The following is a 258,396-nucleotide window of genomic DNA, read 5'->3' on the forward strand; positions in this document are numbered from 1 at the left end:
TTAAATGTAAATTGAATTTTTATTTAATTTCAATCAAATACTTGTTCCTATCATTAATTTTTAATAAATATACACTTTTGCAATTTTTATAAGTCAACATTGAAAGGTTCTATGATCATTCATTGCATATTTTACAAGTAACATAATTTTTTCCGCGATTCGCGCAAACGGTTCCACTGTGCGCCGCGGCCGCAGCATATCCCCTCTAACTGGCTAGTTCGGACACGAACCATTAGCACGGACGCAAACCATGTGCGGTTACCGAGCGAAACGACGTAGTTGATACGCACTTTCTCAGGCGGCGCGTCGGAAAATGTGACACAGAAAAATTGACGAAAAATGCCGGGATGGCCTCTCTCAGGTTTCTCTCTGATCTGATTATGAATACCGGCCTCAGCAAAGCAAGCCGTTGAGTCTCGTAGTACTCGGGGCTGGATCTAAGAGAATGGACCAATCATGTTTCAGTACTGCTTAGTGCACAACTACGAGAATTCTTTGTTGAAATGTGACCAATGTTAAACCGTATGCACGGTGATGCACGGTATTGCACGGTAAGGAGCATTCAGTGTTTAACCTCAATACTTGTAAGATGCTTATATTGTGAGAATATCAATTTTACCATGAAATAGTGGATTATTACTTGAATATTCAGCGAGTGAAATAAAGGTGGAAACATGTCTTATTTAACGAGAAAAGAAATAGATGAAATGAAGCCGCAAATCGAAAAAGCGGTTCATAAATTTCTCGGCTTCAGTGAACCAGCAATTGTTACTACCGCTGTAAACTGCATCACTTCTGGCTACGACAAACGTAAAACTGCAGGTTAGCAATAGAAAATACATATCGACTTATTTTCCATGATTATTTTCTATGATTTTTATTATTAGCATTTAAAACGGATCATATATCTATTATGCTATTTCTTACGTACTTGGAAATGTGTATGATTCTATATAATATAACAATTTTTCGTAAAACAATTTTTCGTAGATAAATTATCGGCTTTATTAGAAGACAAGAAAGCTTCTAAGTTGACGGAAAAAATATTTACGATATATGATGATACCAAAGCATCTCAAAAGAATAAAAAACGATCTCACCCTGAAGATAAAGATAAAGACAAAGATGCAAAGAAATCGAGATTTAAAGATGATGAAACGAAGAATGAAAAACCCATAGAAGCTCAACTTTCTGCAGATAAGGTATTAGAATTCTATGTATATTGTCTTAATACTGTTAAACGCTCCAATATTAGAAGCTTATTTCTTTTGTATATCTTTAGATAAAACAAATGATGGCTAATGCACAAAGAGAAATAGAAGAAAGAAAAAGGGCTTTAAAAGCAATAAAGCAGGAAGATGTTTCTGCAAAGCCCTTATTTAAAGGACGTGATACTTTACCAACGGTAGGAAGCATGTATAATCAAGGCCTATTGAGTAAGACAGATTCGGACAAAGCACGGAAAATAGCTGCGTTACAAGCACAGATCAGAAATAAGTTGAGTTCAGGATTACTTGGCAGTGTTAATGTACCAGATAAGCCAACTCCCTTAATCTTGGATGAATCTGGTAGAACGGTAGACATAACGGGCAAAGAAGTACAACTTACTCAAGTGGTACCTACGTTAAAAGCTAATATACGTGCAAAGAAAAGAGAGGAATTCAAGGCTCAACTGCAAGAATCAAAAGGCCCAGAAGAGATACAAGATACTCACTTTTTTGATAACAGAATAGGTGTAAAACCTGCGATGCGTGGTAAACGTGCATTAAAGTTTCATGAACCAGGAAAGTTCCAGCAATTGGCAGAGAGAATGCGCATGAAAACACAATTAGAGAAATTGCAAAATGAAATTAGTCAAATTGCTAGAAAAACTGGTATTAGTTCAGCAACCAAATTAGCTCTTATCGCACCTAAAACTGAAGCCCTTGGTGAAGATGTGCCTAATTTAGAATGGTGGGATTCTGTTATATTAACCAGTGGATATCCTAATGAAAATGAACCGACGACAATCAAAAATTTGACTATCACAAATTTAGTAGAGCATCCAACACAAATGAGGCCTCCAAGTATGTATCATGTGTATATATATATATTTTTTTTTACTTTATTAATATATGTATATAATATGTATAATTGAATATATTATTCATATCGTTTCTGTGATTACTTTCTTATATAGCGGATCCCTTAAAACCAGTATACATGCCTGTATTTCTCACAAAGAAGGAACGTAAGAAATTAAGGAGACAAAATAGACGAGAGACTTGGAAAGAAGAACAAGAAAAAATTCGATTAGGTCTAGAACCACCACCTGAGCCGAAATTGCGTATCTCGAATCTCATGCGAGTTTTAGGGACTGAAGCTGTACAAGATCCTACTAAAATTGAAGCTCATGTTCGACAACAAATGGCTAAGAGATTAAAAGCTCACGAGGATGCGAATGCAGCACGGAGACTCACCGCTGAACAACGTCGCGAAAAAAAGGCAAGGAAGCTTAAAGAAGATACTAGTCTTGGTGTACATGTCGCTGTTTATAGGTAAATATCATTATATATACAATTTTGTTGTATATTTATATATATATATTTATGGATAATAATGAATATACATAACCTGATAATATCTTTACAGAATACGCGATCTTATTAATAATGCTTCAAAGAAATTTAAAGTGGAGACCAACGCGAAACAGCTTTATCTTACTGGCTGCGTAATGCTGTTCCGGGACTGTAATGTTGTCGTAGTGGAAGGTGGAGCAAAACAACAGGCTAAGTACAAACGACTGATGATGCATCGCATTAAGTGGGAAGAAGACATAGTGAAGGATAATGATGGGAATGATGTACCAAACAGATGTGTGCTTGTTTGGGAAGGGACAAGTAAACAACGACATTTCGGAGAAATTAAGTTTAAAGTGTGTCCAATTGAAAAGATGGCTCGAGAGCATTTTAAGAAACATCAAGTGGAACATTATTGGGATTTAGCCTACAGTGGTGCAGTTCTCGATAATACAGATGAAGTACGCTCCTAAGACACAATCTTGTAAATTAACTAAATTATAGCATAAACATAATTATAGCTAATGCAACAAATAAATAACTTCTGTACAACAAGATTATTGAAATGAGAAATAAAAGATGTAACCGTAACCGAGTGGGCAAATAAAAGTGATCATTGTTTTTCAAAATCTACTTATTCACAGTAGTTCAGTACAATCCTGTAACAAAATCTTAATATTGTAACTATAGTATTTTATTATCAAATTATATTATTTCAACATTTTTAAATTTGTTTTTAATTAAACGTTAAAACACCTCTATTGAACCTAAAACAATCATTCCACACGTGGCGTATCATCATGATTTATTACCAAAACTCATTCCGTTGATTTACATAAAAAAGCAATAAATGAAAAGATGCGTATGACTCTTCATTATCCAAATGAATCGCAAATGGTGTCATCTTAAGGAATTTTAATCCGTGATCCGGACAACATCGCAGTCAAGCCCATCAAGTGCGTGAATTAGCATAGCGCGCGCAATGGCGCTGCGATGCCTACTGTTATAACATTCTATATGCAAAAGAGCATGCGAGATTCACGCATACAGCGTTGCATGCACGAAGGTGCGAACGGAATATTCGACCTTGAAATAGCACCTTCAACCGCGAATTCCCAATAACGTAGCCGAGGAAAGGCGAACCTTGGTCCCGTTCGTAACACTAATCCAGCAACCGCTATTGCTGCAGCGCGATGCACTTTTACCAGCCGTATATACGTGTTATACTTCGATGCACCGTGCACCGTTGATGCACGTGCGTTGCTGCGATCCTGGTTAAACCCCACTCCAGGATAGACCGAACGGGATAGACTAGAGTTTTACTTTCGTTCGAAGCATCATTCTCAGTTCAGGTTTACCGCTGCGCGTTCTCGCGCACATCGTTCTCGCGCGTGCGGCTCTTGTGAAATCATTCGAGGCAGATGAATGCCACCGCGTATTAAGTATCCTTCCCCGGAGTGATCCCTACGTTACGAGGATATCGCGCGCATTATCCTCAGAAAGATGTTGATCCCTACTAAAAGCATCATTACCAGTGGCTCGCTCGTCTTCGTATCGCGGTGAGTACTTTTGTATTATATATCATAGTGAATACGATAAGTCTCAAAAACTTTATGCTATTTGTTTAAATTTGTATTAATTTTATATAAAATAGGACGTACCACACAAGTTATGATTAAGTAATAATTTTTTTTTATTTTCAAAAAATATATAATTCTTTGTGATCGTATATCGAAATATGGCGAAATTTAATTACAAATTTATAACTTAAACAAAATGTACTTATTAATGTATTATCTTTCGTTTTTTTTTTACTAGGTACTATTTAATATTAGATATTAACAAAATATAATAACAAAAAATGCGTGATTAATAAAAACAGATAAATTACAAACAAAGAAGTATATTTTAAAGTTCGATTAATTTCGTTTTTCTTGTAAGTAAATATCCAAGCAATTGAGAATTAATATAAAAAATGATTTAAAAAATTTACATGTGATAAATATAAAATTCAGTCATAAGTTCAGTGTTTGTTTATAAATTATCGTTTATTAGTTTATTTCGTAATCGATCGGCAATTCAGCATTGTTAAGAGATGAGATAGAAAAAAAAGAAAGGAAGAGCGAACTTGTTTTCTGTAGCATATAAAATATGAGAGCGCATGTAAACACACAGAAACAATACTTATGTAATTGAAAATTTTCTCACTATAGATTCTGTAAGATTATTACCCGTTTCAAAACCGGAGGGGTTGATTATATATAAGCGTGGGTTTGTTACATATCGGATAATTAGCTCATACGTTCTAACCCAACGATCGTAAACAGTGAAACGGCAGCGTTATGAAACTTTGTGAATGCGAACGTGTTGAAGTCTTGGCATAACGATTTGTACTCGCAGTCAGTACGTTTCTCTCAGCTCATTATTTCATCAAAGGTTAACGATTATATGGTGCGGACTCATTTAGATTTACACCTTAAATCGACCTCATCACGTGGGCGACACGAAACTAATTGTTTTATAATTATTATAATTTATCGCATACATAAAGCAGCGCCTCGTACGTATTGTGTCAACAGAGCTTTGCATCATATTTATTCTGTACGTGGCACAGAACGTCTCCTCGATTACAATTTCTGATCATTATTTGATAATATGTTATTTTAGGATGATTATTTGTGTGAGTGAAAATCATGAATATTAATCATGATTTACGCGTGCCGAGTAAATATGAGAATATACAAATGTCATAATATCCAAAGATTATCGTGCAAGCTTTCACACAGTTATAATAGTATAGCCGAAGCAAATACTATAAGAAGCATTAAAAATAATGTTTCTGAGGCAAATTGAAATGTAAAGACTTTGATAAATTGATCTTTAAACTCAGTATGAAAAAGTAACAAACATTCTTTTTTATCTAATACCATACAAGCTTCTATAAGTTTTAGTTAAAAAATTGAGAATTACGATGTTCTCTATGCAGAAGTGTATTTAATGATCTTTATATGGTTGATTACTGTAGAAAGGATGCATCACGCCGCTGATACTTTAATGCAATGTAATTGTACGTAATCTACTCTGTTGATTCTCTATCGGTTCTTCAAGTCACCGTAGATCTTCCTCGCTTATTCGTAAAGTGCATGCTCGTGTTCCAACAACACCGAAGTTCCGGGTCAATAAGGAGATTAACAGTTTAAAACATAATTGGTCGAGAGTGATCGATCTCGAGTGTCGGAGTGATTGTTTCCATCGATTCGCGCGAACGCTAATCATGGGAATAAAGAAGATTACGCAAGGCGGTCGTAAAAGAACCAGGAAGAATCTTAAATGTCAGCCCCGTTCGACCTCCTTTTAAGATCTCTTCTGACCATATGCTATGCCGTAAAAAATGGCACAGTCCCAGTCGAGAAAGTAGCCCGAGATAGATGCCTCGTGTTGATGAATGAAATTGTTGCGGTAAACGCGCGCAATGAACAATGCCTCTAATGTAACGGGGTGAAATGCCATCGCGTCGACAAGGTCTCCGGAGTTCATTGCGATGAATTATGCGATAAATTACGAAACGTGTTTCTAATCTCCGTAATCTAATATCACGTGTATCAATTCTACCCTGTCACATAGAGCAAAATTACGCGTAATCTCCCTTGCTCTTAAATCCTACTATACATTTTAGCATAGATTACGTAATTTCATGTACGTGAAGTAATTTTAATAAGATCTTTATCGAAATCTGTATCTCTAACGTAATTAAAATGCAAACAGTGATTACTGATAATAGCGAAGTGACATTCTGCAAGTGGATAAACCAAATCCGATCCATTATCTTGGTCGATAGAGATCAGTATAACATGGCTTTCATAATTTGCATGAGTTTCGTAATAGATATAACAAACCCGTGCTTCTATATCGATGCGTCTCTGGTTTATTTGCACTACGGAAATATTTGCACTGTGCAAATATACGTCCGCAATGTCCAATCCCATAATTGCACTTTCAATGATTGATTGTATCTTATCATTGCTAAGTTAGATAATAACACAATCATCAAATTTGCATAACGATTATTGGGTAATAACGATGCATGTACCGCGCTGAACATAAGTGCATTCACACACAAGAACTCATCTCTATTCGAAGGCGTAACTGTTTGCCACGATGGCACTCGGCGGTACTAACTAAGCTATGCATGGATAAGTGGGTGTTTTCTATCTTTAGATTACGATCCGCAGATTTCTCGCTCTAATGACACTCGTTGGAGGTACGACCTTGCCACCCAGGATGCTGCACGATCTGGATAAGCGCACGAATCTCTCTATGGAAAGGTACAGCCAGGCGGAACGAACGATCCTGAACTCGCGGACGCATCTCAATCGAGGCTCGCCGTCTTGGTTCCTCGGTGCGTCCCACGAAATGACCGAGGGCGCACAAAATCTCTCGAGAAAGGCTCTGCGAATCGAGACGATGGCGGTGATGCTCGTGGAAGCGCTCAATATGTCATCGAAACAAGCATCTTTAGTACTGCCGACGGTAGCCGCCATCCTCTGTCCGGACTCGCCTAGCTTTCTACGAATAATATCCGAATGCAAGAAGACAGATGTCCGTTACAGGACACACACGGGTCGATGCAATAATCCGTTGCATCCGACTTGGGGCGCAGCATTGGAGGCTTACGTGAGATTTTTGCCGCCGGAGTACGAAGACGGTGTCTCCTTGCCCCGCATGAGATTGCCGAGCGCGAGAGAAGTCTCCTCGAAGGTACATGCCGGCGGATTGGACCTTAGACATCCTTATTTGATGGCGCTTACCGCGCTTTTCGGTCAGTTTCTCGCTCACGATTTGGCGCATACGCCCAGGATGGAATTACCGGACGGCGCCAGGCTCAAGTGTTGTGACGTTGATTACGAAAATTTTCACCCGGAATGCTTCCCGATCCGCGCGGAGCGGCCAATTGGGTGTATGGAATACTCGAGATCGGCACCGCATCCAGGAAATTCGTTACAGGTAATTGTGAATAAAATCTTAGATATATAATGTTTAAGAAATCTCTTGGCAGTATACTTGTACGATTTCTTCATATTATTGTGCAAGAACTTCGATCTGCCTTTTGAGACGTACACGGGGATTATATTGCCATTAGTATAAATTTGAAAGTTAATAGTGGTTTACGTATAATGCTAAGAATAAAAAAATTAGTTATTCATGAAACCTGAATGTATAAATGATTTTCATCATAAAGGCTGTAAATGAGAAAATAAAAGTTTTATTGTTGAATTATAAATTGATTTTATAATTTCAGATATTAAACGAAGAATTTGCATTTTTCTCAAGTAAAAAAATCTAGAAAAGATATTACGTAATCTCTGTGAAATTAATCATTTTTTGATGTAATTGATAACGTGATTTTGATTTCTTCCAAAGTTTCTAGAGTTTTCGATACGTTTATTATTAAAAGAATTTTGGCGATTAAATTGCAGGAAGATTCACATATATGTTAGATATATTAGATACCGTTTGATATAGGGTTGCAAGTTGGGTCCGCGACAACAGATCAACCAGGCATCCTCCTATTTGGATTTATCACCGCTTTACGGTAGTTCCGAAGAGACAGCTAGAGCCCTACGATCGGGCGAAGACGGTTTGCTAAATACGCAAAGAAAGAACTTGCCGATGGCTTCGACAAAATATGAAAGCTGTAGAAGCGTAAATAAGGCATTTCCGTGTTTCTTTTCGGGCGATTCCAGAGTAAATGAGAATCCAGGTCTTACTCTGATGCACGTATTATTTTTACGGGAGCACAATCGAGTGGCTGCAGAATTGAAACGTTTGAATTCTCATTGGGACGACGAGAAATTATATCAAGAAGCAAGAAGGATTGTTATCGCCGAACTACAACATATAACTTATAACGAGTTCCTGCCTGTTATTTTCGGAGAACATGCTCTCGACAGGTATACGTATAATGTTTTTGGTATTACACTTACACTGACTTTATAAAAAGCGTGAACATAAATCACTAAACTTTTTTTTTGTTTATTATATAACGAGATCAATAAATAGCATTTATTTGAACGTTTAAAAAAAGTTGGAGAAGAAGACATTCTATGTTAATCAGTACACGCATTTCGCTACCGTGTTATCTTAGAGTTGTATCAACGTCATGTTCTTCGATACCCGCAATGCATAGTTTGATGCAATAATTTCGTAAAGGATTTTATCGTTAAATCTTTCTAATCGCTAATACATTGCTATTTCATAAATTGAACGGACATTCTGATGGCTCCATTTAGTGTCCAACACAGCTTCTTATACGATGGATTACAAGAACTAATCGCAACAGCTGATGTATGCGATGGTAGATAATTGCATGATGTTATACGAAAAGCGTGACTTTATTTCCAACTACCCGCGTGTATTAAATCATATTTTACATAATAACATGTCGGAATCTTACAACAGATCATCTTTTCTATTGTGTCGTAATTTTTCATATAGCGGGATGACCCATAAACTATCGATGATAATTATTTTAATATTAACTCAGAACGGTACTTTTTTCAAATCGATTCATGCAATATGACCATTGCTTGTGAATCTCAATTGATTGAGCACTTTATTGAGAAGATGTGTATCTCTCCGAACTTTATTACATTCATTCGGGTATTCTTTAAATGATGCCGAATTGTACGATGCGTCGTACAAGAAACGTGACGCAACGAAATTACATCATCCGCCCCCGTACTCTTTCCATGACACAACTCACAGCCATACACGGTACTGCGTGCATTATCTCTCTTTGTTACGTGTGCGAAGATACGGCTTGCGCTTGACACAGCGGGGCTACTTCCGCGGCTACGATATTCGCGCAGACGCGACTCTCTCGAATTCGGCGGCGTCGGCCGGGCTCTTCTTCGTTGCCGCGCTGACCCCGAAAACCCTGGACTTGGTCGACTCACGATCGGCGCACAAGTCTGGCGAAAGGACCTTATTGTCGGCCTTCTATGCGCCGCAAGAGTTTTACGAGGCTGGCGCGATCGATCGGCTGATCGTAGGAGCTACAGGTCAGTTGGAATTACTTGATGTAGTCGGGACATCGCGTGATTCGATATTTTTATGAGACGCGAGGAGAATTTATTGCGTGATGTGCAAATATGTAATAACATATAATAAATGAAGAAAATGCTTATATATGACCGCTTTTGACCAAAAATTTGTGAAGAATTTTAGAACAATTTCATAACATGTTTTAAAATAATGATTGAATTGATCTCATATGTGTGTATAATTCTATTAATTTTTTTCTAAATATGAACGCAATAAATGTAGAATGCTAAAATACGATAATCTGTAATGAACAGATTCATATAGCGTTTCATTATCGTAATGCTGTCATAATGTGCAATTATATCCAACATCTACGATTTCATCCTTCGTGTTATGATCCATAAATTAGAAATTGTATCTTGCGTTCACTTTATACTTTAAACATGAACTCTTTTGCTTTTACAACATCGTAAGTGTCAAGTGAATGAATGTCACTCAAATTGCGCTTCAAGGAGAGATTATACAATACCGGCAATCAAGTCAGTTATTCTTCTCCCTAAGATGGAAATCAATGCAGTACCTGTCACGTTCCCAGGAACAGTAAAAAGATAAGGGAAGTCATCTTAAGTGAAGGGAAATGCACCCGCTTAATGCGAATACGATAGATCTTCCATGGTATTTAAATACGTTCTAGTCAAGGAGATACACTTGCACATTACGGTTTATAACGATAAGAATACCGTTGTCTCGAGTAAATTGCTTAACTGTGATTACTATTGTCATACATCGCGTGCATGCAACGCTTCTTCAATTTTCATAAAATTGACTTGACTTTTTATAAAATATTCTTACCTTTCACTTTTTCTTCAAACACAGTAATGTTACGTTTTAATAAGAATATATCGCGAAAGAGATGCAATAAAAGGAAAATGTTCAAAACTTACGTTGCTTCTTTGAAACTAAATATACATATATCGTTATAAAATTAGATTGAAATTAAATTTAGATAGAGAAAAGCGTTCTCATCACACACATACGTCATAGTCTATCGTTATCTCACGTAAAGGTGAGCTATCCAAGAGAAGACTATGCGAGAATTTCAATGTAATCTTACAAAAGTTCACGAAATATATACTTCCATCTTCGTGTGAACAATAGCGCGTGAACTTTTTAATTACATAGCGGAAAAGAGTGTAACATCAGTGAAAGGCGCGTTGCAGTCACAATGATGTCTTTTTGCGAAATTTTATGAGTTTACGTGATTTAAGAAACACAGTGTAAAAAGTTGATATTAAATTTGTTTTGATATTTTAGAACAAAATAACGCAAAAATCGAGTTCCATAAAACGTATATTTGCTCCGTTTGTGCCAACTATTATACGAGAGTAATTTGAAGTAAAAGAAAAAGAAAAAAGTTCGGTTTACTGCTTCAAATTTTATGTTTTACGACGTTATTTCGTAGAACGATCCTACTTCTATAATTTACAATTAGAATTTTTTCAAAGTACTAATATTATAATTTTCTTAAAAGCATTGTTACGTATGTATCTAAGTTTTATAAATTATGACACCCATGAAAACTGATGATGGGGGCAATGTTCATAACTCTGAGCAAATTGGAGTTAATTTTGTTTACTACAGAGATAACTTTAATTAATTTTTTCTCTTTGTTTAACTTTGTTTCTCAAAACTTAAAACGTTGAAGAAATCAAAATCTTTCCTATGTTATCAAATTTTCTGACATTTACTGTCACGATTTATCTTAACACGTTGTCCCATGAGAACTTGGTTTTAATAACGATCTAGGATGCAAGATTTAATTTCCGCGACAGCGGGACATTCTAGGAAGCCTCTGCCTCCGGGCTTAAACGAAATACTCCTGGACCGATACTTCCATGACGGGAAGACCAGCGACGTAGCCGTGGATTACGCCGCGCAGATTATACAACAGGGAAGAGATCATGGCTTGCCGCCTTATGTCAGATGGCGAAGTTTCTGCGATTTACCGGATCTCACTGACTTTCAGGATCTTAAAGGCACAGTGACCAAAGATACCATCGAGAGACTTCGAGCAGTCTACAAGTAAGATGAAATATAGGGTGAGATATAATAATAAAGATCGTCATATTTGAATTCGCATTTCTTTATCGCGATATTAAAATTAACATCTCTCTTTCCATTTTTCTCTTTCTCTCTCGCGATTTAAAATAAATTATTCTGGTTATAAGATTTTATAACTGCAATGTTTGATGTTATTTTCAATTCAAGAGATGCTCTATTGTACTAAAAATTTTATTATTCTAATGCTGTATTCCCGTTTAATTTATAGAAGTGTAGGGGACATAGATCTAGTAACTGGAGCACTTTCGGAAGCACCAATATCTGATTCTGTTCTTGGACCAACGTTCCTTTGCTTACTAGGACGAACATTTCGAAATATTCGTCTAGGTAGATATAACTTTGCATTCTTTGTTGCACACCCTACATAAAATAGGAGGTTTGTCTGACTAAATAGCTTGAAATAAGATATTTTTAAATAGAATTTTATCATTTGACAATTTTTTAATGCAGGTGACAGGTATTGGTACGAAAATGGAAATACGCCTGGTTCATTTACGATAAGACAGTTGGAGGAAATACGAAAAAGTACCATGGCACAAATTTTATGTCGCAATGGAGATAGGCTACAATGGATGCAACCGAGAGCATTTATTCTAAAAGATCCATTCCTGTAATTATACCAATTTTGAAATAATATGCATGTCTATTAATTAAATTTATTAGATTTATAGACTGATTACGACACGAGTAAAATAATATTATTAACTAATAACGCGTCGATTTCAAACAATAAATATTTAAATTTTAATTTAATGTTTTTCAGGAACGATATGACAAATTGTACGACTCATACAAGAGGAGCTATGGATTTTGCAGCTTGGAAAGAAAGGACAGATATAATTTAATCTAAATCTCATATTCGATCGTCGAATTTTAATATTGCTCATATTAAATAATATTGTTCCTGATTACATTAGAGATCGTATGTTTGAAATCATCGATACTCTAACTGTTATTTTTATATTGATTTGGAAGTTTTGAATTATTACTGCAAAATAGTTGATTAGAAATTTGCATTCTTAATTTGATTTCAGATTTGATTCAAAAGATTCCATTAAGAAAAATTTTACTAAGTATATAAATATTAGTAGCAAAAATAGAAAATAAATTCGTAATATTATCGATTCTATTGAGAGAAATTTAATTGAGATGATAAACGTACGCGTCGAGTTTTAATACCTCATGTAACAAAAGAAGAACTGTTCATAATGATCTCCATCTCATTTCTAACGCACATTTGTTAATACACGTTTTGTTGTACTACTCGTTATAATTTTATTGCAAATATTGTTACTGCAGTTTCGTCAACATAAAACAATTTCTAAAGAATTTGTAATTCGAGCACGTTACGTATTAGAACGTGCGTGCATGAAGTATTATATTTTAGCAATAACGATGACGATGGAGTAAATATACCGAAAAATTCACGCGAATACGCGAATAATTCGATCGATCGAATCAAATATTTTTTAACATACGATGGCCTGTACTTCGAGTTTAATCTCAGGATTTTAACTTATTTTTTAACTTTGGTGTGTATTGCTTTGATAATACACGTGTGTTATTGCTGCTCTAAATAAAATTATTTAACAGTATAATATGTGTATTATTTATACAAAAGGGAAACCATGTAACTTCCGTATTGAAAAAAAGAATTTTAGAGTCGCTATAATTTTGTCTACGGAATACGGAAATAATGTAGCTCTAATTTAATCTTATATTCATGATTTTTAATTAACATTAATTAACATAGCGTAATTTATATTAATAAAAATAAATAAACATTATTAAAGGCAACTTTTATTACATTCTATTCTAGTTTATCGCTCGTTTTCTTGTTTGTTGCAATTCTATCGTTGGATTACATCATATTGGATCAATACATCGTTTTGAAATCCGGAAATCCATACGTATATACTGATAAAGAGTTCCGGTTATTTACTTCTGGTTTCTGGACTTAGCTCGCATGCACGTGTTCGCGGGCAATAGCAAACGTCACGTAATAATTTGCGTCATGTTGCCAGAAGTAGCTACCTAACTACGTCATTTTCAACATTCCTGATAATATGTTCGACGAATGATCTCCTCTCCGATAGAACATTCGGGATGTTTCGATACTTAAGAAGTGGTAGGGTGACTGTACACGTTTATTATTGGTGCATTCCATTGGAGCCCCAGTAGAACGCAAACGATTCGTGAACACAGGCGTGTCCATTATCCGGTCGCTAGAGTGGATGCGCCGTAAGATCCACGCGTGGTATATATATACGTATCACGGGCTTCCACGGGTCTTACGGGAGTTGCATCACTACACGTGAAGCTAGGCATACCGCGTTTTCTGCCGATTTCTCGGTGAAATTCCACAGACAGAAGGCCAAGATGTTGACCGCCGCGAGATTATTAAACCGCAGCTGCACCGGAGCCTGTGACCTCGCCAGGAAACAACAATTCAGCACGATTTTGAAAAATGTGCGTATGATAATGATATCACGATCCCCGTGGCTTCTCCTAGCTCGCAGTCGTCACTATTTGCATGTCGTCTAATGAGAGATAAATCTTAATTGGCAGTGCTTCCTTGTTATTCTATGCAAATTATCCTAAATTACGTCACGATCGTGTATCGCGAGAAATTTCTGCCGCACGTTAATTTTACTACGACGCCGCCGATTTTAGAGCCGGCACGTGAGTGGATTCCCACCTCACATTTTTAGCCAAATGCTCTGAGTAGGTCTTTTAGTTGATGATATTCTTAATCTCATCTGTCCTTTGCATGTTATTATTGTTAGAACTGCTAAAATCATGACTAATAGCTAGAACTGATTTTATAGGTTGGGTTAGACAAATTCAGTCAGTTTTTTTTCTCTAATTAAATATTTTGTACTAAAAATATATATTTCCGTGAAGAAATAGATATAAATTTTATTAACTTCTGAACTTATTTATTTTTAATACATATAATTTATATTAATAAAAGTTATAAGTATTTTTGTCTAAATTTTATGCTTTTTTAATTTATCCTGTAAAATATTTGATAATATTATTTATGTAGTCTTTTTGCAATAAAATACTTTCTTGGATTGTTAAATAGTTAATACATATATAAGTACATATTTTGTACTTTTAATCTTTTAGGTGGCGGCTCCAACGGTCACTGTACCACACCGTTTTACCGATATGCAACAATATCGGTATAAGTAAGTAATTAATATGAAATAAATATTAAATATACGTTTCTTAGTTTTAGAACAACTTTTAGAACAATCTATTTCTTTTTTAAGATCTGAAGGTGTAAAGGGTGCAGTTATCGGTATAGATCTTGGAACCACTTTTTCATGCGTAGCAGTGATGGAAGGCAAACAAGCTAAAGTTATAGAAAATGCTGAAGGCTCCAGGACTACTCCATCTTATGTCGCTTTTACAAAAGGTTATTGCTAAATTATATCATATTAATAACATTAAACCTTTTTGATAACATGATTATCGGTTATGATTATTCACGCAATGAGTAACAAAAATATATACGAGTTAAATTCTGGAAGATTTTTCTTATTTAATTTTGTCATTTTTACAATAAATAAATAATTTCTGATTTTTTAGATAACGAACGTTTAGTTGGCATGCCTGCGAAACGTCAAGCAGTCACAAATTCTTCTAATACATTTTATGCAACAAAACGATTAATTGGACGGAGATTTGAAGATCCCGAAGTGAAAAAGGATATGTAAGTATCATATTGATATTTATATGATTTATTGCGATATGATTATATCTGTTTTAATATGTAACGTGTTCTTATAGGAAGAGTGTAACGTACAAAATTGTGAAAGCATCTAATGGAGATGCGTGGGTTCAAGGTGCTGATGGAAAAATGTATTCTCCCAGTCAAATTGGAGCATTTGTACTTATGAAAATGAAGGAAACTGCTGCGGCTTATTTAAACACTCCAGTAAAGAATGCTGTTATTACTGTACCAGCATATTTCAATGATTCGCAACGACAAGCGACGAAAGATGCTGGTCAGATTGCTGGATTGAATGTGCTTCGTGTAATTAATGAGCCAACCGCAGCTGCACTTGCTTATGGCATGGACAAACAGGAAGATAAAATGTAAAGATCAATTACATTGATATATCATATGAAAGATACTCTTTTGAAAATAATGATGTCGATTTTTCGTCTCTAAAGATATATCTTGTGTTGAAATACATTACTGAAAATTTTTGTTACATTTCTTACAGTTTTTGAAAAAGAAAGACGATATGATTAATGTATTGTTTTTTTTTCTTTTCCAGTATTGCTGTTTACGACTTAGGTGGAGGTACCTTTGATATCTCAATTTTAGAAATCCAAAAGGGTGTTTTTGAAGTAAAATCCACAAATGGAGATACATTTTTGGGAGGAGAAGATTTCGACAATGCATTGGTTAATTATCTTGTATCTGAATTCAAAAAAGAGGTACGGATTTTCTTATAACTAAATACAATTATTCGTTATATCTATTCGTTAAAGTAAATTCATATTAATAATTGATTTGATGAAATAATGCAGCAAGGCTTGGACGTGACTAAAGATGCCATGGCAATGCAAAGATTGAAAGAGGCATCGGAAAAGGCTAAAATAGAGTTATCAAGTTCTCTCCAAACGGATATAAACCTTCCCTACCTTACTATGGATAGCAGTGGACCAAAGCATTTAAATCTTAAATTATCCAGAAGTAAATTCGAAAGTCTCGTGAACGATCTGATTAAGCGTACTATTCAACCGTGTCAGAAGGCGCTTTCCGATGCCGAAGTAGCAAAATCTGATATCGGGGAAGTTTTGTTGGTCGGTGGTATGACCAGGGTTCCTAAGGTACAACAAACGGTTCAAGATATATTTGGCAGACAGCCATCGAAAGCTGTAAATCCGGATGAAGCCGTAGCTGTTGGTGCTGCGGTTCAAGGAGGTGTACTTGCAGGAGATGTGACAGATGTTTTGCTTCTTGACGTTACTCCTTTGTCACTAGGTAAAGTCGTTTTATATTCAGAGATTGTTCTATTATTTTATACATACAAAACTATGATGTACTAGACTAATCTTCTCTCTGATAGTAAATGATGTCATTGATTTACTGATCATTCATTCATCTAACATTACAAATGAAGTTACACTGGGATCAGCGGTATGAAAAAAATGTTTGTAAATTTTTCAGGTATTGAAACACTTGGTGGTGTGTTTACGAGATTGATCTCTCGTAATACAACTATACCTACAAAAAAGAGTCAGGTATTTTCTACGGCAGCGGACGGTCAGACGCAAGTCGAGATTAAAGTTCATCAAGGCGAGCGAGAAATGGCTGGTGATAACAAACTCCTAGGACAGTTTAGTCTTGTTGGTATTCCACCTGCACCAAGGGGTGTACCACAAATAGAAGTAACGTTTGATATCGATGCAAACGGTATCGTGCATGTATCAGCCAGGGACAAGGGAACTGGCAAAGAGCAACAAAGTATGTAAATTTCCTATCATTTCACATATATATTATATTAAAAGCATATAATTAATGTTATAGTGATGCCTATATTTTTCGTCTCTGAAACTTGGTTTAAAATCAAGAAATTGTAGACTACATTCAACTGAATCGTTACTATAATTAATGATGAATTATATTTTTTATGAGCATATTCTAAATCTGTGGGTTTTTTTTTTGCAGTTGTTATTCAGTCTAGTGGTGGTCTTAGCAAAGATGAAATTGAAAACATGGTTAAGAATGCTGAGCAATACGCAAAGGAAGATAGAATTAAGAAGGAAAGAGTTGAAGCTTTTAATCAAGCAGAAGGAATTATACACGACACAGAATCGAAGCTAGAAGAATTTAAACCGCAGTTACCACAGGAAGAGGTATGGTATTATAGTTAATTATTTAACATTTTTATGAATTATTTTGATATTCATTGTTTTCCTTTTATAGTGCGACAAACTTAAAGAATTAGTTGCAAAACTGCGAGAGACTCTGGCTAAGAAGGATGATACGGATCCCGAGGAAATAAAGAAGCAAACGAACGAACTCCAACAAGCAAGCTTGAAACTGTTTGAAATGGCGTACAAAAAGGTACTTAATTTATGTAAAAATTAAATTAATGAGCACAAATTATGCTCTGCATAGCTCAAGAACTATTATTTAAACATGTTGACTTTACAGATGGCGGCAGAAAGAGAAAGTCAAAATCAATCGCAGCAGGAACCTGAAGGCGAGAAGAAGGAGGAGAAAAATTAATTTTAATTAAATAATTTGCGTTTCTGTACAAAAGGAAAATTGATTCCATTCACATATATTTGTATAAGCGTCAGATGCTGTTCTGTGAGCTCAAAGGAACCACTTATTTTAGTTGAAGAAAGGCAAATATAAACTAAATTTCGATATTTGACGCGATAATAACCGTTTAGAAATAAAGTATTATTCACACACGAAGTGGAAAAAAAAGCAATTTCCTTTGTCATACTTAGTGGTCTAATATATAATAGCAATTTTGTGGTATTTATATAATTATATATATATTTTTTTTATAAGTAGTACTCTCGCATCCGAAATATACAAAATTATCTTTTGTTGTGAGATTCGGAAAATAATTTTCGTCAAATTTATTAAAAAGAAGTAGCTTTATATTACACGTTTGTAGTAGTAATGGCCATTTTTTTAAAAAGTTTGGCTAGTCAGTTTTCACATGAAGTAAGAAATTATGTACATAGTTGATCACTTTGTATAATGTAACTAATGCAGTATGATCATTTTTGTGCAGCCTACGAGACATGTGCAGAATATTAAAATATTCACCGTTATAACAGTTATTGTAAAAATAAATTGTACCAAAAATAATATGGAGATAATTTGTTAACAAACTTGCTATTGTAGAATACTTCGTAGCACGTACATCGAATAAGCGTGAGATGAGAATATAGAATTGAGAGAATGAGATGAGTGATCCTGTGCAAAACAAGTTTACTTGTTTACTTGTTGTAAACAATATACAATAGATACATAGATTTTACCGTAGAGAACGTTGTTACATTGCGATTTAATCAACTTATTTGATTTCTTTTATATTTTTAAATATCTTAAACAAGAACATTTAACCTTTTAGGTTTCGTTTTATTCAATAAATCTTAACTTTAACGTATGGGATTAATCTTTTATTGAAGTTTCAAGCAAATGATAATTTCCCACCCTAATGCATCTCACATTCCTGTAATTTTTCCGGACAGCGTCTTGCTAGAGTTGAAAATGGAAAAAAAAAAGACATGCAGTTCACTAAGTTCACTTATCTCTTGATATGTATGCATCTTTCTCATCGTATACATATGTATTTATGCATTGTCATCACTGAATTAATGAACCTGTTCTTTGCATTTGCGTTTCTTGTACTTTTTATTTTTTCTCTTTTTCTGTCCAACACTTAATTAGATATATCTATCTCACTTTTGAACATAGAAAGGTGCTACCTAACGTAACGCAGTGCCCCTATAAATTTAACGTTTGCCGGTGCAATAATTGTGCTTTATGCGAAAGATTAAATATTACAAGGGTTAAATATAAAAAAAAAAATTATAAAAGATTATATTTAGACAAGATGCACGACTCGAAAATGTCTATCTTCAAATATAAAGGCACGTAACATCGACTGCGACTTTACCATTGTGATAAACTGGATGGATAAATGCAGCGAATAACAAGTAACGTGCCAACGTGTTTTGGAGGTTTGGTTCGGAGTTCGGAGCTGAACGGAGTGCGAAAGTGAATTAGGTTAGGATTCGTTAAAGAAAACTTTCGCAATTCTGTTTCCACTCTACGATAACAGAAAATTATATTAAGGTAGAAAAACATGTCAGACACTTCTGACGATGAATTAAATTGTGGCGATCAAGAGAAAACATCGTGGATTTTATATAAAAATCGCGATGAGTGGAGTGACGTGACTCCTTTACCCCAGGATGACGGTCCCCATCCTGTGGTATCAATTGCATATTCCGAAAAGTGTGAGTATATGTAATTCTAAAAATTACATTATTTTTTTAGCTGTATTTTACAAAACATATCAAACGATATTTATGATAAAACATATTTTTTTCTATTATTGTATAAATTCGTCGTTCCATAAAGAGATTTTGCTTCAATAAATTATCATTATGTGTCTTATATATTTAATGTTACTTTTTAGTTAAGGATGCCTATGATTATTTCCGTGCCATTCTGAAGTCAGGTGAAAAGTCAGAACGTGCGCTAGCTTTAACAGAAGCCTGTATATGGCTTAATCCGGCCAATTATACCGTATGGCAGTACAGAAGAGAGATACTTAAAGCTCTAGGAAAAAACTTAATTGACGAATTAAAATATACCGATCGAATGATAAAATACAATTCTAAAAATTATCAGGTTTGGCATCACAGAAAGATCATTGTCGAATGGCTGCAAGATCCTAGCGAAGAATTAGCGTTCATCGAAACTGTTTTACGTAAAGACGCAAAGAATTATCATGCTTGGCAACATCGTCAGTGGTGCATACAAACTTTTAAGTAAGTATATCTTTACATATGTATATGAAATACATATATAGCAATATTTTTTTATTGTGACTGAGAGACAATATGTAATTATGTCAAACGTGTGTGATTATGGTTGCAGTTTATATGATAAGGAGTTGGAATATGTAGAACAATTGTTAAATGATGATGTCCGTAATAATTCTGCTTGGAACCAGCGCTATTTTGTAATAAGTAATACGACAAAGTTTGAGCAGGAAGTGATAGACAGGGAAGTTGATTTTGCGCTGGAGAAGATCGAGTTGGAAAAAGGAAATGAGAGTGCATGGAACTATTTAAGAGGGTATTGGTCCCTGATATATCAGAAGTTTAACTAGAAGAAGAATGATATTTTAATTTGATTATTATCTATAAATCGTGCTTTTAGAATATTGTTACATAGCAAAGGCTTGGGTTATAATGAAAAAGTAAGACATAGGTGTGAAGAAATGTATAAGGAAGGATGTCGTACTAATCATTTATTGGCCTGCATAATTGATATCTGCCAAGAAAGTCCATCTGATGAAACCCCGTCCTCTTTGTTTCATATTAATTTTGCGTACGAGGTAAGTTTGTTTTTGTAATATTATGTATTTTCTAATGTTATATCATTTGTCATTCCTGATACATATACTTATTCTTTAGTTATGCAAGGATTTAGCGAAGAAATATGATACAATAAGATGGCGGTATTGGGATTACATAGCTAGCCAGCTAGCGATAAAATTGACTCTTCAGATAACTAAAGCAGACTCTTCAGATTAACAACCACAACAACCTTGTAGTATGAATTGTTCAAAAAATTTTAGATAACGTTTTACATATCAATCTATATGATTGATATATTTCGGCCTCTTTTGCCTACAAGTATCAAGTATATATATTGCATGACTGAAAAATTATTCAGTTTATACAATTTCTTTATGTTAAAACAAGAGACACACTTATGATTTAAAAATATATAACTCATATAATACAATTTGTAAATTAAATTCTAGGATTATATTAAGCATAATGTGTAGAATCAAGCTATATATCTATTATGCCAATATTGTTAATTTAAATAAAATAATCTCTATCATTATCATGCATTTTTTCCATGACTTTTCTACATAATGATATATTTCGGATTTCTAGATTTCTGAATTTCTGGATTTTTAGAAATGCTAATTTCTTCACTACTCTTATAAGATTTTGCTTGTGAAGTTTACATATTATAGCTTTCTTAGCATATATATTGTCATTTTTATTTGAGTAAAAGAGTAAGTAAGAAAGTAAGAAACTTATTGAATATGTAAATAGATTAAATGCGCACGCTTGAGGCCTCAATACATAATAAATAATGACAAATAGAAAACAGCTGATGATAATATGCAAATATAATATATTGTTTCACTCACCAGCCGAAGTACTGCAGCCTGCTCCGCGCAAGTCCGTTGCAAATTCCACTTTAGAAAAGCTCCATCAGCTGTATCAGCTTTATCCAGCGAATGATAAATGTCACACACACACATAACATAAATGTTAACTCATGCGCTTCACTTTCAAGTTTATTTCACTGTCAGATTCATTTTCAAAAATCGAATGTCACAAATATGTCACAAGTTTGCTACATCGTGTTACGTGAAACACGAAACACGAGATAAAATGTACTTTATTCCACAATGTGTCCGCGTACATAACCGATTACTATTATTTTATACCTGATAGCGGATTTTTCATTAGATGGGCTTTAGTATTTTTTTAAATCAAATTGTACTTAGAAATTTTAAAATGCCAAAATCTATCTGACTATATCTATGTAATATAACTGTATCATGATTGATGTTTTTTGGCACTATGTGCTTACATATTTTTCTGAGGTATATTTATTTCTCAATAATTAAAAATCATAATCTGAAATATGATGAAAGAAGTAACTGTAGCGACCGTAGCACTAGTTATAATGTTTCTAAAGTTGTATTAATTTTTTTAATTCATAATAATTAATCTAGCAACTCTCTCTGTAAGCAGTGATCGCGGCCAATATAGAAAACAATCACGATCACTGCCAGTTATTATTTTATATTTTAATTTACAATCGTATATAAAAAATATAGAAAAGGTTTTCAATATTAACTCATGCACATAAACATAATAATCATAATATTAATTATAGCAATTTCACTATTCTAATTTGCAGAACAACGACATACATGAAGCAGTAATTGCGGCTAATACAGAAAATGATCACTATTACTGCTAATTATTACTTCATATTTTGATATATTATGAAAAAAATATAAAAAAGATTTTTAATTAACTCATGTACATAAATGTATATTAGTAATTATAAAATTAATTATAACGATTCATGCTTCTGATCTATTGGAATATCTACACGTACAAGTATGATCACGGCTAAGAAAATAATCGCGATTACTGCCACGTGCTACATATATATATATATATAAATACAACATGCTTCAATTAGTTCAAGTGTACAAATCCGTGCTACGGTCGCACGGAGTCTACTTGACGAAACTTTCGCATTAAGAATGCAACGTACCATGTCGGTAACCAAAGTTGCACGTTACCGACTGGTGCACGGCACCAGGCAGTGACGCTACAGCCACACGGAGTTCACTTGACGGAACTGTCGCAATTTCGCGTTACACGTTCGGCAATTTCGGCATACGACGATCAAGGCTGCGGTCCACTTGACGCTACAAATGCTTTAAAGCGTTCTACGTCTCCTTTCTTTCATCGAAAGAAATTAAGGAGAAGAAGAACGCTTCGAAGCATTTGTATATAGCGTCAAGTGGACCGCAAGCCTTGATCCTCGTATGCCGAAATTGCCCAAGTGGCGGATTTTCCATGTAGCGCGGTGAACGTGCACGATATAATCACGAGAATACGGATATTGGAATCGCCACATCTAACGAAAAGAACGCCAGGCATTCTCGCGTTTCGGATTTATTCGAAGGAGCATAAGGATCACTTTCGCGCGACTACGTCATCGGAATCTGTACTCACTGTAACCGAAACGGTTCCGAATCACGGTATACAGACGTCGATCGTGATCGATGAAGCGGCGTTGATCGCGAGAGTCGGCGATAATCTATACGCACCGATGATAGCCCGCCACTGTAATCGGCACTCCCGACGAAAATTCGCGCTCACCGTGCACTTTCGACGGACGAAACCCGCGATTGATTTCGAGGAGTGCGATCGCGCTCCGTACTCCGTACTCGAACGTCGGGACTGTGTAACGTAACGGCTATAACGGCCGGTAGAGCGCGTCTGGCGTCGAGGCTTTTCGGCGGATTCAAGTATTTGAAAGACGAATAATTTGAATTCGCGATAAGAATCAATCTTTTCACACACTTCTCAGCAAGTTACAATTATTAGTTATATATCTCATTCGGAGTTTTCTTTTATGAAGGTTTGCACAAGCAGAGAGAAACCTGAGAGAGGGCATCGCGGCCTTTTTTGTGTGTTGCATTTTCCGACGCGCCGCCTGAGGGTGCCGTCCCATGCAGGACGGAATTTCGGAAAACGAAATCTCGAAATCATTCTGATTGGTTAGCCCCATGGGGCACAGTACAAGCTTCATGGGGCTAACCAATCAGAATGATTCCGAGATTCCGTTTTTCGAAATTCCGTCCTGCATGAGATGGCACCCTGAGATTGAGGATCAGTTTAATATATAAGAAATTACACGACCGACAACGTCTCGCGATCCGACTTTGAACGTGTCACGTATTTACTTGCGTGAATGCGCGGGCGCCGCGGGCCGTTACGCCGCTTACGCGCGCCGAGCTGCCGCACAGTCGAGTCGGGCGAGGAGGTTCATGAGTCGAGCCCCCGGATCTAACCAATCACGTTCCACCGCTCCGCGCCGCCGGCGCGGCGGATCGATACGGTGACGTAGTAGGCAGTGTAGGCACCGCCGCAGAATTTTCGAAATTGGTGCTACGTAGCCACACGTTCATTTTCTGACACTAGGCGATAAGACGTACATCATTTTGGTCCCACGAAAAAGGCCGGGATAAAGCTTCTCTCTGACGTGAGTATCATGTAGCGTTCGACACGTGACTTTTTAATGATTCTAACAATAAGATAATTCAATAATGATTTGCTTTACTAAACGCGGTTTATATAAATAATTGATCGTAACAAATATGGGTGGAATAACAAGTTTATGGACATACTGCGTGATATTATATCATACAACAGCGCAACATTTATATTTAATATATTAAGAAGGGATAATCGTATTTATTTTTATTCTTATGTTATATCTCTATAGCCGCGTTGAAGAGCTACACAGAATTTACAAATTAATATTAATTCTCTTCTTTTTCCTCTTCTTTTTTTTGCTATAACCTGTTTTTTGATAAGAGCGTATAAAAAATATTGATGTATATTCAATAGCTAATTCCTTTCTATGACTGATATAATGGTAAGTACTGATAGTAAAACGAATGACAGCACGCATATATATACGTTGGTTATCTATTTATTTATAAAATACATGCTTCCAAGATATAGTACAATAAATTATCTGTAATAATTATGCGAGACAATGACTAAGTTTCGAGAAATGACTAAAAAAGACGAAAACGTAAAATTTTTAAAGGACGACAGACAAAACATTTACGTACAATAAATCTTAAATTTCCAAATGAATCTTGTATGATAAATATGAACAGTTTGCGCGTCACGAATAAGCATCTTTTCGGGACAATACCGAAAAACGATCGAAGCGAAAATTGGTTTTTATTGCAGAAAAGCGACGGCAGTGACTGCATTACAAATTAAACATTTTATATTTTTTTTCCCTCGAAATCTGCATACAAAGAAGAGCTACGTTAAATCGAACCAGACACGTATCGACGATTGAAATCCGATGAAATAACGAGACGCAATCGTAATCGAAGATAAGAGACAAAATGCAAGTACTTAACATGTAGTTCGGGTTGAAAGGATATAACGTCGTACCCATCTATCCTAACATTTAACAATCAACATCCAAACGATTACTCCTTTACGCGCTCTTCCTCGAGTGGAAGCATACCATCTTTGTTAACAGAACACATATATATATTACATTGGCCATGTAGCTTTTTTTTTACAACGAGACGTAGTACGGCGTCGTTGATCGTGACTCGCACAATTTCGATATCGCTACCAAGGAAGGTTTGCTTCCACCTGGGCATCGGCGAGCCGTTAAAGCTATGAGATACGTAGTCTTACCACAAGTATATACATATACTTGATTTACACTGAAAATATATGAATATCTCTTGCCTGTTGCTTTTTATAATCTGTTTTAAAATCCTTCATATTTTAACATCATATAATAATTTCTCTGTAACTTTGTTGTGTTCAATACACAATGCTTGAGAAACCGCGCGTGATACATTTTTGCAGCACATTACCATGACACATATATTTGTCGTAAAATAAGCGCTTATCGCGCAATAACTTTGAATAAACAAGGATACGTTCAGAATCATCATGACAATTGTATATAACAGATACTAATCAATAATAATCTTATCTAATATTATTCTACTTTAAAATACTTAATTGGTTATTTCAGGAACTCAATAGATGATAAATTCAATATTGTAGATAATTTTTTTTGTGTCAACGTAATTCTCTTAAGAAAATTTTTTACTTTTATTTCCAGCAACACAAAAGTCCGAAAAACATCTGTATAATCCGAATATAAATTTAATTAAAAATTCGATTTTATAATTTTATACGACAATGTAAATGTATCTCTGGTGCCTTATATATACATATATATATTTATATTTTATATACAATCATAACATTCGCGCGCTGTTTCTCATACTTCGCGTAACACAGTTAGGCGCTATTCTTTTAAGTTCTCGTTTATTTTCCCCGTTATGAATATATAATCTATGATTGGACCATCTGTCAGCTAGTACGCGTACAACCCGACCATTATCTCTTTCATTTTCTATCTAATAATTCTTCTTAAATATAACTTTCTCGACTTCGCGAACAACGGATAGCTACCTTCTCGCTTTGGTACTTCCGCCGTTTGCGTTTTACGTCACTTTCACAGATCAATTTCAATGTTGTATTTTCTCTGTCCAGCAGCTATAATGTCTAAAATAGATACCACCGAAAATACCCTCGGTAAGGACTCAACTATCTACAGAGAGAAGAGATAGATTTTGATAGATATAGATTCTTGAATTCTATTCGAGTATAGCATTTTTCTACGTTAAGAGAGTCAAGATAGTAGTACTCGTGGGGCTTTATAGCCTTGTAGCTGAACTAGCTACATATAGATAGTATCCACGTGATAGAGTCGATCAAAGAGATGTTTTATTCTTTCATTTTTTCCGATTTTTTGCTCGTTGTAAGTCGCGTGACACAAATTTTAAGAGCAATGCAACCAAAAGACTGCCAATTACATACGTAATAATCGCGTTTAGTTATGCAGAACTTTTGAATTATGATAGATAGTTGCGAGAAATAGATTGATTTTGTGCAAATGTCAATTTGCGTACACACATTGAATTTTGTTCATTTATCTTGTTTTTCGAATTTTTTTTACATTAGATATATCAGAAACATGCAGCAGTACATGAAGAAGTACTTATAAATAATTTTTTAGCGATCAGAAACGTGCTGAGGTTTTTCTCAAGTTTAATTTATTGGACGCAACTTGTAATTCGTCGTTTATGAAAGTTTATGTGATTAATATACGGTTAATGTCGGTAAATATTGATTTAATATCAGTTTTCAAAATATATTTCAATCTCTGTCAGAAACTAACAATAAGATGACGAAAGGGGTTTACGTGTTAATTCCTATTCTTAGTTATAAAACGACATATGAAGTAATTCATGTTATTATAAGAGAATGTAATGGAAGATATAATAAAAGTAACATTGCTTTTTTTATAAAAAAAACCGGAAACGCTATGTGCACACGTTTATCTTGAAATAAAGGAAAATAGCGTATTGTATATTTATGATTTATATAAACCATCTATGAGATAGTACAATAGCAATATCTAGAATCTGAATTATCAAAATAGAATAGAAATATCCATGATTTTTACGTCAGAATTGTGTTAAGAACCAATAACAATTTTATGTTTTGTAAAATCAAATTAAGGAAAGCGCCGTTATGTTAATTTTATGTTTTAATAACTAGATTGAGCATAAATAATTCTCGTTCCTACTTTTAAACACTTGCCAATTATGTATTTAAAATATAATAGTTGGATTTCAGGCAGCCATTTCAAGTATATCCTGAGAAAAATGAGGAAATATTACCCTAATATTATATCTTCAATACAAACGATATTATTATTATTATATAGTTTTGTCTCTGATCGCATTATAATAAAATTTTTTATTGTCCAATAATATAAAACTATCGATATCACACTAAATAAAGCAGCACGATTATAGCTTATAGTTTAGCATAATAATTATGACGTTAAAAAAAAAGCTAATGCTGTTTTAAATTATTTAGCACTGTATTACTTTCTTCTGTTTGTGTAACATATAAAATATAACTAAAAATTGACAATCGTTGATTTAAGATAATACAAAGGATACATTATATCATTGTCAATCTCGTTTCCTCACTGTTCATGTAAAATAACTTTTATTAAAGCCAAAACTTAAATTAAAGCCAAACTTTCGCATATTACGTTGCTAAAACCGTGATCGAACTTACGTTACTTTATGAAATTTCCTGTAGATAACTCGATGTTTGCGAAAGAAGGTAACATGCAGTTTGGCAGCGTACAATAGAGATTGAATGATATAAGTTCAATAAGAAGTATAAAAGCTATAGAGAAGCTATACCGAATTATATGTTCTTAGAGGAAATATGAGCATAAATAAAAGGAAAGTATGCGCGGATGTGTAGTTGAGATAATATGAATTAAGCATATGGCGTGACATTACGTAATGAGAGCTTACATCCTGAATAAGTGCTATAACTCTGTCTTCTTGTTAAAAAATTACTATTTCGTGTGCTTTTCTTCTATATCTTGCGAAACTTAATAATATTCCATGTATCGTCAGTCTAGTCTCGCTAACTCTTAAAAAACAATAACATTATTCTAAAACTAATGGCGTCGCATAAAAAAGCCCATAACATATTTAGATTTAGCTTATTTCCGATTAATCATCGTGGGGTAAGAGTACTCATTTCCTTCCTTTCTCACATCTAAAACTAGTATCCGATCGAATTTGAAAGTATCTAAACGACACAGTTACCCCGTTTCTGTCTTTTATACACTTATTTACGTAACTTCAAAGACATGCGGTAGTGATCGAGTGATATGAGACAACATTCGATGTTTATCTCAATTTATAATAAGTCTTATGCTCTATATATAGATAGGCGCTGCTAAAAATCGAAGAAATCTTTACGCCTGTAATTCTTGTCGTGCGCGATCTGTCTTTTTTTGTCGCTTCTGTCATTTCTTTACTGACTTTGTTATTCGTATCCTTCTACTATCTCTCCACGTTCGACATATTGATACACTGCGTGAATTGGAGTTGCATCAGTTTAGTTGTTAGAAGAAGTTAGTCGTCGCATCCCAATATTCTCTAAATCGAAGAAATATCCAAATAGCGATTCGCGATTCGCTATCTCGAGTATTTTACAAGAAACGCACATAATGAAAGGATACTTGAAACTCGTATAAATCTAAATAAATATAAGCCTCATTTCGCCGCTTCCCAATCTAAGGTCGATGATTTCGATCAGACTTGCTGGTCTCGATGCATCGGAGTTTTGTTTATTTTTACTCGTCTCCATTCCTCCTTATTTATTTATAGTTATCCAGAAGTAGGCAGTGATGGAAAATGATTAAATATACTTCGCTCAAGTAAATCCTCTTCGCTCATCGCGGAAGCCTTGGTCCAGTCTCCACGACTCGTGTTGGTTAATTATAATAAAATGTTTCGCATATATTCGGCAATGGATCATTCTAATGCCAGATCGATAGAGAGAGGCCTTTTTCCTCTGTCTTCGAATATTTCTTCCAGTTTTTGTCCCTTAACTAATCCGATTCACTTCTCTCTCTCTTTAGCAGCACACAGTCTTTACAATCTAGAATCTTACAACGATAATACGCTTACCTGTCACAAAAATAAATATTTTGATATCGCTTACCATCTACATGCTTACGCACTAGAAACAACAAATCCCGCTTGACATATCCAGCTGTACGACGGGATTCACGATAAACTTTGTATGTCTCAATCGTGAGTTGACGCTCATCCTCGCATTTAACTTTGTTTTTTATGTTACAGTTCTATATGCACGCGGAACTCGCACGCTGTTGTTAAAAATGTACGTAGGGCTACGAGTATATTCATGTGAATGTACAATACATTACAGTCGTCTGAGAATGCAACTGAATACATGCTGTGTTTTTATCGTCTCAGCACATAGGTATATTCAAACATAAAGTACAACCTTCAACCACTTTTAATAATTGTGTCATTTATCTAAGGGGTGCGTTCAACGAACAATTAAAAAATTTTTATTGAAAAAGTTTGTAATTAAAAATTAAAATAAAATAGTGCGAGTAGCGTCGTGCATATATAAGTTTTAAAAATACATTCTTAATCTTTCGCTTACAGTTTACAATAATACAATATCCATTCGATACAAAGATCCGCTTCTAATTCTCGTTTATTCGCTAACCACTTACACTAACGCTAAAGTTTTATGAAATCCACTTGCCGACACTTGACTATTAAGGGAGATTCATTACACACATTCTTTTCGTAGCAGATATCATGTTTGCTATTTGCATACGATATCATCATTTTCTAAGCAAGTTTCAAGCGAAATACCAAAAAATTATTTTATCGTCCTAACATGCTCGTTACTTGCTTCCAATCTGCTGTCGCATATATTTTCTCACTTGCAGATTCCGACATCTAATCCTATAAATATCCTATCTCAGGGGTGAGGGAGGCAGCACATTAATTCAATCAAAATATTCGCTTAGTTGTCGTTCCTATCACAAAACAACCACTTTTGTAATTCTTTGGTACATCTAAGTCACAAATCTCTGAACCACTCCATTTATTTATACTTTTCTCATACTCTTTTTCGTAATACTCTTTTCTTGCATATCTAGAAATTTCGCTGAGTAGATTTTGTTGAGCTAATACGCGCAAAGTGACGCAATGTCGTCTCTCGAAACAATCAATTCTGAAAAATCGCATATCAGTCGCTCCAGGACGACGGGACACATTTTGGGGAATTTCTTTCCTCATCTCTGGTCCAAGGAGTTAAGGTACAATATTGAGCGATTTATTTCCTAATCGAGTGATCCCTTCAAGTCCATGGTATGTATCGCGGACGCGGTGAGTGTCAGAAAGCAGTGTCTAGAGCAGCCATGCTGGTTGATATATCCGGATCTGCTCGACATGCCTCCAAAAACTCGGATAGCGTCACTACGCCGTCTCTGTTGCCGTCCATTTTCTGAAATAAAATTAATTAATGAAATTAAATGATTCTATCAACTAGACATTAGAAATAGGCTTGTGTATTTAAATTAACAAAACATTAAATAATATGTGTTATAATATAATAAAAACACTTCTGTTGTTTACATAAAGTAGCTTAAGTAAAATTAATATAAATTATAATATTAACGTTTTCACAAATTATAATGTATTAATAAAAATTACAACATCATGCATAATTTGCATTGTATTGTCATTATAGTGTCAGCTACAAATTGGCTTAAAACTTAATGAACGTCGTAACGTAACTGTGATGAAACATTGTGTCAAAAAGTTAGTATTATGTAAAATGTTATAACGGTATTATGTATAAACTTTCTATAGAAGGGTACGAAAATCCGCTTTATGAATCTCTCTTTGTTTGGCATCACAGTTGGTCACGGATATCCGGAGCCTCATATCTCGCAACTCTAACATGATTGACTGAACTATGAATGAACAGAATTACTATAAAGCTTAAACTCAGAAAAAAAAAACATCACGTTGACCTAGATTGAAAAACCACCGCTGACGTATATCCTAAGACGATATACGACAACGAAAAAGCACGTAGACGTCCTCTCACACTTCCGCGTTTCTACGATGGTATGCCAATGTAAATGTATGCGTCACTTAAAGTAGAACTGATGTAAAACTGATCGACCACGGTCGCGCTAGAAGTCTGTTTCTACTGCGTCGTACGTTTCAACTATATATTTCAATATCGTTATTTTTGTGTAATGTGTAAAAGTAATTTATTACTTAAATATTATGTAATATTAATTCAATTCCATTCTTTCCACATCAAAATTATTAAAAATTCATAATTTATTAAAGAAAACTGTTACAGTTTATTCTTTTCCACGCACAATAAATCGTTGATAATTGCATATTTATTCAAATATATTCAACTAGACGCGTAGGCATTATCGAGGTATTAATTATTTGCAATTCGTGGCAATCTATCGAGTTAATTTACGGAACAAATACCACCGAAAGTCGAAGCTGGCATTTCAAGTCGTGTTGCGTGCATGTACGATCATTTAGGTTGCACGATGGTAAATTGGCCATTGGCAGGTGCAATTGGCAAAATTATTACTGCTCTCGCACTGCGAAACAGAAAGCTCGTATGCGTGGGTGAAACCTGTTGTCGTGTATCGTCAGATAGGATTAATTGGTATCACGACTTATTACAAGCTAAATCGTACCCTTGTACCATATTATAATCAGCAGTAATCACCGGAAATATGGAGAACACCAGGATTGTACGGAACCGACGGTATAATAGGATCTTGTTATTCAATTTGGTATGTTAAAAAGATAAGCTTAAATTTTATCCTCAAGATCTTTCATTTTAAAAGACAATACTATTATCTCATGTCAAATAAGTTACTGCAAATCCACTGAATAATATTTAAGAAACAGTTCTTCTGACAATTTTTGACGATTATAATTTTTTTCAGATTTTACTAACAAATATAATATTTAATAGTAATTAAGCTTGTAAATTTTTATATTTTATATTTTTCTTTTATCTTTTGTGTTCTGATCTCTGTTTGTGAATGACGTAACATGGAAACGATTCAATCATAAAACCAAAAATTGGCAAGGTAGCCCATTTTTCTGTGATGAGAAGTGCTAGAGAGCACTGGCTGCGCAGTTTCCAGAAACAATGGGACGGATTTAATCGTTATCTGGAGCGAACGGTGCTCGAATAAAGCTCGTTTTTAATTAGTGCTATGAATAACGCAGGTATTTCTGCGACGCTCATTACCTCTGCTTTCCTCGTGATTAATTAGTGTCAGTTTAATCGAAACAAATGTTTTTACAAAAAAATTAAGGGTGGATTGACATTTAGTTATGCAAAGAGTAAGTGATAATATCCTTTCTAGAACATATATGTACGTATAGATACAATATAAATATACATATATAATTAGAAATTGATAAACATATTTATATGTAGGAATTTGGAAGAATTTCGGTAACGACTAAAATATTTTTCTAATTAATTGTAAAATTTATTGATAAAGAGTATTATATAATTTTATAATTTATTATTAGTACTATATAGTATAATTTTTAAAGCCTTGACAATATAAAATATTTTAAACAAATGAAAAAATGCATAAGTATGCAGTCGATCCAGATCTCTTAAACGATTGTGTATAATTAAGTTTGCTACATTTAAAAAAGTTATCTAAGAAGAATATTGATGGAAAAACACACAAAACCGCGAAGGACGGGAACTATTCTTTCACCGCTTTTCTACGAGCGCATTGAAAATCTTCGTAAGCGTTCAAAGCCATTGTGCTGCGGTTAGAAGTTTATAAAGTGTCCACCGGTCCATTTTTCATTCGTGGCTTGTATTCATGGCTTGGGGTTAGCTTTAATAATGCTTTATCGTTATCTTGAAAGAATCTCGTAAAGCTAGAAGAACAAAAACTCAGACATACCGTATGTTTCACTTATTATAAAGGAAGTTTATTTGACTTCGAGAACACTTCATTAAAGCTTACTCATATAAAGAAGTATTTTTGGCAAAGATTTCTACATTATAGTTCACATATGCATTTAGGGATAGAGAAAGAGAGAGTGTGTAGATGAAAAGATAATAATGTTTAAATAAAGTAGAACTTGAGAATTTGCCAGTGAATAATTAAAAATTAATCAGGTATGTTGATCGATCCAACTGGCCAAATTTTATTGCAATGCATTACTTTGATCAATAAAATTTGGCCAGTTGGGTCGATCAGCATACCTGATTAATTTTTAAATAAAGTAGATTCATATGAATTATTCACAAATGATATATTTGCAATATGAGATTGCGTCACATTGATTGTTAATTAACTTTTAAAATCAATAAAATAATAAAATATGTTATGCAGGTACGGCTCTTCATTTCTTCATTCTCTTATTTATTTTTGAAACACGGATTGTAAATCCCTTGTGTAATTTCATTTATATACAAATCTCATTACCTCATTTGCTATTGGTTGAGTACTTCACTTTAACATCGCACATATAATGCCAAAATAAAACTTTTCCCATTTCGTACATTCTGCAGTTTCTTGTTTACGTGACGCAATTCCTTCTATTACGTCTCATCTTATTTATCATATTTATGTATTTTGATTTTATTTGTTACATTATATTTCTTTGTCGAATAAATCTTTCTTTTTCTCTTTGGCGAAACAAACTTCAAAGTATCCGTATCGCTATTATACCGTGAGATAGAAAGATGCTTGAAAAATCGTTTGACTGTTGAAGAAGTCTTGTCTTGCGCCGCATTCTTCAAGTTTTTAGCGAAAGTCCTGGGTCGATTTATCTACGTACACAAACGTTAATGTCCGGAAAAGGAAACCTATAGAATGTCTGCAACGTACATCTAAGTTGCACGGTATTCCGTTTCTTCGTCTACAAAACGAACATTGTTACAAGCTGACTGCATATTCGAAAAATGGTATATACGTCATACGTCATATATGTATATTGGTGTATCATTATCGAGATTCAATCCGTACGTACATATTAACGAAGTTCACTTATATTTGCGCATTTATAATCGATTTCGATTATCACACGCGAGAGAATGTAATATAACAATTTTACCGGCGATATTCCCTGCACGCGTCGCAGAATGATGTGGCAATATGGCATTGCAAAAGGATCATTCATGTACCAGATGTTATTGATATTATGACAATAAAGTTTAACCGCAAGTAACATCTGTTCACAGAAATTTAGTAGTAGGTAGTTCAATGGCAGTTTCCAGTTTCACGGACGTTTCGGTTTACGGTGAATTGTAGAATTGATTCCAAACTGACTAATAAATTACATCATGCGAATCAAAGGGTCTAACTACAGAATATTGGCAGGTATCCAGAAATAACATTTAATTGGATAGTGAACAGCGACCAATAGTTTCTATTACTATTATCGAATTGTTTCTGGCAGTTCAGCAACGACAAATAGTTATGTCGATATTTAACAGAGATGTAACATAAACAAATCTATCTTTTGATTTTCGAAAAATATCACAGTCAAGTAAAACGTATGTGTAAGTGCAAACAAATCTTCCTTCATATTGAAACACATTGATCTGTGAATAAGAATTTTGTGTGTTCTCCGCGTATATTATCATTTACACAGATTATATAAATTACAATAGTTTTTTAAATATTTTTATTTAATCTGGTAATAGCGTTCAAAGAAGGAGATTAATTTTTCTATCTCCTTTTTGGAAGCTCGCCACGAAAGTGATTAAAACCTCCGAGTGTCATGTTTATTGCATAACGTGTGTCATAGCGCGGGAGCTGCAAGTTAGATTGAGAAGGTAGCGTGGTTCCTTGAGAAAAGCCCCTGGGGCCTTTGAGGAACTGAGACCACAAGCAATTAAAATTTAAACTATCCGCGTATATATGTAAACGCAAGGTGCGCGTATATACTGTGGTTTCGAGTTGGAGCTTCATGCTGTAGTACTAATCCTATCTCTCTTATGTTGTCGCGGCTGCCGCATACGCGACCACGAGTGTGCATATACGCGTATCGGTGTGCATGCCTCAAAAGCAACGTTAAACAAGGCGTTTACCCTTTCTGGTCGCGTCGCCTTTACCGTCGAATTTGCGTTTCCTTTCAACGACAACGGGAGCGTAGGAAGCACATCAATAGATCTAACCCAGCTATACAGAATCGAAGATGAGGACCTAGGGTCGTGACGTGCCAGCCGATAATAGTTACGAAACAAGCTTCCGCTCAGAAATTTCGTGTCTTCTAATAATATTATAGAATTGAATACTGTTTATGTAAAAGAGCATTTGTTGACTATAAGATCACAGCGTCCGAGCGAAATAAGATTAGCAACACTTATTATCATTTTATTTCTTTAAAGTTTTATTTCTACGTCTAACACGTTTTTCAATATTTAATTTCTTTGCAATAGATAAAAAATAGAAGTTCTATATGTTCTTTGAACTTTTTATATTAGTGGCATTTATCATGTATTTTACAGCACAATTGTTTTACGAAGGCGCGGATGCCTGTTTTGCACGGTTCGATTGTCAACACAATCCTGTGCATCGTATCCTAAAAACGTTAACTCTTTGAACTTCATTTGTCATAGGATTGATGAAGCGTATAGTTTGTATCAGACAGAAGACACGTCATCCGCGCAAATTGTCTCTGTAAAACAGATTGCTCCTTTTTTCGCCTGTAGCGGCGGAGATAGGTGAAGAGACCGAGTGCACTGCGGGCATTGTCATCCGCAGCTAACAATGTGACAGCTTCTAAAAAGAAAAGGCTCGTTCCTGTCTCACGGATACACTCTCCGCAGAAGCTCGTTTTCTTCCGCTGAAGTGAACAGATTATCGACAGTCATTGCACGTTTGAAACAGATACGAGATTCATTAATTTAAAACGCTCGCCCGAAGCTTCAAATCGATATTTTTAATTCAATCGTGTCTTTTTAATAAACTATAAATTAACTATAAATTTATTAGATTTCTGAACCGAAATAGTTTTCGGAAACATTTGTGATACTGGTTATCTGTTCATAATATCTACTTATAATATAAGTGTCGAAAATTTTATAGTTTTTTTTACGAGTGTTTTGAAGATCTGTTTTCGGAGAAAATTTCATTATTCTACCTGAAACATACGATCCACTTTGAGACGTACACCCTCATGGTCCAAGTTGGGATCAGAAAATTTTCCCATCAGCTCATATACGGCAGTCACAATGTCCGTCATCTCCTCCCTCGTGATACAGCCGTCGCCGTTGATATCATAAAGCGAGAACGTCCAACGAAGTTTTTCATCTATCGAGCCACGAGATAGTACACTCAAGCCCGTAACAAAATCCTGAAACATAAAAACCAACATTGTCCGTAGCAGCAGTATATCGTCATAAGACATTTGGAGATACATATATGCTTATATTTTGTAAGGCATGTATCTGTATATATATAATCCCTAAGCAGTATTATGTAAAAACAATGTACCCATCTCTCATACATGACATGTACTTCGTTTATTTTTTGTTCTCTTCTCTTACTCTATTCGATATTCATTCAGAATATATAAAGAATTATAATTTCACGCAAGGATGACGAAAGTTGCATTTGATTGTGATAATAATTGGATGAGTAACGCTAATACAGAATGGGGTGGTAAACTTTAATGCTTGTTGGTTGAATAACGGCGCGGTGCCGAACTTAGAATGAAACATACAAATGCGAGCACATACCGCACGAGATTTGTGGTCGCGTCGGTTATGCAACTTGCAACACCTGCTACTAAGTTATATGAAATCGAAAGATGCGACTGTTCCACGTATTTATAATAAAGCGTTATAATTTTTTCAAATGTACTCCATGCTTTTTTGCTTTTAGAGCTGAAGTATCCGATAGACATTTAAATAAATATCAATAAAAGAAATTATGGATTTTATCAGAAGTTTATTAAAGCATGCAGAAGTTTTAGAAATCAGATGAATAAATAAGTTTATATATATCTTCATCAATATTCTTTTTTTTCCTCTAGTATATTAAAAAAATTTATTATTATGTAATCAAAAACATAGCTGTAATAACAATACATACTTTTTTCTAAATTATATGTAATATAGAATTAGATAAAAGCACAAGCTCTTGATTCCTAAGTGCATTCTTGCATTTACATCAATGTCGCGGCAACGCGTCCATGCAAATTTTGTCATGCAAAAAGAGCGCGGCAATAAGAAAGATTGGACAACCGCGCTATTTCAGAGAAATAGGTCGCTCGCACAAAAGCAATTTAGACACAGAAGGATGTTAAATTTAATCGTGCAGTAATCGAGCAAATAATGGCGACAACGTGTAACGTGTTGCCTCGTAAGGGATAAACTATGCTATCAGTCAGCTAAGTTGCGACGCAGAAATCCCGCTTCGTATTAATATATACGCGTAGAAGCGTGAAACTGCGAGAAGTTCACGAGATATGTATACGTTGTGCGAGATATAGACACACACATCAAACGCGTAAGTAATAAAGCCATGAGTAATAGAACTGGCGGCGCTACGTCCATTTCTTGGTACAATTATTATGGAAATTCGTCTGGAATTTGAAATGTAAGGTGGTGACTATAAGATAGAACAGAATTGCGGCCTAGTTCTATTGTGCTACTTGTATTATTAACTCAAGACACATTTGTCACGGAGTGAGAAATACATCAGCGCCAGCGTATTGTCACATTTGTGTACCTTTGGGCGTAGCCTTTGATAGCACGGTAAGACGTAATAACGAACCTGATGATTGCGCTTTCTTCTATGATAGACCCTACGATTAATTAAAACTCGCATGACGGATTTTAATTATCTGCTAAAAGCAGAACGAGTGAAAAAACAGTAGAACCGGGGAATTAAAATTGAAATTGAATTGAATATCTGCGCTCCTTTGTCTTACCCATAGAGATATAAGAATATAGTGCGCAAGCAAGCTAAAAAAGTAATATAGAAATAGAAAGAGAAAGCTGTCTTTTCGGGATAGGAATAGAAAGAGAGAAAGCTGCAGTCTGCAGTATGGGCCCCTTCTGTCTTTGTCTGACAGAAGGGGCCCATACTGCAGCGTTCATTTTCTATTTCTATATCGCAGCCTCTTACGTGCTAGCATATGACTCGCGCACTCTAGTCTTATATTTCTATGGTCTTACTACATTTAAGTACCTTATTCCTTTGAATATAAAATTTTAATTAGTCTTGCAATAAAGTTTACAATTATGCGAATCCTACTCTCAGGGCTGTTTCGAACGAGCAATTTATGGCGGAAACTACTTTGCTAATTACATTTGGTAGGCTTTGATTCTAATAAAATAAAACACAATGCCGATGAGTTAGCATATATTTGAACAAATCAAAAGATACTAGAGTTGGAAAATTTAATGTTTATTTTTTATATTATATAAGTTAAAATCTTAAACATATATACATATAATAAGCAACGATAATTATGGCAATAAATAAACTTCAATCACAAAAAGTGAGAAATATCGAGACAATAAAAAGCATGTTAATTATTAAAATAATTAATGTTGTCTTTAGATTGTGGCAAGTAAAACAGCATGTATTATCCTCGACTTTATCGGTTAACAGTACCTTTGGGATAAAAAAGTGTATTTGCTGAAGCTGTTAGCCTAGCAAATTGTATTAAACGGTCACGAAGAATAAAGTAAAGTCAGGGAGATGAGAAGACAAAATAAAATTGAACGTTTAGTGATTAACGTTAACAAAGTTTAAAGCTGAGATTGGAATAAAAAATAAAAAATCAATATAAAGATTAAAAACACTATTCAACATCAAAAACACTATTCCTGTAGCTTATTATATAGTAACAATAACAATATGTATCACATAAAAAAATTTTGTCTCTAATAACATGTATCTTTAAAGAATGTATCTCTATTTTTTTTATAAGCTTGAATTGAACTTTGATATATAGGTTGCTGTCTTAGGATGAAACGAAAGAATGACGTAGCATATAGGGGGAGTAGAAAATCGCCAAATGTTGTATAAATTCTCCTAGAAGATCTAAACCCTAACATACATCATACTTGACATCGTTTAATCTTACTTATAGTAAAAATTCTTGGTTTCACGCCTCGTATTGTTTTACGTGTTTTCACGCACATTGTGATTTCAAACTTTTTACTTCTCAAAGAAATTTTATTGAGAAAAACTTTTTAATAGCTTATACTGCCGCATATTATTATATTCTACAATACTAATTTATCTATATATATATGTATATAAGTAAATTAGTATTGTAGAATATATAATAATATGCGGCAGTATAAGCTATTAAAAAGTTTTTCTCAATAAAATTTCTTATTAAGAATATATGTGTATATATATATATATATATATATATTATAATTTTTATAATATCATAAGTCAGCTCTCAGAGAAATCAAAGATTGCAATTATACAAGCGTGTTTATATATGGCTGACCCAGTCCTGACCACCTAAACAATGAAACGTCCGAATAAATTACGATAGTTGATCCAGGTCGCTGCAATTATATCGAGAGTCGGGACGTGTTGCCGTTGCAACAGAACTCTACTCAATTATTCGAGAATTACGGATAATAAACTCAAAGAAACTCAACGCATATTTAAAGACTGCAACGACTGTTCTTTAAACATATGTTTATTTAATTTTTAAAATATATAGATTTGTTTTTAATTTTTGTTTTAATTTGTTCTTAAAATTTTTAATTGAATGATGCTTAACGGAAAGAATAAAGATTTATTTCCATATTTATATACTTTGTCTCTGATACAACTCATCAGCAATATAATGGGAAATGGAGTCAATAAAAAAGTAAATATTGTAGAAACATTTGTTCTACAATATCACTGAAAATCGTTAAAAATTAAAAATAAATTAATTTCTCCAGTTTTGCTAAAAACTAAAACCATTTGTTTTGATAGCATAACTTGGCAATATTTTACTATATCAGATATATACATTTAATGTAATATGCTGTTTATTCATACTGTGTACATAAATAAACTATACACATAAATAAACTAATTCGCAAAACTATTGATAGGCTATCCTTTCGTTTTTATTTATCACAAATACAATTTCTTACCGTGTGATTAATTTGATTCACGCACAATAAATAGCTCTATAAATAGTATACCTATTTCACATGTTTTTTCGTTGACATGATAGTTTTCTCGAATAGAGATTTTTCTTACAATAGATCTATTATTTTATTCACAGTAAAATCAGTGCTTTTAAGTAATAAGTTCTAAGGATAATCAGTGAATTCTGTTCTATTTTACTTTCATCCTTCAATTTTCGTATTAATGAATTTAAATGAAATTGTGTTTGATAGATATTCCAACATTTTACACGAAAATGCTTTTCAACTGCTTGGCATAGATCCACATGTAATCAAAGAACATGCAAATGATTTTAACTGTCACAAGTATCAGACAACCTTTAATCACTATCGATTAAAATTTTATTAAAAAATTCTTTTATTTTTTATTAAGTACTTCGCTTTTTCAGTTAATTAATTGAAATAAAAAAAAAAGCTCGAGAAATAGAGAGAGAGAGAGAGAGAGAGAGAGACGAATTTACGTAGAATTGTAGATAAGTAGTAGGACAAATAAAAATTGTCCAATTTGCGTAAATGCTTCAAATTTCTTAAAAATTTTTTACAGTACGTACAAAAGGAAAAGTCTTCGAGTTCTTTGCTTTAAATTATGTTTATATCGCTGATATCATTTGTTATAATAAACAATTTTATTAATGTATGAGATATATTATGACGAATAAAGCACATCACTTATACGTACCATAATTGGTTGTAATAACAGTACTGCCAATCTTGCAAAATGCGTAAAAATTCGCAACTGAATCGCAATTAGCTTTTAAAATTCTATGAAGGCCGCTTGATTAAATCGCCGCTATATCCGTGGGGAATGTTGCAACGTTAGAGAGTAAGCAGGATGAGGGAAATCTGCCGCAGAATGAGTCATATATTAAAAAAAGAGAGAGCTTTGTGAGAAATATCGTAGTTAATTAAAAGTTCCGGTGACGCTCGTTCTCCTATCTGCTCCCCTTGAAGCAGATTTACACAGTGCATGCATTTTTTTTACGACACAGATGCTCACAACATAACGCTTCTTTTTTACTACGTTGCATGTTACAGTTAGACAATTTTCGTTGTCGCTGCAGTTTATGATTTCGACTTCACTTCACTTTTGCCATATGTTGGTCGCACAAACGATTGAAACATGTTGGCTAAAAAACTAAAAAAGTTTCCAGTTGATCGTTCGTTACAAAAGCAAGAAACCTCATAGTTAACAATTGTTTGCTACTCTAACATGAAATATTTACGCTCGCAGGAAACGGATTTAATTTCATTATCCATATAAATTTCATTAATCTTATACTTTTTATAGAAATATTGTATTAACTTGTATAATTCTAAAACAAATATATGTATTTGATTACTGCTTATTTTAAACGATCATCTTATTAAAATTGGAAAATTTTGAGCAATGTTTACGTTTATATATATTTTACAACAACAGTTTAACCGATAAAAATGCTACGCATTTCTCAACCGCAATGATTAAATCTTATGGTCACCGGACTTTTCATCACTCAAAGGGAGTGATAAGTGGACGGAGAGGAAGAATAAGAGGAAGCCGAAGAAACCTCGAAGATAGAGGAGGTCCTGTTGCCCACACGTCGAGAGCGAGTGCACTCCAGTAAAGTATTATCTCGAGAAAAGAAGAATGGTAATCCTTCTTTTGCGCGCTTGCAGATTTTAGAGTACAAACATATAATGCGATTTAAGTGATAGAAGCCTTTGTATGTCAGCAATATTACAAATAAAATTCAGGAAATAAAAGAAGATAATATTATAACGTGGAAGTAAGGAGAAAGAGATATTTCTGCAATTACAAAAATCTCTGGATTACCAATAGGGGTTTCTTGTTTGCTCATTAAAAAGGAAATTGGTAACAATGCTTTTTTAGTCTTTCCCATGAAACATATTTCGAGATTCTATAATAGATATATCAATATATGTACATTTATGAGATATAATGTTTAAAATAAATTTTCTTTCTTTCTTCGTTCTTTATAAAAAATAGGTGCATTCAGCATGTAGAATCTGTTATTATAAATTTCTTATATAATATGCTCAAGGAAATAGTGTTCTCTTTTATCATAATCCTGTTAAACGTGAAAATTAGTTATGATCAAAGCATATATGATAACAACTCGCGCGTAGTCCTTAAATATTCCCTTATTCGCGCTAACTTTTCATCGTTACAGTCCTCCACTGTATAACACTGATGAAAACTATACAGAAAGTTTGTCGCATACTGCTCAATAGGGAACACGTCTACCAACAGAGATTCCGGTGGGATAACTTAATTAAGCACGGCTGAATATCAAAGGTTAACGTGAGAACTTTATCACATGTAACGAAAGAAGATGAAAGGTTTACATTGAATCTAATGATTTTCCACGGAAATGGAAGCACAGTTTCAGTTATATAAAGCACGATTCCATTTTAGTGGCTCGGGACTCGGGAGACAATTGCATTATTCTATGACGACTTTTGCCTCTTTCTCTTATCTCAATATTTTCCAAAACTTTGATGTCTTCAACGAATCTCCATTGTATCCATCTGCAAGTAGTACTTAAAATCAAGTAAGTGGCGAATTATTGAACCGTCACTTGATAAACTTAATTAAATACACGATGTTGGATGCTCGTGTTACGTCTAATTAACTTAGTCTCCAATGCGTATTTACTTTAGAATATGATGCGCGTTAAACTTTTAATTATATGCGAAAATATAGATAATTATAATAGCAGCAATAGTGAAATTTTACCAATAAAAGATTGTTAAATTAAATAATGCAATGAGATAAATTTTATTGCAATCTATAAATATATTATGTAAATTTTATGCAATTTTTTTTTAAATTGGAATACCAATCAGTGTATTGCATGCTTTTTTCTATTCAATAATTTAAACTTGATTAAATATTCAACGGTAATAGAATCAGGCGTTAATTACATTATTAATTTCTAGCTGTTTTATTTACATATTTAGTGCGCTGATTACCGCTAGTCGTATATACGAGAAATGTGATTAAGTAATATATAATTTAATCAGTTTCTATAAATGCAATAAATAATACATTTTCGACTGTAAATTATTGAACAAGACGTTCTTTTATGCATTTTATTTTTTAAATATCAGAAAATCTGTAAATATTAATAACAAGAAGTTTTTTTTAAAAAAGGATGGAACATCTCTATTTCTAGATGGGATAAAAAACAGAGATGTTTTGTGTAATAAACATTTTTAGTCACATAAACTTTAAAAGACATCATAAATAGAACTGTGATTGATATTATTCTGTGGCTTTCATAGCGTACATATTACGAGATGTATATCATGTCTTGCTTCGAAAACTATAATATTAATCTGCATTATATTGACCTGAAGAGCTAAATATAGAGTGCGAGATTGATAGTGATTTTATGCATGCTAACAACTTTCAAAGTCATATGCAAAACGGTCTCAGAGGACAAAAAGAGATGCAAATTATGCAGAAAAAAAGAATCCACTATCACTTTGCGTTGCAAAACTATGAGATATTGATGACAGTTATTATGTGCAATACAATGATATACAATCGACTTATTAAAGTTCGTTAGAAAATGATCAAATTTCATACATGCATAAACTTACCTCGAAACTGAGAAGCCCGCTGTGATCCTGGTCCAAAGTATTAAAAACGTAATGGGCGTACTGGCTTGTATTAGCTAGAAGAAACAAATATTTAAGTCATTTTTTTATGTGTTCTTACATATTTTATTATAATTTTATGTCTGTTCTTTTATTTTCAAAATAATCATTATATGTATAATAATGAAACATTACGATCTATTAATAATTAATTAAGTTTATACATGAGTACGAATTGGTATAATATTTAAAGAACTATACTAACATAGAAACTGTACTCATATTATTGAACATATCAAGTGTCAATTTTATACAAAATATTTGTTTATATATAATTATTGCTACAAATAACTAAGCATTTTTATGATTTTGGCCACACATATAAATTATGGTATACGCAAGATACTCTCAAACTAAAAATTGAAACAATTTAAATACAATTTGGTCTAACAATAAAACAAAGGATTTCTGTTTCGCGAAAAGGAACTCGGAGATGTGAACGAGCAATACTTGAGTTCCTCCATTGGTTCAACTTTATTGAACTCAGAATACTTGTCGATATTGATTTCGTTGGGAGAAACACAGAAGTGTTTAATATAAAAGCATTTCTACCAATAGATATACATATATACGCAATGGATTGACCGAAAATCTACAGAGACCGTCGAATCCGTAGATGACTCGTAAACTGAATAGCCATCGGTGTGTGTTAATAACTTCCAGTCGAAATAACGCGAATACTTCAAATCTAAAATGGAGATTTATACAGGTCACACATACACAGAAATTATTACACCATATATATTCGTGCTGTGTCGATTGCACTCCTTTTGCTATTCCCGATAAGATTTATCATATAATAGTTCTACGAAAGGATTGGATAAGATGTACTATTTTTCAAAGCAACAATGTCTTGCAGGTTTATATAAGTATTATCAATATCATATTAAATATTAAAACTTGTATTGTAACAACAATTATTAAGTTAATTAATGCTCTCTCTCTCTCTCTCTCTCTCTCTCTCTCTCTCTCTCTCTCTCTCTCTCTCTCTTTCTTTTAAGAAATAATTTAATATTCGTAATTTAATTAAAAATTGTTACATAAAAAATTTGGAGTAATATCTACTAGTAATATTACTATGTAAATAACAGTTATTGAAAATTGTTTTATAATAAAGTGGTACATTTCAGAACAGTGTGCGGCAGAAGTAAATGTCAACTTCTAATGGTCTATTCAAGTATAAGAACCTTGAATCTGGATTCATCAAAACTATTCACTTGAAAATTTGTAGCAGTTCCCATTACACTTCAGACATACTAAACTACGTCATCGGGAGCTTATCACGAAAGACTAGGACATAAAGTGTATTAACTCGTCCAAGTTCGGTAATGTTTGCGAACTACGTGCTCGCGGAAAACGTACTCACTCCATAGAGCAATGCGAAATTCGAAAATCAATTTTCTTCTTTTGGAAGTGCTTACATAATTCATAACTTTAAAGTACATTAGAAATAAGATCATATATTTAAAATATACACAAATTATATTTAATATATTACAACAAGCGAGTTTAAATTACATAAAAACTCATATCTTTAATTTGATTCTTGTAAAATATACTTATGATTTTCTGAAAAATACTTAAAAAGTTGTATTTGTATCTCTTTCAAGCTTATTCTTTAATTTTTTATGATATACGAGAGACAAAGCTATACTAAAAATTAAATTATTAATATGTTTCATTTGTATAATACAGAAATATCTATTTTTAATTTAAGTAACTTTGCATACATTTCCCTATGATTATAGAATCTAGTTAAGATTTTCCATTGCATGTCACACTCTTAAGAAAGATAAGTCATAGTTGTAATCCGCGCACACAACCACTATCGGAACGTCCTTGGAGAATTGCGAAGTTGCAATCTCCGGGTGAAGGGTCACGTATTTCACACTTTGAGTCATATATATGTATGTACAAATTCTGCATGCGCAACATATAAAGCTATCTTCAATCGTATATATATATGTATACGGTTGAGTGAGCACAATAAATAAAGCATTATCCTTGAGACAATACGTTTTAATATAATATATTTTAAATTATCTGAATATATTATCAAGAGAATAATTTTTATACAAGAAGAAAATATAAGATATCAAATATGACAGGACTATATTACTTTTAACATTTTTACGCGATTATATCTTGTCGCATTGATGTAGTATTGTCTTTAGTCGCTCATACATAAATATTAATATTATGCAAATTATGTTTTACTACAATATCGTTATATCATTTCTACATAGTTATACGATCCATATCTATATTTTAAAAAGAAATAGAGTAGATTCTCATATATAATATTTGAATCCATTTCTCAGATATCTCAGATGTTTCTTCAGACGTAAACGTCTTGATCTACATTTTAGGACGTATATATAGCTACGCAAATTTGAAGATGTAAGTAAGAGATGTATTACTTTGAAAATACATCAAGAAAGCGCAGGAAGCAAGCGAATTGCTCTGCTTCTGTTTGAACTAACGAATACGAATCGTGAATCGTTATCTCGGTGGAGTGAGATTTATCGCGATGCCATAATTCACCCATTCGACTTTTGACTGTCGAGGCAGATCTCCGTAATGTTCCTTTATTGCGTCGGCCCCGTGTTCGATATCAGAGGTATAAATTTCGCGTGCTGAACTGCACGCGCGAATTTCGACTACCCTCTTGGGTTTTGCCGGAAGGGTTTTAGATAAGTATAAACATGTCTACCCTCGATAAAAGAAGACGTGGTTACTAAAAAGGGTCCTTTCGATTATTTATTACGGTGACTTTTATAACTATATTTTTAAATGACAGATTCCTTTAAAGAACTTCAATTATAAAAAACGGATTATGAATACGGGCGAAATAAATAAGCTACTTTTGTAAAATTTCAATAATTTTTAAGACGTGACAAGTGGAATATTTATATTTATATTTTTCGTATACGTAATGAAATCCACAGTATAAAATTATTTTGATTTTTCTTCTTTAAAATGAAAGCACGGCTTACAAAAGTCTCGATAGGCGAACTATAAAACAGCATTACGAATGAGAGTTTAATTAAAATCTTTAATTTAATGACATGCCGCTGTTCTGTATTGTCCTTGCTTGCCCAACTGTTCTATTTGTATTTAATTAACAAAGGGCAATAAATAAACCGGCAAAATGTTCTTGCTGCAATTTAAAAGAAGTGGAAATTTCGATTGGATATTTTATTCTTTTCTTTAATAAAAAATTGTGTAAGCATAGAGCATTTGTAATTAACATATTTTCAAACAAATTTTTGTAATATTTCGTGTTTTTCTAGAAAAGTTTTGGACAATTTTCTATTTATCTTTCCTGTCGGCACACGATGCAACGTTTCTCGGAAAACATAAATTGCTGTAGATTGTAAAATAGTAGGCGTTGAAGATAGACGGGTGCCTGAACCGTCGTCTATTCGGAGATCTTTTTTCAAGAATTTGGGCTTGATCGCTCGTAAATTTGCGATCGACCCTCCTTTTATGTCAGGCGGCAAACAAATCATGATATCAATCGACACTGTGCCTGCGGGTATGAAACCCGGCTTTTTGTCGAAGATAGGAAGCTTTAAACATCTTACGCTACCGTGAGCTTTCATAACTGTTTTGAAAAAACTTTATTGTTTCTTTTTTTTTATATTGCATTTATATTATGAATTATATTTACTTAAATTATTTTAATTTTTATCGGTAAACAGAAGTTAAAGAATATCACGCTAATAAATTAAGTTGTCATGTAACAGCGAATCGTACGAATTAATTGAACAAACAATTTCGCAAATCGTGAGAGAGTAACAAATATTTAGTGGTCGTAATACTTGATGTCCCCATATATCATGCTGAAGTTAATTGATTTTAGTTAAAACGCGGTGCGACGGATGTAATTTCCGAAAATGCGAATTTCATCGCGTTAATGCGCGGTACGCGCGTAGTCATGGATAACCATATCTCTCACGCGGATAGATAAAAGCGAACATTTGAAACGCAGTGCCACTTTGATCTGGGGAGTTCGTTACCATGGTTACTGCAACCGCGTTCAGAGCGAAGAGCCGCAGTTATCCTGGTTGTTGGATTGTTCTCTTTCCCTCTTCATGTTGATGCTTTTCGACGCATCCCCGATGCTGCAGTCGCAACGAGGAAATTTAAATGCGAATAAATGCGCGGCGAATAAATAAACCGGACGTTATATCCATCGTGGTTCTTTTGGCAAAATAAACAAATCTCTTTTGATTCCCGGGAAATTCTTCCGCATCGTTAGAGAAAAATCTTCGTGTATTTGTTAAAAACACATGTATTTGAAAAGAATAAAAGAACACGGTTAAGAACGTTAATTACATTTGCTATTGCGTGATACATCGAACTATTTATCAGATACCTAACGGCAAAAATGTAGACTACGTAGGAAATATAATAATGTTATCTTTGTAATTAAAAATATGGATATTCTTTTTCTCTCACTCTCTGCAGTTTTATATTAAGATTTATATTAAGAATTATAACAAACGTGTGAGTAATAAATGTTATGTGTATTTGTGAGACAATTTTGGTGTTCTCGAGAAATACGACTTTCTGCAGTAATTGAAAATATGCGTCCTTTTTGTTAAAATATTTAGCTACATAGTGTTCTATTTGTGTAGCATCTATTTCGTAATACAGTATATTTGCATTTTTTGTAGCAGAAAAATCCTATTTGGCTGGCAAAAGATACTTGCATACCACGTAAAAACACGATATTGTTACTTTCTTTTCTATTAAAGTTTTTTTAAGCAGTAAAATGTATGTAATAGCTAACTTATTAATCTTTTTAAAATATTTAGCTACATAGTGTTCTATTTGTGTAGCATCTATTTCGTAATACAGTATATTTGCATTTTTTGTAGCAGAAAAATCCTATTTGGCTGGCAAAAGATACTTGCATACCACGTAAAAACACGATATTGTTACTTTCTTTTCTATTAAAGTTTTTTTAAGCAGTAAAATGTATGCAATAGCTAACTTATTAATCTTTTTCATTAATTAAAAAATAGAAGAATAAAAAATTATATTATCTAATAATTTTATAATTTTATATTATTTTTTAATTAAAAACAATTTATCATTTTTTGCATTATTTACTAATTGTTACAGAAGAAAAATTACATTTAATAATTATATTAAAATATCTAAATTCTTACCTCCTTGGGGAAAGAACTTTGAATAGATACACTTGAAAGTATCCTCCCTGACGACTCCCGTAGGACATTCAGCCTTGAAGCCGCGATATATTCTCTTCAATTCGGCCTCTGTGAATCTGGTTGCTCGACAAAGACTCGCTAAGGAGTCTGGCCTGTATCTCGGTGTTTGCTCTTCCTCGTATTCCGAGTCTACGAAATAAAAGCAGAACCCGTGTTAATCACAGAAAAGAAATCGGCAAATTCCGTTCATGTATCACGAATTCGTCGGACTGATAGAAAGCTCTAACAAGATTAAAGAACTTTGTTGAAAGGTCAAGACGAAATGCTACGTTTTACCGAGATCCTAGCAACAGATACGAATAGTGCAACTATTGATGCAATATTTATAATTAAATAAACGAAGAGTATGCTATTAAATACGAAGAAATTACACCTCTTTAAAACACATTATGTAAATATATCTTCCGAATGACAATATTTTTCTCATATCTTTTAAATAATTAAAAAATTAATCTTCTCAGTTCTTAGCTAATATCATATTAAAGGAAAACATTTAATGATATTTATAGTTTTATAGTACACAGAATAAGAGCTGTAGATATTATATTTTGTAATTTATTACTCTCAAATACGAGAACTGAGTATGTAAAATTTTATGCGAAATAACTTTGAACTGACATGCTATCTTTTTCAGATGTTATTGCCTAGAATTCGATAAAACTTGACATCATTTTCCTACTGCTATTTCGGTTTCTTTTTTTTTTTTTTCGATGTGCGATACATCAATCGATGTGGGTATATAAAGCTAGGATTCGACGACACATTGCAATCGCGAATAGAAGCCTGAGATTGAACTGCAAGATTCAAACTCTCGTGTGATATTGCAACAGTCTGCAGTGTTACATCACATGGAAATTTTAAATATTGATTCTTAAGTTCTAGTACTTAATTGTCGTATTATCTGTTTTTAGTTTAAGGAAAATATATTTTATGTGCAATATATTTAAAAATTATAAATTATATTTTTTAGAAAAATGCATAATTTCAAAAGTGCATCAAGTTTTAATATATTGTGCATACAGTAAGTGCTATTAGATTTTGGCGTGTCTATTAAAGTTTAACAGCATTTACTTTAACTCTGATCGAGTTTGCGAAAATATTGGAAATAATTGCTTTACTTATCTAAAGGCAATTTCGTAAATTTCATGATATTTTGTATTGGAGTTTTGGCTACGATATAGCGGCAATTGAGCGGATTTTTGTACGTTCGAATTGATGTCTACGAGAATAACGAAACGTGTAGTAGCTCGCGAAATCTAGAAAGTACATTCATAAAGTTTCACGGTATGTGTGAGTGGCGGTGCTGCATTACTGCGCCTTATTTCCCATGGGATAGTTCTTTTTATCCGAGGGAAAGGCCGTCGAACTTTTAAGAAATCTGAATGCAGGATGACCTTCGGTGCAGTAAAGCACAGCGTTTATGAGACCGGCACTGGAGCGAGACGCGAGCAACCACGATGTGCTCGACGAGATTTTGTAAAAATTGCTCTTCCTTGTAGTTTGAAAGCCATCCGTTCTGTATCTCATGTGGCTCATACAATATTTATAAGATTTCATTCAACGTCGCAACGTTGCGAGATCAAAGATGAGGTGAATTTTCGAATCGTTTGCCAACCTGACAATCGGAGCAAGCATATGACGGATTTGCAAATTGTATTTCGCGGATATTGCTGTCACTGAAAAACAGCGTTAATAATAGAACAACGTAAAGTTTGGTTGAGCATTTATTTTTATTTTACTGTAAAGGAAGTCTAAATAAAAAATGAAGATAGAATTTATCTACCCGCAGGTATGTAAAAGGAAAAAATATGCATGAATTCCTTGATAAACGAGGACAGCGAATATGTACGCAAGGGAATAAAATAACATATATACATATATTTCTTCTAAAATGATTTAAATTTTAGGGTCACATTTACAAGTTAAAATTTTGTATAACAATAACGTTGCACGTAAAATATATAAGTAAACTGTTTATTTTAAATAAAATTTTCTAAAAAAAATTTTAACAAGTAGTTAAAAGAAAAGAGAGATAAAAATATTTTGCTGTTTGAATAATTTTTTATAAACAATTATAATTGTTAAAATGTGCATTTGGATAGAATTCAGAAATTGCACAGATAGAATATAATTGAAGAAACGTTGTTCGACTTATATGCGATAAAAATATTTTACCTTACATTTTTAGACGGAAAACGAATTTTCGTTATTTCAACCGTTATAAGCGATCTGAATGAAGTGATTTCGCAATAAATCCCTTCCACATGGTGAAACATTGCCGCGCGCACAAGTGTACAGTGGAAATCGAAACGTATCGTGCATACGATACCCTACTGCTCTCATACAGCACGGAAGATGAGAGTGGGAAGAGAGATATTTTTGCGTACTTCCACATATACATGGAAGCTTACGTTATGTTTTCTACAGGAAAGGTTACGGAAGTTGGAAAGTGGGAATGTAATCCAGTGTTGGAATTTAAATCGAATCGTCTTGTTTCGACAGCAGTGGATTTTTCAGATTCGATCTACAGACAGACAAATGTAACGCGCGAAATAAAGGGCAAAAACGAGACACGTCGAAAATTGGTGCGAAACTCTCTTGCGAGGAGAACGATAACAAATGTTTGGGAAGTGAACATGTGGTGTGTATTTGTATTACAACTTCGGTAATTTCGTTGGGAGTTTATGACAGCGTGAAATCAACTATATAAGAAGAATACGCTTGCGTCATTGTAGAGAATTCAGCAAATTTTCATTGAATCATTGTTAATGTTTCTAACAACAAGTATTTTATCAATCGGAAAAATTTCTAGTCTGAATCATGTAGTTATGTCGCTGCAACTTGTCACGCTTCATAATTATTAACCATGATAAAGACTACAATAACTATAAAATAACAACAAGCAGTATTTAATCTATTATAACGATATCCCCTCGCTATATAAATTATATAAAGCGAGAGAACCTTTTCCTTTATCGTATCTAACAATATAGCTATCACAGAATTTTAGATATTACTTCTACGCTATTTTCTCTAAAAACAACATGTTGACCGTCGCAGAAAGAAAGAAACTTCAAATTTAATCTGGACGAGGTTGTTTCCGCACTCCTCCGCTTTTCCTGTCATATACTCTTTAAGCAAAGGGTCGGTTTGACCGAGCGTAAATAGGGTCAACGGCGAGGCAACATCCGTTCGACCCTACGTCTCATTCCGGACGATGGTCTAGGGATGAAGACCGAATTGTGGACTTCGATGATTCCTCCACTTTCGAGATATTGGATCTGTGCGGGGGATGAAAGGCATTCCTCGCGGAATGCATCCGTTGCCGTCGGATATAGGCAGGATGCACATCGGTCGCTGTTTCTTGATGAAAGGCTGGACTATTGGAGTTTCCGTCAATGCGTTCATCGACTGTGATCCCGCAGGAATGTATTATACGCTGGCAAATTGAATGAGAATATTCGACTGTTTATAAATGGTTCCAGAGAGACCGAGGTAGGCTTTTGTACATATGCGTTTCCTTCATAAATCATGTAATTCTGAGTGATTTAAAAATCACGCGATATAAATAAAATCTAAATAAGTTAGCAGATTATGTGACTTTTTGTTTAATTATATCCATATCTAAAAAAGGCATGTTATCTTAAAATTGATAAGAAAACAGAGCTTGATGAATTTAACGAAATATTTTTAATCCTCCTGTTTTATTCCTGCATATTGAAATCTGTAAAAAAATGAATAATTGTAGATTATTCCGATATTCGGACTTTTTAGCTTGAGCGAGATAGAGTTTGCATAATCGGATTAATTTATGCGACATCTCGCATAGTCTTGTCTTTTTTAACCAGATCGTATTGAGAAGGAAATGTGATTACGTTAAACAGAAATTCTATTGAATTTTTATGCACATTTTTGTTATTAACGTATGTTTATAATAAATGATCATTTTGATAAATAAAGAATTTATATTATTCTAAATGTCATTCATGTCTTTTTGAAAAATAGAAAAAAATATAAATATTAAAAACTGCAGAAAATTTTTGTCTTAATAAATATGAGTAATTAAATAAAATAATAATATATATCATGTTTTGTAAACAGAAATATTTGCGAAAATAATTAATTCAAAACAATGTAGCTTTTTATTATAACATCCTTTAACAATTTTAAAAGAAATGATAATTGTAAAACCCTTTGTTTTATCTTGATAAAATAATAATATATGTATAAAATAGATATAAAAAGTTTTATTTTGACTAACTTTTTTGCTAATTTTATTGATTTTTATTTAAGGCGCGCATGTTTCATACATTAAAATAATTTATTTCTGTTGATATACACATTTCGAATTGTGTCAAATGATTTTAATAAGATTTTCAATGAATGGCTTTCTTCATGATTAATTAACTTTGTTTATATGCTAAAATCTTTTCCCAGCAATAAATCAAAAGTGCTCAGTTAACAACGTACGTGACTATGACTCATTTTATGTCATGCAACGTTCTATCATTCCGCTGCAATATAAATATTTTATTCCATCTCATTTAAATGCAACCGCGGTCAAACCTCAATTAATACGTTGCAATCTAAATCGTATGCTTAATATTTGATTATGGTTATATCTAAGATATAAGTATTGGCATCATCGCGCTGATAAATATAAATTAAAATAAAAAATAAATATAAAAGAATATTCGCACGCCTTTACTTATCTTTCTAAGATTAGTAGATTAACATTATATAAAATAGAGAAAATATGATGACTTTGAACATTGTTCTTTATAATTTTAACAATGCATCTTAATTGATAATGTGAAATACAGAGTTTTGTAAATAGATTGTATGTATAATATACCAGTAATTTACTTATTTAACCGTTGTTGTAATGATAGATGTATGGACGTGTACGAATATAATAATTATTAATACTGTTTACGCGCAGAACATTAAGGTATCATAAGCTGCAATCGAATACGGTTCATTTGGCTTGGTGCTTGCATTTATTGCGAGAATATGTAATCTTTATATACATTTTTTGCATCAACTGACGCAAGAACTGCTTTTGTGTCCAACTATAATTAATCTAAATTAATCAAAATTAAAATCTTTATAAAAAAATATATATATATACATACAGAGAATCTTATATTATATTTTAATTTATAATGTTCTTCAAAACATATAAATTTTTTTTAAATTTTCGTTTTTCTTTTAAAATGTATTTTGAAAATAAATGCGAGAAAATAAATTAATTAAACGCATATTACATACTACACATTACATCAATGTCATATGAACATATTTGCTTGACGACAAAAGATAATTAAAAATTATTATCTGCTTAATCAACCAGCTAGAATTCATGAACACATGTAATGGATATACTGAGCATGTTTTTGCAATATTGATCCGACAAATACGTCATTCCAATAAAATTATGGTTGAGAGCGAGAGCATCCAGCAGATAACAAATGCAAGGCAAGCGTTTGCGAACAGTATTTCACCGTCCTTCGCACTGATACGTCGCACGGTATGACGATGTTGGTTCCAGATATTTCCCTCATAAATTTGTTTGTGAAAATGTAATTTGCGGATGAAACCGCACCCGGACTGTATGAATTTTCATGAAGTTTGCGACCCCGAATCCCCAGGATACGTTGCGTGGATATCCCGTCGGTCTCCAGAGTATTGCGTGATGAAAGTACGCCTTTGGCGACCACGTGATAGGTACGTGAAACAATAGCATAAGTTGTCTGTGAAACTACTCGCCATGCATGATAATATAAAATAAATATAAATATTCCATGATTTTGAGGTATTTTAATCAAATTAACAATTTTTTCATCTCATATTTCGCCTCAAGCTGCTAGACATTTTTGATATGTTCAAATGGATACTAAGATGTCATATAAAAGAGCTTTTTTCATCTTCTTATATATATCCTAATGTCTAAATTGTATGCAGTAATTTCGACATACAGCAGTTAACTACCTATATATATTACAAATTTTCACTATTTTATGCGCCTAATAAACGTTTATGCGCAACATTTATAAATAAAGTTTTAATAAATTGTCATATTTTATTTTTGAAATTACTGTTTATTATGCATGTTAAAAATAGATTACAATTTACTTAGAAAAATTTATTCTTTTATATATAAAATTTACATTTACATGTATAAATAATGTTTTAAGATAAATAATATTATTAATATGAAATATTTTAAAATATGTGTGCATCAACGACATAGAAATCGTTTTCTATTTCATTGGTAAAAAGCTGATAAACTTTAATTAATACAGGGATGTGTCGATTGCTGTTACAGTTTATTGGTGCATCCGAATAAGATCAATCGAAAAAAGGATACAGTTTAATGAGAAGGCAAGCAAACTATGTAGATGCAAGTGTCGTGCAACATAGATGAGCAGTAAGACACGTGAGTAGCGTGCAGTGTTGGTTAAAGCGTCAGCAAAACCCTGGAGATCACATTTCACGAACAAGTACGCGAGTCACTCTTTCACTGGTTGTCCAATAGAAAACAGCATATAGATACGTAGACATCGGTTCATCGAATATATTCAGGTTTATAAAACGTAAAATGTTATTCCCGTATGGTTTCTCGATCCTTGAATATACGAGAAAAAAGAAAAGTCGCTTCTTTCAATATAGCATTTTCACGTATGCACATATAAGAGTTGTTTCACACATTTATCGCTGCCGGCTATCGTTTATATTGATAATTTTGTGTGTATTATTTTGTAATATTACTATACCTACGTAAATATAACATCGAATTATAAAGCATATAATTGAACGGATTTAACTTATCAGACATCTTTTTAATTTGTGTCATTACTAATCACATTAAAGATTATATTATTTTAATTTTATCCAAGAAAAAAAAAGTAATACGAGACATTAAGTACAATTCAATTTTTCATTTATTTGTACATTTTTTAGGGCAAAAAGTTTCTAGTTAGTAAAAATTTAGTTAATAAAAACATTCAAAAATTTGTTTCGTATAAGATATAACATTGACTTCTACATTGATAAATCTGGAACAAAGATACCTAGGGCGAATTTGACGCCGGTCCAGGCTTGCCTCACGTAGTTGATTAACCTCCTGTAGAGAGGTCTTGGTGGCCTTGGTGGTCTTTTGGTAGAAGTCCCCTCCTCCTCGCATGAACTATCGTTATCCAGCGTTCCCGGCGGCGGGCCTACGCCCGATAGGGTGCCAGCTTGATTCCTCTTGCCGAGAATGTTCACGACCTCCCGCAGCCCAGGCGCAACGCCCTGCAGTCCTGGTGCGTAATTCGCGGGGGCGACGCCGGAACCAAAGAGGTTCGCGCCGCCCCCGCGACCTCTGCCACGTCCACGACTTCCGCGCCCCCAGACAGTGCTATTGCCTTCGAGAGTTCACAATATGATCAGATTTCGATGCTTTGACTTAGCAGTCCATAGGTACTTTTTGTATAAGCGAGAAATCGAACAAGATTAAGATGACTGAATATTTCGTTTTTAGAGACAATATTGCCCGCTGTCTATCCAACTTTCAAAATCACTCGCGTGTCGCGTTTTAAACAAATTCGAATTTCATGGCTTATTTATGGCTTGAAATATTCTTTTGCAATTTAAAGATCTGATCATTCTAAATAAAGAGAGCTTGAATTATTTAAAGAATGATATGAATTTAAAACTGTTTAGTTTCTGAGTAATGATCTTCGAGTTCGAAGAATTCATATCAAATGACGAAGGGTAAAGATATAGTATTACAACGTAATATAGACGTTCTCAAAGGTGCCGTTTGCTTTAAATATGTAATGCGAATATATGTCATGTTTCACGCGTAGATAATTAACTAGGACATTGGAGACATTCTGAATTCTTAAGGATAAATCTAATAAAAAAAACATTGTTTATAATAACAACGCTATGTTTAAACACACATGAATAAATATTACGATTAATAATGTAGCAAACCTTTAAACTAATTATTTAAATTATTATTATAATATGATGTTTATATCCCAATATAATTCTTCTTGATTTCGAATCTGATTTAAATAAAAAAATATTACTTTTAATTAAAATTTATTTAATTGAAAAGTGGAAATTAAAAATGTCAGTTGAGAAAGAGAAGATATTATATAGATTACAAAAAAGATTATTACTTCTGATTTTATGTAATAATGCTGCTAAATTTGATTTTAATTCACTTTAATTCACAATTTCATAAAAATATATTACACTTTTCAGGTATTGAATTAATAAATAATATTTATAAAACCATGAAATTTGAAATATTTTTGTTTTTGCAATGCGAAATATTATTTTTCGCATTTACTTGGACTTTCTTCTTCAATTATGGAACGCCGTAATGTACCTTGGCGCTTTTTGTAGGAGGGGAGCCCCACCACGGGGCCGCAACCCCCCGCGCTTCCTGCGACAGAAGAGCTGATGGTGGCAAGACAGGGAACACCCCGACCGCCACCCGTTCGACGTTCCAAATCACGATGTCTGCAACCTCCCCCGCTCTCACTGCCACCGCCACCCCCGGCGGACAACACCACGACGGACCCAGAGGTACGTTTACGCGGCCCTCTTCCCGCGGAACCTCTTCCTATCGACGAAGATCCCGCTCGTTTACGTCGCCAGAATTGCCGCAGACTTCCACGGGGAATTCTGCAAGGCATTTCGATAGGGTTGTCACCCTAGCTCGCGCATCATTTTTTTCTCGTTTTATTAACATAACTTTTACGCGTATTAAATATGTTTTTTTTTTCTACGGGTAATTTTACTTCTGATGTAATTTTATATAAATATTTGTATAAATACGCGCAGTCACATTAGTATATTTTTATAAAGCAATATATTATACAGAATTTTTGTTCGCTTTAGTGACTCCCGCTGCGATCGATTTCTCAATAGAAGCTGTACATATGGACGAGCGATGTCAGCGAATTTTCTTGCTTTTTCCGCGCTTTCCGTGTTCCGTCTGCTTCCACCAGAAGCGGACTTTCCGGCCAGATACACCTGCACCCTCAAAATTCACGTCAAATTCACGCCGACAATTTACAAGAATCGCAATTTAAAGCGGAAGAAGCTTTATGCGCTTTTATCCACTATAATTTTTACGTATAATTCAGTTTACAGAAAGAAGAAGCTTTCCGTTTAACATGAAAATTTCAAATTATATACAATTACTAATATTATATTACTTAGCAACTGCCTAGTTGTTGCTTCATGATTATTGACCGATCTGCCAATATCTCATTACAGATATTATCAAGTTCGACAAGTGCATCCGCGCAAGTATGTTAAAAGTCTGTTAAAAAAATATTTAAACTTTTATTTTCATAATTTTTTCGAACGCACCTGTAACTTATTCAGCCTTGTCGCCTTCAAAGTATTCCTTCTCGATTGATACACCATTTCCAACGTTTTTTCCACTTCTGAAAGCAGTTCTGTTACGCATTTTTTCGGGATCCGTCTGCGATCGTGTCCAATCTTCGGTCCTTCAATGTGGATTTCAGTTTAAAAAAAAGAAAAAATCCGCAAGGGCCAGGTCGTGAGAGTAGAGAGATTGATGGAAAGCACAATCATCTTTGCTTTGATGCAAAAATGACAAATTAGCAGCGATGCGTGCGTGTTGTGATGAAAGAACCTTGAATCGTCTTTCTACAGTCCTTTTTCTGACATTTTCTGGACCTGGTAAGCTTTATTTTTCTAAACGAAATCCACGTTGAAAGGATTTGACACTTGAAGACACCAAGGAAAATTCGCAGGACTTACGCGTGATCCCAAAAAACGCGTACCATACACGTACAGGACTGTTTCCAGAAGCGACGTTGAGGATGATGTATCAACCGAGAAGAAATATATTTCGGAGGTGACAAGGCTGAATAAGCAAAATTATAGGTACGTCCGAAAAAAAATTACTAAAAGAAAGTTCGGATATTTTTTGAACAGATCTCGTAGATTACACTTAATTTATATCAGGTTTTATTAAAGTGATTTGAATTAAATAGATTGCTTGAATAAAGTTCTTTTCTGAAAATTCTATAAAATGCTCACCCTAACACCTTTTCCAGCACTTGATACACGTCGGCTATTTCATTTAGAAGCAAGAGATTCAAATCAATTCCCACAATAGAATATCCGTGGACTAAATTATGGTGACCCACGATTTATTTGATGGCTCGTCAAATTTATTCATTGAATGATATGCGGGCTTTGCCCGATCTGTTCTTTATTGCGCAGAATGCAATAAACCCTTTTCACATTCAGGACTTAGGGCGTTGGCGTGAGGCCCTGGACGAGATCATAATGCTTGTTCTCGAAAAACGTAGTTGGTTAGTGTGTTGTGAGTTCGGTTGTGTTAGTATCTGAAACAGGCAAAGAAGACACACATGCAATTAGTTGTGTTTGTACACGAAATTTTGGCTCAATGATAACATACATAGGCTGCGCAAAAAACAGAGATTAAAGAAGAATGAAAAAATGCACTTTTGGAATGTATCTTGATTGTAATAAAGTAAGATATTTATTATATTCAAAGGCACAAGCAATAAATTTATGTTTACAGTGCAAAATAAAGTGCTAAATTTCAAAGACTAAGTTTTATTTTATAAGTTAATTATCAAAATCTTTTAAGAAATAATCTTATTGAAGAATAAGCAGTTGTTTCTACGAAAAATTTCTTTATGTAAAAAATGCGCTATTGATTTTTCTCGTAAAGTTCTTTGTTATGCATACTTGGCATACAACGCATAGGAACTTTACGAAATGCTATCGCTAACTCCAGATTTAAATTAATTTCAAAAATGTATTTTAAAATGTAAAAATGACTTTTGGAGTGAAAGTACAAGTATATAAAAAGATGGTGTAAAATACGACAATTTTTATTATATCTAAATAGCAGTATTTGTCTATCATCCGTTTTTGCATAATTCACAATTTTTGTCAGATGTGATAACTACTGTAACTAATTTTCTAACTTACCGCATTGAATTGAGGTCAGATCGAAGTAGAATTAAGAGTTAATGAGCTCATTTTTCTGCATTTAATGCGAATTCCATGATGACTGCCTATAAATTCACGTGACAGTGGGTTCCAATTGTCTCGATGGAGATCGGAAAATATATAGAATTCGATGCTTGGGCTCTACCACAATTGCCCCCTTTATCTTAACTAAGGGGCTCTAACGACTGACTGCAGTGTGCCAACAATTAACGAGACCACCAATTTCGAAAATTTATATCGATGTACTTGTGCACTTTACAGTCGTTACAACCCTACCACCAAGTTCACAAACACACCACTCAATGTAAGTGAGGGTGATAAAATGGCTACTGGATCGCTCGTAAAGCTACTTGTCCCGTTCAGGCCTTCAGGCAAAGTTCTTTGAAATTGCTTCGAAACCGAAAAAGTTCCAAGCTATTGCTTCGTATGCATACGTGAGCTCTCTTGGCAGTCCTGACGATCAAGGATCTATGTAGATCAAGAGAGAATGGTGAATACCAGAATTTTCTAGAGATTTATCGAAATAAAATACCTTGAAACTTTTGCCTAAAAATTTATTATAACCAAAGAAAACTTAGATGTGCACGTTTAATAAAAAACGTACTACATTTTGTAAAAGTCCTTCGACATAACTATACGTAAAATGTTCTAATCTAAATACAATAGCATATATGTTCATATGAACAAATAAACAATAGAATTTTGCTATGACAGTAACGTTTGCAACACATCAATAATAAAGGTATTGAAGTTCGGTAGTGCAATCGACTCGAAGTTGATAAAACCGTAATCAATTTCGCGTTATTATCAAAAATAGACGGTGGAAACTGGTGTGTTCGGTATTGCCATAACTCTTCGCGATACCGCGAATGAAAGAGGAAAGTGCAGAATGAGAATAAACTCGACGGCCCAGGATAAAGTTCAAGCAGTTTCGTGAGTTAGGAAATTTTCGGAAAGAGAAGAAGCAACTACGAAGAAAAGAAATGTATCAAAGTCATGCATCCCTTACCTAAAAATATAACTCATCGCATGATGGCTCGTTGAAAGCAGAGATACTTATATCTTTCGATATATAAAAAAGATTGAGATTGATATTTATATCCGGAAGTTTTACGATCCTACCTAGGTCTCCCTTTGTTATCCTTCGGTTGCATTACAGAGAGGAAACTACGTAACTCAATAAAATATGGAAACAGATATATCTTTCTGTGATTTTGACTGGGAAAGTAATGCGAGTGGAAATATGGGTACGTATATATTTCCGATATAAGAAAAGATTAAATCTTGTATATAGGTATGCTCATACGTGCAGGCGTAAGAAATATAAAATTTACACCGGGGAAAGATGTGTTGAAATGTGAAACTGTAAAATTTTATGAACAATTTTCCTTATCTTTCTTTGCGATAAGATTAAGTCTACAAATTATAATTTTTTAAATAGTATCTTATGTAAACAATAAAAAATATTAATTTATTTGTATAATTAATCTAATTTTAAAGATTGTCTGTTTATTGCATTGCTTACAATGTGATTACAATTTTGTAGTTTTATATGAGTAAAAAATTATGTTGCTCCTTTACTTATGTGTTTCAAGTTCCATTAATATGTGTCAGAATATGATAAGCAATTACTGCGGTTCTCTGCGGTATTACGAATAAGAGCACATGCTTATTTGCTACCTTTGTAGGCTCTGTGACCTTTGAAGTTTATATCGAGTTAATTCAAGACCCGATTGTAGTACAGTGATGTAAGGCAACATCTAGGAAGCTTTTGACATTGCTGGATGGCCCAAAATTACCATGTTCATGTCACGTAATTATAAGGATAGCTTGTCCTGTAAAAAAAGAATCGCGTGGCTTATCGATTACAAATTTTTTTTTTACCCTTACATATATCTTATCTCCGATTTAGCCTAGGCTAGAATTGTAAGGACAGAATAAAATATAGACGAACATAAAACCGTACCGGTGGAAAGTTGACTTATATATAAATGCTTAAATTTTCAAAAATGTTTTTTCCAAAAATTGAGAAAATGAAACAGAGAGAGAGAGAATAATAAAAATGTGAAAAACGTAAATTCTCTAGAAAAATAAAATAAAGTATATCAGCTATAACAAAAACGACAAATCAGTTAAAATAACAAGACATATATTGAAATTGTCGTCCATTACGATAACGCACTAGAATCAAAATATAAAATAGATTTTATTTTATATTTATCTAAATAATCATAAAAAAAGTATCAAAAACAATTGCCATATTCTCATAAAACAGTAGAGTTACACAGTTGAAAATGTATCTCGCTTTAGATTGTATTAAATTATCTTTATGTGTCACGTAACGTCAACATTCTTTCGGTGAACAAACATTCCATCGACTCTGATCTAAAAAGAAGCTCTTCCACTCGTTGCGACGTCGTCGTTGTAGACCAAAGTGCCATCCAAAATCTACTTTTATCTCCTGGGGCAACCATCCCTTCACATTACTTCGTTTCCCCTAAGTTTTACCTCACGACCATCTCGATTGGCCACTTTTCTTTTCTTCCAATTTTCTTCCTGGTTTCTCGGATTCTTCCTGATGTGGATTTTGCTATGAGCGTTGAAGAGATATAAACTAACAGAGGATACTCTCTCCAAAAATGAGGAGAAATCAAAAAACACGAATGGATCGAAATTCCGCAGATTACTTTATAAAGTAAATGCAAATTTGAATGACATTAAAAAATGCTAGATATTGCGTGATAAAGCAATATTTTAAAAGAATAATTAAAAACCGAATACCTTTCTTATATGCGCATCTTTCAATTCATCGTAATAAAAATCCTATTCAATATTTCTGCATGTTAAAATTTTTATATTTATATTTAACGAATTAGATCTTTTGTGCATATTAATATAAATATAGAAATAATTCCTCAGAAGTATTCAGATAAATGTACATATATCTATCAAAATAACATATGCTAAATACAGAAATATAAGAGCATTCTACATCCTTGTAAGGAGATTACTTTGCATGCCTATGCCGGATGACAAGCGCTTTATGTCAACGTAACACAATATTCTTCTGACGTTCTCGTGACATCGACGCATTACACGGAGCTGCGTCTCCGTGTCAGATAAGCCGAAATAGACTTAGTATCCATAGATCACATCTCTGTACTCTTGTCGCGCCTGTCTGTTCGCATTTCGGCGTGCCCTCCTGGTCGTCGCGATAAATCAAGCTTTAAACTCCCAGGCCTTATATACGTGCAATGAACGAAGTTCGACCCTGAGTAAGAGCCGGGACCATACTTGTCCCCCCCCCCCCGCGCGAAGGCCGAGTCAGGAAGACGACCCGCCACCTTCAATAAATCTTCCGCGATCGTAGTGTCTTTTACGGGGGCTGGTCCCAGCATAGAGCAGGAAGAGACGGGCCTATAATTTTCAGCAGACCTGTCCTGAAGAACACACGTAGAGATACCGCACGTGTACCATAGATTCGTGGTACGATTTACATGGCAGATACGTCACGTGCACGTAAGTTACGCCATATAGCGTAGCGTTTCACTAAACCTGGGCGACTTACCGCGCATAAATTAGTCCACCTCGAAACGCGAAGCGCAGTTAGGATACATAGCCCAACGTGGCACCCGCACCAAATCCACCGTCTTTAACAAACGCTTCGATCGAGTTTAGCCCCTCGCGGAAAGCAGCTCGTTTACCCCTCGCGAAACACAGAGTATCGACTCTCATTAGCCTTCGTCTTCGTGCTCGCTTGTATCTGTGTTCACGAATAATTTATTTCGAAATTAACAGAAGAGTCTCCTCTCTCCAAAGTAGCTAATTCTTAGCTAATATTTATTTTAGTACCGTCTTTGTGCTCGCCTGTGTCTGCAGTCGCAAGTAATTTATTTCGAAATTAACAAGAGTCCTCCTCTCGAAGATAGCTAATGCTTGCCTAATATCTTTTCCAATACCGTACAATTTACATTTTTCTTCAATATATTAGATAAAGTAAATGTAATTATAAATATTGCTTTAAAAAAGGCAAATTAAAGGTTATCGACATTTGAAGATGCAATTATGAAAATATATATTTGCACACACGATGTGTGTGCTTCATCTAATAAATATATCATATAAATAAAAAAAAAATAAATATATAAATATATATATATATATATTTATATTATATATATATATATATATATATATATATATATATATATATATATTTCATTAATTGTGTGCGAAATTTGTACAAGGCATTCATAATCACTGTCTACACATTAAATTAATTAAGCAGTAGCTTGTATCACGTACTTACAATACAACCAAATAATCTTTGACAACCGTATCTAGCATAATAGATTAAACAGATCTCCTTTAGGGAATTGCAAATGCACAAAGCTTTGCGAATCCATTCGAAGCTCAATGAAGCTTCTCACCGTTCAGCTGTCCATCAATGTATGCTCTATACCCATTTGTTATCCGAAATTCAGTCCGGAGAAAGTCATATATTTATTTTCCCGGTACTGATGTAAAGTTAAATGACAAATTCGAAATGACTGATTACCTTATTGGTATACTATTTTATATATATAACATATAATCTCTCAACAATCAAATTAATATCTTGAAAAAACATAAAGATGTGTATCGGACATTTCTCTAGGAAACTTTTTAAGCCCTTACTTAAATCAACATTTCTTTTGACTATAATATATTATAGTATCATTACGTAAGATTAAAGCTACAATGTCTTGAAAGGCTATGCATGTATTATGAATATTTTAAAAACACTTTTGTGCACTCGAGAGAGAACGCGCGTATCTTGAGCAGAAAGGTATGATAAAATGCGATGATAAAATGGCGCTGGTTTATGAAAGGTGGGTAAAAGCATCGCGAATACATGAAGGAAAGAATGAAAGAGAACTATGGCGTATTCCTTCGGTACATAAATTCTCTCACAGGGTCAACCGGCGGAGACTACGAAAGGGCGGCGCTATGTGAAAATTTAAGCACCCCCAGTTTACGCTGTTTACACGTGGATGTGTAGAGTTGACCGAGGAATATCTTTACGCGGTACGAGTAAATGAGCAAAGGAAAAGAGAGAAAGCTGGCGGCATCTTTCTTTTTTAATTTCGTGGCTGAGGAAATTTTGACATGACGGCCTGGCCAGAATTCTAACCCAGTGTATCGATTTATCGAAAAAGTATATTGGCCTTTATAAAAAATATAATAGATATTTGTGCAGTTTTATTAAAACCTAAAAGTAATACTCTGCAGCAGAAGAATAATTTACATAAAACATCATTCTTTTGAGTGAGTGAAAGAGATAGAGAAGTGGGGAAAGAAAAATAAATTCATGATAAATAAAATAAAAACTTGTTGTTCTCCCTATGTGATAACGTTTCTCGTCTGTAAAAATTAATATTGAAAAGATTTTTGTATTTAAAATTTGAGATATCTGACATTTCCATAAAATATTTATTAATCTGAGAAGATAAAGACCGTTAAAATGCATTATTTTACGATCTTTTCGTTGTGATATGTTTAGTTCTATATGTTTTATTTATAATCGCATGTCCTTATTAACGGCCAGAAGGTCGCTGAGATATTACTTTGCTATCGAATCGATCCCCTCTTCATGGACCCTTCATTGTTTCGACCCCGGATAAGGTTACAGAAATAGATTACTGGTATAAGCGTGAGAAGCTTAGAACCTGCTAGTCAATAGATTCACATATTTATCTTTCAATAACTATTCAATTTTTACATTATCTACATTATACGCTCTTCTAGAAAAATGATTTAATGTTCATATTGTTTGTTCGATATAACATGTGTGTAATAAGATATTTTATGAATTTTTAAAGCATGTATCTGTGTAATTAGAAAACGTGAATTAATAAAAATATATTAATTATAAAAAACACACATACCTAATAACTTTTAGTTCTAAAATAAGACAGTTTAAAATGAGGTAAGTAATTATAAGTTTTAATGGAATAGTGAATATTATATCATTAAATAATTGTGAAGCATTCCAAACATATTACATTATCTAAATAGCGCGCAATATATACGCTGAATTTGCATTAGAGATGTGGAGATGAGCATCGCTATAATGTAACTTACGGGTTGAAATTTGCAAGGATCCTAATTTACGCTTCACTATGTGTAAATTACACAACAGAGGCACAAGCTTACACTCTAATTAGGTCATTGTCAAATTATACGGTGTGGTATAACGTCGCGTGAACCAAATCAGATGACATCCTTCTTGGATTAAAAGAGCTTCGGCTAATCCAATTTTCAGAGATTATAAAGTAGACATTCTAAATATCGATTTTATCGATCCTAGTCTTATGAAGAATAAAGAATCTTTAACTACAATCTGATAGATATTTCTATTAGTAATCAAGAAAAGATATTTTATTGTTAAGTGATGCAAACGATAACAATACATTTTTTCTGTCACAAAAGAATTCTGATTTTATTGAAAAAGAGTGATTGTACAAATATTTTAAACCATTGATCATAGACTGCAAATTTTCATTATAATTATATTATTTGGGGATCGCGGGGATCGATACAGCATAATAAAGTTATTATTAGAAGAATAGTCCTAGAGAAATTGAATTTTCGGATTGTTTTACCGGTAATATCTATTACATAATATTGCATTATATACAAAAGTTGCAAAATTATAAAAGATAACACATTATTTTTCATCCAAATAATGATGATACTAGAAAATAACGCGCGATTATAACATAATTAATATGTATACACGTGTATATTTATGCATACGTAAATGATAATGGTATATTATACACCTTATTTTAATGAAGTTCATTATATGCGCGAACTCTTGTGATAAAGATAAATAAACGAATAACGAGAAGCGTATGAGACTGCTCCCCGTAGTTGTTCCCAGAATTTTCCAGTGTTCTGAACAGGATACTAATTTTACAGACATACGGTCGTTGCACTTTTCTCTCATGGTGCTGGATCTCGCCGAAGCGTAAATGAAAATATAAAAGGATAAAACATGCATAAAATATCATCTGTTTTTATGTATTTAAACTGAATACAATAATTTTTCCACAATGTACGATATCTTCTCTTTTTCAACTAAAATGAAAATTTCTTAGATGTATAAATCACCTTTCCCTTTAAATAGTCAACTACAGATTAAATCTATGTATATTTATGTAACATATTGTATATGTTATATAATTATGAAATAAATAGGCTTAATTAAAAGCGTTATTGTAGTTAAAGTGTGATTCGTACATGAATAAATATGATCTTTGGTGATAATACCGTTTTATCGTGATAATTGAGATTGCCTGTTTACATCAGCGTTCAGCGTTGTGGTTTCCCATGTACGGAAGGCTTTATTGAAGGGTTTCAACACAGAAATCGACCGCGGACGAACCGAGAATATTAAATTTATTTCTCTACAATTTTCCATCAGTTGTATTAAACTAAAATGCCTTTCCATGGAGGAAACTATCAATTTTTAACAGCAGAGTTTATTACATATAGGTACACATTATACATTATATTCAAGTTTTTAATATAAAAGCAGGAAGCTTTTCTATCGTCTGTGATAAAAATGCGTTGCATACACGGGAGAACTGACGTTCCCCATGTGTGAGGAAATTCATAAATCTTGCCGAGAGTAGCATGAACGTGTTCACCATTTATAGAATTTGACGCGGGGATCATGCACTGTCAGCTTGCGGCTGTTCATCCGCAATACCTAAATACGTAATATCGCTCGATCTAGTATTCGGTGCCAATCCTGGTCTAGCATAACTCAATATTGGCCGGCTCACCGCCATTACGTGGTTCTACCATTCGAGTCTTCGCCCTCGATTATTCTCTAGGCCATCGCAATTTCGATTCTCGCCTCGATCGATCTCTTCTCCAGCAGGAAATACGGTCATCCTGTTAACGACCAGTCACGCTTGACGCTTGCCAGACGTCTCCATTCCACAATCGCGACAAAGATAAGAGCAGTTTTCCCTTCGGCAATTTTATCGCTATAACATGGCTGTAATATGGAACGTGTAATTACACAAATACAATTTAACCTGACCCGTGCATTAAATAATATTGTTTGCAATATTATTTTAAACATCTTTCTTGTTTTCCTTAAATAATGTAATGTTACTGAAATATTGATATTTACTCGAATCTTTATATGTATAATTGTTAATAGTAATAATTTTAATTTTTATGTAACGATGCTAATTGTTTAGTATGCTAATTGTTTCTTACATACTTCATACTTCATATAAACAATATGAAGCAAAATAAGCATAAAATATTTCAATATATAAAGTAGAAAAGCATAATATAAATATAAGTGTGCTATCTTGCTTATTATTAGAAACAGATGATATTATATGTATGTTGGTGCAAATATCATCGATTCAAATTTTAGTAGCTTTATTGAAGCATAGAAAGTGAATCACATGAACATATATAGGTACAGTGAGCAAGGCGTAAACGAGAAATTACACAAATACATTCACAGTAAATGTAATTGGCCGAATAACCACTCTAGATGATGAATAACAGCTGGGGGAACGCGCTTAACGTTCCAAGAAATTACTACATTTACCAAAGTGTCTAGTAGGTGAAGCAATAAATATGGAATGCAAATATCTCTTGCTGCAATTGTCGCAGTCTTACTTTACAGGAATTATTATAATATAACATATTCATTATTGTTTCTTGCTCTTATTTATTTTTTTTAAGAGAAAAAATTGAAAATAATAAAGAAAATCATATTTTATCACATGACAGTAAACTTGTAAATAATAATAAATAATTACATATAATTGCAAAATATTAGTGATAAAAGAGAACATTTATGATATAATTATAATCTGTATTTGTAAATTGTTTATAATTTATAATAAGGCAAGAATAATACATTGCGAACAATAATGGCTATCAGTTGAAATGCGTTTTCGCGGCTACACACTTTATCTACATAATTTAATTCAATATGCAATTCTTATGAAAATATCGCAATATTAAACGCATTTTACGTGAACATAAAATAAATATGACAAGATAAATTGATACTATCAAACTAAACATTAGATTTACAATGTATTAAAAAATATATTTTATAAAATACAAAAAAATTGTTTTATAAAAGAAAGCTCCAAACATATCTATACAATTCAGTATAAATTAATTAATAATATTACATCCGAAAATTTATCATTAGGACAACGATTTGAGATTTGGTTGGCACTGACAGATAATAATCATAATCACAGATTCACAAACGAGTTTGATATAAAAGATGGATTATGCATTTAAATGGTTATTTAAATAGTTTAAATAACGTATGCATATTAAATAACAACTTGAAATATGGCAAAAGCTTTAGCGAACTGGAATCCTTTCCATTTTATCGTAGATTTTACAAAGCCGTCGCAACAGGTAGAACCGTTTCTAAACACTTACGCAATGTTACGGGATTATATCTGATTGCAACTATGAAAACTAGGTAACTAAGATATCACGGTTCATGGAATAATGGTCCATGAAGCGATAATGGGATTAGGTATCACTAACACAGACGAGCAGCTATTAGTATTCATAATTACAGAAAAATTATACTTTCTTTTAACCTTTATACCTTCTTTAACTCATTAATTATTAATAATATTATGCATTAGTAACGTCATAATAATAATATTAAATTATATGCACCATAATGTCTTAACAAAGCAATATCTCTTATTATACGTACATTATCATTTAAATTCGTTTTATTGTTAAGATTAAGTCGTTGTTTTTATATATATTTAATGTGTGCCAACAAATAGATTATTCCTGGATAAATAAATTACTAGCATTATATAGTTATGAAGGTCTCTCTGATTCAAATTAATTGCTTAATTTAGTAAGGTATTGTCGAAGTTACGAGATAGATATTAGTACATTATTAAGAGATAGGTTTACTTTTAATTAACTTTTATGACATAACTTAATAAAAACTCTTACCGTTAATTTGTTTTATAATGTAAAGATGCAAACTTTAATTTTATGCATACTATTTCCTGAAAATTCTTAAAATGCGATTAACTAGAAATAAAAAATTTTATTTCTTACGATTTCTTCGACTTTATTATATAATTTATATCTCATTTGTATTACATTCAATTATTTTTCGACTATAGCAATCAATCTTATTTTAATAAATCCGTTATTAATGCAAAAAATGGAAACTGTGAAATGAGATTCGGAAGGAAGTCAATATAATAAAATAGATCTCTAGAAATTGTTCGTTCTTTTCCATTTGTTCATTCCACCACGTACTACGATAACGTAGAATTACATTCTTTTGTAAAATGCAATGCGGTACCCGTGAGACAGCTAACGTCCTATCGCGCTGAAATTTTCGTAGTCATTCCGTCGAATCGATATAATCGCTTTGCACAATTTCATTATAAATCCGATTGCGATTTCGTTGAAATGCAAGTATTGCAAAACTCAATCAGGTTGTAAAACTCACTCAAGGAGCAAAGAAATTTTCATCATTATTTATATTATAATTCAAAATATCCATCCATCCAAAATATCCGTCAAAATAAAATTGTATATATTTTCATATTTGGAACATACGTATACAAAATTTATGCATATAAACGGAACTATATTATCGTAGAAGATGGCTTTTTAATCGTATATGTTTATATATTATAATTTTACATTTGTATTCAAAGCTATCGAAATCATGAGTTAACATAAAAATGTTATAATGAGTAAAAAAAATTACAGTTTAGTAAAATTTCCAATTTGATATAATTCTAACAATACATGATTAATATCTGCTTACATTAATATGCATAGATACTATGTAAAGTAAAGTTTTCAAAATATAATGTATTTCTTGCGGTATATTTTTTTAGACAGAATATTTGCCGTATATTATTCTTTAATGTTCTCTCAAAGTGACGACATTTATCTGTGCAACACATAAATATTAAACAATATCACATTGTATCATGTATATTATATTATGGAATTTTTTTGTCATTATGTTTCTTCACCATCGTTGCGGAACTTTATTATGCAACCGTGCATGTGCAAATTTATACTGGCGAACACGTTAAAGCTAATGGCAGGCAGTCGTGGCCTCTCATGTTATCCAATAGTCCACGGGTCCTGCAGGACGCATTCTCGTGTGCATCCGGAATGCAATTCTGACGATGAATGCAATAAGCGCGAGGAAAATGCTATGTTTGGAAAACAGTGGAAGAATCCTCTAATGGAAATGGAACAGCACTTTTTATGAATCCATGCGCGAAGCATGGATATAACCTATGTTATGTAACGCAGAGAAAAGGACCCCGCACAACGGTCATGGGGGGTTTTGGCTCCCAGTCAAATTTAACAATAATGTAGGATAATTTAGTTCATAAAATGCTGATGAAAAGTGTCTATAGGCAAAAAGCCCAAAAATGGACAGTTTCCGAGATATAAGTCATTAAAGAGTGGAAAAATGAGAGTTTCAGGTTTCAGCTAATGGCAGTTTGCAACAGGCTGAATGCCATGCTTTCACTAAAACATTTACTTGATTGCTGAATGAATTATACTTATGCACAGTATGCGTGTTCAAAACGTTTTTCTCTAAAATGCTTAGTTTTTGAAAGAAAAGGGGTGGGCGGGTGATCTCAGACACCCGGTATATGTTGCATACATGTCATTCGATGCAATGACATTATATTATGTATGGTTTGATCATTGACTTGACTATGTGAACACGCATACTGTGCATAAGTATAATTCATTCAGCAATCAAGTAAATGTTTTAGTGAAAGCATGGCATTCAGCCTGTTGCAAACTGCCATTAGCTGAAACCTGAAACTCTCATTTTTCCACTCTTTAATGACTTATATCTCGGAAACTGTCCATTTTTGGGCTTTTTGCCTATAGACACTTTTCATCAGCATTTTATGAACTAAATTATTCTACATTATTGTTAAATTTGACTGGGAGCCAAAACCCCCCATGACCGTTGCGGGGTCCTTTAGGACTGCAATAATCTACACATTGAATTTAATATTACAACTTACAGCTTATTTTTGATTTTATCTACCTTGATTTTTCTACTGTATACGACATTTTTAACCATGCATAATCTTCTTGACAATGAAAAATTTGACCACAATAAAATTAAATTCCTAAATAATTCTTATATTTCATAGGATCTAATTAGATAATATACATCATATGTATAAATCTAATTTTATTGTTACTAATAGAAAATAATATGTAGAATGTTAATTAGATAAAAGCACATATTATACATTATTATTTTATTTAAAGTAGCAACAAAAGAAGACTATCAATGCGCATACACCTCTCAGATCATTTATTAATTTTATAATTTATGTAAATCTGTACGTGATCCATATTAATAAAACAAGATAATGTAACAGTAAAATAATTACATATCGATAATTATAATATTGTTAATGCATATTTTGCATTCACAATAAATTATTAAATTTAATAATCCAAAGATTAAATAACCGTTATAAATAAAATTAATTACGCAGTATTTAAGAAAATTAAAAACGTATTTTGTAAACGGAATATTTTCTGAGAATAACAATGTGCTTTTTTTTTAAATATTTTTCTAAATATGAAACAGCTATAATGCAACTTTCTACACTAATTCATTCCTTGTCTTAAAAAATACTTTATCGTCTTGTACGCATATTAATTTCACATTACTTACTAACGTTTCATCTCATTTCAACAAATACACTTTCACATAGATTTACTCAAGCACATTTTAATATAACACTTCAATTATAAAGCAATCTATACCCAGTTAGATATACGGAGAAAACCGTCAACCGCAAGAAAATCACAGTTCGTAAAGCATAAAGCTTTTCGTTCGCTGTTATTTAAAATGGATATAGGTCAAACCAATTGGAAAGCTGCCAGCTGTGTGCTTTGCAAAGTTGGGCTCGGCTTGCAAAGTGGACATTCCTTGTTGATGCATTGACAGTCGAGGTTTTCCTTTCGTGAAAGACGTGACTGCAATTGTTAGTTTCTCTCATACATGTTTCAGACTGTTTCAATGAATATATACTGGAGAGATTTTAACAAATAAAAATAATTTTTAAATTAATATTTATAATATTTTCTAAATCTCGCGAAGTACCTATGGGTAATATTTTAGCTTGTCTAATTAATGTTAATTAAATATTCATGTGGTGAGAGATTTACACTGCCAGTGGCTCTATACAAAATGAAGGCGTAGAATCTGAGATTCTATGATAATTACGTTTTTTGCATAATAACCATACATCATCTGTTGGCCGTGTGCCATTTTGTAGCACTCATTTTCGATCAAGAATAATAAGTCGCTACGTGGAATTAGTTTCTTCATAGACATGTAGTAATTTGCAAGTCTTCTTCATTATATTATGGTTGAAAGATAATTTCTCATTTATTGTATGATATATTACAATAAATTTAGTGTTTTAACATATGTTATTTTCTTAGGTAAAGTAAAAAAGTTCTTTATACATATATGTAAATTAATGTCAAAAGAATTGAAAATAATTGTTGAGATAATTATTACTTCTTAATTACAAGAAAACAAATTACGTTTTTATAAAAACTAAATAACTTTATATAATAACTTAAAAAAATAGCATAATTTAAATAAGATTGTTGAATATTAATTATACGTTACAGCAAAATATGTATTGCAATTGCAAAATACAGAAAAATCAATATAAATAAATATTACAAAAAATAATTCACATGTCATGCAAAATATTAGAGAATATAAGTCCTTTGAGGTCGACAATATGCAATAATTAATATTCATTTAATTAATGCTAGATATGCTATAAGAGAGCAACTCACAGTATATTACAGTTGCCTCATTCCCTAGGGGGTTTGTATTTTCCCTCTTCAATTTGCATAGAGCAAACATTATCTGTGAATACATGATTATAGTCGAGTTTCATTTACCACTTTGGAAGAATCTCATTAACGGGAGGGACGTCGGAGAAAAAGAGGAGATATTATAAATGAGTCAGCAAGAAGTACATGTTATATATAGATAAAATATACCCTAAAGTAATCTAATAAACACGGATGCGAGAGAGAGAGAGAGAGAGAAAGAAAGATTTAATTATAATTACTTTTTTTACTCGATACGTATATGTGATATATTTTTTCCACATCATTTCGTTCATTAGAAAACTATTAAATTCGATTTGCGCTAAAAGCAATCCTCACAGTATCTAACCATTAGAAAAAACGGGCGTGCTTTGATCATATATTTATGGAAAGGTTCATTGAAAGGATGAGAAAGAAAATGAAAATTCCTGCGTCGAGGGTGGCGTCCAGTAGACAAACAGTCGAAAGAAATAAACGATTTAAGTTCTGCCAATGGTTTAAATTAGTGTCTTCCATAAAAAGAATATAAAACTAATTCGATATCTATTATATGGTAAATTTATGTTTGCAAAAAGACTAGTAAAATAATAAGAAATAAATTCAGAGAGAGAAATTCAATATATCTTCTTGTATCACTATATACTTGCAACGCACATAGTACCTACATATTACTTTACACAATTATGTATCATATAATGTATACTACATTACATCATTCTTCAAATGCATATATTGCGACACTGCATTATTGCAGTTCTTTAAATAGATAACCAATTTCTTTTATCCTGCTACTTATATTATTTATAGGAAAATACTGTATCCCTGTTCCTCTTTCACAAGCCAGATTAAGTAAAGACCTTGTTCCCGGTACTGCTTGATCCCTTTCTGTCAAGGCTGATATAAACTTTGAACCTTTACATCGGGGAATAAACAATGATCCGTTTTCAACGAAGAAGACCTTCAATCTTATCATCTTAAGACGTTAAATCTATAAGATGTATAGACAAATGCCAATATTTCTGAAATGCCAATATTTCTATGAATAATTGAGTAAACGATATCATGTATTCTTGCTAAACAATATTTGTCATAAGTCCGACATGTGTATCCTGATTTATATAAGCAATGTAATTCAACATTACGCAAACGATTAAAATTGCGATCTCTTAAAAGCAATATGGACAATATTCGACGAAGAACACGAATATATTTTCAAGCTTAAGATCACTTTATCTTTTTATCTATATCTCGCATATACAATTCTCACCAATCGACCTATGAAAAAAAGAACGTTTATACTTTAGAACGTTCGATTGCCATCGGAAAATAGCCATCGCTCCACTTTGGCATCCTTTCCGTTCTTTCTGGTTATCTCTGCTCTATTTTATTTCGCGACTAAAACAGCCGGACGCGCCACTTGCGCGCGGATCAATTGGAACTTCCCGATAATGCTCGTGTACGAGTAGATCTCATACAAAGAGAAAATACAAGCATCTTGAACCGAAGAAATTTCTCGTGGAAATACCCTTTTCGTAAGCACAGCTATAAGGCAAGGCAGTAAAAAGAAAGTGGTCACTTCTTGTGGAATGTAATCTATAGATGTGCAATGTGATACCAGCATATATATTTTTCTATATCTTGCATGCATATATATTTTTAATTTATTATAAATCAATGCTGTCAATGCTTCTCAATGATTAACTAACTAATTCTTCAAAAACGTTCATCTTTCTACAAAATTTAATCTCTTGATATCTTTTCTTGTTATAACGCTTCTTTAAGTAAATAATTTTTCAATATTTAGTTATATTTACATTTATTCTCTGTTAAAATATTTGTAGCAAAAATAAAAAATTCATAGAAATATAGCAGTCTTTAAGTTTTCATAAACTAATATATTCCGTCATAAGCAATGAAAATTTTATTTGTATTTTGCTTGACAACTACAATTATTATGGATATATTATTCTTGAAACGTCGTTACGTTATAGGCAGAGGATCACTGTTACAAATTGATATGCAATTGCAGCCGCATTATGCGCTTTCGGATATGGAACGCATGGCACGGATTTCCTATAAAGGCGCGCATAAAAGCGTGTTACCACCATCGATTCGGGTCAAAGGTACCATCCACAAGAGAGAATATGCATTTACCTAAATTTCCGCGTAAATTTTGCCAACAGATCCTACAATGCATTTTAGATGTGCCTCACCGATCCGTGACATACAGAAGACGTAAGTGTGCATCCAAGTGGAAAAAAAGATATATTTTCTTGCGCTCGATATGCAAGAGAAATTTATGCTGAGGCGTTATCACGTCGACTAAAGAAATCTTTGTTTCGAGTTTGCGCGGTATCTTCTTCTCAACTATCTCTTCTCGAGTCTGAACGAGAACACACAAACAAGAGAAATAGATGTTATCACAAGAAACTGTGAAATTTATCTTCAAGAATATATATATACGCGATATGAAGAAATAATCCGAACAAGTTTTCAAGAAAATAATAGATGTATTTTTATTTTAGATTGCGCATATCTTGTTTCGCATATCTGAGAGACACTTTACATGAAATGTAAAATAGAGCATGCTTCTTTTCTACAACAAGTTTAAAGTAGAAACAAATAAATCAAAGCACTAGAAACAACAAGTTAGTCAAATTTTGTCGAAATCTTCACGATGTATTTTTTGACAAATTTTATTATAAAAATAATATCAGTCAAAACTGTTATGATGATCGATATACATAGCTTTGAATCAAGGAAATAACAATTATATAGCTCATATATATATGTATACTCATAAATGCATAAAAAAATATCGCGAGCACAGTTGACTATATGGTACGTGCACGTGTTTCTCATCATTATGAAAGTGTAATACAAGTACTCGACTTATTCATAGCTATAACCTTCACACCTTCACTGTACCGTATGCCTTGTAGGGAGCGATATATTATGTTCTCATAAAGCTTAGTGTATCCACTCGCAGTAAAATAATACAAGCGCTTAACTTGTTTACAGTTGTGTGTAGATCATATTATGCTATCATAAAATTTGATACTTAATTATGAAATAGAATAAACAGGAAGAAGAACAAACTTGTTATCACGAACTTGGAAGAAATAATTCATCATGAATATCGCAATATATATATGATGTGAATTGTTTACTATAATAATTTACATTAATTTTATTGCTATATTAAGATTATATTCTGCAGTTTTTTATTTATTAGCTGTTTATTTATTAGCTTTTTTATTTATTAATTGTTTGTAAAATCAATTCTCGTGAATATTTTTTAGAAATAGCATTTAACACTTTATAAGATATCTAAATAACATTAATTTGCAAAGGTTCTCGCAGACGATTGCAAGAGATGTAAATCTAGAGTCAACATGAAATATGTAAAATCCGCATACATATGTATGCGGTAACCGTAACAGTATTATTTAGGTTTTATATCAAACCAAGAATTCAAGACAGAAAAATTTATGTAAAAAGATAAATAAAACTTAAAAGACCATAACATTTCAGCATCGTAAAAACACACAATAAATCGTAATAATAACAACACTGTTTAAGATATAACTAAATATATACATTTAGAAATAAATAATTATGCTTTGCAAGTTATAATAGGATTAACTAAAGTTAATTAACAGATAGAATTGAATAGAAACTATAATACCATGAAAATAATCATTGGTTGGACTAACTGGAGTAAAAATGTTGTATATATATTATTAACTTTAATAAATGAATTGAATAATGAGCTTAATAAAATAAGCTAACAATAAGAATGAAAGACAATTAAGGAGCTAGTTAAAAAGAAGCATAAATACGAGAGAATGACCATTTTCTTAATTTTACTTGAATTGTAAGAGGATTATCTTTGAATCAAATTTAAAGTAGAATATCAGAAGAAACTAGGTTTCTAACGCGGTTGCTATTCTTAGCTTATTTCCTCATTTTTTCGATACTTCACAAATTCATACAAACTTTCAAAAATAATAGCAGCTTATACTACTCTTTTTGCAAACTTTGCAAAGGCTTCAGAATTTTCATGCAATTTCTTAATTGGTAATTTCCTTTTTATATCGCGATATTGTACATTTTTTTTTTAATTTATTTACGTAAAGAAGTTTTACTTTTAATAATTTACTCTTATTTTAATAAATTCACCATTATTTTGTAAATCCTTAGAGTTGCATACGTCTTTGTTATTAGAATGCCGAGTAAATTAAATTATCGCGTTGAAAAGAAGAAAGAAACGCATTTCAGTGAAATATTTGTCAAGAAAAGAAAACATTTATCCAGGCTAAGTCAATACAGAACATAAAAATTATCCAACATACAAATAAAACGTGTTTGCAATTTTATTTGAATATTTCTGCAATTTCTATGTTTTAATATAATTTTACTTCTTACACGATTTGAATGCAATGTAATGTTTTCCTTCATTTTCCGACAAACTGCAGAAAACCACTCGTAAAGCTAAGCCAGTGACTGTGCGCCTCTGTCAATCGTGCTCTGATTGCAATCCTGCATCGAAATAGAATCGCGGATTACGCCTATTCACACGCTGATGAAATTCGAATCGTGGGGACTTCGTAAAAAAACGAAGGAAAGCGCGAAGGGATATAACTGAACAAGCTGTCACTTTCTTTTTTTCGCAATTTCGGCAATCGCTTGGCAGGTATATCACCACTTAGATCCGAACGAATCCGGGAGGAAGAGGTGAAACTGCTGATAACAATGAAGGGGATAATCCCTGTAATAAAGCCCTTCATTTCACAGTCATGTGTTTGTGTGTGTATGTGTGACCACACTTGAATCGTTACTTCATCATTTTAATCGCGACGTATAGTTATTAATCGTTTCTGTTGATTGTTAGAACCGACGGTCGACGGACATTATTGATGCATGAGCTGTGTCACTAGTACTTGTTGTTCCATGTATACTACGCACGAAAGTTTACTATACACACATACATACACTTTAGAAGTACAAACTATGCAGAATATCCCAGAAATATCAAACTCCTCGTCTCAACAGTAGACATATTTTAAATCAACATTTCTTCCATTAAACCACTAACAATTTCTAAATTATAAATAATATAATATAATTATAAGTACTATGATTAAGAGTGAATGACATTTCGCGAATTAATTTGCAGTGCACAAATAGATTATCTTAATTTAATTTAAAATATATTTTAATAGATTTAAAATACGATTATAGAAAGATATAATTTAATGCTGATGATTAAAGAGAATCAAAGCGATATTTGCTTTTCATTGAAGCTCAATAAATTCTGATAAGATTACAAATATGTAGCAGAACAGATATAACATCACTTTTGTGAGAGTAATAATAGTGATTAGATAAATTATTGATGCTAATTCAATATAAATTATTGATGCTAATTCAATATGTGCATGGAATTTTGATCAATAGGATAATCGATCTAAACGAGGGCATCGTTTGCTTCACCGCAGTTTGAACTGACGCAAATCCCGGTGCTCGCCCAACGGTAGCCATGGCAACAGGTGGCGCGGGTTCTCTCAACCCTCGCTCATCGTTATGAACATCTTACCTCTTATACATTACTCTCCATCCTAACACTTGCAATCCACTAGCGATCGCACTCTTTGGGTAGCAGATGCAAGGATCAATTATTTTCTAACTTAGAAAATGTTATTTAGAACGTTAGAAATGTTGAAACAACATTTTAATACCTTCAAATATCCTTAATCATCACTACTAGTATGCATTTGACTATACATAATTTAAATACATTTTTTTTTTAATAATATATTCTAAATTTCTTGTAAATACATATGTAATAAATATTGCATTTTGTAAAAAAAAAGGAGTAATTTGCTTATCATTACCAATATTAGAATTAAATGTTAATTTATTATAGATGCGTAGGAATAATTTCTACAAGTGATTTATGATACTATTTCAAAAATTAAATTAAATGTTTAAATATTATACTTTTTTGTATAATCGAATATAAAATTGTTTATCTTGAATATCCTGCAATGCTGCATGTCGCAGCGCAATGAGATAATAAGACTAACGATAGTTCTTCGTATTTCTGTACTTATCGATTTTGACTTTCCTCAATAGTATTATCCCTAGGCGACCTGATTTCATGGTTGAGATAAGTTGAAACTGGAAATAGAGAATACCTTAACTAGCGCGAATAATTTAAATTCTATGGAAATATGCCAGGGGCTATTAGCCAAGTGCAATCTTGCTCGAACCCATTACCGTCCTCATGGATCAGGTAACTTCTACATAAATGACGAGATGATGACATTTGATCCAAAAACATTTTTGTACGCCGGACATACAAAAACATATGTTTCGGTAATATTTTTAGAAATGCACTCTCGTGCAAAGAATTATTTTATCCATAAAATATTTGAAAGTGTAAGTAATTATTATTTTATAATTTGCTGGTTATTTAAAATTTCAATCTTTAAATATCTCTCACTGGAAATGTATAAGTTTGTAGAATATTTTGTTCTTTTAGCAATATAAATATATAAGATGAAAATAATTTTACTTATCTTAGCGTAGAAGTTATGGTAATTAAATACAAGTCATAGTACAGTATATCGCGAGTAAATAAATAAATTTTTATATGTGATGCATAAGTTTCAAGTTATCTGAACTAATATAGCGTAAAATATACGATGCTGCATTTCGCTGTGTGAATAGTCAATAGTATTCCTTGGACATTGATAATGTATTGCTGGGGAATGTGGCAACAGCTGGATCTAAACCAATATGTACCAGTGTGGTCGAATGGCGTCGGTATCTCGACTAACTAACAGATAACTCCGTATTGCACGATTCCGTCGCGATTGATACCGGTCAGTGTACTCGTTGTGTACTCGATATACAATTACGCCAGTAATTGTCCTATTGATCGAAGTAATATCGTTGGATTGTCACGGTAGGGTATGCGCGAAATTCGCATGGTGCGAATCGTGAAACGATTCTTCGGGTTCAATGCACATTGTCCATCGACCGTTAGCAATGTGATTTCGATCGAGTATTTGTTTTTGAAGGTTGCGAAACGCTATTAAGTGTTTGGCCTACGAGATTCCGAGGTCAGTTTGCCCACGCGCAATGTCGGATTAAACTGTTTTGTTAAGAGCTCATTCATAGAACACGGGATTAATCGCGTGAATTATTAGCATACCGTAAATTTCGATCGGCATTTATGCCTAACCTAAATTAATCTAAAAATCAAAATCTGCATTTTGTGTTTTCTTTTATGTTTTTTTTTTTAATTGTAATATAGAATTGATAGGAAGATACTAAAAAATTTTTTCCCCAGAGATTGTATTGTCTATGACTGTAATATTTGTCTATTATGTGTTACACGAAAAAAATTTTAAAGTATAAATAAAAAGAGAATGCAAATCAAGCATTGCAATAACTTTTTATGGCAACAATCTGTCTTTAATTAAGATAATTTATAATTGCAATAATAATCAGTAATATTACTTAAACACTTAATTAATAAATTGAACAATGTCCTCATTTTAATTAATTGCATGTAAAAGTTCCGCAATTACTAGCCAAAAGTATGCTGGAGGAAATAATTAGTCGGAAATGGGATTCCTTCTTTTATCGTATTGTAGTTTAATTGTAATAGCGAGAGCATTGTCCATCGTCTGAATAGGAAATGAAGTTAACTACTTTTTGTTGCAAGAGCATGCCTTGCAAACTAATTGCAAGTTAAGTTAAAGCAATAAGCCGAAGTTGAAACTTGAATATACATACATTATATATAGAAGCATTTAACTCAATATATCTATGTATATTAACTACGGCAGATCAAATTATTCATGATCACTTCACGTTAAATCTTCTTCGAAGAAGATTTTTGCCAAACTTTTTGTAGAAAGTATTAATAGACGCAGTATATTTTACATATATTTAAAAAGAACAGATAAGCATAAATTTAACTTAAATATTTTACTACCGTAATCCAATATGATAAATTCTAAATAATTTTATTACTTCTATTGATAACAACGAAATAAATTTTGCATTGTATACATATTTTGGTAAAGAGGAAAGACGATACAAATTATTGCTGTGCATGTCTGTTAATATATAATTGATATTTTATTACTCCGCAATTTCATGTATTGTTATAGGATTATAGAAAAATATTATTCGGATATGATTACAACGAAAACTTTCATAGCGCCTTGATCATTTGTGATTATCGATAACTACTTAAGCAAGTGGCCTGCTTCTGACATTAGGGGGGAAGTGCACCTCGTAAATCGACGTAAAAATGTCAGAGTATTCCCGAACATATGTATAGGTATAAGCAACATGTGGATTGGACATTTTAATGGGCTTTCGCGTAACGATGAGAAGGTAGGTACTAAAATTTCTCGATGTCGTCACAGTTTCCTTCTTTTCTGCATAAAGCACTGAACAGATAAAATTTATAGTGCGGCAAGGAAAGATCCACTACTATAAATTACAAAGGGTCCTCTGAACAAAAATTCTATGCCTATGGAATAAAGAGGTTTCTCGCATAGCAAGCTGTTAACTTTTGATATATATTATATATATATATATATATATATATATATATATATATATATAATTATATTAAATACTAAATAGCTATATCTTTTTGCACATTTATATAACTCTGTTCTACTTCGTCCTACTTCGTCCTACTCTGTCTAATAACAGTACATGCAGCTAAAGTCAAGAGTATAAATTTTCTTAAATTAAATGCAGTAAGTTAAACTAGACGGTGTTCATATAAATTAAAAAGGTTTATGTTAAATTTTAACAAAGGTACTGAGATATGATTATTTATTTAGAATTTTAAAAATTTGCTGTGACTTTTAATTTGTACATATATATGTTTGTGTTAAACTTATATAATTTATTACAATATTTTTATTTAAAATACTCTGTTACTTTTGACTAATTGTAAGATAGCTTTATTTGCGCTTATTCGGCTTTGACAGATTTTACTATAAAGTTTAAAGTTGTCAAGAAATATTTGAAGTTCTGTTAAAAGTATTCTCTAATAAAAGTGTAAGAAAAACCAATATATTTTGGTTTTAAAGTTTTTCATGGCTTAGAAGTGCATTACGCTCACTTTCATTTATTAATATTATCTTCTCTCGATACGAATGTAACATTTAAAAACATATTCATAATATGACTTATGTTTTAAGTTTAAAGAAACTATGAACATCGCAACTTATAGAAACTTATTTCTTTTTTTTGCGTAAAATACATTATTAGTAACAATTAAATAAGAAAATGCTATGTATATCTATTCACTATTGTATTAAAAAATATTCGGTCGTTATTCTATAAACTGTACAAGAATATACTAAGAAGACATGGAGTAATTCATTTTAAAGCTAGAGAGATAACTAATTGCGCCTTGACCCATGTAGAGCACTCAGTGAAAGCAAAATTATTTACCTCATGACTGCAAAAAAAAGATTAAATGAGTGAATAATTTTTCTGGTACTTGACAGTTGCATGCTCGCAAAATTTCACAAAATTATATTTTTGTCTGTAAACTTTAATATATTTAAAATATATTGTATGTAAGATGACATGTCTTAATATTTTTATGCATTATTTTTATAATATTTATAAAATTAGAATTTTAATGCTAATTTAAGATATGCTTATTTCAGACAGGATTACGTATTGCGCAATTCTTGCATTAAAATAAAATTTAAAATATTAATCTAAAAGATTTACGATATCATATATACAGATAACGTTATATTTATTAAGTTTTAACAACTACTTATGTTCTTGTATGTTCACTATCCAAGTATCCATCAATGTAGAATACAGCTGACAATGAATCAACATACTCTGTATCTATGCGCTCTTCATGCATTATAGATACAGAATAACGTAATTTATACGGTTGAACGCTTGTGTACTTTTCGCATCTATACGAACTAATTTGCGACGTTAAACGCCCTTTCATTACGATCGCTTCTATATTCTGGTGGACGAGATGTAATTTTGCTGCCTGTTTGTCTGGCGTTTTCGCCTGAGTTTCCATTAGAATATATTATACGGACGAACGACCGAAAAGCAGTCATCCGCATACGATGCAATTTCAGATCTCCACGCAATATCATCCGATAAATATAACACTGAACATTGTCGATTGGCTTTTGGATTCATTGAATTTTATTCCATGAACGTGCCCAGCAAAACGCTGCAGTCTCATTGGTTTGCGAATAAACAACTGTATCGTACAATACGCATTCGAGTAAACGTATTAATTGATAGACATGTGCGAAAAATTTTTCTGACGTAATAAAACATCGGTTTTTTATCCAAGAGAATTTTTTTTACGATTATTTATTATTATTACTGAACAACATTCAATAACTTAAATTAATCGACGAACACAATTTGATGCAGATATGTTCTTAACACATGTTTATCTACATTTTGCTAATATAAATAAAATGTTTACAAATTTATTTTATTGGAAATTACGTTTTCTAAATATACCAGCTGCTGCTTACAGGAAATTGATCTATATAGAGTTTTAATCTCCAATGCATAAATAGGTCAGACTGGATTTGCAAAAGATAAGTCAAACGTAGGTCATGCGTGCCGAATGCAGTGAACATGTTAATTGTCCGGCAAAATGCATTTCATGAAATGCATTCAACCAAAGAGCACTTTTATTTTGGCAAAACCGAGCAGTCCGTAAATTGAGGTTGCTGTCTATAGTTAAATATGACAACCAAAAATTCCAAACAGCTGCTCATGACATGTTTTTTTTTTAATTGATGCTTTACGGCACCAAAATGCATTATTTATAAGTAGAATGCACACAATATATAAATCATTTTTAACAATGTTATTAATTGATCATCGCTTTTCAAGAATTGTTAAAGTATCACACGAGATATTTGAGTTATATCATATGCTTTTTCTTAAAATAACGTGAGATCAAATATAGCTTGAATTAAACTTCTTTAACTAATAATTTATTTCATGGAAAACTCATAAGAAGAACGGATTTTACTGCGTCAATTTTTATGACTGACAGATATTTCCATTCATGAATAATAAAAGCATTACCTTGATTCCAAGTATTACGAGTGTCAATATAGAATGCATGGTATGATATCGACGTGTACGAGATTGATATGAAAATCTATCTCTCTGAACTTAATTTTAAAATTCGTTGTAGTACACATGTTCCAAGTAGTAAGATTAGAGACATGTCTTGTATAGAGACAAAAGAATACGATTATATTCTCGTCACGTAACATAAAGGGTGCTTTCCATTTACTGACACAAGTCGACACAAACGTCGTTCTATCTTTCTTTGCATTCAGTGAGTAACAAAGACAGAACAACATTTGTGTCGACTTGTGTCAGTAAATGGAAAGCACCCATAATCTTCACCCATAATCTTTCTTTTATTACGCATTTTATTACACATAGTAAATGCATATATAACATGCATACAACAAAATATGCTGTCTATTTCTAAATTTTGTATTATATAAGAGATATTTATCTTCGTTAAAGTATCTCTCAAACGATAACAATCTAATTTAATCGAGTATACTGAAAGTATTGCGTGTGAACGAAATTGATAAATGATCTATCATAAACGCTCGATTAATTCTTAAAGTATCGCGTTAGCTAACTATTTTTCACGAAGATAAGCCAAGCGTGCTTTGATCGTCCATATAGTTACATCAGCCTGTTTTATATACGATGGGTACAATACTGTATTAAAGAGATAATCCTGGGTTGCAAACACATCAAGTTTATCCGTGCAGTTATGCGCGCAGTTTTCTTAAAGGTAAAGATAGACATCAACAAAAGTCAATAAAAATAGCATGAAATGGCAGGAATTATGTGCACATTCTGATGCACTGACCCAGAATTTGGGATGATTGGAATCTATGGCACTATGACCCGGTATGACAGACGTTTGACGTGTCTTGTACTTGGAAAAACTTATCTAAGAGTTCACATGCTTGAAATATGCTCACGCAATTAATAATTATATTAAAAATGAAGTTATCACACACAGTTTCTTGGCACGCGATGTATGTTTCGCGATGCTATACATCGTGACATTGTGTAAGTTGCCTATTTGTCATACAATGCAACTACATTTGCTAGTTTAAGCTATAAATTATTCGTTCGTATGATTAAACAGCAAAAAGTGCGAGGGTTGTGTATCAAAAGGAAAGACGACAAGTAGGCTTTAAAGTATACTGCATTATTTATCCGTCAACGTGTGTATATTCATTGGTAATGAGAAATAATATTCATAGAAATAATGAGATAGTCGTTGAAGTATATGATGACAAATTGTTTTCATTAGATATTTAAATTAATTAACAGTTTTCACAGCTCTCAACAAAAGTAAAAATCTTTTAATATAATACAATTAACAACAGTAATTATTATAAAATTTGCTAAAAACATTTTTTCAATAAGAATAACTCTGGTTACTACAATTTACGTTTAAAAATAATTGCTTGCGTTATTGTTTAACTTTGAGATTTTATTGTTGACAAAACATATTACTGTCTTTCTGATGTATAACGCAATTTGTCCTTTATCCTATAAAACAAGTGAATAAAAGAAATGCTTGTTGTTTCTATTTTATTGAATTTCCCTCAGGAAAACACTTGTTTCCTAAAATGTCGATCATAATTGAATCAATGCCAACATTTCTCGTACAAGATACTACTATTGAAAACTGTCTTACATAAAATATTGCTTAGCATGTGACCCGCAGGAATTGTTACAAAGAGACAAACCTTGCTTCCTGTTTGCACGACCGTAAGTTTATCGAGGCTTCTCTTCATATCCCATTATTTTACTTTCATGATCAACAAACCAGTCAACTTTGTGAATCGTTGTATCATACATCTTATAATGTGTTTATTACATAGTCAAACGACCGAGATTTTAATCACGATGCAAGGAAATGAAATCTAAATTGTCTACGTAATATTCACCTTTCCGTACTATTGTCCAATATGTATACACACGTACCGCTGTGATTTGTTTTTGCTGTACAGTACACGTAATAAAAGCGTATCCAATAAACTCTGTGGAATGAAAGTCAAACTTTACCACCGCGAAAATCCGCTCAGAATTTTCGCCGTTTACTTACGAATTATATCGGTTTTTTTATCCAACGAAAGAGAGATACAATTATAAATTCCACGTAGTATATATTCAATATATAAAACTATTAGACACTATTATAAAACTAAATAAAAAAGTAACTCAATAAAAATAAACATAGCTGTATCACATGTTATTCATTGATATTCAATATATGATATATCAATATATATTTTAAATTCATTAAATTATTATGGTGTAATAAGGTAACAGTTTAAATACATATTTAAACGTGTATCGATTAACGTGAGATAAACACACATTGTTGCGAGTTTTACGCTTTGAAACAGCACTTTTGAGAAAATGCGATTGTCTTGACAACAGAGTAATGATCATCAGAAAAGCATCGATTCATCGCAATTCGTCACTTCTGTCCGACAACGACTGCACATAACGCCACGAATGCTTCCACTATTTTTCATCGACGTTCTGGCGAGAGGACATCAGTCTCATTCGTTTTTTCCAGCTTTTTTCGGTTTCGACAAATGAATCCTACCTCCGTCTAGTTTTCGCGCCTCCAATCTTCGTTTCTCATCGGATCGTGAACACGGTGGCCTTTGAAAATGTTCAATTCTGTCTTTCAGCTTGTTTCTTCATTGTAGAAGAAAGAGAACAGATCTTCGCGTTGCGATAGAAAATGGAAACAAAGAGAAAGGGAAAATGGGAACAAAGTTGCTCGCATTCTTATACAAATCTCAAATAGATTATAGATTTTCATACATTTTACAAATGATAGATTCATCGAAAATTGTCCAAAGGTTACTCGGATTTTTTTTTTTTTCAATTTAATGTTTCGGCTCGCCTATATTTCTTCCCGCCTAGTTGAGAAGCCGAGGGTACGATGATTACTTAAGATCTCGTGCTTTCTGATTTAAGATTATCCGTTGAAAAGTGGAAGGCTGTAAAAAAGCTTCCCGGCGAAGATTAGTTCGCAACCCTACTTTTTTTACTTGTCGACTTTTTCATGTAAATCGACACGAACAAAAAATAAATAATCTATATATAGCTATTTTTCATTTTGCACTTGTTATTACTCCTCCAAATAATAGCGTTAATTAGAAAGTTTCAAGTTTATCGCATTTTGTGCAGTCAAAAATTCATAATAAGATATTAATTGAGATTTTGTATTATAGACATCTAACTGTAACTACTAAATAACTAACAAAAATTTATTATAAATTATAATATTTATAATTTGTATTATAATATACAAAAGAATTAATGTTAGAAGTGTGAGCGGTCAATGGTCCAATTTCTTTATAACATTTAAGAAACTTATATATTTTATCATATCTTTTCGTTTAAGCAGTTAATAGTAAATAACACAGCTACTTTACTTCGTAAAAAAACACAAAAATAAAAAACATTATTATTAATAAACTGATAAAATAATATTGTAACATCTCTTGTTGAATATAAACGGAATTATTACTCCTTGATTAAACATAAATAAATTGTATTTGTGTCAAATAATTGATAACTTTATTACTCCTCCCGAATAAAATAATGTCAAACCGATAGCAATAATGTACGTTTATATTATAGTATGAAATATCAATAATGTTTTATGTTAATTTTGATTAATATTTAAATATTTTGTTGTTAATTTTGTGTTTAATACTTAAAATATAAGTTTTCCATTAAGTTTGATAAATATGTATAATGAGTAATTTAAAAGTTAAAGCAACAAAGACATATATCAATTATATTAATATTCATATCTATTCTATTCTTTGTTTAGATCGATAAAAAATTGTCCTATATTTTAAGCTAGATATTTTATATAAGATATATAAAAAAACAATGCTCCAGCTCTATCAATTTATCTTTGATTATTCATTATTTTGGTATGAATTCGTGTTGTACGATAAAATCGGTAATTCCATTTCAACGGCATATTTAAGCAAAACTAGAGATTGGAACAATCGAAAGCGTCGTCCTCCGGATTGACTAAATTATCTCCCGTTGCAATTCTCCCGGAGAATGAATCATCTTTTATCTCTGGAACTCTTTTCTGGAGAAAGATTATCGTTTCGAATTCACCGGATATTATTTGTAGATAGTGGAGAATGCTATGCCATTATTCTCCTTGTGTTGTCATACAAATGCGCGAAAACTGAGGAAGTAAGGAATAATAGAACTGTTAAAAGATTGAGGACCCGTACTGTATTGCACTTCATTCTATGTTTCATAATGCTACTTAAAACTCTATTATTTTAAAGATTTCATGTTTTAAAAAAGAAGATTCTACATTAGCTCATTTGACAAAGAACAATTTCAATGTCTTATAAAATAATATACTGTTAAAAAAATCTATTACTTTTCAACAATTTATAATTTTTGTTAACATAGATTGAGCAACATAAACAACATTATTAAATATAATATACCCGGTTATACACACAGTAAAACAAAAAATTGTATAATAAGTAGATAATATCTAAAATTGTTTTTTTTTAAATAGGAAAAATCTAAATTAGACTTAATTAAGTTATAAGACAATAATAATAAGAGATAAATTGCACATCTTTACGCATTAAAACCATATAAACATTTAACTTAATGTTAAAAAAATGTTCAAATTGCTGCTTCAGATATTATGCGACATGTTGGGTATTGTGCTATTAATGCTAATAGGACCTTTATGTGTCGCAGTACGTATCTCAACTTGAGTCTATTATAGAATTTACCTAAATGTGAGAAATCGGTAGAAAGGTTAATAAAAGGACTCGACAAAGAGAGAATGAGCTATTGCTTGAAGAAGGAAAATTTTGAATAAATTGCAACATGTTCACCGTCAGTGTGGTTTAGTTGTTGCTAAGTATTACTATCGATTAGTAGGGAAAAAAAAGAAGTGAAAGAGTAGATGAAGATGCGTTTCGATGCTTTTGAGATGTCGTTTCTATTAAATGGTATTTTTTACTTTAAAATTAAATTGATATACGATTACATCTCTATTATCTATAGCCTACTATCTATGTACGTCTTAATTCATCAATAAAAATTATTTGATAATATTTTATCATATTTAATTGATGGAAATATGCGAAGTGTCGATGAAAGTACTCGAAGTTGCGTGCTATCTGCATAACAATTTTATTTTATTAGTTTGAAAATTTATGTTTATAGTAACTGGTTAAGTGGTGCTAAAAAATAAGTATCACATAAGTAAGCCTCGTGGGAAGCTTGAAAAAATACGAAGTACGGGAGTAGGAGTAAAGTAAAAATACGAGTAGTCAAGTAAATAAAAAATTCACATTTAAAATAGTATAAAAAATTCACTTATGAGTCATCGGCTTATCATCAATAATGTAGGCATGTAATATAATTAATTATAATATACGTGCTACTGTGTTAAGGTGTGCACTTGGATAAAAAACGAATAAAAAAACAATAAAATACCGCGCTGTTAGTACTTTCAGCACGTTTTGAATATAACTAACGTCTTTTCTGTTGATATTAATTTATGTACTTCTGCAAAATGTAAAGCATTTATCCATCAACTAATTTTTGCATTTGTCGGCAAAAATTTATTTATCGTAAGTATGCAGAATGTTCTATAAGTGACATACTTTTTCTAATTCAAATAATTTTTTCATTCTTTAACGTTGGAGTAAAAGATTTTTGAAAATTTTTTAGATTTTGTAAATACTTTAGTGTCATGTCTGAGATTTTTTATAGACGCTATATTTATTAAGAAGATTGTCAGAAAATATCTTAATGTAATAACATAATATCTCAAAATATAATAAATAATATCTCTCAAATATGCTAAAGTTAAATATAAAAAGCTATGAAAACGATCCTTTTACGAATGGCATTATTTTTTTAATTGTGTAATATATTTTTACTGAATTATAAATTCAAACACAATAAGATATTTTGTGTTAATTGGATTCACAAAACAGATTGTTAAAACCATTTTTGCTGTGAATAGGAATATTCGGCGGCGGATCGATCATGTCCAACGATGAGATCGAGGCAGTGCGATTTTATTCATTTCTGCAACGATGGCGGTCGGCTAAGTGGTGCTCCGGGACATCCTGAGTGGACGAAACCTCTTCGTGTAGGGACGAACGAATGGAGAGAGCCGTGAAGAAGAAAAAGGAAGTGACGAAAGGTAGATTGCTGACTGGTTGAAAAATTAATGGGTCGAGTGTCGGGTTGGGTCGACGCGGGTGTGGGGAATTCAAAGGGCAGTACCGCGAGTTTTGGTCGAGCTGTCGTTATAGAACGGCTTCGTTTAAATAAATTTTCCCGTCGACTGGATCTACTATATAGCATTCGCTTTTCTTTCTAAGCTTTGTCCATTCTAAACGCTTTCAGCATGCGATTAATATTTATTTCTTCTTTCTCTTTTTGCATTGCATATATGTGTGTTTCTCTCGAAATATAGATAAATGCAATATTATGTAGAATATAAGTCACATATAAATTAAGAAAAATTAGATCCTTTATCCGACAATGTAAATTGTTCCATTAAAAAAAATTGAAGTACTTAAAAACAATCAAATCTCGAAATAATAGCTGGAAAATCAAATAATAATGGACAGATGATAAATAACAAAGATAGATATAATTAGAAAAGGCTGAAGGATTATGCAACATTTTCTTTTTTAGACAAAATTCTGCTGCTTTTGCCTCTTGTATTCACCAATGTTATCATTCTTTCATCTTGCGGATTTTTGCTTTTGCATGCCTTTGCTCGAGGCAGACTAGAAAATTACAAGATAACATGGACGCGAACATATTATGCGTGCATGTAGCTAGGCACAGCATGCTGCGACACGGCCAATTTTATCTCTAGCGAAGTGAGCTTCCTGGGCGCAACATGTTCCTTAATTACGATAGAGATACAGCGCTAAGCGCTCGTCTGTTAGCATCTATGTAACAGTAACGCTTAATTCTAATAAACACCTCAGGTTCTCTCTGATTAGCGAGCTGTAAGACAAACAAGATAAACTGATCTCACAACCTGTAATACCTAGAAATAAATTTATAGTAAATTTATATTATATTATAAATTATATTATTAATTTTCTTCAAGTGTACATCTTTATTCAATATGTACTTAGTTAATGTATAAAAAACTTTTTCAATCCTATATAAAAGTAATTAAATACTAAAAATTGAAATAATTATAAATTTATGTGCTTTAATAGCTTATATTTAATTAAAATTTAATATAACAAATATATTGAAAAGCAGTTATAAATAATTTACTGAAACGTAATAGAATGATTATATTTCTATAAACATGAAACAATGTTTTGTGTACATTTGTAATTAATTTTACGTGTCAAAACAATAGATATATGTACAAGATATCAATGTCTTGATATCTGATATATCCAGTTGTACATTATTTATAGAGACAAAAATAGCCAGTACTCCAAGCTTTAATTACGAAAGAAGCAAGAGATAAAGATTGCAGATTATTATCAAAAATTAATGACGTGAAGAGATCTTTTGATAAATCTTTACATTGTTAAAATGTAACATGAACGAATAAAAATAGTGGCAGTGATAAAGTTACGTACAAGCTTATCGATTAATTTCACTGATGTTACGCCCTTCAGAAAAAATATAAATATCACGCATTATATAAAACCGATATTATTACGCAACTAATTGTAAGTTTTAATAAATTAAAAGAGAGCAAAAGAGAGAAGACAGTTTTTTCAATAAAGATGTCTCAAATATCAAAAGAAAAATTGTTGCTTTATCATAATATTAATTATTGTTTAGTAGATAAGTTTATAAAATAATGTAAAAATATTAATCTGTCTGATTGATGTTATTAGCCGTTATTTTAGCCTAGTTATATACTTGTAACAAAGTTTATAAACATGACGTAATTATGTCAAATGGAAACAAAATTACACAAAACAAAGTTGCAAATTGCTAATACAGGGAATTTATAATAATTTTGCAAATAGCTTAATGCAACGTTATTTTTATGTTGTAATGTAAAAGAATCTCATTACTTAAAAATTATGTATGATGCTGTTACGAAACGCATGAAACAAGTTCTAGTACGCCAATTCAACCTCATAGTTGCTCGCGGATGCATAGAGGTTCTCTAATGAACGTGATGAAACGCTCGTATGCATTCAAAAGCGCTTCCGACAGATTACTTACATGTTGTAAACGTGTTATATAATTCTTGAGCTCTCTTATGAGATGGTAAATATAAAAAACTTAATTGGATATACGTCAAAGTTACTGATGCGACATAAAAGAGTGAAGTCATCCTATCAATCCGTCATATGAGATGAGAAGAGATCATCCATCCTGCATCAATGATTTTACGGATCATATGACGCCATTCTCGTTGTTGTCCGTCGAAGCCGAAACCTCGTTTGATTGATGACATTGCACATTCGTTCGATATGCGCTTATTATTCTAACGGGTGACTTGCCATATTTCTATCTTTCATCTAACTCTTTTAATCCGTAACAAAAAATAAAATCTGTCTCACTACACTATTTCTGCTGCATATATATTTTTACTTGTCAATATTTATATTCTTGTGATTAATCGCTTATACATTTCTTTTTTAGAAGAATTTGTAGTGTATAGATAAATCCAACTATCGAAGAATTAGATATAATATTTCATTGTATAACTTTATTTCTATTTTTTAATTTCTAATTTATATTATTGTTCACGCAATAAATGTCTTTAGATAAGAAAATTTGTGTTTCTTTAATTCTGAATGCTTTCGCTTTCCTTCGTTGAAACCCGCTATTTTCCAGTTACAGTTTCTAAAGTAATTCTTTAAATAACTCTTTGTGAGAATAGTAATGCAATATTATAATAGTATAAAGAAGACAAATCATCTGAGATATGTGAAGATTTCATTTAAAACAATTATATTTAATTTATCTTAAAAAGAATAGCAAATGAAAAAAATAAATTCCTATTAATTAGGGCTTTTTCTAAAAATTTCTGCATAGTAAACAATGTTATTTCTTTAAAATGTAAACTTTTATACAAATACTTTTATAAAAATTTTTTGTGTTTTATCTATATTATCTATATTACTATGTTCGGCTGTAAGATAAAGACATTATACTTATATTCGTAAGATATTTGTCGTATAGAATGTTTAATTAATTTAAAGAGCATTCCAGGCGAAAATTTGCATTATTGAGATATCTTGGACGGTGCAAATATGCAAGGTATTTAAATATCTCGCCGAAACATTACGATTTCACTATTACCGGTAATGATGCTGGCCCGGAAAAGGAAAACAGTCATCTTGGCTCGATCGTGAAGCCTTTGTTGGTTTAGCGTACGAGGTGCATTTTGGATTTGGAATCGAGCCAAGACATTCCTCTGACAGACTTATAGGATCGTGTGTTCACTGTATAATGCCCAGGCCGACGAATTCTTATCGATCATTTCAATGAACTTTGGTTTACTCAGAAAGCTTTGAGGATGAGAGTGATGCAACATTATCTGTGCGCGCTTTTAGCGTTGATAACCTCGCAAAAAGTATTAGAGAGAAGAATGTTATATTCTTATAGAATTAATATTTCTATGTGTGCAATCTTAAAATATGTACTTATACTTTACGTATATTTTGGCCCGAAATTTCGAAAGCATAAGTATTCTTGAGACAGCATTTCACGCCTGGGGTACTTACCTGAAAAAGAAAGAAAAATACAATGTGAGTATTAAAAAATATTATTCTTACCAATATATTATATATATTACTTATGTATATTATTCTCTTATTTACAATTACTTTTATTTCTAAAATCTCTCTGTCATTAAATTTATCATTACGCCAAACAGTGTGATAAGATTCTAAATTAATCATTACATGGATTATAGAAGATTCTTAAAAATTAGCGCGCAAAATGTTAATTTTTATAATAATATAAAATTATATATATACATATATTTAAATATATATTATTAATTTATTAAAAAAAAATGTCTGTTAAAACAGAAACGCAAAAGATTGACATGTATGTGCATTTGCATTGGATAAACAAATTGTGCAAACGAAATGTTCCCGAATAAGCAATTTTATTTCACAACGAATTGACTAGTAAGCAGTAATTTTCGAACTACGCTAATGCATAGCATGGCAATAGTACCAGACCTAAATAGATGTATACTAGAGAGATAGAGCTATCTGATACACTTCGAATTATCCCGTGCAAATGATGTGACGAATGTAATAGACTGCTTCGGAGTTGATGAATTTCTATCAGGTATCCTTGCCCGGAATACCGCAGAAACTTCGTAATTTCTATATATATTTCGAGCGGAGCAACCGCTAAATTTCAAAGTTAATCACACGAAATTGCTTGAGGACTCTTAATGAGCACAGGACATTCTACACAGTACTGTAAACTACTCTCAACACACGTATCATGATAGTTAACCATTCTGCTCATATTATTAAATTGACAATATATAATTTGAAAAAAAGTTAAATACGCCTATAAAAATAAATAACTCTTTAAAGGCAACGTGATAAAATACAATACTTATGTGCAATACGTTTGGAAAAATATACTCAAGATTACTTCGGAGAATGTGGGTTCCCAATCGAAAATGTTCTATTCTGACTCCTCTATACACCCCTTAAAAGTTTATTAATAACCTTTTAAATCACGCTGTATATTATTAAAATTCATTTTATTTAATATGTCAAAATTCGTACAATTTCCGAAATATTATTACTTTACATTTAAGCATTGGGCTAGAATTGTTCTAACAGTAAATTTAACTAACTGAAATGGACACTGTTTTGTTTTGTACATTTGTCTACAGTGTTGATGTTTCTTCAACTGAGCAAAAAGCTCGCCAATTCAAAGGAAAATTTCAGGTCAACGCAAAATGGTAGAGAAACGCGGTTAGAGACAATATAATTGCAAATCGTGCGAATTTTAATTGTTATCAAACTATCAAAAATTGTGGTAACTCAATTGTCACTAACTCCAATACTTTTATAAATATGATAAAAAAACAATTTAGACTTTGTTGTACACCTTGTAACAAGTTTCCAATATTTATTCTAAAATAAGTTACTTTTATGAATGCCAAATTAAATTTTTAATTCTTAATCGCATTGCAATTGATCAAAATAATTTACATCAAAATAATTTACATGGATTTAGACCAGAAAAGAGCGACGTCGCCAATTTTAAAACTAAAATATAGTCGTCACATCACTATTCTGAGTTGTACACGTGGAGCCTTTTTGAATTTATAAATGAAACGAAACATTTGCCTTACAAATATTTGACGCAGAAGCAGCGCATAAATCGAATCATACACTGTCTCTCTCTCTCTCTATCATAGCTTGTTCTGCTGAGTATCGTAAATGCTATTGGCTCGATACAATCCGATTATGGACTTGTCAGCATAATGATATTACCGCTATAAAACTATGTGCACTCATTTAATAACAATGTAGGAAACTTTGCTCGTAAATAACGTAGTTGTTATCTTTTATTATAAGCGTAAAATTTATGTAAGCGGTAAACTAGCTAAAATACATCTTTCATGTTGCCAAGTCCGCATTTTTCTAGAACTGCTTTGTTTTCTTTCTATTGTATATTTTACAGCAAAGAATTTAACATTTCTTCTCTTTTCGCGAGATATTTGTCATATCAAAATTCATAGTCGTTTTTCTCATGTACGATATGTCTTTCTGTGTGTATTATACGCGATAAAAGAATGTTGATTTATAGAAGAATATAAATGTGTCTTGATTAACAGATTTAACTATAGCGAAAATTTAGGAATGCAAAAGATCAAAAGCAGAACAATATATATTCGTTATCTAACTCAAATAAAAGTTGATCCTAAATCAAGATTACTTCAGCTTTAAGTTATTAACTTTTACTCACACTGAGAATGCAAAAATATATCCTTTGAAGGAGTTTAATTTCTACATTATAAAAAATATTGGAACAATGTTTTTCTCATATAGATATAGCTCATGCAGATGAATCCTGATGATCCTGATGCATCGGCGAAATTTATCGGAGCTGTAACACGCGTAAATATCCGCGGTTTAAACTCGTCGCGAAATATTTGGATTTTGTCGGATCCGTCGCACCGTTGGACGTGTAGTATCAAGCGGCGTGGCGCGCAACAGTGACGTTTCATCCATTATCGATAACCATCGGCACGTTAGCAGCGCTAACAAAAATGGGAGTGTTACGTATAGTGTCGCGTGTACGGGCGAGCTTTATCAAATGCTGAATAGCGGAAGAAAACCGAACGACAACGGCAACGACTCATTTCTCGCCTGCCGCGATCCATTATTGTCGCCCGACTTGTCACTTTATCGGGGCCCTATGTTTAATTCTCATTCCGCCGCGCGTCGTTCCGCAGACTTTGTCGTTATAACGGCGGAGAATGTGATGCGTATTTTTCTACCATATCCGTCGTAGTGATGTATCGTCCGGCTCGTCTATACCCTGTAACGATGTCGTTTGTTTCTTCCCAGACGTATGTTCCCGTTGCGATATTTTTAACACAAATAAGAAAACGAAATTGAAAAACTTTGACGTATCGCGACGTCAACGGCAATATCTTTACCCGCTTTACCGAGTTCTGACGCGGTACCTGAGACATATATTTGATACGACTAAACAAGATTGTTTGTCACATAATTTTAAACATTTATGTAGAGAATCGGAATTACGTATCATTATTATAGGATTTTATTTATGGAAATTGTTTAGTAAAGAAAATATCTGTTTTAATATTATACACGGTTTTACTAAAATATGTAAAAATTAAGCTAATTCAGGAAAATAATTATGTTAGACTATCAAGATAATTATGCAAAACATTCAAATAATCAGTTTGAGTGTTCCATATAATTATTTAGAGAGATAGTTTAATATAATTATTTTCAGATATGTATCTAGGTACTTTTTTTAGATACTTCAATAAAACCGTTCTTTCCATATACGGCTAAAAAATAAATGATTATATCACGAAACAGTATAATGCAGCTCAATTAGCGACTCGTCGTTTAAATTATTTTACCGGGAATGCACTCTATATTTTAACGGTTCATATTTTCAGTTCTTTTCAGACTTTGTGCAATTCCGTAATGAAATCTATTGTTGAAAAATCGACCAATCAATCATCGATCGGCTGCATTCTATGGTACGCAAATCCAATCATACTATCAGTCGTGCAATCGACCCCATTTTATCTGTAGCGAGAACTGATTGAAATGAACTAAAAGCCCATTTTTTCGTTGCCTAGAAACAGAGAGAAAATTAATTATCACAGTGCAAACGACACGCCGTTTCACGCGCTGAGAGGAATATTATTAGTTCCAATTACAAGAAGATTGTTGAAAAAGAATATATATGTATTTTTCTTTGTTACACGTAATAATATTATTACTTGACGTTCATTCATACATTACTTATTATCTTTGCGCACATTTGCCGTTTTTACATCAATGCAGTTTATTTGCTCAAGAACTGCAGTTTAATTTTATATAGAATCTGTGCAAGCACGTGTGTGTGAAAGACTTGTTTTTTGTTTTGAGATTTTGTTTGTGCAGAATAGAATGAGTTTCCCCTTACATTGGTAAATTTATACATTTCGAAAGATGTTTATATTATTATATGTTTATATTTATATTGGCCCTTTGCCAAATCAATTAAAATAGCAAAACATATATGTTTAATACGATCGAAGAAGCTCAACACTTATTTTGCCAATTATTAATTAGTAATTAATTATTATTAAATTATTAATTTTACAAATTGAACAATTTCTAAGATAATTGAGAATCAGAAGTTTGACTGTGTTGTAATTTTCGTAAAAAAATAATTAACTATTTTGATCTTAAAAAATAATTAACTTTAAAATAAAAATAAGAGAGATAGTATTCTGATTTAAACTTAATATTGTAATTCTAATTGAGTACCGAGTGATATTACTAAACAGAAATTGAAACGCATCGTTGAATAATGTACTAATAATTTAAGCATTAATTAAATGTATAGCTTTATTAATAAATTCAATCTGTAATTTTAAACACAATGCTCGATCGCATAACTACGCATTATACGTAGAAATATCATATTAGCTAAACATAATACACAGGCACACACACAAAAAGCGATTCAATAATTTGTAATTATTGAAGATCGGATGTGTTTTTACAACTAGTTAGATATTATTATTATAATTTTTCTAATTAAATTTTATTCTAATGTCAAATTTTACTTTATTTTTTTGTAAAAATCAAAACAAAGAACGCCTAAAATAAAAATCTTAATTATTGTTTTTATGAAAAAAATATTTATTCAATTCTGTCAATTAAACAAAATTGATTGCTAATTTTATACGTGAAGTGAAAGTAGAACGTCAGAACGACACCTTGGCGATGCTTGAATTCCCCATAAGCCCGATAAATCGAGAACGTTTCCAGGCTCTGGAGAGAACGCGGCTCATCCCGGCTTCTCATAAATTCCCAACATTCACGGTACGACATTTACGTGGGCGCAAGTCTGCTCGAAGTTTTGCTTCGCGGTTATGCGACTCGCAACGTATATGCGAAATTTTCCCTTAGATGCATTATGCTGTATTCGTGACATGACCATTCGAATCTGATATTATAACAGTTTTTCTTAAAAAAAAATATATATATATAGATAGGTATTAAGAGAATATAAAGACATTTAACGCAAACTAATCTTAATTTGTTTTACGTGTCATAAAATTATTCTAATTTGCATTTAAAAATTATGTAAATTGTACTTGTTTATTACATTTTTAGGGTAATTACATATTTAAATAATACTTTAATAATATAGCAAATAAAATATATTTGTTACTATTAAAAGTTAAATTTGTAGAAATTAATTATATAAAAATATACATGCTATATAGAATATATTGTACGATTGTTTTTACCCTATCACGTCTTTCGCAATTTTTCTCAATAAAATAAATTATATCATCACATTTTATATATTTTATATTATGCGATTTTTCATGTGCTGCATGTGTCATATCTCATATTACAAAAACAGCTTGCAGATTATTTAATTTTCTGAAATACAAAACGTTTTAACTTTTTAATTCTTTATAATCGTGGAAATAAAAAGAATCCTTTGGGAGAGCTCATTTTTTAAATCTTTTTTGTGATAGGTCTCATATACTGTCGTATCTCGTATCGAATGATATTTACTTGATGTCATGTGCTCGCAGCTTACGACCACCGTGTCGATGTGAACAAAAGAACGGATATAAATCTGTAAAATCAATACCATTCGTGCCCCACTGTCGATACTAATTGTGTGTTACGCGGTGTACAACGCATCCTCTCGTATAATACACAACACCACAGTGAATTAGCGAAGATTACAGTGGCCATCGGTTGTTTGTTTATGAGTATCACGATCTCGGACTATTTTTTATTTCGAACACGTATGCTATCGCGCCGTTCTGCTGATGATGGTTTGTTACCGGCGTAATGAAAACACCATCTGGTGCCATTTTGTGTGTTGCCATAAATAACGACCCGAAGCTATTGCAGCAGGTAAGATTCAAGCAATGTGGTTGAAGTTGAAGTTACGCACGTAACAAGTTACAACAGATATACTCGTAATAGGGGTATGTAATTGTGTCGACGTATTTCAATACGGAATTGCAAGTGAAAACTTCCACTTTATTATTCCTTCCAATATTTATTCGTCAGGCACTGAAAAACGTTTGCACATTTACCTCTGTAAAAGCGTGGTCATTAAAACCGAACGTATTTCCTGCATTTCCACTTATTGTTAGCTGTTTGCTCAGAGCAACATCCATTCAGAAGGACTGGTTGAAAAAAATATACGAACAGCGACAAACACAAAAACTCAATAATCACTTTATAAACTTTCACCAAAAAAAAATAATGTCATTTTTGGACTTAATAATTTTTCTTTGTAATTTTGTATTATACTTAATAGAAAGTGCAGGGAAATAATTCAGATATCATTCGAGTCAAAACATCCCAGTCATAAAATTACACGACAAAAAGATTAGCTACTGTAGCAAATTTAGTGACACCTAACCTTTTTTTGCAGCGAGAGGTATACTTTTTACAATGAGAGCTATAATTTAGCAATAGTAGCAAAACCTTTTGCTCTTGCTGCAAAAAAATGTTAGCTGTTCCTATTTTACAACTCAATTCTCTATAGTAGGTAAGCTAATCTTTTTTTTCCGTGTATGTATTTAATTAATTAAAACTGCTTCATCAACGTTTCAGTTATAACATTAGCATAACATAGAAGAATAATAGCAATATATATGTTTCTAAACTAAGTTTATTTTGTATATCACAAATGTCTTTGTTTTAAGTTAATAATGTTAGAATTACTGTTTTTAATCACGTATATGCTAATAAGCGTTTTCGTCGTCTAAACTATTCTGACTTTCTTTCTAACGAGTCAATATAATCAAGTATTTTGCATGGCATTTGAATATTTTGCAAATATTATGATACTCAAAGTTCTTCGTTTATGATAACAGTAAAAAAGTTTTGTTTTGCATACTAATACTACGAAAACGCATAGTTTTCACATGTGCACCTGTATTTTCTTTCTTAACGATCATATATTTCACCGATTTTATGGTAAAAAATACAGTTTTAAATGTACAAAAATCTAAATGTAGGACAAAATAAGCTTTAGTAAACTTTTATAAAATTCAAACTTTTTGTAACATAAACAAAATTTTCAATGTGTTCAATTATAACTTATCAAGGTTTTAGTTTTGCCGTGGTTTTACGTCCTCTACATATGTTATATAATAATTGGAAAATAATTTTTTACTAAACTAGATACCACAGACGCTTCGCGCGCGCTATTTAGCTTTAACATTATGTTATTACTATTACACTATTAACTCTTTGATACACACAACAGTCAAAATATACGATGACAGCTGCAAATAAAGTAGAGAGAGAACCAATCGGCATCGCGGAAAAGCGACAACAATAAACTTCGATAGATTCGAGTATCGATTTTACATCTCTTTTTTAGATATGAGAATGGATGGATGGATCATTAAATTTCAATAAAATATTTTCATGTTCATTACATACTCGATCTCGGAATTATTACAATGTCCAAATAAGAGTGGAAATATCTGTCATTAAAATTAAATAGAGTTTTGAATAAATGTTCCTGAGTAGTTTTGTAAAAGTTAGATGAATTAATCTTTTAAGAGAGTAACATTTCAAATAAGTAAATGAAGAATAGAGAACTCTGCATTTCAGCTGATAAATTCAATTCGCAAAAGATTCACGAGGCGAAATTTCAATTACGTTTCATACTTAATTAAACTTTCGATCGTGGAACGTTAAAATCTATGGAAAGTTTCGTGCAAGAGAAAAGAAATGCCATTCATCATCTTCTCAACGCGAGAGCCATTCGAAATTGACAAGACCACGTGTAATATATAGTACGAAATTTACGCAGCCATTAAAAAAGTTTAAGATTTATAGGCTGCCTCGGTAATTAATAGGCGTCGCGATTCAATACGTGTGACCTGGTATCTTGAATAACACCTTTCCGATACACGAACGTGACGGCAACGTATCACCGGCAATGTATCCTATGTGCATTTGGATAGTTTGGAATTTTTGCTGATTTTAAACCGAAACGATATTTCTTTAGGAAAATTTCTCTCCGTGTTGCCCACCCTCGCTTTATCGCCGTCTTCTTTACTCATCAGAGAACAGACCCTTATCTTCGTACTAAGTACGCTCGGTAAAATACAGAAAACTTATAACGCCGCCTCATTTATTGTTCCTAACTTTGTCCTGGAATGTATAATTTATGCCTTTCCCGTCGAGAATTCCATGAATAAATACGATCCCCTTCGGATCTTAAAACGATGTTAACAATAAGACTTATTAACGGTCATTATTATTTGTGCGCAGAAATGTGTTGACGTTTGGAACTAAAATTAATGGATTAAAACTCTGTGAAATTAAGACGAGAGTTTTTATTTCAATAATTTTTGTTCTACAAATGTAACTCGAACAATTTATGTATAATACAATCGTACAGAAAATAAATTTCCAGCAAAAAATAATCTGATTTTATGTGTATATTTTAAATATACAAACCAAATATCACATATGAATTGCAATTAATTAATATTTACTGTTGAATTTTAACAACACTTTTTCATATATTCAAGGCAATCGAGTTGGTCAACATTAATCTCGGAAAATTATAGCTACAATTTAATTACAGTCATCATCGATATAACATTTTGCGGTAAAAACTTATTTTCATCCATTATTTATAATGTTCATAATGCACTAATAACAAAAGAAGAGAATTCTGTGCGTTGATATACGCATGTTTGTTTAGGCAATAAATGTATGCGTTCATGCAATCAATCATACTTTTGCGGATTTCTGTTGAAAATGCCTTAATGAAATCTTTTGTGGAAATCGCTGTCGGAGAGAGTAGGTTTACTTCCATATGTACACATGCCTATCACCTATCACTGATCTTATCTTCGTAATGCACTTCCCGTGCTCGTTAATCATTGCGCTTTATTATAAGCATATACATATACAGACATTTTGTTCATTTATTAGACGTTGCAGTTATTAAATTCTTCTATAATATGAATGAAAAAAGTTTTGATATCTTGCAAAAAAAATTATTTTTAGCTCCTAAATAATTTACAAAATACATGCGGTAAAAAAATTAAACTTTTATAAAAATTACAAATAAAATATAAACGAAATCTATATTTTATTAGATATATTGATAAAAAGTCTTCATACGCACGCGAATTATTGACCAATAAATATATTTATAGACGTGTTAATATAATATATCACAGTTTATCAATTTATTGGATCTTATCGCAGCACACGAAGCTTTTAAATATATGCGAGAAAGTGGTGCATGCATATTTAGTCAAGTTAGGCTGGACCACCTGTTACGTTGTTCCTTCGTACAGTATTTATAAGCTTCTTTTTCCAATATATGCTAACATATTAACCGAAGGGTCTAAATTCATCATCATCTGTCACTTTTTGGCATCTTACATTAAATTCAAATGCGTCGACTTGTTTTGTATGTCTTTTCAGTTATTTTGTATTGTCTATATGATATATTGAGATAAATAATGCCATGTGTATGTAGTTTTCGATGTGCACGAAAAAGGTAAATTTATCATCATTTATATCTCCATTCTATATTTCAATTGTATAATAGTATATCTAGAATAGAAGCTTTCTTTATATCAAGTATAAATGTAATCTATATGCACATATGTTGTAGTGATAGAAGCTAAAAAAACTTAATGCTTTTATAGAATACATTACTAATGATTCTAATACAATACAATACATAAAATATTGATGATATGGAAATAGTAAACAATAGTTTCATAGAATCGTCAAATTAAATATTTTCATCGATATATATTAAAATATGTTGCTTGGAATTTTTCAAAACAGTACAAAGTATTAAATTTTTAATAAGGTATTCTCGAGAACATAAAACTTTATGTGCAGAGAACATCATAGTTTATTAACATTCCCTCGAATAAAAAAGTAAAAGGGCGACCTGTTTCCTACAGCATGTGAAAAAATTACGTACCAATTTGCAAAAGCGTAAATGTCACTGACAGATATAAATGACCGCGAGCGTCTGGAGAGAAACAGAACGTACGGCGGAAATATCTTATGAAATCCTGAAGATTTTCAGTTTCAAAAGAGGCTCCCGTAACAAACGGGATTCATAAAGACCTGAGATATTGGCCTTTACTTCTCTCATAGCTGCTCCACGAGGGCTGCTGGGTGAAAAACAGGAAGGGCTGAAAGGAAAACTTTAAATCGACCTGATGGGGCTAATCAGAAATGCAACGATCGACTTCGAGCGAGAAGCGAAACGTACGCTGTCAGGTATGTTATTAATTACATAAAACCGCCGAAGTGCCTCGTTACAGAGTTTAATTACATGACGTGAACGCAATGCACGTGACAGCCCGCTAAAACGACGTTTAATCGGAAATATTAATGATGTGTACCAATACCAGACGAAAAACGATGAATATGCATGTACGTACTATAGGCATGTATAGCCATGGCCTGACGTTGATAATGCCTCCGTGTGATCCGCAGGGATTTATGCACGTCGATGAAAACTCCGGAAGACGGGTAAAAAGCATCCGCTGACGTGTGTACATATTTTTTCCTTGACTTCACAAAATTATGTTGGATAACAGCGCGCGCGAGAATAATCGCGATGGTCTCCGGAGCGCAGCATGCATAGATAATTAAACGCTGCTAATGCCCAAGCCAACAGTGTGTTATAAATAAAACTTACGCGTCGGTGAGCAAAAAAGAGAACACCGCGTAGTTGCAAGAAAATAAACGGGAGAACAACGTCCGAGATGCAGCGGATAAAATCTCTGCCAGTGATTCACATTTCTGTTATGCTTTCTCTATTTTTCCTTTCTCTCTTTCTCTCTCTCTCCCGATTCGTCCATTTGCCCATCGTTTTGCTTTACCTCTTTCCGCTTCTGCCTGTTGTTTCTATTTCTTATCGAAGCGGTGGATCCTATGTGGAATCGTCTACGAGAATCCCTCTAAATCTTTAAGACCTTTCGGAAACTTGGACGTCTTAACGATGTCGATGCTGCACCGACGAACGGAGAGCAGCCAATGTAACCAAACAAAGACCGTAAGATCAATAGATTCGCTTCGTGTTCTTATCGAGTCTTGCTAATTTCTAGAGCGGACCGTAGTTAGTCGTAGACTAACCGTCATCAGCTTCAAGCGAACTTTTTACGAGAGAGACGAACGGGTAATGCGTCGCGCACGGAGCGCTTTGTCAGAAGTACGTAGCTTTTATGGATCATTTACTCGAATGACCGAGCGGTACGTGCTTTACTGCGTTTTTACTCTTCTTATATTTTGTTATTTTTGCTTTACGGCGTAGACAACCGACGCAGACATGTTCCCCATTGTCTCGCTGACTTTATGTCATAGCCTATAAAAGCTTTAATTGGCAATTCGCAGACTGCTCGAAATGGCAAATGCGATCGTTTCCGTGTATCGAGTTACGAAGGCATAAAACGTAATCTAATCTTTCGTAAAATCGAATTTTTTCAAGTTTAATTTTCATTTTAACACCGTTCTTATACCATTTTTTTCTTTTATTTACAATATTTTATAATAGAAATATGATCACACGAGCTATCTCGCTTGGATGTTATTTCGATATAAATGCATATCAAGAAATCTATCGGTGTCGATTTAATCTGAAACTACTTAATGCATAATTATTACAAACAATTGTGCTTTTCCTGCATAGAGATTATATCCAAAATTTACTTAAAATATATTAATAAAATATATTAAATAAGCATTATTTAATATATTTACTTTTTCCAAGATAGTTATATCACGGTAATAAAAAAGTCATTGCATACGGAAATGTAATATTCTGACCTTAACGGAACAGTATCAATCTATTTAATATTCAGGAAATATACATATATATCACAGTCCATTGTCGCGTTTCATCAATCGATGACATTTTGTGCCAAGCCGGGACGAATTTTCATGTAAATTACGACACGGCGTAATGACACGACCCGATCAAATCAATAGGCATTAATTGAAATAGAAGCAAAGCAGACCGATCAAGAAGCGTGACGTCTATTGCATTATGCAACACGATGAAGACCGGAACATTTAGCCGGTGCGGCGGAATATATGCAAAAGGCGTACCAAAACAACAGTCTGCGCAGAAAAAGGATTCTTTCTTCGCGCAGAAACTTTCAAATGATTCCCGTTTTATCTCTAGCAATTGGCGATGAATATTTTCCCCGAGATACAAATTTCTTATTTTTCAGGAAAACAAGATCATAAATACGTCTCGGCAATGTCTTCATTGAGTAGCCGTGTTCAATCCCGATAGGATATTGAAGAGCAACAACTGCAGTAATAACATCCTTATTTCGCCCCAGAAGAAGATGCTGCTTTATATTTTTAGCATTTTGTAGAAATTCGAATAAAGGATACAATACGCCGAGTATAATATTTGCAATCGTTTGCAATTTTATTATAGAAAAAATATATTACAAAGTTAATATTTTATTTCCAATTGTCATGGAGTAAAGTGAGCTATACTTTCACATAAAATCCATCGTTATAATTTTTATGTTCTTTTACTAGTTTTAAATCAATTTATATTTCGTAAAAATCTTGCAATCTTTTTGTTAACTACTATAATCCAAAATAGAAATTTATTCAATGTAGTATTTAATATTCACATAATTATTATAGAAATTAAAGGCCATATTATTTTTAAACGAACTTAATATAAGATCATTTAACATTCGATACACGTGCGTGTGAAATACGTAAATACGATTTACGCGCAATTTAAATCTGTCAGCTTTCCAAATATAAAGCAAAATTTGATCAATGTTATACACATGTTCACGAGAACTATAATGGAAAATGCTTTATATGTGCAGATCGATTCAATCTAAAAATAAGACAAATTTAATTCTCCCTAAAGGGGAAAGGAATTAATAAATAGTCAAAAATAAAAGCTTGATAACTGATTATGTCGAAAAAATGATAGAAATAATAATTAAAAAAGCATGATTGAAATAAATTATGCGAGATTTTCGGTTAAATGCTATCTTTTGCACCTACGGTTAATTCTTAATCCATCGTTTATTAATTCTGTAAATCTCATATACGGCAGAGTGGCTCATTTCCCTCAGCTAATTTCCAATCCTTCGATAACGTTAAATTATTACTCTAAATTACATAATCCAAATTGATAACCCAGGAGAAACTTGAAAAGCGGATCATATTATCAATAACTTAGACTAAGCGCGTTAGATACCGGATAAAGCTTTACAGAATTTTTGATTTAAAAAAAATTAATTAACAAGTCGAATTATTCTTATTTTAATTTTTTAGATCCCATATTATAATATATATAGATTATTATTTTTTATTGTTGTTGTTGTTCTTGTTGTTGTTGTATAATATCTATATTTAATTTAAACATTATCTAATATTAAGAGAAAATATAATTAATAAATATATTTATGCTAAATTATCTTTTAGTAATTTTTCTTAACTCTGAAATATTTTACTATTTGAATATTTCAGGTATTAATCGAGATATGCGCGAAACCCAAGGAGATGGCTTTATTTATTCGGGAAATAGTTTACAGATTAACATCATGCTCGAAGGTATTCTTCAGAAATTGAATTTCTCTTTACCCAAGTAATGTCACCTGCATACTAAAGCGATCTGGGTCATACGATAATAATCTTTTTTTGTAAGGGAATCGTTCAAGTGATATATAGAAAGCAGAAGACGAGCGGAGGATATAGAAAGAGATTGAACAAATCCAGACTCGCTATTAAAAATTAAATTTGCGATACCGCTTTCAGAACCTGGCCCTGATCCGATTCGCTTTTCTCGATCGATCCGATCGTAAGTGAAAACTAAGTAAGCTCATCTCTTTTTAAGGGCGGTAATTCTGGTTCTGTTTCTTCTTATCAGTTCAAGCGCCCAAACCTATCATCGCAAACTTCCAAATCGATTAACAACATACAGCGATAAACAACTTCTATCTTCTGTATCAGCTATACATCAGTATACACATTATACACATTAATAAGAATCTCTTGTACGACTTTCTACGGTAATTAAAGTCACGATACAAACAATAAAATCTTCGAAGTCATCGCCCTTGCAATGTGGACTGCACTTTGTGGATTTTTCTTTTGCACGAACGAATGTAGAGTTCAATTAAGCCAGTTCACTAGCGCAAAGGAAAACACAATGAAGCAAACAACAGGAAGGGCTGCTGACAATTAAAATATTCGATTGAAATAGGGGAGGAAGTATGAATTAGCTTTGTCAACGGCGCGCGGGTGAATTATAACTTTTTTCAATAATAACCCGTCGATTCACTCTCCGATCTGCTTTGTGATGCTCATGGCCTTTGACCAGAAAATCCCCGTTCTTTTCTCTTAGTCAATAAGCTGACGTCACGAATTGGCTACATCGCGTTTTTGAAACAGCTGTCGTGTCCCATCGCAAACTTTTGATTGAAATAACAAACTGCGAACGTGATAGAGGTGATTTCTTCAAAATTTTGCATCGATAGCGAAATTCATGTCTTTTCGATAGCAAACTTCATCGAGCGAAGTTAGATGAATCAAGTTTGGACAGCAGGGAGATGAGCGGTCCAAAGCAGCTTCAAGAAAGTTTCTGGCTTACTCTCGGGATCGTGCTTGCCAACCGTCCATAAAATTACCAGCCACCTCATAAAAATGAGTCAGGACTGGACATTTGCACTTTAAGAACGTAAGTAAAATAGTAGACTTTGGTGAAGCTATTAATGTAAAGCTAAAAATGTAAGGCAATGTTTTCGCATATTTTTTAAGCTATTGATAAAGAGATAAATACGATAAGATTGTTAACGAGATTATTAAAAAAACTGCGTAAGTTTAGAAGAAAATGTTAACTTCGTACATAACACGGATAGTCTTATTACGAAATAAAAGTTTTGCTATGCATTGATTTTTTTGTATAAAGTAGAAATTCTGTATGATATATGAATACCTATAGAAAGTAGATAAGTTTAGGTATCCTGCATATAAATCGAAACACGGTAATTATATAATATGTATGTACATATGTCAATCCGATTGATGATGCATAAGAGTAATTCGTTAATGTGCTTTGGTGGCGAAGTGCTAATTTGTAAACCAATCTTACTCGCCATTCATATTTGATTTCGTAAATGGCAGAACTCTCCAATTAGCAAATGGATTTTCTGCAGCAAATACGATTGTGTGAAGCCATAAAGCGGCAGAGACTTTCTATGCTAATGTGTCGGCTAAAATGTGTAGCTTATTAATAATATTCTCAAACTTCGAATAATCATGAGAGTACACTAATAAATACAATAAGCATAAATATTGCATTATTATTTTGTACACGAAATCATAAATACAAGAAATTTCAATTTTAGTAATGGTTGATTCTCCGACAGAAAACTCTGCCTCTCTGCATAATTAAAAAGCTACCGTGACATTAGTATTATATTTAAATCTAGAACGATTTAATTATGATTATAATCATTAATATGATTTTGACGATATCAGCTGCATTTGTTTATTCCACTTTTCTATCTTTTCAATACCAATGTATCTTTGCACATTTTGTGCATATTTGATATGCAAATATGATACATTCTAGAATTTAATACGACAAAAATGCGAGTACATACATTATGAAGTTATGCTTGGTTGCATTGAAAAAAGCATTAGCAAAAATATTGAAGATACATGATATTGTATTGTATTGTACATACAAGAAAATTGATGAGAATCCCATTCATATCAAAATTCCGACAAATTCCGACGTTTTGTTAATTTATTAAAACTCATTCTTTGTAACAAATCCACATATATTGTAAAAAGAACCAATATTAAACGATTTTCAAGACAATCTGATAATTATTATTACGTATATCTACTTATAAGTAGATATTATAAGTAGAAATTAAAATATTTCTACTTACAATTACGGCGAAGTAAATGTTACTTATTCGGTTAAAATATTTCATTTTATTAATGTTTTTTTTATATTTGTTTCTATTGCTCGTTAATAAATAATTTCTTTTTTCGTGTTATAAGATTTATTATCCAATTAAAATTTTTATTTTCTTTAATACAAAACTAAATTCATTAAAAAATGTTTAATTTTTATATAAAAAATTATTATACAACCAAACTTAACAAAACATCTTAAATGCACATATGTTGAATTATTATCTTTTGTCCTATTTTTATATTGTAAATATTTAATAAAAGACGCGAACTATCGTGAACTTCTCAGCTTCAATCTTCAGTAAAGGTCTAGTAAATTGAAAGCAGATTAATCCTTCTTAGATTAAGCTTTCCTCTTAAGATTACAGCAACATGTACGGTAGTACGAAAGATGAGATATAGATGTGCGCATAAAGTTGTGGACGCTATTGTATAATAAGTAGGTATCTTTATTGTTCTGTATTTTCGAGGGAATTATGGAATACTTGTTAATTATCGAAAGTTTATATAATTTATAATATCAATATTTAACATATAGAAAAGAAATTGATAGCACAAAAATCGTATTTCTTTAAAAATGCAAAATATGTATCTGTTTTCAAGCACTATTTTAAATGTTTATAAGAAAAGACAATAAATAGTCGTCTATTACAAATTATTAAAATAATTAATACAGATCATTGTAAACTAATGTAAAAGAGATGACTTATTAAGATGAGTTAAATTAATTTTTACTCAACAAAGTGTGTACTTTATATCACAGTTTTACAGTTTATAAATGCAGTGTTGCTGCATGAAGAAGCTGTCATTAAATCTTAATCGTTTTGTTTAGCATTTTTTTTTAATCTTATTACGTGCAAAATTGGGAGAGTTTCGTTAACATGGATGATAATGTGAAATCTTATTCTTTCTTTTGAGGATAAAACAAACTCGCCGGCTTTCCATTAGCAGGATGAAAGCCGGAGAGGACGTGTGGCAATTGTAATTATGAGGGTAATTCGCGAAGTAACACAAAATTTTGACGAAGATGAAAGAGAAGCGGATTACGTGTGCTTTATCGCGTTGTGTGATGAATTTCTCACTAATGCGACGTAACATTTCTAGACTGCGACATTGAAGATAAACGCGGCCATCTGAGCGCGGTGTAACAAAGAAATACTACGAAAGTTGGAAAGTTTTGCCCGAACTTCTACGTAACAGCTGCTGTTGCACAGAACGCATCGCAAGAATTCCACTCTTTCTCTGTATGGATCAGATCAGATACGCGACACTATCTATCAGCCATTATACTCACCGATGAAAGTGTAGGATATACCGTCGAGGTATCGAGGATCGACGAGGAGATCGATAACAAAGTGTTCCCGAACTGATCTGAGATCGCGGCAGCGGGAATTACGAATCGACTTGAAAATCCCCGTGTGCGGAAAACGAACGGAAAACTCTGTTGTCTTTTTGAACAAGAAGTGTGCGTGTGATTGCGTGTCGGGGCGCGGACTGAGCGACTGGGAGCACAGTCGTCTCCGGTTGTCCCACCCCACGGGTTTCCTCAACACCATCCCCTACTCGGTTCATCCCCCTCATGCTTTCACCCCCGCCATGAAGCTCCAAAGCTCCCAGACCCCCACACCCCCGACACTTCCAGTACCGTCCGTCGTCAGCGCCAACGCCCTTGCGCACTAGGGACGTCTGCGAAGCGTGGCACCTCCGGTCGGTCCTTTGCCACTCGACACCACGAATTCTGTTTTCTCTCTCGGCGTTCATCCTCGAATCTACTCCACGCTTTCACCTGCCATGTCTATCTTCACCAACACCTGTTCCTTTTTTCCAAATTTAATCCTCTCCTCAGTTTGCCGCGAAGCCCTTGTCGAGAGAACGGAGTCTCATGGCACCGCGTAATAGTCGACGCAGGGTGCGCGTCTACGTACTACTACTACTACTACTACTATTACTACTGCTACCACCACTTGTTACGAAACAGCTATGGCATCGATCTGTAATTTGAATCATGTTGCAAAAATTTTCCGGTCCGAAATGCTCGAAATATCAAATGGCGCGATTTCGATTCAAAACGCAATATGCCGGTAATTTAAACGATAGTTCACAAACAGTAGTTACTTAAAGTGAGTAAATTTTTGGCACAGATGGTGCAACGATGTTGACTTAAAGTTTTCGCAACCACTCAGAGACCTATATTTTTTTTACTAACAAATTTAAGTAAACTACAAGTATAATTGTTTCACAAACAATTAAAACTAGCCGTTAATGAAATCTAATTTCTCGCATATTTCAGTTTTTCGGAAACTAATTTTTCGTAGATAGATGCATAACAAAACACTTAATATGAGGCTAATTTTATTTTATTTTATTGCTTTTTTATTATGTCTGACTTTTGTGCTACAGAAACAATCAAATATACATATGTTTTTAATAATTCAAGTGTATCAATGTAATATTTAATCGTAATTTCATTTAGTAAATCCATTCTTAAATTAATTAATCTGTATAATACTGAAAGAGTGGAATCGTGAAAAATACATACATCCAATCACTCATCAACTCGTAAACTGATTTTCCAACCTCCACTTTCAATTACTCCAAATGCTTCAATTATTATCTTAGTGGGATGCAAGTTTTTATAATTCATCTCTGTCAGCTCAACTCACAGTTCTTTACTCCAATTTTATTCTTAATCTATTTCTTAAATCAACAATTTCCATTCAGTTTTATTCACCCTTCGTATTTTCTCAGTAAACATTTGATTTTTTTTATATTTATACAAATGTTATACTCGACAACAAAAGTATACTTTATAATATATTACTAAAATATATAGATCTCTCCCGCCCTCCTCCCCCCCCTCTCACTCTCTTGATAGAATTAATTATAAATAAATCTTCGTTAATTTTCTTACATTCTAAGTTCTTCGATAATAATTATATCAGCAAATAATAAGTTTTTAAAAAATTTTTATCAGGAAAATAGAAAAGAGTAGCAGTTACACAATTTTATATCATCGAAGAACGCTGAAAAATATGTCTGCGCTTATTTTTTCCTCAAAATTACTGAGCTAAGGTGCTACCGGTGATTCAAAGTTACTGAAGTGTCGAAAATGGGCGAAGAGAATAAAATGCTCCATTGGACGTGAGTTAGGTTGGATTCCTTCAAAATTTGAAAAGAAGAATAACGAAAGAGGTAAGGTGTGATCTAAAAGGGATAAGATCCTATCATGATTCCACTAAATCGAACTTATCATCGCAATAAGCTATACTATAAGCTAACTTCGCAGATACTGAAATGTTCTCTCTTATGGTATACAGGGTGTCCTAAAACTACCGCGTATGTTTATATTTTCACTTAAACTTTAACTTGGATCAATATAGCAAAATATCTGGCTTGAGTTTTTTAAATAAATGCATCAAATACTTTATAACTAATTTTATTCAACTGTAAACACGAAAATACGAATAGCAAATATATTTCTCAATGCGTTCAGACTATATCTCGGTAAAACGCGAAGGAATTGACAGCTTGATTTTCAATACTTTCCGAAACAAACTTTTCCGTGACGAAAAATTTATAATATTTCTAAGCCAAAATATTTGGTTCTAAAAGTAGCCCGTTAAAGCGGTTAATAAAGAACGATTCTTAGTAATGATTTTGCTCAGACTTCACGTGAAACCATTTCCATCCTCTAAGCTGGATAAACCATGTAATGATCAATGGTAAGCTCTTCGTATCACAGTTAACTACAAAGTACACTGTCCTATGATTGTCAACCATACAACAATGATACAGCATCGAAATTCAAATAATAACATTCAAACATACAAATTTGCTGTCATAAACTTTATGAAATTTTAACGACTCATTCAAATAGATATGAAATAAATGATTAAATAAATATTAAGATAAGTAGATAACAGATAAAAGCTGACCATTAACATAATAATGTCTTATTGTTATATTAGAGCAGATGTGTGTAAGATTTATATCTCGATGTATAAAGCACTTTTCTTATTCTCTAGCATCTACGAAGAGTGGCAGAGTGCACTTGCAATGCCTGAGAATGGCGTTTTATCGTAAGATGCATACACATATTCCCGGGGCACTCTGGGGCAGGAGCTGACTGAATTGGGTTTTGGCATAATACTCCAAACGTTTCTTTTTTGCGTTTCTTCTAGTCGAATACTCTAAACATTTCTTTTTCGCGTTTCGCCGAGGTATGGTTTAAAGACGGCGTTAAGAATTGCCGGTATTTTTGCGTTTAATATACCTTAAAAATACGTAAAATTTAATAACTTATAAAAGAGAATGCACACACATTAACCATTGCATTATGAAAAATAAGTACGAGTTCTCTCATTTGCATGTAACTTAAGTACATGCAAATGAGAGAACGGATCATAAACGTTTCTTTCAAATCGTAGTTTTTCTAAAAGCTCATGTATAAATATGCTCTTGCAATTTCATATCCAGTAATTGGGTGCCTTATAACTTATAAGCAAATGTCCAGGAAACCTCGCACACCCAATGACAACCGCATCACTTTCCTCGCGAAATGCGTGAAATGAAATGCATTCGTAGCTTTCGTTCCTTATCGTCGTGTAATTGCATTACGCTATTTACATCGTCAACGAGATGCTTCGAAATCACTAGGCGCTCGAAGGTAATTTCCATGAAATAAGAACGAGAGGAAATTCTATTGAGCGATCCAGTAAAACACTTTGCCTATAATCCGCCATTTACGTATTTCAAACGTAATGACGTCTTTTGTAGCACAATAAGCTTAATCGAAACTTTATACTTATTAAGGATTGCTTTCAATTAAATTAGTACGTACGCGGAGATATCTGATTACAATTAAATTTCTATTACAATTATTTCGAAATAAACGCGTAATTTACTTTACCGCCCTTTCAAGGCAGCTGCGATATATAAAACAAGTGAAGCACTTATGCTACGCAACTTCCGTCCTTAAAGAGTTAATAATGAACAAATATTTGAAAGCTTGTGCAGAGCGGCAAAATATTATAGTTATTATCGCTTTTCAAGTATGAAATCTGTACAATAACCTACTTTTCCGACCGATCGAGTTCATAAATACGTCCACAAAAAAATATTCGACATATCAACCTATATCTTCCATAAGGCATATACTCCACTTTTTCCTTGAATGCGCAATTCTTCCTCACAAAAGATTGGCCCGGTATATACTAGGTCAAACGAAAATATTATATCATTTCTACATTGAAGTATGCGTTAAGACTTTACCTTGCGAAATAAAGTTAAAAATTTTGTCAAAGGTAAATGAAATATAATCAAATTTGTTTTCTTTATAAAAGCAAAATACTAAATTTAATTATAATTATTTTTGAAAAAATAATAACATATTTTTCTACAGTATAAAACAGAATAATAAATTATATGCATTTTTTTAAAGGTTAAATACAATTTAGATTTTTTAGTCAAGGAATTCTTGGAAAAAGAAACAAAAAGGAAACTGCATTCTCACGTATCTAACAATACTGACATTCAAACAAGAAGAACCAGTTGGTATTCCGGATGTTAGTTACTAGAGTTACTAGAGCAGGCGTGCAAGGAATAAAACGTTTCGTTACATGAGAAGAGGTAAAAGAGTAAAACGTGGAGAATCACAGGAAATTGCTGCCAAGAAAGGACTCGGGGAACTTTTGCAGCATTTAAAATCAAGGAAAACTGTTACTGTGCGGTGAAACTGAAACGAGAAAATATGATTTTTTACTTAAAACATAAAACCACGAAAAGGCAGGCATTATTAATGATTCTAATAAATTTACATAAAATAATTGAACATATATTTGAATATAATATTTAATCGTATTTCAATTATGTATTAACTAAGTATTATTAAATGCAAACAAATATATATATATATATATATATATATATATATATATAATTTCTAATTAGATATCAAGTATCAAATGTCTTAATATCTACGTTAAAACATATCGTTATTCCACAAATAAAATTAAAATTATACGTGTACATAATAATAAGAGAAACGTGTACATTTTACGTTTTACATCTTTAGAAACAGCAAAAGTGTATTACAAATAAAGTATTTCGGATTTTACTATAATAATTTTATTACAGATTAAAAGATTTTTATTTTTTACGGTAAAATAAAATTTTTACCATCGTTGCGGCATTACCACGGATTAACTTTAATTCTTCTGAAGATTATGATTACCTTAAAATTAAAAGTTACAAAAAAAAGAAACTTTTATTACGTGATTATAATATCTAGGGTAGACATAAATAGATAGAGTACCAGTGGTTCACCATTTTTATCAATTTCCTGCAAGATTATTCTAGCGTGCAACTTTCTGCCATTGACTTCATTTTATACTTTTTATACTTGATGTTTTATTTGGCTCTCGTCTTATTAACCAAGCTTCCAGTTTCATGCAACGAGAAAATGTGAAATGGCGAATCTCGAGCTTTCCCTTGCAATAAGAAGCATTAGATTTACTCGAATTATTTTTGCAACCGCGTTTTCATTTCTTACAAACTAGCCATTAAATAAGAATTAAGAAAAATTATCTTTCAAAATACAATCTTTACTTTTATATATTTCTTCCAAAGATGAAATTTTTTAGATCTTATCTCGGAATAAAAAATATCTATTTTGATGTATTAATTACACAAATTTTGTTTTCTTTTCCAAATATATATTTTATATGTTATACTTTCGAATATAAAGTAATTAGCACAATAAAATTAGCTTTTGCTTAGTAGTTAATAAATATTAATAAGATAAATCGTATTTGTCACTTTTATCTTATTTCACGATTTATCTTATTAATATTTATTAACTACTAAGCAAAAGCTAATTTTATCGTGCTAATTACCTTATATTCGAAAGTATAATAAATTATTTTATTAAAGTGACAAATACGATTTATCTTATTAATATTTATTAACTACTAAGGTAGGTACCACCACCATGAGAGCACCATATGAAAAAAATAGTAAAATTAAATTTAGACACATCCCGTTCCTCTATCTTTGGTCAAATTTAACTCAAGATAAAAGTGCACATTTTATTCGTCAGAGGCCACATTTATGCTTTTAAATACCATATCGTATTTCCTTTTATTTGAAATATTCAGAGTGCATTATATATTCATTAATGCATCGCGAAGGATGTTAAAAAGAAACAGAACATAAAGTATAACCATGAGCCATATTTACCTATAGGCTATATATTCTAATATTATACAAATATATCTATTTCGTGTATATATATATATATATATATATATATATATGTATGTATTTCATTCGTATTATAATTACAGTATTATTATAATTAGAATAGCTATGAGATATGAAATTTCCTGAATTAACATGGAAGTAATTAATGTCAGTGCTGACAGTGCTTATAGTTAATAATAATACCTATAACATTTAACTATCTGATAATATTGTCTTATCACAAGAAGTATACAGTACATGTATTTTATCACCAAATTTATAAAAATTACTTACGAGATCGCAAATTGTTTTTTAACTCACATTAAATACCACTTTATCAAATTCAAGGAATTTCAATTTACAATCTCTTAGCTATAGTATCAACATTAGTATCCCACGCGTTTAAACCAGCTGCGCATACTTTTTGTTCAAAATCCATTTTTGTTTCGTCACTAATTTGCATCTCAAGCTCGAAGAGCTTCCATAATATACAAAACTTGAATGTGAAAAAAAATATTGAAAGTTTGCAATTGCTTTTAGAACGACGCAATTTTCTTGAATTTTATTTGCAGTTTAACGCGTTATTCTCTGAAGCACGTAAACTTTTCTGAAAGTAGGACCCTTTCAACGGCTATCCCCTTCACGCGCTGCTAAGCTCGTTGATTTCATTCGTGGCCGATCGGAGTCTCCTTCACAGTGTTCTGTATATACCATAGCGTACGTTACAATGTGCTCATAGAACGGTGAACTTGTGCCGCCGGGAAGAGGATCGAGTTTTAAAAAGCGCCATTACAATTAACCAATTCTAGGATACTGTGCCTTTATTTGGCGATCAGTGAAATTTACCGAATAGATCTTCTTCCTTTAGTGCATTTTCAACTTTCGCGAGAAAAAACAAACTAACACCACTAGTAAAGAAAATCGAAAAAGTTACTATCTAAAGTAACTATAAAGTACCTATCTATAAACCGTATCGCGGGCGCGTATACTTGGCACACTGCCGCGTTTCTTGATACTATACGCATTAGAAGCTTTAAACACTTTCTATTTTCGTCGATCTTTGAATTATGATTCCCACATCGCAAACTCATTTTTCTTTCATAACTGTTTCATATGTAACTATTACGGAGAACAATGTGTTTCATTTAGGTAAACTTAATGTTACTAATGGAAAAAACAAATCTTTTTCCCTAAAAGATAAATTAACTCTTTGAATGTTTATATATTATTTTTAATAAGTTTTTTATTAAAAAATTAATGACATCTCTTTACAATATTAGTATTACAATAAAGTTTACATTAAGATTATATTCAGATTAGTACATATGTATTTAGATTGCTATCTAACGGATCATTTTAATAGCTACAAATGCGATACTGTAGCTTGTAATTCAGGATACAATTGCGTAATGATATACGGTACGGTATTATATTTCTGTGCAAGCTTTGCGGGTGATACAGATAGAAGTCAGTTAGAAATTTGCAAGCTCGCAATAATGGCTTTTAAAGTGAATGCATCGTTGTCGGTCGGTTCAAAGATGATATAAATTATATATGTAGAGTCCCTCTAATCAGAGTCTGGCCATACAGTAGCACCTTTTGATTGGTTCGCCATTTCTTGGCAAACGCAATAGAAACAGAAAGAGAAAGAGAAATAAGAGAGAAAGAGAAAGCAACATGAATGTAATATCGCTTTCTCTTTCTCTATTACATCCTTCTCTCTCGCAGAATTTTGCCAGAACTGCAAATTGACCAGACCCTGATTAGAGAGACTCTAATTATATATGTAATCGACATTATTAAAATAATATAAAGCATAATATTTGAAAATAATGAAAAATTAAAAAATTACTCTTATCTCAGACATTCATCTATTATTTATATTCATATTATCCATCTATCATGGAACTACGATTATCCTTGGTTACAATGTACAAATTTATTTTAAAATATACTACACACACATCTGTTTGACATATATCTGACGATCTGAATATCTTCGATCTTGCGTTTTTAATTTCTGTTTAAAAGTATATAAAAAGCATGTTTTCTATATTTATTTATAATAAGTAAGTTATAGTTGTATATGTTTAAATAAAATTATCATGCATATAAGCACTATACATTTTATTTTATCATTATTCCTGCAAGAGATAATAGAAATATTGAATTTCTCACGAGACGTATAATTGTGCAGGCCGATATTTACGAATATTACCATTCATATCCATTAATAGGCTCATTTCTTAGTAGAAGCTCGAAGTAATTGAAAAATTCTAGAAAGAAACGTTTTTTTAACTGATTTATTCTCTTCAAAATATAAAACTTAATTTTGTTTACGTCGAAAAACTGAAACGTCAAATGTTACTGGCGTTACTGCTGTAAAAATAATGTTCCAGTATATTTTTTTAAAAACGCGATACATTGTTATTATCGTAACAACCAAGCGACTTAATAAACAGTCCGTATACACAATGCAAAATATGATACGGTTTATTTTTTTTATCGCGCTGCAACATCGGAAGCAATAGGTGCCGTAAAGTAAAATCAAAATCGATTTCTGATTGAACAAAGTGATACACGGAATCGAACGCTTATCGTTTTCCCGAAACAATTCGTGGCGCTTTTATTATCGTCCACCGCAGAAGCGTTGAACGAAAATCGGATCTCCATTAAACTTAAATTTTGTCGTCCTCCTATCTCGACATCGATCATGGTCACGTGTGAAGAAAAGGAGTTTTCCATTTTACCAGGCAGCCCGATCGGAGTATTTATAAATCGACGAGGTACGGAAATGGCGTGTCCGCATATCGTACAATCGATCAATACAAATCAGATCACGGCCAAAGTTTGCCGCGAGTAATTTCATTTCTGAATGGAGACTAAATATTGATGTAGAATATAGGAATTCTAATCAAATAGAAAAAAAAGAGATTCTCTCTTATATTTCTCTCAATCAAATCAAAGTCTTAATATAAAAGCAAATTTAAAATAGAAGTATAATCTTTTTTAAATGTTAAAATTCTTTGCATGGATTATAAATCTTCTACTTCTTAGATTCATAGAACTTATTAGATTCATTTTCTGGACCAGTACCAAAATACTTGCCCTATTATCTAAAATATAAAATCTCTTGTTTTTTTTTATCGTTCTAGTATACATGTTCTGTATGGCAACTATTGTCTCTTGCATAATACTTGGCCATTTCTCTTGTTATCTACTTTCAAGATTGACGTAAATTGTAAGTTTTAATCTATAAAATATTTTACGTCTAATAATATCATCATTTATACATTAATCCGACATCAAAACATATGTGTATTTTTTTGTGTTACCACTCTATGTTTTTTTTAGTTTATAATACCGATCGAACAAATTGCGTAACGCTTGTGTAATTTTATTTAAATACGTATAACTATAACCTAGACAATTTAAATAAATAAAAAGGCAGAAAAAAATCAGATGCCATTATTGCGAGATGGATAAGTTTCAATAAATTAAGTTATATAACAAACAAATGTGTAAGGAATCGTTAACAACTTTTTGTTGACATATATTGCGTATTGTCTTTACACTGGCAATATTAGAATTTCGCTTGACTGAATCGTTATATTGCAGGTGTTGCGCATGTAAAGATTTAATCCGTTAATTTCGATGCAAATGCCAGAAACAGGAAACAAGAGAGAAAGCTATAGCAACTGTGCGTCGACGAAATTGTTATTCGCAACGAGTAAATTGTTCGCGACTGGAAGAGAACGAATGAATGATCTATGCGTAAGAACTTGTCGACGGTAAAAACAGAAATTGGTAAAAGTTAAATGAAAATTTCCGTGTCAAGAACTTAATAAATTTCATCAGCTATTTGTCAGATAATACTGAACATTTCTGCAAGAACCTAAAATGTGAAAGGAAAACTGGAGGGTAATTCTATCTTTCAGAGTAAACATCTTCAGAGAATCAATATTACTAGCACTTTTAGCATCTACTCTATTCTATATAAGGTCTTGTTAAAGAAATCTTCAAAATAAATTTATGTGTATGGCAATTAATTAATAATATTTTTTTAAACCAACAGTATATTTTTAATAGCAATATTTTTCTACAAAATTAATTTAACTTTAAATTACGTAAAAAATAGTTAAAAAAATATTAAATTTGAATATTATTATTGACTATATATTATTATTTTTAGGAAAGATATATATGTACACATCATTTTACATAAATTTTAATGAAAATAGGTTTTCACAATATTATAAATGTAACTTTATATAAAATATATATTTAAAAATTATTAATTCTAGCCCATCGCTTTTTATATGGATCTAATTGCTTATTCTGTGTGATGAGGACATTGAATCCTTTGGTACTGGATACGCCAAAATAGTACTTATGGTTGCCCTTGCATGCAAACGATAGGAGAATGATAGAGAAGACTCTACCTGTTCATAGATTTGGCATGTTCCCAAAGTTGGATGGTCGGATTTGCCGATAGTGAAAAGCCAAAGCGAGTAAGTGCGATCAAATAAGGCCTGTAATGCGACAGTGAATGCAGTTGGATCGGCATGTGCGGTAAGTGTCTACGTAGAGATATGATAGTGCGGTAAGTTACTATGGAACTTTGGGAAAGTTTATGGCTGACGCCCTGCACTTGAGAATCTCGAAGCGGCATTACCTTTTCACGTTCTACTTCAAATCCTAGTTGAGTTGTCTTTCGTTTCATTTATTGTTCTATTGTGCTGTTATTATAGTCACATTTTAAAGCTTTAAAAACCTATTGATTTCTAATGTGCTACGTTTTACATTGTCACACTGTTGCATAAATAATACGCGTAGTTTTATGAATTATTAAAATGCTCTTTTATATATATGAAAAAAACTAACCATACATATGTATGTACTTCTCATTAAATTTAAATATACAAATATTTCTTTAAATATATCTTATTGGTTATTATTATTTAGTGCATTTATTAAATTTAATCATTGAAAAATAATCTCTGAACGTCGCAAGTGGTATCATAAAAAAGTACATTTGTTCATATATACGATAGCAATGCGGTTATATTGTAGTCATAAAATTCTCTTTTTCCTCCATTTCTATTATCTGGATTTATCGTAACTTTTTGCGCAGTATATTCTCAAAGTTATATTGCGCGATGAATACCCATCAAAGGCTTTATAGACGCTGACGCAAGACTATGCGATCCTTATCGTAAAACGTTTTATTCACAAATACCCTGATTTTATATCAAGATTTATATCATGAAAGTCTGCTCTCGTAAAAAAATTGTCTTTTAGCCCCATAAAGGATACAATACAATAATACAATATATTAGCAGCCTTTAAGCCTTTGAATAGTTTTTTCAATTGGATAAATTTTATTGTTACGAGTAATATGAAGAAGATTATTTTCTACAATTCTATCGCTTTCCTTAAAATAATCGGAATTTTAATCGTGTTTCAAAATGTGCATGAATTGCTCATTATGTTTGTATCTATCTACATAATCGTATTCTTAAAATAATTTAGTAAAAATTATGAAGAGGAAAGTGTTTTGAAATGTTTTTCCGTAATTAATTTCTTTCTTAAGGGAAGTGCAATGTATATCTAATTAAGATGATTGCATTTTATAATAATTTCGAATACCTACATTAAAAAAAATAAAATATCGCGATCCTTAAAAAATTTTGTACAATTTTTACTGTTTGTTTAATTCGAGTAAGGAAACTATTATTATTGAGCGTGATATTATTTGACAAAAAGAAATTACTTGGAAAATTCCACTGAAAACGTTCCATCGTGACAATATGTGACATATACCTATCAACGTGAAATTTCGTCCCTTCGTTTTTGTGACATCCCTAGAAATTAATAGTACCCACAGACACCTATTAATATCATTAAAGTTCAGGCCTGGAAGAAGATGGGCGCGCAACCTGCCCCTAATTCTGTAATTTATCGGATGTTTCCTCTGTCTGACTTGTTTTTCATTCTCATAGTTGCCTCGAAGTTCTAACCTTACGAAAAGAAAGTTGTTCGAAGTTTGAGTTGAAGACGCACTCAAACACGGCAAAGGTACTTTAATGATAGAAATATTGGTTTGAAAGAGTCACGATTAATATCTCCTTATTTACGAAAAGATAGGAATATAAAGTAGAAATTTAATAAAAGGGCTTATAATTTATCTTCTCTTTTTTTTCCAAATAAATTTTTCATTCTATTTGTTAAAAATATATATGTAATATGTAAAATAATTCGTTATTATATGTATCTAGTGTGCTACATATAATTTATTTATATTTGCAAAAATATCAGCTTTTCCTTAAAAATACTTGTAATATATTTGAAAAAATATATTTGACATTATAGGAACAACTTTCATATTCAACGAGAAGAATTGGTGTTAAGTACACTATGATTTGTTAAACTACTAAATACTATACATTTTTACAATAAAAAAAAATGCTTTTTTATCTATTGAGACAAAGCGGAAGTAGCGCTTCAAATAGTACAGATTTCTATAGTTAAATTTATTTGTGTTTATTTTATGGCGTTATATGTCGTCTTACAATTTATCGATTTTCGTTTATGAAAATAGAAATTTAGAATGACAAGCTGTCAGAATTCTTCAAATTATCGGAACAAACAGTGCTTCATCGATAATGCCCTGCAATTTTGGAACATGGCATACAATAAAGGCATCACCTTGGCATCACCTGCGCTTTAATACCATCGCATCAATGTCATGATATCTCGCTGCGAAATCACGATAGCTATCTTTGACCATCAAGAATTGTAAAAGAACACAGATTTTGTAGAATGAGCAAAAGAAAATTTTTAATTTATAGATAAGAATAAACGCTAATTAAATAAAAAAAAATATAGCTGCATTTATTAAAGGTGGCCTTTCAGATTAATAAGTTAAATAATCCAACTACCGTGTCATTCTAAATAAACGAGTATAAAAATAAAGAAATAAGAAAAATTGTAAAATTTACAAGATGAAAAAGGAATGAATAATAAAACGCCACGGATTCGCAGAAATGATTTTTTGTAAATATAATAAAATATATTACTTTTAAAATTGCAAAATGCATTTCGCGTAACGGCGACGTCCGATTTTCACGGTATAACGAGAGATAAATGACCTATGAAACGAACCCTTCAATGTTTTTCGTAGAAGATTTCGACTGTCAAAAAGATTTATCGTCGTTAATCGTACTTTCCTTACTAATATGTTCCCAATGAGATTTATGCCTGTCAAGCTTTCGAGCCCCCATTTTTAACTACAGAAAAGCGGAAAAATAATCCCAATGCTTATTTGTATCTTTAGGGGCCGGTTTCACCATCTCCGATTAGTTTAATCGGCCGATTATTCCATTGAAACTGACCAATCGCATTTGTCGTTAAGCAGATTGATCAATCATGATTCGCACTTAATCGGCCGATTAAACTAATCGGAGATGGTGAAACCGGGCCTAAGTATTTTAATTGTAAAACGTGAATAACAAACTTAATTAAATTTAAGTCGAAATTGATAGGTTGAAATAAAAATCTTTTTAAGAGCAAACTAAATTATTCGTTTTTGTATAAAATATCTCGATTTTATCTCGATATTATCATAGACTTATTAACAGATTACATTTTAAAGCGCCCTGAAATCTTGAAATTATGTTCTAAATCAGCTTGTAAGTATTTAACTATTTATTCATTATAAATTTCTTAATATAAAATGCAATGAAACATCATGTTATGCAAGAGATAACTTAATGAATTGAGTGTAACGACGACAACCTAACAATTTAGTTACTTACGAAACATTTAAGACGAAGTAACTAGTTCGGAGAGCTGGCGAAGGTAGGGGTCGCAGCTATTTGCATAAAACCCGAGGTATAACGGATAGGCGAATGGAGCAATCAGGAAGCTTTCATAAGAGAAATCCGTGTCTCTGTGATTGGCCGCCGTGCTTGTGGATCTAACCAGCTTTATATCTTATGCAAATTAGTGTATATGCTACAATATTACGATCGTGTCCGCCTATTAATAATTCAAACACCGATCAGTTGCACATCTCAATTAACACCTACGAAATTACACTATAAAACTATAAGATAAAATTCATCTATCATTATTTATCGCTTTTTATGGAGCATATTTTAGCTATAATGTACTTCTTATATGTATATCTTCTTCATGCCTCCGAGTTAAAACTTGTTATAAATATTAAATGACTCGTGCATTATACACCATAATGTACTACTAAATGACCAAATCGATCAATAACGTACCAACAGTAATAAAGCTCTATTGGGTTTATGTGTGCATTCTTGCGTGTGCAATAAATCGATGGACAGTTACATAGTCTAGTATAGTACATAGTCTAGGGTTTTGCTCTAATCTGTTTTAACCCCATGCATTTCGAGAGAGAGAACGGAATTGATTTCACACGATGGATTTATGAGAAATTACATTTATCTATAATATTTTTAATATATTCTCCATTCACCGTTATATCACAGGTTTTATGCAAATAACTGTAATTTCTACTTTCAAATTATTAACTTTTCTAAATATGACAATATATGAATAAATAATAAATTTAAACTTCAAACATCAGGCAACACTTACTAAAATACAAAATATAAATAATACAAAATATTTCATTATTGCATCTGTTGTTATTGCAAGTTTAAATTTTTATATAATATAATAATATAATACATATTTTATATTAATGATCATTAAGATACTTTAGTCTTTAATTCTTTTCTTTATAACTCGTTTTATATACATTTTGTAAGTATTTAATATAACTTTTATACAAATCCATGAACTTCTAAATTAAAATATAAGATAATTTATATAAGATTCATCGATATGATGCGCAACAGTAAAGTTTTAGTATACAAACGTTGTAAAATATATTCAAATTAAGCACTATACAAAATAATTAATTTTCGAAAAAATAATTATTGTGCGTATTGAATTTTTATTTTATTGCTTTTTTCGACAGATATTTAGCAGACAAAGTACATTATTCCGAATGTATTTTTAGATATATAAACTTCTATAAAATCTGACCTACTTTAATAAATAATAATATAAATAATAAATAACTTACCCCATAGTTATATATATACTCCGTCATCGCTTGACACCACTAAGGTCTCCACTCTCGATCTTCCACTACTTCTTCATGACATTCACACAACACACATTCGCGAAAATACGGGTAATTACGATCGCACGCGCGCACTAATCACCAGAATATAACAGTCGCTCGGTATTTTGTACGACCCACCCGGCATTAATCGCGTACAACATATATACTTCATTATATCTCGTCGGAAGAATATACCACGAAAAAGAGTATAAAGTAATGATAATGCAAAGCTGTAATTCACTCGATAATATTTCATAAATTATTACAATGAATTTCCAATAGTAGAGACTTGTTAAAAATTCACACACGCATGCATTGCCGTTTTACAATGATCATATACTTCATTATATCTCGTCGGAAGAATACCGCGAAAAAGAGTAGGTATAAAGTAATGATAGTTCAAAGCTGTAATTCATATAATATTTCATAAATTATATCGTAATAAATTTCCAATAGTAGAGAGTTTTTAAAAATGCACACACATGCATTGCCGTTTTAGTACAATGATCATATTTGATCTCTTGATAATTGTCAAAATTGCGAATTGAGAAATAACGATAACGGAGCAGTTTGCTCCGCTGTCTTTTCATTTAAGTATTATAGCTGCGCGAATGTTAAGAAAACAATATATAACAAATCGCACGCACGCGCGCACATATACACGTACGCTGCAAAAAAGAGTACCGTATGTGAAATATATATATCCGTTAATCGCAGGAATTAGATAAGTAAATAAATTAGTAATCGCTGTACACTCGCAGAAACAATCGTGGTGAATTATTTCGAGAAGTAATAGAGAACGGTTTACGCGCCAATATACCTGCTCGTTTGACTGTCACCGTGCGAATGATATAAAAATGACCACGTGTGTATACAATATTCCGCGTCGTAAGCCGCAGAAATAAAACCAAACATAGACCGAACACTACATTGTGTTCAATAAATTCCACGATGTATTTAACATATTAGAATCCAGACCGAAGAAACAAGTAGGTATGATAAATACGAATGAACAACTTGCTTCAATGAATGCAAAGTTGTTTGTTCGTGTTTATTTCACTCGTTTTGCTTGTGATCTAGATCCGGTTTAATATAGCTGAATATTCTATTTCAAATTAATTTCAAATTAATTTTAACTGGATTATTACGCATATTAAATTTAATGTTAGCCAAAGAATAAAATGTATCTATACTTTTGCAATAGTTTATAATATCCATACAGAACTTAAAAGACAAAATTAACTGAGCAGTAGAAACTTTTTTATCTTATTATTATTATTTATTATATAATTATTATTATTTCTGTAAAAGTTATTATCACATGTATATATATTGCTATTATTTATTTTAAGCATTTTTCTAATGTCTTAATTGAGCCATATAAAATCTTTCCAAAGTGACTATACTTAAATGCATGCTTCCTGTAAGTAAGACCAAGACTTCTAAATGTCTCCGATATTTACCGTGAATGAATGCATTAAGTCTTCAAATGATATGATTAGCATATAAATGAGACTGCAAACACTATTTTATATAAGGCGGTAGCATGCAGCAATGTCTCAGATATCAGTGTTATCGTAAGATATCCGGAAATATATTGTTACTCTTCTTACACACACACTATGAGTCTCTACTTTTACGACACACTTTTAGTCTCTACATTATCGTTCATGAAATATTCGCAATTTCGTCTGACAATATTAGCGATTTATACATTCTATAAAAATATATAAAAATAATATAAAAATATTAAGAAGTATGTAGCAATTTTACCACGCGTTTTAAATATTTGTGCAAAGATAAATTTATATAAATAATTGACTTGCATAATAGAAATATGTTTTCTTTATACATAATTAAAGAGATTTTTCTCGTTTATGATATTATAATTGTAGAGTCTATGCAATAAAATAAAGATATGCGCTCAAAACAGGTATTATGCAGATTTCATTACAATATATGCGGTATACGGTGATATATTACGTGTCATAGATATTACTTCCTTTCACGATGATGTACGAGCAATAACATCAACAATCCGATATAACTCGATTAGATATAGTGAAAAGACTAACGTCAACGCGTCTTTTAAAATTTACACACTCTATAAAATGCCATTATCGTAATCATATATACTTCATATTTAACGAAGTAAAATATGCCGTGCTTATGCGCACGACGATAATGTGTGACACTTTGAAAATTGACAGGAACATCCTCTATTATATCGATCGATGTAAATAGCATCTTATTATATTTTAATGTATTTTATTGCAGAAGAGAATAGATATTAGTGTAAAAAATTTAAATTATACTTTTATGCTGTTAACTTTTCACAATTATAAAATAAGATATTCAGAACCTAACAGTAAAAAATATTTTATTATACAATTTAAAAAAAATGTATTGTATATTTTTTGCTGTATATAGGTACAATGCTGTATATAGCACACAAAGAGAGAACTCTCTTTCTCTTCAGTTTCTATTGTGCCTTAGCATAACAGTAAAGATAGTCGCCGTTACGTAAATGCGAAAATAAGAAGACGCTGATAGGATCGGGAGTCGTTAAATAAAATTCACGTGGAAGAATACTTTCGGTGCATTTCGTACTTGATACGTCAGAGATTAGCTTCTGCATAGATAATGCATGGATATGGAAAGAGGTCAGAAGTCATATATTAAACTGCACTATTTCATTATCTCCAGATATACGTTATAATGGCATACTAGATAAAAGGCGGCAAAGGCGCTCCATTTTCCAATATTTTTAAATAATTTTTACGAAACATGTACACGGCACCAATCAATCAATCGATCCGTTGATTCAATTTATTAAATTTTCACGACCGCAGCCTGTTAAGATTAATTGAGATAAATGATTAATGTAATAAAGAAAATTTTTGTTGTGTATTAAACCATTATTAAATATAGATTAATGTACACATACTCGATTCTAAAATTATCTATTTTGAGATAATTCCCAAAACTTGAGAGTAAATAAATTTTAGCAATCATCTGCATGTGTAAAAAATTATTAAATTGTATTAAAAGTTCTAAATATTTATTGTTTAAATGTCAAGAAAGATTAAAATATATACGTATATCCAGATATTATTTCGTTATCTGTTTTAAATTTGAACAATTCGTTTTCGTAATACTTTCACAATAGACCATAATTTCTCAGGTAACCTTTTATAGATTCTCGTATATTTCAATAGATTCACGATTCTTATAAATAACAAAATATATCTAAATCAAGATATCCACGTCAATATGGCTGATTTTTCATCGATATTTCCAGTGTGCTTCTATTGTGAATAGACTATATTTTCCTCTGACGTATCAAAATAAATTTCCTGAGAGAGAGAGAACAATGCGGTGAAGAGAATGTGAACATTTGACCATTCGATCAAAACGACAAGACCCTTCTCTTATATGAGATAAAAAGAAGTCGAGAACTGATTTCAGAAATGAGCTCTGTAGGAAAACTGAGAAGAAAAATAAGCATAAAGATAATTACATTAGTAAAGGAATATTCTTTGATAATTCAATTTTCTTCCTCAGTAAAAGTATCAATCTTATCTTATACCTGCTATATATTTTTACGTAAAATTTATTTATTAAACAATTATTACGTAATTCTATTTATATTTATATCTTTAATCATATAAAATTAGATATTTTGTAACTAACTGTAAGTCCTACATATATATTACAGACATTTGAGAATGTATGTAATCGAGTGTCACATAATTTCCACAGTATTTCCACCGCAGAAACCTAAAAAAGACTCGCCAAATAATAATCATTATCGTGTAAAGTCACGAGCAAAAGCTGGATAAAACTTTCATTCTACGAAACCGCCGCGCTGTGGGGAAAAAAGGATCCTTAAATAACTCTTCTTCTTCGTTCCAGCGCACATAACAGTTCCCAGAGGGATCCTACTCACTAGGCGAGACCGCTTCTTATCATACATCCCAGTGATATCTAGATATAGTGTCTGCGGGTCATCACAGCCATTCTACTCTCTCCGAGACGGTAAATTTCGGAGAGTGATAAGGTCTGTTAACACAGTTCCGTCGACCGACAGCACATTAACTGGAAGCTCGCGTCGGAGAAAGGTAGGGTTCGTAGTGTAAATTGCGCAAAATAACCGAAGGAAGGCCACGAGAGCAAATGGGAACGAAAGTGCTATCGCTAGCGTCAGCAATGGTCCTGGTGGTTAACCAGAAGAGGTAAGCACTGTTGCTAGGCAACCTGTTGCCACGAGTGCCCGTATGATACGATGGGAGAAAAAGCTTACTATACATCATGATACTGTGACCGAGGCGAGAAGAGTGACAGAATTAGAAGAGACAAAATTCAGTCAGAGATGATAAAAGTCGTATCAAGGAAGAAGAGAGATACTTATAGCGATGTTGCATACAGACTGCAGGAGCAAAATGTGAAACTAAGTGCTCAAGTTTGTAGATAAAAAAAAAGAGTTTGGTAAGTTTTATCGAGTAAACTTTTATGCAACAGTTCATCACTAATAATATTAATAATGAATCAACGCGACGTATATACATTTGTTACTTGATATATTGTCTAATAATGAAGCAACATTCATTTTTTATTACAAGTTACTAATGTATGTATTTTTTGACGTGAATATAAACGAGTGGATCAATATGTACTTATTAAAAATACCTACTAAAGGATTTCAAGGTATATTTTTTGCAAAAAAATGAACAATCATGTTTATAGTAAAACCATAAGAATCAAAATAACGCTTTTTGATTCCGATTAATCTATAGTCTTTTATAATAATATCCTCTCTTTTTTTTCCTCTTCTCTCTCTCTCTCTCTCTCTCTCTCTCTCTCTTTCTCCAGATATTTAATTATTAGTTATAAATTTTACGAAATTTTAAAATAAATAAAAAATTAAATAAAAATTTTGTAGGAAAAAGATATAATTGCTGAGTAAAGTTTTCCGCAGAATGTATCTTTGATTATTCTACATTTTTGCGTATGTAAATTGAATATCAATTAATCATGTCACACATATTAACGAACGTTTCTTGATTCAAGCGAGAGGCTGCATAACATGTGGAGCGAGTCTAGTAGAGAAACTCAACGTGTGGTCAGCCTTGTGTGGCTAGCGAATTTGTTAGCAAGCGGTCGTCCATAAATTTGCATCGAGCGCGACGAAAATGCGCAGGCATGGGCGTAATCTGTCCCATACTTTGAAATATCGCAAGCGTGTCTAATGGCCCCGTGAAACGTAACATTTCCTGAGAACGGTAACATTTAACGGGAAACGAACGCGTTAATTTGCGACCTATGAAATGCCACGATCAAAGTCGGGGATATGATGAGACAATAGACCCTCCGCATTCATCTCATACGAGATGCTTGATCTATGAACAGTTCAGTAGAGCCTATATTGAATTGCAGCGCTGTCAGCCACACAGACTTCTTAATGCAGCTTCCATTTACGAGATTAAAGGCCTTCCGAATCTTCCGTCAAAATCCATAATTTCAATACTGTCGAAAGGTAAATCAGATTTTATTATTTTTCATAATGTAATTTAGAAATCTCCCTCTCTCACACATACTCTCATTCTCATTCTCTTCTATTATTTAAAATAAAATTCTTCAAAATTTTTCTTGCGCTCTAAACTTTCAATAGTTAAATGTATAAGCAATTATGATATATAAAATATACATTCGTGCAAAAAGAAGATTATATGTCAAAAAGAAAACATTTTTAATTGCACGTACATCGATAGTTAATTCCAAAAACTAATGATTGTATTTTTAACTGGCTGATATTGATACAGAAGTTTTTCTTGCAGTACAACAACATTTATTTAAGAAAACCGCAGTCATTTTTACATTACTTGGCGATCCTGTCGATTTAAGAACAATATTTTAGTTCACTTATTCTTGTAACTTGATTTTCTTTAGATGAAATATAAATATCATAAGTGATCAATTAGATATAAATAATCATGATATATGTTAGGATATTTTCCGATCCATTTCAAAACAATTTTTATTTAGAAAGTCATAAATAACAGCTCAAAGAATATACTAATAAAATAAATAAATCCATTGATAAATATAAGAGAGAGATTTCTAATTATTATATATTAATATATACTGAACGGATTAACGGTCGGATTAAATTTAAAATATTTTAAAGTTTAGTGCGCAAAGTGAGGATATACACTAATGAAATGTGTCGAGTTCAACAAGATCTCCGCAATTGACTTGCACCACTTCCGAAATAATCAAGTCATTAGTAACTTTCCCTGGTAGCTAATAACATTTCAGTAGTTTGGATCAAATTAAGGATCTCCGTTGTTTAGGAATCATGATTGGTAGACTAATGACTTGAGCAACTCTCTTGTCTCCAATCCGTTCTTCAAACGAATCTTTAGTTTAATACAATTTTGGCTTTGAACCTCTAGAAGTGTTTTATTGACATTTTAGTAAGCTCTACTTAAGCTTTATTAAACTCTATTTGGCACTAATTAAGCTTTATATATTTAAAATCAAAACGTAGCAGACAAATATTAAGTTCAAAAATACAGAAAATGTGTTTGTACGATATATTTATAGTATGGTAAGATAATACAATCAGAAGAATAAAAAATAGATAATACATATTAAATCTGTTTTATGCTTTTAAAGTGCGGAAACAAGCATTTCTTACTTATTGTTAAACTGGCAAAGTATGTACATCTCGATATGGCATCGCTTCTATTACAATCCTTTGTATTATCAAAACCATATTCTTGATAGTGGTCTAAGATGAGGTGAAACGAAAATCCTATGGTCTCATACAAGGTTTTGTGAACAATCAGCAGCTCGGAAATCTTATCACGTTCACGTATAATCTGGGATTCGGCTAAGCAACTCGTTGAATACAGAGCTGGGCGTACGTTGTATCCGGCATATGATGTGACGCGCAAATATCGATTGTCCAGTGACACAGCTCTCAATGTTACGCGCGAATGCACGTGTGCACACATGGTTTTTCGTTGAAACTTGCGAAACCGCGATGAATCATTCTTGTTGAAAAGTTTAATTGGCGCATACATGAGATTTTTTAGATGACACTTTTATTATTTATTCGAGAGATTTCTATGTTGCGTCATCTTTGTCAAATATTCATTCGCAGCTATGTCATATGAACTATTATACAGAAAATCTAACAAGCGCAGACAATCTTTTAATGCATTAAGCAAATCACATTTACGAAAAATATAGAGCTATATACCGCACATCCATATAAATATTATTTATCAAACTATGATAATAAAGTGTCTCGATAAATCTAAAATTGTGACATGTAATGCCAGAAATTCCTCAGTTAAAAAATAGATTATTGACATCACACGTTTATTATTATTATTGACAAACCTGTACGTATGTGAAAAGTGTCTCTCATTATAAAAGTGACGAATAAAATTTGCATGGTAACAATAAAAATTCAAATAGAGAACCATATGCAACCAGGATATAGATTTGCATAGTTAACACGAAGTATTTACAAAAGTCTTTTAACTTTATAATAGCGAATAAAATTTTTTATTGAATCACCTGCGTGCCACGATAACGATTGCGCCAACTGGTAATCAAATTATTTGAAATGCAATCTTCGTACCTGTCTGCAGTTGGCGAGAACAATATTTATTTGGCGGTAAAAACTACAATTTACTTTCAGCTCACACAGCTGCACTGAATGCGAACGCAAAAACGCGGAAAACAAAGGCAGCGTAAAGTAAAAAACGTGATAATGGCCTGTTGTTTGTAATGCAGATTTTCGTGCATTAAGACCAGTTTGTTCCACAATTCCATGCAGAGACTGCATGAGATAAAATCTACAAATCGTAAAAGACACTGCTGACAAGTACGCATATGTGAATAACAATTCTCATAATTTTAGTACTTTTATTACATTGAGATGAATAGAAATATATCTTATTTTTTTTTATATAAATTGCACAAGTACTTTCAAAAAATGTGGTATTATATTTATACATTATCTGCAAAAATTTTTAAAAATTTATAGTTTATAAAATGTTTCAAATATATAAAAATTGTAGTTAAATTATTGATAGTATTAAAATTGGAATTAAATTCACAGAATATAATCTTTTGTGATTAAATTTCGTAGAAATTGTAACTCAAAAGTGTTTAACAAAGAATATCACGATCTAACTTGACATTTTTCCCGATTTTCCATGGACGATAAAATGACACCCAATTATTATCGGTATGCGAAATCTCCACACAAGGAAATTAAAACTGAGGAAAAATAGATGAATCTGAAATCGAGTAATTTATTGGAATCTATGTCGATAATTCTCAAGGGCCGTACCAAACAAGGAGAAATTCAATTATCTGATATAACGAGAAATCAGCCATCCATTTGCTGCTCAAGTGTCGATGCGTAATAAAGCAAATTGTAGAAAAAAATATATGTATACAAAAAGCGAGAAACAAAAATAATACAAAATTAATATACTCAATAATTACGAATAAGTTCACAAAAGATAAATATATCTAGAATGTTCCTATAATGTATAATAATAACTTACATTGTTATAATTTTAGTAAAATATAATGTTTATAATGAGATTGAGATACATTTCTAACATAAATTTTTCGTAGTTGATAAATATTAAATAGTATTTTAAAAGAGCAAAATATTACATAAAGAATTCTTTATGTAATATTTCGTGATTTACAGAAGAATATCATGACAGATATCATATTAATAAAATCTGAGTGCGTAAGATTTCTGATTTGTAGTTATATCTTTGAGAGAGACAACTGAAATATGAAATCATGTAACGAGTTCAATCCGACTCTATTTCTGATACTAGGCACAGTTATTTCATTTTCGTTTTCGACGCATATAGGCGCAACCAAAGATTTTCATTCTCATTTTAGAAATCATTTAACAATTTAAATTTATAAGATAACATTATATAAAATTATTAAATATTTAAGCGTATCTGTTAATATGTTATGTTAAAGATTAAATGCAAAAGCAAGGGTACATAAGAATAGAAAAGGGAGTAATTAATTATGAGACTCTGCGAAGTAAAATCAAACTTTTGCCATTTTCATTTACGTCATTTAACAGTAATGACACGCTGAAAGTTGTTTCGCAAATCTTTTAAAAGATAAGTCTACGAAACTTGCTATTTCAAAGCTGTTTCTATTTCACTTGATGATGAAAACGTGATGTTTCGTCGAATAAAAAAGTACCTCCACCATCTTACAGCATCCTTTTCAAAATATCTTGTTCTAATTTATGATTCTAACATCTTTAAAACCATAATCAAATTAAAAATAAAAAATATTGACAAAAACATATTATATCAAATAAATTAAATTTTTACAACAAGATTTAAACCATGCCGAACATTATAAAGACTATATACATATATTTTAGTAAGTTTTAAGTGTTTAGTTTTAATTTAGTAAGTTTATACAATCAAAACACCCGACAATAAAGTTTTATTCTTGTTTGAGAAAAATGTCTACTCTGTATTTTCTTCATCGCAATAGTGCATTAACGATATCTTTGCAATTTATGCAATTTATACCCCTCAATTAGATTGATATAAAGTCGCATAAAAATTTTAATTTTTTATGATAAAACAAAATTGTAAAGTCAAAACTTAAAATTTCGCTACAATAAAATTTCAATTTCTGACTAATTCAAAATTAAAATATTAAAAAATTATATTCTAAATTATATTCTAAATCGAAATGGTTATTATTAGTCGTATGTTTTTTTTTTTTTTTTTTAGTAATTTGGCCTCACATACGTGCGAATGTTTTTCATCTAAATTTTACTGAACTCTACAATTTCCGCTTTTATTTCCTGGGTCTCGAGTGCATGGCGTGATTCACTCCTTTGGCCACAAGCTTCGTTTTTTTTCAACTCGCCAAACGAGAATCTCGTGAAACCGCGTCTATTTCCGGTTCTATCTTCCCCGCGACGCTGAGTTGGATTGGTTCGTGGACTGCTATAACGTGGACGTGTGCACAATTCAGTTTGCAATGCACTGCAGAATGTCGGTAGTCGTTCTGGCAACCCCATGACAGAAACATTATTGGTTCAGTAGTACATGATGAAAACTCGATACGCAGATAAATACATATGACGTTTCCAATTTTATTATTATTTCTTTTAATATGCTAAATCTTGCTGTATATAATGTAAACATTTTATAACAAAACTTTTCAAACAAGAAATTAATAAATACTTCACGAGTATACATATTTGTATATAGTATGGCTATAAAAAAGATATTAAAACGCTTTAATATAAGTTTAAAAATCTATAGTTAAAATATTGTGATATTACTGTATCGAACCAATCAGTGCATAGAAAGTAAACAGAAATTAAATATGGATATATTTTTTCTGATATGTGTGTGTGTCAATTTGTAACGTTGAAATAGTTATAACCGTTATTGCGTTTTATAAAACTTTATGTTTTTTATCAATCAGATATTGAGATTACAATCAATTTTCCGTAAAATCTGATAAAGATAAGAGACATTTTACACAAACGTGAAAATCTGTAAAATGTATTTCACATGACGCTATCCACTTTTTTCGAATCACTTCGCACAGAACAGATTAAAAAAAATATTTTTTAATATGAGATACCTATATAGAGACATATTATCTAATAAAATTTATTAATTAAATTTTATTGGTCCAGTTATGTAGGTATCAAAAGAGGTTCGAAATAAAACGTGCAAATATTAATTTTTATATATATGCGAAAGAACGTAAACATTTTAAAAACTACATATATGTATTGTAAACTTGCGCAATGCGACACAATGCAGAATTTTATTATATCTATCATATAACAAAAATACTTATATTAATTATATGACTTATCTATGAATGATGAAATCTACCTAGAATAATAACGACAAAACAAAATATCTTTCTAAAAATACACACATTTTACGAAATATAAAATAGTAGGAAAAGTATTTCAGAAAATAAAATAATTAATAGATATATACCTAGTAGAATAACGTAGTTATAAATGTATGTTTCTGTCACTTAATTGCTTCTCAAAAACTTCATTGCATTAATATTTCTTATTAAGAAATGAAACACCAGTTTCATAACTTCGTTTTCATAATTTAATCATACAATGACAATAACGATAATTCAATATAGTATACATTTAATAGTATAATGTAATGCTCGTCTTCGTCTTCAAGAATTTATGTAAAAAATGTTTATTAATTTATTAATCATTAATTTTAATCAGGTTATATCAAGTTTTTGCTTTCTCTTCGCTCGTTTTCTATTTTCTAAATGCTTTAAGATTTGTAAAAACGCTGTGAGAAATTTTTCATACATTTCTCATCATTTATCTCGCTTCATTGTAAACGACGTAAATCATCGCACGGCCATCCGTTTCATGAGCGTCAGATGGCACGTTGCAATTTGCGGTGGCAGAGATGAGAGCACACCCGTGATGAAACCAAAACCGCGATTCTGCGTCTAGCTAAGAAATAACTATATACGGGATTTCCCATAAAATCGCGCGTGCGACCCATTTTACTCGCTTCATCCGCCAATTTCCGGGGGGATGTGCGTCGCTCGATATGCCGCGTAGCCATTACATGCATGGATTTTATTCTCATCGAGAAATCGATGATACGTAGCCCACTTGTTCGTGCTTAGAATACATCATGTCGACGAGCCCGCCAACGCGTATGTTAACGCTCGAAGCTCCGCCAAAAATATGGAGTGAAATTCCGCGCCTCGATTAAAGGGGAACTCCCGGGAACGCATTTGGCGCTAAGGTACGGGATAAAGTGGCGTTACGGAAATTCGCCCACTTAACTCCGGTACGGATATATCTCGAGTTGCCTAATTCCGCGATTTCAGAAAAGAGTAAAAAAAGGATCTTGACAACTCTCAAGTCGATTTCCGATAATTACGAGGGTTGTTCCGAGGCATTTTCTGGCGATTCTGTGAAGTACGGCGAGAGATAGGCGAGCAAACCGTCTTATACAGAAGGAAAAGTAATCATATTGCCGGTGTCGCGGATGAAAGGACAGTTTTCACTATCACAACTGGACGGTAACTTGCTCAAATTAACATTCTCTAGTTGTCACAGCGCTAATTGCAAAAGTTCTCCCGTGAGATGAAGGTAATAGAAGTACCGATTAAAGCCAGACGCGGTTCTATAGACGGTCGACGGATGTACAGAATAGACGGAGAGGCAGAGCTTTGTCGTTGTGCATCGTAAAAATATGCTCGTCACAATAAAATGTATCAAGCCAACGGATTCAACATGGTGACCCGGTTAAGAAACGTTATCTACCTTCCGCGTTGGGAAAAGATTGAAGATACGAATGCATTTAGAAACATGATTTTTTGGGAAACTATTTTTAGCATGTAATTTTTAGCATATACTTTTGTTAAGATTATACCCTGTATACATATTATTTAAAGCAGTACCGGTAACAATAATTGTAAATTTATATTACATTTATATCGCGTAAGCTTCATTAGCTTCATAGTATCTAACGCAATCTACGGTGAAATGTGCAAGTGGCAAAAGTTAAAGCATTTTGGAGATCGATGTTGTAAGCCTCCAGAGACAGTTTTAATCTGCGCCTCAAGTTGTATCGCCACATCGTGATACCGGAAGTTCCCAAGTGGCAAAATCTGTGACCGCTGCATACGCTCTCAAGTCTGCCCCAATTTACGGTAACCGCAATGGCTTTAATGCGATGACTACCAGTTACCAATAAAAATTTGGATTGTGGCAATGGCAAAGCAATTACAAAACCAATTTAGATCACAATATATCAAAGTATTTCTCTGTTTAATCCGGAATTTGTAGACAGTTTTGCAATCTAAGATTATTGTGTATACAATAAGAATTGGATAACATTGAATGTGCTTCGCTGAAAATTAACTGCATTTTATTACATTAGATTAAATTATATTAAATAATACCAAAACGCTTTAAAAAGCTACATTTCAAAGTAGGTAAAGATACAAAATATTTTGGGGCTAAATAGTAAGGCTATTAGAATTTTAGATTATTAAAATTTAATTTTCTTGTGACGTTAGAATCAAATAAATGGCATTATCGTTTTACGGTGTATCGAAATGTTATTCTACTTTCCAAATATTATTCCTTTGAATCAAAATTAAAGTAGAATTAAAGTGCGTTTACCGCAACATGATAAATTAATACATTTATAATCAATAAGTTATAGAAAGTTAGCAATTAAAAAATCCATGCCAAAATTTATAACTTTATTGTTTTTGCAAAGTATTGTCTATTATACAGGTGTGTTTTTTACGCGAAGCAGGTAATAAAGTTTTTGCCAATAAATTTTTCTATATACTATTTACACCACCGCAACTTGTCAGTGAAAGTACTGAAAGTAGTCATAAATGTTCGTGACCTCAGAGAAATATTTTTTTTTAATTTCGCGAAAGCTTTCCCCTTTCAATTTCAAACCACTTAGGAAAAGTGGATCACGGATCTATGTGCTAATATATTTTCACACGTTTATATTATATTCCTTAAACTTTGAGGAAAGCGGATAAATGGCTTATCTCCCTGTGCAACTCTCGATTTCCATTTGGCTTCTGTCAACTATAGCACGCTCCTTCAGAATTATTGACGCTAACGAAGCAAAGAAATTGAAATCCATAAAACGGTAAAAGGAGGGCTTTGGAACATAATCTTTACTTCCTTCCGTCGAATATCGACTTTAGACTTACGATATGTACTTGATGGATTATAGAAAGTTGAAAAATTTATTGACATTCAAAAAGTTAATCATAATGTTAATTTTGAATAAATTTTATAATATGACAGTTTATTATTAAAACAAAAGTTTATTAAATTTTTATATTTTAAAAGCATTTTTATAGATTATTATATATGATAATCGTAATTATTATTTGAACATGAAATAATTAAACATTAAACAATTGAAGCGTGTTTTGTGTCACTACTTTATATAATTAAAGAGTCTCAATTTAATTTATTTATAATAAAAGATTTTATCTTTATATCCTTCGGCAATATATTTTATAATTTTTTTACTATTAAAACTATGTACTTATGTACTTTCAAACACACTTTATCGCATGCACATTTGTGTCGAGTGCTACTTAAACATATCAGGAAAATGCTCATTTACTCAAATATAGGTATGTTATGCACGGTTGTGCTTCAGCCTACAAGAACTCTTCAAATAACAGGTGCTCTTCATAACTTAATTTGCATTTAGTGCATAAATGACTGTGGATTTACATGATTACGATATGTTTACATGTTCCAACAATTGTAGCGTAAAAGCAACTTTGAATGAAATAATCTACCCTGAATATGTAACATGATTGTTGCTTATTTACAGCACTTAATTGATCTAAATAGGATTGATATGAGATATTTTGAACATCCTTAAGCGGAAACGTTAAATATCGTCCTACTCTCGCTATTATTGTTTACTTTAATTAAATTTAGCATTATCGTAATCAAAGCTGACTTCTTCAAATGCTTTGGAATTTATATATTGATTATATTATAATTATATTATATATTGATATAATCTATATATATATATATATATATATATATATATATATATATATAGATATATTAACCACATCTTGCGCATTTATTTGTTCTTATAGATTTACGTTAGATTGGAATTTTTTAAACTGGCAAATATAATTCCTAAATAATAATGCCAACAATGTGAAAAAATGTAAAAATTATGTGCAGTAAAATTGTATTTTGCATATTCAAATTCACATCCAATTATCGATATAAAATTATGAAATGTAAAATATCTTTCAGAGACTGTAAACATTCCATAAAGAGTTTGTACCTTGTAATTTCTCAGATGGTGTTTTGTATATTATTTATGATTATACACTAGCTAAAATGATAAGAGATAGATGGTGGAAAGCATGACTATAGACAGTTAAGGATCAACACGATTTTTTTTTATTTTTGCTCCAGAGGCGAAGTTAATTGTGGCTCCCGGCAAGAATTAATGGCGAGACGTGGAAGTCGTTTCGGTTAGATAAGGAGAGCGTCAGGATGGAGATAAATAGTACAACGCCTCTATTCGCTGGTGATTCAGACGTCTTAGGACAAGGAAAAAATATCAAGAGAGAAGGGAGAAGTTAAGAAAAGCTGAGAAAGCTATAAAATATTCTAACGCGATCTTATTTCTTTCGAAAAACTTGAAGATAATAAACGAGCATAATGTTGTAAATAACTATTGTATGTTATAGCTAAGTACAATTATTGAGATAACAGAAATGATAAAAATGTAAAAGTAAAATATAACGAGAACGAGAAAAAAGTGATTAAAGATAAAAAATTTGCTTATGAGAATTAATTTAGGAAAATCATATTTTTGATATCATATTTAATATCGACAAGATTCAATATTCGAAGTTGTGTGAAAGGAAAAATATTCACATCTATTTATAAATTATAAGAAACATTTTTTAAAACAAATAAGAGCAATCCAAAAGACAACATAATAAATTCTAGGAATAAATTCGGGCACAGTCTGTTGCGAATCTGGCACGCAAATTAGGGGACAGTTTTACCTTGCACGTTATTATTCGTAAAGCTCAACAAGAGTTGTGAATATATTACTTGATATAATTCTCTTAAAGAGATAAATAATTGTAAAAAACCACTGTAATACGTTTCAAGCAAAACTTCACCCTGCATAAAGGAAAAAAATTTAGCTTTACTTTGAAGTCTTTAAAGCTGCGCCAGCAGGTTATAACGTTTAAATAATTAAGAAAATACTTTCAAAATTCTCAGTTTCTCTGGGTAATTATAAATTATATACAGCAAAAAATACATAATAAAATTTTCTGATGAAAAACGTAAAACTAACAAATGTTAACCACAAAATTTAATAATAAATCCTTTTACTAATAGAGCTTTTATATATATATATATATATAAATTATTGAACTGTATTTGCATCATATAAATAAAAATACATTAGATATTTTCAAGATTGATGAGAGACAAATGTGAGAATAATAAAACAAACGTTGCATTGCGATAATTATTATTTGTCAGGATTGTGTCAGACAATCATTATTAGTCGTAGTAGAATACTCGTGTTTATATATTTTGCAACGTTATTATTAATGTGTAAGATATAGTCTGAACCTTTTTCTCTCTCCTTACACCTGTTTTTCTCGCGTATAATATTATAAGAAAAATATCTACAAAAATTTGCATTTTCTTGTCATATCGTACATTAGAGACTTGACAGTTTCATCTTCATTTATTATATCTGTACTTTACATTTCTTGCTGTAAAATTCACCAAGTACTAAATTTAGCATTTTAAGAATTTATACAATTCCACTTGATACTGTTACAATATGTAAAGTGTAGACCAAAAAGAATTTGTAGCGTTTTGTTTTAAAAGATCATAAGTTTGCATATCATATAGATTTTGGATACTATATAGTTTTTAATATTAATTATGAAGAAAACGAGCTAATCTGGGACACTATGCATGAATATTACAATAACAGTTTATGCATCTATTTGCATTAGATTTTCCTAAACAAATTTAACAGTTTACTCTAAGTAGTTTGAGTATAACTGCAAACTTCAACCAAGAGAAATTCTTGACTCTGATGTCAAAGTTCTATCTAGAACATATGTGAATATTTCATATGCATATGTTATATAGAAAGATAAATCGATATACTAAGAAATTTTGTAAAAGTTATGCTATATATTGATAATATAATATCTGTATAAATGTCGCATTAGTAGCGTTTTGCGCTTATAAACTATTAATTTAAAAAAACTGCATTTAAACGATTAATATAAATTCACGTAATATTGATATTAGGATATTTACCAACTTTGTTTTAAAATATTGCAGAAACGAGTTTACATAATTGATAAGAATTATGTATACTTAAAATGTATTTGGTGGAAAATCTTGTTAAATTTTCATAGTTAGACGTGTCTTGAAAGACCACTGTTGACACCCTCTTTTGTATTTACATTTCCATTATTTTTAATTAGAATAAATATACTACTAGTACTAACTAATGTGTACAAATTTTCATTTATTAAATGTTATATCGTTTAAAAATATTTTTATTAAGCGTAATCTTGTACGAGAAAAAGAGAGAGAGAGAGAGAGAGAAAATTACAATTATGTAAATCAAAAGTATAATAAAATTCAGACATCACCAAAAAATATTGTTTGATGTTATTATGTTTCTATTATAGTCCAGATAATAATTCGTTTTTTTTTAACTTTAAATAAATATAACAATTTAGATTTTCTATTTATATGCTTAAAGAATAGATTTTAGAAACTATACTCTCTTTCTTTTAGATATATTTCGTATAAATTATAATAAAATAAAAGAGTTTATAATAAAGCTTTTACTAGTACATATTATTCGAAAATATTTAGTCATTTTCGCATTAGAAATATAATGTTTATCACATTTATTGCAATCTTGACTACCATTTGTTGATAAAGATTGAATAGTGCGAGAAAGTGATTTGTGCTGACATCTGGCAATGTGTTTAACGCTATTTAGAATTTGTAAACATTTTAAAAATATTCTTTAAAATATTTATAATTTAATTAATAACTGTATATGGAATTATATTAATAATAAATGGAAGAATTAAGAACTGATTTAAATAAAATTATCTTGTATTACATGTTCTACATGCCAACAGTTGATAAAATGTTAGCAAATGGCATGGCACTATACTGTTTTAAATATACAATAAAAGCATTTCATTTTGCACATTTAAAAAATATTAATAAAAGTTAACGACTTCACAAATAAGTAAAAATATACGTACGGTGAATGTTATTATCTAATTCTCTGCGATTGCTTCCACCACTCATTATATTTATTCCACTCCAAACTGCAATAATAGAATATTTAAAATATGACAAAAAATATTCATCATATTTTTATTATACATTATATTTCTTTACCATTTCCGAAAAGCTTCCTTATACGAGGCTTTTCTTTGCTTCTACAGCTTTGATGATTACATTTTTTTACCGAGTTAACATCCTCTTCCATGATATACGAAGAAGTATCTTTAAAAGACAAACAATATAACAATATATTATATGTTAATAAAATCGTTTAAATAAATTAATTATAAATAAATATTAATACGACGTGAATTAGTATTTACTACAAATAAACATAAATTTCTAATTTTAAAAATTAAAAGATTAGAAGATATTTAATACAATAAGAACTTACTTAGTATATGTAATGATAAATTACATGTTAGTGTAAAAATAAAGAAAATAATCAAATTTTTTTATTGATATTTATTTATTCATATTTCATTGATATTATCTTGTTCGCCTATACTTCATCTCTTTATGTGCACTCCATGTATCACAATCGAGAGAATATATTTAGCACAAGGTTTTATACATTGCATTAGCATCACAGATGCCGCAATTTTAAACGCTTATTTTGTGAATACATGTAATATTAGAAATGCTGTAATAAACTATCATATAAGTTTTATAAAATATTTTTGTCCATTTTTTCGATAAGTTTTGATAAAGAATCGATTTGTCATCTATTTTTGATTGTATTAATAACATATGTATTCTTAATTATGATTCAATCATTGAAAAAACTCGCAGTAATAAATTATCAAGTATTACGAATTTTTAGAGATTTCCAATATCGCGATATAGTTTAATATTACGGGGAACTGTTATATTTGTTAAATTCCAAACTGATATGTAAATACGCAGTACGCCAGTGTACATTGCATATTGTTTAGTGCTCACAAATCAAGATAAAATCTCTATTTTTAATAGAAACGTCACATTTACATACCGAATGTCGTGATTGTAAAATCAGTGGATCAAATAGCAGCTCAGTACCGTACGCGCGAATCGTTGTCACCTATCGCAAAACACACTCACATCAAAGTCAAACTACAGTAACTTTTCGCGATACTAGGTGGTTGTAGGATAACTAAACGCTATTCAGCGAATCAGTTCGAAACGACTAGCCAAGTAGCCGAGAAGAGCGATCTTTGGCCAAAGGCCAGATACTCCTACACGAATATACATTTTTTTTCTGTTCAGAAGAGGTCAGAGTACTATTCTTTCCTACGTTTCTCTTGATTAAATGATGAAATCAAATTATATGTAAATAGTAGTTATACATTTGTATTTTATTACAATAAAAGACTCACACAGCAAGTAATATCTGATATCAGAGATACATATACCAGGTACGAAATTATTTTCTATACATAGCCATTCATCGCGCGTTGCCAAGTAAATTCTTACCTTGACAGATCTTACTACTGTTTCCATTCTTTAGAAATAAAGCGTAGTTATGAAACTGCCATTCAATGCCATTATATGACGCACATACAACTATAAATTAAGTTCTTGATTTTTAAATGTTTGCGACAGAAATAATCCTGTAGCATATGTATGTTAAGCGCGTAATGCGCGAAAGCAATGACACAAATATTTGATAAAAAAATTTATATCCACATAAATAATGCAGTTATGTGCTTCAAATCATTAGTTAGAATTTGTTGTCTCAAAGACTCAATTAGCTGTATCACTGGTAAATTTTTTTCAGTAGGCATTCACGCTCGTAAGTACTATCAGCGCTATCATTTAAGTAGGTAACAAAGACGTGAGAACATGGGGTGCGTCGCGGACGTTCAACGTCGCTCTAAAGGCAACCTTGTTGCTAGGCGACGTTTAACTGTATAGCCGTTCTGTGTCCCTGCCGTTTTGCACGAGGCGGCAGTTTCCAGATAGTAACTGTCGTCGGTGCAATCATCGGTCAGCCTACAAGGAAGGCGTTTAATATCCTTTAGCGACCGCGCCGGCCGGCGGCGGTGAGCACCGGGCGACCACGCAAGAAAGTTCACTGTGTGTGCACAGTTAGCCCAGTCGACCGGCCTACCGACGGTCGTACCGGCTCGTACTGAGAAATTTATATGGCGGCTCAACTGCGACAATTGCTCCGCCACCCCGCGTACGTTCGGATGCTGCACTAATTGGACCACCAACCAGTGCCAATGGACTCTGCGATCGCGCCCTTTAAACGCATAGTGTCGATTATGTTCTTTATCGTGTCTTTTGTCGATTACGTTCGAAACACACGTTGTTATTAATGGTTAGATTTTTTTAAGAAAAAACTATATGTATATAAACTAGGTCAAATAGTATTCACATATACTTTTTTCTTAAGCAAACATTACTACAGGAATATTCTTTTTCAAGCAGAAAAAAAAGAAAAAGAAAATAAGATTGCAGATTCTATTCAAAAGCAAGATTGGCGAACGTTCTTTATAAATATCTTTGTTACAAGATTGGTTTTTAATAGAACAATTACATAGGGTAATTACAAAGAACATAAAAGAAAAAGGTATACGAGCAAAAGATAAAGCGTCAGCAAAGCTGCCCGCTATTATGCGTACCTGTAATAAAAACGTGATATTCGGAACATGAAATGAACAGAACGTAAAACAGAAAAATAAACAGAACATAAAATAAATAAAGCATGGAAAAGAACGTGAGCAGAATTATAAAAAAGAATATATGCACAGGTTGAGACTACAAAAAATAACATCTGATAAATTAAATAGCGTTGGAACAAAAGGAGAATAACAAAGAGAATTTAATGTTAGAAAGTAACAAGATAAAATATGTAGCTACGATATGGAAAAAAGTAGAATTTGAAGGAATAATGTAATAAAATAAAATTTTCTAAAAAAAATAATTTTTGCATCTCAATAATGGCTAGACCGATCAAGTTCTGAGGCTTAATCAATAGCTTAGGTTTGAATTATATAATAAAAGTGTTTTTATTTTTCGTCTACATGTCCTACGAACGGAAATATTGCGATATAAAATCCAAAATATTAAATATTTTGCATTAAGATACGTCGTTATTATCATCACCATCGTCTCGGTCGTCTCGGAGAAAATGTCCTTTTCACTTTTTCGAAACTATGCAGCGCTAGCAAGCAAAGTTTCTCGTTGTATTGAAAAATATATTGCTGAGAATATTTTCAATTTATTTTACCTAATTTTTCATTCGAAACGGCTTTTTCGTTGAAGGACACAACCTGAATTGTGAAACATCTTTTCATTCTTTTCACAGATTTTCTACGGATATCAAAACGACTACTTTCTTTTTAAAATTGTGTTAGGTATTACAGAGCTTTAGAAAGTTGTATTTTTCATATATACCTGTAGGCAAATTAACTGAAGATCATAAATGCCTGCAAGTAAAGAACTTTTTATGACAAGTTTCCAACTCGTTACAAGAAATGTGATGCTCTTTGGCAAACAATAAAAATCACTAGGTATCCAAAGATCTAGATAGTTAATTAAAATAATAAACAAAGGTCAAGCTCGTATTTGCAAAACAATTAGAAAACTCGTAAGACAATAAACGAGATCAAGTAGTAATAAATTAAATAAAATGTAATTTATTATCATTTAACTGTCGGAACGTTTAAAACAACACGAAGCTGACAAGTAAAATAAATAAATGTTGAGACGTGAGTAGAAGAATATAAATAAGTAAAAATGAAATTAAATTAGTCATAACATGATAAAATAAAATCATCGTTTCACCATCGTATTCACCGACCTAAAATACGCAAGAGTATACATATGGATGTAGTTATGCAATAAAAAACCAAGCGCTATTTTCGTGATTTTTGTTTTGCATTGCAGTGATCATAAACAGGAGGACAGGAGATTATCTAAAAACGCACAGAACAAATAGAATTGTATTTGAGAAAGATTGTAGTTTGATCATTATATTTGAGACAACGTTGGCACAGAATTTTATTTATAATATTTCGAAATTTATTCTAGCGGAAAAGTAAGGTTTTGGAGTTGGTTCCGCATTGCAGAACTACGTCCATATATAATTTGTGTTACACTTTTTAGGCCAAAAATTCGGCCTATTTTACCCATTGTCCTTTTATTATTACTTGTCATACTAGTGAAAAAGATAATATAGATACTTAAATTTAGTAATGTAAATTTTTTTGCTAATTCCTAAATTATTTTCACGCAGAGATAGGTAAAAAATGCCAACAGAAGGTGAGTTTTCATCAATATATTTGTTGTCAATAGACTGACACGCTGTGAAACGTCATGTGTTTCACGGTCTCGTGTTTGGATCGTAATTTCGCACCATTCAAATACGTTTGTTTTTTTTGTCGGTGTATCGCATGCTGTGCGGTCTGCAAAAATTGCCTCAATTTCTACCAACGCGTGTAAAGTGTATACACGCGTTTAATAACGAAGATTTCGGTTATCCCGACCTCGATTATCAACCCAACTGTAGAAATCAAATTGCGAAACAAATTATCGGTCAATGCAATTATTGAATGATGCAATTTGTATTTTTAATGCATTATTTATATGTAATTATTCTGTATTCTACAATTTACAATATTACATATCGTTTAACAAGAACACATTAACAAAACAACACAATGCACTTTTCAATTATATTCTAAATCTAATAATTTTTTTTTTTTAATCTATCTGCTGCACTTGAACATAACTAGTCGAGGTAGCACTAAAACGAAAGAAATACAAAAAATATAGAGACGCGAGTTCCGGAAGAAGAAAACTTGACGTGTGCAACCACACTTCAAGCGCAGTCGAAGAAAAGAAGAGCATCCGAAGGGGAGAAAAATCAAACACGCGCAGTAAATTAATGCCGGCTCTTTAGCTAAATTAATTACGCCAATGGTAATTACACTTAAAACGCGCCAGTGCATCCCGTGTTAAACGGTGCCACCGCTTCTTACGTACGTAAGTCTTTTCCTTCGCTACCCTCTCTCTCCATTCATTCTCTTCTTCTTCTTCCCCTTCAACATAGTTATTCGTATCTCACTCTTACGCGACGACAGCAAACGGTGCGCCATGCGGTTCGACGATAGTCGCAGCCTCCATTGACTATTTGTAAGAGCGTGAAACACGTGTTCGCACACAGACGAATTTAATTAGACGCTCATTTTTGCAGACGCAGAAGTGACCGACACGCATACCACACCCGTATTTGTCTCGTTAAGAGCTATCGCATTAGAGCTATTGAATACCTAGCATTTAATTTAATAACGGATGTTACAATTGCAGCAAAGTTTACAATTTAATACAAAAATATAGAGCTGATATCTCTTCTTAGAATCTTTAACCTATTAATAACGAATCTTGAAATAATTAACGTCCTTTAAACGTATATCTTTTATTATAAGATCCAGTGTTATTATAAGATTAAAGATCCATATTAACGATGTAAAAATATGTATACAGAAAATAGATTGTGCTATTCATGATATAAAATTAACAGAAATCTATAGTATAAAATTATTAAATGTTTGTTTTTTTCTGTATTAATTTTTTAAACATTAATAAAACATAATAGCTCTTGTTTCCTTTATCCATCCTTCAACCGATCCATTGCTCAATCTTAATAATTAACAATAGTAGTAATGATTGCGCTTCAATTCGTGATCTGGTTATAATCACACCACTTAAAAAAACAAATCACTAACATATTGCTTATCCCGCCAGGTTAATAACAATTTTCTATATTACGAGCTATATTACGAGAGTCACATCGTAACAATGTTTAGCTCGATGAAGAAGTAAGAATCTGTGTGTGGAATCGAACTCTCGAGACATACCCTCGAGGTATCATAATACAAAAAGGAAAGATGGCCCCCGATAAGAGTCACCGAAGGGAAACGAGCGTGGGGTGAACTGCGTATAGCATGGAAGCGACGAAGAGAGAAACGAGAAGGAAAACGGTGCGGCGCAATGTAGTAGGGGGAAGTGAGGAGGAGGGCCCGTTTGTCGGACATACCTTGGGGCCACCCTGGCGTCTAATTGCGTGTAATGCACTCCTGACTTGCCTGGCCTCGAGTTACCGCCAGAGAAGAGCCGCACGAAAAACTCGGGTCGCGCAGCAGCAAAACCCCGATGATCGCGGGGACGCGGTGCTATGTCCGGAACGCTTGGACCCACACGACGTGGACGACGAGAGGACGGCGAGGACGGCGACGCCCTCCAGGACGTCGATCCCCTCGTGCCATCGCGGCCGCCGGGGACGGGGTCGCGTCCTTTCCGCTCTCGGTCCGCGTTGCAGATCCCTGGAATGTCACCGGCACCTCCTGACCGCTAAAATGAAGACGTGTTCTTCACCATGCTTAACCGCCTATCGCACGGACGAAATCCTTTCTACCGCGGGCTCTACGGGCTTTCCCAAAAAACGAGAATGCCGCAAAAAAATATTTGAAGCCATATCGACGATAAAGGAAGTATCTTTATCAAATCGACAAATTGTTATAAGAACTCAAATAATTGCGTATCATATTTTTATTTCGATAAAGACTGATTGTGAGTTTAGTATCATTTCACGTCAAATATAACAATCTAATTCTAATTGTAAGTTTTAATTGTTAAAATTTGTAAATGTAATTTCCCCTAAAGAGATTATTGCTGTAAATATTGAATCACACCAAGTAAATGAACGATATATTAGGTCGTGTATAACTGTTCTCCCAAATATATTCGATATTGTTCTTTTTCCCTCTAAATATTTCTATAAAGTGGGCGTGCTTTTTACGAGGATTCGAAGATAAGTTGAAGAGAAATCATCCGAATCCCCACAGAGCGGCATCCTTTAATTGCGGAATGATCATCTCGAGAGACCTTCCAAAGAACCGGAGAGGGAGAGACGTCCGGTGGAGTGAGAACTACGACCGCGATTATTTAGCGTAGCTAAGATCTGTCGGTACAGGTTTTTTGTCGCGAGAGCTTATTATGAATAATGATTTATGTTTTGTCTGTGCCAGTATATCGGGGTGTTTCTTTAGAGAGCGAATAAACGCGAAGGCGAGATAAAGACGGGCTTACGGCTACGGTGCGCGGCCGAAAGAGATGTATAGAGGGGTTAATAACGGTCGCGTGTTGTAATACCTACCATTATCCACAAACCGACCGCCTAACAAGCTACCTGCTAATAATACACGACGGCACGGCACACACGATCACGTGCGTGATCTTTTTACTTGGAGCCTATCGAGTTTTTGTCATTGCGATTGCTAGCTGCGGGACAATGTCATATGTCGATCAATCTGAATAAACTGCCGCGCCGGCGTTAAATTGCTGGGAAAACGCAAATTAGAAACGTGAAAGTTTCTAATTTTGGAATCCATAAAACTGGTATAAATTATCGATACTCGCGACTGTATAATTTATACGATCGCTACAGCTTGTACTACACATTGTTAAAACAGATATGTAGATTTTTTGTTATTTGTCGGATAAAAATTTATCAAATCTTACGTATATATATATATTGACCTTCAAGTGAAATTTAACGTATCAATTATCGCTGTAAAAGTTTCTCGTCTGCTGTCTCGTATACTCAATTATAACGTGTATGCTACTTTGTAATGCAATGTAAACCGCGGTATAATCTGTTCACCTGAACGATTCCTCGAATTAATGGTTGTTACACTAGGCTATAGGGTAATGCGAGAACTCGGTCGCAACGATACGAGGGGATATAAGCAGGCGGTATAGAGTTTGCACAAAAGGCCACTCGGCAAAAGTCAATCAGTAGTCGGGCAATTATATCCGGTCGAGTGGATCGTGCTCGATCGCCTTCGCTCCATCTGTCATCGGTCGGTGATCCAGGAGTAAAGAAACAGCCGAATAGAGAGGAAAGAGGTGAGGAAGGAGCAGCTTTTACGAGCCACGAGATGACAGGGCGCAACGGCAAGCGCCAACTTCCGGTTAGCATTTTTTTCATCGCCCAGTTACTGTTCTCTGTCTCCGTATAATTTCTTTGTGCACGTCTCGCAATATGTCTGTACCGCAAATAGACTGTCACGGAACATGTGGAATGTATATGCATATAAATGTTCATAATATACGGTAATAGACTCGTTGGCGCCGGAAAGTGAAAACCAAGTCGATCATACGCAGCATTAAAACGTATAGAAAAAAATTCGATAAAAGGTAAAAAAAAAAGATTACATGATTTGATATAAAAAATTTTTCGAATTTTTATTAAAAAATATAGCGCGTAAGTTGCTTTATTAAGTTACTTTATTAAGAGACTAAATAAAACTTTTTGAAAACTTTTGATAATATGGACGCACATTCGATCATCAATATAGATTAGAGATTATTTTATAATTATTATTTTGTATCCAACTAAATAGAAATATTGTGTTATTATTTGTGAATAAAAATAATTTGAAACAATACGTAAAATAAATTAAATAATGATGCCCTTACTACACGAGTATCGACCAACGAGTTTCAGTAGTGTGACAGCGATAAATTGCAGGGGCAAGCAAAACTGGTTTTGGAAACAAGCTCTTCAATTATTTGTAACTTCACATAGTGCCAATAGAAAAGAAGTAATATGTTTAGAATGTCGGCTGATCGTTTTAATGTTAGAATGGTTTGACTTCCATCTATGCGTGTATACGGCGTGTTTGTTCGTCATTCAGTCGTAATTATGGATCGGGGCCGGACCGAGAAAAACGCCCAGCGCATCGCTTGCCAATTACTGGAAGGAAGGGCAAGGGAGATTCCAATTTGTTGCAAACATTTCTCAACGAAGGGCGGAAGCGGCACGGAAGGGTGTGGCGGTATTCGCCGATCGCGAATCGCGTGGCTATTCCGACTTTGCACGGAATCCTTTAAGAGCGTGAAAGAGCGTACGTATATATGGCTCGTTACCCTTTATGTCGTGACGCCAATTCTACGGAAACTTGCAATTTTACTGGGATCCATAAAAAAAATACCTTACCTCAAACAGAGAAACTTTTTTCACAATTTAATATAACGTATCTTAAGATTGATAACACTAATTAAACTTGTTTTATAGCTGCTATATGGTCACGTTGAGAAAAGCACGGAAAGTTATTAATATAAATTTGTCCATTGAATTTGTTATTTGCGTTAATTAAACTGCAAATGAATCATAAATGACAGTAAACGACACGGGCGAGGCGGTGTGGGCGAGAAGTATGGCCGAGCGTGATCAAAAATGCAGCGCGAGTTCCATGCCGACGGTTTCTTTGTCGGCGAACTCGTGCGAGCAAATGCAAAAGGTATGAGTGTATAGTTGAAACAGCACGAGTTGGCATGGAAAGGTGTACGGCAGAGAGCGGTCTGCTGACGCAGTCCAGGGCTTCCTCTTTGGCCAGACTTCCTGTCGGAAACGATCGTCGGGATTCACACAAGGTAAGTGCTCATTCCAGTGACGTGATTTAATGTCGCGTGTCCACGCCTGAGAATCTAATGTAAAGATATTCGATATAATCGAAAATCAAATTAAGGAATATGTGTAATAAACACAATTCATGCAAGATTTTCAAGAATATGATAAGATGATTATAAAGAGTATGATATAATTTTATCTTATAAATAATCTAGACTTTTTTATTAATTACGTTCGCACATTATATATGTTTGTTTGATTTTTATCCAGTGTAGACTTTTTGATAAAATTAAAATATTTATATTATTTCTTAAATTACTAAAGTATCTCATCTTTACGTTATTATTTTTTAGAATAATTCGTACTAATAATTTAAAAAGTGATATGAATATTTTAATTTCATCAAAAAATCTACACCGGATAAAAATCAAACAAAGTGAGACAGTGAATTATTGTAAAACGCTGAATGAATAGAATGGAATGTCATTGAGCACCGTCTTGAATCATGAATACAATATATGTCTGTGGCATCAGACGGCGGAGTCTTACGTGTTGCATAAATATCCTTCTACTACCTCGCAATGGCGATACAGTTTCAAGAACTGAATGGGAGATCCGCTAAAGAAAGAACAATGATTCAGTTGATTAGGTCAATGAATGGCGGTGCCTTAAACGCTTAATATCGTGTTTCATAAGATATTTGATGTTTCATTAATTCAACGTGTCACCGTAGGTGGTCGAGGAAGGTGTGGCGTATTGGGCGATGCCGAAAATCACAACATCTTTGACAGCGCATCAACATCCGGAGGAAGACACCTCGCTTGTGCATATTAATTATGCTACTTGTCAATGCTAATTAATTCGTCTAATTAACTAGGCGACGCAGATAGCGCGTCGTTAACGCCTCCGTTTGAACATGATAGACGTAACAACCTATCACGTTTAATATATGCGTCGCGACATAGATCTTACTTTCAAAATACATTACATAATTGTATTCCGAAAATGTCATATTTATAATTATCATTAATTTTTTCTAAAAACAGCAATTGCTTTGCGGCAAATAAGAAAATAATTACTAAATTTCACCAATCTTGCTATTTATGGGAATGATTAGGATCTTATAATAAATTTTGAACACTTTTAAAATCTACTGAACATTTTTTCAAGAGATAGAAAAGAAACAAAGTCAGAAACCAGAAGAAAGATTTCTTTGATGTCTCTTGTTAAGATAAATTGCACACTTTTTTTGTATACAATGCCACCTGACACACAATAGACGTAACATTCAAGAATACATTTATCTCCTTCAAAGCCTAAATTTTTCCTTGGCACACCAGGTAATTGAAACTAGAAGATTCACGAATGAATACCATGTACGGACTCGAGTAAAATTCACTTGAAAAAAAAACCTCATTTTAAAAGAACGAAATATTGAAAAAATTGATACTGTTGTTGATAGAAACAATATTGATCCATCTGTGTTTTAAGTTTTTATTGGGTATAATGAGTAATTGTATCGAAAAGTTCACGGTTGATCGTGAACGCAGCCCGATACCAGAAGAGCGGCGAGTTGTGACAGCTTCTTGGAAAAGATTAGGCGTCGTTAGCGGCCTTCGCCGGACATCGACCCTACCGGTAGTCGGTACTTTCTTTCTCAGACTCCGTTGTGCGTGCGTTTCAAGATGTTGCGGTCCCAGACATCGAATGTTTCCGTATCGAACCAGAAAGGCGTCTGGTTCTCGGCGAAAACCCTACCAGATTACATAGATTCCACCACGCAAACCTGTCAGGCTAGTCCGCCATGTTAATCATAAACGGTGGCTTACCTCAGCCGCCATTTTGGTGCCATTCGTTCTTTGTGATAGTTATTAGAATCGCATGAGTGGGCTTGAAAAGTATGGCGGTTAGTCATTATGTCGCAAATAAAAACGTTATTTTAGCAAAAGTTATTGAAACGAAAATAATAAACTCATACATTTAGCTTTAATTTAGATTTCTTGAAAAATTTATTATGCATAAAATTAGCCCTAAATATAAGAATTTAATATTATTATTTTAAATTTATATTGTTTATAAAATATTTATACAAAAACGTTTATATTTCAAGATAAATATAATATAGGTACATAATTATAATATTAAATATATTACGTTTATCTCTGTATTTCTCTCTTCCACATGTTATATGTTAATTACTTTAAACAAAAGAAGCATATTCTGTGCATCGAAAAGCGTTGAAATTTTCGAGTCAGCAATTATGACTCGAGTAACACGAGGCCTTAGACATGATTTCAATGGAGAGAATAGCATCGCTTTGTTGACACTAATCAGTGCTTACTATGCTGATTGCAACATTGCGAAGCCTGTATTGTTATTGCAAAATCAGGTTTATGGTATGTCTGTCAAAATGAGATAATGGAATTAATATTTAATACCTTCGAGTGAACATTTGCAATTTAAGAAATATAGACATACCAAACTGTAATAACGATATTCTAATTAACTCTCCGTAATTCTATCTCTCGTCTCGTATAATAGTCCATTCTTTTATTATCTTTCTTATCTTTTTGTGTCTCGCTTCGGTGTCAAATTATTTAATATCTTATTTAATATCCCATTTTTTTATTTCCTTTGTTACCCTCTATACAGTCCATCATCATATTATAATATAAACTATCTTCTGCATAGTTTCTGTTGCACGTTATGTATGTTTTAGATAATCTTTTAACCCTAGCTCGCCACATTCCGGTCCAGTGGACCGCTGAATGTTTTTCGGTTTTCTAGTTTTCACATAATTTTCTAGTTTTCTTTATAAGTTCAATTTAAACACAAATCATTTTCTATACCTAATATTATCATAAACATCTTAGACTCTGTTACAATTTACAATTCCTACATTACAAGTTTAAAAAATATTAATTAGAATGAAAATGATAATGCGACAAAGTCGAGCGGTCTCACGGACCGGAGTGTGACGAATTGGACTCGAAAATAAGTGTGGCTAGCTAGGATTAAATAAGTATCATCTTTCTAAAATATGTTTTCGGAATTTATTTCTTTTTCTAAAGTGAGCATTGTACGCATTTCTTTTAAAAATGAAGCTGAAAGTATTCTACGGTCTATCCCATTATTTTTCTTCTTCCAAAGCAGCATTGTACGTATTTCTTTTGAAAAAGAGCTGTGTGTATGTGTGTTCTATTGTCTGTCTCCAATACAAAATATTGAAATGTATATCTGTTTGAAAAATTATTACACTGTGCATACATTTTACTATTATATGTAAACTGTATACAGAGAGAAAGTTTATATATTTATATAAACCGCAATAATTCTACTCAAAACCGTTACAAACGCAATTTTATTGACTCGAAGCGTTTGGACATCAGCACGAGCTGATAGGACAATTTCTGATCTGCCTTAGCAGTATTCTTTTGGTCCAGATGCTGGGGCGTGGCGTTGCTGAATGCCAGTTCTACCATTGGTTCGTATCTTTTAAACCATTCACGGACGCCAATATGCTTTACAGTAGCACTTCAACAGTTTTATTATCGATCGTTCCATAACACTACGTCAGAGTAATTGAGGACTTATGGCATACAGGGATAGCAGTCAAATAGGTTACATCATATATTCTCTATAGATGAAATACTTTACTTTTAAAATGTAAAATAAAAAATATAAATAAAAAAATGAGAAGAGGGAAAGAATCTATATTGATACAATACACTAATTATATTATAGAAGCTCATTAGCAAGATGCAGAGCAAAAAATTATATCAGAAATTATATAGAATTGCATTCGCTTGTTTTATAACATGAATTTTTTACACGCGGTATAAATTATCATATAATGTAATAACACGACACGCTAAGGCAACGTGACAAGTAAAGATAATGAGATAAGATATTGTAACACGTAACACAGTCATTACACGTTGCATATGCATTGCGTAGTGTATATGCAGATATAGAATAATATACTGTTACTCTGGTTTTTCTAGGGCAAGTGTACCTCCTCATGGGGTATCTCTCTCGCTATGCCCGAGAATGGACTCGTGGAAAACGTGAACCGCTTCCGCGTAAACTACCGTCAATTCTAGCAAATCATGAAAATTCATAGGAATCGCTTCCCGGGATCGTGTTACGACCTCGAAGCTTTTCTACGAAGTGACGGAACTGAACGAACCAAAACCAACTGGACTGCCTTTCGACGGATAGCTCACAAGGTTCTGAGTGGCGCTAAATAAATTATGCACGCGCAGCGCGTGCATTTTCCGATAATGATCGGCAGATAAACTTGGATCTATGCCACACGTGCGATTACAGTCAGCATTGTTGAAGCAAAAAGATATCCAATATCAATAATTTACACGACATAATGTGCGCAGTTTATATTCTCACTTCGTCAATAAGTTTAAAAAGAATGTATGTACTATATTTTTTCAATGTTAATAGAAAGAAAAAATTTTCGGAATATATGTAAAATTTATTTCTTTCTTTAAAAATAAGATTTCTTATCTTTAATTACTTAAAAATTCAAAATTTTAAAGTTAAAAATTAATTTTAATAATAGCTTTAAGGCAGTGCGATTGCACTGAAATAAAGCGTTACAATAGAAGATTAATTAAAATTTAATTACAATTAAAATAAAATTATGTTTGAACCTCAATGTCAATCAAATATAAATATAAACTGATATAAATGTGTAACTGACGTATATACATATATGTATACATATATGTATATGTATTAATTTTACCAATATAAACCAAAACTACACCGTTTCCGATTTGCATTATTCAGAAGATAATAAATTTAAATACTAGACTGTTTCGAATAAGAAATCTCGTGTATCTGATAAGTCTCGCATATCTAATTAACTATTTCGTGCCACTATCATTAATTACTATTGAAAAACAGCAGTGAATTGATTAAGTTAGATGATTTAGTGTTGTATGTAAATAATCGCATGGCTTCGTGATGTAATATTGTCGGCAGGATATTATGTGAAAAAGTGCGTAGTTAATAGTTAATTCTTATGCCTATTGGCGATCAAAATGACGGGATTTCCCAGGTCGAATAAAAGTTGTTGGGTAAATCCCCAGTCTCTCTAAAATAGAAATGTGAATTAATCTATATAATATACAAAATGTTTATATCATATATAAAATCTATTTGATAAAAACGCGTCATGTAAAAATAAGATCGTGGTTAGATAATATTATATCTTATCGACGGAAAATTCTAAACATTAATCAAATAGAATTATAAGTTTGTCGGAGCACGTATTACTATATTATCTAATCAACGTAATTTTTTCAATATTTCTCGTGCAATAAACTTGTAATAATTTTCTTAAAATTGTTACAAATAATAAGTTATAAGTTTTTTTAAATAAATTTGGTATATATAAATTTAATATAAATAAATCAAAATAAAAGACATATTTTGAAAACTCATTAAATTATATAAAATACATATGTATAATATATTCTTAAATAATTTTCTTATTAATTCTCGTTCTTAATCAAATTAAATAATTATTACAAAGCAATTTAGATATTTTATAAAACAGAATAATCATACATCATATTGAAGCGTTAGCTATAGCATATACATATAGTGTTTTATGTACATCCGTCGGAAAGGATTAAATTGACAAAAAATCTATCGTATTCCTATTTTGTCAAATTGAGTAAAAAAAGTTTCATTTTAGAACTTCACTTCCAAACGTGTGATTTAACGCATACTTTAAGTGTACGATTTGTAAGTGTAGGTACGTTCGAAAATGGCAGACGTTTAATTTTAGATCAACGCAATAGGTATGTACGAAAGCAGCGATCAGAAACTAAATTCACGGACTTCTAAATTTAAGCCGCCTGTACGAACTATTCCTTTTACAATATTTCTTTGCAACGGATTAATATACTGTTGGTTCTTGTGACAGAAAACATTGGTGATAGCATTTAAATTTTATATATCTATACATGTATAGGTCTGATTTCGTATCGATAATATGTAATTTTCTAATAAAAATTAAAAACAAATAGTATCATATAGTTAATTATTTTAAAAATATCCATTCTTTAAACATAACAGGAAAAGTTTACAAAATACAAAGAAAATCTCTTATATTTAGTTGAAATTAGAATTAGGATAATCGCGTACTGCTTTATACCATAAGATTCAATTATTTTATTGAAAATATTATAGTATTCTTATGCTAAATTAATTAATTAATTCAATTAAAAAGTTTTAATTTTTAAATACATTTAAATACCTATACTAAGGAAAGCATTTTATAAATGTAATGTACGCAATGTAATACTATTTATCATATTTAATAACCAATTACAGAAATTTATGCTAACATGAAGTAAGTTTTGTTTATTAGATGTTTTTAGAATGGTTAGTAAATATCTTCCGATTAGTTATTACGTAAATCTTAATGTAATCATCATTTCCTATGCGACTGTAGCTCCGCTTGCATACCTACTATGCTCATTGAAACATATAAAAATAAATATTTACTATTTTCAAAATCCTCGTCATACAGATAACATTATCAGCATCACGGTACGGAAAAAAAGATTTAAAAGAGCATTTTTTTATATATAATTTTATAAGCATTGTCAGATTAAAAAACTGAAACCTCGAAAGTCTCTGTCTCTCTAAATCTTTCATTAAACATCTAACGTGTTCGAATTGCGTAAAACTTCAGCTACGTATAATTAAAAGATTAAAATGTAAAATATTATATTTTATCAAACATATTTTGTCAATACATTTCTTTACATTCAGACATAAATTAAACGATTATATTTAAATTCATATCTAAATTACATTGAGCGTTTTTTATATATGATATAATACTACATTCTTCTCAATATTGTATCATATTAATACAATATATATATATATATATATATATATATATATGATGAGTAAATACCAAATCTGAATGTTTACGTCATTTCATTATCAGAAATTTGGCGCGTTCACCGTCACTGATTGCTCCGAAGTCTCGTACGCGCATGTTGCGTGGGCTCGTGCATACGCCCGCATGCTATACTTTCCATGTATATGAAGATTGTTCATATACATGAAAGAAAAAGAGAGACGAAGAGAGGAAGAAGGAAAGAGAAGGAAACATGCGAAGGCCCCACCACGAGACTATGTCCGAACCCACATATCTACATACTAGCGCGGAGGAGGCACCTACACGCTCGTACCAATACCGACGAACACGCTAGACTGATATATTCAACCGCGTTGTTCTCCACGGCCTCTCGCCACGGCAGTCTATTCCTCGCCACGATCGTTCCGTTCGCTACTCGCGGGCTTCCTGATTAACGTTCAACTTGCGTTTTCGCGGGAAGAAAAATTCTACGTATCGTTTGCCCGTCGCACATTCGAATCGCGCTTCCCGGTCAACAGATCACCTGGAATAATCTGAAGGTGTCGGTCAAGGTAAAGGAGGCATCTCTCGTGGGCCCGCCGTGCCGCTACGGTGTCATTCGCGCTGGTGACACCGTTATTCCGTCCTTGAAGAGATACCAGCCGCGTGAAGAATACCTCGAGCTGCGCCGTAAAGTCGCAGTACGTTCACGTTCGTCAGGTTGCTTCCTGTCCGCGTGTATCGCTGTGGAAGATTCCAAACTGCGTACGAGAAACTTCGCTTTAGTCGGATGAAGATAGCCCGTTGACTTCAAGGAGAACTGCAAAGACCATAAGCCTTCGAGAGAGAGGAAAAGAGTGAGCGAGAGAGAGAGAGAAAGAGAAGGACAGAGAAAGAGGAAGAGGACAGAAAAAGTAAGATTTTTGGAATTCTAACTGAATATGCAACATACGTGCTTCTATGCATTAATTAGCACCGATTTAATCTGGCGTGCAGTTGAATTGTTTATAGTCCAATGTGATTAATTTGTTCATTAAACAGTCTGTTCTCTTCACGAGATTATTATTGTAAAATAGAATGTTAAAATAAAAATATGCTAATAACAAAATCACAATTCAATAGTATTAAAAAAATGTAATTCAAACTTTTAATTTTCCTGTTACTATAATTTAAGATACATTTTGATATGTTTACACATTTATTTCAATATTTATATCTAAAATGCGCCGTAAATTAATTAAAATGTTATATATTTTTTATCATGTCAATTAAGTAATTAGTGCGTGCAGATATGATTACGTTTGATCTTATTGCTCTTGCATAAAGCTGTTACGCAAGAGAAAGTCATTGGAGAGAAATATATGGAGGAAACTAATCTGCATATACGATTAGTTTCTAATGTTGTCAGCATTATTGATTTCCTATAAACCATTTCCTAGAAATGGAGTCAAAGTCTATAGTTAAATTTTTTATAATTAATTTGGATAACTGTTATAAACATTTTGTCGAATATTTTCAAGCGTTTAATATAATGTATACAGTTAAGAAAAAACTTAAAAGTTGATTACAGAATCTAATTTTTTAAATTTTTGATAAAACAGAAAAACTCTGTTCTTAATCATAATATGAATTGTTTATATATATATATATATATATATATATATATATATATATATATATACATACACAGAAATAAAATAATTAAAACACATAATTTCTTGAATTAATAATATAGTTCTTGAATTTTAAGTACAAAGGGACATATTTAAAACAATATTTTTCTTGAAAATTTGATAAATGTAGAAATAATTATTTATTGCAAAAAACGAATTAATCTTCGATTAATCTTCGATTAAGTTCACATAACCCTGATTTGTAGATAATGTTACGTATCTAAAATTGCCACTTATTAACCTTAGGGCAATGTTAAACGAGTCCAGTTATGGCAATGTCTCACGTAAATAAGAACGACCTAAATTCCGTTTAATAAACACATTGAATGTTAAGGAATATTTGCAATTGTATATAATCAAAACTAGAAGAATAAAGCAACATAAATTTAATACAAAACAAATTTTTAGTCAATATAAAATAAATTTGTTTTATTATTTGTAATAGTCATCGTCAATACGATTTCATTTGCTATTATACTCTTGCAAATTTAGAATATACTTTATTTAAGACACCTAAAATATCGGATAATAGAGTGTAGAAACAAATTTTTCTTAGCAATTTTGCAATTTTCTGTAAGAATTATTAAGTTTTATTTAACGTGAAACAAATAAAAGAGAAATTTATCTCATTCACAGTACATACATAATAATTATAAATCAAATTTTAATTAATCCAAACGTTTCTACTTATTTGTACATCATGAGCAAATATCGCTTATCAGGCAGATGCTGGTTTTAAGAAAATTAATTAGTGCCACATATGAGTATGCCCACACTTTCATGTGCAGCGTTTTAAAAATAAGAGTTTGTTTTATAAAACAATTTAACGATTATTTATGTATACCATATTTTGTACACGCAGTATGTTAATATACAAGAAGAGAAGCAGTTCAAGAAAATAAAACGTCTAACTGCAAAGAATTGTTTAGGAAAAAGATATTGGATTAATTATCAAACAATCCAATACTTTTTATTATCAAGAAGGTATACACAATTTTAATTACAAGTGTAATTTATGATTGGTAATAGACATTAAAATTATTATGTAGAATAAAATAAAAAGTTTTTATTCTGATTCTGAACCATTTACGCAAGTAAAGTGATACATATCACAAGTCGGGATTTATGACGATATGATAATCATTTATCTAAAGTCTTTTATCTAAAACTAATTTTGCGTTTATATCATCTATTTTTAATGCATGACGAGAAAAGATATTGCAACCAGAATACTTTCTCTAACAGAGCGTGTATGATTAATAATGTTGTGTAGGCAAATAAAAACAACCGGATTAGTTGGACACGTGTCGATTAATTACGATATATTTAGAGATAAAAAGAACAGCTTTTTAAAGGATAATAACAAGTATAACAATAAGTATAACGACAAGTAGTACGACAAATATATATAAAAATATCCGTAAGATGTTATTTCTATAAATAATTCCAAGCTTCTTGCCTTTTGATATTTAAACGTAAAAAAATGTATTATCTGAAGCGGAATGTATTCCTCCTATGGTATCTCTAATTTTATATTTCTAAAAAAAACTGCTGCCAATATTTAAAGAAATTATATGAGAAATAAATTTTCTTGTTAATATATTTTTTTAATATGTCTAGGTTTTTGTGAACCATTTCTATTTTTCTAATTTTTAAAAAACGGATGCTATATTTTATTTAATTATGTGTCACCTGCCTGACATAAATATTATAGACTATAACAAGAATGAGAACTTTATTTTATTCTACATAATGATTAATGATTTTAATATCACCTATCACAAATTACATTCACAAAATACCTAAGTAATCGTGATCATAAATAGTATCATGACCGATAATTGGGACAGATTCTTCCGGAGGTCTACGGCAAGAGTAAAATCGATAAGTCGTACCCGCCCTGAAGCAATGTCATACAGTTAGCCCGTCGTGTTGGCGCCGTAAGGACGCGTTTATTCGCGTTCATATCTTCTTTACTCCCGAGTAGTGAGTGTGAGTAGTGCAATATTTCTTATCTTTGCGAGTTTGTTTGCATCAATATAACATTTAAAACCATTATTTAGTGCATCGGTTATTTTAGGAGAAGGTAAAGGTCAATATACTTGCTATCTATTAGTAATAAAATATGATTTCAACGAAATCTCCGAGATCAATACAACGCATGTGGTTTGATGCTATTCGTGTCGTACTTTTACTTTACAACCGATAAGCTATTTCTGAAATAGCTTATCAGTTACTATAGGACTCTTATTGCAAACTATCATGTCGATATAAGAATAAAATCCGATAATGATTCTATTACTTAACAACTATCAATCTATATACCCTATACCTTCTAACGTGCACATCCGCGACGGCGCAATTTTATGCCGCGTCGTATTTTTTCCACGGTCGATAGAGAAGAATCTGTCAATCGGTAAAGAAGTTTACTATGACGTAATTTACACACAAATACAGAAAACACGTACACACACGAGCGTTTTCTATTTATGCTAATACGCGTGATCTTCTGGCATAAAATCTGACTCACTATTTCTGCGTGGGCGTGCAAACGGGTTAATCGTCCGTTCTACAGATGTCTCCATTGATATTGTAAAAAGATATGGTAATATACAAAATAATTCGTGAATATCATAAATCCATAAATTATTGTTATATAACATTTTATAAATAGCCTAAATTATTATTCATTGCTGTTTATATTTTATGGAAGGACACATAGAAGATTCACAAGTCTTCATCAGAACTTACAATAATCATAAAAAAATGCATTTTCTATTTTGCGTTGCAAAAAACACGGATTCCATAAAATATTAAAATGACGAAATATTGTAAAGTATTCAAAATACGTAACAAGTTGAAGCAAAGCGTTCTGTACGATGATCCATCGGATCCGCTCTGGATTGCAAAGATCCTTGTTCTATCTATCAATCCATATTTGTAGGTGCTAGTTTTTCCAAAAGTATTTCGGATTACTTATCGAAACTTCATTATTTTTAAAAGACACTCCGACGGTCGTTGCTAAATTTTAATTCTGCATGAATCACATAATCGTTTATTTATATATTATTAATTATGTGACAAGTAGATTTAAGCGTATTAACAATATAATTAATTAATTAATTAATTGATTTGTCTATATTTCTCCATGGATAAGGATAAAATATATGACACATCAAAAAAAGCAGAAAAAAAAATAAGTAAATTGCTAGATTTCATTAATATGCATATATTTGATACAACGTAGTCTTAAGAGAGACGTAAAGTATTTTTAATTTTTTCTGATACATTTTTTATTTACGTATTCTTTTTTTTTATTATGACGTAATACGCATATATTAAGCATCGATAGATGCGTAAGATAATAATTCTGTTTCATCAGTTAATAAATTATATCGATAACACGCTTAAATTTACCTGTCGAATAATTAATAATGTATGAATAAACAATTATGTGATTTATGCAGAATTTGTGGTATTTGCGCGCCGCGTAAATATCTGAATATTCGTAGCGTGCAAGTAAAATTATTCCGCATATAATGCATCACGCTCGTGTAAAGTGTAAAACAAATCATTATCGTCTCCATTGGAGGGTTTTTTTTCGTGATGAAGCGTTTGCGTAAACCGTTGCAAAATACAAATAACAATCATCCGACGACCTTGCGTCGAGAAAATGATCCGTGTAATGGCGTACTCGTCGCGCTACCATTACTTAATGAAATTGGTTGTGATATCATCGCCAAGTTTTTTACATATTTAGAAAATCTTCCGTATTTTTATGGTTTCCAGCCAACATTTTTTTAATGCCTCGAGCAACCTAGATATTTTTCTTGCCGCTAATTTGTTACGAAGCTGAATGCGCCTCGTTCAGATCAGCGGTAACATCAGATTTTACCGCGGCGTGCGTCGCAACGAGGGAGCAAGGTATAAGTTTGTATATACTCATAGCTTCCTGCACAGTTTATACATTACGCATATACTTGTCGATGCGCGATTAGTTTCACGTTTTCACGGATTCCACCGGCGATTTTCTCATGAGTCACGGCTCGTGAGCGTGACTCATGCAGTCGCGTTCAAGTTCCAGCCGCTTCTCAGTTTGTACCTGCTTCATCCTAATTTAATGTGCGGCCTGATATTACGAGCCCGCGACTGTGTCATGCTAATCGCCACCTACAAGAATGACGGGATCGTCTTTTTTCTCGATCATCGCATTCCCGCTTGTTACTAATAGACGCGTATATTTTTAGCGCTATTAAAAACGCGGGAATTATTCATCAGCGTTGCAAATGATGTATAACTCATTAACACTGAATACGATACTTCTAAATATCTACTTTTTTTTTATTACTCGAACTATTATGTGTCTTTGTAAATTGAACGATTTTCATAATCGATAATGAGATAAATTCTAAGGAGATTTCCGATGGAAAATTTGCATAGCGAACGTCTAATGCAACGCGATTAACTGATTTAATTCTAATGAACGTTGATCGTAATCAAGCTTGTAAGACAGTTTATTACCGTGTAATTATATTTTATAAAAAAATCAATTACACTACAGTTATTTACGGTATCTTTTTCTACAATTTCTTGTTCTTGTAGAAATATTCCATACACGTGTGCGGTGCACTAATAGAAGTCAATATATCAAAATATATAAAGTTTCTCTCTTAAAAGGATATGATAAATAATAATTTTTCGTCGTTTTCTGCATTTCTCAAGCACAAAATATTCCGTATTTTAAAAACATTTCTTGCCAATGTATCTCACATATATCACTCATATGAATGAATTAATTATTAACATTAATTAGCGAGAAATTCAGTTGCCGTGTCTTTTTAAGAGCTTTCTTAATCCAATCCTCTTTGCCTGACCGTTCAACTTAAAACATTCTCCATCATATTCGCGCCGGAGAAAGCCTATAAACGCGAATATATATAAGGGAAGTATGAAATACCGTAGCGCTCTCGCGCTAATATAATCAACCGGCGCTCATGGTCACGAGGCCAAGGTCGTCGGTCTTCACTGACAGAAGGAAAGAGCGATTCGCGGGCGCGCGCACACACACTCGTACACGCTCGCGTGTGCGAGAAAGTGCGCACACGTGCAAAGTGTGCGCTTCTCGCCGCCATTCGTGTACGCGTGCGACGCACACGCGCGGCGTCCGCAGTCCGCACGCTTAAACTTTCCGCGTGCACGTTCGCTGAGCGCGCGGCATATGATACCGGCCATGCGTTGCGCGCGAATATGCACGTTCATTTCGCGCCGCCACGCCGACAAGTGCCATCCGATGAGATAATGCGATTATATCTGTACAATACGTCCAGTTTCGTTTAGCACTAGGTCAGAAGACTGTTGGTGTCGGCAGATAAATAATCATGGAAATTAGGCGAATCATGCGAGTTTTCGGCTTACAATTAGCGGAAGAGAGCCGTGGAAAAAGAAGAGAATTATATTTTGAAGTATTTTTTAAATAGAGATGTCGTTATATATTCTTTAAAGAGATGAATATGTATATTGGATTTTTTAAATTATTTGTACTGTTTTCTTAAATTAAAAAGAATTCGGTAATGGTACCTAATAAGTATCGATTAGTATATTTTAAATTTCTGCTCTTCGAAAATATGACGGTATTAATAAATGAATCATACTTAACTTAAACATTATTGAAATATGCACGAAGATTCTAAAAATATAATTGGATTCATTAAAACGCGTTTCCTTAAAAATTCTTTAGATGATAAAGAGCACTTGCTTCTATTTATAAAATTAGTGTCGCATTAATTGTATCATGCATGTTACGCATATGCCGTTATCATATTACACATTCGACCTTAGTGGTTCAATAGTCAATATAATCATGCATCTATATATCTGCTATAATCTCTCGACCCTGTAATTTCGTAGACTTTTCGTTATGTCACAGCGCAGATATAATTAACGCGGATATCTTTCTCATGTTTACTAATAATATCCTGTTTAATCTTGACGTAGGTGTAAAAAACGAAAAAGACATTTCCAAATTTGAAGAAAACGATGCGCGTAAGTTTATCATGTTGTGACGTGCAATAGCTATTACAACGTTAAGATGTCACAAATGACGTACGTAGTTAATGCTTGTAGACGACCGGGAAATTGACAAAGATTAGCTAAGAAGACGTCAGCTAAAGAAATGAAGTGCCAATAATTTCCCGGATAATTGAAGAAGACGAAGTAAAAGAAAAAACATGGTAATTTTCCGATCTTCAATCAGAAGATTTAAGTTTTAGCGTATTCATATTAAAGCTATTTAATCTCGACAGGCTTAGTAACATCGATTAAGATAAATTATTCCGCGTTACATAGATAACTCTAATTACGTAAACGGATAAATAATGTTATTGTATTCCATTGCGGAGACGCTATATATTTAAAGATCTTGAAGGAGTTTTTGACGTGTGACACAACACAATGTGAAATTTTCCAAAGTTCTCCAAACGTTTGAAAGTGACACAACTATGGATCATTATCTTCTAAGACGTCATAAGAATCTTTGTACTTTGATCGCGTGTCAACTTCCGTTTCATGTCTCTCCAAAGAGCATTTATTAATTTAATCTATCGCTAATCCTAATCTCGTATACAATCTCGGTCAAGAATAAAGAACAACTTTCATAAATTATGGTAAACAAGATCAATTAATACTTTACAAATTAAAAATCATATATATAAACTTTTAAACAATATATCAATATATACCGTTTCTTATTAAAATTTTATAAAAGTATGTTATATATTTTGATTTCTAAATATTTACATACATACTCAATTTACTACAATTAGATTTTTAGGTAATTGTAGTAAATAGATAATTTACTACAATTTAAAAAAGTAGTATTTAAATATATAAAATTGAATATACTTTTATATAGCCTTTAAAACATCCAAAACATTATAGCCGGTTATAGAATACGGATTTCGGAAGTTAATGAATCGTACCGGTCTTATTTCACTGTACTTTCACTCATTTCGTGACTATCTCCGTTCGCTTTCTCGTCGAGTGAACCAAGTGCAACGACGCAATCAGCACGAAGGCGGATCTTGCAATGACGTCAGAACAATTTTCTTATCGCTCTCGGTACGATATCTCCTACGGAAAAAGGATTCCTGACGCTGAAAATTTAGCATTTGAATCTTATTGGAGAAACGTGGGAAGCAAGGCGGTAATTTATGATTGATACATGAATGATTTTATAATTCCAGTAGGAAACTTCCGACTTCGCGAACAGGAAACACCGAGATATCAGAATCTGACGTTCGTTTATTGGAATCAAAGAGCGGTTCTCGTAAACCGATCTCCATCCTCGTTATTGGGTTTCACGCGCGATGCACGATCCCTGAATTATAAAACCTACTTCTAAAATGATCCAATGACTTCATCTCATTGAAGACCAACGATTTTATTTCTCAGAAGTTCTAGGAACATGTTTTGTGCTGGCAAGAAACAGAAAACCTAAAATACTACTATTAAATACAACTTGGTTAAAAATTAATTTAATCAACTATATTTTGTGAATGAAACTTTTATTTTACTAGATTTTGAGCCCGCGCGAATGTCAAAGGTTTTCGGAAAGTAAAATAGAGAAAACGTTTTAATTTTTCGGAATACAATTCCCAAAATATGTTGATATACGAATATGATCCAATTATTTCGCGAAATAAAATATAAACTCTTTAATACATTAAATATATTTGAAGCAAACATGTGAATCCCCTACGAGATTAGTCATAGATCGAACTAACGTTCATCTATCTAGCGCCTTTGTACTATTAGCCTTCGAAGATGCTTAAAGGGTGGGTGTGCTGAATCAAGGCAAAAAATTCTGAATTCCAAGCCCTGGCTCTGCACTGCTTTCCCGATCGCGCTCGTCGGGAGATCGAGGAATCGATCAGGCGAGCTAACGGTTGGGATTACCGGCGCGCTTCGTTGTGCAATCTTCTTGACGTCACTCGGTCGTTACACTTGCTTACGACTGATTCATACAACTCACGGGCTTGAGCGCCGCTTAGTATTCTCTTCGCTCGTCACGCGAGTATGTACCGCGCAAGATCGTACTTTTATGTCTTTCCTGCAGCGACAGGAAAGCATTTTTATTGACTGGCGATTTAGTTCGCAACTGAAATAAATCAGATCTATGATGCTTATATCTACAATACTTACATCTGCGATACTTGAACGGTCACATTAAGTACGAAGGCGACAGTTGGGCTGATTGACTCTTAGAGCTGAAACATAAATATAATTACATTATGCTCACGTAGTAAAAAAATCAAACGCTCAATTACTAATATATTTAATTTACTTTTGATACACTTTATAATACCTCTTATATTTACTGTAATACATACGTTTATATTTTTTATAATTAAATAAGACTTTCAAGTTTTTCATTATTGCAAGAAAAAAAAGGAAATGTAAATCTCTATCAACAGGACCTGAATTCTCAGTTGAATCTTCAAATAATCCTTACTAAATTTATCTGCTGGACGTTAGATAAAAGACCGAGAAAACGGTGAATATACCAAAATGTACAGTTAGCACGCGACTGTTTACAATTTGATAATTCTAAATGTTGCTGCATTTCATTCTGGTAATCGTACTCATCCACATTCATTCACATGCATTGATAAAATCCCATGTTCGTGATCAAGCGAAACATAAAATTGAAACGATAAGCTTGCAGAGAAACTAATCTAGGAAACGTTAGTTCTTCCTCGGCGCAAATCGCGCGGATCGTTACGAAAAACAGGTCAGTACTGCGAGATAACGTGCTCTACGTCACAGACGCCGTTAACATAACGATTTATCCAACTTTTGCGCCGTCGCGCGCGTGTACGCGTGAGTTACAAGTTACAAGGCCGCGGATTTATAGCGGCGCGCGATCGTTTGGACAGTAGAGATCAATGAGTGTGAGTGTTGCACCTGTACTTCGCGCGAAGCTACATACGCGGGTCACACGCAGGTCGTAGGCAGAAACGCTATTAGGCAGAAGGTAAGCGCATGCAGTAAAAGAGAAAGTTGTACCGTCGTCTTTGCTCAACGTGTCAAATCATAATCGCCAAATGTTTATTCTGACACTAACTAATACTTGAATTCATAAATTATTATATCTCATCATATTTAAACGCTTTGTTTGTAAGATATATCTTAAGGCGCCTCTACATAAGTCGCAATTCGCGAAATGCAAGATACACGTACAGTCTACATGTCAATACCTCTCTGTGTGTGTCGTGTGTGCGGTGATACGCGAACTACGTTTCGCGAATAGCGACTTATGTAGAGGCGCCTTTACATGTATCTGCTTCAATATAAAAACTAAAGATATGATTCAGTTTCAATAAGTGAAACACGATTTGGTAGCCCAATTAAGCTACCGAGATTCAGTTCTGACCGAAAATAACGTTTTCTCTAAATTGATTGTGATTTAGTTTATATAACTGATTTATATTGTATAAGGAGATTAAAAGATACTAAAAGAAATGATAAAGCCGAGAATGTTAAGCTGATTAAAATATATATTTTCCCTAAAAATATAGAAATAGGCACATCCGCACATATCGCGGAGACAAATGCTCGAGAAATTATTTTGCTACCGCTCATCGTAACTTTCTTATTTCGATCGTTTTTCGTTCATTTTTGCGTCCGTCTTAATAACTCTCGGCTAATGATCAATTCTATTCTGTCTCGCACGGTCGGTTAAGTCACACCGCTCATCTCGGAATCGACATAAATAATAATACAGCCGAATACAGAAAACAATGTAGCTGTCGCATATCAAGTAGCTCGACTACTACTACACGGAGAAAATTTTATAGTAAATATTACTATGGTGTCGCACTAGCTGCGGACCATCGAGGAATTTTAAGTTAAATTACTATGTTTATGGTAAAAATTACGTTATTTAATCGTTTTTAAAACAATAATTATAGTATTTTACCTTAAAATTCCTCGATGGTCCGCAGCTAGTGCGACACCATAGTAATATTTACTATAAAATTTTCTCCGTGTATTTCGGTTCCTACAATGTCACAATAATAAAGTGTAATTTCATATGTAAAGCAGCGTCAAGTATATCTTTAAGTGGCTACAGTATTTAAAATTAGCATATTTATTTGGGAAAGTAAAATGACATTAGCAATAGATATGTATGAAAATATAAATACGATTCATGTAACAATTGAATATACACATTTAAAAGACAAAGATTCTCAGAGAAGAGAAACAATTGGACTTCTTGAATTTCTAAAATGCAGATACTTATAGCCATTTATTTGTCTGAGCTATGCGAGAGAACAGGTCCAAACATGCACAAACAAGAAACTTAAGAAAGGACCTAAAGTCGGCATCTCATCAAAGTGGGTCGATCATTTAAAGAGTGTCCTTCAGAATGATGACTCCATATCAATTCGTACCGGATGACGGTTATTAATTGACTTACGTTATAGTTAAGTCTAAGTATTCACATATTCTTTATATTGTGGTATATATTATTTTTACGAATATAACATAATTATTATTAGAGAATATAAATATAATTGTCATTATTGATGTTTAAATTGTCGTATAAAATAAGAATTCGTAATGCTAATATATTGAATATACCGTTACTGAAAAAAATATATATTTATCAGATAAAAATTTGTGACCAAGTCTTTTGATCAAGGTCTTCTATATGCTGCAAGGTTTGCGTGCTATGTCACGGTATAAACGATGCTTCTATTTATTCCCGCGAAGTTATATTTTCTGCTCGATCTTTCGTACAGTGATAACATAATGACGCTGGTGATAAGCCACAATCACTTGATTGCATTTAATATTTTCGATTTAAGAGGCGGATGATCTGGTTACTAGGAAACTTCTCTCGTTCATTTCTCGGAGTTGCGAAATGACTCAGCAATAGAGCTTACCTGCGACCCTCTCGCTATATCATTGCCCCTAAATCGCAGGATACAATCATAAAGTTTATAATTAATTAAATTTGTAAACATGACGATACATTATCATGATGCTAATATATAATTAAAATCATTAATGATAATTATCATTAATTTTAATATTATTTATAATTGATGATATAAGATTAAATTTCTCTTGATTCTCATGACTTATACTAAATTCTCAGTTTATTTATCCTAATTTATGTTTATCATAATTAATTCAGTCAACTACAATATTGATACTATAGAGCAAAATTATTTAAATTTGCTCACAGTTTGTACAGAAATAAACCTTATTTGCATAATACTTCTTTCTGAATATCAGATATAACTTTAGAAGTATTGCGAAAATAAGAATTTTTGTAAAATTAGTTGATGCAATTTTTGACAAATCTATATTTAAAGGATGTATATACATCGAATTGCATGTAAAGTGGCTCTATGACGTCAGAGATCGATCGTAATTCTTTCTTTCCCAAAATATCCTCGCAGTCCTTAAGCGAAACGTGAGCCTGCGCACGTTTGCAACGAGCTTTACGGTCGCATGAAAATAACAATACGGGTATGCTAATTTGCCACGCGAGCCGGTATGCCTAAGGTCGGTATCGTCACGCGTCACTGACCGTTTAGTTGTGTACGAAACAGTGTGTACTTGTCAACCCGGAGATTAGAAAGGCGTCGATCCACGTTGACACATCGAGTGTGAAAATCGCATGTCAACCCTTTACATCTTTTCTGAAACAGATTTGAAAAAAAGAAAAGGATCTTGCCTTGTATCGCCTTATAAAATAATGCGAATAGTCCTTGCCGCATCTGTTTCGCCTTCGACACAGTAATTATTGATCCAGAAGTTACAAGCGGCTACACGTACTCGGCCGCTGTAAAATTCTTCTAATGGCCTCGATCAAAAGTCGGAGGCAAGTTCCGCGAAAATGATCTCTGGTACTCGGATTAAGACGCAACAAACGACGTATTTGCCAGTGCCGAGAGGTGAATCAGGTGAATGATAATTGTGCTTCGGTCGTCTGGACGTCTTACGCAAAGACCGATCGCCTGTCGTATATGCATATTACGTAGTGTGATTCCCCCTTTATGAATAATAAGCATAAAAAGAGACCTTGCGATGCATTACGACGATATGCATAAATGGTTTCGCGAGATCGCGCGATTGCGAATTGAACGTGCTTCTTCAGACATTAGACATATTTAAGAAACATTTAAGAAATATTTAAAAAATATATAAATATATTAATTTTTTACAATACGTAATACGTATAATACGTAGTCCTTGTATTTCTATATCAATCTTGAAAATAATTGCATACATCCCGAAGGTTACAAATTAAAATTCTAATTATTTGTTATTTTTATATTTATTAGGTGCTATAAATGATGTGGATAATATGCATCTTTTGAGTTTACACAACATTTTGCAATAGTGAAATCCCATATCCGGGGGAATGACGGAATGTACAGTTGCACGAATGAGGAAAGGATTTGCATAAGAGCCGACGCGACGATCGTGAGACGAGGCGTTTCGTAACGGGACTCGATCTTGCGTAAGATCCCCAAAAGATGGACTAAATCGTAACTTAACGATCGCGGAAGGTGGTCCAACACGCCGGTGGCTTTTACCGCCAACGCCGAAAGAATTCACCCGCAATGATTCAGAGCACGAGCGGCGTCCCAGGGCGTACGAATACCACACAAAACCCAATGATGTTCAGCACCTTGCTGTGCGTTGTATTGTATGCGATTTATACTTAAGCAAGCCGCGTAACTCCCTGGATCGTTGGGAACTCTCCAAATCAGTGACGCAGGCTCAGGTGTGCAAATTCGCAGAAATATTACACGCAACAATTTCGTGTTGAATGTACCGTGGAAGATACTATGACACGTAATCGCGTTTACCCAAACTCCATTGAATAGAAAATCTGCGAAGCTGTGAGGGAGTAATTCACAGTACTAATTCACAAAAATAGCATACCACGTCAGTATAAGCATGAATGAGTTCGTGTACTTCAGGGTATAAACCCGGGGAAACCCGTAACTTCGTTGCGTAATACGCGAATCTATTTCTAATCGGAACAGAATTGTGCATCGAGTAACGTAAGCATTACAAAGCACAAATAATTCTACTGAAGATCTATTTTCTTTTTAATCGTAAAAAATAAATAAATATATATATTTTATACATTGCGATCAAATTAAGTAATAATTTAATTTCGACAGTTTTTGAAGACAAATAGCAATTTTTTGCAAATTATATTTTCACCATAAAAAATGCTTGTATATCGTTTATATTATTTAACATTAATTATTATTAATGAATCGTGATTATCGAAACTGGTGATACTACAAAAAATTTTGGTGATAATATGATATTCAATCGTATCGAGTGATAATCTTTATGTGATATATTCTTAAAATTTGTCGTGCAGTTATTCGGAAAGACGCGTCCTCAAAGCGACGACCGCGCGCGGAATGGGGTCAGAATGTGTATCTTCCGCAAGCAGGTTCGTCGATTCCGCAAGACCTTCGGTTTACGCGTCCTTTGCGAAGACATTGCTCCGAGATGAATGGAGCATTCCTGGAATCGAGTCGCGATGATTCAACGAACAGTCTCGACGATCCTATGCGCGCTCAATCCTCTTACAAATATGCCCTCGAAGATCGCGTGTATGACGAAGCAAATGGGCGCCTCACAAAAATTGCGCCCACCCAATATACATTCCGGAAATACCGTAGCTTCTTAACTGAATATGCAACACTTACTTTAGAAAAATAGTTCGAACTTGGAAGATTCTGCTTTTATATAGAAGCTTAAAGAACGAGGCAAATATATATATATATATATGTATATATTTTTCAAAATACTTAAGAATCAATTAACAAATTATTTTTTTTATTTGATTCTTAAGCCTTTCGAAAATGTTGTTCACGTTTATTTCGATTCTGCAAATTCATGGATTATTAAAATTGATAATAAATAGGCTGGAAAATAATTATCTTCACCTGAGAATGCATATTTATTCAAATAGCGAAAGAATACTTGTGTGTGGCAAAGAGGTCACATGAGCGCATACGTGAATGAACGGCTTGAATGCATCGCATGACTATCGATGGTATGCAATCTCCTCAGTTCTGTTTGCGTTTTGTATCGAAATGGATAGCTGACGGATGGTCACGTAAAGTGATCTTCGATGATAACAAACTGTAAAGTCAGAGTATCCATAACGTAATTAAAGATTAATAAATTGAAAGATTAATGACTTGACGCTAAGATTGTATAATGCAAGTTCTTTCATTAATGAGACAGTAACGTCAAAGTACATGTAAAAGTGATAAATTTTACTTATAAATTTCTGCTCAATTATAATTCAAATATTTATCTGGATATATAAAAAGAGATTATATGAAATTATATGAAAATTTAAAAGAGTATAGAGCGAACAAAGTTATGATTTAAAACTTTAATACGATACAGTTGATACAAATGTCTACGCGTCACATTGCCAAGTTAATCGATACTCTGAATGAAAGCATGAATGAACGTAAGAAGCCGGAGGCACATGCTGTTGACGGCGATATAAGCACCTAGGACCTGTCGGAAATCTTATCAAAAGAAATGAATACTCTGAAGAGATAGAGCAGAGACAATTTATCGGACGTAAAGGATGAAGCGGCCGACGTGTGAGGTATATCTCAAGTCAACGCGCATACCGCATGACGGCAGCTGAGACAAGAATTGCACAGGTGCACGCTAAGAGGGTAAGATGATATCGTGCGATCTTCCGACCCCAAGTGAAGCTCCACCGTCCCGACCCCGAAGGGCATCAGTGCGATGATGAATCATTCGGAGGAAATAATCTTACATACCAGCGCGTTACGAGCGACAAGTATGTATACTCGGATGGGCACCGGCTGCTCCGACCACGTGCCATCGTGTGACCGCAACTTGTGCATACATAGGGTGCTCTGTACACATGCGGTCTATTAATTCTTTTAATTTCTAAAATATACATATAAAAACGAACCTGATTTAAAGATGTTATCTACGAATATATATATTTATCGTATATTATATTGAATCTTTTTAATGTTTTATTGCAAAAAGAAGATGAGTATTAATTGATTTAAGTATTTAAGACACATTATAAGTTACAATATCAAGTCGGATGTGATCCGAGAAGAAGATCAGTTCTTAGTATGCGGTGTCAGGCAAGTACAAATGATATACAACTTACGCCTGCTGCTTGCACTAGCAAGCACAACTGGTCTCTCTTGTGAAGAAATCTGTGGTGATTACGAAGAAGTCGCTGCAACAGGTGCAATCCATCTACGAAGCTGACAATGTCCATATCATCCCACCTGACCTTGCTCGCGTGAGAAAAATTAACGTGACAGAAAGCAATGTATATTCAATATCTTCCGCTTGCAAAAAAACAAGATAATATTATCGACAAGTTCCGTTTGATATTTTTTATTTTTGCATTATTTAATTAATATGAATAAATTTATTGTTTTAAAAATTAATTTCTTTTTTACATATAAAAATATGATGTGTGTTTATATATATAAAATTTTCCAAAAAATAAAACTATAGTTTTATTTTTTTAGAACATATGTCTATAAATATAGAATAGAATAGAAAATTATATATATATATAATATATTATATTAAATAGTAAATAATATTTAATATATACACAGATATACATATATGTATACTCTTTTCAAAACGTGACATGAAATTGCACAAATGCAAGCTGACCTTTGCTACGACATCAATAAATGTAAATACATTGCGCGGCACAACAATCGAATGCGATGTATCTCGAAGACTCGTCTACTAAGCGAGCATGATTCAAAGCATGTTATTAAGAAACAATACCCGCATACTTGAAGGATGACTGCTTTTTTTCTTCCGCCAAGCAACTATTACAGCAGCGGTAAATCTGACTTACGGACTAACGAAGTTGAGCGCAGGATAAATACACGTGGGGGATATTCCAAGAGAATATCCTGCTCGGCGTAACATAATCGTTGCATAAAGCTTTAAAATATCTCGGACTTCGCATCCTGTCTCGCGCATTTATCCCCGCTAGAGATCAAAATTTCATGCAACGAGAAAGCACAATAAATAGACATATTGAAAGTGTCGCATACATTACAAAAAAAACCTATTTTAAAATTTTCCAAAGATGTTAATTCTTATCTTCTTCTGTTGCAGGTCGAACTTTCTTGATCAAGGGATCCACCTTTCCTCGCAGGATAAGGTGAGTTAATAAAAAATGTTGAGAATTTATTTTAACAATTGTCTATCGAGACGTAATACATAAATTTTGATTCGTTGTCAATCAAATAGAAAAAATAGCACTTTATAATAGAAAATTTTAGAAAAATATTTCTTTATCTTTATTTATTATGACTTGAACTTCACTTATTTATATGTTCTCATGAATGCTTATCGAAAGTGCATAGGTGTTTAAACTTATCCCCCGTGAGATGTATTACGTCGCGATAATCGTGAAACCGATGCCAACTGAGTTTATGATAGCTCAAGACATTGTCGCTTATCTTTGATATTAAATTCCCGCCGGCACATTGATACATCCTGTTTCGACAATGAACCAACTTAGTGTTACATCCGTTACCAAATTAATTAACTGATTGACATTCTTGTGACGAGAAATGATACGCATGTTATGATAGAGGCAACAAGATATTACTTGAAGTCTAAGAAACTTATGACGTAGCATTCGTGACGTGAAATGACGTGGGTGGTCGGTGTTGCCGTCATTTTGGGTACCGATATCCGGCACCCACGGAAAGCGAAAGCGTCACGCTTGACAAATCGATAAAGAATTACTTGCATTTTATTGCGTATTAAATTAACAAATTATATTTTACGAGAATTTCCGCAGTGTAAGATAATTTATCACACAACATCAATTACAAGCAGTATCGCACTGACGTCAAACTTTGCGGAAAGGTCATCTGTGTGATAACGATGTAATCAGTTACAATCTATTTTTTATTATTTAATAGTATTTTAATGAGTGGTGTTACTTAACTCAGAGAAAAATAGTGCCGTATCATCGAACGTGAGCAAAATTGATTAAAATCGTTGAGAACTGTGAAACGAGCGCGAGCGTGACAGAAAAATTCGATAAAAAAAAATAATCTGAGGAGCGCGTAAGAAACGTGCGTTGCACACGTGTATTATTACCGTGATATCAAAGTCAAGCTTCAACGATTAGGGAGTACGCGAGCCGCATATTGTTCATTTAATTTTCCTCGTGAGTCGTTTGCCTTGATGCCGATGATTTCTTCTTCGATTCACTGCGAGAAACAACAGTATCGCTGGTGCAAACGCAATATCCATCTACGCATCTACGGTAATTGACTGCCTTTCATCGTCTTGCACAGATAGAAAAATATCATGATAGGTTGTTGTACTCTTTATATTTCATGTAGTACATAATGTTCAGTAATAATATTCAATAATAATTGAATCTGAAAAATGTTTACCCCAAATAATTAAAACAAATAAAAATATATATGCATTTGTAAATTATTTATCTTGTATATAACAACTCAAAATCTTCTTTAAATTGCTTAATATTTTAAATTTTTTATTTTCCTCGTATTAATTGTATATTCTCTATTATCGAAATGATTAATAAATATATTTAATGCTAAAACAGATCATCTTCTTTATTACAACGAAACTTTTTTGAAGAATGAAATATCTGATTGGTTAGTCATATGTACTTCAGAGAATCTTTATGAAATAGTTTTATACTATGTGTTCGGCGGATGTTATGTGTCCGGTAGAGAGAAAGAATGACCGGCAACTACCACACAAAATTGACCTATAAGATTGTTTTCTCAGAAAGAAGTGTGAAAATGAGGATATCGTCCAGACGACAGCGTCGCGAGTATCATTTGCATTGACTCTCACTAACCGCAATGGGTTAACATTGCGCATACTTCGCGTGAATAATTGAACACAAGTCATTCGTAAACTTCATTCGTAAACTTCAGTAGTATTATCACAATCTTGACATTAAATATATTTATTAGATAATAAATTGCGTTAAAAATTAGTTTATGAAAATAAATTATGACGGGCTGTTTTTTACGTAAAAAGAATTGTATATTTATTTACGTTGAGCGTTTCACTTATCATGTGAAAAAATGTAAAATTTATATATCTTATATTAACGCTATGCTAATATCCGGATATCTCTAAATATATCCTTATATATATCCTAGAACTTTCCACAATGTCAGATAATACCTGTAAATTCAAATAACAGTAAAATATTTAAATATAAAAATTATTTTATATTAAAAAATTATTTTGTTCGCCCCATATATTCTAACAGCACTATTTTCTATTTTATATTTATTAAGCTTGCAAGAATAATAGACGTATTACTTATTTAACGCGTGAGAATCAAGAGTAGAGTAGAGTTACGTATATGTGGCATGTTGATTCATTGTTCTGTACTTTTGCAAAAATTATGTTATTGTTTTATAGCATTCGAAAGCTTCTCTTACCTTTCTGGTACTTTATACGATTTTCTTCACTATCCGGATTATAATAATTATTCAATGCATTGTAGAGATTCGTTTCTTCTATATTCAAGAACTACGTATTATATAAATAAAATGCACTATTAAAATCAAAAAATCATGAAGCTAAACTTAACTTCTTGTACATATGTCACTATATAAGATTGTTATAATTCGATGTATTTTCAACAAAAAGATATTGTAGTAGTGAAATCCGTACTTAACTCTGTGGTGTACGAAAGGCTACTGTTCTCGTCTGTGTGAATAGAAAGTTTCTGGATCTCCGATAACACGACTCAGCTGTTTTCCCGCGCTTTTTCCACGAATCGAGGAAAGCTTCATGAGTGAATTTATCTTACTCATCGACATACAACTACAGTTAATATTACGATATTATGATGTATAGCAAGATCTTTGCAACTTACGTAAAAACCGTAATCCGTATCATCAATAATCAATATTTTTTAACACTGACGAAGCGCTAATTTGACAACTATAATTAATTTAATTTTTTACATTGTATTTTCTGCGCCGGAACTCTTTAGCATTTATTAACAGAAAAATACACCTGCGTCTCGTGACACAATTGGAAAATCCTGGCAAGGCTTTCTTATAGCACATTGTTACCCTCGCATAAAATAGCGAAGGATCTTACCTCGTAACTTACGAGACTCAGGAGAGTGTTCAATGATCGTTAACAGGAGTTTCCATATGTGTCATTGCGCTTGCACACATTTGAATCGGTGAACCTTATCGATTAATAACATTCAAGTACACCGTATATTACGGTCTGTCGTAAGAGAAATACTTGTGTAATCTACGTAAAAGTAATATTTTTCTAAATACAATCAATATTATTTATTCAAACTTTGATAATTTTGCTATCGTAATTCGTGATTTGCGATTTGACTGAACTTTTAATTGCTTGACGAAACAGAAGTTTTCAAATTCATGCACAATATTATAAATTATATTCATATACAAACGCATATAGCGCTTATTTTTACGCATACCACGTTGATGAATGCCGCGGCTGGAAGGTGCGGTAAGAGCAACGCAACGGTGTTATACGCGGGTCGGCCTTTGGTGACAGAAGAGCCAATAATTATGCAAGCCAAGCCCGCGGGATGACCTAATATACTCAGTCGGCATTAGAACCGCGTCTTACAAACGATCTCTCCCTCTTTCTTTTCGTGTTCGCGCGGCGTAGTGATCACGCGCTAAAAATAATAGCAGACGGTTACAACCAGACAAGACGAAGGCGTGCGTGAATCAAAGATTGGAGGAAGTACATGAGTTGATTCACATCTATCTAGAGTATTCGAGTAAATCTGTAAGGTCATTCTCCGCACTTTAATTATATAGATATAAATAAATCTGATTCTGTCTGATATTGTACCTATATATAAAAATAATTATATCGTGAAATTATTTTTAAAAAATATTTTTCATTCGATATTTTTGAGAGATATAATTTCACGCTAATTATGTAATACAGGATTAAACTTCTAGTAAAAACTTTAGCTATGAATATTGAATCGTACACATGAATAACAGACCAATCAATAAAACATTTTTATTTAAATCAAAAGATATTTACCGTCTATCGTATCTAACTATAAGCAAACATCTCTTCGTAACTCAATGTCTGGCAATCACGGCCGCGGATGCACTTTAAGTTTAAGATACGCGCTCCTCCTGCTATGGTATACTTGAAACCAACTAAAATAGCGCATCAGGGTAGCAGTTCGTTGTCAAACCGACAGTGCAGTTTCGAGAGTCGGAATCCAATCCGAAAGTCAGATGATTTCGCGACCGGAACCAGAGTAAGATAAGAACCGATCAGTATGTCGAGAACGTGTTTCCTGTTTTTACAATAACATAGTAGGCATGACGCCAGTATCTTATGGCAATTGAACATGTTACATTTAAAATTCTATTTCCGCCTTTTTATATTAGGAGATAAGCGAAGATAAAAATGACTCGATTAAAACTGCTTATTTCTTCTTACTTAATCTTGATTGCTATGTAATAATGATTTCCTGATTATATGTATATTTCTGTAAGTAAAATAATTTCGGGATTAGCTCCCCCAAGTGCCTGATAAAAGTTAAATCTTTTTTCTCGTAATGATGGCAATGTAAAAAGACGAATTTATAATTCTACGTATTTCAAGAAAATTAGCAATCAATAGCGTAAACGAGACAGTATTTACATATCAAGATTGGCATAACGATGACTGGCAATATCCGAAGATATGAATTTCCAAGCTATCAATAGAACTCTCAATTTTTTTTTCAAAAGAAACATATTATATTAATAATTAAAAATCGTGATAAATGAAACTACCCATGATCATAGTAGTAGACATATTTAATTACAAAATTAAATTTTTAATATAATTTTTTAAAATATTTTCTGAAAGTAGAGCAATTATTACTTTAAATTACTGTGCTCTAAATATACAAAGTTAAATCTCTATTAAATATTTAATATAATATAGTGATATAATATATTGTATTCAATATATGTAATTATTTAGTATAATTTACTTTACTACTAACGAACTTATTTCCATTTGTGAAATATTTAAAATTGGTATTTCTCAAACACAATCAATTTTTTTAAATAATATAAACATTTTCAGAGTGTACAAAATGCTATTGTTGTTTTAAAAAACATTTATTTGTTTGCTTATTGAAATAATCTAATTAATCTGTAAAAATTATATAATAACATCTAAACTCACGTCAAATATAATATTTATGGAGATGTTTATAACAACTCGGATCTTGTTCTTGAGCTAGAAAAAAATATGTGGTTGAATTCGTTATTATTACATCAACGTCTGAATCGTTGCGTCATTTCACACTTTAAAACTTCGCATCATTTATTCCCAGTTGTTTAACGATAGATTCCGCGTGAAGATGTGATACGGCATATCCGATCGAATGTGTGATAGTGTTACCGATATTTAAGAAACGCAAAGTTAAGTGAAATAGACGAATATGTAATCACGAGCCGTGTAATCGCGTGCCATGAGACTTTGTGCTTAAAGATTTGCGTTATAATACACCAAAAATATAAGTTTCAAACGACAAAATACATATTGCAATTTTGCAATTAATATTGCGGGTGGATATTAGTGAACGTCATCGCGCGTAAGATGTTGAAACTTTTTCGGAGGCATCCTGTTAATGTATATACAAAACAGCTTGTGTCGAGAGGATATCCTGGTTTATATTTACAGAAAAATTTCGTTAGCATAGTGACGCACATGCGCAGTAAATAAATCTTTGTTCAATATATACCGGATGTAAACAAGGAGTAATCACAGATAATTATTATTTCGTAAATAACCGATTTACAAACATGTTTTGCAGATAGTGTTACGATCGAACAGAATCAATTAATCTTAACTTTATATTAACTTCATTGACTGATTAGACTAAAAGAAAGACAGAAAATAATTATTATTTAACATTATTAATCGCTAAAATTTGTACTACGCTAATCTCATTAAGTAAAATAAGTCATATTAAATCATTACTTGTCTTTCGTTTATATAGACATATTGAAATTATAATAACGTAATGCAAAATACCTACATCACGTCAAATATATTATCAAACACTACAAAAAGTAATTGTATGACGAATTGTGCAGCAATCGTAACATTAATACAGACCTGTAATTACGGTAATGCAAAACATCGATAAGAACTTATATCCAGATGTATCGCGTCACGCGTACCCTTTTGTTTTTCCCGTTGCGTATCGTAACATCGTTACAGACTCGTAAAAGCAAAACGAACTTTACCAACCTTCGAACTCCGGTTTTTCCAACTGCTACTACATCGCCACAAAATTCACGATAAAGTGGCATGTCGATTATCTCGTGGCCTCTTGTACTTTGTCGGAATATACTCAGCGCTTCCGTCGATATAGTCACGTTAGCCAGCGCACCTCCTGAAATGAGACAAACCCATTGCTGTGAATGCTGGAATAAATGACTGCTGATATCGCGTGCCGAGAAATTTTCAAATCCCGCCCTCTTCAGAATGGTAAGCCATGATTTCTTTCGATATACGCAGTGAAATAAAAAGTAATAATAAATCAGATACGAATTTATTTCGTTATTCCTGACGGTATATTTTAAAATTAATGACCCCGTAGAGTTTTTCTAAGTATAAGAAGAATTAATAGCATTTTTTGATCAACGTTTTGCAACAAACGACAATTTTACATTTTATTGTTGTTTAACGCGCTGTCTCTTAAAGCATTTTGGTCGTTCCATTTTCTATGCAACGATCTTAAACCTTTGTCACAAGTTTCTTCACACTTAATTATACGGGTCTTAAGGCCTGTGGATAAATATTGTTGGTAAGGCATTATACTACTTGAAAACGTCGTAAAACAGATTGGGTAAAACTTTTGTCCTTTTTTTTTTTATAAATTCATATTTTTCGTTTAATTCATATTTTTCGGATTTTCACAAAATGCATCCTCACAAACAAGCATTAAATATTGCTCCAATGGAGAAGCCTTGGGTGGTCCCTATACATAAATGTTAGCAAGGTAACGAAAATCGAAGGACCTATCGATGTTCCGGCATACCTTCTGCACCATTGGAATGTGATGTCTCTATCCGCTTTTTGTAACCGCTGCCATCACGGGGACCACACGAATCGATAATTGCCTCCTTCAAAAAATTACACCCGTCTTTTCCACTTCGGACGGTTAAATGCCGTTTTTTAGCGCGCGCATTCGTACGCGCTTCGAATGCGCTTGCTCGCGTAATGCCGCGCGCAAAATCCTAACCGGTTGGCGGCTTGAGATGCTCTTGTATTCTCCTCCGCGAGATTACCGTACTCGATTGAGTACAATGAACTGCATCGCGCGAACGCCACAATGCGTGAGCCTATTATTTCTGATAACGTTTGTTACCTCTTCATCAAATGTAACGGATTCCTTGCAATCAATAATTTATAAATCTGGTCGTAAACAAAATTTGCAATTGACACATAAATAATACCTATTTAAGAGACATTTATACCTTTCTTTTTATATGTACCATCAGTTTTTTTTTTAATTGTTTGTATATTAAGTTATAAATAACATATTTGAACTTGTGACTATTTTAGGAAACATAAAACTAAAATTTGTATACTATAATTTTATAAATGATAATTTCACAGTTTAAAAATTATTGTAACTTAAAATGTATATAGAATATGATAAGTATAGCCAATGATTGTAACATGTTACCTTATTAGTTGCTTTGTTAGTGACTCAAACCTTGCAAACATTGTTGCTTTTAGAGTTAATGATTCATACACGAGATCCAGAGCGCCACGCCAAATATGTAAATAATCGTGACATAAGCCATTCTTATGAATACTTTACCTTGCTATTATAAATCTTGAGGAGGTAGAAATAAAATATTAATATTGCATACAATATAATATATAATTAATATACAGAACAATTTTGATTGTAAAAATAGGTATAATTTTGAATAAACCTCACATATTTTAATTAAAACTATGATTAACGTTGCAGTAAACGCTATATAAGAATCGGCGGCACTAATTGTTAGAAAGATACTAAATACACTAAATTGTTTGTGTAAATTTCGCTCCAACAGATTTTCATCGCGTAATATAACATTGAATTATTTCATGTTTCGCATATTATAGAAACAATTACACAAATACATGTTTTTACTTGAATTTATTTATGTCTTTATATATATAGATTTCTTAATTTTAATCTTTTTACTTCTATAAATTTCACGTTTTTAATTTTCTAACTAAATTTTTCAGAGAGAGAAATCTGGCCATTATTGATCAATTGCTCGTTACATTTTGGTTTGTTTCTTTCGGGAATATATCCATTGTATACATTTGACAATAATAAAAAAATTGAAAAATAAAAATGAAAAATAAGAGAATTAAAATTAGGAAATTTGCATATATAAATACCCAAAATAATATTCAAGTAAAAGTATGTATTTGTAATTATTTTTATAATGTGCGAAATATCAATAATTATATGTCATATTATGCGATGGAAATTTAACTAGATTCCTAGCCAGTTACTGGCTATACGAGAATTATTAATAAAGTTTTGAAACACATACCAATGAAAAATCGCACCTTTAACCATTATATTGTCTCGGAGTACTGTTTTTGACACTTTATACATCTTCGTTTTTGCTGGAATTATTTCTACAAGCATTAGCGTTACTTGTTTTTCAAACTAAGATTTAACCTTATTTCACTTTCACTGACCAAATTTTATCAGGAAAAACTCAAACAGGCTATTACGGCTTAGTTTCTGGATCATATTGATAGGTTTAGGTCTCATTCCTGTAATAATATCAGAAATCCAATTGGAATCACCGTTTTTAAATCGACGAAGCATTTTTTGACAGAATTTGCTTAATGTTAGCAGAATTTACTCTTAACCGGTTGTTTTTTGCTTAAACTGTGGAACGATATTTTCCTGACTTCAAAATAAGAATAGTTGAAACATACAAATCAAAGTGCGTGGGAAAGTTTCGCTACCGTTGTTTATACGAGAATTTTCTTGACCGGAAAGATTTTCGTCATTCATAAATATTTGTCTATTCATTTAAATTTAACAAACTGTCGAAACAACAGAAAGGACAAAGTACTTCAAAAGACGGATTCAAAACCCGCCTTAAACCATTTTTGAAGATCTATAAAACCGTCAGAAAATTACAAACATTTGTCACATTTCATCTCCATTGCGTATTTCATGGCAGAATAGAATCACTGCACGTCACTCAGACAAAAACGAATGGATCAGGCTAAAAGAGCACGTTAACTACGTCTTATATATTATATTAGCTCATTATACTTTTATTCTTTTCTAGCCTTCAATTTTAAATGTCTCCGCTGCTTCGTCAGTATCTGTCAAAAGAAGTTTTATGCTACACTCTATACACAAAAAGTAAAATCCTTCAAAATTCAATTCTTTTTAAAGCAGGTAATATATCGTCTAAAAGCACAATAGCATCGTTAGATATTTATAAATTATAAAGCACTATCTATTCAATTGCATTCACTTTTTTAAACTCGAATACCTGAAGTTACGACTTTGAATTTAGGTTTTACCTATTACAATCCAAAATAAAATTTAAAAAAAATAAAATTATACAATTAAATAATTTCAAAAGATCGTTTTTTTAATTTTAATTATGTAAAATACTTCCTAAGATTTTGCCATCCGGCTAGCTAATAAAAAAATCTGTACACGAACGAATATGTGATTATTTTTAAACACTATTGCAAATAAAATCTGCATAATGTAATTGAAATCCATGGAATCGGCGGGACTATAAATTTTTGTTTAAATATTTTTTATTTAAATATAAAATTTAATTAATATTTCGCAAATATGTCATATTTCACAATATCAATTAATGTATATCATATATAATGTATATATATAGAGAATCAATTAATTATTTATATATGTATATACGTAACATATAATTGCAATTAATCAATAATCATATAGCTCAGATTCCACTAAGAAAATTTTCTTCTTTTTCGTGACAAGTGATTGGAGCATATACGGCTGAGAATACACCTGTAACCGATATATACTTACATTACACAGTTTTGAGCCCTTTTACCTTGAAAAACAATATCTCGATATCTATGTTGCGCACGTGTTCGTTCGCGCGCAATTCCCGCGATTCTCCTCTTGTATTTCCATCGAAGTGATTATCGGTTATGATGATGGGCATTACGCGTTGATGCGTGACTACGAGCATAATGGCCAACCGCGATACGAAATTAGACTAATTTCCATAAGTAACGAGTCCTATGTGTCAATCTTGTAGAAGCCGGCAAGGATAGATTCGTCACACGCGGCCCGCGTACGCGCATCGCGCACTTCATTTTCGGCGGAAAACGCGTGTGTTTCCAACGAAACAATGATCACATTGACTCATTAATTAAGCAGGACCTTCCGCTTGGCTCTCGTTACAGCTGTTTTTTCTTGTGGGCCACGCGACTGCGTGTGTTTTCTGCGTAAACTCGGTCTAGTCACCACTTAACTCTCATGCCCTGTCGTAAACGGAAGGAAACGCATGCATATTACTGAGAGGAAATATATGTGGTATTGTCGTCACGAATCACGGTCGATTTCTTAAAACATGAACCCATCCATCTTAGACGATTAGTGTCATTTTTTGAAGCTACAACTTAGGACAAACACGATTTGCGCGAAGAGAATCAGGAATAAAATCGCCAATCTGAATAATAGAATTTTTAATCATTTACCATCTTTACTATATCTGTGTATTATTTGTGCCTACAATAAATATCCGCGTAATATTTCCAGAATCGAGAATATTTGCTGTATTTATTTATAAAAGTTCTATAAGATATAGGATATAATAACAAACAGTGATAGAAATTTAGCGATAAAAATAATTACTTTGGAATGCAGAATTTTGTTATTTAAATATTGCGATTCTCAGGATGATAATATATCAAAATTCAATTGAGATCGCCTAATGCGAAAAATATTTTCATCTAAAAATTCCTCAAGTACACTATCTACATTTTCGGTATCCTACGGCGCGATGTTATTCTTGCATTCTCATTAGAAAATCACGTACATTCGAAGAAAGGGACGCGCCGGCGCCGTATCACATGCGATAAATAAAAAATGGTAGAGCAAGGTGCAATAATACATTTTATGTAGGCAAAATATGAAGGAAGTTTTATGTGGATTAAACGTCGATTGAATTCCAAGAGTTTTAATCTTTTATCTGCTTAAATATATAGAGATTAATAATAGGATAAATAACGGAAAAAATAGCATGGAGATCTTAATGATATTTAATAATGGAAATTATATATTTGAGTTTAATTAGCAAGAGAGAAATAATTTCAGCGTGTTATTTATCGAGGATAATTTTTTACAGTCACTCCCTCACATGATATGACGCGTACATGCGCTCGAAAGTCTTACGTAGTATCCACGCAGTTTTTAATCACATCATCTTTCTCTGTACTATTCTCTCCATCACATCGTATTACAAGCGCGTAGTAGCTTTGCATAATGCGTGATCTGTTATTTCACAAATTGATAGACGAAACCGTGAGGACAGTCACGTAGAGCATTCTTCAAATTAAAATGCGTCTCCCGATGTCCCATTCGTGTACGCTTCTTCATTAACTAAATATGCAAAATTATGTGCAAGATACTCGTAAACTCTGGATATAATAAACTACACAAAAAATATATAAAAAATTAACAGTACCTAAATATATTTTTGTCAATATTCGTATATTGTATTATTTAAATATATTGGTCAACAAAAAAATATACTGTATGTAAAACAATAATACAAAAATACAATATTATTCCTAATATTATTAAAATTTTTAATAATTTTATTTAATTTTAGTATATGTTAATACGTAATTAACATGAACAATTTTAAGAAGAATATAAAATATAAGAATCTTATTTTTTGTGACTCTAAAGTGGTATTTAAGTATTAGATAGCATTCATCGCGCGCGTACATAACACACACACGGACATACAAGTCTCGAGAAATTCTATATTCTCTTCTCATCGATTTAATTTGTCTATAATAATATATGTCGCCTTGTTAAACTAGGTCAATTATTCATGACACTTTCGGCATCAATGCCATGTGCCATGTTGCTTTATCAATAATAACTCGTGACTTTTACCGATTTTATCTATGTAAGCAATAGTTAGTATCACATGACCGATAGTCGTGCAGCAGTTTTCATTTTGTTCACGAATAACTACATACATATCAACACATCCTTCATAAAACTAATAATTACAAAATTAACAAAACATTGTTTTATTTTAAAAAAGCACATTTGAAAAGTTTAATAAAAAAGTAAACTAATTGATTAACTTAAAAAAATTAATTTTTAAAAAACACTAAAAAACATTTAAAAAATAAAAATTCTTAGACATGTCAATATTATTTGTAAAGTCAATATATTTTGTGGGAAAGCTGAGTTATAAGGCAATAAAAAGACTGCAGGCAGGTATATGTAGCGGTGAATGCTAAGTAAAAGAATTGACCGAGACGTAACACGGTACCATTTGTAACGGTATAAGTTTTAAGGGTTCTTTTTTCTTTTGTGATTTTTATTCTTTTCATTTTTTTCCGAAATATATCCTTCTAATCCATTACTTCAGAATTCTTGCGGTTTAATCCGGATAGACAGGTGTGTCGTATTTATAATGCTATTTTTGGTGCCATTTAATCGCTATAAATTATAAGTTATGTCGAGTTTTCTAATATTTTTTCTATTCAATTCAAAAAATTCCAGATCGTGACATGTTAAATGTGATCTTTTCTTGAATATAGTATCAAAACCTTTTCGTAACTCATTATGGCTTACGAAACTAGACATAAAATTATTTATTATCTTAGCGAGTTTTTAGTAAGATAATATAAGAAGTGCCAATAATTGAAAACATTTGTTAAAAACGGATGATATCAAAAATTTCATTAAAGGGGGCTAATCTATCGAAAATGAATCTAATACGATTTTAAGAAACTTTGATAGAGAATCCATTGCGTTATTCATTGATTGATTACGTTAGGTGATGCAATCAGGGGCTTCAAATTTACAAGCCTCACGTGGTTCGCTCGCCACTTTTTCGAGATGCAAGTCGGAGACTATATTATATATAATATATATGTATTAAAAATTCTTATCAAAACTGTTTTACATCAACAAAGTAATCTTCATTAATAACATTTTTAATTTACATTTAATGATCAATCAGAATGGAAACATACATTCTATATTATTGTCTCAAAGGTTATCCGTACAATTGTTATAATTAATTTGTCATATTACGCAACGTCAAGAGCACGTGTGTTATATATAATTAACTCCACCACAATAATTAATTAAAAATCTCTCCTAAATCTTTCCGTCTTAATTATAAATAACCACATCTGGACCACATCTTAGACTAGATTCCTCGAAAATATTTGTCAGTCGGAATCATATCTTGCACCGAGAATCCGGTGTTCATTCTAAGAAAATCCTTTCGGAAGTACAACCGATTTGTCACAGACGCGTGCATACTTCCAACTTCAGTAATACGGAGGTACGAATGTACGTAAGCATTCAAGAGCTAGTGAAAGGAGACGTCATCATTGACTCTAAGTGGGAGGTAAAAGAGGATACGAACGTAGTTTTGAGTGGGGAGTGTGTGCGCCGCGGTGAGAAAATTCGAAGCGCGAGAGGGGAAGAACCTGGATCACTTGATCAGGTGGAAATCTTCCCGCTTCTGCAAAAAAATTCCATCTGTATCGGATGTATACTTTGATTCATCAATTTTGAAAATTAATATGATGATTAATTGACATGCAACGTGGAAAGAACTAACAGTATATATACAATTCATGAATCAAGTTCATTATATGCTAATTTCAGATTAAACATTTTCAATAAGTGTATAAGATACTATTTTGTTAAACATGATAAGAGAAATATAAATACACATACAAAGTGGTAAGTCTTCGACTCTGAAGATCTTTTTATTCTGACAATGTCAAGATCTGACAACGACACTGTGGCATGGGCAACCGCACGAAACATTGTAGTAATTACTATTAACGTCATCATGAATACTATCAGCATCATTGTTGTGTCTACAGAAATGTATGTGTACGTACTGACGTTGCCATGACGAAGAATCGCGACCTACCATTATTAACATCGTTCATTAATGCCATGAACTTTTCGCAATGATAACGAAGATGCTACGGACGTACGAGATTCTCGACCGGGGATAACGAATGGTGTCACGCCTTCGTCGACAATTAGCGGAATCGCGCGTACGGCCGCGCTACTGACGCACACATTCATCTCTACAAGGCGGAATGTTCCTATGCTATAATTACCTTTATCGACAGATTCATTTTATCTGCAACAATACATTTATATGTTACGATTTTTACGAAGAAACCAACTACGCGATGAATCAACTATGTACATTTCTGCGATATAATAAGGACTGAAAGAGCATTCACGTGCTGACAAGGATATTTTTCGCGTAATTACGATTTCAGTATAAAAACTAATCATTTTTATTTTAATCCTATTTTTATTATTATATTGAAATACGTTTATTCAACTAATTTATCTATATACTTAATATTTCTCTCGAATTGATTTTTTTTCCTCGAATTGAAACTCTATGTTAAGAATTTTTACTTTTATATACATTAAATGAAATGGAGCAAAGCAAGCAAAAATACAAATAATGAAAAAGAATAATAATTTATTAAATTATAGTTGTTGGAGCTATTTATAAATTAGCAAAATTGTGTCATCTCTTCACGATACTTGGAGCAAGGTCAATTTTTGCAAATATTAATTACAATAAATCTCAATATCCATTCGTGATACTTAATATCACTAGAGAGGCTCGAGAGATGAAACTACAATGTACGGCAGGTCGACCGTGAGTCGACGTTGGGTGACTATCGCCTACTACGTACACGTAGTGGGGGCAGATTAAGAGGGGATACCAAGTTGTTCGCGAGGAGTTATGAATGAGTCGCGAAGTCCTGAACCACCAGATCTCGTTGGTGGAGGGGGTAGGAGCCGCGTTGGAAACCTAACGTGCAGGAGAAGGGAAGAGATGATGGACGAAGGAGGTGGCGGCGGTGGCGACGTTGACGGTGAAGAGAAGGAGGAAGAATACGAATAGAAAGAATAGAAGACGAGAGAAGAGGTGAGCAACCACAAGCGCGGGTGATCGAGGAAGGGCGGGAATGGTGGGAGGATTGGCCGAAAGCGGGGTGCGGGCCACGTGCTTCGGTGACTTTACAATCGTATATAGGCACCGGTCGACGGAGTGGCCAGTACCATACACTGACAGTCATACACCGGGGGCGCACGAGGTGATAGAAAGAGTGAAAGAGCTGCGTCCGAACAGGAAGGAAGAGGGAGGAAGGAAGGAAGAAAGGGAAAAAGAAGGAGGAAAGAGGGACGAAAGAGAATACAATAGATAAAGACTGTACACGACAGTGAGAGGTGATCTACGTACGTCCAAGGCAGACGGATAGACCTCCACTACCGTTCCCCCTTAGTTCGCTCAACTACAAGTTCGCTCCTACTATAACGACAAACGAACAATTTGCTTCGCCCGCCTTCTTAACCTGTCTATTCGCTTGATTGGCCGCGTCTCTCTTTCTCCGCACCTCAGACCGTACGGCAAATCGGAAGAGAGATAAATCATTCAGTGACCGTCCAGCATCTTTTGAAAGCAAACTTACCTTTTCAATTAGAAATGTGAAACTGAGACACAGCCCTGTGAAGGCGTGAAAAATACGGTAGAGAAAGAAAACGGACAATTGGAAGCGGGGAAGTATAACAGTGAAAGAGACAACCAAAGACGAAGACGAAGAACCGTAAAAAGTAGAGGAAAACGCACGAGGGCTACCCCTAACAGTGTATCCCTCTGATTCTTTCTCTTCATCTTGAGTACCCCCGCCATCTTATCAAGCACCCACCCCCCCTCCCCTCTTTCTCTCTCAGGATCCCACAACCCCTCTACCCCCCTCATATAAGAATCAGTGCATCGCGTGTGCTGGGACCAGTGCCAAACGGATTGTGAATCTGTGCAGACTGTTTTTCGATTGTGACAACCCCTCAGGTAATCGGGAATCGGTGCGGTATCGTATGACGGAACACGTTGAAGCACACACGCACCGTCCATGTCTATATACATATATAGAATAACGCACGTGTATCTATTGCTCGCATACATACATCGCTGACGCGAAGAGATTCCGCGAGGGATACGGCGCTACTCCCGCCTTCTGAGGCTGATGCGTTCGCGAGTGCCCGCGTGATAGTGTTATGCGATCACGATGATTGTGAAGAACGCGTTAGAGAATCAATCGATGCCAATGGAGATCATACTCACCCGCGATCAGAGGACTACGTCCCACCGGGTCCATGGCGACCATACCATGCGAGTCAACGCGCTGACATCGGAGTCTGCGATCTCATCGTTGCAACAAACCAAATATCAGGACGACATCGTCACGAGATGTCATTACGTCAAAGAGACAACCGCGAAAACGCTTAAAGGAGAGAAAAAGAGTGATTCGCACCTCATGCCAACATTTTATCACGACCGGAGAACGCGACATTCTAATGCATCCTCCAGCGTACTCAGATCTCTAAGTAAGTCGAAGGTACCATCGCACACATACATCCATACACGCACATACACACATACACACACAAAACATCAGATTACACAGTAAGCTTAATGCTAGCAACGATAATTGTACAAATAAATGTTGAAAATTAACATTATTTGCTACAACTAAACAAAAAGTAAATTAATTAAAATTTTTGACCCAGAAATTGCCGATTAATGCATTACAGATCGGAGCGTCATATATATTGAAGTATTTTAATGTAACATAAAACGAGTTATTAGCAGGTGCAATATTGATTGCCATACAAAAAAAATACTTTTATTGTGTCCTTAAACGGACATTATACTACATCGATTGATTTGAGATCGTGATAATTCAGCAAAATGTATTACGTAATTATTTTAATAATATTTCGGCTGTTGCATCGTACGGTTCTATCTTTGCAGCGTGGTCGTTGTCAATATAAAAGTTGCATCCTCTTTCCGGCTGCAAGGCTTTCTCCGAATTGATTTAGAAATCATATCAGGATTTGCTTCATTTGCATCAAGCCAGTTGTTTATACCCCTCACTCCTTACTAACCTTTCGTAACATCGACGCGAAAATATATAAACTGACTTCACAAATATACCTATCTATTGAATATAATTGGTTGCACCTTCAAGATTCAGCCAAATTTTCCGTGAATTTCTGTATATTAGTCATAGATCCGAAATGAGAAATACCGATTCGTGTGTGAAAGTAGAGCTCAAGAATCCTATTACTTGGCTAACATCGATAAACTTGATTATGACTCGTAAATCTGCACCCGCGATGCGATTATGACCTGATGGTAAAACCCGCGTGTGTCTCGAAACCTTAATCATTGAACGGCTCGTATTGTGATAAGTATCATTAAACTGGGCTTTAAGTATATCGGTCTACAAGTATGCGTGATTTTATTTTCTTCAGTTGCCAATGGAAATTTTAAACTTTTTATGTTAACTTATGAAAATTATAATTTTTTTACATAATATTATGCCATTCTTTTATAATACATTAAACTCTACTGTATAATAATATAAATAATGCTTTTGATTCGTAAGCATCACTATACAAAAGAATACATTGTATATATTAGATTCTTAATTACTTTTTTAATTAATTAGCAATGTCTCAACATAAATTTTTGTGTAGAAATGTATAGCAACTCTGAATATTTTCTTTTCGCGTATCGGTAAGATAAAAGATGCAATATACATTATATAAACGTGATATTACACTTTTTTTTTATTCGGTTCATTGTCGCTCATGTCATTCTCTTTTGCGACTTTGACGTCATTTTCGAGCATGCCGATGAACGCGTATTAGTCATCCGACTTGTAACGGTCCTCCTTATCGATTCTTCGTTTACAAGTTTGCGAATCTTTTAAGTCTATACGCGTTTTCATTTGCTGTCTTATCTGCCTCTTCCAAATTCTCAGTAAAATCGAGAAGGATGTATAATAGAGGAGCTCTAGATTTCCCGGAATGAATTCAAAACACGGCACGTGCCAGGACGTGCGGTATATTTGCCTCCGTCCGCCCACCTGTTGAACAGCTAGGGTCCTACAGGTGGTTTAAATCCTTAGGTTCTACGAACCGTGAAAAGCTGAACCTCTGCAGAGGTTCATCTTTTAAATATCTGGGCTAGATGCTCAGATACTTTTATACTTCAAAATCAGATGATACATGGGCATTTTGTTGCTCTCATTCTCAAGCGAGACAAAACCTCTTTTAGAACAAGTCGACAGGGTGATACGACAGGGTGACTTCGTGTTTACAATAGCGGTGACTTTCACGCGTCATTCTTTTATGACAACGAGGAATTGACGGAGAATAATCTATAATAAATTGTCAAACGTATATGCGCGCCGCGTATTGCGACCTACCGCAACGTGCCTCGGTCCGTAGACACGAACGGAAGAAAAGGGAGTAGCGGGTCGGGCGTAATGGGGTATAATTGTCGCGAGCAATGCGAGGACAGTGCGTCATTACCGCATTTTTCACCGTCTTTCTTGTTGGCCGACAGCAGAGATGCGCTTTGCACCGGTGTTCACCGGCTTTGTGCGCGATACTTTTTTCAACGCGGCCGCGGGTTCTTAGGAATTTCGATGGAACGCCGTCGTTGAGAGTCGTCGTTGAGGTAGGCCCTCGCGGTATCGGCGATATGTAGACGGTACCAGGGAAAGTATAAAGGAGGGTAAAATGGCGCCAAAGCCTATCATCTGCCGAATGTTTCGAGAACTAACTATTCTTTATTGATAAAATAGCAATTGCGCGACGAAAAAAATATATATTTAATATATTTATATTTAATCCATATATATATATATTTTTAGAGAATCGTGCAGATAAGGAAATATTTGTTACATACGTATATGTGTTAAAAAAATAATGTTTGCCAACAATAGTATATCGACGACAATAGTTTTCCGCCATACGGCATATCGACGTATTTCTGCGAAAAACAATTAAAGTCGCGACGCATAGTTCCTGGATTAAGTAAACACGAAAATATAAGTTTTGAACGACAAGATCGCACGCGGCTTTAAATTTCTTTCTTCTCGAGAATGAGAATTGATCTGAAAGTATGCCTATATCATCGTATCCCTTTCTCCGTTGACAAAATTGACCGATCATGGAGCACTAATCGCATAGCAATTAAACGTCCGAGGAGAGAAAAAAAGGCGCAGTAATTAAAGAAATAAGAGAAAGTAAACGATGTCTTTGAGCGAGTAAGGAGATCCGGATAGCCAAGATCATTTACGTGGATCACTGTGAATTTGCGGCGCAATAAAAATACTTTGCAGTATGAATGGCTGTTTCTCTCTCTTTCTCTCGATACGGTCTTTTTCGTATATGGGCGAAAAAAGTGCAAGTTGCAAGTATACACGTGTTTCTCCTAACATCATTAGCAGACATTAATTGGACGTTTTCCGCCAGGATTATATCGCCCCTTCGAAGATACTTCTTCTTCTTCTTCTTTTCTACTATTATTTCCGTGAAAATAAAGTGCAAAAATGTGTTTTTATTGATTCGCCGTTGTGTATTATGCAATTAGTTACGAAAAGAAGAAATCGAGGCAACGTTTTACAATACACGCCATCGCAACTATAATAACTACATAAAAATTCACGTGATTTAGCTTTTTATTTATTTCTTATTTCGCGAATTAGGCGTTGTGTGACCTATCTGTATTAAAATACGGATTCCAGCACATAGATTAGGCGCGCAAACGAATTTAACGTTTAGCGTCTTTGAGATTTGGTTTTATAAACTAGTAGCGAATCGTAGCGTGTTTCGTTTTTAAAAATTATGGCAATGTTGTCGCCGCCGTTGGCCGACACGGTTTTGCGTCGTCACTTTGGGGCGCAAACTTCCCTGCGGCAAATTGCTCTCTCATCGCAACGCAGAACGCACTTAAGAGCCGCTCATTAATATGCGTTAAGTGTTCGAGGCGTCTCCCCATGCCCCGTCCCACTCCTCGTTTTCTCTACATCTCGCTCTTTTTCCGTCTGCATTTCTGTCTCCCTTCGTTTGTACGGCGCGTCCGTCGGCTCCATCATGCGTTCATGCACATTAAAATTAAATTCGTTAGCGCCTGCGGATGGTACGACACACCTCCGGTTTTCAGTCGCGCGCTTACCCGTCCAGTCCAACTATAACGATATAAATTAAAAAGCTGAACTTGTGTAAAACTTCGACTCAATACTTTAAAATGACATTTTTTACTGATCGGAAAATACAACATGATACTCCGTTATATTTGAAACACGATAAATACTGTCAAATAACGATGATAAAGTCAATCAACAAAAGAAAACAGCTTTTTATTGCATAAATTTTCTTATTATAGATCACGATTGACTTCAGAGAAGAGAAAGAAGACACACAACTTCCGATATAAATACGATAGAATTTATAATATTGACAAATGTAGAATGTCATATCTTATGAAAATCGATTTAACTTTAAATCAACAATTACACTTAGCAGTGTACGTTCAATGCGTGCATTTTTTGAGACCTCTTCGAAACGGCGGTAAAGTGAGAGAGAGAGAGAGAGAGAGAGAGAGAGAGAGAGAGAGAACATGGATTAAATGCAGGCAACACGTCGTATGCGGTAGTCTCCCGTCGTTATACATCCTTCAAATGCGTACGCACAACTGTTGATGGTTTGTCGTCGTACCGCTGCACGTGATCTGAGGCCCCTCATCAAGGGTCGTAACTCGCGTAATAATGCGACGACGAATTCGCGGGAACGTAATTCGACGTGCGGTGATCTTGAAACTGCCGGATGATCATAAGACGGTCCCGATCGGAATCTACCATTTAGGCGCTTACTATCGACGAGTGAATCCCCGAGGGTGGAAACGGAGGGCCAATGAGCCGGAAGCTCAATGATAATTTCACGCAGGCATCTCGCGCGCTCTCTCACGTTAAATCGTGATTACCACCGAACATTGAGCAGTATCTTCGATTTGTCCCTTTTTTCTTAAGACTCAGACAATTCCGTTAATGATGCCCCTACACAAGTTAATCTTCATCACGGAATGGGTTCAATCCCATAGCACTCGGTTCGTCGCTGGATCTTCGATGAAACTATATTACTGTAACTGTTTCCGCAATCTTTATAGAACTTACTATTGGATATACAACGTACTGAAATATACGGAGCAATAAGAGCATTAACGTGTAAAAACGAAAAACGCGCCTCGTGAATTGCTCTGATTGTTCGATGCGTAAATGGAAACACTCTTTAATATGATGTAAATTGCAATTTCATCCAAAAAACTCAAATAATTTAATATTTACTTAGCCAGTTATCGAAATGGCACTTTAATAGCATAGAATAAAAGCGAATTCCACATTGTGATAGATAATTTAATTATAATTTAATGTATATAATAAAGACCGTTATATAGGACAAGAAATCTAAGGTGACTATTTTTGTTTCCAGGGTTAGGCAGTGCCTTGTTGATTCTGCTAGCGCTGTCGGTGCAAAGTGCCCCAGTAATGAATTCCCCGAACAAAACGGACGATATGAAATGGGTAAATCCCTGTGGCGTCTCTACCAAATTACGAACAAACGGCTCCAATCCGGACATTGCTCAGTTGGAGGACCATGATCTCCTCAACCAAATAGTACTCCAAGCGAGAACGGCGTTGAAGCATGCGCAGCTTTTTAGAGATGAATTTGTAAGTAACAGAATACATATTTCTCTCTTTTTTTCGCATTGTCGTCCTCTTCGAAATATTTAGCTGCGTATCTTTTTTTCCATGCTTATCGTTATAATTCACATCGATACGATATCGGTGGTTTTATTGAAGAATTAAGCTCATCAATTCTTCGATAATTACTGGTATGACCTCTGGAAGGGGATTGGAGTGAGGGAACCTCGAGCGGAAGGCGGTTATGGTAGTACTTCCGGTCATCCAAACGTTCGATCGCAGTTCCACGAGTCACATAGATCTTTGAAGAAGCTTCCGATCTTATAAATCATGCCGCGTCTTTACATTATTCGAAAACGTCTCATTAAATAAATTTTATTTTTGCTTATTGTAAAAATATAATGTAATAGTATGTAATAGTAAATATTACAGCTCAACTTTGCAATATGGATTTCATTACACTTCTTATTTCAAATTACAATAAATTTGCATTGAATTTGTTGAATTTACATTAAATATATTAAATTGAACAGTCTCTAATTACATTATATTTTACCTAACAAAACGTTAATTATCTATTCTTTATTCTCAATTATTTATTCAGCTATTATGCTTCTTAAAGTTGTAACTGTGTTTTGGATTCTAAAAATAGTAATCGATTTTATGAGGCAAATAAATACATAGCGAGAAATTTTTGTTTCGAAAGAATCTTCCCAACCAATCGTACCTTATTATCTATGGCCAAGGACAATAAATCACGCACCAGACCCAAGCGGTTTCTCAAGGTTTCTCTCTAAGAGCAATCCAAAAAAAGAGACTGACTCGAAAACCGCAGAAACAGAGGTGATGTTTTGCATTCCAAATTTCATCAGTTTTTCAAGAAAGATTATCCTATATCTTTATGTGTAATCCGCTTGAAACGCAACTCCGTTTGTTGATTTCGCGTGTTTCAATAACATGTATGAGAAAATTTAGACTTCCAAAAAAGAGCAAGAAGCGAGAAAGCGCCAGTCATTAACTCTTAAACGATTGCGTTTCGCCAAGTAATGATATCCAGAAATAGACACCCATGATTGATCGCAGATATCATTTAAGACCAGACAAAGACCGACCTCCACTCGCGCGAACGGTATTTACCTAGGTGAAGCGGGTATACGACCGAGTAAATTATCATTCGTCGCGTGCATCGAGAAAGGGTATTTCTGCCTCTTCGCGTTATAGGGCCCGTTTCGCCCTGCGGCTCCAGCTGAAGCCTTGGTTAAAAAGCGTTCCCGTTACATCATCGCGCGGCGATACCGGATACCGATGTTTTTCTAAGTCAGCGCATAATTCGATATCATACCGGCCGCGCACAACTCTCGTTCCTACCCTTGGACAAGAAAGACAATAACTCGCGCACGTGTAAATGCCTCGCCACTTGCGACATATGAAAGATGGCATGGAAAAGGAATGAAGTCACAGTTGAACATGATGACAGGGAAGAATCAAGTTTCTCTCCTCTCCGGCTCGGCTCTATGCTCGCGGCGAGGCTAACAGCTCCAGGGGCGCCTTCCTCCACTGATATCTACTTGCGGCGACACACTGTCTGGTGGTCCAGTGTCTTCACCGTCCTCAACACTCGTTATCGGTTCAGCGTAGGCCGTCTACCGGCTCTCAAGGAGAGAAAGGAGTAGATTAGCCAAGGATACTGAGAACGGCGGAAATCTCACGACCAATGTATCTGTCGCGTGTGTGGCAAACGACAAGGAAAGTTTGCGGCGGACCTCGCAATCTTTCGCAACTGATGGAGCCATTCTCGCAAGTGGCTTCCGGGATAATTGAAAATCTTTAGAGCACAATCGTCAACTCGCGATCATGGATCTATCTGTTGCGTTTCGTCTTTCTGCCGTTTGTTTTATCTTCAAACTTTCATTGTTTCGTCACGATGCACGGCGGTTCATCGTCTTTATACGTCGCCTATGAGTAATTTATAAATCGAGTTCAACCGTCCGCAATATTTGCAAATCGCGATAGCGACGGACAACGTCTACGTTTTCGCACGTGTGCAGACGCGCCAGTACGTGAAGGAATCGGATAAAATATCGGAAGCGGAGGATTCCAATAAATCAGAATCGGAAGCTGCCCCCTCTCCACCGCGTATGGACACCTATACGCTACACTGGCACGCCGCCTGCATACTAAAGCCCAGACCGGATATACAACCTGCCAGTGCATGTACTTGCCTCGATATATACGACACATATCTCCTATCATGGTATACTGCTGTATTTCTATGTCCACTCGCGTCGTTTCTCTGCGCGGTGACATATTTTCCGGACGCGTAATCCGCGTGATGGCCATCGCGATCGCGTGAATTCTCAATTTATCCTTATAAAGTCATATAAGAACATTCGTATAAATATTATCACAAAAATCAGAATTATAACTTGATTAACAACGTTTCTATATCAGGAAAAAAATCTAAGAATCTGCACAATCAATATACTACTCAAAGTTCATCAATAACATTTATAGAAATTATTGACGGAATTATCAAAAAATTTCATAGGATGTATCGATATCGCGAACCATTCGATTGGGTCTCGAAGCCGTCACACCGAAATTTTATAACTTCTAATAAGCGGTACAGCGGTGAAGCCGCGCTAGAAGAAAGACTGAAAGGCTAATTGATTTTGACGGGTCCTCGGCAGCGCCGCGCGGAGAGCCATACCTATTCCTTCCAGCCTACTTCCTGCCAGCTTCCAGCCCGGTTTTACGATTATTCGTGCTCCAGTGTGGCCGACGAGACTTTTACGAGGCACAAAAGACCCGCGCCACAGATTTGTCCGCCGCCAGTGGTTGTTAGCGACAATTCCTTTCATTCTACCCTTTTTGTTCCGCTTTACCACCTTTTCCCGGGCTCGTTCCCGCTCTCTCTCTCTCTCGCAATCTCTCCTCCGTATTTATATATCTCGCAGCGAAAATGTGTGAGGAATATTCAAGCGTTTCGAAGCGCGAAACAAAGATCACGGCGATTGTTTTGGAACTTTGTGACTTCCAGCACCGTTTTCCGTATCGCGTTAAAACAAAGATTTGCCGAAGTATCGATTCTCAGGCGGATTGAGAGTCACCACGTGAATGTAACTAACACATCATAAAACGCGACGATGAAAACGAGTTCTTTTCGGCACCTGAAAGGAGGAAAGGTGGACGCAGGCTTAGGAGAGAGCTCTATTCGTATAGATAGACGCGTAGGTCTCGCTAATGTATTTATTAGAGGACTGCTTACACAAAATTACCGTAAAATTCCATTTAATTACCCATCAGGTTCCTCATTACGTATACCTATACGCCTAGGAAGCTTTGCGTTATTATTAGCAGTAACAGTCGATGACGCAATTAGTGGCCGGCCTCTTGTGTGAGTATTTAATATTTTTCGATACAAAGTAATGGGCTCAAAAGATATCTTTGTATTCTCTTGGACGCTTTCGTAACGACCGGGGCGTGAGAAGGGCCGATCACTGATCGGCGCACGAGTGGCCGCAGGTACACGAGATCGAACATGCCATAACGAGGGAATGAATTTAATGAATGACTACCGCGATGCCGCCTTTCTATGGGCTACCCTTGCCAGCCATGAATTTCCGTCGCTTGTCGTGCCTTCGAAATCCACTTGTCGTCACGTATATGCTTACTTTCCACTCGGCCGTGTCGATATTTTCGTTCATTAACCTGCACGCGAATTTGTAAGCTTATTTTTCCGCGGCGTCATGTACGATAGATAGGAGGACAGTCCTCGAGGGATATATGATTTATCAAGCTACGCAATCGTGGTTCTTGGCAGTGTGGTTCTCAGGAATGTTGTTTGCGATCGAATGTATTATCGCACTCGCAGGTCGTACTAGAGTAGTGAGAGTAATATCGTACGATGATTATTTCCATTCCCGCTTGAGATAATGGTGCACGCAATGCGTTATCTGCATTGAAAACAATCCAAGATATGAGATCAATGAGATCGAATCATCTTTCCACATGCGCACATACGATATGCAGCAATATTTACTAGATAATATATATTAATGTAAAATGTTAACATCGGAATTCTTGTGTGAGACGGTTGTTTAAATCTTCAAACCCATATCGCAATTGTTTGTCATAACATGAGGCCGATGACCTATTCCATAGCCTCGAAGGCTTGCAAGACTGTCAATACATCAAGATACATAACATAAACGCAAGACGTTATACAAAAAATTATGTAATTATGTACGATAAAATTTTATTTTATAAAATAACTGTTATAAATTAATATTTATTAATTAATATTTATTAATTCTTTAAAATCTGATGCCAAGTGCAACGGTACAATTTCCTATATCAAATCACGATATCAAAATGGAATACGAGAAGTGACTTCCAATATGTTACGCAAGCTGCAGCACGTTTCCCTCGCTCTCTATTTCTCGCGGCACTTCCCGGCTCAACGGGTGATTCATAATGACTCGTCCGATGTAAGCGATCCCTGATGGGACAATTGGCGTGTCTCGGCCGGCACCCGGGTTTCCAAGTAATTTCTGGGTAAAGGACTAAGCTGACTTTTGTTAGCTGACCCATCCCGGTATTCCCGAAAAGTCAGCGTGCCGTCGCCGCGCCGCCACTCGTGGCACGCGCGTTCTCTCGCATAGACAACCGACACGAACTGCCGACAGTGCGTTACTCACGCGGCAGTTCGCACGGCCGGCTGCGTTTTCATCGTACCAGGAACTAGGGATATCGGGAGACTGATCGTATACGAGGTGTTGCACGACGTATAATCGGTGACTAAACTCACTGACATCCAGTGGCGTCGCTTAGCTGCGCTACCGCGCGAGAAATTAACGCGAGCGAATCGGTACTTGCCGCTGGCAATAGTGCTGGCACAATTGGCGAATACCTGGAAATACAATAAGAGCAGCGCGGTGCACTAGTCCGTGATCCTTTCGCGAAGTGACAATATAAAGTGACAGTGAGATACACCGCTGTCAAGGTACACGAAGCGCCAAACGCTGCTGTATTGTATTCGCATTATGTTCTTGCTGAATCATATATACTTCTGTCCTTAAGAATATTTTTCATTAAAAAGAATGTACAATATTGCATCAAAACGTATTAGATTATAAAGAAGAATATTAATTAAACAAACGGCTTGCTGTTTTAAATAAACGATTACAACCTATAACAGAATGACAACGACATGATTTTACACATGCATGTCACGTATCGTTTTATATACCCTAATCCTTAATCTATTCCTGTGCGCAACGAATATGAAAGATATGCAGAACAATGTAGCAATAACGCGACACCCACGCGGAATAATTTTTCTCAAATTTCCGCGAGATTGCAGCGCGCTAAGAGGACGACGATGAGGAAACCTGATATAGTCCTGCATATCTTTCTTCGATGCTGCGGTTCCTTTTTTGAGAGAAACGACGCATCTAATCATGCCCACGTTTTTCTTCTATGATTTTGCAGATCAGACAAACTTTCAAGACGGACTTCGGCAGCGTCCACAATTTGTGGAGGAAAAATCATTACGCTTGGCTGCCTACACGATCTGAAATACCCAAAGAACTGGGAGAGGAGCTGGATAAGAAGCATCTCGAGAAACTGGAAGTACGTGATGCTTTCAATAATATTAGTTTATGTTGCTTTATCTACCTGCGTAATTATTACTAATAATTTATTAGAATATAATTTACTAGAAATATATATACATATTTCTCTAATGCATCTTTTTTTCAAATACATATTTCTTTTTCGCGACATATATTGTATGTGTATAAATAACTACACGCATTATGAATGGATGATTAACAGTTCGGATTTATATATTTTTAGATTAACACGTCTCTCGTCGATGCGTATGAATATATGCAGAAGTATGCGGTGGGCTTGGAGCAGGTAGTTTTGGATCAGAAGGATTATCAGCCTAAATATCATCAGAAATTCACAGAAGCCGAATGGAAACTTCGAGCGGTAAGTTTAGTTTCCGGATCAAATTCCGTTATCCTCCTAAGTGATTATGCTGAGCCGTGAGCATTCGACCTGTCGCTCTTTCACGGCGTGCGATATAAAAAAAAGCTGCTGTGCGCGACTTTCACAATAACATCGGTACAATTAGCCTGAATTATTCTGCCTTCTGTTGCCGCAAGCACGATGAAAGACGTTTTGCCAAGTTTTACGATCGTTTTACGTAAAGGTTGAGACGTTAAAGATCGTCGCTAACTACCATTTTATCGACCATTCCAGCGAATGGCTTTGAGCGCGCTCAAATTCCTGTAGAGTTTCCTCCGTTTTTTTAAGTCATTTTTGATGAGCATCGTCGACTTCAAGAACACAGATTCTGAAGGATCACTGCAGAAAAATCAGTCATCTTCTATTGAAAATTATTAACATTTATATCAATCCTCGTACTTACAACATACGTTCGTTACTTTTGCGATCAACTCTAAATTAGTAATTAAATTTATAAAATTAGAGCAACTTTACATAGATATTAAAAATTGCAAATTGTCTGTAGTCTTTGCTTTAATATCTTCATTTTTAATTAAAAAATGTTATTACATTAAATGTACTCGTATTATCCAAGTGTATTACAAGTGTCTCTAATATCCTGATGCTTTTCTCTTCTCAGGTTCTCTGTGAGATCCAAGTCGCTTTAGAGGAGCGTAGCGTTACGCGACGGCCGGATGTCACTCGAGATGTCATGACGTCTGATTTCCGAACGATGACGGATATGACGTTCCGTGATCTGCGTGACTGGCTGATTTTCCGAGAATACATGAATGGCCTCGAATACGTGATACAAGTGTTTTCGCACCTACGCCTACGTTTGTAATCGGCGCAAATCCTGAAGATCTGTACGGCGAAAGCCGAAGAAGGACTACCAAGCGATGTCCATCTCTCATCTCAGAAAATTAACGCGGTCATTGACGGCTTCATTTTCTTGAGATGATATTGGGAAGAGGATAGAAGGGACAGAGAAAGAGGATCATCTTCTGATTATCAAAATATCTCATTATCGGAAGAGCACAATTTTAACGAAATGTGTCTTTGCAATGAAGATCGGGCTATTCGTTGGTATCGACGATGAAGATTGATTGATATATTGTCGAACCGACTGATATACCGCATCATAATGTCCATTAATGTATTAAGCTTCTATAATAATTTTTGAGATAGAAGTGCCATCAATGCTCTTGACACCTCATCACCATCCTCTTCGACGCTCTTTGATGTCACTTTGTGCGGTGCTGCATGTAGAACAGAATGAAGAAGAATAGGAGACAAAGATTTAAAAACCGCATCGTTATTGGTCCATTGGCTTTCGCCGTTTCAATTCACGGCCACATACACAATAATCATGCATATTCACATATCACACAAGCTATGATTTCGCGCGAAGATGCCGTACAATGTGAGTGTGTATATTTGATCTTATATATGAGAAAGAAAGTAGGGATAGATAGATTCAATAGCTCAATTGTTCAACATTGAAAGTAAAATAACTCTCGAAATAACAATCAAGTATCACGGTTATCTTACAATCTAAGAACGTGATATCCGTTCCCTTTTTCTTTCGACACATTATTAATATCGAACGTGGCCGCGATTTAATTGGCTCGATTTTCAGTAAAGACTTCAGATTCTTAATAATACTTTTCAATATAAATAATATTTGTAACAATCACTGCTACTATAAGCGATTGTTACAAATAACTAAAAAATAAAAATTTTAAAAATATAGAACAATCGATAAAAGTAAGAGTTATCACACAAAAATTTCATGAAAAATTTCAAATTGATTTCTCTAGCGTGATTATATCCACATAATATTTTGCTTGTGTCATATAGTGGTTTGAACATATGAACACTTATGACACTTAACACGCATTCTATGCTCAGAAAATAGTAAATTATAAGTTGAGAAAAGAGCTAGCTAGGGAGAGAAATATAATATTGCTGTAAGGTTCATAATAAAATATGATCTTTTGAACCTTGCAGTAATTTAGTTCTCTCGTGATCAAATGCATATTACATTATGCACACGAAAATCCCACAACATTAAAAGGCCTCTCGTTAAAAAGGCCTCTCTTCGCGAGCGATTCATACAATCTTATATAATAATTTATTGACTACTTATATATGTATATATATGTACGTTTGTATATAATATGATATTATATACAATACATAATATCATATTGCATATAACCATTATATATATATAATATTAGTATATCCATATTTATTCAGATTATTTATTTTATTTTTATAAAGATTTTACACTCCGATTAATTGTATTTAAAGTATCTAGTTGAGCTTAAAAGTGCCTAGTGTATATGAAAGAGAGAAAGAGAAAGCTATATCACAATTAAAACTCCGTACATACATGCGATTATTTCGCCTGTGTGTACGGAGTTTCATTATCACAATATTACTATCATCGTGCAAAAGGAGAAGAATGCATCCTCGCGACGAACATCATTATGTGTCGCGCTGTTGCTACTACTTCTCTTCTTGACGTACCTTCGCAGGGTATGAGAACTCTAATCAGAAACTTAAGGAGGCTCGTTAATTTCGCACTTTTGATCGCAATTATTTTACTGGCAAATGAGATTCTTCTAGTATTATATTTTACTCGATATTATTCTTTTAAAAAATATTCTTTTACGTAATCTTTTTTTTTTATGCCGATATCGACTTTTTATTAATAATATGCGAGACTGTAGAAGACTATTGGCAACAGGGTATATCACGAAGATTTTCTTCAATCGATTCAAATTTACAATTTTATTCATGACAATCGATATATATTTTTTTAACGCATAAGATATATATATTTTTATATCATCATCTACTCCATTTCTAATATTTTTATAAATTTCTAAATTTATTAAATCATATTTTCTCACATATATACACCTTACGCCATTGCAGTCTTCAAAACAATACCAGAAGAATTTTTTTGGTACTTACGATTCATATATAGTCGCGTAGCCAATCTTTTCTAAAAGATTGGTCACGCCAAAAAGTTACTGTGCGATCATTTGCAAATAATAACGTATCGAGGTGTGTACTGTCATACTTAATTTTCACATCAGTAGCAACATGTAAAATCATATGTACAAGTCCGAGATATCATCGACGCAATTTTAATGCGTAAATCATTATTTATATACGCACACATGCATCGCATAAAATATATTTTTATTTTCTTATCATCGCGTCTGTGATATGCATCCTAGAACATCCCTCAGGCGACTAATTGTTCATTTCCGAATCGATCCACGCTTGCTTCCGTTCCGACATAAAAAAAAGAGACAGAGAGAAAAAGCGAATGGAAGAAAAAATGGGAAAAGAAGAGAACAAATAGCTGCAGCTAAATGTTTCTATTTCAAACTTCGATCATTACTTATATATTCCTATTTTATTATTTATTATTTTAAAATAATGTGACATTATAGTTTGTAGATCTTTATAAATGTTGATCCTTCGCGCACATATACTGATAAGTTAATTATTTTATAAGTATTCTTTTTAGAGACAGAAAATATCGTCGCAAAAGTTATTTTGCAAATTTTAATAAAAATACGTTTTTCTAAGAAATAATGTAGCAATATTGAAGATCCAAAAGTCGATTAATATTAAAATTGTTTTCTAAGAATAGATCTAATAACTTTTATACGCTTTGAATCTCTGTCTCTTTTTATTACAACTTAAATTGTAAAAATGCATGGAACACATAAGTAATTACCAGTGTGACAAGCTATATACGGTCTTCAAATGTTTTCATTTATTGCAAAATTAAGCAATTCCGATAATTGTAAATAAGAAGATATCGTGCAGGACCGTAAAAATAAAATTTTAATGATAAGATAATTGCGTTCCATATATTGCGACACATAAATTGAATTTGGATTAACTAATGCGATCGCTTCATATATTGTACACAAATGATCTGATAATATAGTTTAATGTAGTAATAAACTGCAAATTACAATTTTATGTATGAATATGTAATCTAAATACGGGCTTCTCTCCTCAGAATGCCCGTTCTGTTGTAGCATATTAAACCAAAGACCATTCGAACTCCTGTTATTATTTTAATATTACCTTTTTCATCCCCCCCTCAACATAATTTCCTCTAAAGAAAAATGAATTCAAAACACTTAATAAAGTGTTTTACATCTAAAGAACAAATATTAATAGATTAGTTTACTAAAAAAGTATATTAATCAAATCCAATCAAATGGCTTGAGGTGCAATAAATTTTACTTGTCTCTAAATTTTTTAGTTATGTTATTTTATGCACGTTTCATTATTTGCTTTTTAGTGAGTGTATTAACAAAGCAATTCTTTGATCATTGGCACGTGTTGCTCGAGCATTCGAGCTCGAATATTTCAACCTGACCAAACAGGATTTGCCTTTTCCCATGATCAGTGTCCGATGCCGTGTCTCCGTAGCTGTCGACGTCGTCGGTGTTTGAGAGGAAACGCGTAAGTACATGATCATCGGCCCGGGTACGGCTCTGTTCCAAGCCGCCGTGTTTGCCCACGCTGTTAGCTCATTGTCATCGTTCGTCCAACTTACTTTCTCATAAGGATTTCCACTTCTCTCGTGCTGATTCTGTGTTTAACAATCCCTACCCGCCTTTCCTTTGGTATTCTCATCCAGGTGGTCTCCCGAGCGCCGCCAAGGTGTCAATGTTTTGCCTAGCCATTAAGATCGTTAGCCCATCTACGCTGCGTTTGACAGCCGAAGAGCGATACGATTCAAGAATTTTATAAGAAGTTGGGATAATTGCTTGGTGTAAAAAAAGTACTATATTCTTCGGCGTGTAGTAAAATACGGTACCAAGGAAAACTTTTTATAAGTTTCTCTTTGGAGAATAATTTTTTTCAGCATTCTTTATACTACAGCCAACAATATACATAATATATATTGTTTAAATTAGAATTTTTAAAAATATACATTATAGTTATTAAAATAATTCCAATTGCAGACAACATTATAGTAATTATATACAATGTGATAAGTAAGACACTGTAATAACTGCATCAGACGACTTCGACTCCGAAGTCCAGAAACATATTTGTTAAACGAGTAAGACATCGATGGCGGTCGGTGAATCTCCTGCAATGGAATTCGAAAAGTCCGGCGCATACATACCATCGGAAAGGAGCATCAAAGAAGAATGGTGCGCCAGTGTCTTCGCCGGTGGCGCAGGTAGGGATCGACGATCGAATCTCACAGGGCGAGATATGAATGAGACGTGAGAAGAGGCCGAAAAGATCGGTCAACGCTATGAATGGCTGGGAAAACTGCGACGTTTTTTATCCTACGGAACGAACACGCTTTACCTCTTCTTCGTTCCTCCTACTACTATTCTTTCACGTTTCTCAGTTGCTCCATCAACGGCGGCGATGTGCCGACCGGTGATCCTTTTGCACTTCGCTCCAAATGAGTCCTGAGAGTGGTCCGGAATCTAGCCCCCGCCGTTGCCTCGGGCAAATACTTCGGCTCCTTTCAACTCGAAAAAAAAAGAAATATTCCAGACCTCGTTGTAATTAGGATAGTGCGCCCGCATGGACAGCTACAAGGAGTCTCTCTCTTTCTCTCTCTCTTTCTCTCTCTCTCTTCGTCACTCACTATTCATTCTTCTTCATCACCCGCTATGTAACTCGCCCTGTCCTTCTTCGTCCTCGCCTCGTCGCTATTCGTCTCGAATACCTGAAGGCGTTCTCCCGCTAAGTTTCTAGTGACCCTCAAGACAACTTTCAATAATGTCAAGACAAAAGGTTTCAAAAGTTGAGTAGTTTTCGCAGGTTACTGCGGCTTACCCTTGGAAACAGACAATCGACTGTGCCATCAAAATGTCACTTATTGTATATCATATAATTATTTACTAGCCCCTTACAATATACATATATATTGTTACTCAGGTATTATTTTATTGTTAGAAAAATTGCAAAATGTTCACAAAAAGTATAAAATAACATATATACTTTTGCATTTGTATGATATTCATTTTATAAAGTAATCATAGCCCATTGATTTTTTTCTCTGATACTGGCGAAAGAGTGCGGAGGGTGAATTTTTTGTATTCGCCAATCAAAATAACCTGAGGAAAACAAGCATGGCACACAGTCATTCTTAACTACTGCTGATTAAGGGGCGGTGCTGTGCTAATAGGTTTCATCCCTCGCCCTCCTACCACGGATACCACGTTCTAAAACAGTCTAGATTTATTTCACGACTAATTTTGCCTTGTTAGCCGATAGGCTAGTACAAGAGGTCTATCCTTATTTCGTCAACAAAACACATGCATGTCCCTCATCATGATTAAATAGATATTAATGGCGGTTGCTTCAAACTATTCGTTTTCATACGCATATCATGTTTCGAATATTACTTCTAATTCTTTTCGTTATATATCTTAATAAATTAAGTTATTTGGCATTACGATATGTGTTAAATTCTTCGATCAATAAATTTATATGTAATTGTTTCAATTCTTATTTCATTGAAAAAAGATTCTGGTAAACTACAATTAAACATAAACATAGGCGTACAGAATATTAAAAAAGTTAGACATATTCCGTGTAAAATTGTTAATGTATGCGAGAAAGTTAATTATTATCTGTTCAGAATAAATACTTAAAAAAAAGTAACAAAAGATGATAATGCATCTTCTCTTGAATGTTATTGCAATAAAAACAAGAAATAGAAGACGTTACATAACAAGCATAGAAAACGCGAATTGGAATTATTTCCCATGTTAGCGATTGCAACGCGTTTTCTCTCGGTCAACGGTAAGATGGCTTCAGAGAAAAGAGGTACCGTTCATGGGAACTGTGAGACCGCTTCCTAGAAGAGTGAACACGACGCAGATATCGGTCGGAAGAAAGGAAAAAGAAGAATTCGACGCAGCGTCGAATGAAGAAGGACGATCGGCATTATGGAAATACCGCTCTTTCGCAACGTATCGTCGACGCGGTCGACGTTTTTACCGCAGCAGCTCGGGGCTATCGTTTTCGGCAAGTTGTTCCGGTCGAACGAGATGCATTTTGTCGCGAGATAACGTGCGGATTCGGGCACGTGGGTGGGACGGCGATAACCGGTAAAACACACGAACACTTTTAACAGCTAATTGCTGTAGATAGGAACGATCAAGAAGTTGACTGTGGAGTCGTGGTATATCGTCGATCGTTCTCGCGAAATGCATGGGAACTAAAGCCATCCTGACCGGTGCATGCGTCATCATCAGCCGTATCCGCATGGATATGCGAGATGATTTCAATTCAAACGATGCACCAAAATTGATTGAACATCGCTTTCGAAAGTTGCCAGCGTAAAGTGCAGTACAAGAAAGTAATTTATCATGCAACGTTGCGTTATAACAATACTTTTGTTTAACATATATCACTTATTCCGTTAAAAAAAACACGTTTATATAGAAATTGTATTAAGAATATAATTTTAAAGAATATATTTCTTTAATTCAGAATTTTATATAGACTTATATAATCAACTTAAATTAAGTTTTCATTAGTGTAAGTTAACATTTTAAGTATTAATTAGATGTTTATTATATATTTAATTAGTAAAATAAATAAGATCCCCAGCTTTAGGTATATTTAACACAAAACAATAAAAATAATTTCTCTTTTCTTTTCTAATTCACTCTCAATTATCTCCATAATGTTTCTCACGGACAAAAATTTCAGCGACCATTACGCATGGTTACACATCTTCTAGACTCTTAGGGGAAGTAGTCGAGCTGGTAGTGGCAGCGGTGGCGAAGAAGGTAGCCCGAAGCGGGACGGCGAGGTCGCGACATCGTGACCACGGCCAGCCGCTGATTTACATATTGTCCACCGTTGAACCAGCATCGCGGCTCTTTGTTTTGGAATGCCTTGCCGAGAGCGAGGAGAGAAGCCCTCTTCCCCATCGCGCTTCTGGGACGCTCTCTTGGTCGCTTCTGCCTTGGTAATAGCGTCCAGATCCAGACGCCGGTGCTATCCGCCGAGCCACCAACGTCGATCTCGCCGAGAACTCTGAGAGAAGGCGTCGAGGTAATGCATTCTCATTTTTCGAACGGCGACACCCTTATTGCCGTTCCCCTCGGATGCACACGTGCAACCACGACGATTCTTCATTGATTAGAACGTTCTTTCCCTTCCGAACGTTCTGATTTTCTGCGATAAGCGCAAAATTATAGAAATAATAAATATATGAATAACAAGCCGCATGAGTAAATAATGCAGAAATTCTGTATTAAAATTCTGACTTTTTTGTCTTATAATTTTGTATTGTATAGAGAGAGCTGTAGAGACCCATTTTGATAAAATTGTTATATTTTTGTTTATTATATCTTTAAATAAATTATTCACGAAGTAATATAATCATATAAGACAATAATTTGTAGATTTTTATATGTCCATCATCATAAAAACGATTTAACAAATCATAAAACTCGTCTGAGTTTGTAGAAATTGATTTCAAAGGTATATCCTCCATGTTCTTATTCCTACTCGTAACTCCTTAGTATCTTCGTATCCTTCTAAGTTTATGACATTGAAGACAGAAAATTATATTGTTAACAATATGATTTTGTCTTTCATTTATATCCTTTTTAGAAAAAGTATAATGATAAGGAATGAATTATTTTTATCTCAATAACATATTAAATGAATAACATTCTTGATCTTGTCGATAGTCGACCATCAGATGTTAACATTTGCGAAACAACCTACAGGAATTCCAAAGAGTCCACATTAGGTCCGGTTGAAACAGGAAAGCTGTTTCGAGATATGCATTACAAGATCGTGAGGTCTGATTGAAATCCGATCATGTTTGTATTACTTAAATAAATCATGGAACGTATAATTACTCTGTTAGTTAAAAAATTCGGAACAATCGATATGATAATCGATTTAAGTTTTTTTTTTCTATTAATAATTCCTTCATTTTTTGCTATTGCATAAATGGGTATAGATAGTAGATAGAATGATAAAAAAGAAATGCCAAAATAAATTTAAACTTATAAATATAAACTTATACTCTGTATAAATTTAAATTTTTCTTTGGGAATTCAGACTTATTTCACAGTTTTATTTTTCGAAAGCACGACATAAAATATGCATAGGTGAGGAGAGATCTCGTCGGCAGGATAAAACGAGATCACCCACATGTGGGAAAGTGCGAGGTTTTACCGTGGGGGGTCTTAGTCCTCTCCTATCCTGTCTTGTACCCTCTCTCATCCTTTATTTCTCAATCCTCCCACTCCTTACTTCGGGAAGCTGTGTCAGTGAGCTCTATGTTATACCAGAGAGTGAGTGTCCCCTTCAAAGAGTGGGAATATCTTCAAAAAAAGGGAATGAATAGCAAAGACGGTTAGCTGCCTTTATCAGCTTATTCATTGCTTGTAAAAAGTGAAACGAGACAGGGAGTCTCTCATTGACATATTTGTTCGGAGTTATAATTTTCTGTAGGCTTACATCGAGAAAACTTTCTCCAATATAATAAAAAGCTCTTTGAATTATTCTGTGCAATATTCTTTCAGCATACGGTCGTATGTAAATATAAACTGGTCAGTAAGTAAACGTAAAATCCTTTATGACATTCAATAAATAACTAGTCGGCAACATCATCGCAATATAAAATCAGTCTAAAAAGATGACCATTTATTATCCATAATCATTATTATCTTCACTGCTCGACCGATACCATTATAAGTAGATTAAAATTTTAATCGCAAAATATTTTGTTTCAAAAACAATATAACAAATAGATCAACGCTTTTTATAAGTAAAATTAATAAAATCTATGTTTTTAAAAATTTATAAAGAGTGTAGAAATGGTTAAAAATAATTTAGTATTCAAGTTTTATTACAAAAATTAGTTTCACTAAAATAATTATCTGCTAAATTCGCTTATCTATTTTACAATCGGATGTTATTACATCAACAAGTAACAATAAAGATTTTCAATCACAAAACGAATAATCTTTTCTTCTAGTTTAGATGACAGATGATTTCTGTACAATCAATATATTTTAATAAATTTACGATAAGTGACTTCTCTATGGAATTAACACGTTCGGTCAAAATCGTCTTTCCAATCCAAGTCAAATTTTAATTCGTCTCATACTTGCGGGAAAGACTAGATCCGCGTGAATTGATACTTTTTTCTCAACTGACCTGAGACCTGTTCCTTGTGGAGCCGCTCTCTATTAATACGCACATATTTGTATCCAAGCATCTCCGATTACCATGAGAGAGACCTGCTTTCGGCTCGCGATCCTGGACCACCGGCGATACCAGCAGAAGGATTGCTTTAATTTTCCCGACACTCACGTCAAATATATTACAGTTGCGGCGATAATATATTAGCGGTCGGAGTAGTAAAGTATAAAGCGGCCCGGTAGAAGAGATTAAAGTCTTTTTGTCTTTCTATCATCTAGATTCGAACGTGTCATGCACTCGGGACTTTGACACAAGGACTTATTATTGCCATTTTTTTTCTGAAAAATTATGTATATGAAAATTGTAATGCTGTTTTTTGAAGACTTATGTAGCAGTTTGAATATTTCTTTTATCATGCACAAGCAGATTATTTTGATATAATAAATGTCTTAAATGTCACAAAAATCTCTCATAATATTTAACGTATATACATATAATCATTTATAAATTAAAATTAACAAATTTCTGGATATTACATCTACAATGATTATAAATAATAATGTCTGAATATCTAATAAAAGCGTGTTACATAACATCATTAAAATTTCTTTTTTTATATAATAATAGTAACAGTATTACGTTAACAATCCAATCACAATATACTCGCGCTTGCATATGTCGACTTACATTTTTCTTTAATTGGGTGCATTCTCGGATATTTTATGTTACAACGTTTTTAACAAGCCTAATAGTGTGAAAATACACGTGCTACTTGAGTAGCGACATCAAGTGGCGTCACGCTCCACCCTCTCGGTTTCACGCTTCTCAAACTTCGGCGATCGGCAAACATAATCTGCGGGCAAATTGCGATTTCACGGTTCGTCAGTTATGGATGCTTCTCCCAAGATCTACGAGATCTACAACAGTGCCCCGATTTTTAACTTGCCGACAATCTGAAAAAAACGCCGACCGGTCATTTGAGAAGCTTCAGTCCGCTGGCGCCAACCACTTATAAAATTACATGGAACGAAATTAATACCCCAAAAGATTTCTTCCGTATCATCAAAATAATTTGGTATCTCCGGTTCTCATAATAGATTTAACATTAATAAATGTTTTTACAAGCATCCTAATGCGATGGTCTTTAGATTGAGGATGAGAATCGCCGATATGTATAATAAAAGTAAAAAAAAATTACTCGTATAACATAAATGGATTTATGATTTACTTTTTGTCTATCTAGCACATGTATCTAGCACAAATAGAATTTAAATAATTAAGATTATTGAAGTAAAATAATTGCAAATACCACTGCGCGCAATCGATCTAAAGTTAATGAAAAATATTAAAAATAGCTGTTCACTTTTAACAGAATATACATTTTTATGTAATTCAAGTATTTCTTTTTATTTTTCATATTACGTATTAATGACACAATATAATAATTCATGAATGGGCATGATCGACAATGTTAATTATTAAAGCTTATGACCCTGTCACGTGAAAGAGGAAACGCGACGATTAAGCGAAGAATTCTTATCCATGCATGTTCGCCAGTTGTCGGGGTGAGAATATGGTCACTCGCGATTCCGCTAGCAAGCAGATCGTATGCTCAGGCACGTTTGGGCCACATAGACCGTGAAAAAGAACGTGGAGGAGGCTCATACAACGTAGCAAAACGCGATGCAATTACACAGGACGTGCAAAGTCGACAACGCGCCGGTTAATTGTATGCACACCCTGGCACATTGTTCACCAAGAGGCATTCGAAACGACCGCTCATGAGACCTTGCTGGTGATTCTTCTCTTGGGAAACCGTAAAGAGGTTCGTGAGCCCGGCGATGACGCTGACTGTTGGCAAAGTCAAGTCGATAGGAAGTCATATATCGCCCATTCGCGAGACCTTTCGTGGCGACCAACATTAACATCGTTCGTTCACACGATCCGACACGAGAATCCATTTGATCTTAACATGAAAACTAATGAGCCGAGTATTATTGCAAACTTCATTTTATAATGTTTTTGTATATTTCTCTTTTCTGCTTTCAATACCTTCCAATAATCGCACATTTATAAATAATATTAATAATTGAATATTAATAAGAAAAAATAATATTGTGCTATTCTTATAGGAAAAATGACAATATTATTAATAACGAGAAAAGCTACTTAACAATAATACATGCTACTTAGCTAAATATGTACAACGAACCAAACCAAGGATATGGATAGCAAATAATTAGTAACTCTCCAACAGTATTTTTTTCAGTTAAAAACTGAAGTAGATAGTATGTATATAAAGATAAAAAACACTTAAAATAGTATTTTCTAAGGGAAGGTGGGAAGATAAAATTGTCCTGGATTGTAATCTCGCATTGATAACAAATTGTTAAAGTAAAATGAATAATATATAAATAAAAAATAAGCAAAAATATGATAGGATGACAAATAAAGATAAAATAATTGGAAATCTCGATAGAAATGGTGAGTTACTCGAACTTTCTGTTGCCGCCAATGTCAGTGCCATTTAGGACCTCACCTGGAGTTCGGGTCGGACCCCCAAAAAGATCTCGAGGTTAGGAGATCTTGTGTAGTCTAACTCCATTATCGCAGTATATTATTTACCTAAAAGAGGCGGAATGTAAGACACCAAAGCAAACAATGCATCCTTTTGTCGGCTGATGAGACGGTGGAGAGACATTGTGTTGAATTTATTAATGATTAAAGAATCCGCAGTATTTTCGCCTTTTTCCACAGATTCCATTTATCAAACAATAAGGCAGAAGATTTTGCCTATTGATCGACACGGAAGAAAATTAATAAAACTAAATGAAGGAAAAACGACGTGGAATGGTTGTTTACTCCGGACGGATTGACGGTATATGAGAATATAAGTCTCTTCAAGGTATATATACCGGCTTCCAATTCTTCGGTTCACGACTCTGTTGGACTCTGTAAAGCCATCAAACCTGGCAAATATTTGATCTAGTGGAAAGGAGAAAGAGAGAGAGAGAGAAAGAGACGAAAGAGAGGCAGGCGCGTTGGCGGGGCCTTAAACTCACCGCGGGCACGAGACCCCCTTAATGAAATTACAAGGAGGGCACTGCCGGCCAATTAGCGTGAGAATGTCGACTGCCAGTGAGGCTAGAGGGTGTCCGACAGAAGATTCTAACTCTCAGGTGAGAGACGAAAAGGCTGTGTGCCAAAGAAAGAAAGAGAGAGAGAGGACGAACGTTGGAGGCTATCCTCGTCATTTAGGTGGAGCCTACCTGAGTAGCCCCGGGGACTCATCGTCGGGACCAAACACGACGAATCTGAGAGCGTCTTGTTCCTCGGTGTTGTGTGTGGCTATTGAGTTGTCGGACCCGCGAGGGACATATACTAAAACCTCGTGAAACACGATCGGACACGGATGCACACGAACACGCAAGAAACAGAACTAGGCTTCTTTTATGGGGGAGGAGAGTAGGGATGCAACGGCACTCTGATTGATCTCTTTCTTCCTTCACTTTCCCTTCATCTTCACTCAGCTCTTATCTTGCATTCTTCTTTTTTACATACCCTTTTTTAAGTAAGCAATTGCAATATTTTGTCTTCAGTTTTTTCTACGTATTTATTTGTATTTTTTGCATTAAAGTCGATAATTATTTGATTACAACACAATGATCGTATCTTTTAATTAAAAATTGAAAAATATTCGGTTAATTCTCCGTGATAAAAAATTAGTCGCGGTAGTCACGAGCAAACTACGCAGTGCTATTTTGAACTTAACAGAGGAGTGTCTGAGAAAGTGGAAGTGACGATGACGGAGCGGTATGCATAAAAGTATGATAACTACGGTGGCTGTCAAAACCAGTTAACCCCCAAAGAATAGGCCGCGTTCCATCGCCGTCGTGAACGATATCGAGCCACATAATCTCGATCCGGTTTAACACTTCAAAAATCCCATACGATCTCTCGCCGGTGGGGTAGGTTAAGGGCAAGACGTGAAGTTATGTCGTCTTCCTGCGAGGGTGGATGTCTCCTTTTGGTCTTCCCACCCTCTTTGCCTCATGCCTCGGCAAAGCGTGCCGCCCAACAAGCATAAACGCGCAACAGTAAACCAAACTTCCACTTCTTTATAAAAGCAGGCATTTTAACTGGAACCATCAAATTTAGCATCTAGTTGTTAAAGAAAAGGGAAAAGAGGGGAAAAAGAAGATTAATAAAAGCCATAATGTTATTAGCTTTAGAATGCGGCTTTAGAATCCACAAAGATGGATCTAAGGTGGTCAAGACTCCCGGAGTTAGAAAACGATGCTCGACACCACAGGAGTCTGTTTAAAGCTAATAGAGAAACATACTGAGAGAAACATTTTTTATTAGTGTATCGCCCTATATTCACACTCAACGATTCTAATGAAAGGTCACACTTCCACAAGCCTCCTAAACTTGATTTGTACGGTATTTCTTCAGATCGCAGATTTATGAAGCCATGTTTTCTTCTTTTTCTCCTCCTACTTTGCGGCATAAATTTCAAAAAAGCGCCGCCGCCGGCACGAGAATTTCTTTGTCAATTTTAACAAGCGGCGCGCGGCACGAGAATTTCTTTGTCAATTTTAACAAGAAACGACAAATTGATTTTTGAATTATATTATTTTAGTGATGTATGCAATGATTATTTAAAAATGTAGATATATTTGAAAAAATTATCTATTTATCAATGGCACTTAATTTATATTTTATATAAACGTATATCAATCAAAATTCGTATTATTTTAATTAATATACGATATTTATTATATTTGTTATAATAATGAAGTCTTTGTAATTACCAGACAGATAAATATAAAGATATGCGTTGTTTTACACGAGAATTATTTGTAATAGTCACAATAACTCTATAATTTATACAATAATAAATACATTTTTATTTTAATATTTATATTGAAATTTTTTAAAATAATTTTATAAGTAAAACAATCTACTTAAATTATATATTACACTATTAATAATAATTTATCCTCGAATTTATCTTTTATATTTTGTCTATTTGCATGTATATCTACATCTAAGGAGACATGTATATCAGATATGTATATCTACCAACATATACTATATTATCAGTTTAAGAAATTGCTGTTTAAATTAAATTCAGTTATAATAATTTAATATATTTTTTATTACAAAATATGTGATACTTTAACATTCATAAATTACGGCATTGAAGATCCTCTGCCCTTGTTGTACATTTAAGTTAAGAACAATTTAAGAATCGTAAAAATTAAGGAGCATAATTTGTTACAAATAAAGAAAAGAAACTTTAGAGTCATTATGTTCCTCGTGTACGCACTTAACACATAAGTCCTGCATGTAAATACACGCGCTACTGACAAAGAAACTTCATGACACGTCAAATACTCGATACTTAAGTGGTTACGCAAGATCCAATTGCAAACTCATGACAATCAATGGAACATATAAAAAATCGGAATTAATAGAAAAAATGATACATAAGAGAGGTAGGTGCACAACAAAGAATCTTGCTAATTGCGCAAACAGTAGCAGACACGGGACATTTTATATTTATTAATTAAGTAATAACAGATAGCGGATCGACTAAGATCATTAATATCGTTGAAAGAGCTTGCCTCGAATTACCTTAATAATGATATCACGCTGTGGTGGTAATCAAAGGGGAGATAAAATTTTGACGTGAGAAAGCAGCGTGGCGAAAAAGTGGAGGTCAGATCGCGATCTCGTTGGGATGAATGAGAGGAATGACGCTTGCCTACGGCTACCAGCGTCGTGTTCATTGAGCTCCTACATCGTTCTGCTCTTTGAGAGTTGTCGGAGGTGGAAACAGAGAAGGGCGAGGGCGGCAGCAAGGTGGAAGGAACGAAGATGGAAGAGAGCGAAGCCCCGGAGAGAAGCCGACGCGGCGCGGCGCGGCGGTCTGGTTTTGGTCTGGGTTGTTCTGGTGTCGCGTTACCATGTGGAGGCCACAAAGGATCGCGAAGGATTCTTATCTTAGTATCGCCTAACTTGTTAACATACCTAACCTACCCGAGGAGCTCACGGAGGATTCATCCGGCACCTTGGGACAACTCAATCCCAAGTCCTCTTTTCTCCAACGCGACAACCTCCGCTCCTCTTATTTGCCTCTCTCTTTTCTTCTTTTTTCCCCCCCTCCTATCTTCACAGTCTCCCTTTCCTCTCTTGCCGCTTCTTCCCCGTTTTTAGTGGTGCCGCGTTAAGATAACGACCTTGTACGCATTTGGGTGCTCATGCCCCGTTTATATCGACCGACCTGAGGCTAGATTGACCATTTGCTAATGCACGCTCCGCAAAAGACGAACGGAAAACGATCCCGAGACATGAATATTTATCTCCCCGGATTCGACGAGCACTTTTGCTAAAGGAAAAGGTGCCGTGCTTAAGTACCGGTCGCTGTTACGAACGGCTTGAAACTCCTACAGTCGGAATCTCCTCGAATCAAGAAGTTCTTCCCTTATTCAATTCATTTTTTTTTCTTTCTAGTAAGTATCCACCATATTAAGCCTGTCGCTGCTAATGGATTGTTAATGTTCCTTACCTGAGTGATTACAAAAAACTAATTTCTAGAAATATGTCATTGCTGTTGCAGTTTTATAACTTTTTAGTTAGCAACTTAGAAATTTATAAACTTGAACAAGTTTATGCATGGCTCTAATAATCTCTTATTCTAATTTTTTTCTAAAGAAAAAAACATTTTGTATAATTTGTAAATTATACGTTATGATCTTGCACCACTACATATGAATGAGAAATTACGATATAAACTCCTTGGTCAGAGTTAAAAGCGCGATCAAATGTCAAACGAAAGCGCCGCCGCGTTTTCTTCTGGGTTACAAAGGCTTGTGGGAGCGCAGGGCAAAATGCGAGGTAGAAAAGACTGATAACACGTACGATAAATAAAGCTGAGCGAGTTTATGCTCGTTAAACCGTCGCTGGCGGACAAACCGAGTAAGTCATCCTCGGTTTATGCTAATCTCGCTGGCTGCTAGGTCCCATCGTCAATAAATTCCGGAAAAATATACCCCAATTATAGAAATGACTCATCAAGTAATTGTATATAAAACAAACCGCCTCGCGGGAGATGCTTATGCGACGATAACGGCTCGGCGGCGGCGGCTTTGCATTCGGAGCACACACCGGACACCAAAGAAGAACATAGATAAGGCATACTTTCCCATGGCGCCCGACGCGATCGACCAAATTTATAGTAACCGGTGAAAAATTTCGAAACTGATAGTTACCTTTATGCACGTTCATTGCCGTAGAAAAATCCTTAGGGTTAAAAAATCTTAAATAAAATTAAATAGCTTATTATGATAAAAAAACCACTGAAAATAACTAAAAGTAATATAAAGATAAATTACATAATTTCGTAATTTTCAACGGAAATCAATTCTTCAATAATTTTTTAAATAAGAAAATATGTTTTACTTATATATATCAATGTAAAATTATAAATCAGTCGGTATAAAATTTGACATCTAAGTGTAATTGATAATAGTTGCTTGAAATATAATTAGTTTCTTACGACATATTATACTTAATAAATTTTTATGTCTCCTCAAACTTGTTTTCTAGAAAACAGTCGTGAGTATCTGGTTGCATTTACCAGGCGCTATACATAGCATGTGGTTTATTTGTCAATAATATAATTTGTAAATAAAAAATTTTACGATATTTGCACGTTCAATCTAATTCAAGCTAAATTTGTTTAACATTTTGTTTTAATTTATTATTATACATCTGCTTTGTGTTCTCATTTTTATAAAATACAATTATAGACGAATACAACAAAGTTTAATTTTTATATAAAATTAGATTTTATAAATTTTCTAAAAAATGCTATTTAATATAATTATATTTTAGCGAAAAAAAATTCATAATAAATAAATGTATTTAATTTTCTCTCTTTGAACTCCGTAATACATATATAACAAATAAGCTTCATACAAGAAAGAGTCTCCACCGTGACAACTGCAGCAACTATCAGAGAATACTTAACCGATAATGAAGATTTCTATGCAATGTTCTCAGATTTTTCGATTTTTATGTAGCAATTTATTTGTAATAGTTTAAAAAAATAAAAAATATATTGAATATAAAAACTTTATAATTCAAATATAGTAGCTTCGAAAAGCCAGAAGATCAAAAGAAAAAGTATGTGTCGCCGATTCCATAACGCATATTATTATTTAACAAATCGATAATCAGTGAGTTTGTTTATAAAGAAGACTAAAATGTACGTACTGTGGCTATAATTCAAAATTCATTTTTAGCCGGATTTTTGTACGATAGTTACATCACCGTGCGAGACATATAAATTAGATTTCATGATAATACAATAAATTGCGTTGGATGCATGTAAACGTCTCGCTGCGTCCTGTCGGGGACGATATTTTACATTGGTTTGTGCAGGCGGAGTTGCCCGACTTGGGCGCGATCTTCCAAAGAACACGTCACGCATTCGAATTGGGTAATAAATAGTGTGCGCGATTCCCGAATCGAATGATTTAAAATTTAATAAAAGAAGATCGCGCGGAGGACCAGCGTTGGGAGGTCGCACAATGTATATAACTCTTCTCCGCGACGGAGCCGCGAAGCCAGTTCAAGCACCTAAATAAATCGTGGGAAAGGTCCGCGTTACCTAGAACTTTTATGGGCGATCGTTTCCTCGTGCCGCAGAGTCGCAAACCGATAGTCCTTGCCGACTCACTTCCACGAAAAGTGATCACTAAGTGAGTACTTGTTGCGTTCATTCCGCTTACGTTGTTCTCCGCGTCGTTGTAGACTTTACGGAAAGTATGCCCGAGATTTCTTTTAATGTTTCTTGTGAATTCAGATTTCTCTCGAGTAAGATGTAGACAGTAGTTTAAAGGAGTCAAAAATTAATTTATATCTCGCAACGTAATTATATATATTTATTATTAACTTTATGTCAAAAGAATATTCATCCCGATTTAAAAGTACATTAATAATAAATACAAAAAGATTATTTATATATTTTTGTAAAACTAATCTTTCATGAAAAATATCAAATAAAATTGAGACTTTGTTATATAAATACGTTTAAATGTCTGATTTTACATATTAATCTAAAATGTAACTGTGAAATGTAAGGCGAAGTATAAAATGTAAGGTGAATAAGGAAGCGAAATTCTATTTTCTTATGTAAGTGTAACAAAAACAAATAAAATAGGACAGATCCCCCGAGGAATGCGTCGAAGATTAATGCAGTCTCATGGATCTGCATAATTTACATACTAATACGTGAATTCAATGTGCTCGGCTGGCGTTGACGGCGTGTATACGCGCGATATACATATATGTAGTCAAATATGCTAACGTCAAGTCATCAGTTCCATCACACGTGTTTAGCTCGGCGATTAAATGCCAGCGTTGAATCTAAATAGCGTTAGGATAAATTGATCAATAAAATGTTTAACCATATTAGAAACACCTAAGTATATATATGATCTCGTTTATTTAAGATATAAGTTTATGCATTAAAGATTTTGTGATTAAGATTTTATCCTTTTGCTTAAAAAAATAATTTCTAATAATTTCTTCGCATCGCTCTGAAGAAATCATAACACGAGATTTTATTATCTTAATCCCAAGATTTTTAGAAGAAAATAATTTTAATATTTCAATTAAAATGCAATCGATTATAAATTCGACACATCTTCAAAATAATAAGAAACTGCATAATGGATGACCAGTCGGCACTCAACAGTCTGCAACCTTGATTCTTACGCTTCGCTGATAAGGGGATCATCGACTTCTGGGCGATCTTCTTTGTCACGGATAACGATCGAAAGTATCCCCATTTTCAATCCCGTTTCATGGCGCGTCCGATGCCCGGTTACAGCGCGATTTTTACGGTCAATAAAAATATTAGTAGGTGATCCTTTTTCCACTAGCCGCGCGATCGCTCGTCGTTTTCTGCCGCTGTGGCCAGTACTAACCCCCTCAAACGGACACGAATTCTTCCATGAGTCTTCCAGCGGTCCGCAACCAAATAGATTCCTAACTCAATGGTCTCCTGACGATATATTTCATATTTTATGATTTGTAGAATGTTCTCGCGCTCCTTTTTAATCGTTGAGACACCCGATGACCGCGTCCACCTTCAATCACGAATCGGACTTATACTTGACAAAGGAACGGTAAGATCAGAGGCGTTTGTAACTTTATATATAAGCTTTTGAACAGGTTTATTATATTTTACCAATCCATCTCTCGTATCGTGCAAATTTTAATCCATCTTGCTCGTATAATTTCATTTTGACTCGCGTATTGCACGAAATTCACAGTCTCATGCACCGGTGGATCGCGAATGCGCGTAATTCAGAGCGAAGCGCGTAATGGCAGCAGAAGAATGGCGAACAAAGGCAGCTTCCAATTACATGACGTTCCTTTAATTATGCAGCATCGATGGACCGGCCACGAACAGTTCGTAGGAGGCAGCCAACGACTTTAATTTGGGTCTTTGGAAGTTTTGCCAGAACCCGCTGCCCGGGGCGCCGTACGTGGGAACATAACCCGGACCACGGATGGATCGGTATGGGTGGCCGTCTACGCCATGCTCCGCCGTGTCCTTGGTCCTTGGACCAAGGTAGTCGTCCGGTCGTGTCTTCTTTTGCGGTTGGTCTCCCGCGGAACTGAGAGACTCTTCCCCGTATCGAAACGAGAGCTCGCCGACCGAACTCGGAATTGGCCCTATAAGACGCCGCTTTCTAATCAACAACTTTTTACCGCTTAGCGAATTTTACCCCAGAATCAGGTCGACGTCGTTCTTTTTAGCTTCCGCTGGTGACTAACACACTTGCGAATTTCCAATCTCATTATCGCGTCCGCTCAAATTTGAAGACTACAGCAAGATTGAGTTTGAACTGAGCATGAAAATTGATCCGTTTTTCTGTCTCATAGACGACACAATAAAAATATAATTAATTATAACTAGTGTATTTAATACATTAAAGCATAGAGCAAAATCTAATGACTGTCATTATTCACTAATATATTGTCTCTTCTATTAGTAATAATATATATAACAGAATAAACTAATTTCGATTCTGTTTAAAACGTTAGAATAAAAATATTGTATGACTGATATAAAGAGTTCGTAATGTTCGCATTATTTAATAGATTTTACGCATCTACTTTTTACAACTGCATCCTCGTTGCTGTTGCAGCTGCAGACATTTGACCTTATAGAAATTGCTCGTACAAGGAAAAGTTACTTTATAAAGAAGATGATCTTAAGGTTATTGGCAATACAAAGAGTAAGTGAACTTCGTAAAGAGAGATTAGAGTAAAATCAGCGAACCATTGAGCCGGCCTCGATTTCTTCGCGTCGAAAAGTCGAATGTACGGTCGTACATTTTTCAGGATGACAATGTACACGTAATGCTAATCCACTTTCATTGCACGGCGCATGATACTTAAACGATACGACTTGCTACCGAAAATAGCGCGCGATGTAGCGATATCGCAGCAGCTGGGGTTATTCGCGTTTGCATTTTGCGACTGGCAACTTTTCGTCAGGCTTGTCGCTCGTTGAACGTTTGCCACCATTGAAGAAATACCCTGACAGTCGCGTCAATCGTGAGGATTTAGCGAATGGTCGTGTCGACTTTCGAAAACCGCAGGTAGATGAATTCTTCGGTGATCAAGTTAATCCGCTCGAACGTTGATGACGATGGTCTCCTCAAGTGGGTTATAAAAGTATCACTTCTTTATGTAGCGTATGATTTATGGGGATTCTAAATCGACGTCTTTACGCTGCACTTTTCGAATTCCATAACGAAGACGCAAATATTATTTGCAAAACAACGCTATAATTTTTAAAAATTACAAATACGAACTAATAAATTTGCCATATAAAATCTAGAAAATTAAAAAGAATATTAAAATGTAGAAAACTATAAAATACTGTTACGACTAGCTCATAAAATCTCGAAAAGCCTTTTCATAAAAACATGCTGTTGATCAATAATCTGTACCCGTTTTTTATTTCTATTAGAGTTTATATCTTAACTTTTAAATAGCAAATGGAGATTTATATTGAAACAGTTCTTATAGAGAGTTTCAATATAAGCTATGTACTGTAATCTACATTATTCAATTACCTATCCGATTAATGCCACAATATGTCTAGTAAAGTTCTTTAAAAAGTACGTTTGATACATTCCGTTAAATCTGTCCTAGATCTCACTAATATGAGACGTTAATAATTCTTGTCAACCAGATAAATTAATGTTTTGTACCCTTGTAGTGCGCAGAGGATAATTTTCCACCTACAACGAGTTCCTTTCCAATCCGATAATGTCGATCTGATACATTCTAATGACTTTGCCTCCGGCCCTGTCATTTTTCTCTAAGACCCTATTCGATTAGATAATTAACGGATACCTTGCTTGAATAAAAGATATTTTACAATGTGCTCTTGAATAATCTAAATTGTTTATCTTTTCTGCAATCACTGTCTCTTTTCATTAATGAACCATGAGACGAAAATTACTTATGACGATTAGCATTCTGCGGTATAAATGTGTTTTTTAACAAGAGCGTTACGTTTCTACGGCAACTTGCCGTTTTGCCGTTTTTCTTCCCTCGCACGATTATCCAACTGAGAATTATTTCCACCTTGCTTGCAAAACGACTTCTCTTCTGCGGCATTGCTTAATGATCGTTCAGTGACAAATCGACCCGAACAGCTAGCTCCAGATGTTCGCCTTCGGCGGCATGCTATGGCTGTTGGATAATTGTACATCGGTGGATATAGGAAAGAGTTCAAACCGCCTGGTACCGCCCTCGAATACTCGCGATTACAGTTGCCCGTCTCGCGCGTACCGCCCCATGAATGCGCACATTAATGCGAACAGTCGAATATGCAAAAGCATTAAACAATTATGTAACTTATAGACATCGCCATTACATAAAGTGTGCTAAATGTATTTTTACATACAAATGAATACAATGATATTCGTTTGCGTGTTAATTACACCTTGCCTAAATTTATTCTTATTAAATAATGCCACGCTATATGCATTTTAATAGATCTGCAAATTATAGAAATTTACAGATACATTTATAGTCATAAAAAAAAGAAATTTATCCTTTTTTCCGTGGAAATATATAGGAAAAGTATAAACATCAAAAGTTCGGGTGCTAACTTCGTTGTTCGAGACAACGATTTTGGACGCACCCTTTCGACGGATAAAAAGAAAAGGGGCGAGAGAGTCGAACGAGATGGATCGCGAGGCTACAGCGAGAGCATCGTAACCGGTGTGTTTCGGCATAATTTTCGGCGTGCCTCGATCTTTATGCAGATCGGGGGCAAACATCTAGTCCGACCGGCTGATTGGTATTCCTGACGGTACGCGGCTCCTCACTTTCCCCCCCAGATTTATCGTGCAAAATTCGGCCCGCATTTTTATATTGATAATCACTCACGGGGGAACTCAAAAGGGACGAGAGACACGAGGAATGTGGGATGGGTGGATGCAGTCACGACAATGACGTCATAACGGCTGTGGTAGCGTATATTGTTGGGTGTGGGTAGATGGAGAGCGAGATTTTATTGCTCCCTCGGTACTCTTTTCGCGTTTCTCAGTTTCAACTTGATGCGGTGTACCTGGATCTGATATAACCGGATTAGTTAGACTATATTTACATGATATATTCTTAATCTGTATGTGTATACTTATGTGCAAATATTGTACTCTGTCAATCATCAGTACAGAAAATATGCCCCGATTACTATCGCGAAACATAAACTTCTGTTTGCAAGTGTAAGAGAAATAACACAAGAGAAATAGAAGAAGATAAGACGTGGAGACAGACGGAGAGTCTGATAGGATGAAGCATCTATGTGCGATATTAAGATGTTTAGACAGTAAACAAAGAGCGACATCGAGTACCGCTTCGTGAGCATAACCAGTTCGTCACGCTAGCATCACGTCAGGTGGCTTTTCGTGAACCGCCCACGGTGCATCTTCGTGTAAACTTGTCAGGTGAAACAGGACCAGAAGCTCCCTTCCTCGCATTCCTACCTATTCTTGATGCGAGCGAATAAACTCGCTGATGCCGGGTGGATTTCGCCCGTTTGTTCTCGCGATGCATGTCAACGTGTCATCGTCCGCGGTGAGTCGAGAGAAAGAAATCGCGGCTTCCGCGCCGCTTGTCATCGAACTCCGCTTGATCTCTTACGAACGTGAACCTTACCGGGACTAAGTAAATAATGAGTCTGCAAGTATATAAAGAGAATTCCCCGCGCGATAGACAGACACTCACCAGAATGACGATTGCAAGTCTTACTCGATGGATGACAAATAATAATCGCGCAATGCCTGCACAACAATCGCTGATACGAAATATTGATAAGATCGATGAAGAGATTCGATGCTATGATCTCAATATTTCGGAATGTCTTAAGTTTAAGATATGGTATCGGTTGTGCGATTGTGTAATAATATTGCACTGTGTATTTTATGAAGATAACGAATAACATATAAACATTTTTAGTATAAAATTTTCATCAATGAATTAATTTTAATATTACGTATCTTTATAAGAATGTAAAAATTAAATATTGATAATAGTTGAATTAATTTAAAGATAAGCCATTAAATATAAAATATTATGTACATTCCGGTAATCCAATAAAACAGTCAACGCAAAGATGTTACAAATATAACTGACAGTAACCTAATGCAATTCAGTTCACGTTGTAGGAATGCACATTAAATAGGTGACTAACCAAATCTATTTCTATTCCTTGTTCTATAATTACGTCAATCTTGTAACAGCCAGACAGTATTGAGTCGTAAATCTATTTGTTTTATCGTTCTACTGTGAAAGCTCAATACGTTTACATTGAAACGGTCTGAAAATTGCGTTAATCTTGTATAAAACATCATAAATAAAAGGATCTATTTTGTAATGACATCGATAACGATACACTACTTTAAATCACGAAATTATCAGGCCAATTTCCTAGTAACATTGTATACGAGCACGATGAGAATGTAGCGATTGCCTTTGGCGAGATTATTCGCAAACGCCTAAGGTGCAATGGTATGAATGACGCAGTTAAAGTAAACACACCGATAAGGGCTCGTGCATGAAGGGTGGGAGGAAGCGAGAAAAGGGTAAACTGAGACGATAACGCTTGCAGGTGTCTCGATGCTGATCCACGGGAAGTCTGATGCGGTATAACCATAGCAGCTACGTTCCTGGAGCAACCGATGACATAATCGCGGCACGTCCGAACTATGTCACCTGCACGATCGTTATCATCGCAAGTGCATGCATGGCAAAAAGTCGACCCTTTTCCAAGTAATAACGGGCAGGGATACCCGGCTTGAGGTTTTTCATTTCTCGCCGTGCTGAGCACATCACGCGTCGCGCTCGCCAGATAGATAGCACTTAGATACTTCCCGTATCAGTAACCTGTCAACGCCGAGAAGGTGAGACGATCGCAGCAATTAGGACATATATATAATACGGCGCACTCGGTGTCGACGCAGCCCGCTTCGTAAACACATGTTGCACCAGATCCTTGTTTTCGTAGATAAATAACGGCGCAGAAAACCGTATCTGATCTTGCCGCAATAATTACAACCGGATGACTCATCATAATATGTGAGTATACGTGAATATAGCTTTTAGAAAAAACTCACAATTCATAATAAGCTGCAAAATCCGCGAATCGTTTAGCACTTGTCGAAACAAAATAGTTTTTGTTGTCTTTTAAGATAATGAATGCATAGAAGTAATATTAATCTTGACTTAAAAAAAAAATTTTAAGATACTTATTGGCATATAAAAAATTTTATTACAATGTAGATATAAAAAACATTTCTTTTTTTAATTTTTCTGTTTGATACATCTTACATAATAATACCCATATCTTTAATAGTCTCTAGGCTCTCCCAACCTTGTATCTTCGTTATTAAACCATCAATTTTTTTAGGATTCACAAAACTCCATGCAATTTAAATTAATTCTTATCTAAATGAATCCTTTTAGGCAAAACAAATTTATTTAATCCACATTGTTGCGCCAGATAGCATCAACATATGAATCGATAGGCGGCGGGATCAAAGAAGTAAATAATCCCCGAATCCGTAAAAAAATATTGCTTCGTAGACTAGAAGGATTCGCAAAATCTACATAGAAGCGATTGGGCGGAACCGCAAATAGCGCGGTCATACAAATAGCGCGGATCTCAATGAAATCTAATAATAGTTTATCGACCGCATTTTCGGGAAGGTGTAAATCAGCTTTGCAACCGGTTGATTCATCGAGAGACCACCGCGCCGAAGATTCCAAGAGTGAATCATTGATATACTCGATACACCCGATAACCGCTGCGATCGGCACACGGATTCCGTTGTGCGTAGGCACACCAGAGCCACCGGCATCCTGTCTGGTTAGATCAGCTCTAATTTTACGAGGTACAAAAGGTAACCGGTAGACACGCGCGACTGTGTCCGCACGATTCTCATTTCGACCTGTCAATTCGTTGTGTCGCGACCGTCACTAAATTAATTGTCTTCCACTAAATAATTATTAATATGTCTTAATCGAGAAACCGTATCCAACATCAATTAAACTGGAGTACTGAAATTTTTAGAGAGCACTGACTATATTTTCACCTAATAATTATTATTTGTGATGATAAACTTATATCGATCAAAAATAGTTAATATATTGTTTACAGAATAAGGAAAATGTTCAATAACATCAGAGAGTGGCTTTTTCAAGAAATTGTGAACACGACCGATATAGATAATGCGTAAATCTTCGTGTTCTGCAGTGTGATCATGGCAAACAAAACTCCATTTCATAAAGGAAAATATTTGAATTTTGGCTTGTTACCATACTTCTCTTTATTTCATTATTTAATTTATTAATTTTGTATTCTCACCGTTTATCTAAAATATATTCGTAATACATAATCGAGAATGCTTTGCACTCTCTTGCAGTAAGTAAAACTTAGTTTTCGACACGCGTCTTACCAATTCCGTTTTACAAGCTCGCGATAATGAAGCATTTTGACAGGTTTCTTCCACCAGCTTTATTTTTCACGAAACCCGCTCGACGCTGTAGTCGCGGCTATTAGCCCCCGCTAAAAAATAAATTATCCAGTGGGCTAACCATGCAAATCGCAGCTTATTTCTAAATTAATCTGTGGTCTTTCATTATCAAAATATCTAATGGATATACGATGTACAATGATCACTGAAGCGGTGCGTGGTCGTTGCCGTGATTGACCGCCGCGCCGTAAGAAAGCAGAATTCAAAGTGTGTGTTTACAAGGAGTGACGTTACTTGCTTAGAGGGATACGTGTTGCCGGTCTGTCTGGGCAGATCGCCGGTCGCGATCCTCGATAACAAAAAAACCGCTGTGATCCTATCAGACGTGGGTACAGGCTTTAAGCCGTCGTTTCAGGTAATTGACACCTCCTATATACAAGCGTGAACAGATAGACGGTGCAATCGCGATTATCACCTGCAATCAATAATTGTAATGGAATTTGCGAATTTTCATCGAAATGGCGATTGCTATTCAGATAAGCCAGGCATGAGTATAAGCTTTAAGCCATTTAAAGAAGTATATTCACGAGTGTATATTCGAACACAAAAATCCTCATATGATTAAATCAAACGCATAAATAATATTACTGATAAAGACTAAATCCTTACATAATTTTTCCAAACTTATTGATTATAATCTGCTAGCTGGCAGTAATTGCTAATTAATAAACAGGAGTGAAAGTTATAACTATACTTATGTAATAGCGACAAACTAGCTCTATCTCTTAGATGAATGGTATAAAAACTCCTTACAAGGTGTTTCAAACGATATTTGAATAAGATTGTGAGAATTACGAAGGCATTTACACATTGAAAATCGATAATTAAAAACCTACTATTTTATTTAGGATCGATCTTCATAATTCTCTCTTCAATTCTTCTCTATAGCAAATATTTTTAATATTAAACGATATTTTCTGAAATAATAATTGTAATTAAATTACAATCGAATAAATAAAATAAATAGGTACCTGCTAGTAATTTAATGTGCTTATTACACATGCATAAATTATTACTACTCTTTAAAAATTTTTAGATATAGTTTGCGTTCTGCATTTTTCACTCACAAAAGTTTGTTTTAAATATAAAATTACGCAATATTCATGGTTTTATTTTCTCGGAGTTGAATTGGCAACTCGAACGATTGCATCGTAGAGAGTGAAGGCGTGGTGGCACTGGTGGCCCCCCCTTACATTGCGTTATTAACGTTTCTCCGGCGCAGAAAATGTGCACGGATCACTTGTTACTTATTACGCAGGTATGCACCAACTGCAGCATCCAGAGCGCCTTGTCATTACACAACTATCGACAAACCCGATGAAAGTATTTTCCTCTGCTTTCAGAAAGCTATAACATACTGCAACAAAATAAGTTCCTGCTCCGGTTCGATGCAGAAATATATTTTTTTTATACATCAAATAATGTAGCGCTTTCTCTTGATGTGATATAATGAACGCTCCAAACTTAATGAATAAAGATACACGATAAGATATGTGTAATAATTTTATACGCGCAAAAAATAAACGAAAAAATAAACAAAAATAAAACATCTTGTAACGTGATCAAAGTATGTAATATAAAAACTCAGAGAAAATGACAATAATCTCTTTTCTTCACATTCCAAAATATCATTATAGCTGGAAATGATTTCAGATGAAATCAGAACTTTTATTATTTATGAATTCACGCGCGGAGACGGAAAATAATTGTCACTATCGTTACTAAATAAATACATATAGCAAAGAATAATGTAAAAAATATGTAATTTGCAGTACGCGCGGTAAAAAAACGTGTATAAGTGTGTCAATTGGTTTCTTAACATGTAAAAAATAATAAAAAGCTAATGTTCAAGACAAAACTCGAGTTAATTAATAATCTAAAGAAAGTATTACAAACAAGTCATTCGCGGATCGTGTAGAATGAAACGAGATAAGCACGAAAGGGTAACAGTTCGAGTAATCAATTAATGACTCCAATTGTAGTTCATAATTGGAGAATGCATTGCATTTATACCTTCATTTATAGTTCATAATCGCGATGGTAATGAATTTATTGCTGTAGTATTATAGTAGTCACTTTTCTAACCAGATTACTGCGAGAATCCTCTTCGTAATCTAGTTATAAGCCCTATTAATAGACTTCATTAACAAACTAATACTTATCCAGGATAATGTCATTAGTCGTGCCGCTTGTAATAACACTATCGATATCTTGTCAAGAAATCATAATTTGATCATATTCACCATGCCAGAAGTAGAGTCATCCTAACATCAGCCTAACATCATCGAACGATGATCTGCCTAACTACTGTAATCTTGGTTTAACTGAAGTATATTTCACATACCTACCTACAGTGCTGCATGTATAGCACAAGGTATCTAATCGCGAGACGTCGTCTAGCTAAGATGTAACTAAAATTACAAGTATAAAATATATATATATCATATTTTTAACATTTTAAATAAAGTTTCCACATTAAATTAGGTGAATTATTTCGTTTCGAAAGTTAAGTAATTTTCTTTCGCAAAAAAGTGTAACCTGTGGAAATACGCATAGGTACTTTGAGATTTTCTACAGCTACTAAGTTGCTAACATTATACGCATATTATTATTACATGAACCGCTCCAAGCAAATAACTTTAGTGTACAGCGAACTCCGTGGAATTTTAAGCATCATTTAAGCATACAATAGTGCGAGACCGCCACCTACGGGCAACGTCGCTCTTTGGGCACGGCCCTCCAGCCATAAAATCGGGTCATAAGATACGCATAAGATGCAGTTATCGCGTGCCCGCGTCGCTCATTACCGCGGCGAATTTTGAGCGTAACGTATCCCCGCTGCCGCGACATAATTCGCCGTGCGGCGAAGTGTCCGCGAACGCGAGTCCTCGTAATTGCTCGTTCCGGGGGCGTCGCATTATGGTTGCCTCTCGCGGTGCAGCGAGCGGCTCCGCTGCATTCGTGCCGGTACATAGCGTGCGCGTCACGAACAGGAAGAGAAGGGGCCTTCATTTGTCGGGGAAGTGTTAATGGCCCGACGTAAAACTCGGCGACGACAATGCCGAAGTCGGGGATCGGCGTTGTCGTCGTGGGCGCCGGGGATATGGGCCAGTCCGTCGCCCAAGAGCGCGCTCAACCCCGCGTGCGTACCCGTCTTAATAACGACGAATGATTATCCCGTTTACTGCGAGATACGCCTTACGCGCTGCCAGCTGCTCGTTATTCGGGAAAAGCGGCGATTAAAAGCGAGCCGCCACGATTGCGGTGGACTTTCACGACGTTTCTGTTACTGGATCAACGTATATAACTGCCGGCGCGCATATAACTGCGATTTCTGTATTACTTCAGTCGGACGCGTCGTCGGCCGTAGAAAGTACCCGCATTAAACGAGGATATTATAATTTCCCTCGACATGATATCACGTACCTTCGCGGCATCGCAACTTTCGCGGAGATCGAACCGTTCTCTCTTCCGTTCTTCCTTTTTCTGCTCCTCTCACCTTTTCCCCTTCAATTCATAATTCTTCCCATTCATAAACGGACGCTGTGGAATATTGATAACATTTCACGATATTTGTCGGTATCTTGATTGTGATGATACAAAATTACTCCATGCTTTTAAATTATCCGGAATATATATTAATCCGCTGCTATATTAATTTATATTATCGCTAGAAATATCCAAAAATAAAAATTTCATTAACTCGTTCGACTTTCATATCAATTCATTGATCTTCCTTTCACGCGACTTTCGATGCGCCCTAATGCGAGGTACCGACACGGCATGGCACGTTGGCGATCTTCATCGGCCGACGATACATCTACGTCCGCCTTCAGCCTCGCACCGCGGGGAAACCGTGTTACTTCTGTCACTTTAGTGAACACCATAACGGACAGCGATGTAAATTGCACAACCTGCGCTCTTATCCTGTAGGAGGAATACTCGCATCAACGATCGACATCTTCATAATGTTCCCTGGTGCGCTGAAATTGACCCGCCAATCACGATCGCGAGGGTTTCCTCAACGCCGAAGAAGCGACAAAACTTTTTCCAACGGCGGCAACCACGTGGGCTAATAGGACACCGTGATTCACCAGGCTGCGTAGCGCATTGAGACGCGTGTACACGTGATATGATCGTAATGGCAACATGCCAAACCCGCGATTGATCGTAAAACCAAAAGTGAACGTGCGTTTAGATACCCACACGTGGGGGTATAAATCGGTCGGCAGAAAATACGCGCCAAATAATAAACGTAAGTTAAAATCGGACATAAACCCGAGCGTGATGTTATTTTGGACACGAGTGTGATATATGGCTCTACTGCCTTAGGTGGACTTTATCGACGTCAGTAAAACCACAAAAGAGCTATAGAAACATCAACTGAGAATATATGAACTCATCGACACGAAGTAATTCAATAAATTAGAATTGCAGAAAGCGACAATGAGCAAAGAAAATATAATACTCTTAGATTTTACAGATTTGTTTATGGTCTCTCTAAAAAAAATCGTTGCATTTTTTAATGCTAGCATATATAGAGCTAAAAGCTAAGAGACGTATATACGTTTGACATAAGTCATGTACTCACTAGCTGACAAACGTGGTCCAGAATCAATCACAGGATACGCGACGCGGGATAACAGCCTCGACTCTCATCAAAACCTCGCGCCCTTCATTCCTTCAAAAGTCCCCTTGCGTGCGGGACAAAGATTATACCTCGTCGCATGCATCCAACAAACTGCCCCGACCATCTTATATTCATACGACTCGTAAATGCGGACGACTCACGGACGCCTCCTAAGCGTTCTCGATGCGCGCGGTTTCGGGTTACGCCCGAGAGACCCGCCTCGAAACTTTTGTGTGTATTACAATTTGCAAGGATAAGCACCTACCGGCGATTTCGACGTGTAATGATTGCGCGTACATACAAAGGGGCGGTCGCGATGGCCCGAAGAAGCGTGTTTGACAGTGCTCCGTAAAAAAAATATTCGTAGAAGGATACGATGCTATGGCACGCGAGATTAAATTTCTCGCTTTTTAAAAGATATTATGAGAGACATTTTTTATATTTACTGACAACTTTGAAAATTATTAGTAATAAATAAAAAATGTGCGTATTACAAATAACAGTATCACAGTAGTAATTTGTGATTTGTTCGAATATTCAGCGGATTGTAAATATGATTGTGTGTAAAATTTAGATTATTAAAATAAAAAGAATTAAGCAAAGAATTAATTCATAAACGTTCCCTATTTCTTAAGAAAATGGCGCGCGTACACATGTATATGCATTCATAGACATTCATGCATAAGTTCTATTTTTTGCAAATTATAAATTAAAGATTACGTCGTAACTTGAGAAAATTACCTGATGTAAGGAGCGAGGAAAGTTGAGAGAGATAGTAATCCAAATGACTATTCGATGCAGAGCAAATTAACGCAACGGCGCTTTCGCTTTCGTTCTATCAGATCGCCAGTCATGACGCGTTGAAATGACGCATTTACTTTATGAAGTTTCAACGTATATGGAGCGGCGCAATCTCTCGCTTGCCGCCTTGTTAGCATTAAGCACCTATTCACTAATATTTCATACCTTGTTCATACGATATATTCGAACGGTGTACGGCCTCAGCGAATCTGTCGCGAGCACGCGGCAATAAGTTACGCGCGTATGAAGGCAACCAGCCTCGCCGAGACGTGTATATTATCGATACGCGTCCCCCTGCGGTATTAGTCCAGGACTATGCCCTATGCCGTATCACGCGAGAGTACAGCGTTAGTTGGATGATGTAGAGCAATCATCGTTGTAATCGCCCGGTGCCTCTCTCGAAGATGTCCCGTGGCCGCATTGAACCGCACGCCGCGCGCGGTGAATCCACACTCCGCGGCCGCGTACCTACACATCGCGTTTGTGTTGACGACGTTGGCGTATGTACGATTTGTTGGAGGCTAAGGTCCGATCGACACCGAGAGATATATTTTATTACGTTACACCGGTTACACACCCGGGAAGGCTCGCGGCAGCGTGCGCGCGCTACGAAATTAACGAGCGACAGTCGTGGACAAAGGAGAGGTTCGATCCGACGAGGAAATCGGTTCTCTCCGATACATCCGGTATAGAGCGCAACGTGAAAGACGTTATTGATGGTGGGGAGTAATTAGTACGTCCGCCAGAATCGTTTGTCAAAGCAGAAATATGGTTGCCCATATCAATGAGAGGGCACCGCGTGCCAGTGCTGAGGATTGAAATCTAATAAATCCCATCGGGACTTTACTTGGCGCACTTGATTTTGCAAGAACTGGTCGAAGGTATGCTTGCTATTTATTTTCATTTATTCCGGTCACAGTCAGCGGTTTTTGTAATACTTGTTTTGTACTTCTTATTATTATAGAAACTTATATTCTCGAGGTTGTAGCGGACTGCAACAAAGCCTCGTGCGATTAACGATCGTAATGCGTAATTAAAAGCTAGTTTCACAATATTTCAGCGATAATCATTCATGATAAATATTACAAAATAATTCAGTATTGATATATTCATTTTATACCTGAATAATTTGGGGTGCCATGCTTCAATGTATTCAAATCAATGGATAAATTGAAAAAAGATAAATATTTCGAAGCTCATTTTTCTCATATCCATTACATTTTGCGCACCTGTAAGAATTTTTGTAACGATGTAATGCAGAAGTTTTTACGATTGAGATACTACCACGCTTACAATCTCAGGAACACGTATGACGCAGCGAATGGTTCAACGTACGACTGTGAGAAAGACCTTAAGGACTCCTCCTGGGACGTGGGCGTGCAGACGGACGTGAGATGCAGCAGTGGGGCAAGATGAGAACGGGTACTGTGAGCCGCGCGCCGGTTCACCGACAACGGGTTCGCCAAACCGTCGCGCAGATGAGTCTGGCACGAGAAACGGAACACCTGAGCTTTCGTCCTGTCCCAGCCTGACCCTTCCTCTTCCTCACCCCTTCGCCGTAGTTTCTTTCTGTCTCCCCCGACCCCGCGCCAGCCAGCAACACCTATCGAGTCGCACCGAGTCCACCAGCTTTGGATACCGAGCCTGGAGTGAGGACTGCACTCGCCGAGGAAGGATGGCTTTGCACTAACTCACCCACGTGGGATGCGCATTTCCAAACTCTCTCGTCATCGACCCTTTTAGCTCGAGCCGCCTTACACCTCGTGGAGGCACCTACGAACAAGGTCGCATCCGTCGGAGGGATCGATCGCGAGATCCTGGAGGGTAACATCTGGCCCAAGGTCTAAGGTTCGATCGAGGCCACCGCGCGATCGGTGAAAATAATTCTGCTGACGCGAAAGGTGCCGCTCGATGACCCAATTTATTTCTGATTCTGATTTACAAATGCTATCAGTCTGCACCTTATTTATGATATTATGTATAAAAGTAACAGGTTATTAATTATTAAGTAACGCAAAATTGCTCTTTAGTACTCCCATATATTCAAAAAGTCGACTCTTGTTCATCTTAATTTATCAATTTTAATTCGATATCGTTAACTAAACTAAAGACAATAAAAGAATACATTGAAGCATCGATTGGCAAGTCTAATTTTGTTCAATTTTGTTGAAATTAATACGTATCTTCCATGTCTAGTTACATATTTGTCAAGAATGACGAATCAATATTATATACGGACAGTATTGTATTGTACAATTTTATATGAAAAATCTCCTTCTAAATAAATTCTGAATCCATACAAAATTCGGCAGACTTCCTCCTCATTTCCATCTTTAGTGTCTTTACTGTCGTCTGTCCGACATCCGGTTGTTGTCGAACAGGTGTAAAAGTAAGATAAAGTCATCTCGTGGTCTGTACTATCTAAGTTTGCTGAAAGATTTTCTTTGTTACGCCGGAGAACAACTTCTTTGTCGTAACAATATCGCGCGGGAGATAAACATTTCCGCGTATTAACAAAATTATTATTAGGCGGTAAATGGATATAAATTTGCGCGTCATGTCGAACTAAAGTAAACACCGAGATAATCACACGGGATTAGCGTCACCTCGGTCACCGTATCAGTCAGAATTTATCATCTTATTGCATTTCACTCGTGATAACATTACGATACATCGACTTTCCATCGTGAAGCGAATGAGTAAGCCATCCGCTAAAAAAAAAGACTTCTCACACGGTTCATCGTGTGTGTACAAAGGAAAGGTCGTGTCTTTAATTCGTCAGTGATTAACTTTCCGCTCTTTGTGATACTGCATCTTACCGAGATATTGCCACACGCCGGCAGCTATCTCGTTCGGTCTTCTTAAGGAATAAACGATGAGAAGGAAAAGGATAAGATGAATAGTACGCGTCCTATCACGCGCGCAGTGTGTTCGAGCAAAACAAATGATACCGGAGGCCGTCTACGTGTCCCCCTCGGCATCCAAAGAATTATCCGCCGCCTCTTTCCGTTCTACGCCATTGCACGCGCTAATGATATTTTGCGACTCCGCGCACTCGTAACCATATCAATAATTCTCTATAAGCTCGAATCATGACAAATATATTTATCCATATTTAAAAAAAATCGTACGCTCTCTCTCTCTCTCCCGCAGTTGAGGATATTAAACGCGTTCTTCATATCTATTTAAGACGATAATTGATCGTATATAAATACTAATGACTGAACATTTAAACCCTTTCGCAGCATTATGCAGCTAAATCGTGTTGCGTGAGTGCCGTTTTACTACATTCTGAGATTATCAAGAATCAATTATTGATACTATATAGTACATATGGACCATAATTAATATTATGCAGCATGGTAGTTACACGGCTATAAGGAATTTTCTGATACGTACAGGTATCAGTTTATACGCTAATTTTCACCGTCAGTTTTCTAAGATCATTCAGTGGTGCACGCGTATACCAAAAATCCATGAAAGAGTTTATATTCAAGAAAATTAAATATATTAGACAGTAACGTGGCGATACAGAATGTAACGACGTAACGCTCGTTGCGCACGCTTAACACCGCGAAATTATTATGCGAAAATAACGTCATTACGGTTACAAGCGTGCGCATATATCTTTCTTAGAAGCATAATCTGATTTTAGATTCTCTGGGGAAAAAAGCTGCGTTGAGGCTCGTTAAAACGTATTGAAAGTCAACCCCGGGTTCCGGCACGCCGTCAGCCTCACCATCTAAAGCGACGCAGCGTGCCGCGTTCGGCGGTGATACGGAATTACTTCGAGAACCCCTCGCGGGCATAGGCGACGTTTGCGCTCGAATCGAGATCGGCGGGCGGCTCTGTACGTGTGTGCATACGAATGAAAATGCACATGCGTGGCCGTCCGCCGCGCGTGTCAGGACACGTGCATGTACGACTCGGGCTTGGTAACGCCCGTGAGATCGCTTATTGGTTGCCAATCCCAACGCTTTTTGCCCATAAGAGAAATTGGCGCATAATGGAGGTGCGGTACTAGTTCGCTGACTAGATTTACGAGGAGACTGTCTTGAAATTATTGTCGCGCGCTCGCCTCGATTCGCCGACACGAGCAACCGATAAGACGGTTCAAAATTCGCGAACTCGCCCGGGAACCAGAAAGCACGGCGCGCTCTCTTTCGAGCGATAAATTTTCGTCGGGGCTCGCGCCGAGTGTCACGACGATGCGTGTTCTTTTTAGGGAGGTGGGACAATACTATCGTGATCGGAGGTGGACGCCTGTGCGTCGTGCTATAAATTGCAATATGCAAATTTAATAAGCGCGCTGAGCTACGTCGTTGCTCATCGCGCGAATCTTCATTGCGCACGATTTCTGAGACTGTATCACTATCTTGTCGCGAACGAGCATCGTTGATGCGCGATGGGTGAAAGAGAAATTTGCATTAAAAAAACTATGTTACTAATATATTAAATTTATTCTTAATTGTCTATAAAAAGATTAAATTTATATTTCAAAACTTGTTGAAATTTACCTGTCTCTAAAATTATTCGATACCTAATTTAATATAAATGTAAAATTATTTGATATAGAATATTTTTATTTTTTTATAAACCATATTAATCAAAATTAATCAAGATTTTATTTTATCTAATCTTGCTCTAATATGTTAAAGAATAAATTCCTATTTTTTATATTCAGAATTTTTAAAAACTTCTTACTGCAGTGGTCATAACTTGACGACTTATCTTATCGCACATTTTTTTGTTGATACTATCCAATTTCCTGAAAAGATTTAAATATCGATTATATAAAATATAAAATAATACATAATACATTTGTGCAAAAGTAGCAAAAGAATTTGTCTAATTTCCACTGAATCAACTGATATTTATCAATTTATTAATAAAATATTCCAAAAATATGACGTGATTTGTCTATCACACATTCCGGTACTAAAAATAAGCATCTAATATCTATAAAAGATTACGCCCGCGTAATCTTCCAAGATTTTAATCGTCTCGAAGACACCGATGGCGCGCAACAGATTGACGTAGATAGGAAAAAGCATACGTCATACGTTAACGAGCATCATGCGGCATCGCTATCGTTATTCGCGTCCTCATCGCCAACTAACTCGCAGATGGATGTAATTACATCGTATCGACAACAGGCGTGCCTGACCCGCGCAATGCGCGCGACGCTCTGTGATTTACAATTGCGTCGTTTGAATTAAATGCAATTAAGTCGCAGTAAATTACGCGCGTCCCCGCTGAGACCGGCAGATAAATCAGCGTCGTGTTTGCCTTCGCGTGTAATCGCGGCGAGGGCAACGGCGGAGAAAAAGAAACCGTGAAGAGCAGCAAATGTAGAAGAGAATGGCGACGACGCGACGCGACGCGACGCGACGGGGAGGAAGCAACGTACGCTGGTGTTGCACGGGGGATGAAGGAAGCAGGGGAACATCGCGAAAAGGACGAAGGAAGAAAAGAAGAAATCGGCCGGCGGCGTGGAGCACAATGGCGCTTGCATGCGCACGCCTGTGTTTACTCTTTGCAGAATCTCTAGAATGCGGACAGGGGGGATACCATGTACTGTACCGTAAGGGGGTGTGCACACGTGCTGCAGTTACCCTCCTCTATCCTTTCTCTCCCTCTCTCTCTCTCTCTCTCTCTCTCTCTCTCTCTCTCTCTCTCTCTCTCTCTCTCTCTCTCTCTCTCTCTCTTTCGTTCCGTCTGCCGACCGTCTCTCGCCTCGGGGGCCCGCGCACAAATAACTGTCCGCCCGTAAACTCCCGCTACGACACTCGAGAGGTAGGAGCGTTACACCTATTCCTCCGGCGGCAATCGGCGATCGTCGAGGTTGCCTCGTTATAAGAATGAGATTCGCCGTTGCCGTTCTCCCGAGGTCGCCGCTGCGCGCTGCCGGGAGCAAAAAACGCTCTACCGGTGCGTAAAAATCGGCCGCTACGATATTTCACGCCGGCGACAGCGAGTACCGGCTTGGCACGCGTGCTCTTTTTGCGCATACCGCCATTGGGCCTGACGTTTTGATGCCGGTTTAATTGATCGATACTCACACCGTTCCCGGGTCTCACGTAACGACATGACAAATGATAGAATGATTTTTTCAATTGTGTATCTTTTATCTGCGACGGGGAATGTGCTTTTTACCTAACTCCTGTTTAGAGCCGTGCATATTGCATTCGAAGCTATTTATTAATAAATTTTTATAATTTTCTGATTCGTTCTTATTTAGATTACATCAATCTCTTTAATGTTACGTTTCTTACACAGTATCGGTCCAATCTAAAATCATAAAGTCATAGTTTAAAGTATAGATAGTTTAAGATGTAAATATTGCTTTATAAAGTCACAAAAAATTAATGCACGGGGAATGCGTATTTTCAGGGCACTAAATTAATACGTTATCGTCGCGGCTGGAGACCGTGGAACATGGAACGGAATTACCTAGCAAGGGAGGAAATATTTTAATGACGTGACGTCACGGTTAGCAGGTTAATAAGGTCGTGTGGGCGCGTCCTGGTAATAAAGTGCGCGCTTATCCGAGCTCATCCTTTAGTCCTTGCGCGCGCCAAGAAGGCACCTAGCGATTCGCGCGTAGCGCTTTCGCATCCTCTCTTCTCCTTCCATTCTGTTATATACTCCGCTGCGCCGACCTTAATTTACATATCTCTGTATCAACGCGACTACCTTGCTTCACCAGGCCGCATACTTTCAGCGACACGCAGCGGTTCGCGTTTCACGATCGTTCGCCACTATGAATTCTCGCAATGGCAATGGCGAGGAGGTTACCGGGATTGTAGGTGGTTCCAGATTTTCACTTTTGTCAGCCGTCCAGCTTGGCTGGAAACATTTATGCGGATGTATACCATAGGATCCGCGTATCAACGTCACCTCCTACGGCCGTCATCTTCGACGAAAGGGTACTCGAATACCGAGGTAGCCGCTCATAAATATGTTGACTATATTCGCCAGATGTTACGGAGTTGTAAACTACATTCCTGCTTCCTCTTCTACCGTGAAATTTATGTCAAACGACAGATAGAAAGTGACCAGTTTATTTATTAGAGTATATTAATCACTTTTAAATTACATTATATAAAAGAGAAACTATTTTTATATATCTATTATTATTAATATATTCTAAGGATTATAGTACTTATATTAAAATATTTGTAATGTACTATAACTTTTTCTCTAGAAAAATGTTATATTTATGCTGTACTTGAATTTATATATTTTGATTAACAAACTTGAAATATAGTCTCTCTTTCTCTGCCTCCGAGAGTTAATATAAAGATTTATGTTTACAGTTATTGAACATACTTTGGCATTTTCATGTTGCGATATTTACGAGAGAAATTTGTATTTCTCGTTATTCAGTAAATAAGAGAGTGATTTGTCTGCATTGACAATCATTACGCATTATTACTTCGTATTTGTAGTGTAATAATAGTGTTCGGCATCAGTCGTTCAGTCCGAAACACGATTAACAATCATGTCGAGCGTTCGATAATCCAATAGATACATTCTACCGATTGCAAGAATACCAATTGCATCTAGATAGAAAATCAATAGTCCTCGATCGAATCGGGCAGCGTGTCATTTACTATCAATTACTGTTATTAAGTTCATTCTTGTTGCTAGTCGTGCCTGCGAGTGTTCGGTTGCAGTATAGAAGAAAGCACCAGAGTGTGCCAATTATTATTGTAGCAAATTTCCCGATCAGCTTTCTCCGATTATCCGCCAGCTGACTTTACGTTTCCGTTTCTTCCTATGAACGAGTCGCAATGTACGGCCGTTGACCAGGAGAAATCCTATGTTATTAATCAGCCGCACACTCATCCAACTAAATATTAAGATCTTACATTTCCGCCATGCATTCAGCGCTAAATGCCGGTGTTCGATCGCTCACGTTCTGTTTACATTAATTATTATCTTCGTATTCGATAGACTTGGAATCAGACAACCTCATTCAGCGTTAAATGCGCGATGAGGATAGAGATCGAAGTGCTGACATCATATGGATTTAACCGCGACTTGAAACGCGCCTGGAGATAAATCTTGACGCGACGTTAATAATTACAGCTATTATTCGATCGGTCGTCAGTAATAAAAAAAAAAAACAAAGTCATTTCTTCATTAATCAAGTATCAACAATGCATTACGAACGTGTGTAATATTTTTCAGTTTATCTCACAATTTAAATACGTACTGAGTACTGAGCTGTAATGTTGTTATCCTGTTCATATTCAGTCGATAAAAAGTAGCTTAACGATCGCATTGAAGAATGACTGTACAAACTAACTAGATGTAATTGCGAAAGTTTTAAGTACAATGTATCAGAAAATACGTATTATGGGATATTATGGTTTAATAAGATTTAATAAGACGTTGTTGACGTCACAGGACATTGAAAACTAAACGACGTTGTCTATTTCTAAGCTAAGCAGCGAGAATAGGGGAAATCCTTAGATATAAGGATCTCGAGTTCATTGCATAATGCAATTATTTCGCTTATTGTTCACGATTGCACGTCATTCCATGAGACCATCAGTCTTTCCTAGAACGTCACTGGAGAACGCAATTTTCGTGCCCAACATCGCGTGCAATCGTCCTCTCGAAGGATGACTAGTTGATTTTTTTCACATAAAACGTGTACCTTCGAATTCGAAAAGAATATGTCGCAAACGATACGCGTCATTTTCTTTTCACAATACGCGTATCTCCAGTTCATTTGTTCGTTATTATCGTCTGGTGCATATCCGCCTACCTTGAAAGTTTCAAAGAATATGCCACGCATTCTTTATCGTCGTTATTTAACATGCTTGCCACAAAATCCCGTCCCGTGTAATAAAAATGTAAAACTCCCGACGAGAGAAACGTAAACCTAATGTCGCTTCTACGAGCAACGGCGGGCACGATGCCTGTGAGACGAGAAAAGGTGCAAATATACCGCGTATAACGCATATACATATATCCGCTTATACGAACTCTGCGAGGAGATCTCAAGATGCGGCGGCGCGGCGCGGCGGTGATGCTCAGCGGCCGGAGATTAGATCCGCCGCTGGAGGGACGGTCTTCCATTGCAGGTTTATTTAAATACGTATTAATATTTAATACTCGCAATGTTTAAGTGGGAGTCGGCTCTCGTCGGCCGGCGGGCCCTATATAATTACAGCCGGCCCACACCCGCGGAGGAAACGAAAAAACGTGCAGCAGCAACACGAAAGCCCGCCCTGCCCCGAAAATAAAAGTAACGAGCTTGTCAGGCTTTGACGTTTGGTGCCATCTTACTTTCTTACTCTCGTTTGGAGCCTAGAACGAACACGGTTGTTTCATTGTCAGTCAGCGAGAGGCTAATCATCGAAGTAACGCGGTAGGCAACGTGCAGCGATCGTGCAATTAAGATAGAGACAAAAGAACAGATTGCGAAGATAACATCAGGGAGGGGCCCAGCATCTTGTGAAAACAAACGTTATCTTCGTGTCATCAACATTCTTGGCCAAAGTCATTACCGTCGCTTTTGTATCCGGTGTCTGTAATATTTGCACCAATAAACGATGAGTAACAAGACGAGCAGGAATCCCCGCGAAATGACGTATCATTATGCGTATTCGCTCTCATAACGGCGGCACTGAGGTAAGGATGAAAAGGAGTCGTCAAGGAGAAAGAAAGAGACCCAGGCCGGCAAAGGGAGGGCGAGAGCGCGGCGTTTTTCGCGATTTTCTCACGAGGATAATTTCGACGATTAGTGCAAAAAACGCGCGGGGTCCACCGCGCGCGGAGCGGTGAGCGCGGGAAAATGACAGACAGAAATTGTTTTGCCATGCCGTATAATTTGCAGGGCCGCAACCATCATGTATCATTTGTGCAAATTATAAATTCGTTATTTCACAATTATCATAATGCATTTGCGAAAATGTCGGTGACCTGGTCACACCGATGCGACGTCAGTTACTGCGAAAATTCATTGAAATAAGCCGCAGATGCGACCGAGATTCCCATATATTCGAAAATCATGCAAGGTACTGTGAAAGTCTATACAGAATACCGTAATTTGGTAATATCAATATAGAATTCGTTACCTAATTTATTTCTGTCATTAAACATTGCCAAATACACTAGGCGTAAATTCTTTAATGTTATTAGCGGTTTATTCAACATAATAATCAAGCTTTTCCTTCTTATTTGATATGCATTATATTTTATGTTTTATCACATTTTACTGTAAAAAAAAACCTATTATCTATTCGCGCGAAAAATATGCCAAAAGATTGTATCGGTGTCTTACTTTTATTGCAAAGAACATCTCGAGCATTAATGGATAAATGTATGCTATATCTATATCCGGTCGTAAATCCTGCGGCATTATCTGCACACGAATGCGCCATGCGCCCCTGCGCCCATGACTCGTATTCTACCTCGCGGAGAATCGGCCCGTTGTATTGAAGAGGAGTCTCACGGAAGCTCCGATCAATTGTGAAGATCGTGAAGGATCGCGGCTACTGTCAAGTGTACTGCCAAGACCGCTGGTGTATCGTAACCAGTCTGCGGGTGCCGGCGCGACTAGAATTAATTCGTTCCGCAGCGTGAGCGCGCGCGCACGCGTTGCCATCCATCGCTTTATCGATCTCGTAAAAGGCTCGCAAGAGCGTGTGCCTCACGAAGACATCGCCGTCGAGATTTCTTATGCAGTCACGGCGACGATATACAGCGCCGACTAGTTTTACGAGTGACTTATGCACATCTAAATGCAACCATTATATAGCCTTGATCGCGGACTTTACGTTCGCCGACGCATTTGAACGTGCCATCAGCAATAGGAAAGTTTATCCTCGTCCGCATCTTATCACGAAATCCGCTCGAACGAAAACATCGCGCGACATGTACAACTGTGATCCATGAATTTTACATTGCGATGCCGATCATTGACGCGCGAAGAATTGCGTACCAAATAATCGTATTACACACAAATAAATGGTTTCTTACCTATACAAATTTACGTGGATTTTAGAAAAAAAAAAATTTTTCAATTGGAAATAAAGTATGTGACCGGTGAAAAATTAAATATTGTAATTATGATTCATACATTAGAATATCAAAGTATTAATGCAAGTCGATGTTTGAAGTTAGATGACGTGAAGGATGAGTTCAAATTATATAAACAGTTAGAACATTGCTAACAGATTTCTTCGTTATGCACACAAAGCCGGGGATTTCCTAGATCGTCGGATAAACGATAATTTGCGTCTTACGCGAAAAGTCGGAAACGACAGACGTACATGCACAACTGTGTCATACTGCTTCCGGTCGATCCTCTTCCAATTATGGCGATATACGAGGTGGGTGCGCGTGGATCTCTTCCCGGAAGGTCCGATTCGATCGCGGGCAAATATTTAGACGTTGTCATACACCGTCGTCGCGACGTCATCGTGACGTCGTATTGACGATGACGCAAGAACGTTTCAGCGATACGTGACGAGTCGCTCGTTCATGCAAGCCACTCGGAGTATACAATGAGGGATGCTTGCAGCCTCTGCTCTGCAGAGACGGCGTTAATTTCCTTCTATTTTTAGCACACGTTTGTCTCGTACTATGACGAGAAAGTATGAAATGGCGAGATTACTCGCGTTCTATGTAGTAGGCGGAAGAGAATTCGACGGAGGTGAATCTTTTCGATCGATTCCTAAAACACCTTCTTGATCGTCAATTATGTTGTTCTATTGTCGCAAAGTGTAGAACACACTCACGTTAATTAACGTTACGAGAACGAAATACTTCCTGCCAATTAAAAGAATAGCCGCGATAAAACTTCTTATTGTAATAAGCTTCACTCTTTGTCTGTTTCTAAGGGAGTCCATTAGAAAGAGACAAGGGGTGAATTGAACTAAGATTCAAGTTAAACGTCGTTGGTGAAAACGGTCATAAATCTTTTATACGTAGATTTGTCAAAATTTGTTTTAATTATTAAAATATTTCCGAGTTCTTAGTATTAGATATGCACTTTCAAGGATTATCTGTTAATGAAATAGATCACGCGATGCAGCAAAGTATTTCAAGATATATATTTCACCCTGCCCTCGTAATACGCAACCGTGGAATATTTATGAAGACATATGCATACACGGGGTGGAAGTTTGTCAGCAGGACATTCAGACAGACCGGCATCGGCTCTCGGCTAATGGACGTGTCATCTCGTTATTAATTGCAGCCGCGGGCGACCTAATTCAGTCAACGTAATCGGTGCCTTGGTTAACTTTCGACCGGTGACGCAGATAATCGTTGCACCAGTCGATTAATACGAGCCATTAGGTATCGAGAATGTTGGATGACGGCTGATACCCGGCTGGCATTCGATATAATAAAAAAATGAAGCGGCTTAAGACACTCGAAACCGGCGACCACCGTGCTTGTACCGATAATGTTCTGTCATCATAAAACTCTACCATCCACTTCCATATGTCGCGAATGAAGGATGTATCGGACGTGTATTTGTGCAGTCACCGAGAGAACACTGAGAATTATTTCTTACTTTAAGTCGCACTCAAGAGGACCCACGTGTTCCATATACCTCGACACGTTATTGCTCGTTCCGCGGTCCGCGCTCCGACCGGTTTTTCACTTACGATTAGATATGTAAGTATTTTTGAGAGTTCATTCGCGAGAGAAAGAGTCGACGCCTTCCAATCCTGTAGTCCTACAAAGGGTTCGGTAAACCTTCGTTGCAACAAATTGATACCGCGCGTAAAACAAGCGAAAACTAGCGCGATATATTACCGCAAGATTAATTCGGCTGCTGAAGACTAGATCGTAAATGCCGTCCGCAATTAAAACGTTGACTCATTATTTGCCAATGCACTGGCACTCTTATCAGCTAGACATCGTAAAGCCTCGCGCAAGTACAATGACTCACTTCTTTGGCGCATCAATAAGACCTGTCAATAAGTCATATATCGATAAATAATCGGCAAATAATCCCGTACTTCAATTGTCCCGACCACATTTGGAGCAGAGATATTAACAGGGAAAGCATTAGAATTAGCTTTATCGTAAAGTACGTTGCACGTGATTGAAATCTGCATATCCTCGATCTGCACACTCACGTGATGCTCTCTCTTATCTCCTACACACTATTGAACTATTCCCACCTCTCTGAAGACAGGCTGAATTCATGAATGGAAAGGCTCTCCGAGCCGCGCTACACCTCCATGCTCACGGAGAGATACCGCCCGCGTACGAAAGTTCGCGGAAGAGAAAGTCCCCGATGACGATGACATCATCGCTACCATGGTCATGGTCTCTGTCGATTCTGGATCAGAGACGCGTGCCGAATCCCAGAACTTTCCAATGACCTTTAAATAGGAATCGTGGAAGAATATTCAATCGAGATGTTAGCTTTTTCGTCTCGTCTAACACTGCGGAAGTGCTAAGGTACCGTGACTATTTAAATACGAAATAAATAATCTTCTATATATTATAATTTACAAAACAAAAATTATATCACGCGTTCTCTGTTAACAACTTCTATTGACTATTACCAATACTGATAGTATTATTGAATGATTAGTTTGCGACCAACGCAGGAATCATGTTCCAACCTACCGCCTTCCTCCGCAGGAACCTACCGGTCTGCTGTTCGAACTGCAATGACTCTTGCTCGCCTTCTTCTTCGTCTAGCGATACACGCTTGTCTGTGAACAATGGGACACCAGAAAAGTGAATGACGTCACTGGATACGACAACGAATCCTGCCTTCTATGGTTTTCAAACTCGAGGGTTCATGCTATGTACCTACGTAGATCGATTGAGATAAAGTTCTATAAAAATTTTTATATCGCTTATAATTCTATATGAAAATCATGCCCGGATTTCCGCAGATTATCGAATATAACAGAGATCTTATTTTGTTTAGACCATGTACCACAAGGGAAGAATGACAGGATAAAATCAGATATCAGATAAATTGCGAAACGTGCAAGTTGAAAAATTGTAATACATTTTATCACGCTTCTCGATGTCTGCAAACGGAATTTCGGAAAAAAAATCGAAACGGATCTAAGGACCCCAACTATGGCGCGACTCTCGCAGACCCTCGTAATCTGTGGTTCTTTTTCCCTCATTAGGGAACTGAACGTAGCAAGTAATTGATACTTTCATAACCTGGCAGCATTCCCACCTGCGAATAGCTCAGTTTTTGCCGCAGCCTCGTTAGAGGTGACAATAAGTAGTTACCTGTTTCCAGGTAGGGACCTGCCTGCCTGCCTGCTTGCCTATCATGGAACGCAAGTTGAAAGACAGTGCAATTGTGGAATTATTATCGATACAATTTTGTGATTCGTGTATGTGATAATTTCGTGTATGTGATTTTTGTTATGTGCGGAATTCAACAAACGTCAAGCACCGATAAATCAAGTGGCATACGTGCCATTTAAAATCACTTAACAGAAAGTCAACATGCAATTGAAAAATCTGTCGTAATTTAAAATGTCTAGTACACGATTTCTATATTTAGCTCGTTTTTAAATGGTTCACGTCAAAATATGAGAAATAATTATATTTAATAAATTGCGCAAAATCTAAACAAGTTATGTAGACTTCATAATTATATATTGTTGCGCCATAGATGGAATCTTTTAATAAATATATGTATACACAATATATACGATTGTTAATAAATATGTAGCAATTCCTGTTTTTTGTGATCAACTAAATCGTCAATTCGAAGACTGTCATTTACTCGAATATTCATCAAATTTATCATCAAAAATACAGATATTCGTTATGATTCTTAAATAACGTATATACAACGCAGTTTGCGTTGTTCAGTAGTAGGCATTAAGCTAGAAATCGACTTAGATAAATGACGAAGCCTTTTCTTATCCAACTTTACACTCATTAGTACGAATGATACCCGTGGCATACAGTTACGCTTCTCATCGACTACACTCGATCCGCGACGACCAGCTCTTTCGCATCCGACCGAACGATTCTATCTAATTATATAAGTTATCCGCTGCGTGTCTGTGTGTGCTCGTAATACGCGCGAGAGTTTACAAATTAGACGCAGTATATCGAGATGCGTGTACACGAGTGTCGGCGCAACACTAATCACGGTGATTGCAGGGGAGTGCAAATCGTCGGCGGGATAATATTCCGTGTAATTGGTTCAGCCGCTGTCAATCTGTCTAGCTACCGGACGATGTCTTAACCGAACCGAGAGCCGATACGTGTGCGTGCGAGACGCACGCATTTTCGCAAACTATCTCGATACCTCTGTCATCCGTATCCGTTCGTAGAATCTATTACAACCCGCGATCTTGCCTTCGTGAGCAATTGAATCTTAGTGAATCGCGATCACGACAGAAAATCCGTGGCCTCGCATCATTTCGAGTTAACGCGTGGATAATCAAGCAACCATATCAGCGCAAGACGTAATTTATACATGCGCTACCACAAGCGTCGCATTTAGAAAAACATGCAATATATGTCAACTTCATGCAACTTCAACTTTTTTTGCCTCATCAGTGCCGATATCATTAGTACCGTACAGGCACGCTATTTTATGTGCGAATAATCTCGCACAACTTCTCATTCTTCTTGCACAATTTCATCTTTTCTCACGAAAAGGTGAGTACCTTTCTTGGAAAATAAAATCGCGTTTGTCCGCGATGTTCTTGTTCCGGACGCTTGGATCTTCCAATTGCATTTCTTCCGTTCCTCGCTCGTTATTTGGGTTGGTGCTCGCAACCGTTCCCACGGGAGTGACAAAATCCTATACTAGCGCTATAAGATTTGCCTATGTAGTCAGAAGAACGAAAAGAGATAGAGACATATTAATAAGTTACAGCGGTCCAATCGCTGTTCTATCTGTAGATAGACCCGGGATGCGTTCAGAAACATCACTCGAGTGTTGAAAATCCTACAGCATATATTACGTGCACTCAGAGAGAGAGTTCGGCATCATCAATATTTTCAATAATATATTTTCAGCTTTGATTAACGATTACTTGAATAATTAGTAGTCAAAGTCGAAAATCTTTTAATTACTTGAGTACTCGGTACTCAAATAAAAATGAAAAAAATTTCAATTACTTTTATCAATCATTAATCAAATTTGAAAATTAGTTCACTTTAAGTACTGATTGATTGAGTAATTCAGAAAAATATTCTGATTACTCTTTAGTTACATAACCGAAACATTTTTTGGTATAATTACTGTTAGTCAAGTAATAAAAAATTGTATACTCTGATTACTAATTAATAAAAAATAACTAAATATTTTTTTATTACTGATTAATCAAGTAATCAAAAAATTTCTTATTTTGATTACTAAAAAGTCAATAAAAAAATATTTTCTTTCTGATATGTAATTAATTAAATAATAAACTAATATTAATTTATTCTTAATTTTTGCCGATCCCTGCGTGCACTATAGATTTTCGGCACTCGGGTGATATTTCTGAACCGAACGCGCAGCCCGAAAGAAGTCGACCGAACAAAATAAACAATGAACAAACCACAGGGGGCCCGCGGCGGCCGGTAAGATTTGCTCGGGCTCGACTTCGGGATAGACTTTGACAACGCGGTCGCCAGTCGGTTCGGTGGACCACACAGATCAGAGTCACAGATAAGAAATACGTTTGAAAAACCGATTAACAACTAAAGCCCGGTCCCACACACATCGCGAGTAGTCCGCGAGTATTGGAATTCGCAAGTATTGTGGGATCTGGGCGGGCTTATTTTGACACTCGTGTTTGTCCTTTTTCGCTGGTTGTCGGTAAACTGCCGCGTCAAAGGAAAATTTAAGACTGCTCAGAAATCCCGTGGATAGCTTAAGAATCTTCGTTATTGTTTCTGCATCATGCTTGAAAGTGAGACGCCTTTACTACTCGCGGACTACATTTGTACCCTATCATTCCGTCGCCTAAGCCGGAGGAAAATTCTCAATAGAGAAGAATCAAGAATGTTGACAATACTTAAGATAACTGCGAATTTTGAAATAAGGAAGCTTATTGTTAGAGAGCAAAGTTATAACAACCAATAGAATAAAAACTGATAAAAATCGACAAGATATTTGAATATCCTATATTATTATCACACACACGTATCGTAATGCTTTCCTAATAAATCTTAAATAAATAAAAACTTTAATTATTTAAATATATCTTGAGTTATAAAAGGAGTACATAAATTTATAAATTTTTCTTGACAAGCGTTTGAAAAATTATATTTGCATATATTTTATAAATAGTGTATCACCAAAACCATATTTACATTACGGAATAATATATTCATTGTAAAATGATTTACGGAGATTTAATTACTTGATAATAACACGATAAAAACTTGATAATATAAAAAATTAGAGCAAAGCACGTACGCAAAACTTTGTAAGCAAAAAGCAGTAAAATTTCCCTTATTTAACTATTTAATAGATAATCTTAAAAAATAAAATTTGTTACAATACAAATGTCGATAATTTACTGCAAAATCTATGATATATAGCTTACAGCTAGTATTTGCTCATTTTCTGATTGTTCATTATATAAGCGCCGTAATAATAGCATCATGATTAAATAATATCTGAAATAAGTAAAATTATGTATAATTTTATGGAAATTTTGCACAATAATGTGTTTATTTATTTGTAAAGATCCAATACTTTACATGACACGACACAAAGATTAAGATGCTATCACTGTACTTGACTGTTAGGAAGTTGACCTAACGTACGTGAGTAATGATGTAACTGATAACAAGATATCGCGCTGCACGGCTGAAACTCCGCAAAGATAACCATATGATGATTCATACTAGATGTTAACTTTGAAATTTTTACAACAATAAATGTCCGGTTGTCATAATTTTAAAAAACAGTTTATATTTATAATAAAACTGTATTAATTTAAACACGGCTTACATTTGCATTTTTGCTATTTTTTTATTTAATACATATTCTTCAGTAATAGCGTACAAATTTTTAATAACCGTAAATTTAAAATAAGTATATTCAATGTAAAATAAGTATAAAATAATTAGATTTGAAATAAGTATAATTGAAACTCTATCTTCTTAATTCAAACAATCTCTTTGTTCTTTTCT

The 258,396-nt window shown here is 34.1% G+C and overlaps 6 protein-coding genes and 4 long non-coding RNA genes across 19 annotated transcripts; 7 read left to right on the forward strand and 3 right to left on the reverse strand.

Moving 5' to 3' along the window:
* The first annotated feature begins 362 nt into the window (after window positions 1–362).
* On the forward strand, window positions 363–3,149 carry Prp3 (pre-mRNA processing factor 3). Its single transcript, XM_071769702.1, has 6 exons — window positions 363–551; window positions 630–822; window positions 991–1,202; window positions 1,283–2,066; window positions 2,180–2,537; window positions 2,632–3,149. Exons 2-6 carry the CDS (start codon window positions 675–677, stop codon window positions 3,029–3,031), a joined length of 1,902 nt encoding a protein of 633 aa, XP_071625803.1. The 5' UTR covers window positions 363–551; window positions 630–674; the 3' UTR covers window positions 3,032–3,149.
* Window positions 3,150–3,886: 737 nt separating this feature from the next.
* On the forward strand, window positions 3,887–13,321 carry LOC139808073 (probable oxidoreductase PXDNL). Of its 3 annotated transcripts, none has more exons than XM_071769699.1 (8): window positions 3,888–4,117; window positions 6,791–7,562; window positions 8,082–8,509; window positions 9,372–9,619; window positions 11,435–11,684; window positions 11,932–12,050; window positions 12,174–12,333; window positions 12,487–13,321. In XM_071769699.1, the coding sequence occupies exons 1-8, from the start codon at window positions 4,062–4,064 to the stop codon at window positions 12,566–12,568; spliced, it is 2,115 nt and encodes a 704-aa protein (XP_071625800.1). In that variant the 5' UTR covers window positions 3,888–4,061; the 3' UTR covers window positions 12,569–13,321. The 3 variants fall into 3 exon arrangements, with proteins under 3 accessions (XP_071625802.1, XP_071625800.1, XP_071625801.1); XM_071769700.1 differs by lacking the exon at window positions 3,888–4,117 and adding an exon at window positions 5,735–6,017; XM_071769701.1 differs by lacking the exons at window positions 12,174–12,333; window positions 12,487–13,321 and having other exon boundaries at window positions 3,887–4,117; window positions 11,435–11,701.
* Window positions 13,322–13,994: 673 nt separating this feature from the next.
* On the forward strand, window positions 13,995–18,880 carry Hsc70-5 (Heat shock protein 70 cognate 5). The gene is made up of 11 exons (XM_071769537.1): window positions 13,995–14,192; window positions 14,856–14,917; window positions 15,002–15,147; window positions 15,321–15,444; window positions 15,522–15,830; window positions 16,016–16,178; window positions 16,272–16,728; window positions 16,915–17,211; window positions 17,416–17,603; window positions 17,674–17,814; window positions 17,905–18,880. Exons 1-11 carry the CDS (start codon window positions 14,103–14,105, stop codon window positions 17,977–17,979), a joined length of 2,052 nt encoding a protein of 683 aa, XP_071625638.1. The 5' UTR covers window positions 13,995–14,102; the 3' UTR covers window positions 17,980–18,880.
* A 301-nt stretch (window positions 18,881–19,181) lies between these two features.
* Fnta (farnesyl transferase alpha) lies at window positions 19,182–21,364 on the forward strand. The gene is made up of 5 exons (XM_071769538.1): window positions 19,182–19,736; window positions 19,919–20,273; window positions 20,383–20,583; window positions 20,668–20,845; window positions 20,925–21,364. Exons 1-5 carry the CDS (start codon window positions 19,583–19,585, stop codon window positions 21,042–21,044), a joined length of 1,008 nt encoding a protein of 335 aa, XP_071625639.1. The 5' UTR covers window positions 19,182–19,582; the 3' UTR covers window positions 21,045–21,364.
* Window positions 21,365–24,764: 3,400 nt separating this feature from the next.
* On the reverse strand, window positions 24,765–146,751 carry LOC139808979 (A-type potassium channel modulatory protein KCNIP1). Of its 3 annotated transcripts, XM_071771547.1 has the most exons (7): window positions 146,530–146,751; window positions 145,653–145,760; window positions 145,514–145,579; window positions 49,307–49,495; window positions 44,070–44,143; window positions 36,446–36,658; window positions 24,765–30,773 (listed from the first exon to the last, which is right to left on the reverse strand). In XM_071771547.1, exons 2-7 carry the CDS (start codon window positions 145,741–145,743, stop codon window positions 30,663–30,665), a joined length of 744 nt encoding a protein of 247 aa, XP_071627648.1. In that variant the 5' UTR covers window positions 145,744–145,760; window positions 146,530–146,751; the 3' UTR covers window positions 24,765–30,662. The 3 variants fall into 3 exon arrangements, with proteins under 3 accessions (XP_071627648.1, XP_071627646.1, XP_071627645.1); XM_071771545.1 differs by lacking the exons at window positions 145,514–145,579; window positions 145,653–145,760; window positions 146,530–146,751 and adding exons at window positions 56,440–56,775; window positions 57,753–58,261; XM_071771544.1 differs by lacking the exons at window positions 24,765–30,773; window positions 145,514–145,579; window positions 145,653–145,760; window positions 146,530–146,751 and adding exons at window positions 34,923–36,148; window positions 56,440–56,775; window positions 57,753–58,261.
* On the forward strand, window positions 54,618–108,682 carry LOC139808982 (uncharacterized). 5 transcript variants are annotated; one of them, XR_011730996.1, is made up of 5 exons: window positions 54,618–55,093; window positions 55,695–55,805; window positions 57,770–57,952; window positions 91,506–91,688; window positions 107,457–108,682. It is a non-coding gene; the product is annotated as an uncharacterized lncRNA (long non-coding RNA). The 5 variants fall into 5 exon arrangements; XR_011730995.1 differs by lacking the exon at window positions 107,457–108,682 and adding an exon at window positions 105,373–105,389; XR_011730998.1 differs by lacking the exons at window positions 91,506–91,688; window positions 107,457–108,682 and adding an exon at window positions 58,268–59,444 and having other exon boundaries at window positions 54,642–55,093.
* LOC139808983 (uncharacterized) lies at window positions 58,275–112,632 on the reverse strand. Its single transcript, XR_011730999.1, has 3 exons — window positions 112,490–112,632; window positions 59,444–59,754; window positions 58,275–58,402 (listed from the first exon to the last, which is right to left on the reverse strand). It is a non-coding gene; the product is annotated as an uncharacterized lncRNA (long non-coding RNA).
* Window positions 146,752–166,681: 19,930 nt separating the features above from the next.
* LOC139808984 (uncharacterized) lies at window positions 166,682–172,221 on the reverse strand. Its single transcript, XR_011731000.1, has 3 exons — window positions 172,025–172,221; window positions 171,715–171,779; window positions 166,682–171,622 (listed from the first exon to the last, which is right to left on the reverse strand). It is a non-coding gene; the product is annotated as an uncharacterized lncRNA (long non-coding RNA).
* A 22,784-nt stretch (window positions 172,222–195,005) lies between these two features.
* Window positions 195,006–211,614, forward strand: LOC139808981 (uncharacterized). Its single transcript, XM_071771548.1, has 5 exons — window positions 195,006–196,330; window positions 201,290–201,528; window positions 206,995–207,135; window positions 207,361–207,498; window positions 208,157–211,614. Exons 1-5 carry the CDS (start codon window positions 196,012–196,014, stop codon window positions 208,358–208,360), a joined length of 1,041 nt encoding a protein of 346 aa, XP_071627649.1. The 5' UTR covers window positions 195,006–196,011; the 3' UTR covers window positions 208,361–211,614.
* Window positions 211,615–250,453: 38,839 nt separating this feature from the next.
* On the forward strand, window positions 250,454–254,968 carry LOC139808540 (uncharacterized). 2 transcript variants are annotated; one of them, XR_011730894.1, is made up of 4 exons: window positions 250,454–251,636; window positions 252,327–253,725; window positions 253,912–254,434; window positions 254,537–254,968. It is a non-coding gene; the product is annotated as an uncharacterized lncRNA (long non-coding RNA). The 2 variants fall into 2 exon arrangements; XR_011730893.1 differs by having other exon boundaries at window positions 250,469–253,725.
* Window positions 254,969–258,396: the final 3,428 nt, after the last annotated feature.

This window comes from Temnothorax longispinosus, chromosome 2 (assembly GCF_030848805.1).
Source record: "Temnothorax longispinosus isolate EJ_2023e chromosome 2, Tlon_JGU_v1, whole genome shotgun sequence".
Lineage (NCBI taxonomy): Eukaryota > Metazoa > Arthropoda > Insecta > Hymenoptera > Formicidae > Temnothorax > Temnothorax longispinosus.

Excerpts from the sequence above, each read along its gene's own strand:
- Prp3 (XM_071769702.1), top strand. The coding sequence starts at position 675 with ATGTCTTATTTAACGAGAAAAGAAATAGATGAAATGAAGCCGCAAATC. Across the intron at positions 823-990 it reads CGACAAACGTAAAACTGCAG|ATAAATTATCGGCTTTATTA; the intron begins GTTAGCAATAGA and ends AATTTTTCGTAG. Across the intron at positions 2,538-2,631 it reads GTACATGTCGCTGTTTATAG|AATACGCGATCTTATTAATA; the intron begins GTAAATATCATT and ends ATATCTTTACAG.
- LOC139808073 (XM_071769699.1), top strand. The coding sequence starts at position 4,062 with ATGTTGATCCCTACTAAAAGCATCATTACCAGTGGCTCGCTCGTCTTC. Across the intron at positions 7,563-8,081 it reads ATCCAGGAAATTCGTTACAG|GGTTGCAAGTTGGGTCCGCG; the intron begins GTAATTGTGAAT and ends CGTTTGATATAG. Across the intron at positions 12,334-12,486 it reads ATTCTAAAAGATCCATTCCT|GAACGATATGACAAATTGTA; the intron begins GTAATTATACCA and ends AATGTTTTTCAG.
- Hsc70-5 (XM_071769537.1), top strand. The coding sequence starts at position 14,103 with ATGTTGACCGCCGCGAGATTATTAAACCGCAGCTGCACCGGAGCCTGT. Across the intron at positions 15,831-16,015 it reads GACAAACAGGAAGATAAAAT|TATTGCTGTTTACGACTTAG; the intron begins GTAAAGATCAAT and ends TTTCTTTTCCAG. Across the intron at positions 17,815-17,904 it reads TTGAAATGGCGTACAAAAAG|ATGGCGGCAGAAAGAGAAAG; the intron begins GTACTTAATTTA and ends TTGACTTTACAG.
- Fnta (XM_071769538.1), top strand. The coding sequence starts at position 19,583 with ATGTCAGACACTTCTGACGATGAATTAAATTGTGGCGATCAAGAGAAA. Across the intron at positions 20,584-20,667 it reads GCATGGAACTATTTAAGAGG|AATATTGTTACATAGCAAAG; the intron begins GTATTGGTCCCT and ends TCGTGCTTTTAG. Across the intron at positions 20,846-20,924 it reads ATATTAATTTTGCGTACGAG|TTATGCAAGGATTTAGCGAA; the intron begins GTAAGTTTGTTT and ends CTTATTCTTTAG.
- LOC139808979 (XM_071771544.1), bottom strand. The coding sequence starts at position 58,062 with ATGCCTTGCAGAATTCCCCGTGGAAGTCTGCGGCAATTCTGGCGACGT. Across the intron at positions 56,776-57,752 it reads CTCCTACAAAAAGCGCCAAG|GCAATAGCACTGTCTGGGGG; the intron begins GTACATTACGGC and ends GAACTCTCGAAG. Across the intron at positions 44,144-49,306 it reads AAAGTTCTTTCCCCAAGGAG|CTAATACAAGCCAGTACGCC; the intron begins GTAAGAATTTAG and ends TGTTTCTTCTAG.
- LOC139808981 (XM_071771548.1), top strand. The coding sequence starts at position 196,012 with ATGATTGTGAAGAACGCGTTAGAGAATCAATCGATGCCAATGGAGATC. Across the intron at positions 201,529-206,994 it reads AGCTTTTTAGAGATGAATTT|ATCAGACAAACTTTCAAGAC; the intron begins GTAAGTAACAGA and ends ATGATTTTGCAG. Across the intron at positions 207,499-208,156 it reads CCGAATGGAAACTTCGAGCG|GTTCTCTGTGAGATCCAAGT; the intron begins GTAAGTTTAGTT and ends TTCTCTTCTCAG.